The 283,038-nt window shown below is 57.0% G+C and overlaps 2 protein-coding genes and 1 long non-coding RNA gene across 9 annotated transcripts; 1 reads left to right on the top strand and 2 right to left on the bottom strand.

Moving 5' to 3' along the window:
- Positions 1-20,723: 20,723 nt before the first annotated feature.
- ABHD17C (abhydrolase domain containing 17C, depalmitoylase) lies at positions 20,724-70,080 on the bottom strand. Its single transcript, XM_043553888.1, has 3 exons — positions 69,438-70,080; positions 26,779-26,958; positions 20,724-22,226 (listed from the first exon to the last, which is right to left on the bottom strand). The coding sequence occupies exons 1-3, from the start codon at positions 70,025-70,027 to the stop codon at positions 22,007-22,009; spliced, it is 990 nt and encodes a 329-aa protein (XP_043409823.1). The 5' UTR covers positions 70,028-70,080; the 3' UTR covers positions 20,724-22,006.
- Positions 70,081-82,341: 12,261 nt separating this feature from the next.
- LOC122467519 lies at positions 82,342-82,874 on the top strand. Its single transcript, XR_006292998.1, has 2 exons — positions 82,342-82,523; positions 82,610-82,874. It is a non-coding gene; the product is annotated as an uncharacterized LOC122467519 (long non-coding RNA).
- Positions 82,875-137,817: 54,943 nt separating this feature from the next.
- On the bottom strand, positions 137,818-282,677 carry ARNT2 (aryl hydrocarbon receptor nuclear translocator 2). Of its 7 annotated transcripts, XR_006292997.1 has the most exons (20): positions 282,510-282,654; positions 246,781-246,895; positions 240,626-240,673; positions 233,375-233,588; positions 229,834-230,047; positions 205,666-205,768; positions 202,079-202,144; positions 201,711-201,796; positions 170,060-170,136; positions 168,721-168,855; positions 166,262-166,336; positions 161,141-161,292; positions 154,203-154,275; positions 153,307-153,430; positions 150,108-150,207; positions 146,433-146,571; positions 145,906-146,071; positions 139,626-139,762; positions 138,366-139,032; positions 138,156-138,266 (listed from the first exon to the last, which is right to left on the bottom strand). XR_006292997.1 is itself a non-coding variant. In XM_043553882.1 (19 exons), exons 1-19 carry the CDS (start codon positions 282,538-282,540, stop codon positions 138,168-138,170), a joined length of 2,154 nt encoding a protein of 717 aa, XP_043409817.1. In that variant the 5' UTR covers positions 282,541-282,677; the 3' UTR covers positions 137,818-138,167. The 7 variants fall into 7 exon arrangements, 6 of the variants coding, with proteins under 6 accessions (XP_043409817.1, XP_043409821.1, XP_043409818.1 ...); XM_043553882.1 differs by lacking the exon at positions 138,366-139,032 and having other exon boundaries at positions 137,818-138,266; positions 282,510-282,677; XM_043553886.1 differs by lacking the exons at positions 138,366-139,032; positions 282,510-282,654 and adding an exon at positions 267,727-267,745 and having other exon boundaries at positions 137,818-138,266.
- Between the last annotated feature and the right edge of the window lie 361 nt (positions 282,678-283,038).

Here is a 283,038-nt window from a genome sequence, read left to right as displayed (position 1 = left end):
TTAAAAATAGTCTCTTATTTAAAGTAACTGTATATGGGGATGTTCAAAGTAAAAATGAACTTCACTACATGGTCATTCTCAGAAAATCCCAGGAAATGTTTATGTGTTACCATTTGTAACAACATTACCCAACGATCTTAAAATTCAAAACAGACTCCAGCTCTTTCTCCGCCACCTGGCGCATGCATAGACACAGCCCACAATTTTGTGGTCAGAGGAATCTCTGAGCCTCTCCAAAGGGGTGAACCAGACAGACACCGTGGAGAGGGCTGTGCCTTCTTATTTTTTAAAAATCATTTAAATGAGGACAAATTCTTGCATAGGGAAGTTCCAAAGCCAAAACCCGACAGCTGCTTTCTCTTTTGCTACCGGGAACTGAATTGAGAAATCTCATGAACTCGGTCCCTTCTGAAGAAGTCACGGATGCAGGGACACGTCGGCCCAGCAGAAGCTGTAAAACATTCTGGCATCGACCACTGCAAATTCGTTCCCTGCTCTGAAAACGAAGGGAAGCCGGGTTCGGGTCACGGGGAAAGCTGACAAGAACTCACCCTCCTCCCCACTTCCCCCTGGCAGGGCTCCGCCCCCTTCCCCCAGGCAGGGCTCCGCCCCCTCTCTCCTGGCAGCGCTCCGCCCCTTTCCCCTGGCAGCGCTCCGCCTCTTTCCCCTGGCAGGGCTCCGCCCCCTCTCCCCTGGCAGGGCTCCGCCCCCTCTCCCCTGGCAGCGCTCCGCCCCTTTCCCCTGGCAGGGCTCCGCCCCCTCTCCCCTGGCAGCGCTCCACCCCAAACCACATCAACAGTTGGGTTAACGGCCTGAGGGGAGGCACCGTCAGCGTCCCCAAAACCTTGTGTGCCTGGTCCCGGGCGCCGACCCCTACCCAGGCGGGGATAACGGCGGAGCCAGCTCCAAAGGCAAGGTCACCAGCGCAACCCAACCAGGATGACCCCGGGGGAGCGCTGACCGGGGTGACCCTGAGGCCGAGGCCAGCGTGCAAGATTTAAAAGAGCACCGAAAAACTCAGACTTTAATCCAGACAACACTGCAAATGCCCCATTTCACAAATCGAAATTCCTGCAGCAAATGCATAGCGAACCAACCATCACGATTTTAAATAAAAACAGGGTCAGCGCGACTGAGTTTTCCCTTTTGCCTCCAGGGCCTGTATTGACTTAGGCTGTAGCGGTGCTCGGGCGGGCGCACGGGTCGGTGAAGTGTGGGGCGGCCGCAGCCGGGAAGAGAAAGAACCAAACCGCGCTCCCGGCTCAGCAACGTCGGGGGGGAAAACCACCTTTTGCTGAGTAACACGGAAATGGATCTGAAACATATGGATTAAGTTCCTCCGAAAATAAACACGATTTGGAAAGGAAAGGAGAGGAAAAAGTACTTAGCCACTATGTTTGAGGTTTTCCTGAGCCCAAACCTTCGGAAAATTAGCATATGAGCAAATTACTCAGGGCAACACAGCTTTGAAACAGGCTTGTCATAAAACCACCAGTTTGCTTAGTAACGTTTTCTTTTTTTAAACGGTTTGCCCAAATCTGCTCCCCTCCTCACTCCTCTTGAGGCTCCTTCCTGTTATTCTTTAGGGGAAGGAGAAAGCTTTGCATACCCGCTGTCAGCCTGGGGGGCTCTGGAGACCCAGGAACTGGGAGACTCGGTGGGGCTGAGCTGGGAGTAACTGCTCCCGCCACACAGCAGGGACAAGAGCCTGGGAAGAAGGCAGGCGGCTGACATACTCGACCAGAGCTGGACGGATGCCCAGATGCCATCCTCTACCAGCTCTGTACCCTCTGGCACCTGTGCCCTCATCATACACCAGCAGGCACCACTGCCCACCCCACCCCCCACCCAGGGGAGAGGACAGAGCCAGGCGTGGCCTCTGCATCTGGTGGACAGCTCAGGATCCCCACGGGCCGCCTCCAGATGGTCCCATGGGATCTAGGGAACCAGGGTCTTTGGTCACTGATGCCAAGAAGTCAGGGTGACATAGGAGCCAGCCGACATCCAGCCCCTAGCAAGAGGGGACAGGCTAAAACCCCATGGTTTAGGGAGTCAAGGCCAAAGTTCAGGGTGTTCCAGGTCTGGACGTGGACGTGAGGCCAGATGCCCCAGATGCTGGAGGTACCCTCTAAACTCTCGGCACTGACCATGCCTCACCTTGATCACCTGGCATCAGTCATATGATTCCGGCTTTAGAGCTGGAAGGGGTTCTTCAGATCCCATCGGCGAGGGTGGGGTTCTCTCTGGGTCCCCCCCACCCCCCATTCAGAGCGTGGACCTCCTCCTTTGGGGCAGCTCTGTAAGAAGCACGCAGGGGCCGCAGCTTGACCTGGAACCTTCCACCTCACCCCAGGCCAGCAGAACTTATCCATTTCTATACTTCTGACTTCCCGTTCAAACCCCATTTTCAAAAACGTCCCACATTCAGATGTGGCTACCTCGGTGAGAAAGGGCGTAAGATCCTGGATGTTCCAGGTCGTATACCCTGGAAATAAGCTCTGTTTTCCTTCTTGCCAGCTCTTCTAGAATCCAAAGAATGGACAAGATTGACGGACAAAGTTGAAAATAAGAAGTCCATTTTCTGTGAGAAGCTCACGCCTGTCTTCACCTCCTGTGCCCGCTACAGCTTGAGTTTCCTTTTTTTCTTTAATGTTTATTTATTTTTGAGAGAGAGAGAGACAGAGCACGAGCAGGGGAGGGGCAGAGAGAGAGGGAGACACAGAATCGGAAGCAGGCTCCAGGCTCCGAGCTGTCAGCACAGAGCCGGATGTGGGGCTCGAACTCACGGACTGTGAGATCATGACCTGAGCTGAAGTCGGATGCTTAAGAGACTGAGCCCCCCAGGCGCCCCACAGCTTGAGTTTTCTGAGCCAGCCCCTGTCACAGATCCTTACCCCTGGTAACCCACACACCCCATAGTTGTTAGATAGTCACATGCAGGAAAATTCTGGCTTCATTTCATTAAAAATTGTTGACACAGAACCCCGCGAGACATCCAGAATATTAAGATGTAGCCGGACAAACCACAATCATAGGAAAATGACATTATTAAATAGGATGGCCAAAAGCAAAATGCAATGATCCACGACAGAGGTGTTCAAACTGTGCTCCTTGGAACCCACAGAGCCCTGTGGAACCCCTCGGGGGCCTCAAGATAAAAGCCCACTCCCAGCCACAGCCCCTTTTTATCTGATTTGTAAATCAGAGTTAGTAAGATTTTGTTGGGGAAAAAAGCGTACGGTTAAAGTCATTTACAGTCACTAGTCTACGAGACTAAAGGCACCGAACGACTCTCTCTTCTGCCGGGGACAGCCCCAGGTCTGGGCAGGTAAGGGGCGCTGTGCCCGTGAAAGGCTGAAGGTAGTCAGAGGCCCAAGCCTGCCTGTGCTTCTGGATCTTTCCCCGCAGCCTTTTCCCTGTGTGGAACGCCTTCTGAACTCCCCTCCCCAAACCTCACCTTCGCCTCTTGGGAAAATTCCTATAAATTTCTGCTAGTCCTTCCAGATGCATGGTATGGCCCCTTCTCAGGGAAGCTTCTAGAATGTCTCCCAGCTTCACCTGCCCTCAGCAGGCCCCCCACCCACCACCCCTCCTGACCCGTGTGTCCCCGCCCCCATCACACCCGCCTGGAGACTTCTGGCTTAGGTGTCCGCTCCCCCAGCGAGGCGGGCAGCTTGGAGGGCAGGGCCCACGGATGACCTCTGCCTCCCCGGTGGCTAACCCAGGGCCCGCGTGTAGAGACGATCAAAAGCGCCTTGGGCTGACCCGCATCCCTGGGAGGAGCCGCTCATCCCCACAGGGAGGGGGCCTGAGGAAGATAATTGAGGCTTAAATGTCATTTATAGGTTCAAAACGCAGTTGTGACTTAGAGTCAAGGGAAGTCATCTAAATGTAAACACGCCTTCTCTGTGTCTGGAACCAGAGGGAGAGGAGACCCCCCGGCCAGGGTGATCTCTTATTTCCAGCAAAATTACACTCAGACGCCTCCGCCAAGCAAAGACAGATTGCCATTTGCACAACGGTCCCGCACTTAAAAGTGACTCGGCTCAGAGCGCTGGAAAATTTATTATGACAAGGGACAAGGGATTCAAGATATTTAGTCGACCGATAAGACGGTTTAGAAGCAACAATAATCACCTCCGAGAATGTGAGGGGTCGGTATAAGGTCACCAGGGGGACACAGGCCAGCTGGACCGCAGGCGCTCTGACACCGGAAACCCACAGGGCACACCCGGAAGTGCCGAGGTCGAGGACAGGAAGGTGCGGGTGTCCCCGCTGGCACCCCACAGGGGGCTCCGTGGACCAGCACAGACTCGCAGCCCCCCACCCACCCAGAGCGGCCAATGGGAGCGAGCTTCCTAACCCGGTCCCGAGACTCGTTTGCCTATTCAAGTCTCAGTCCCGCATCCATCCTGCCTCAGAAGCAGAAGATTCGAAGATAACACCCCAGCCATCTGCCGGTGCCACGAGGAGCCAGACTGTCCGGAGCTGGCGACCTGCTCGGGGTGAGTATGGGGCCGGGGGGGCGGGGGGGGGGACGGCTGTGCTGGCCAGGGCTCCCTCACCCGCAGGGGGTGGGCTCGCTGAGCCTGGGAGCCTGGAGAGGGGCCCTGGAAAAGCAGCAGGGTGGGGAAGGGTGTCTCCTGGCCCCGAGGGAGCCGAGCGGAGAGCAAATGTACATTTGATGACATTTCTCTGCAGGCAGTCTCCCTTCTGAAGAGCCAGGTTTGAACAAAGCCGGGCACCGGAGCAGACGGAGGACAGGAGGACAAGGGAAGGAGCAGGAGACCCACCAGAAGGGCTAGGACGGCCCCTGGAGGGAGCGAGCGGGGCCGGGGGGCGGGGGCAGAGGCACAGAGACGAATGCCGTGAGAGCCCCCACAGTCCTACCCCTCTAACACAGTTTCCGTGTGTCGGGCTCTTGGGGAAGGAGGCGCAGGGCCCAGGTGAACACTGTGCAAAAGGCACTCAGCACTGAGAAGGGCCCCTCTGTGCCCACCACCCCTCCTAACGCTCTCTTGGGCCACAGCTGCAAACGCAGGATGCACTCGCTCTATAGACGGTGCCGCCCTGCAGACACCACAGAAGGGGGCCACTCAAGCAGCGGGGTTCAAGGGCCGTATGCGCCCCCCTCAGCCTGCCGCCCGCCCCCCCCCCCCCCCGAACGCCGCTCTTGCCATCAGACCGGTCTGTCCCGGAGACTCAGCCCCCGCTGTTGCGCACAGAGTGCCACGGGGCCCGCGGAGACCCCCTCTCCCTCCTACACCTGTTCCTCCCCTCGTTGGCCCCGCGTTCCAAGAATGTTCTGTAGTTCAGTCGTATTCCTACCAGAAAGCTGCGCGCTGGGGACCGGAACCTGCAAGGGAGTCCAGAGAAGACAGCCAGCCCTTCAAGGTCAGCTGGGGTTCAGCCTCCTGCTCCATTCACATCGCCGGGCAGGCGAAAATGACCGAGAGACTCCCAGCATCTGTGGACTGCATCCTTGAGCTTAGAGGCAGGGAGCTAAAGAGTCTTCTGATCTGCTGAGGAAAATAAATAAATAAATGAATAAAACTAATAGACAGGAAATCTAGGAGGACTAGAATGTGAAACTGGCAGAAACACACACACACACACACACACACACACACACACACGTTTTGGGGAAAAAACTCTAACTGTGAGATTGGGCCCATTATAATTCCATTATCCAAACTTCACGCTCTCAGTGACGTATACCAGGCAGAACCCCCACGTGCAGCGCTGTGTCCTGGGCGGTATGTCACAGCCCCCGGCAGGGCTCCACCAGGAAGGGGTGTGCTTCCTGCCAGGTCGCGAGCGCTCGCGGGCTTCCTAGACCAGGCGCTGCCCAGGGGAAGAGACCCTCGTTCCATCCTGCACAATCCAGAAGTGGGGGCCGTGGAAGCCACTCCCCTGACAAGACCCAAGAGAACGCCCTGCCCCCCACCAGCAGGACAAGGAGGCCCCCTGGAGGTCCCGCCTTCTTCGAGAGAAGGATCAGGGAGAAATAATCCTCCAACGCAGGGAGCTATGACAGTATTTTGAAAACGACTCACTTTGTCTTTCTTCCAAGTGTATACAGGTGAGAAACACAGGCGGCTGACTCGTCTCACAAAAATTCTTCCATTTAGCTTTCAGTGAGATTTTTGTTGGCACTGGGATCAGCTTCGACACGGGCATGACTTTTGTCAACTAGTTCCCCAACAGGAACATTAAGCAGGGTTTGGAGTCTGTGTCAAACAATGGCAGGTTAGCAGAGAGAGAGAGAGAGAGAGAGAGAGAGAGAGAGAGAGAGAGACAGCAGAGGGCAGATGATTCAAAACAAATGCACAACTGCCTTTAAAATGCACCTGTAACCACCACCAACTTAAGAGTTTTCTCTGTGCTCAGCTAGGGGCTAAATGCTTTCCACTCAGTTCTCATCAGCAATTCTGCAAGAGAGACTGTGTGGTTCCATGTGACAGATGAGGAAACAGGCACAGAGCTTAAGTGACTGTCACAAAATTACACACGCTGCCTCAAAAAAAAAAAAAAAAAAAAAAGGTGCCTGATTCTTTTTACTCTCCACGGACCTCCATCGGCCACAACCGGAAGCCGACCTTGGAAATTTCTTACAATTTTCAAGTAAAGGCAGACACACACTTCTGCACAGGTGCACATATACAAAAGGAACACACAGAGCCAGTGCCGTTTCTCATCAGAGAAAGGAGATGTTTAATTTGCACAGATATGAACCCCTACAGGTTCTCTCCTCCCTGTTTCCAAGCAACCAACTTGAAAAATCATCAACTGGGCTCCAGAGGAACCTTTAGAAGCTTCCTTACGAGTGCCATGCACCCTGCAGAAAACCATTAGGATCAGAAGCGAGTACAGTTGCATTCCCAAATGCATCTGGACACATTCTCTAGAACTTGCTCTGGCCGGAGTCTCCTGCATTCCGTCCCTGTGACTCTGAAACTAATGTATCTTCCCAAGATCAAATTTACTAAATAACTTAATGGAATGTAGCAAGACCCTATGCGGTGCACAGGAAGCGGGCTGGGCAGTTCCTAATTAGGTCTGGCATTATCTCACTGCCTCAGTCGGATGCTCGGACGTCACACATTTATGACACCTCTGAGGGACCTCAAGAGGTCTTTTGTGAGTGCCACAAAAAAGCCAGGGACGCCCTGTCCCCCAACACCATACCAGAGGTCCCGGACAGAGTTCACCTGCAGGCTGATCTAGGTCCCAGTCACAAACCCTGGCTCCCTCCCGAGTGGCTCCTGCCGCCTCGGGACAGGATACAGAGGGCTCTCAAAACCTAGCTGTCCCTCTCCTCCCGCCTGTCGCCCCAACGCCTGGAGTCTGGGAGGACGCACCTTCCCGAGACCCAGGGCCGCACACCCGGAGTGGAGGAAGTGGCTGGGAGCTGTCCATGGTGGCGCCGCGCCTGGGCACGCAAAGCCGCGGGTCCCCAGCCCCGGGGCGCGCCCGGCATCCCTCTCCAGACCGCTGGAATGGAGACTCGCTCCCAGGCTCACCATCTCCGGGATGGGGCTGCAGCCAGGCGCTGGCTCACACATCAAAAGATTAGTTTCAAAACAGAGTTCTCACCTGTGGGCAACGCTGGCTGCGCGGAGCGAGACTCAGGACCTCAAAGCCGGCTGCTGGAGGCGCGCCTGGACGGCCGCCGTGCTGGACGCTTGGGGACCGGCGGCGGCGGTCTCTGAGAGCTGAGAGTCTGCGGCTGACAACCTCGGGCGCACTGGGCGCCTTTCTCCAGAGCACATGCGTGCCGCCGGGTCCATTCCAGAAGGTCTCTGGCCCTGGTTCCCGGAGCGGCGAGCCGGAGACGTGGCCGCAGCCCTGGCTTGCGCTCTGCCAGGTCCCTGCCTTTCCTCCCAACCTAAGGTAACCTTTTCTGGAGGCGACGTCCCGTGCCAGGCACCACCAAACCCTCTCCCGGCAACGCCGGGTTTGGAGTCTCAGTCTAAACATCAACAGGGGCCGTCAACTTCTTTTCACATCCAGTCGCCTCCCGCGCCAGCGCGACGCGGGGAGCCCAGCGCGATCCGGGGGTGCGGGAGCCAGAGGCGGCGGGAGGCGGAGGGGGGCCCAGGAGGAAGAGCGCGCGGGGCCGAGCCGCAGGGCGCAACGTGGCCAGGCGCACACGCGCTAGTGCACAGTGTGAGCGGCCGGACCCGGCGACCCGACCCTCGGAGCGGTCCCTCGCCCGCCAGCCACCGTCCCGGGCGCAAGACTCAGCCACTGAGAAGGGGGGAACGCTACGGAAAGCCAGAGCACCCCCCCGCGCCGGGTGCGCTCCGTGGACGCCGGCGCCCTCGGCACCTGCTGCTTGCACAGATCGCACGGTCTCGGTGAAATCTCACAGAGGACAGTGACAGGGGCGCGTGCCCATCAGCGGACGCTCGGACGGACGGACACACAGACAGACAGACAGAGGCGCACCGCAGAGCAGCGAGCGGACGGGCTGACCGAAGCCACCGACGGGCGACGTTTTCCCGCGACCCTGCCCCCGCTCCGAGCTCGGGGCGTCCGCGCTCCCGGCCCTCTTACCTCCGGGTCCGCGGCTGCGACGGCGGCGGCGGCGGCGGCGGCGGCGGCGGCACGCCTCCCGGACCGGGAGCGCGGCGGCAGGGGCGGTGCGGCGGCCCCAGCCCAGGGCCCCGCGCGCTCCGGGGACGTGCGCCGGCGGAGGGGCGGCTGCGCCGGAGAAGCGGAGGGCTCCGCGCCCGGCCGGCCGCGCTCTGTTCCGGACGCCCCGCGCCACCCGCGCCCGCCAGTCCGGCCCCACCGGCTGCGCCACACTCCGCTCCCCCGCGCCCCGGCCAGAGCGGCGGCTTTTATAGCGCGCGGCGGCTTCCCTGCGCCGCGCCGGCCGGGCTGGCTCCGCCCCGGGGCCCCAGGCGCCCGCCCCCGGCCGACCGCCCCTCGGCGAGGTGGGGCGGGGACCCCGGGCGGGCTCTGGCGGCCGCTCCGGGAGGCGCAGACCCGAGCCCGCCGCCGCCGCCGCCGGGGGAGGGCGCCAGAGCCCGGGGCGCCGAGGGCCGGCCGCTCGGGGGGTGGGGGCGTGGGGGTCGGGGCGGGCGGGCGACCTCCGACCCCGCGAGGCGGCGGGCGAGCGCGTCCTGCGTGCGCCCGAGCGGCCGCGGGGTGGGGGCGGGGCTGGTGAGTCGCTGGCTCTTCTGCGGGTTTAACTTCTAACAGCGTGGCCTTGGAGAGGGATCCTGGGATAGGGACCCGGTGTTTGCAAGCGGAGTCAGACGCGCCGGGCCGCGCGGCTGCGCGCACAGCTGGGGATCAGTTTCCTCGCCAGCCAAGTGGGTTCCGTGAGGCTTCCTCGCGGCCCTGCTGGGATTTCACCGGGGGCGCGGGAGCGCGGGTACCCGGCACGTAGTAGGTGCTCAGCGAGTTCGAATCCTTCCGGTGTCCAGACCAAGGCCCTCCAGGGTCAAAGCCGGCACGGATGGCTGCTGCAGCTTCTCCCCTGCCCGAGGGAGCGCTAGGAGTAGAAAGAGCCCGGGCCGCCTCCCCGGGGCACCTGGAGTCATCTCTCAGCTCTGCCACGAACTTACTTGCGGTGTGACCCGGGGTCGCCTGCCCCTCTCTCCGGGTCTCTGCGTGTTTGTTGTTTGTAAAACGAGAGCCTTGGCACCGGGGTCCTCCGTCCCTTGCACTTTTCTGGCGCTTCCAACCCGCCCCTTCCACCCGGCCGACCGGCCTCCTCCTAGAAGATGCACCTGCCCTGTGAGGGCCACAGCTGTGCTGGGAAGGTCCTCGTGCTAAGGCAGCGGTCGCCAGCCCCGTGAATCTGCCGCCGGGCTCTGAGGCCGAGCTGTAGGCAGAAGCTGCGGGCGTCCGCCTGCCGGGCTGGGGCAGAAACACCGGTTCCCTGGCCAAAGCAGGGAAGTCCTGCATTCCCCGCCAGGCCTTTCCCACAAAGCTGGTCTTGACCCTCACCGGGGCCCCTGACTGTAATTCTCAGCCCTTCCTTGACTTCTTGAAAGGTAGGGAGCTGGGTCTTATGGTGGGCACCTGTCCCCCATCTCTCCTTTCCAGCGAATGTAGACGGAACCCACCCTTGTCCCCTCCTCCTCATATCATGATCTCTGGTTGCTTTCCTTTCCCAAGGGGGACCCCTCCCCCACCCCCCCCACCCCCCCGCCCCAGATGCCAGGACCCACAAACATTTGAACGATGCTGAGCATCTGGCCTAAGCAGAGAAAGGTCGGCTTCCAACCAGTCTCGCTGGGAGCAAGCAGAGAGCTACGGGGGAGACTTTGCTTCTCTCCCATCAGCAGAGAGCAGACCTGAGGCCTGCAGGGCATATGCTCTTGGCTGAGAGGTCTGCTCCCCAGGCACCGAGACACTAAAGAGTAAAGGCAGACTTCTGTCTGGTGACGGGCCCTGAGAATTACTTAGTCACGTTTGCTCGAAGCACAGAAACGCCCAGCACATTCCTCTGGTGTCCAGCTTTACTTTGTCACAGACCAGGGCCCCGGGCGAGAGGGTCGGGCTGATGGATCGTATGCAGGCTCCACGTGTCTGAAACCAGAGCTCCCCGGGGCATTGCCACCCGGCGCGCAATGGACAAGGTGTGCGGGGCGACCCTTTGGGGCCCACTGTCAGCAGGGTTGCCCGGAGGAACGGCTAGCCACCCCTCCCTCAAGCCACCCGCTTGCCCTTGCGAGTGCAGACAGCAGCTGGTTAAGAGGGCTGCGTTAGTTTTTTGCTTCTTATCAGAATCCCCCCCCCCCCCCAGAGTCTGCAGGGAGAGGGGAGATGCTCTTCAACGGTGGGACTCTGCCCAGAAAGCCTGCCCTTTTGCCTCCCCCGCGGGGGAGATGGAACCCGTCGGCCACGTCCTCTGTATCCAACGGCCTGTCTGCTCACCGCTCCCACACCCTGCCCGGGTCTGGCGTTTTCAGTCAGCTGGAGGGGTGCAAGTCTGTCCCCCCAGAGCGGGGGCCACCGCAGCCCATCTGCCGACGGGCAGAGCCCGGCCCCGGCCCCGCAGCAGCCCACCTGTGCCATGTCCGAAAGGCTGACCACACCTGTGGCTCCCACGCCCAAGCCTCCAGATGAGGTTTTCCCAGGAACGCAGCAGGCACACCCGAGGAGGGGGGTGGGGCGTGGGGGGATGGGAGGCAGAATGCAGCTGGGGGGAGGAGAGAGTGGGCTGCTGGCTGCAAGGCTTCCAGGAGACCCCACAAAGAATAAAACGGAGACGTCAGGTCTCCCGATCCACGGGCGTACTTAAATTCTACCGACAGGGGTCGCCCTTGCACACCAAGCCTGAAGCTGGCTTCTGAAAAAGGGAGACTCCCGGCCCCGTTCCCCGGAGCCAGATTTCCAGGACTAATAGCTGCTCAGTTCCTGTTTTGTTGGATGCGGATGAGGTGGCCGGGCCAAGAAGAGACGAATACTTAATTTTTCTGGTGAGTGGAGGTCTGTGCTGGAATTCGGGACGGGAAATCTTAGAACGCTGGCCAAGCGCTTGCAAGGTCTGGGAGCAGATTTCCACATCTCCCTCTTCAAACTCATCACCGCCAGAGAGAAAGAACATCCTCCCCTGTGGTTTTTTAATATCTGGTATTTTGCACAGACTCCTGTGTGCATGCGATGTGTTCACGTCACGTATTTCTTTTCCCTAACTGCAAAGATGATGTGTGTTTCTTGCAGGGGGGAAAAAAAAAAACTTGGGAAGTTCAGAAAATGGACCAAGGAGAGACCACCTAGTTGCAAACCTAAGGGGCGTATATTACAAGAACTTTGCAGAATGTACAACAGCACGAAGGGAAATATCACTGCGGCTCAGAGATCATCACTGTGAACTTGGAGTAGACAGCCTTCTTTCGCGTGCAAGTTACATACACAGACACGTATGCGAACACACACGTAAATTTTCCGTGCGTAGTTCGCTGTGTAGCTCAAAGCCTTTCTTCACCAGCCTGCACGTCCTGCGGAAGAGGAGCCCGAGTCCCTCAAGTTCACTGCTTTAAAAAGAAGATTAGAATACCTTAAAAAAAATAAAGAGTAAGGATAAATTTTATGTACTAAAATAAAAAATTAGGGGTGCCTGGCTGGCTCAATCAGAAGGGCATGTGACTCTTGATCTCGGGGTCATGAGTTCAAGCCCCACGTTGGGTGTAGACATCACTGAAATAAACAGATAACCTTAAAATTTGTTTAATTTTTTTTAATGTTTCATTTATTCTTAGAGCATGAGCGGAGGAGGGGCAGAGCGAGAGGGAGACACAGAATCCGAAGCAGGCTCCAGGCTCTGAGCTGTCAGCACAGAGCCCGACGCGGGGCTCGAACTCACAAGCCGTGAGATCATGACCTGAGCCGAAGTCGGACGCTTACCCGACTGAGCACCCCCAGGCGCCCCAGAGGGGAAAAAAAGCAAATAATCTTTGAAATGGGAAAAACAATCACGTCATATATAGTCCTAAGCCTCTTTTCACGTAATAATATACCATAAACATTTCCCCAAGTCTTTTTTTTTTTTAAAGTAATCTCTATCCCCGACATGGGGCTCGAACTCATGACTCTAAGATCAAGACTCACATGCCCTACGGACAGAGCCATCCAGGTGCCCCCACTTCCCTAAGTCCTAAGTCTCTTTCAACATTAATTTTAGGTGGTGTATACCATTTCCTAATATGGACATAATTTATATAATCAAGCCCCTGTTCCTGATTCCAGTATTGTATTTTTTGTTTCTTTTTTTTTTTTTTAATTTTACTTTTAAGTAGTCTCCACACCCAATTTGGGGCTCCAACTCATGACCCCAAGATCGAGAGTCATGTGGCCTACTGCCTGAGCCAGCCAGATACCCCTGACTCCAGCATTCGAAATAAGGCTGGGATTTTGAATAGACTTGCATTTCTCTTTCGTTATTTCCTTGGGAGAAATTTACGTCTGCAGCAGCTCGCAGCCAAGTTACCCACTAGGAAAGTCAGACCAACCTCCACTCCCCCGATCCACACAGGAGAGGGCCTGTTTCCCTGAGTCCCGATGCCCAGAATTGCTGTTCTTTGACTCATTGCCAATATGGCAATAAATATATGTATTTATAAATATAAATATACATAGGCCACATCACACTCGCCAGGATGCTGCCATTTTAACAAACACAGAAAATAGCAAGTGTTGACGGGGATGTGGGGGGACCGGGCACTACGGGTGAGAAAAGAAAACGATTCAGGTACCATGGAAAATAATACGGCACCCTTAAAAAAAATGAAAACCCAAACTACCACGCCATCCAGCAATCCCGCAAGTGGGGACACAGCCAAATGAACTGAAAGCAGGGTACTGAGGAGAGATCTGGACTCTGGTCTTTGTCGTCGCATTATCCACAGTAGCCCAAAGCCGGAAATAACAAGGGCCCGTCGACGGAAGAACGGATAAACGAGATGCGGTCTATACCTACGATGGAATGTTATTCAGCCTTAAAAGCAAGGAAATCCTGACTCAGGCCACCGTGTGGATGAACCTTGAGGACATTATTCTCAGTGACATGAGCCAGTCACAGACAGACAAAACCTTTACGTCTCCTCTTTTACGAGGCTCCCAGAGTGCCCGAGTTCAAGGGTGGGAAGCGGAATGCGGCGGCCAGGGGCCGGGGGACAGCAGTGGGAGCTGGTGTTTAATAGAGAGTTCCCGGGGCGCCTGGGTGGCGCAGTCGGTTAAGAGTCCGACTTCAGCCAGGTCACGATCTCGCGGTCCGTGAGTTCGAGCCCCGCGTCGGGCTCTGGGCTGATGGCTCAGAGCCTGGAGCCTGTTTCCGATTCTGTGTCTCCCTCTCTCTCTGCCCCTCCCCCGTTCATGCTGTGTCTCTCTCTGTCCCAAAAATAAATAAACGTTGAAAAAAAAAATTAATAGAGAGTTCCCGTTCTGCAAGATTAAAAACTTCTGGAGACGGTTTGCTCAGAATATACGCAACACTATCAACTGTATCCTTTAAAACGGTTAAGTTGAAAAATTTTGTGCTATCTGGATTTTACCACAATTTCAAAAGGAAAAAGAAAGGAATTACAAAGAAATTATGGCTGGAGGTTTCCTTCCAGAATGGACGATGCTTCTCCAAAACCCTCCAGTTTACTTCTCACTTGGAACAAAGTCTACTGTGAGCGGCCTCCGTCACCACCCCGCTCCCCGGCTCTCCTGCCCCTCCCTGTTTCTTGCACACCAGACACGCTCCAGCCTGAGGCCCTTTGTCCTGGCTGTTCCTTCTGCCAGAAACGCCCTTCCCACACCCTGCCCCTCTCCGGAATTCTGCGCGACCCCTTCCCCGACTTCATTCAGGCGTCTACTCCAAAATCACATGTAAGACAGTTCTTTTCCATCCTCCTGCACACCGAGTCTCCAACACCATCACTCCCAGCCCATCCCCTTACCCCGATTTATTTTCCTTTTCTTTTTCCTTTTTTTAAAAAAATTTTTATGTCTACTTTTGAGAGAAAGAGAGAGAGAGAGAGAGAGAGAGAAAATGCAAGCAGGGGAGGGGCAGAGAGAGAGAGGGAGACACAGAATCCGAAGCAGGCCCCAGGCTCTGAGCCATCCGCACAGAGCCCGACGCGGGGCTCGAACTCACGAACAGCGAGATCACGACCTGACCCGAAGTCGGATGTTTAACCGACTGAGCCCCGCCCCCCAGGCGCCCCTCTTTTTCCTTTCTTAATTGTCCCACTACCACTGGGGCAGTGTGAATGCTAAAGGATCAGGAATAGAGTCGTTTTATTAACCGCCGTGCCCCCTCCGCCCCCGCGCCTGGAACAGTGTCTCCACAGGAGAGCAGACACTGCGTGCGTATGTGTGCACTGACTGAATACATCTGGGTTACTGAATTACAGCATCAGTCGTACAAGCGCCCACGGCAGAAGGCGGATCCAGTAAACACGATTTGTCTTTGATCTTTCTCCAAAGATCAACTAACTCCCTTTCAACTCCATAACGTCGTTGGGAGACAGTGTGTTTCGTTGGAAGCCCCCGTGACCATATTTGAGGAAAATCGGGGCCCTGCTCCAAAGAGGCCTCCGCACCGATTTCCTAACGGAAAGCCCCAGGCCACCCTTCAGGACACCAGACGTTGCTGCCCGGGTTGGGGGGGAGGGTATCTTTTCTGGCCTCTCCCCACCCTGAGCTCTCATGCAAGCTCGCAGGGGATTCTGTGTTGGAACCCCAGCAGCGCGTGCACCCCCGTCCCGCCCCCCACCTCCAGCCGCGAGCTCCGTGGCAGAGACGCGTCTCCCCCGTCTCTCTGTCCCCGGGCTGGCACGACCACAGACTGAGCGAATGAATGCTCAGCAGACGCGGAAGCCAACAAATAACCACCTCTCCACTGAGATTTACACGATACGCCCGAAGAGAAATTTCCCAGCACGAACAATAAATACGAACCACGCTGGTTAAATACTCTAAGTAATTCCCAGACAACCAAGGAGCACATTAGCGGATGCTCTCAGCTCCAAGTGTCCTCCGTGGCTTCAGCGGCAACTTGACACAGGCATTGATCTTTTCCTGTGATGCCCCGAAACCTTCCGCCTTCTTTCCAGAAGTGCACAAGTGCACCCCGTAGGCACGGACTGTGCTTAAACTGTCGCCAAATCAATCTCTCCTCTGAGGCAATTCTCCCCCCTCGTGTCACCTCTTGTACAACAGCGAAGGGGCGGGACTAACCTGGACGTGCAGACGGAAAGCCCGAAGACCCCAGGTGAGCCCCAGCTGCCCACAGGTGTGTGTGTGTGTGTGTGTGTGTGTGTGAGATAAAAGTGTACTCTTTCTCCCTTTCTCTCTCTGCCCCTACCCTGCTCATTCTCTCTCTCTCTCTCTCAAAATAAATAAATAAAATTTTTAAAGGGGGGGAGGGGGCACCTGGGTGGCTCAGTCAATTAAGCGTCCGACTCTTGATTTCGACTCAGGTCATGATCTCACGGTTTGTGAGTTCAAGCCCCGCATTGGGCTCTGTGCTGGCGGTGCGGAGCCTGCTTGGGAATCTCCCTCCCTCTCCCTCTGCCCCTGTGCTGCTCTCTCTCCCTCTCTCTCAAAATAAATGAATAAGCATTAAAAAACAATGTGAGTGCCTCTCCAGGACGCCACTTCCTGGCTCCTCACGGCGCCCCACCCCATGCACTCACGATGCTGTCTACCCCGTGCCTGTCAAGGGGCGTGGGCGCCCGTGGGCTAAAGCCACCGGCTTGCCTGGGGTGTCGAAGGAAGACATCACCACAGTGCATCTGGAGCACAGTGCATCTGGATCCGTCCCTGGCCAAGCAGTGAGCCCAGCACAATGATGGTCTCCTGCCGAGCGGGCAGGGCGGGGCTCAGGGACTCGTGGACTCTCACCAGCGGGAGATTTTAGGGACCGAGGGACCCTTTGCCAAGGAGGCTTGGTCCCTGGAGCCAGGCTGCGGCCGACTGGCCGGCCTTCAGGAGCTGGGAACCCACTGAAGGAAGGCGTCACTGATGGACAGCTTTAAATCCTGTTCTCTTGGTCACCTGTTACTATGGCCACAAACCGTAGTGTTGCCTTGAGCAGGGGAGTACAGGAGCTGTTCTCGGTAGGACCCCTTTTTCATTTCAACGTCCAATAACCTGGCTCAGAGATTTTCAAATTTTAACACGAACCGAATCCAAACGCCCACGGGGCTTGTTCAAACGGACCCCTGAGCCCCCCACCAGCCCCGCCGTCCCCACCAGGGGTTCTGATCGAGCGCGGCTTGTGTGGCCCCGAGAATCTGCCCTGGGAGTGAGCTCTCAGGCGATGCTGAGGCTGCTGGTCCAGGGACCCCCACTTTGAGAACCACCGGCCCACCACCGTGACAGGACTTGAGCGTAAATTATTGGCCGGTTAAAAAAAGGCTTCGCAATAAAATACCAGGGAGTCTGAGAACGACGTGCGTGGATTTGTACAATGGCCGTCAGCCACAGCCACGTGCGAGAAACGCACGGTGAGTAGAGAAGAGAAACGTAGCAGTTACTCCTACAGATAACAGTGAGGAAGCGTGAGTTCGAGGACGCGGGGCAGGAAAGGGTGTCCTCTACCCACACGCTCCCAAGAGGCCCCTCACTAATGTTCTGTTTCTCCAGACGCTGATCGCTAGTGGTCTCGCGGAGCCCAGTGCATCCTAGGCTCATGCGATCCTCACGTTAACGTTATGAGAGAAGTACTCAACCGTCCTTATTATTTTATGGGTGAGGAAACCGAGGCACGGAGAGGTGCAGCGGTGTCCCTGAGACAGGCAGCTAATAGCCGGTGGCACTCAAGTTCAAGCTCAGGTCGACAGGTGGATTCCACAGGTGGAATGCTGAACCACTCACCCTCTCCGAAGGCTAAATGCTTTCTCACCTCCTCCCCGTGTTTATCGTTGCCTTTACGACACACACCATGATCGGCTTATTTTATTTGTTTCCCTGTGTCTTGTCTGTTTCCCCTCCCAGAATATAAGCTCCCAGAGGACGGGGGCTTTGACTTCATGACTGCCTCATCCCCAGAACCGAGCAAAGTAGAGTTTGGGGTCATAAATATGGTTGGATGAAGAATGAATGAACGAACGAATGAATTCCGCGCGTCGTTCGGCTTGATAGACGAGCTCCGATTGAAAGAATATTACATTTTGTTTTTTCTAGCGGCCACTAATTATGCACCGAGTGGTCTTGTTTTTAAGGAGAAGCCCCCCTGCGTCTTGCCCTGGGAGGGACGAGGGTCCGTCATTAAGGAGCCAGCCAGCGGGCTGTGAAGGAGAAGCATTCCCCAGCCCGGTCAGTCTGCCCTTTTGTTTGTTTGCCTTTTCCTTGAATGACTCCGAGAACTTGATGGCACGGGCATGGACGCAGGTGGGAGGCCCGAGGTTCCCTCCCAGATGGAGGCCGGTACGTCGCGGGGTCCCCTCTGAGGAGTGGGGTAGTGACGGGGGAGCGACGAGGCGAGAGAGACCCCCGGCTTTTCACTTCGTGTCCCGTAGAGCTGTACTCTCCCCCGTGAGCATGCGTTATTTTTGGAGTAAAACACAGCCGACAAGCAGCATTAAAAGGAAAATCTGTAAGACAGGGACTGGCGAAGGAGAGCCCGCGAGCCGAATCTGGCCCGCCGCCCGGTTTTGTCAGTCAGGTCACTGGAGCACGGCACGTGCCCTCGTTTCAACGTCTACGGTGCAGCCGTGACACATTGAGAGGCTGAGTGTGGGGACCGTGTGGCCCCGGAAGCCGCAAACATGCGCTATGTGACCCTAGAAGGGAAACATTGTCGGACCTCTGATCTAAAGTCATTTAGCATAGGGGCGCCCTGGTGGCCCAGTCGGTTAAGCATCCGCCTTCGGCTCAGGTCATGATCTCACAGTTGGGATTACCCGAGAGGCTAATGTTTAAGACGCTTTGGGGGTTCGAGCCCCGTGTCGGGCTCTGTGCCGACAGCTCAGAGCCTGGAGCCTGCTTTGGGTTCCGTGTCTCCCTCTCTCTCTGTCCGCAACCCCCCGCCCTGCCTCAGGCTCTCTCTGTCTCTGTCTCTCTCTCTCAGAAATAAACAAACATGAAAAAAAAATAAAGTCATTTAGTATACATTTCTTACAGGTGTCCCCCGACAGAAACGAGGCGCAGTGAAGCAGTTCACAGAACCAGGCTCTTTGTGCCCACGAGGGAGGCACCCACCTTCTGTCTTGTTAGCGGGTCCAGCAGCTTCCAGGCTCTGTTCTGAGCATAGGCAGGAACCATAAAGCAACTCCGGCTCCAAAGCAAAACCACCCTTCCCTATCCTTTCCAGGAACGCAACGTCTGCTCGCATATCTGACGGGGCGTGCGTCAGTTGGAGGGGGGGGGACTTGGCTTCTGGCCGGACGGCAGACTGATGACCCTTGTCCTGCTGGATTTTGCTTCGCGGCACCTGCTACTATTCGGCGTGTTATACATTTATGGGCGCATGATACCGCTGTCCCGCTACCGCCGGACTGAAAGCTTTCCCGGGTGAGGGGTGCAGGCAGACTGATTTCTGTGCAAAGAGCGGGATACGGAGACCGCCTGGATATTTGCTGCTATCGGAATTTACGTATTTATCGATTTCTTCTTGTGCTTTAGAGAAACAATGTTTTGATGCATTTTGAGTCTACTGACTAAAGTACTAATAAAGCCAGCACACACACACACACACACACACACACACACACACGCACACACACGCACACACGCACGCACACACGCATACACACCCCACAATAGTCTGGCTTTAGAACATCTTCAGCTGTTTTTGCCATGTTTTCTACCTTTTTCATTCTTTCTTTTCATCTGTTTTTTTTTCTTTCTTTTCCTTTTTCTTCCTTTTCTTTCTTCCTTCCTTTTTCTTTCTTTCTTTCTCTTTCTTCTTTTTCTCCTGTCCTTTTTCTTTCTTTTTTCCTTCCTTCCTTCCTTCCTTCCTTCCTTCCTTCCTTCCTTCTCTTTTGTTCTCTTTTCTTTCTCTGTCTCTCCCTCCCGCCTTTCGCTACAGTCTTTTGTGTAATTTTCAGCAGTGAGGGTAATGCCTACTATGGCTAATTCCCAATCTAAAGCAAAATAATGCTTCTGTTGTTTTACTGCTCAGTGAAACACCTGCTGTTTTGTTTTGAGAGAATCTCTGTGTATGTTCCCTCCTATTCTTGGGTTGGTAAGAGTTCTGCTTCCTGTCCCTCGAGCTCTACCTGACTGGGCAGGCAAGGCTCGGGCGAACCCAGTCCAGCAAATCCCACCCAAGACAACACTGGGGTCGATGCCCTCCTCCCTGTCTGTTCTCCTTTGCACCCGGCAAATCACCCACATGGTCTTTATCTCCTTACCAGTTCATGCCATCTGCTTGCGGAGATTTCTTCCACGTTATTCAGTAATGTTCGCTTTTTTCTACTGGGAGGCTTGGTCTGCATCCCAAGGCCATCTTACGGCAGAAAACACAAGGGACCACGCCTCCTAGGTTCATTACTTGCACGTGTTACTCTCGTGAATGGGGTCTCTCTCGGGGTCCCCACGGTAACCGCGCACACCATCCTCAGGGGAAGGCTGTCCCCATGTGGAACTCGGGCAAAACTGTCCCCTTGGTTTTGGGAAAGGAGTCAGGAGTCAGAAAACATAAGCTACTTTGAGTGGACACAAACAAGTCACATCAAGGTTCCCCCTTACAGGCACCACCTAACACCAGACGTCTCAAGGCGCCCCCTTACAGGTACCCACCTAAGACCAGGAAGTAGCCTGCCCTGTGCTGGAACACACATTCACGTGAGCTCGCCCTGTCCCCTTCCACCTCCATTTTGCCAGCGCTCCCTCTTTCCGCACGCTCAGGCGGTCTGTCCCCAGAGCTGAAGACGAGCCTCTGTCACTTGCTCTTTTTCCGGTCAGTGGTCAAAGGGCTGAAACGACTATGGACCACAGTTGATTTGGGTTTTCCAAAAAGCAGGCACCATTCTCCCCCCACCCCCCAACCCCGCTCCCCCCGGCCGTGGTGCCTTCATCACCTGTTTCGTGCCCAGGACCCAACGCAGACTCTGCCGGGGTCCCGGCTGCACTTTACTGCCACTCGCCGGACGCCCTGGCTTCTTCCAGAGTCCGCTCGGGTCTCTGGCGGGACAGAGGCACACGCCCTGCGGGAGGCAGTGAAATCGGAAAGCCCCGAGGGTTTCTTCTTGAACAACATAGCGTTTTCTCACTCGTGACTGTCTCTGACGCGGAGAGGAAGGAAAGTACGGCGGGAGTCACGCTCTGATCCATGCATTCTTTATTCCGTGGCCAACCGCCGTGCTGTCTCCACACCACAGTACACAGACTGGCAATCGTTCGCGATCCAGCTGTACAACAATCTGAGGCTTACAGTACATTTAAGGCTTTTAAATTTGAAAAGAAAAATGAAATCAAAACCGAGGAACCCCCCCCAACCCAAACCCCCAACCAAGATGAGCAATGTAGCAATTTTTAAGCATCTTCCATTTCTGATGCTTACTCGGTGCAGCTCCAGTGTCAAAACCCAAGTAACTCCTAAACTAAAAGGATTAGTTTAGTGAAATTTCCATTACGTAAGTTGTTCAAAGCATCAACTTGTAATTTTTTTTTTTGTCTTGGAAATGTTATAAAATTTTTTTAATAGCAAAACATAGGAATAAAAACATATTAACAAAATGTATTCAATCATTTACATTACAAACGAGGGATCTGCAGTTTGCCTTGTAGCCCGACAAAAGGAAATTACCCATTAAGAATCTATATGCACAATGCAATTGCAAATATGTACAGTACTTTAAAAAAGTCCTACCAGGAGGGCTTCACAGAAGGAAAAGTCGGCTAGGCTCTGTGTTAGACCAACCGGACCATCAAAATATTAAAACTCTGTGGACTAGTAATAAATTTATGCTTAAAAAAACCCCAGTTTCCTTTTGATTAAGAATATTCCAGTTATGTTTACATGGTTCCAGTGGATGAACCTGTTCATGATCGTTCCAGTAAATCACCCTTGGGCTGGTTTGTTTGGGGTAAGAGATCAGCCTGTGAACGAAACGTAGCAAAGGAATGAATTCTCATCACCCGAGTTTTCCGGTTGTATTCTAATCACAGCTTCACAAATGGATCGAACCCATGAATCCAGTGGCCGGAAAAAGAGCTGCGTGTCAAATACTGAGAACACTGGTGGGGAGAGGGCGGAGTCCTGCGGTAAGGGAACCGTGACCGGTGGGGACAGCGGGGCGACAGACGTGAGCATTCCCCACACAGCACGGGAAAACCGACCGTCGGGCACCCAGCTCCCATTCCCCCCTTCCCGCCAGGCGGGGGACGCTGGCTGCCACAAATGTTCGGTTTAGCGTGCTGTGTGAACAAGGAGAGCCGCCTCCAGATACAGAAGGCTGGGACCTCCTCTGCAATTTGACTGGAACACCGAAAGGCGGGCGCTTCCCCCGTGGCTGTCACACCGTCACCGCTGCCCAGTTCAAGCACGTGCGAAACAGAGGACTCGTGTGTTCACAGTAAATGAGGTACGATCAAGGCGCCTTCTTCAGGAATTAGGCAGTTCGTGAGATATGAACTGTTTTAGTCTGTCCAGGTATTGTGCGTAAAGTTCTATGTCATTGTGTCCGGCCCCTTCCACCCAGAGGGGCTCCACGGCTCGGGGACAGCGCTCGTACATGGCCAGGCCGTGGGAGAAGTCGATGACCTCGTCCTCCGTACCGTGGATGACCAACACAGGAGAGGTGACTTTAGAGATCTTGTCAATGCTGCAAAAGAGAACGGGGCGGGGAGAAAAGGGGCTCCGTTAGTGACGCCCGGGGAAGATACGTTGCACCTAATGTAACCGGATCAGCAATCACAGGTGAGGAAGGGTAATACCTTCCTCGTAACTCATTTTTTTTTTTAAGTAAACTTTTCGGGGGTGCCCGGGTGGCTCGGTTGGGTGGGCGTCCGATTCTGGGTTTCAGCTCAGGTCGTGATCTCGCGGTAGGTGAGTCTGAGCCCCGCGCTGGGCTCTGTGCTGACAGCATGGAGCCTGCTTGGGATCCTCTCTCTCCTCTCCCTCTCTGCCCCTCCCCTGCTCTCTCTCAAAATAAATAAATAAACTGAAAAAAAAAAAAAAAACTTCTCATTTTGCGATAATCTTGGATTTCCACAAAAGGTGCAAAGATAACAGAGTTCCTGTGCGCCCCAGCCCGTCTCCCGTAAGGCTCACACCATACATTGCCACGGCAAGATTGTCAGAACCAAGAAACCAACGTCAGCATGTCACCGTAACCTAAACTCCAGACCTTGCTTGGGTTTTTGTTAGTTTTTCCACTGATGCCCTTTTTCTGTTCCAGGATCCGGTCAAGAACACCATACCGCATTTGGTCACTGTGTTTTCGTTAAAGTATTTCATTACAAACAGAACGGCTAAAAGCCTCCGGACTAACCATCCAGTAACTAATATTTCGGACATATTCATGTTTTGGAGAGAGGATTTCTTTAAAAAAATAAATAGGCCAGAACTTAGCATGTCCGCCAGAGCGTCTCTTCGGAAAGCTGAACACCTAATCCACACGGCCCAGGGTCTCCGTCTTCTTGGCGAGACGGCTTCAGAATCGACGGACAAGATCCCCACAAACCTCACTTCCTAAGTGCTGATGCCTCGCTTTCCATAAACACTGTGCTACTTAGCATTGTAAACACAATGCAGCACCTAGCTTTGAGTCCGAATGATTTCGGACGGTTGACAAGAATCAAATCTACCCCAAAGGATGGATATTTGAGGATCTCCAAAGGAATGTGCTGCAGGGTCCGAAGACGTTTCCCGAAGAGAAGCTCAAGACCTTAAGCCTCGTTGGCCGGCTGGCCAGGCGACTTCGCCCACGGACGGACCCCCACTTAACCTGTGGACGCGGCAAGAGAGGCGGATCTGGCCGGGTGTCCTCCCCAGAGTCCCCCGCCCGTGACTTCTTTCTGTGTTTGGTCCCAGCCACAGCTACCGAGGAGACAAGGTGTTACCGTCTTCGGGGACCCCGCTGCCGAAAGAGTAAACGTCTTCCACAGCCAGGCGCTTTGCCCCTTCCGTACAACACCTGCCTCACTCTCCAACGAGAAAGGAGGAGACAGGAAAGCCCACCTCCCGGTAACGACGGAGGGCGCTCACCCCAGGGAGGCATCACTACCGCAGGCCTGAGCCTGTGCAGGTAACAGAGCTCTCGAGACAACCGCACGCAACCTCTACGAGTGACTCGTGACGCCTCCGATGGTTTCAGGACGTGCCAGAGATTTGCCAAGACCAGGGCCAGGGGTGCCAGCATGCAATCTCGCAGATCCCCAACCCGCTTTTCTCCTGTTTAATTGTTTTTTTAATGTTTATTTATTTTTGAGAGAAAACAGCGCGCGAGTGGGGGAAGGGCAGAGAGAACGAGGGAGACATAGAATCCGAAGCAGGCTCCAGGCTCCGAGGGGTCAGCACAGAGCCCGACACGGGGCTCGAACTTACGGACCGCGAGATCACGACCTGAGCTGAAGTCGGACGCTGAACCGACTGAGCCCCCCAGGAGCCGCCCCATTTCTCCTGTTTAATTTTAACGAGACTCCTTCTTCTGAGAATCTGGGAGTCCAGTTATATTCACTTAGAAAGATATTTACTGACGGAACAGACTTGGGGCGGTTCTGCACAATTCAGGAGAATCTCTACAGCCTGGACAGTGTCTCCAGTTAGATGTCTGAGTCTAAATGGAAAAGAAAATAAGCTACAGACCAAATAATGATCACGACTCCTTTTTTTTTTTTTTAACTTGAAGCTTTTTCTTTTCTTTTCTTTTTAAAGTTTTCTTATTTATTTTGAGAAAGAGACAGTGCAAGCAGGAGGGAGAGAGAGCGAGAATCCCAAGCAGGTTCCATCCACACTGTCAGTGCAGAGCCCAACACGGGGCTCCAGCCCACGAACCGTGAGATCACGACCTGAGTCGAAATCAAGAGTTGGACCCTCAACCGACTGAGCCACCCCGGCGCCCTGTTTCTTCCTTCCTTCCTTCCTTCCTTCCTTTCCTTTCTTTCTCTTTTTCTTTCTTTCTTTTTTCTTTCTCTCTCTCTCTCTTTCTTTTCCTTTCTTTTTCTTTCTTTCTCTTTCCTTTTCTTTTTCTTCCTTCCTTCTTTTTCTCTCTCTCTCTCTTTCTCCCTTCCTTCCTTCTTTCTTTCTTTTTTTGTAATAGAAAAAGGAAACAGGAAATACCTTTTTTTTTTTTTTCAATGTTTATTTATTTTTGGGACAGAGAGAGACAGAGCATGAACGGGGGAGGGGCAGAGAGAGAGGGAGACACAGAATCGGAAACAGGCTCCAGGCTCTGAGCCATCAGCCCGGAGCCCGACGTGGGGCTCGAACTCACGGACCGCGAGATCGTGACCTGGCTGAAGTCGGACGCTTAACCGACTGCGCCACCCAGGCGCCCCGGCAATACCTTTTTTTAAAGACAGAAGCACCAACAGAGCTCTAAGAGAACATCTGCATGACTGCCCGTGGTTTGGAATCCATCATATTAATCGTCCAGGGCACTTTCTGGCAGTCCCCACGCCCCTACTTTAATTCGGCAAACAGCTCACCTGGCTCAGCCTCAGTTTCCTAATCTGTAAAATGAGTCCTTTGTAACTTGACCGACTTAAGGCCGTGGCGAAGAGTTAAGTGAGGGAGGCTCGCGGCGGAGTGTTCAGCCCGGTGCCTGACGGACCAGACACAGCCAGCAAGGATTAGTTGCTGGGTTCACTGTTAATTAATAAGCTGCAATTAGTTGCCATGGCTATATTTTAAGGTATATGCTAATTTGAGTCAGGAAGCAACCTATTCATTTTGTTGCCCCGGTAACTCCTAACATCGCTTCCCACAAAACACGCCAAACATCTCCCTTTCAACAAACTGGCCTCTCGTTACCAATTCGGCACAAATAAGGCCACGTCTGAGGGGCACTCGCCCCACTTAGCATTCCCGGCCACGCCGCTAGGAATCTGCAGCTGGGTCAGGCTTCCCATGAAGCTGCATCTCATTAAGCCCTGGTGCAAACCGCACAGAACTCAAGTTCACCCAAGCTGCTATCAGAGGGCCTCGTTCTGCACAGAGGAGACAGTCTGGGCGGACGTTTGTGTAACCGAATGGTGTCCTTTCCCCTCCGGCAGGAGCAGAATGACAGCCACGAGCGGGCCGATCAAAACCCTAAAACTGGGCTTTATTTCTGCTGAGGCTTCTCCCGCCGGCCAGTCCCGCCGTGACAATCCCAGACGGCTTGGGCAACGTGCGACGGGACAAGTTGAGCGGGCAAATCGTTTTTAGGAAAAGTACTTTCCTCAAGCCCAGATTTTTCTTTTTCTGTTTTTTTCTTTTAAAGATTTTTTTTTTTTTTTTTTAGTAATCTCTGCCCAACGTGGGGCTCGAACTCACAACCCCAAGACCGGGAGTCGCACGCTCCAGCGACCGAGCCGCCCAGGCGCCCCTTCTCGACTCGGGTTGTAAAAAAAAGAAAAAACAAGTGAAATCTTCCAACAGAGGTATTCAAGAAGCCACCGGCTCGCGGTTTCTGCGTTTGGAGTGGGGTGGATTCGGCCATTCCTGCTCCTCCCATTAGCGGGACGAGGAAACAGCAAGGACGGGCAGGTGGCAAATGTGCTGCCTCCCGGAAGCCAGCCGGGGAGGACCCGGCCCAGGGCTCTCGTCCATGTGCCCGGGCAAGGGGGTGGGGGAGGAACAGCAGGACAACATGGGCAGCTCGCAGGGGTCTGGGGCCGGGCTGGCTTCGCTCACTTATGTCAGGACAGCGGCCCGTCAGCCCAGCACGGAAGTCACTGGCCCGCCAGCGGCTCACCTCACCTGTTCCCTCGCCCGTCCCGTCTGATTTCAAACCTGACGGTGCTCGCGGTTTGCATGTCAGCGTGGAGACCGCTAATGGCCCCATCGTGCATTTTGCATCGAGCTCTTTGCAGTCCAACCATGCGCGCCCGTCTCCGTGAACGAGCGAATACTGAACGGGAGGTGTTTTTAGGATACGTGGGCACGGCTCTTTCTATCTTTGCATTCACAGCCGAGCCAGCTAATCCTGGATGTCAGTCCCAGCAAGGTCCTCGCACATCGTCTGGGAGAGTTCTCCAGGTGAGCGAGGCCCAGAGGACGAAGTCTCTGGCGGACGGATGCGTCCCCGTGGCCGCCACACCCCCAACGTGCCCGGCGCAGGTTCTGAGCCCTGGGCACATTCAGGAAGTATTTATCGGTGCCCACAGCTAACGGTGGCGGCTCAACTCGGGTCGTCGGACGCCCCAGCACTGGCACAGGTGCGAGCTTACCTGGGGAACGCATCGAAGCAGTATGTTTTCCTGGTGTCCGGAAAAGCCACGCGCAAGCCTGACATCAGAGGCGAGTGGAGGATGACTGCGGCACACTCGTAACGCGAGGCCAGGTCCACCGTGGGGACGGTCCCGATGCTCTGGCCGTACAGGATGATGTTCTCAGGACTCACGCCGTACCTGCAGAGACCAGAGGGCGCACGCCGTTAGCTCACGTACGGGGGAGGACAGAGACGCAAAGCCCTGCTCGCTTAAACTCGCGAAACCCCCGCGGCTACCGGTTTAAGATGACATCATCTGACTTACACACTTTAGCTTCAAACGAATGTGAACGTCACAGAGACAGATGTTAGGGGCTATCTCTGCCCTAAGGGGCTGGGATTCCCCCTTCTGTAACGTTTCGCAAATATAACGGACGTGACATTTTTGGGAGCGGGAGGGACGAACGAAATGAACGCGTTATAAATTCCCTTTTGGTCTCGTTTCTTATTACTCCCTCTTTACGGTTTCTCCGATAATCACAAACGCATTTCTGAAATAGAAGCGAACGCACGTTTGGCAAATTATACCGTTGTTATTAAGAGCCCTTCAAGTGCGGTTTTAATAAAACATGAAAGGAATTCATGTCTATCAGAGGCAGGTACAGAGAGACGATTAATTTGAAGACGCCTGTATTTTCTTCAGTGTCTCCTGCAGGCTAATCTCAGCTTCTCCACCCGCCAATGGTCTCCCGAGCCACTCCTTCCCGGCGTTTCGTTGGGAGAAGGGACACGGGGCACGCGGCCACACTCCCCGGTCCCCCAGAGGACTCGGCTCCGGCCGGCGGAACCGAGAAGAATCCCAAGTGCAGCCTGCGGGTCGCGGCTCTAGAGAGAAGGGTGCGCCGTGCCCGTCCCGGTGGGAAGCAAGGCGGACGTCCTGGCGAGGCCCCGGCCTGGCGGGAGCACGCCGCGAAGGCTGGGATGGGAGACAACGTCCAACGTCAAGGGCGAGCAAGGACGAGGACGGGGCTCCGACACACCGCTGTGCGAGTCCCGATCGGCACAGGCACCTGGGAGATACTCTGGCATCGGCCGGTGGAGCTGAAGCCCGCGACCCAACAGTCTCCCTCCTCCTGCAACTCACGCAGAGCGCGACGCTTTCTGATAACGGCCTTCGGTGACACGGACGGTCGGGACTTCAGGCCGGCCTGCTCCCCCTCAAGCTCCCCCGAGCTCCATGGGAAAGCAGGGGATCTCGAGGAGGTCTTCGGGGAGGGAATGGCTGCATTTCCACGGGTGTGCGCAGGGACGCGGTCTGTGAGCAGCCGGCACCTGAGCTGCGCCACGGGGACAGACGGGACTTGCACACGCGGGGATAAAAAGGACTTTCTCCGTGAGCAGCACCGGGAAACACAGTGCCTCGTGGGAAAGCGCGGGGCAGGCGCACGGCTCGGGGTGGCTGAGGGCAGAGCCAGAGGCGGGCGGGCCGGCTAAAGGGTTAGCGCTTGTCCCGCAGATGATGAGGGGAGCGGGAGCTGTCCAAGGGCAAGGTGATGGGGACAGAGTGAATGCTCTGGGAAGACTCACCCTTCGGGGGTGTGCAGGACGGTGACAGATGTGTGCAAGGGGACAGGGAGACAGTTATGGGGCTATTCAGAATCACACGGGGGCGGGGGCGGAGAAGAGTACAACAAACTAAGGAACCACAACGTAGGAGCTGCTCTGTCCTCCCGCAGAAAAACACGTGCCCGGACCCGATCCGGCCTCTCTCACTAAAGCGAAGAGCCTGTGCGGCCCCAGCCCCTGGCACCTAACACCACCCAGGGCACCTGTGCCTGCAGAAGAGGGTCCCGGGATAAAGGTCTTGGGGGGTCGTGCCTGGGGCTTCACGTCAGTCGGAAGGACAGGTTAGTAGAAAACGGTCAGCAGGAGGAGTTTTATGGAGAGGTTTCAGGAAGGAACTGATGGCCGCGGCATCCTGTCCCGAATCTAAGGCAGAGACCGAGGATTCTAGAACACAGAGCCCCTCGATGAGGCCCAAAAGACGGGGGTGCCAGAGAGGAACCTGTCGTAGTGTTCCAGCAGACCACCTCGCGGGGAAACGCTCTATTGAGGGAGGCCACCGCAGGGTCCTTCCACCGCAGGAGCGTTTAACCGAGGGCTCAGGGACCCGTGAGGGGAGCAGACATAAGACTGGGGCCCCCTCCGCCCTGCACGATGTGCATCAGATTCCAGAATTGTCTGTGACCCCTCCCCCAAGCATAGCGGCCAGGGGACACTTCACGGGATGGGGAGGTGGGGGGTCTGCAGACACCCGGAGAGAGAAGAAGTCCCACATTTAGAGCGTGGGCCCCTCCCTCTGCTGTGGATTACAAACCAACGAGCCCTAAATCACAGAAAAAGAGCAGAGGAGGAGGAAAATGCAAACTGAAGGCAGCGAACGCAGGGCTGAGGACTCAGACCAGCAGGGCTGGAAACGGAAAGCGAGAGCCCACAGGTCGGCGGGGCACCACAGCGGGACGCCGGCCCCGGCAGGTGCGCAGAAAGGCGGGGGTGACGCAGGGCAGCCTTCCGCCACAACCGCTTTCTATCGTCATGGCCCCACCTGTGTTTTCGGGGTCTCGTCCCGCACACGGTGCCCCCTGGACCTCGGGGCCACCCTGAACAGACACGGCAGAAACGGGCCGAGCCTCAAGGGGCACGGCCCGCTGCTGGGGGGTGGGGGACAGAACCCGTCCAACGTCAGGGAACGTGACCTCCACGGTGACCTCCCCCAAGCGCTGCACAGAGGCCGGAGCCACTTCCCCGCGAGACCCATTAGCTCCTGGCTTCCCTTCGGCCAGCATCCGACGCCCAGGATGGTCCCTGCAAGCTTCACCTGCCACATCCGGACTCACATCCCCGCTGACCACCGACGCTTCGGACCCAGAGCTTCCACTCGGAAACGTCACCAGGTAAAACACAAAGCACTCGCCGTAACGGGGAAACACTGACGATTGTATTGAATCAAAGTCAAGAACATCCGGTCATCAGAACTCACCGGTGAGCAAGCGAAAAGGCAAAGCCACCAAAGGGGAAAAGCCCCCGGCCTCAGCACGTGACCACCAGAGGGCTCGTACCTGGGATGTATAGAGAATTACTACAGGGCGGCGAGAAAAAGACAACCCAACAAAAAAAATACAGCATTTTCTACAATAAAAGAAGAAATCTAAACGGCAGGGAGGGACAGACTCTTGACTTCGCCTCTGGTTACGATCTCAAGTCTCGTGGGTTCGAGCCCTGCGTCCGGCTGACAGCGTGGGGCCTGCTTGGGATCCCCTGTCTCTCCCTCTCTCTGCCTCTCCCCTGCTCGTGCTCTGTCTCTCCCTCTCAAGATAAATGAACAAACGTGAAAAATATTCAAAACCAGCATGTGATACTGACCAAACGTACAGGTGCACAGAACCACTTTGGAGACGCTGGCGATACTCGCTGAGAGACGTACCGACACGCACCTGCGACCTGGTAACTACTCCCAGGCACACGGGCCACGGCCAGACGTGCGCAAGTGCGCCAAGAAACAGACACGAGACGGTGTGCGGGCGTGTGTCTGCACGGCTGGAGACAACCCTGAGCGTCAGCAGCCGGGTCGGTGCAGAAACCAGGGTGCGGCCACGCCAGAGTGCACATCACGCCCGTGCACCCAAAGACACACCGGTAAGGAAAAGGGGCAGACGCAGAGGATGCGCTACGTGGCGCCATTTACAGAGACGCCCTCCTGCCCAGATTCAGCTTCACCGGTTGGGGATACGTAACAGGGCAGAAAGCTCCTAAGGCAAAGCGGGGCCCAGAAGCCTTACGAGTGAGGGCAGTGGCTGCGGACGGGGAAGGGAGGCGCTCAGACTGGGAAGAGACGTGCCTGAAGTTGCCCGTGACCCTCGTGGGATGTGGCTTACAGGATACGTCTGGTCACTGTGACCTTCTCCCGTCCACGAGGCTGGACGCTTACGTGTTAGGGACATTTCTATCTGGCTGCTACGTTTTACAACCAAAACTATGATTTAAAAGTTCACCAGATAGCTCTGATATGGAGACGGCCCCCCCGAAAAACCGTCACGACTCACGGTAGACTTTGCGCTAAAAATAAAGCCCATGAGGAAACGCGACACCATTAAAAATTACGTCTCGTAAAGACTTAGTGTGGGGAGAAATCAAGCTACCGTGTCCAGAAAAAAGCACCCTACAGACACGAGGTCACAATTATGTTCCGTAGAACAAAAACGATAAATGGAAAAGGGACTTGAAATCAACATATTAAAGAAGGCATGATGCTAATCTTCAGGTAGTCAGAACTTTCATTTCTTTCTTTCTTTTTTTGAAGTGATCTCTATGCCCAGTGTGGGGCCTGAGGGCGTGAACTCACAACCCCGAGATCGGGAGTCGCGCGCTCTACCGACTGAGCCCGCTGGGCGCCCCTCTCTTCTCGTTTCCTTTCGTTATCAGGTACTGACTTGTTTAAGAAAATAAATAACAGAAGCAATACTGTGAGGTCTTTCTGCAAGGACTCGGGGAGCACTGTGTCCAACGCCGATGCTCCTGTGCGGGGAGGGCTTTGCCAACCGTGAAGCGCTGGGCCAACGCTCTGATTTGTGTCACGTTCGGGACTTTCCCACCGCTGTGTCCGGTCTTTACTATACTGCCTGATGACAAAGGATGAGCTGGAGAACGGGTGGGGCAGGGGGGCAAGTAATTCTTTGAAGGGATCAAAGATATTCAGAGGGACTCGTAAGGGGCCTCAGCGGCCACGCTGCCCTGTGCAGATGAGGCCACTGAAGTGTGTCTTTTTCACTGTACCACCAGGGTTTTGTTTTCCGTGGGAAAAAAGGTAGAGATGAATAACCTCTATACTACCAATGGTTCCAAACTGAGACGCATCTGAATTTTTCGCGAATTTTTTTTATGTGTATTTATTTTTGAGAGAGAGAGAGACAGAGAGACAGAGTGAGCAGGGGTAGGGGCAGAGAGAGAGGGAGACACAGAATGGGAAGCAGGCTCCAGGCTCTGAGCTGTCAGCACAGGGCCCAACATGGGACGCGAATTCACAAACCGTGAGATCATGACCTGAGCTGAAGTCGGCCACTTAACTGACTGAGCCACCCAGGCGCCCCTGATTTTCTTGAGAATTTAACAAAAAAAAAATGTAAATTCCCTTCCTTAGAAATTTTCCATACTCAGAAATTCCAGTGGGCTTGTGGATTCCTCAGACTAAATGCTCACTGATACTAAGTACCAAGGGTCAGCCCAGATCCTAAATCCCTTTCAGCTCTCGAATTAAATAAAAAGACAGAGGGAAAACAGAGCCAGTAAATGCAATCCGCTTACAAAGCCTGTGTGAGATATGGGGCATTTTAAGTTCATAACTTGAAAAAGAAAACACGGCAGGATCGAGTGAAAAGCATTCAAAAACATCAATAATCACCAAGTCCTAAACCTTCACCGCAAAATAAACCAGAAGTCACGCCCTGCCGGCCGGGGACCAGGCGGCAGGCGGAAACAGCACATGCAAAACAGAAGGAACGTCCACCGGCAAAACATGAGACGTGCTGTCTTCCAGCGAGCGCCCCTCCTCCGCAGGCAGGTGTGGGGACAGGAGCGCGATCTCCGGGCGCCCCCACGCCGGGAGGTCCTTCACAAGGAGACCTCCCACCCCCTGCTGCCCGGGCACAGACACAGACACAGACACAGGCGCTGGGTGGGGGACTCCAAGTCGGGAGGCCGGGGAGGCCAGGCGTCTGCACCCGACACGGTCCTCCCCCGCCTGCTGGGCCGTGCTCCCGAGCGTTTTGGAAGGTGCCTGTCTGCACACCAGGCCCACCTGCCACCCCGGGCGGGGGCGGGGAGGGGGGGGGCGTGGGGATCCCCAGCCTCTGGGGACTCAGGAGCCTCGGCCCCACCCACACCGAACTGGTCTCTGAATCTAAGACCGGGCCAGCCTCCCCGGTGCCTCCCTCTCCAGGCCGCAGTCCCGATGCCCACGGCCACTCCCCAGCCCGTCCTGACCCGGGGGCCCCTGAGCGGAACCTCTGCTCCCACAACGCCCTGCAGGCCGCTATCCGAGGACGCTATCCGTTCCATGTCTCCTTGGCGGTCTGCGCTACCAAGGACGTCCTTCTTGGAATCCACTCCTGGGCCTCGGGGACACGGAGGTTCCTCCCCCAGCCCCACCACAAACCAGCCCGGTCCCCTTCCCTCGTGTCCCCTGCTGTGGTCTGCCTACACTCCTACATCTTCTCTCGGGATGACTTCACTGACCCCCGTGACTCTGACAACCAGTTCTCACTTGCAGCCCCGGTCTTTCTCCTGAGTCCCCGGGAGCAGGAGGTCCCCGGCCCCAGGGAGCGGAATTGTCACATGACCTTTCAAGGGGTCCTCCTCGTCCTCCTTGGATCCAGGAGGAACTCAACAGTGCAGTGACTTGTCCGAGGCCCTACAGCCAGTGACCGGCGGGGCTCTGAACGCATGGGTTGTCGGTTACGCGTAATTTCAAACTCAACGTGTCCGTAACCACACTCATCACTTTCTGTCCTTGAAACCATGTCAGTGGTTCGGTCATCGGGTCATCTTCCCCTTTGTTGCCAGTCCAGGATCCCAAGTCAGGATGAAGGCAGGGGCGAGTACGTTATGAAGAGTAGTGGGTCGTGAAGTCACGCACTCAGCTAAAGGTCTGAACCCGGTTCTGACACTGACCTGGTTACACGGCGATTAATCCGCGGATTTGCTGCTATGCCTGGAAAATACTGCCAATTTTTTTTTTTAACGGGTTCAAAAAATAGTTTCTGAGCACCTCCTTTGGTCTGGGGATAGAAAACTGGATATAAGAGGACTCGAGGAGTGTGCAGCCTGCTGGTGACACAGATGCACACAGAAGTATGGGGGGGCCAAGCGGATGAGGTGTAAACTTAAGACCAGTAGTTAGGACTCGGGACATCATAGTCGATGAGGCAAGAAATTCAAGATCAGCCCAGGTGACCGCTGGGAGGGCCAAGGGCCTCTTGAGCTCTTGGTCGACCACGTGCCCCTCTGCATGTCAAACTGAGACACATTTTTCTAGACTCCCCCCCGGGCGTCCTCATAAAATCTGTGGCCCTGAGTCAAAGACATAAGCTGGTATTTCCTGCACACTGATCTCCAGGGAGAGGCGAGAGGAAATGCACTCGCGACAGGACAGCCTCACGCTGGAGCACCACCACTCCTTGATGGGGGAGTCTGGGACCGACCCGGGGGTCCCACGACCCCCAGCACGTCACTGAAATCTGAGCCCGGCCAGTGGATATACCGAACAGCTCAGAGTTATGTTTGTACAAAGACTGGAAGGCGGCCAGGAGGCCCTGATATTCGTGATGAACCCCAGGACCGTCAAGGAACCATCAAGAGGGCTTAGTGTCACCCCATCTTAAGTATGAGCACCACACCCAACTAAGCTGTCCGTCTCTGAGCGCCCCCTCCTGACGCTCCTGTTCTCCCACGGCCCCACCAATCCCTCTTTGACCCCATCGTTCTCCTGAGGCCGGAATTCTGATCCCCTGGGTCCCCTATCAACCCCAGCCCACCTTCTTCGATCCCCAGGGTTACAAACCCCAGAATCCTCGGACTTCTTCACCGTTCTACTGTCATCCAGCCCCAGCCCCGGCTTCGGCACAGACAGGTAAAGGGCAACGACCAGCAGGGGAGAAGAAAACGCCCACGGAGGAGAAGACGTGACATGGGGAGAAGTGGGCACCTGCTCACCGGCCGAGCCCCGGAACGCGGATGGGGCGGAGCGGAGGGCGCTCTGACACCCGGGAAAGTCCACCGCGTGCGCTCGCTGAGATCGGACACCGCGCCGTCACGCGGGGACCCTGGGGTCAGGACGAGAGAGCGCTCCCCGAGCTTCCCCACCTCCAGAGGTACGAGGGCAGGACGTGGGCCCGAGCGACAGGTGCTGGCTGAGCGTCCGTTCGCTGGGGCGTGCGCCTCCCTGGCCTCCCCGGAGCCACGTCTGCTGTCGCCTCCTTCCTTCCGCTCCGCCTCGCGACCCACCCTTGAGCGGGGCCTCCCTCAGAGCTCCCTCTCCTGGAGCCTCTTCTCTTCGCGTCTGTCCCTGTGGACCCCGTGCAGCGCCACAGCCTTGCACGGCACCCGACACGCGGCCACCTCACACGAGCGTCCGTTAACGGAGAGACGCGCGGCCGGGGTTCCTCGGCTCATCTCGGCTCAGCCCCGCCCCTCCCCCTTCCGTGGCACCTCCCCCTGAACTTCACACTCCCGGATGGACTCCGTGTAGCCCCTCCCCTAGTCTTTCCCTCGCTCATCACCAGAGCCTTGACCGCACGCGCCGGAGAAGGACGATGCACGACGATGCACGTCTCTCTCTGGTCTCCCCTCTGCCTCTCACACACCGTCAGCCGCTGAGTCCCGCCGTGTCTGCGCGGAGACGCTGGCCCGACGGTCGCTTTCCTGACCCCGCTTCTGCTCTGTGGTTGCATCGTGGTCGATCTAACAGGACCTGCCTGTCTGTTCAGCGCATGAGTGAGCGGGGACATCAGCACGGGCACCCTGCCGCGGGTCTGCTACTCAGAGGTCTTTCTGGAAGGCTCGCCATCATCGCCTCTACCTGCCCCCCCCCCCCCGAGGCTCACGCTGTCCAGAGGGCCCCTGACCACTCAAACCACCCACCCGGTCTGCCCCATCTTTCTGGTTTGCGCATCTCCTTCTAGGGCCGGTGAAGGGGCAGGTGTCCTAGTTCCTGACTGCTGACCTGGTTTCCATCCACGGCCTTACTCGGACTCGTGCTGACTGCACACACTTGCACATCACGGAGCCTGGGAATCCCCAGGCCGGGCCCCCCCTCCATTTCTGACCTCGCCTCTCCCCTCTCAGATCCGCCTTCGCCCCGATGCAGCACATGAGCCACCACACCACGACTTCCACGCCACCCCTCCCCCATCCATCCCACTACCACAGACCCCCTCCTTTAAAAGAGAGACAGAGAGGGGGGCCCGGGTGGCTCAGTCGGTTGAGCGTCCCACTTCGGCTCAGGTCACGATCTCGCGGTTCGTGAGTTCGAGCCCCGCGTCGGGCTCTGGGCTGACGGCTCGGGGCCTGGAGCCTGCTTCGGAGTCTGTGTCTCCCTCTCTCTCTGCCCCTCCCCTGCTCATGCTCTGTCTCTCTCTGTCTCTCAATAGTAAATAAACTTTAAAATAAATAAATAGGTTAATTAACTAACTAACTAAATAAAAGAGAGACAGAGCAGGGCACCTGGCCGGCTCAGTCGGTGGGGCGTGCGACTCCCGATCTCAGGGTTGTGAGCTCAAGCCCTACGTTGGGTGCAGAGAGGACTTAAAAATAAAATCTTAAAAAAACACCCAACAATAATGAAAGAGAGACAGAGAGACAAGAAGAAACCTGTATTATGTTCCTTTGCTAATCACACCCCTTCAGCAAATCACTAGCCTTCGGGTAAAACCCACGTCTTCAGATTAACCTCTATAATCTGGCCCCACCTTACCACACCAACCTTTTATTTTCTCTCCGAACGAACCTTCTCCGGCAGTCAGACTCCTCCCTGTCTCATAAACAGCTTCTGCCTGGAACGTGCTCACGCCTTCCCTCCGGCTAGAAAACTCGGGGTCCCTCCGGTCCCACCTCCTTCACACACGTCTCCCGAACACGGGTCTGCGTGGGGTCTTTTCCCTCCTGAGCCGCTCACCGAGCGCGCACCAGCACGATGGGGTGTGCGATCGGCCGCTCTGTGGTAGGTCCCACACCGGCAATGAGACTTGAAGTCCCACAAGGGAAGGGAAACGATACCCACACTCAGGGCGGGGAGGGAGGGGGGGATTGTACCCCTGAGGCGTTTCTTCCCGGGAAGGGAACGTGGTTCTAGCCAAAGACCGTCTTCACACAAATCGCAAGTCAATTCCATACGTGGTTATCATGCCAATGGATAGATCACGCCCTCAAAGTTCGGCATCTTCTTGGGGATCTGGGTACGAGCTTCTGGAATCTCCTGTCTGCAAACTAGCAAAGAGGAGTCCATCCGTCAAGGCTGAGAGCAAGCATCGTTTCCTAGGCGTTAGGTAAGAGTTACTTCGGACACGACCCAGGGAACTCAAGTCCCCCGCGTTTTGCCAGGGGCGAGCCTCGGCCCCAAATGGCGGCACCCTGAAGCAGGCAACGCCATGTGCACAGTAGCCCCCCAGGAACCTACAAGGCTCCCCCCTCCGACCTCCCCAAGTGTCTACCACCTTCCCTGCATCACGAGTGGGTTTGGGGTGCCCACTTCTCTGCTCCCGTCGGCCCCCAGGAGCCCCCGCACCCAGGGTCAGCCGGGCAGGTCGTCCTGTGGGAACCATCACTCCGCCGAGAACGTAAAGGCCGCTTGTTTTCGTTCTAACGTGGGGCTCTCTCACCCGTCTACAAACACGGACAAGCCGAGCCTCCCCACGACACCTGCGTCCTGTTTAAGTTAAGGGACCTGGACTTCGCCCTGGGTCAAGAGTGTGTCCCCTTATCTCCTCAAGAAGCATGCTTGGCACGGTGCCACTGCCTTTGAAGTCAGTATTTTAAATATTTCAGAGCCAGGATTCCTGGTGGAAATACCTTCGGACATAGGACAAAGCTAAATACACAAGGTAACATGAACGTGAACGGAAGGCGAGGTCGGGGATGCCGAGAAGCCCCAACAAACTTCAGGGCAAAGCCTCAAAGTAAGAGGACTGGGGAAAGCGAGTGCGTCGCCAGGACCCGCCGAAAACCACCACGGCTCACGGCACCCTCCGTCCACGGGCACGGGAACGGTAAGCCCGTCTCCCACGCTCTGTGGCCCAAGCCGAACCACAGGCCTCATCGTTTAATTGTCATAAAGATGAAAAAAGCACGATCACCTGAAACACGTTTCTTTTCCTCTTTAAAAGTACAGTGTCGGTTTAGACTTTTGCTTTAACGTTCACACGATGTTTCGCGAACCCGCTCGCACGTTCACTCCAACGGTGAAGAGCAAGGAAACGCGTTTTAAAGTGGCTGCTGCGTTCACGCTGCTTGAAAAAATTAGTAAGTTTAGAGGCCAGTGAGGTCGGCTGCGTATCTGTTTCTTTTCATCCGATCGAGGGAATTTGGGGAAAAGGGACATTGATACACGAGATGATTACAGCCTCTGGAAGTGTTGACAATTGGGGCATGCTCACTCAGGGTATTCTCCCAACACTGGCTGCAAAATCAAATGTGCCAAACGCAACATTAGAAGCAGCCTCATTCACTGGACGGCACGGTGATCTGGGGGCGAACCACTGCTCCCCGGTTATGAGTCTTTGGGGAAAGAAAGAACACCACACAGGGCAGCTGGGGGGCTCAGTCGGTTGAGTGTCCGACTTCGGCTCAGGTCATGACCTCACAGCTCATGGGTTCGAGCCCCACATCAGGCTGTGTGCTGACAGCTCAGAGCCTGGAGCCTGCTTCCGATTCTGTGTGCCCCTCCCCCGCTTGTGCTCTCTCTCAAAAATAAATACATGTTAAAAAATTAAAAAAAAAAAAAGTTTGGGAAAAGGCACTTGTGGGGGTTCAGTTGGTCGAACACCGGCTCTTGATTTCGGCTCAGGTCATGATCCCAGGGACGTGGGACCGAGCACCATGTCTGGCTCAGCACTGAGCATGGAACTTGATCGGGATTCTCTCTCCCTCCCTCTCTCCCTCGGCCTCCACCCTTCTCCCCGTACAAAAAAATAAATCAATAAAAGGAAAAAGAAAAAAAAGAAGTTTGGGAAGATACGGAGTCTCAAGTCACTGTGGAGCAGCCGAGGGAGGGTAAAAGTCAGACTCTCAAGGTCATTATGGGAAACATCTCCCGGGGGGCCTGGCCAGCTCAGTTGGTACAGCAGGTGATTCTTGATCGTGGGGTTGTGAGTTCGAGCCCCACCTTGGCTGGAGAGATCACTTAAGAATAAAATCTTTAGAAAAAGACACAGAAACATCTTCCTGAAATTGTTTGGATGTCTGTGCTCGACGGACCAGGCCCTGGACGCGCCTCACTCTCCCTCCTGCCGGGGGCACAGAGGAGGCCGGGACCGCGGTCCAGCCGGAGCCACGGGAGCACAGCGGTCGGCAGAGGCCCCAGGTGGGAGCACACGGCCCAGGCCCCGTGGAGACGGACAGACCCAACCTGAAATCTGTAAACACAAAGACAAGGTGTCCTTTTCTTGAACAGACAGCATGACGATAATAGGATGGGACGGACCACCAGGGCGTCACAGGCAGGCTTGCACGGTGACGTGCGTGCCCCGTCAGCGCAGCCCTTCCAAAACCTCCTCGCGGGTCTCGAAACACATCGGGACACATGTTATCCGAGTTCTGTAAGGTGCACCCACATGGGGGTACGACATTTCCTTCCAGAGGGCGGTGCAGGAAAGGGCGTCAGGCCTAAGCCCACGCTCGGAACAACTTTGCTCTTGACTCTGGGTCAAAGCAAAAATAAGTTAAGACCCCGAGCACCGGGGCGGCTCAGCTGCCTGAGGGTCCGACGCTCAGTTTTGGTTCAGGTCACGATCGGTTCATGAGATCGAGCCCCAGACGGGGCTCTGCACTGACAGTGTGGATTCTCGCCCTCTGCCCCTCCTCTGCGTGCACGCGCTCTCTCTCTCTCAAAATAAATAAAACTACACTTAAATAAATAAGTAAATAATAAGACCTAGCATGACTTCATTTTAATTTAAAAAAAAATCATTTTTCAGAGGAAAAGGTAGAGTCCTAAAGAACATAAAATGAACTCTTTTCAATGAGCTACAATGAAAATGGAATAATTTGCTTGGACGTGTTTGAGTATAATTGTGCATGAAACTGCTCTCATAATAACAGACTCTTCTGGTGCTCTCTGACCACCTGATGCGCTGGAAAGGCCAGGAGAGGCTGTCCCCGCCACCCCCCGCCCCTCCACCGCTGCACAAGTACCCGTGAAACGGTTGGACTCCCACCTACCCTACTTTGGCGAGGGGATTACAGAGCGGGCTTATGTAAAACATCTTGCACAGGCATCCGATCAAAAAAGCCATTTAATAAGCAGCACTCCCGTCCCACCAAATACAGAGACGGCCACTCGGCCACGTACAGCCTGACAGGTTCCGCGTTCCCTGCCCAAGAAGCACAGCCAAGGGGGACGTGCGCGTCTCGTGAAATCCCCGCGGGCGGGGAGAGAAACCTAAAACCTCTCATTCCGTTATCTACCGGTCGCCAAAGCTGAATGTGGTTTCTTAAAACGAGACACTCCAGAATCCAAGTCCCGATTATTCAATGTCACTGCAGGGGAGGTGTAAGGCGAGCGCTCACACTGGCTGCGGTCCACACACTGGATCCAGTCGGTGAGTCTGCCCTGCCCGACACGGGCTGCGAGCGCCAGGTCTGGGGTCCTGCACCCCACAGGCTGCTGTGCACCAGGTATAGCCAGACGGTCACATCCCGGGGCCGGGGCGTTCCCGACCCGCTGTGTCTTTTCAGGGCGCCCCCCCCCCCACCTCCCCGCCCTGCGGCTGGCGGTGTGAACCCACGCCCAGGGTCACTCCCGCAGGGAGGGCAGAGCTCGAACCGGATGGTCAATCGGCGTCCTCCTGGACATCCGTGCCCTCTCCTGGGTCACCTGTGTCACCACACAGAAAGGCTCTCCTTAATCACAGGGACGAAAGCAAAGCTGAGGGAGGGGTCGGCGAGCGGTTCAAGCCGGCGCTCAGTCCTGGGTGTCCCGGAGGTCTGACCCGGGGTAGACCTGGGGTTCGTTCCTGTCTCTGGACGCTGGGCTCAAACCAGACTTTCATGAGCAGCTCAGTACAAGGTCATGGCCACGTGAAGGTGTGGGGGTGAGCACGTGCACAGCAGGCTAGGGGGAAGAACGGACTTGAAATCCTGGCCCTGCCCTGCACCGACTGCCCGACCTCTCTGCGCCCCCCTTCCTGAGTCCCCCTCCCAGGTCTGAGGCGGGAATTAAACGAGGTGATGAGAGAAACCCCACGGAGGTTCCTCCCTGCCCTCTCCAGGCGGCTCTCCAGTTTCCTCGGCCAGACATGGCTGGAGCGGGGATCTAACGTGGCCCCTGCACCTGCTGTGATCGCTCGGCCGCCTCCGCCTTGGTACCCCCGACTCACACTGGGGATGCCCTTCAGGGCACTTTGTGTCCACTCAAAACGTGGGTCTGTAGGGGCGCCCGGGTGGCTCAGTCGGTTGAGCGTCCGACTTCGGCTCAGGTCATGATCTCGCCGTTCGTGAGTTCGAGCCCCGGGTCTGGCTCTGTGCTGACAGCTCGGAGCCTGGAGCCTGCCTCGGATTCTGTGTCTCCCTCTCTCTCTGCCCCTCCCCTGCTCATGCTCTGCCTCTCTCTCAAAAGTAAATAAACATTAAAAAAAAAATTCAAAAAAAAAACCCCAACAAAAAACGCAGATCTGTTAAGTCAACTCTGCTGGGGCAGACCCAGTGAGGAAGCCCCCTGTCCCTCCTCGATGGCATCTCTGCTTCCTCTCTCTCGGGTCTAACCCCGTCTTGTGTCCTTCCTCTTTGTGTCCCTACTCTTCTTCCAGAAACTTCCACCTGCCCCTTCATCCCTCTTAAGAACACAGAAAGCTCATAGCGTCAATTACGGAAATATCGCAAGCCACAGGACAGGGATGGAAAGGCCCCGGAGACGGTACAGACGGATGGCTTTATTTTACAGATCATGGAACTGAAGCTTTGAGTGGTTACCGACTTAACTCCCAGTTGTAATTATCAAGGCAGCGGCCACCTTACGGCTCCGGAACATGGGCGCAGGTGAAGGGAGGAGGAGGGTGCCCGGGAACTGCACCCAGGCTGGCAGAATCATCCCGTCGTGGGTGTGGCATGGGTTCGGAGGGAGCAGGCCTGTGTGACGGGTCAGTCTGCTCCGTGTCTGCCAACCTGTTCAGGGATCGCCTTCCCCCGCCCCCCCCGCCCCCCCCCCCCCCCCGCCATGTGTGACGGGGCGCCTGCCCGACGGGGCTGGGACACGGCCGCCCCGTGGTGTTAGTTACCACCCCCTTCAGCGCAGAGGTAATGCGGGCTGGAATCAGGGCGTCCACAGCACTGACCTGGGAGTTTCAGTTGCAGCGAATGGCATTTTGTCCTATGTTATTTTAAGTTTATTTATTTTGAGGTAGAGAGAGAGACAGCATGAGTGCGGCAGAGGCAAGGAGAGGGAGAGAGAGACAGAGAATCCCAAGCAGGCTCTGCGCTGTCAGCACAGAGCCACACGTGGGGCTTGAACTCACCGTGAGATCATGACCTGAGCTGAAACCAAGGGTCGAGTGCCTAACCGACGGGGCCACCCAGACGGCCCAGCAAATGGTGCTTTAGAAGTGAACATTCTGGGGCACCTGGGTGGCTCAGTTGGTGAAGTGTCCGACTCTTGACTTGGCTCAGGCCACGATCGCTTCGTGGGTTCAAGCACCGTGTCGGGCTCTGTGCAGACAGTGAGGAGCCTGCTTAGAATTCACCCTCTTTCTCTCTGCCCCCTCCCCCCCCACATGCGTTTTCTCTCACCCTCAAAATAAATAAACTTAAAACAGAGTGAACATTCTGTTTAATGGGAACAGTTTCCGTCGGGGGTCACGAACAGTTCTGGAGACGTATGGTGGGGACAAGTGCACAACCGTGTGAATGTTCTCAAAGCCACAAAAATGTACACTTGGAAGTGGCTGAAATGGTAAATTTAACTCAGGTATGTTTTATCATAATAAAAGGAAGAAAAAAGGGGGGAACGTTCTTCTTAAATCTGACCAATTATTCCCTTTTGAAAGAGTACAAAGGAATACTCCGGCCCTCCTGGGATTCCAAGTGACTTTTTACTGTGAGAGTAGAAACAATAAATAGTAAATAACAGAGTAATAAAGGGTAAAACTTGGTTTTTTTAATTTTTTTTAACGTTCATTCTTTTTTTTGATGGAGAGAGACGGAGCGTAAGCGGGGGAGGGGCAGAGAGAGAGGGAGGCACAGAATCCGAAGCAGGCTCCAGGCTCCGAGCTGTCAGCACAGAGCCTGACGCGGGGCTTGAACTCACAACCCGTGAGATCATGAGCTGAGCCGAAGTCGGATGCCCAACTGACCGAGCCACCCAGGCGCCCCTAAAACTTGTTTTTTTTTTACCTGCAAAATGTCTAAAACCCAAAGGCATTAAAATGTGCCAGCGATGTGAAGGAGGAGGACCACGAAGACAGGCACGTCACCAAGGCGGTGTTCTACAGATCTAGCAACGTCTTCTACCCGCGATCTTTCTCAGAGGGCAGGTACGGACTTCAGGGAAGTCCAGGGGTGATCTACGTCACAACTCTATTTTATTTAAACATAATTTTGACCTCGTTGCCCCCCCAAGACCGTGTTCTCCTTCCCACCAGCTCTCCACTCTGCCTGGATTTTTTTTTTTTTTTTCCCGAGCAAAAACAAAGGAAAACCACTCCCTAGTACAGTTCAAGGACTCCACTGTCCTCTTGTTCTTCTGGAGATAAAAGGAGTCCCCCAGGATCATCACAGAAGGCAGAGGAGAGCGTGGAAAGGCAGAGACAGCTTTCTTCTGCAGCACCCATCACGCGACTAAAACCGTGACGGAATTCCAATTTCCGTATTTGGCCACTCAAGGGCAGTTGTGAAAGAGGTCGGCCGCACTCCGAAACACGCCCCGGCCCGTCGAGGACGGGGGCCTGGGGACCCTGGGGCCGGGCCCAGCCACCCAGACTGCCGGCAGCACCCCCAGCTGCGTGACTCCGAGGCGTCGCCCACGTGGGGCCCTCACTTCCTACCCAAGTCAGGCTAAAATAAGGCCTCGAGGTAACTTCCACGGGATATTTTAATTAAAATACTACGCGGCACACAAACACAAGGAAGCAAAAGCTACGTCCTGTTTATCGTAAGCCGGAAGCCTTTATTTGGCCGCTAAGAACACTGTGTGCCAGGACACGAGTAATTCAGAAGCGCCCAGCTCGCCGCGTCCCACCCACACGCTTCGCGGGCCGTGTCTCCGTCTCGCCACAGCCCCGTCCCTGGCGCGTCCCACAGGCACCAGAGACGCGGTCGGAGACGCAGGGGACCCGGCTCCTCCCGCAGACAACACGGGCCGGAGACGTGTGCCCTGAGCTGAGAGAAGGAGCCCGCGAGCCCTCAGGCCCGGGTTCGCGTCCCTGCTCTCGGCCCGTGGGCGCCTCATGTGTTCCCTGCCGTGGCTGTGGCTCTTCTCCGGCAGGACGCGCCACCCTTCGGACAGCGAGGGGTCTCGTGCAAGGTGCAACGCCGGTGACGGACAGGGAGCAGGTGCTCGCTCTGGAATGAAACCGCCGTGCCGCTGCCGACACGTCAGACGGCGACACTCCCAGGCGCGTGTGTCACACGCACCCCGGGGCCTGCGGTGGACACCTCCCTCTCCATCCGCCCAGCGGGCACTCGGGGGGCAGGCCGGGCCGCGGCGGGGGAACCCACGCGTTCTGTGGCACGGGGGACTTTGGGGCCACCGCGGAGGCCGGGGTCGAGATGCTGAGAGACAGGAAGGCTTTTGCCAAGCACAGTAGTGGGTCAGATGCACTGGGGGTCCCGCTAACTCGGGCCACGCTCCCGGGACTCCGCTGCTGGACTGAGCTCTCTTCTTTGTTCTGAGTGCAAGTGGATTCTGCTCTGCTAGGCGAGGCTGATCTAGAACCTGCCGCGTCGGCCCGAGGCCGATCTAGAACCTCCCGTGTCAGCTGCGGGGCGCTCACCTGGCTCTCCCCCACCCCAGCTGTTACCAGCGCTGCGGCCGGCTGGCCTGCTGGCTTGCCCTTCCTCTGGAGCCCCTGGGACCTCAGTCCCCGTCTCGCAGACTCGCTCCAGGACGCCAACCGGCACCGGAACCTGCTGAACTTCCTAATCCCTTTCTTACACCCTAGGACGTTCCTGCCTGAATATTCCTAATTCATCCAACTGCCTGCTCACAACTGACCCGTGGTTTGTGAATTTCCCTCAGAGCAAGTCAATTCAGAAAAGGGAGATTTTCACTGCAGATTTTCAAAGTTAGTCAAGAATGGTGTTTTTCAAAAAAAAAAAATTAAAAAAAGGGGCGCCTGGGTGGCTCCGTCGGTTGAGCGTCTGACTTTGGCTCAGGTCATGATCTCGCGGTGCGTGGTTTCAAGCCCCACTTCGGGCTCTGGGCTGATGGCTCGGGGCCTGGAGCCTGTTTCCGATTCTGTGTCCCCCTCTCTCTCTCTGCCCCTCCCCCGCTCATGCTTTGTCTCTCTCTCTGTCAAAAAAAAATTTTTTTTTAAAAAAAGAATTGTGGGGGTGTCTGGGTGGCGCAGTCGGTTAAGCGTCCGACTTCAGCCAGGTCACGATCTCGCGGTCCGTGAGTTCGAGCCCCGCGTCAGGCTCTGGGCTGATGGCTCAGAGCCTGGAGCCTGTTTCCGATTCTGTGTCTCCCTCTCTCTCTGCCCCTCCCCCGTTCATGCTGTGTCTCTCTCTGTCCCAAAAATAAATAAACGTTGAAAAAAAAAAAAAAAGTTAACGTAACACAAATGTTTAAAAAAAAAAAAAAAAAAGAATTGTGTTTTTCATCAAAACTTGAAAGAAATCAAAACGATAACAAAATCTTCTATAAAGTACTAACGTTAAATGTCTTCAACACCAAAGGTCTATTTGTATTTCTACCTTGAAAAAAAAGCCTATTGTCACCTTCCTCTACAACGTATTAGAATTCTTCAAATTAAAAAAAAGTGAAACAATATGGCCAAAATTTTATGAAAACATGAATACTCATTATAATCTAAACCTCGCTTCTTTGGCATAAAGCAAGATTGATGAGCAAGGTTACACGTTCCCGTAACTCTGAGTATCGGAACCAAGTATTACAGAGGAAGTATCTCAGCTAAGCTTTTTTTTTTTCTCTTTTTTTCCCTTTTTTTGCCCTGCTGGTTGCACACACACACGCTGACCGCTTTCTCTCTGGGGGCTTCCCGGGCATCAGGGAGAGAGAGAAAGGAATCACATATTTCCCAGCGTGCAAGCATGAACAAGGAGGGGTTGGGTTTTGTCCTCGTGGGGTTACACGCTCATGGTCTGGTTATATAGGCTGGTTTTATGCCAAAATAGGAATGCCTGACTGTGAGGTCTGGCAGAGGCAGACCCGGGCCTAACACGCTCCCCTCACTCAACGGACCGGAAATCTGGAGACCAGTAAATCACCCCAGCGCCGACGTCCCGTCGTGTTCAATGCCTGCAGCCACGTTCATGGGGCATCAGAGCCAGGATTTGTGATTCGTGGGCTCAGGGCCCGTGGACTCACTTTCCAAGGGGATGAGGCCCACACCTGCCTCCGCTGCCCCCCCCCCTCCTCCGGGGCACTTGCTCCCACAGGCTCAACCCTCCCAGATCAGAAGTCACACCCATCAGGCCAGACCAGAGGTGTTCCCTCTGGGGAAGGCTGGGTCTCCCCTGCTTATGCACAACAGCAAGGAACCCCTGGGGGGGGGGGTGGGCAGCTCCCGAAGAGGAGGACACACTTCCACTCCACCTACCTTGTCTCTGATCCTAACAACCTGCCAGGAGCTACTAGCCATTTCTTTCAAGTTCCCGGCAGCTAGGTGAATTACACGAGGCCACCGATCTGGCAGGGGCCACAGCCCGGCTCTGAAGCCACATCAGATGCCTGCCTCCAAAGCTGAGCCCCTCGGCCCTGAGCCCCCCCGTCTCGTCTCCCCCAACAGCCCCTCTGTCCCTTGGCGGCCAGGGTGAGTCCGGAGCACGGGAGGCCTGCCGACCCCACCCCTCACTCCACACTCCCGTCTATAAACAGCAAAGCACCAGAACAGGTGATCAGAGAAAAATCACAAGACATATAGAAAGATCCTACAAATTCTGAAAAGGCAGCAGTTAACCAAGAGAGGAGGGACAATCTTAAAATTAAAAAAAAAAAAAACAGAAAAAACTTTCCATGCAACTCCTAAATCAAGGAGAAGTCAAAACCCCAACGACAGGCCAGGTAAAAATGACAAGTGCGTGGGTGTTGAAAGGCAAAACGATAATAGAATCATCACCATCACCATCAGCATCATCATGGCCGTCAAAATATCCAAGTCGACACTGACGTTAACCTAGAATACAAGGCGCCAGAGCCTAACGCACAGGCAGACGCCCCCACCTGCTAATAGCGGGCAGCAGAATTCTCCACCTGCCACGTCGGCCAGAGCCCCACACTCTCGGCGTCCAAGCGGGAAAAGCCCGCAGACCCCCCCTCTTCCGAGGGTCTGTTAATTCTCGGAAACTGCAGAGAAGTCTTCCTGGACAGATACGGGGAGTACCGGGGGCAGGTTTCGGTCGGCTACGCTCTGTTCCTTCTTGTGTCCCCCGCCGGACAGAGCCTGGTACCCAGCGGGCACCCACACCTCTGAGCGAAACCCCCACGCGTCCCAGGCGCGGCCGAGACACGTGCCCTTTGTAGCTGGGCGCCTCCTCCTGCCGGTGCCGTGGCTGACTCTGGTCATCCTCGAAGAAACCGGAGGACAAAAACATCATCGTGGGGGGTTGCATAACTCAGCTAACAAGGGAAGACTGCTCGGCACGGGATTTAAAAGACCCGTAACGGCACTCATAACGCAAATGGGGAAGGGAAAGGCCTGTGTCTCTATCCTCCCCCTCAAATTCCACTCAAAACAAGAAGAAAACGATGTGAAGGAATAATGAGATGTCGAAAATAAAGCAAGCACTCCAGCGAGCCTAGGGCAGGGTGTCCATGACCCCCACAGACCCACGGAGCGGGGGCCACGCTGTCCCTGTGGAAGGCACTTCTAAACCCCGCTTCTGGCTCCGTTTTATGTTTCCGGCCATGTTTTTATCTTTCCCTCACTGTAACGTATCTCCCTTTGTTTCACGGATGATTCACGGCGAGACACAAATCGGTCGGTCAAAAATCACCACGTGGTCCGAAACCCAACTTCCATAGTGATGACCCCGGCTCCTCAGTGTATTTTCTGCCTAGGACAGAAAAGGATTACATGAAACGTTGAGAAAGACTTCATCGCAAGTGGTTATCGGCTTTGGTACTTGAGGTAACACACGCCAGGCCGCGCTGGCCCCGGGCTGTGGCTTCCTGCCGGGCTCCTGTCTGAACAGCGCCTTACGCGCCAACCAAAGGCCTTCCGAGTGAATGGAGCCCCCGAGAGTCCCAGATAATCGAAACCTGACCTCACTTCAGGGCTATCGCTTGACTCTGTGACAAGTCAAACTTATCCCGAATGTCCATCTGGCTGGAAAACTCCCAATAACTGTGGAGCAAGAACTGCTTCTCAGAACCACCCGCCGCAGGTGAATGTCCACCGACCTCCTGCCTTGAACCCCGACGTGGGTCAAGCTCGCGCGGCCCGCGGTCTGTCCCGTGGGCTGCTGGCTTCTCTTCCCCGGCTCAGGACCTGCCCCTGCAGTCTGGGCTGGAGGAGGGGCCCTGCCAGCCGACGGTCCCCACGAGCGATGTCGTCCAGAACCAGCATCCACAGATGTGGCCGGGAGGGCCAGCCCGGGAGCCCAACGCGGGGCCCACACTCGGCGGCTGGGCTCACTGCCCGTGGGCGGTCTGGCCCCCTGGCCCCCTGGCCCACCTGAGCTCAGAGAGGCTGAGGGACAGGAGACCAGGTTCCCCGCACTGCACCGTGAGCGCCCCACAAATGCCAGATGCCCACCTCCCTGGGCCCCTCGGTTTCCCAAAAGCCCCCAGCGTTACCCTATTTTAAGCCCTTGACTTTTGTTATAGTTTAAGCTCCCTTAGAGCACAATACACAGAATACTTTCCAACGCCTTATTTTAAAAATCACGTAAAACGAACTTTGCTCGAAGGCCCGAGCAGCGCCGAGGGGACGGGCCTCCCTGACCGGTGACTCTCCAGCTGGCCCGCTTTTGGGATCAGAAGGAACTCGTGTTATCCACCACTCGAAGTAACAGCATCTCCTCTGTGGGGGCTCCCGACGCCCTGAGGAACCTTCGGCGACCCGGCTTCTCTGGGGTTTTGCCTACAGAGACCGTGCAAATACCCACCTCCCCTAAGATTTCTCACTGAACGTTAACGAAGTGTCTCTTGACAGTCATTTGGTGCGTCTGGCTCCGTGTGCTCCACTCTGGACCCCCATCAAGAGGGGGATGTGGGGTCCCCAAGGCGACCCGTGGTGAATTCTCGCTGGATTGCGGCATTCCTAAAGACACGAGGAGCAGAGGCCCTAACGGCAGGATCCTGCCCGTCCCTGCATCATTGGACAGCAAGTCAGACTGCAAGGGATTCCGCCCTACGAAACCCAGGAAGGTCTCCCCATACGGAGTGCAGGCCGTGCCCAGGGCGGCCCTGGTCACCAGCACACATGATGACCTCGACAGTTCACAGCGAAATACTGGTTCGCGGGGCGACCGGGGAGGCTGTCGGTCGAGCATCCGACTTTGGCTCAGGTCATGATTTTATGGTTCGTGAGTTCAAGCCCCCACGTCGGGCTCTGTGCTGACAGCTCAGAGCCTGGGGCCTGCTTCGGATTCTGTGCCTCCCTCTCTCTCTGACCTCCCCTGCTTGTGCTCTGTCTCTCTCTCTCAAAAATAAAAAATAAACATTAGAAAATAAATTTTAAAAAAAGAAGAAGAAACACTGGTTTATGAAGCAGTAATTTAAGATCCGTCTGACCACTAGGTCAAAATGAGGGCCCAGTCCATTTGATACTTGCTTCCCAGCCGCCTGCCCTCAAACCCCACTGAAGAAGAAACACGTGAGTCCAGAAAGGACCAAGCCCACCAGGGCAGAGAGGACGGGAGGATGGGGCAGAATCAGAGCACAAGAGATTTCGGCGCCTTTCCAGGGCACAGAAGGGGAGTGGCGATTGTTGACGGATGAAAGCGAGTGCATAAAGTTGTCCGGGAGACAGGACACTGCGGGGAAACTGGGAACCGCGGGGATCACCGGACGGCTTCAGGCTCAAAACTGGCACAGAGCTAAAAATAGGGAATCGCACAGATCCCCCCCCCCCCCCCAGACCCTAAGGCCCCCTGGGGTGAGCGAGGACTTCTGGTTCCTGCCCTTGAGTGAACTCATCCCCATCCTGACCCCGGGGCCTCCTTCCACCCGCGAACAGAATGTGCATCTCAGGGAACACGCCCAGGCTGCCTTCCCTCTCGGGGAGAGGCCATGGGAGGGAGGGACAGATCTGCTCATGCCACATGAGGACACCCAACCCGACGACCCAGTTCTCACAGAGCACCAGACACAGCCGTCAGGGCAGCAGACACGTGCTGAGCATCTGCTGCTGATCCGGCATAATTCTAACACCTTGGCGGCTACAGACTCATCTAACCTCAACACGTCTGGCTGGCAGCTGCCGTCGTCATGACGAAAGTGCTTTCCATGCAGGAAAAGGTACGGCGAGGATTCAACCTGAGTCTGAGGCAGAGACCAAGCTCCTAATCACTGAGAGACACTACCCAACACACCAGGAAAACGGGGGGCACTGGAGCCCCAAGTGCGAGCCTCACACGAACAGACAAGTGAGGGGCCAGCTTTTAGGACTTAAAAGAAAAAAAAAGGGATACCAAAAGAGCAGGGATACTGATGGATCTGAGAACACACATCCATAAAACAAGAACAGGGTGCTCTGAAAAAGGAAAGTCAAAGGCTAACCATGAACTGAGAGACAAAAGACACATAATGCTAACACAGAAAATCTAACTCAGAGGCTACAGCACCAAGCCAAAGAGATGTCCCGGGATGTCAAACGAACTAGACAAAGAGACGGGGACCTCGAGAGGCAGAGGGGGGCCTGCAGGCCGGGGTACCAGAGGCCATGCCAGGAGGGCACTACGCAAGCGGACCCCGGCCCTCGGTGAAAGCCTGGCTGGCAGGGGGCATGTGGAGACGGGCCGGCTCACGGGCTCACTGAGCGGACGGGGCTGGGCTGGAACAGAAGCTTCTTACCCGCGATCACAAACACGGCCAATGGAGGCCAAAGAACCAGCAAACGCTGGAAACGGCAAAAGGAAGTCAGCAGGAGTGGATGATGGAGAAGAATCCTTGTGTTTCACAGCAGAAAATCAAAGTGCTGTCCAAGGTCGTTCCTGGGTGCTGGGGAGTCCGTGGCTTTTGTCATAATCTCCCGTTTATTATCACTCTACACACACATATCGCTTGAGTCAAAACGTTAAGTTCCGTCCCTAGGATGTCACTCACGTCTCACGTCGTCCTGTCTACGTTTCTCGCTGGCGCGTCGGTAGGACCCGGTGCCGGCAGTGACCCTCACCGTATTTGTTACCGGGACACGTTCTCCGGGACTTCCCCAAACACACCCTTCCTTCACAAAGACGAGGAGGGGGGGCTGGTCACAGCCGTCGGCAGGACGAAACGCAGGCATGCCTGGGACCGACCGGGGAAGTTTCTCTGCCCTCACTGCGCCCTTCACAAACCGGCCGCGCCTCCGGCGGATGCAGGGTGACACCATCGCCCTGGAACGAAGCCACCGTCCTCCAAGTCACCAGCTGCTAATCTACGGTAATTACATTTCAGAATCTGATCTCAAAACCAAGACTGAATATTAATAAGGTCAGCGGCAAGGAGATACTGGCGGGCCAAGCGCGGGGCCTGAAATTACGAGACGACGTTTAGAATCTCCAAAGCCAGTCTCAAAGACAGCCGCAGCGCAGGCCTGAGGCCTCACGTGGAAAGAGTCCGCGTGCACAGCAAACCAGCTGACTTGAGGGGAGGGCGTTGGGAGCGGTCCAAAGCTTCGAGCGAGGCGCAATTCTGAGGGGGCTGTCGGGACGGTAGCATCAGCCGACTCCAGAAACCCCTGCTCTCCCAGCCCAGCCCACCTTCCGGACGAGCCGGCGTCACAGTGCACGCACCACACGACGGTGATGTGCCACCGGAGCGCCCAGTCGGGCCAGCGGCTCGGCAGACTCGTGAAACCCCCCGACTGTGTCACTGCAACCATGTGGGAACTCGGCTCGAGGGCATCCTAAGCTCTTCAGGACGACAAGGATTTTAAAGTCACTGTTTAAGTGCGTCTCGCTCTTAGTTTACCAAGCGAACGGACGACGGGAAAAACAGAAGTACTAAAACTAAGCCCCGTGGTCAAGGCAAAGATGAAAAGTGTCAGAGGTACCAGGGCTTTGGGAGGGCTCTTGGTTTTGTTTTTGGTGTTTTCCACCATCAAATGCTCACCGGCCTCCGGCCGACAGAGGCTATGTTCAATCGTGAAGGAAAAAGAGAGCACTGCAAGAACGTGTATGAAAAGCTACAAATAAATGTGTTTTAAAGACCGTTTGCTCTTCCCGCCATCCTTCGGGGCCCCCGTGAGGGTGCGCATGACGGTCCCGGCAGACGCTCTCAGGAGCATCACCGACGCCGAAAAGAGAGGCAGACGCCAGGTTCTTACCAGGTCGTGCTCCGAAGTCAGCGTCCGGTTTCCGGCCCTGGTGATGGAGCACGGTTACACTGGGGAGCTTGGGGTCACTGATGCTCACAGAGCTGGGAAAACCGCTGGGAACCCCACAGGCAGCAGGTGAAACACGTATGGGGTGAGCCGCCCCCTGTCTGCCGTACGACTCCAGGACCTAGAAAAACCGCGTAATCGTCTGGTCCCGTTCCACCGGTCTGGTTTCGTCGGACTGACAGCCTCAGCTGGCATCACGGACCATGAAGAAGCCGGACGAAAACACGCAGGAGGGAAAATCCTGGGATTCCTCCTCTAGGGAGGTAACACGTACATACAAATAAAAGGCCTCGATGGACCAAAAAAAAAGACTCCTTGAAAACTGAGATGTAGGGGCGCCTGGGTGGCGCAGTCGGTTAAGCGTCCGACTTCAGCCAGGTCACGATCTCGCGGTCCGGGAGTTCGAGCCCCGCGTCGGGCTCTGGGCTGATGGCTCGGAGCCTGGAGCCTGTTTCCGATTCTGTGTCTCCCTCTCTCTCTGCCCCTCCCCCGTTCATGCTCTGTCTCTCTCTGTCCCCAAAAAAATAAACGTTGAAAAAAAAAATTAAAAAAAAAAAAAGTCTCAGAGATGTCGCTAAACCAGAACGCATTCAGGGAGGACCACCACAACCGTGAGGGGTCGAAAGAACCGGGGGTACTGAGCCTGCGAAAAGAGATGATTAGGTACCAGCACTCGCTGAGGCTCCCCGTGGCGTTCCATTCTGTAGGGAAGTCCGAGACGAGCTTTGCCCTGAGGGAGCGTACCTGAGGATAGTGGTTTCCAAGTGCACGGTGGTTCAACGCAACAGCGAACCAAGAATTAGGACAGGGAAGAGAAAACGTAAAAGAGTTGAGCTTAACCACAGAAAAAAGTTGTCCTTCTTAGAAGGATTCAACTGGTGATTTCCAGGTGTGAATTCAGTTATTCATCCAGACAACATTTGAGCCTGAATGGCTACCAGTAGTCAAGGAACCACCGGCAAAGATAAATCCAGGATTCAGGTGGTCGGCCACCTGGGGATTGGAGGGGGTTGGCGGGAGTTAAGGGGGAGACAGACAGGACCACACAGTCCGAGGTTTCCCCAGTCCTATGATAGGAAGTCCTATCACCTCCCCAGCTCTTCTCTGAGGGAAAGCTTTCGGAGGTTTACTTTATATTACTAAAGCAAACACAAAAGCTAAATAATTAGTAGCGGGTCGCGAAAATATACCGAGAACCTACGACGGTGATCAAATTTTGCACTTGATGGTAGCCAAGTTTTTTTTTTTCAAGAATAAAGAAATTCTTGAATCAAGCATGACCTAGACTAACTGAGTAGATCTGGACTTTTCCAGCTTTCACACACCGGCCAGGCTGCCCCTTCCTTCCCTCCTCCAACGAGACAGGGAGACGATTCAGTCTGCCAAATAAAATGGTGTGAAAGGTGATTTTGACAACAAAACGCAGGAGCGGCACAAATCTCAGCAATATTGGACCCACTAAAAACGCCTGGCTCTGAGACACCGCCGCTGTCCTTATTGTTCTTCCCTTGCTGTGGATGAACAAATGTGTCTCCCGGCACCGTGGACTGGCACGGGGACCCGCTGGAGTCCCCCAGTCCTCACGTCCCTCCCAAGGATCGTGCGACCACACGCTCGAGTGGCTTCCCTGGCAAGAGAAGGGCTGAAGCCTTCAAATCCACTGATAGACATCACGGGCTTCATCGGGCACGGCACAGTTAACTAGATGAACAACCTTGCCCCTTAACGTCTCCGGCTACAATTCCGGAAAACTAAACTCCTGTGGGGTGAGGGGCTGGGGGAGGGGGGGAAAGACGATTTCCCTTACGAATGGCACCTGACATCGGGGTCCACTCTGGCAAGACACCTGCAGACGTTCCAAACCTCAGCCTTCCGCTGCCTGCGCCCCTCTCGCTGTCGGCTTGCAAAGACCCTGTCGCTTTCGCGCCTTGGTAAGAACCCGCAAAGTGGAGAGGTTTCCAAGGACTTACGTCACTTGCTGTCCCCTGCCCGTTGAGACAGGAACACGTCAAGAGGCTCGTCTGGGATTAGGCGGAAGAGCCCTTGCTGAGAAATGCCAAGTACTAGGCTTCGGGCAGCCGGGGACGAGGACCACCCTGTATCCTCGGGGTGGGCTCCACTCCGGACGCCTTTCTGAGGTGCTCTGTCGAGCCTAGAGCACGCCAAGGTGCTTCGCAAGGTGGATTCGCAAGGACTTTTCACTCCCCGTCCGCAAACACAAGCCCTGCAGCTCAGTAGGGGAAACGGGTCCGCCTTGAAAGGCTCAGGAATAAAACGCTGTTCCGTGTTATTAAAATAGGTCATGATGGCTCTTCAGAGCCAGTCTCAGGAAGGACAATAAACACAGGAACGAGAGACAGAAGCCAATGTGCTAAAAAAAAAAAAAAAAAAAAAAAAGGTAAAATGTGGAAAGCCCGCGTTGCTGGACCATCCGTACAGGACGACGGACAACATCGCCGGAGAGCAAGCTGTAAGAGTGTCCAGGCCGCAGCACATTCAGAGAGGCCGCGCCGGAAGGAATCTGATCATCCAGACAAAGACACTGACGCCTGGCCCTCGGCCGCTTCGCAGCCCCCGGGCTACTGCCGACCACTCACTCTCCCTACACCTCCTTGTACTAGCGTCCCGAGTGCAAATGACAGTCCCTTTCTCCCCAAACGCTTCTCGGGACCAGAGAGGGCACACAGGAAAGCGCCCTGGAGGGTACACCACCCTTCAGAAAGGCAGGGTGCTATTCTGAAAATCTTTTTCTAATAAAATTTTCTCACGTTTGTTTATTTTTGAGGGAAGGGGAGAGACAGAGCAGGAGCCGGGGAGGGGCAGAGAGAGGGAGAGACACAGGATCCGAAGCAGGTCCTGGGCTCTGAGCTGTCGGCACAGAGCCCGACCCGGGGCTCGAACTCACCAACCGCGAGATCACGACCTGAGCCGAAGCTGAACGCTTGACTGACTGAGCCCCCCAGGCGCCCCTCTTTTTCAAGTCCTTTTTTCTTTCCTTCTTTTCAGCTGATTTCCAAAGGTTCAGGAGACATTTTGTGTCTTCAGAATACTGCTAGACAAAAATACAGAATTCCACGGGGGGAAGTCTCTCCAAGGGTATTCAAAGTCATCTTTTAAATGCAAATGGAAGGGTTTTTTTTTTTTTTTTCTGTACTATAAAAGGCCTAATAACAATGAAAGATTGTACCAAGCATCTGGCTCAGCACCCGACACATGTCAGGCAAATTGTAAGGTTGAAAATTCTAAAAATTTAAATTTCTCAGCCTGCTCAGATCCTGTGATTCTAAGAGAAGAAGTCCAAGAAACACTAAGTAACAGTATGCGTCTAGACCACCGGTGTCCAAACTTTTCACCACGCTTCCTCCTTCCTAAAAATGAGCACATATAGGGGGCGCCTGGATGGCTCAGTCGGTTATGTGTCCGACTCTTGGTTTCAGCTCAGGTCGTGATCTCAGTTTGTGGGTTTGAGCCCCACATCAGGCTCCGTGGTGAGAGCGTGGAGCCTGCTGGGGATTCTCTCTCTCCCTTGCTCTCTGTCTCTCTCTCAAAAATAAAAAAATGTCTTTTAATAAAAATGAGCACACGTATCCAATGCATGTACAAATATAGATATATACATATGAGTGTTTTAAAGCATCGTATGAAACCTGGGGTGACTGGGTACCTCGGTCGGTTGGGCATCCGACTTCAGCTCGGGTCATGATCTCACGGTCCACGAGTTCGAGCCCCGCGCCGGGCTCTGGGCTGGCAACTCGGAGCCTGGAGGCTGCTTCCGATTCTGTGTCTCCCTCTATCTCTGCCCCTCCCCTACTCATTCTCTCTCTCTCTCTCTCTCTCTGTCAAAAATAAACATTAAAAAATTTTTAAAACTTTGTATGAAACCTTATGAACATTTAAAGCAAAAAAGCAGACACTGAAAAATAATAATGAACAGAAATAGAAGTTCTGCTGTTTCCACGTGTGCAGTGTGCAGCCTTGAGTACCTTCCAAGACGCTCAGTGCCCATCACCCTGGGAGCCCACTGATGGAGAGAACACTATCTGATTTTAGAACGTGAGCTCCAGGGGCAGGCTGCCTGGGTCCAAATCCCGGCTCACCTCTCGACTCCGTGGGACCCTGGTCAAGTTGTCCCTCTTTTCCTGGTCCTTGGTCTTCCAATCGCTAAACTGGAGACAACAACAGTCCCTGCCCTGCAGATGCGATGATTAGAACTACGTAACGTATGACATTTGCTCCACACAAAGAAGAGGTTCCGGGAGTCATGGCGAAACCCAAACTGACATCCAAGCAAACCTCTGGTTTATGAAGAGAGAAAATGGGGCCCGAAGACAGGACAGGACCAGGCGCCGCGTGCCTGTGCATCTCGGTGCCTAAGCAGGACCACGGCTCCGAGCTCCGGACCACCCGTGATCTTTCCACTGCACCCCACTCGTTACAAATAGATGGGCCATACCTCTGCCTGCCTGCCTGCCTGTCTGTCTGTCTATCTAATCTTTACGACGCTGATGTTGAAAATCAGTAGCCGAGACTCCGGCACCTTTCCTTTGATACGTACTTGGTATTAAATCTATTTAATATCCCCCTGAGATCCACTCTCGTATTGCAACCCATACTCCAATAATGCCAGGACGCCTCCCACAACGCACCAAGGTAAGCCTGGTTCTGCAGCTGGCTCATCACCACGTCTGAATGCTGATACAGACAGCAAGAGGTTGCCGGGAAATCAGACAGCTAGGGTAGGATTTGTGCATGTCGATGGTGTGGATTTTTCCTCGCAATAAAGACGACCTACAGGAAGATGTTAATTGCATGGGGGAGGGGTGTGGGCAGAAGCATGTCACAGGTACGGCAGAATATTGATAACCATTGAAGGTGGGGGATAAGGACGTGGGTTTTTTTTTTTAATGTTTATTTATGTTTGAAAGAGAGAGAGAGAGAGAGAGAGAGAGAGACAGAGACAGAGACAGGAGACTGAGTGGGGTAGGGGCAGAGGGAGAGGGAGACACAGAATCTGAAGCAGGTCCCGAGCTCCAAGCTGTCAGCACAGAGCTCGACACGGGGCTCGAACCCACAAACCACGAGATCATCGCCCGAGCCGAAGTCAGATGCTTAACTGACTGAGCCACCCGGACACCCCAGGGACACTGTGCTCCTGCAGACGAGTCAGCTGTGGTGAAAACCAGCCAGGAGCTCTCACTAGCAGTGACGAGAGCCAGCGAGCTATGGTCAGAGCTGTGGGAGCAGAGAAAGGGACCCGGGCTTTGTGGGGACCACGGGTCCGGTCCGCAGGCGCAGGGGAGATGGTCAGCGGGGTGTGCGGGCTGGAGAAGGGCGGTCCGGGCAGAGAGCTCGGGGAGCCCGGCTGTCCAATCTCCACAGGCACACAGGCGGCGGCCCTTTCAACGAGCCTGGCCAGAAAACACTGTGGGTGGAAGAGGCCACTCCCGACACCCTCAGGTTCCAACCGTCCCGGGTGTTAAGGAATCACCTTTGCAGCTCCTGGTAAACGTGGACACAAGAGGAAAACGCAGACAACGGAAGCAGGGGCCACAGAGCGAGCGGGGGCTACGGAGGCCCCCAAGGAGCTCTCGTCCCCCGTTCAGCTCAGAGGGGACACGTGGGGACAACAGGCGGGCAGCAGGGATCACGGCAATTAAAACCACCGTCTTTGCCACACCTGATCGTGCAAAGGTAGCGGAGATGCTCTCACACCCTACACGCTGTGAAACGCTGGTCCCCGGGGAGCAGCGTAAGGCTTTCCAGAAGCTAGTTGGGGAAGCCAGGAGGCTCGCAGCACCAAAGGGACCCTGGGGTGATGGCCGGACCCAGGAGTGGGCAGCGCCTTCCGCGGGGAACCACACGGGTGCTGGGAACAGACCAAGGGGGTCCAGCCCTCCAGGTACAGAGCGTGACCTGGGAGCCACCAGCCACCAAGCAGAGCACACGTCACCGGACGGCATGGTGCTGTCCTCCAAGGAGACACCCGTCACTCGGGGGAGCCCCTGACCCTGCCACGTGGGGCTCCCTCGAGGGCCAAGGGACACAGGCAGGGTTCTTCTAGACAAACGCCTAATCTCTCCGATTTGCTTTTGGTTTCGTGGCCTCTCCTCCTTTGAAGGGACAATTCCCAAATTCATCCCAAAGTCCAGGCTCGCACCCTGTCGCCCCTCCACTTGACCCCCTGGACGTCTGATGGGCATCTCAAAGGCGACAATGCCCCAGCCGGAGTCCCGGCCCACCTTGGCACTTGGGAGCCACGCCAGCCCCCAGCCACCTCAGTGAGGAGCGACTCCGGCCTCCCGCTGCTCAGCCAAGACCCTCGGACTCGTCCACGCCCCTCCCGTCCCCACTGGGCTCAGCGAATGCCGGTGGTCTGTCTGCACAAGAGCACCCCGGATCCGAGCCCTTCTCATCACGTCTGCTGCCACCATGGCTCTAACCCGCGATCCCCCAGGGGAGTCCCAACCCGTCTTCCTCCCTCCCCGGTACCCGGGCCCTCTGTTCGTCACCAACACAATCACCCAGAACCACTGACACCCGTCAAATCCGGTCCCTTCTGTCCCCGAGGCCCCCGTTACACGCCGTAGGACCCCCACCGCCCCCCTTCACTGTGTCCCCGTTCTCACGGCCCCCACTGTGCACGCCTCGTGGCCCTGCTCCGGCCACACCGGCTTCCCTGATGTTCCACGAACCTTAGGGCCTCCGTCCCCTGGCCTTTCCTGCACCTGCACGGAGCCACGGGGCTGACCCCTTGGCAGTTCAGGCCACGTGTCGCTCTCCGCATGAAGCACGTTCTCACCTTTGAAAACCGCACTGTGGGCGCCCACTCTCCGGGACGCCCATCACCCTACTCCGTTCTACATTCTCCGCCCTTTTCCCCAACACGGACCGTGTTCTCATCAAATACTGTTTACAGAATCACGGGGTTGGCTGCTTTTCCTCGGTTTCTGCCCCTTGCAAGGAAAAGCTTCAAGCACCAGAGGTTTTGTGCTTGTTTTGCTCTGGGACAATGTCTGCTCCACGACAGGCCCTTAGTACATTCGCTGAACAAGCATATGCAAGAGAACACGAGACTGAGTCAGAAAGGGATGTTTCCTGATTCCAGATCCCGATGGCGGAGCGCCGCGGGAGGCGATACGATACGTACAAGGTGCGGCCGCGGCGGGGGCTGTGGAGCCCAGCCGGTGGCGAAGGGCAGGGAGGGCGAGGGACGGGCCCAGCGACGAGGAAGCGGGGGTGCTGAGAGCAGGCTCCAGGGACGTCCCCGTGGGTGGGACCCAGACAACTGTGATCCGGCGAGAGAGCTCTGATGACTCAGCAGCAAGGTGTGGCTGGCCAGACGTGCGACGGACAGCGAGGCACCCGAGGGGACCCGGAAAACACAGGGCGACACAAGGTCGGAGTGGTGACGAGCTGTGTTTACAGTACGCTGACTCTGAGGGGTGGCGGGGCCCCCCGGGGGTGCAGCCCAGGGGCGGTGGGACCCCAGGCCAGCCAGCTCCCGCTGGGCGTCAGGGACAGAGGCAGACACGGGGAAAGCCTTCACGGTGACATTCCTGCCATCTTCAGCCCTCTCATCATGACGTCCTTTCTGGGGTTTTCTCGAAGTTTGAGTGAGAAAAACTAATTTCATCCAATTAAATACATGACAGCACGTTCACTCAAAAAACTATTTCAGGGGCGCCCGGGTGGCTCAGTCGGTTGAGCATCTGACTCTGGATTTCGGCTCAGGTCATGAGCTTGAGGTTCATGAGATCAAGCCCCAAGTCAGGCTCAGTGCCAACAGCGTGGAGCCTGCTTGGGGTTCTCTCTCTCCCTCTCCCTCTCTCTCTCTCTGCACCCTCCCCCCAAAATAAATAAAACTCAAAAACTCAAAAAAAAAAAACCCAGCAACCAAAAACAGGGAATTTGAAATATCTCTGGGTTATTTATGACAAGAGGGATAAATCAAAATACTGAAGTTAAACCGGCATATACAACTCCTGTACACAGACCTTTGCAGCACTATAATCCTCACGACACACGGTCTGGTTCTGTCCGCGACAATCGCCAGAAATAGTGTTGGGTAAGTTGGAACTCTCACTTGATTACTAACCATACTAGCAGAGGACTTAGCTCGCAGTTATAATTAACGTCTGGAAACCCACTGAATACAGGCTCCCTTCGCACTCCTCCCGCAACCGAACTGCCCAGATTTCTTTTTTTTTTTTTTAATTTTTTTAATCCTTATTTATTTTTGAGAGAGAGAGAGAGAGAGAGACAGAATGTGAGCAGGGGAGGGGCAGAGAGAGAGGGAGGTACAGAATCGGAAGCAGGCTCCAGGCTCCGAGCTGTCAGCACAGAGCCCGACGTGGAGCTCGAACTCACGAACCGCGAGATCGTGACCTGAGCCGAAGTCAGACGCTCAGCTCAGCTCCGCTCAACCGACCGAGCCACCCAGGCGCCCCGCCCCGACTTCATTTTTAACCACTGAGAAATGGAGCCGAAAGAAACAAACTAACAATCACCACGGGATTCTCTGTGCTCCTTTTTTCCCCCCCAGGACAACTGAAGCAGCACTGCGTTAAAAGGTAATCTTGTGGCCACGCTCTTCCCGGTGACTCAGCAAATCACTGATACGCGACAGTCAACTATCAGGCTGGGGGCCGAAGCGCCATGACCTGGACTTTCTGGAAACAGGTTCACCACGGTGCCGGGGTCCTCGAGCGCTCTCAAGCAAGCCAATGGTGTGAGCTCCAAGACAGAGCCTCGAAGACTCAACAGGAATCAGACCTACGAGGCACCGTGGGAGCGCTCGGATTTTCGAAGGAAGTGTGCGATTCGGGTCCCGCGGAAGCTTGAGGGAAAGGGAAGGCCAACTGCCTGCTGAGGTCGTCCCGTTCGTGTAGAGCCACCGGACCGTCCTGGGGGGTGGCGGGGGGCTGGCTTTCACCTTCTCCTCCTCCCCACCCCTGACTCTAAGCCCCAAGAAGTCTCCGGTTCCAGCCGGAACATACACCCCGCGAGTGCGGCCTGCCAGCGGCCTGGGGGAGGGAGAAGAGGAAGGGTTTGCCAAGGGACCGCAGGGTGCCGGGTTACAGGCAAAGTTTCCTCTCCTGTTCGGTCCTCCTGCGGGCACCCAGACGCCCGGGGAGGGGGGTGGGGGGTGCTGTCGGATTCGGAACCCCAACGCACACCCCCCCCCCCGCCAGAGCTACGACAGGACACCCGGAGCCCAGACGAGCGCGTTCGAAGAGATCCTCCTCCTGGGCACCGAGCCCAGTGATGCCCCCGGATCCCGGCAGGCAAACGCGATCCAGAGGCAGACGACCCTCCCTCCCACGACGCATCGCCAGGAGGTCACCAGCGGCCTGACGCCACGTCACCCGCCTCACCGGGTCTCCTCGCGTGGGCGCGCGTCGTCTCCCGTCGGCGCGAGAAAGGGGGGTGCGGCACAATGACAGATGCCGACAGGCCACGTGCACGTAACTTTCGTGACGGGATCTGACCGCGCTGCTCTCGTGTTGCTCACGTCTTCGTGTGCCGAGCGCATACGTGACCTTGATCGCGGGTATGCGTGCAGACGAAAGAGCACCGCACACGGGGGATGGGGGGGGAGGGCGTCTGGTGCTCTGGGGGTTTGCACCGTGCCCGCGGTCTCCCACGGACAAGGGCGGAAAAGCGTCAAACTGAAACATCTCTGCCCTTCTCTGCGTCCGCGCCGGCCCGGCCAGGGTTGGCCTTACGTCTACGGAGAGCGGGGAAGGAAGCAATTTCTTTAATGGTCTTTCTGATCTGAGTGCCTGGCCTTCAGCAAGATCTGAACATGCGGTCGTTACGGCTCTGATAACCGTATTGATGAGCGTAAACGATAAAAACGGCCCACTCGTGGCGCCCTCCCCTCGTGGAAGGCGCCGTGCTAGAACACGTGCTGGTTATGCTGTTACTTTGCTATTACTGTTACTGTTACCACTGCACCTGTCACGGAGGCTCACTTGGGAAACCTGCCCGAGGCCACGCAGCTAAGGGTGGCACCAGCGGGAGCCAGACTCAGGTCCGCTGGACTCCAAAGCCTCTGCCCTTAACCATAAAAGCCCCAGAGAGAGCTCAGACCCGCGAGAACATTCCTTTCCAGGTCACCCTTGAGACAACCTTGCTGCGTTACTCTGACGTAAGGAGCCAGGGATCGGTGCGGCTGTAAATCGCCTAAATGAAGACACAAATCACGAAGTCACCTCAAGCCAGGGGCCTCTGACAGGAGCCGCACACAAGCCACGCCGACACACGCTCGCCCGTGTCTCCTGCCTCCTCTACCCACACCCGCCCACTCTCCTCTGCCCCGGGGGCTGCTCAGAACCTAGTCCACGCCACCGGCCACTTGTCCCCAGCAGCCCAGGGGGGGCCATCAGCTGCAGGGCAGGAGGGAGGGGAGGCCCTCTTCCTGCCGCCCGTCACCTGCCGTGGGAGCCCACACGCGTGGTCACAGAAAGGCAAAGACGTCGCTGATCTACGGACCCGCTTTAAGAAGTGAATTGTGGGCTATTTTTCAAGGCCTGTGCTCTTTTGTGAGAGTGAGCCCTGCGGAGGCCGGGGCTCCGTGGAGACCGGGCCTCACCAGCCCCACAACCAGAGGGGCGGGAGCTTGGCTGGCAGAGTCCCAGGGCCCGCTCTCTCTCTCTCTCTCTCTCTCTCTCTCTCTCTCTCGGAACAGGAAACCCAAGCGTGTGGCGCCTTGTTCAAGGTGACATGATGGGCCAGAAGGACAGCTGGGATCAGGACGAATCTCCCCGGCTCAAAAGGTTCTGTGCTTATCTAACTTTTGTAAATTAAATCTCTCAGACAAACCGGGAAGCCTGCTATTTAGAACAATGCGGAAAAAGAACGCAGTCTTCCGAACAGCCGATTAGTGACGCCCTAAGTGGATCTGTGCTGAGACTCTGCATCCTGCACACCAGGCTTCCTCTTCACCTGGAGATTTACAGGTTCCGCGCGGTGCCAAGCAGAACGCGGCCAGAATTCTCGCCGCCGTTCCGAACGCCAGACTCCGAGTCTTACGCGGGATTACCGACACGGAACAGGGTGGAGAAGTCCTGCATCCGGAGAGGAGGAGAGCAGCGGGAGGGGAAGGCTTCTTCTAAGTTTATTCTTATTTATTTTGAGAGAGACAGAGAGGAGGCAGTGACGGGACAGAGAGGGAGAGAACCCCAAGCAGGCTCCACACCCGACGCAGAGCCCGACGCGGGACTCGATCCCACGAACCGTGAGGTCATGACCTGAGCTGAAATCAAGATGTTCAACCAACTGAGCCCCCCAGGCGCCCCAAGGCTGCACCGTAAGTGCCCTCGGGGTGTATCCTGCAAGTGACTTCTCCAGAAAGGCCTTTTCTGCCCTTACGGAAAGACACAGATCACAGTTTCCGGCCCGAGCCTCCAAGGGCACCCTACGTACAAACCAACACGTTTGGCCGAGAGAACACGCCCAGGACTGACTGCCCATTCGGTCGCTGGTCACGACTTCTGCAAGGGGATCACCAGGGGGAAGTGAGGCCCGTGAAACAGAACCGTGGAGAATAATCGTGAATCACGGACCCAAAGCTCCGAATCCCGTTGGGCTGGAGAGAAACCGTCCCTGCCGGGTGCGTGGGGAAGGCGGCGTGGACGGCCGGGCGTGGAACAGGTGCACTTGGAGGGAGAGGGGACGAGACAGCAAGGTGAGAGGCGCTGTGCAAACCCCAAAACGCACTTTTCAACGCATCTATTCTGAAGAGTCACGGTCTTCCGAGAGGGATATTCCCACACTGGCTGCCTTCAGCCATACTCCGCCCATACTCTGCTCCCTTTCTAGAAATACCACTGCACTTTCCCCGTACGTCACACACCGTCCCTAACACATCTGTTCTCCTCGTCCCCGGTCAAGCCCAGCTAGAAACCCGAAGCATCCTTCCCGAACGGCACCGTAGTATCCCCTCTGACAAGGCTTAAGAACAGAGAAGTCAGGTCCGCAATTTCCCCAGCCCGGGGAAGGGCCTGCTTTGCTGCTCCCAGGGGAGACCCATCTGGAGAGGCCAAACGATACGCAGCATTCACAACCAGCAGACAGGGCTCTGGAAGGGTCCCACCACCCGAGGGCACTCACTACAGCCTTCCCGGGACCTACCAGTTTCCTAATTACGGATCCTGTGAATCAGAGACACAGAAGTTACAAAAAGCAACACTTGGTTACATATCCAAAACCCCTCTAGGGGCGCCTGGGTGGCTCAGTGGGTAGAGTCTGACTTCGGCTCAGGTCACGAGCTCGCGGTCTGTGAGTTCGAGCCCCGCGTCGGGCTCTGTGCTGACGGCTCGGAGCCTGGAGCCTCCCTTGGATTCTGTGTCTCCCTCTCTCTCTGACCCTCCCCTGTTCATGCTCTGTCTCTGTCTCAAAAATAAAACACTTACAAAATTTTTTAGAAATGCCTCTAAACTCTATCCCACCTTTCACCAAAAAAAGAAGGAGAAAAAAGCAAACAAGAACGCATCTGCAGGTAGGGATGCTCAAGGGGAGCGAACCCTACGGAGCCCCGCATCGACACGTGCGTTTAACGGCTAATGGTGTGCCGGCAGAGGAAGTGAGTGTGGCTGCAACGTTATCTTTCCTAATTAGCCCTTTGCACGCACTCACCGGACGTCACCTCTCTCTGTCTGCACTGGCTTTCTCTGATTGGGTCGGCGTTTCTGTCACCAAATGCCTCGCTCCGCCACAGGCTCCGCGTCGGACGGATGTTCCCACAACTTCTGTGAATGACGACGGTGAGCGCGGGTGCCCCTCCTGTTCTTCCGGATGAAGACGCTCCCGGCTGCCTCACACCCCATCCTCTGGCTTATCTGCTTGACTCACCTTCCTGAGCCCTGGGTCGCACTTCTGCACAGCCTACGACGCCGACGTCCGCGAGGACCCCCCCCCCCGGGGACGTGTGTCGAGGGGGCTCCTCCGTTTCCGCCCACCTGAGCCAACGGAGGAGCCACCCCCCAGATCGTTACACACCGCCTTCCAAGGAGGCCACCCGGCTTCCAGTGTCCCGTCTGCGAATATCCCCAGGGGGTCCCGACGCGTTCCCCCCAACCGCACGTCCTCAAAACACAAACGTCACGCGTGTCCTAACCGTCAAGCCGTCGATCACGCTCAGGTCCTCACTCGTAGAAGGTTCTCACCTTGCTTCCCTGTTCCCACACTGGCTGCCGGGGGGGGGGGGGGCTAGACAGTCACGAGTCCCCTCCCCAAAACTCCTAAGTTGAAACCACACCCCCAAAGTGATACCGTCAGGAGGTGGGGCCTCCGGAAGGCGGTCGGGTCACGAGCGTGGAGCCCTCTGGCGAGGTTGTGCGGCGAACAGCCCCTTGTCCCTTGAGCCGAGTGAAAATACATAAGCCAGCAGCCTGCAACCAGGAAGAGGGTCCTCACCGGACCCCGACCACGCTGGCACCCTGATCACAGACCCGCGGCCCCTAGAAGCGTGAGGAACAAACAGTGAGGTCCTGAGGACCACCCAGGCTGTGGCATCTCCTCAGAGCAGCCCACGGACCAGGACGCCACGTGACTTCCTCCACACTGTGTCCACACCCTTCCTGGATCCTGCGAACCTGCTTCTCTTCCACACCTTGGCTAGCGAGGTTCAAATGCTTAAAATAATCGTCTGCTGGCCCAACAGCAACGAACACCCTGCTTGCTTCAAGTTTCCTTCCTCCGGAAGCCTTTATTCTGGAAGACTCGCCCGCCCGCCGCACGGCTCCTCATTTAGAGGCCCCGCTAACCTACCCCAGGCACGTGAGCCCCAGGCAGTGTCCACGCGGGAAGTCCCCAGCCCAGCACTAGGCAGCCCGGGACAGCGCACATGGGGGGCAGATACAGGTGAAGAAAACGCACAGACGCTTCGCCATCCCGAGGACATCCACGTCACGGACACAGTGCGTGTACGTCGTATGACCCCCTACGGTGGTACCCTTGGATGTGAAAACTTTGGAGGGAAAATTAAACCCAACTCCTTCTCCTAAGAGTCCAACCTAGGAAAAACTGAATTCACCCCATTTATCTATTTATGGGGCACCCATATGTGCCATTCACTAACCAAATATTTTTTTAAAAAAAATTTTTTTAACATTTATTCATCTTTTTGAGAGATGGGGAGAGACAGTGTGAGTCGGGGAGGGGCAGAGAGAGAGAGACAGACAGACAGACAGAACCTGAAGCAAGCTCCAGGCTCTGAGCCGTCAGCACAGAGCCCGACGCAGGGCGTGAACTCATAAACCATGAGATCATGACCTGAGCTGAAGTCGCTCAACCGACTGAGCCACCCAGGCGCCCCGTCGTTAAACAAATATTTAATGTATGCCATTATTTTAAGGCATTGTGGGGCATAAGGAGGACACAGAGCTCCTGCCCTCAAGAGACTTCCAATTTGGTGGGAATACAGTTAAGTAACAGGATGTGGTAAGAAAGTACGGGAAGGGCAGGGCTGGGTACCAGGTGCCCAGGGACACAAAGGGTCTCCGGATCCAATCAGGACCCGGTCAGGATGGAGTGTTCCCGGCACAGGAGGAGGGCACACTCGAGAGGCCGGAGGCGAGCATTAGGAGGGAGAAGGGAGGCCAGCACCGGGCCGGGTACTGAGGGGAAGCAAGCGGGACGCGCACACCTGACTTACAGGCTTACAGTCCTCCTGCGGGAACCCACCTGGGGCCCAAGAAGCACAGAGGACGAGAGAGCCGCTGACGGGAGGCCGTTAAGGGACCGAACAGCTTCCGCATCGGGCGACTCCTAAGTTGTCAGAGTAAGTGAGACACATACACGCCCCTCTTGAGAAACCTGATAAATAGGCCCGCATGGCATCGTGGGTAGGGCACTAAACCAGCAGCCAAGAGACTGGTCCCCTGTCCGACGGCCTTCCCTGGCCTCCGTCAGACGAGGTGGGCACAAGACCAATGGCCAGAAGTGAGGAAACAAATTCAGGGGCCAGCAACCTGCACTCTTTTCTTGTTCGTTTGTTGCTATTGTTTCGCTATGAAATCGAATGGAAGACATTATACCAAGTACGTCGCCCACAGAAAAAAACAGGGGTTTGTGAAACACTTCGGGTGTAAACGGATACAGACAGGTACCGACGTTACCTGTGTGCGCTCGATAGAGACCTGACGTGTAGTATTTGTTACTGGGGGGGCCACTGTCGAAGAGGCTTGAAAAGCCCAGGGCAAGATCATTTGTAAGTGTCTTCAACCTCTGAGACGCTCATTGTAGCCTTTAAATTCTAACCCACTTTGGGGACGCCTGGGGGGCTCGGTCGGTTAAGCGTCCGACTCTTGGTCATGATCACAGGGTTGTGACATCAAGCCCCACATCAGGCTCTGTGCTGACAGTGCGGAGCCTGCTTGGGATCCTCTCTCTCCTCTCTCTCTGTCCCTCCCTTGCTCCCTCTCTTTCTCCATAAATAAATAAACATTAAAAAAATAAAATAAATTCTAACCCGTTTTACAGGAGGGTGAATCGATCCAGACGTGAATTGTGGCATGAAATTACATAAATCATGGGAAAAATGTAGATCCATCGTCAGATAATCCAAAACCGCATCGGACTGTTTATCCAGAAACCGTGCCTTTAATTAAACTAAATGTGGCAAAAGTCTCCAGGAAATAACTACACGTCGCCTATGTGGTAACACGGCCACACCTGTATACTCAGGGCAAAGGGCTAGCCTTGAATCTGACGGGCTTTAGTTCTAATGCAGTTTGGCACAAGCAGGGACAGGGGCTCCTAACATCTTGATACTCAAGGGAGGACTTTAATGGTTCGTTTGTTACGGACTTCAGGCCAACCCTTATGCTTACTACCTTGACCAACAGCACACTGTAGCAATGTATTGCCTGTGTAGGACACGCTGTTTTGCAACCCCTTCCAGGAACAGGTGGCTCTCAACCACCGCGGATCCCGACTCAGTGTATCTACCGCGGATCCCAACTCAGTGTATCTATGTACGATACATTCTCCTCCGCCCAAGTCATTTTCGAAAAACTATCAGCCAAGAGAAGTCCTTCAAGACTCCAGGGGAACACAAATTAGCATCTGAAATGTTCTTCTGTCGGACAAGCTGTTTTCCCAGAAAGGCAGAGGGTAATTTATGAGCATGGCAGGAACAGGAAAGGAGACAGAACTCATTCCTGTCGGCCACCTGCATAAGCCAAGCAAAGACATTTTTAGATCAAGTGCCCATCACTGTAACAGGGCCAACTGCATGTACCCTGGGGACTCTTTCCGGGGGAGGAAACCAGGTGACATGATAGACAGGATCCCAAGTATTGTCACCATCATGGCTCCGGGGTGGGTGGGCGAAAAGTCACACACACCACAGCTAGAGCACAGCGGGCGACGTGACTGGCCCACCTGCCAGACACGTGCCCACGCGGAGAACAGACCTCAAGTTTTCTGAGTGCTGTCTCATCAGAGCACCACGACCCGGGTTTGGGCCTGGTCCACCAAAGGCCCCGCCTCCATACCTACTTCCCAGTCCTTCTGTGAATGCTAACTCAAGGTCAAGTGATTCCCAAACCCCATCCCAGAAGATTCAAACTCACCTTGGGCCTGTTCCTGAGGCTCTGTGAGGTGCGAGGCCCACAGGCCGCCAGCTAAGCTCCTGGCCAGGAGGCTAACTTCCCACTAACTTCCCACTCCGCCCCTCCGGCCACCTCCAGGGCTGGCCACCTCCAGGGCTGCCCACACGTGGCCCCTCGGAGCACCTGACGACGGGAAAGTCTTTGGAAGCCATCCCGTGTCGCCCCCGGATGGTTCCCGGCCTGAGACCGGGGTCTGGCGGCCCCCGCGCCTGGCCCAAGGTCACTGCAGTGAGACGACCTTCGGTCCCCGGCCGCCAGCTCGCACAAACTCGGCGCGAACGAACCAAGTTGTTCCTGCCCGGGCCCCGCGGCGTCCCCAGGCCGCCGCGGGCGGTGACCGGAGCCACGAGGGCCCCGGGCCGGCGGCACCCAGGCGTGCCTGAGCGGGCAAAGCCCCGGGATCCGCGCTCCCGGCGGCGTTTGGGGAGCGGGAAGGCCAGGAGCGGAGGGGGCAGGCGAACCCACCCGGCCCCACCACCACCCCCCCCCGCGCGGCCGGCGAGGGTGGGGACCCCGGAGAGGTGCGGGGGGGTGGGGGGCCGGGGGACCCCCCCCCGCCCGCCTCCTCCCCCGCCCCCCCGCGGGCTCACCGGGTGCGCAGCGCCTGCCAGGCGGCGTCGATGTCGGCGTACAGGTTCTTCTCGGAGGGCTTGCCCGAGCTGACGCCGTAGCCCGAGTAGTCGTAGGAGAAGATGTTGCAGTTGATGCGCGAGCCCAGGCCGATGTAGAAGCTGCACATCTGGCCCAGGTCCACGGCGTTGCCGTGCGAGAACAGCAGCGTGTAGCGGCTGGAGGGCGCGCAGCGCACGAACATGCAGCCCAGCCGGTTGTCCCGGGCGGTGCGCGAGAAGAAGACCTCGACGGCGTCCAGCTCGCGCTGCGAGTACTGCCAGTCGGCGCGCTCGCTCAGGTGCAGGCTGCAGGCGCCGGGGCCCGCGCCGTCCTCGGGCGGCGGCGGCGCGGGCTGGGCCCCGGCGGCGGCGGCGGCGGCGGAGGCGGAGGAGGAGGCCGGGGCCGGGGCGCCGGGGCCGCGCTGCTCGGGCGCCAGCACCGTGTAGGTGGGCTCGGGCGGCAGGAAGGCCAGCTTGGCGGCGATGCGGCTCGGGCAGGGCGGGCAGCAGAAGAGCCAGCACAGCTCGCCCAGCGAGAAGCCGTTCATCCTGGGGCCGGGCTCGGGCATCGGGGCGGCCGGGAGCCCGCCGGCGGCGGCGGCGGCGGCGGCGGCGGCCGGGCAGGCGGGCGGGCGGGCGGGCGCGGGCGCGGGCGCGGGCGAGGGCGCGGGCGAGCGAGCGCGGAGGGCGGCTGCGGCCCGCCCGCCCGGCGGCAGGAGGCGGGGGCGGGAGGGGGCGGGAGGGGGCGGGGCGCGGCGCTCGGAGCCGGGGCGGGTCAGCGGCGGCCCCGCGGCCGGGGCGAGGGGCGGGCGGCCGGGGCCCGCGCGCGGCACACAAAGCCGGCGGCGGCGGCGGCGGCGGCGGCGGCGGCGGCCATGGCTCCAGCGCGCCGCCCCCGCCCCCGCGCGCCCGCCGCCGCCGCCACTTCCGGGTTACCGCGCGCCGCCCCACCCCCCACCCCCACCGCGGGGCTCGGCACCTGGGCGGGGCTCCCCGCGACCCCTCCCTACGCGGGCGCGGGCGCGGGCACCTGCCGGGCCCGGGGAGCGCGCGCGCGTCTCCGGGATGCCCGGGCCCCGGGTCTCTGCTCGCGGGCGGCTGGGCCGATGCCACGTGTGGAGCCCGGAAGGGGCGGCGGGCACCTGCCCGGCCCGGGGAGCGCGCGCGCGTCTCCGGGACGCCCCTGCTCCGGCCGATCCCACTCGGGGAGCCCTGAGGGGGCGGCGGGCACCTGCCTGGCCCCGGGAGCGCGCGCCCGGCTCGGTGGTCTGCACGAGGGCGGCTGGGCCGATCCCACACGGGGAGCCCGGAGGGGGCGCGGGCACCTGCCCGGCCCGGGGAGCGCGCGCCCTTCCCCGGGACGCCCCTCTTCCCGTGTCTGCACCCGGGCAGCTGGGCGGATCCCCAGAAGGGATCGTGCAGGTGGCGCGGGCACCCTCCCGCATTGGACTGTTCCCCTCACTCCTCTCTCCCTGCTCCAAATCCAAGTTCGGGCGTGGATGGAGGTTCTTGGGAATCTACTGGAAAGAACCTTAATGGGTGGACGAGAACGGGCATGTCCCTGAGCTATTCGGCCCTTGGTGTCTGTGCTCAACTGCCTCGCCCTCAGGTCTCGGCACCTTAAGGGGTGCTGTTGTTGAGGGACACAGCGGTCGGCGCCGCGTGTCCCCGTTACAGGACTGTTTCCGCATAAGTAGCAACGATGTCGCCTTCGTAGGGGCATGATTGGGCCTGCAGGCTGTTCCTGTATGGGTCAGAGTATCCGGGCCGCTCTGCACTGAGCAGGGCACCTTCCCCAGGTGGTCACTTCTGGTCCCACGTGCGGCGGATTTCCAGGTGTCCTCCACAGGGCTAGTGAGACGTCCAAGGGTCCCAGGTGGCTAAGTGGTCTGAAACATGAAGGATTGCTTGTAATGACTTAGGTCCTCTGTCATCTTGGAGTTCACCTTTAAGTGATGTTTTTGAATTGTAACTCTCGGTGCCTGAAACCGGGCGGGCCCTCGTGCCAATTTCCCAGAACCTTCCACTCTCCCTTCTCCCTCCCGATTTGGCGGCTGAGCTCTCTTTCAGGAATGAACAGGAGATCCCCCTCCTGGACTGCCAGCACGGCAGCTAGCACGGGCCGGCCTGGACCTGTTGTTTTAACTAACAGATGCCCTGCGGATTTTAAGTTTAGCTGTGGCTTTTAAAGGAGTATTTTGAGCACCTTCTTCTGCACGGATTAGTCAGTTCAAATGGCGATACCCTTCAGGACCTGCTTTTAAAAGACTACGTCTTTTTGTTTCTTTATTTAAATATATATATGTTGTTTTAATGTTTATTTGTTTTGAGAGAGAGAGCAAGAGAGTAAGTGAAGGAGAGGCAGGGAGAGAGGGGGAGAGAGAATCTCAAGCAGGCTCCGAGCCGTCAGCGCAGATCCCCATCTGGGGCTCGAACTCACCAACCGTGAGATCATAACCTAAGCCGAAATCAGGAGTCGGTCGCTTAACCGATTGAGCCAAAGACTGCTCCTTAGGGTCTCAAGCCAACGTTCACACAAACCTGAGACAGCTCAGCTTCCGGGGGTTCGTAGTATGTGTTTGTGTACCGGCACCCCAAAGACTATTTCTTCAGTAAAATAATTTTAGACGTTTTGGAACCACCCAAAACCTGATTGGCACAGCCTGTGGTCAAAACATTTCCTGGCCTGTTTTTTAAATTATTCACACTTGGCAGAGTTTTACCTCTAACCAGGTTCTTCGCTTCACCGGATTGGCTTCCCTTCTTTAAAAACGTTTATGACTTGGTACACTTCTGGGTGCTTTGCTTGGATACGTACTCGGTTTCCTGCATTCAGCGCTTGTGTATATTTTCGTAATGTTTCCATGCTCACAGCACCCAAGGTGTTTTTTGTACAGCAGTTCTACAAAGATGAGTAAGTTCCTTCTCTGGAGTGCCTTATAATCTAATTACAGCCTCAGGAGAAAATTCACAGCAGTTTTTCACGTGCCTTTGGAGAAAAAAAGAGAGAGAGAGAGAGAGCAACTCCCCACGCAGGCTAAGGAGAGCATCTTGAATCCTGGCTCCGCAGTGGGGTTTCTGTGGGGAGCTCAGGTGATCGCCGCGTCTAACTCAGAATAGGAAGAGAACTTTGAGGACTGGGGTGAAGATGTCTAGCTTGCCCCTCGGTCTTTCTCAGATTCCACCGTTACCGCTCATTGGGGCAGGAGTCGAGCAGCGGGCAGGCCACAGAAGGGCGCCGCGATGCGAGTCTCGAGGAGGTGTCCTCTGGGAGGCCGGTGGAGCAGACGGGGTCTCTGTCCTCCGTGGCCCGTAGCCGTGCTCACGTCGTCAGGAAAATTTAAAAAGCCAGACATGTCTGTGTACGTCATGTCACTCCACAAAGGGCCTGTGGAGGGCCCCGCGGTGTAATACCAGTGCATGAACAAGTACATACAAACCCCCGGGGGCTGAGCTGTCTCAGGTTTGTGTGAACGTTGGCTTGAGACCCGAAAGTGGGATGCCATAGAGCAGAGCGACCAAAGCTTTGTCACCCCGTGCGACGTATGATCGTGGGAGGGTTTGTTCAGCACCTCGGCGTGTCCACAGCCGTCCGTGTGTCTTAAAGGCATGTTGATTGGGGGACTTTAACAGGCAACCCAGAAAGAATAAATCTTCCCCATAAATGCAAAGGGCAGAGATGACCAGCTGTTCACTTTGAGCTTGAAGAATTTCTCTGTGGCTCCTCACCATCTAGCAGAGGAAGGTCTAACTTTGAACTTGGGTCAGCAAACCTATTTACGAGGTACTCACCATGAGCCAGTCACAGGGTTGATCTGGGGAATGCAAAGGCGGCTGAGACACAGCCCCTCCTGCCCTCCAGAAGCTCCAAGCGAAGGGCGCCTGGGGGGGCTCGGTTGGTGAAGCGTCCGACTTCGGCTCAGGTCACGATCTCGTGGTTTGTGGGTTCGAGCCCCATGTCGGGCTCTGTGCTGACGGCTCGGAGCCCGGAGCCTGCTTTGGATTCTGTGTTTTCCTCTCTCTCTGCCCCTCCCCTACTCGCTCTCTATCTCTCAAAAATAAACATTAAAAAAAATAAAAAATAAAATAAAACATTCAAAAAAGAAGCTCCAAGTATGGGCTTCAGGTGGGCCTGCCTACATATTCTGCCGAGCCAGCCGGTCCCCCAAACAATATCCCAAGTAGCTCAATGCACCGGCCTCTATTATTTAATTGGCCTTTTACACGCCAAACTCTCCTTCCATATTACTCTGTCTGATGTCGAGTTTCTCGAGATCTAACTCGGTTTATAAAAGCAAAACTATTGGGGCGCCTGGGTGGCGCAGTTGGTTAAGTGTCCGACTTCAGCCAGGTCACGATCTCGCGGTCCGTGAGTTCGAGCCCCGCGTCGGGCTCTGGGCTGATGGCTCGGAGCCTGGAACCTGTTTCCGATTCTGTGTCTCCCTCTCTCTCTGCCCCTCCCCCGTTCATGCTCTGTCTCTCCCTGTCCCAAAAATAAATAAACATTGAAAAAAAAAATTAAAAAAAAAAAAAGCAAAACTATCAGCAGTATACAGCAGAATGACTATCTTTAATTGACCATAAGGGAAGGATATTTGTGCTTTAAAAAGGAATCTGGTTGTTTAGATGGGCGGTAAAAGAGATATCTAAAGTACGTTGCCCTGCTTTGCGTTTCTTTCTTTTTTTTCTTTATAAATTTGTTTTTAAATGTTTATTTATTTTTGAGGGACAGAGCGTGAGCAGGGGAGGGGCAGAGAGAGAGGGAGACACAGAATCCGAAGCAGGCTCCAGGCTCGGAGCTGTCAGCACGGAGCCCGACGCAGGGCTTGAACTCACGGATCGCGAGATCATGACCTGAGCCGAAGTCGGACACTTAAGCGACTGAGCCACCCAGGCGCCCCATTGCATTTCTCTTAATTTGGGAGTGGATGTCCTGTGAAGGCAAGGATGGGGTTTATTGTGGGCACCACTGTTTCCCCCCCCCCCCCCACCCTATGCCTGGCTGAGAGAAAATGCTCAGGAAACATTAAATTGGTAAATTAAAGACTGAATGAGTGATTTGATGAGGGCACCAAGAGACAAGCCCGTTTCTCTGGTTCAGGCAGTACTATGAGACGAGTACAGGCTTTGAGGAAGATACAGAGAAACCTGTAGCCAACACCATTGTCCCGGGGTAGCCTACGCCTGTCCTCTGGCCGGAGACCGGTGACATCCCCCCATCTCGCTTACGCACAGAGCTTGGGTTTTGTTCCGGTGACAGTGGGCCTCCCCTGCTGCGACCGTGGCCATGTGACTGGGTTCTGGCCAAAGGTCTGTAAGAGGGGAACTCAGGTGGGGGCGAGACTGAGCAGAGCCAGACCCTGTCCCTTTCTCCCTTTCTCTTCTGCTGTGTTACTGGAGCCACAGCAGCCACTTTGCAGCCGTGAAGAGTGAATGTCATGTAGCAGATGGTGGACACAAGAGGCAAGGATCCAGATGCTTCCTGGCGGTGGTGAGCAGCTGCCCGGCCCGCCTTTGTCTGGGCTTCTTGTTGGGCGAGAAAAAGAAACCACTTTATCGCTGCCGTTGGATACCGTGTTCCCTAGAGCCTAATGCAGTGATGAGGAATCCGCTTCAGAAATTAAAGGCAAAAGATGTTACGTCGTTCTTACCTGCTTTCTCAACAAGGACAAAGAGTATTTTGTTGATTGACCGTGGCACAGTTACGTCTGGATCCTGCTTATTCCCCAGAGAAAAATACTAAAGTGTGGCTAAAGGTGGGATAGATTTTTTTTTTTTTTGAAGAGAGATCCGTTAAACTAACGCATCTGAAATGTGGAGAAAAAAAGAATGAAAGCTTACAATTTTGGAAAAAACAGCATAGCTGATGGAGGCCGTTCCGGGGACCCCGCACCAGTGTTCATTAGGGGAAGGGGCCTTCCACTCAGCTAAGAGCTCTTGGCGGCAAACTGTCTTTTCCCAGAACCTTTTTCAGGCTGAGGGTGCTTCTCACAAATCTTCTAAAGGAGCTGGAATCCAGCTGGGGAGATCTCAGAGACCCACGAAATGCTGAGAAAGTGTCGCAAGAGACGAAGATTGAAGGAAAGAAAACGCCTGGGCGCCTGGGTGGCGCAGTCGGTTAAGTGTCCGACTTCAGCCAGGTCACGTTCTCGAGGTCCGGGAGTTCGAGCCCCGCGTCGGGCTCTGGGCTGATGGCTCAGAGCCTGGAGCCTGTTTCCGATTCTGTGTCTCCCTCTCTCTCTGCCCCTCCCCCATTCATGCTCTGTCTCTCTCTGTCCCAAAAATAAATAAACGTTGAAAAAAAAAATTTAAAAAAGAAAGAAAGAAAGAAAACGCCAACCGCCCACAGATGCGTGTTTTCACAGCTCCATCCGCTGCAAGGGTGACTGTGTCTTCAGACCTGCCTTTTGCATGAGTCCCCCCTTAGCCTCCGTGTGGGTTGTTGACGGGAGGCCCAGCATCCCTGAAATTGATCACAGCCTGGTATACTCCTTAAGGTAGGGACTTGTCCCCCCGGTTTCGCCCTGTGTGATCAGCACCAGCTCAAAGCACATTTGTCACTTGATTGGAATTCAGTTGCTGGGAATTTCTAACCACTTTTTTCAAATGTGCAGAGATGCAAAGGACTATGTGAAATAAATAGTGTTTCAAAAAAAATTTTTTTTTAATGTTTATTTTTGAGAGAGAGAGAGAGAGAGAGACAGAGTATGAGCAGAGGAGGGGCAGAGAGAGAGAGGGAGACACAGAATCCAAAGTAGGCTCCAGGCTCTGAGCCGTCAGCACAGGGCCCGACGCGGGGCTCGAACCCACGAACTGCGAGATCGTGACCTGAGCCGAAGTCGGACGCTCAACCGACTGAGCCACCCAGGCGCCCGCATGAGTAATATTTTAAAGTGGAAAGTGGGAACGGCCTTTTATATGCCGACCTTGAAAATCTAATTTTGAGGTGATAGTGAATAATATCTTGGTATTCATTTTAAGGGTTTTTTTCCCCAGAATTGTGTATAGTTGCACCTTAAAACCGTGTACATGAATGATGAATCTGTAGCGTTATTCCAGGGAATTTATAATAACAAATGCTAAACACATACTTCAAAAAATGGTAGGTTGCAGCAAAAGACCAGACAGAAAAAACTAGCGTGGCCTAATTGTTTATACATATCTCACGTCTGATAAAGTTGATGTTTCAGATGAGTGAGGGTATGTTAATTCACTCAATAGTTGGTTAAATGTTTGCAAAGAGATAAAGTTCAATTCTGATGGGTAAAAAAGAAATCAAGGATTTTTTTTTAAGTTTATTTATTCTGAGAGAGAGAGAGAGAGACAGAGAGTGAGTGGGGGAGGGGCAGAGAGAGAGAGGGAGACAGAATCCCAAGCAGGCTCCACACTGTCAGCACAGAGTCCTATGCGGGGCTTGATCTCATGAACCCGTGAGATCATGACCTTAGCCAAAATCAAGAGTCAGATGCTTGTCCGACTGAGCCCCGATGTATAGAATTCTTAAATCACTATCTTGTACACCTGAAAGTAATAGACTACTGTATGTTAACTATATTGGAATTATTTTTTAAATTTTATTTATTTTTATTATTTATTTTTGAGAGAGAGAGAGCGAGCGAGCATGAGTGGGGGAGGGGCAGAGAGTGAGGGAGACAGAATCTGATGCAGGCTCCGGGCTCCGAGCTGTCAGCACTGAACCCGACGCGGGGCTCGAACTCATGGACCGCGAGATCATGATCTGAGCCGAAGTCAGACGCTTAACCAACTATTTTTAACGTTCTTTAATTGATCCAAAAGTTTTTTTAAAGGATTAAAGAGCCCTAGTACTCTGTTGGACATAATGTGGAAAAGTAAGACGTGGTCCACAACTTCCTGGTGGGACTGCTCGCGGGTATCACTTTCTAGAAGGAAACTCGGCAATGTGTATCAGAAGACTTAAAAGCGCGCCCCCTCTGTAGCCAAGTTATCCCGGCTGGATCGTAGCCTAAGGAAATAACTTGTTTTGCACGTGGATTTTAAATACTAGGATGTTTATGATGCATAGTTTATTATAGCAAAGGGAAAAAATTGATAACATCAAAGCCTGAGGTCAGGGATAGTGTGCTCAGACGATAGACCGACACGTAAGACCGGAATCGAAGCACATTTCATGTAGTGAAAAAATATCTATAGTGGTTGAATGAAACCAGTACGAAGTAGGTGCTCAACACGAAAAAACAGTCCCGGGCCAGCGAGATTCTGGAGACTTTGGTTTGGTTGGTCCTTCATTTCTGGAGTCTGGGTATACTCATTATAGGTTCTGGACATGTACTATTTTTACAATCAACAGGGACTCGTAACGGTCATTTTAAGCCAGACGGAGGAGGGGGGAAAGGAGAGGAAAGCAAGTACCTTAGAGTAATGAAGATGCCTCAGAACCGAACGTCCCAAAGATGAAGTCAGGCTCCACTCACGTGGGAAGAAAATAATGTTACGGCAGCTGAGACCAGCAAGGCTCTGCTGAGACCTACTATGTGCCAGGAATGTGGTGTTCCTGCAGGAAACAGAAGACCGGCCGGATCCCGGAGGACCTGTTTTTCCTCTCTCTCCTTCGGAGTCTCTATTATCTGATGGTAGGAACGTTCTCAGGCTGGTTCCTGCCCCGCCCAGGAATGTGCTTTCTCGTCTGTGCTGTTCATTGCAGTGGCTCCCTCTCTGCCTCTCCCCCTGTCCTCTGACTCCCTGTCCTGGCGATGGGCGTGGTGCTCCGGGATGGGGGGGGGGGGGACCAGCACTCGGGACTGTGAGCCTGTGCGCAGCTCTCCTTCGCCTCCTGTCCTGCTTCTCCGCTGAACTGCTCGTAAACGCTGTCATCCCCTGGACGCTGTCATTCCTGGAGGGTGCGGCCCCCTTCCCAACATGCAAGTTCCTCTTCCTCCCCGCCCTTTCCTTCCCTCCCTCTGAACCCCTTCCACACTCTCTTGTGTCGCACTCCTGCCTTGATCAGACAGCCCAGAATGCCCGTCCTGACCTTGGCCCAACGGACGGCAAATCCCGTCACCTTCGTATGCACCCCCCACCTTACTTGCTGTCCCTGTGCTGTGCCCACTTTGCTGTGTCCCTTCCCTGGTTAGGTCAGGTATTTAGCCAACTGTGACTGGGCACTCATTCAAGTCAGTACAGAGCTGGGAGGCAGCTTGATTCAGTGGCGTCGCCTAGGATTTAGAGGGGGATAGACCCGGATGAGAGCTCAAAGGTCACGAATGCAGAGGCCGGAACAGCACATGCCTGAATTCCAGCCCCTGGAAACCACTCACGGCAGCCTCCTCCACTCCCGGGCTTTGTGAGTGAAAAGTCTCGTGGCTCGACGCCCTTCGTGGGGGTGTCGGTCAAAACGACCCTGGTTTCCACGTCGCCAAAGTGGGGAGCCCAGATGCGGAGGGAGCCACTCGCCGACCCCGTGCGGGTGACCCGTGCCTCCTTCCGCACGTCACAATCTGTCCCTGCTTCATTTACTACACCAGCTGCCAGCTCCCGCGGGCCGGCACAGAGATGCGTTCTGCCCCTCTGCCCTCTTGAATTTGGGTTTGCCTTCGATTGCTCTGAGTGGCAGAGCTTGGGAAGCAGGATTCCGTGAGGCTTCCAAGGCTAGATTTGTGGTAGGGCCCCTCCCTGAGCAAAGAAAGCACCAAAAAAACAAAAAAACCTCAAGGCGTATGTGTGCCCGACAACATCCCGAGACCGCTTAATCAGCCTGCACGTTTGCGTGTTACCATCTATGGGAGACAACAAAACAGAGCCTACAGAAAAATCTACGCCACGGGACGTTCCGGGTTCAGTTCTTCGGGGACGAACCCAGCTGGGCGGTGTCGGCACGAATAAAGTTGCTTCCTGGAAAGAAAAGCCTCAGCGTCACGACTCCCCGTGGGAGAGATCCCCTGCTGCAGATTCTAAGGAGCCTCCCGGCTTCCCTCAGACTCTCTTGATCTGTTTCCCGTGGGGAAGGCCAGCTGCCAGGCTGTGGGGAGGCTCCCGCCACCCAAACGGACAGCCTGCAGACAGACCGACAGGCGACAGACAGATGTCTGGCCAACCCCGGCCCCGCCTACTGTCCCAGGCCAGGTACCAGACATGATGCCTGAGGGAGGGAGCCTTCGGAGGTCCCGGCCTCGGCCACCAGCTGCTTACAGCCTTATGAAGGCGAGAGCCACCAGCTGGGCCCCTCAGCCCATGAGAACAATGGGAGACAGTAACTGGCCTTGGCCACCAAGCCGTGGAGCCATTTGCCACGTAGCGCAGATAACTGGAACGCAATGCTTTATTGTCGCGCCGTGTAAAATCCTCTTTGTTAGGACCCACTGGAAGAAGTTTGCAATTCAAGCTTGATACTGAGAACTCGTGAGTAGCAAATTGTCCCTCTGTCATCCACTCACTTGCAGTGAATACTGAATTTTACGGTCCAGATTCAGTCCTTTTGCATGGGTTGCCAGGAAGCTCAGAGCCACACGGTGCCTTTTTTTTTTTTAATGTTTACTTATTGATTTTTGAGAGAGAGAGAGAGACAGCATGAACAGGGGAGGGGCAGACAGAGAGGGAGACACAGCCCCAAGCAGGCTCCAGGCTCCGAGCCGTCGGCACAGAAACCGACGCGGGGCTTGACCTCATGAAATGTGAGATCGTGACCTGAGCCGAAGTCGGATGCTCCACCGACTGAGCCCCCCTGGGCGCCCCAAATGCTGCCCTTTTGGAAGAAAGCACGTAGGAGATCTTTTGCAATGATGGTTGGCTTTTTGTCGCCTCTGTTTTTTCCCCTTTATTTTTAACCCCCCACTTTTATGCTCACTTCAAACTTTGATATCCTCCCAAGCTTTCTTAAATCACTTTTGTAAAAAGGTAGGGTGCAGTTCACCTAAGTGAATACAGTGTTTTCCGAGAACTGCACGGGATTTACAAAGGGGTCACAAAGTACAAACAAACAAACAACCCCCACCCCTCTTGCTGGCTGCCTCCCACTGTCTCAAGCTTCCGTGTTCATTTCTCCCTTCACTGCCAAGCTTTTGGAAAGACTGGTCTATAGTCACCATCTACACTTTGTCGATGTTCAATGACCCCGTAACCCGGTGGTTCCCAGACTTGTCTACCCATTAAGATTATCTGAGTATTTTTTTTAAACTTCCCAAGCCCAGGTCGCACCCCAGCTCAATAAGTCACAATGTCCAGTGGCAGGACCCAAGAACTGGTGTTGGAAACTCCCCAAGAAATTCTGGTTTCAGCGGGAGTCCCTGCCGTCACGTTTTGCAGGCTGTTTCCTCGAGGGCCACCGATGAAATTACTCTCTAATAGCTAAATCGAATGCTACCTTCGTATTCGTTATCCTGCTTTCTTCCCCCAAGCGTTTGGAGTAGGTGTCCACCAGCTAAGCACACGGGCCGAGCATTCGAGGCCCTTCCACGGCGTGACCTCTAACAGAGTCGGAGCCTGGTGCCGTGTCCATGAATGGGTTCAGTGGGACTTGGGGGACCGTGCGGGGGCAGGACGCGGACCCCGGAAGCGAGGCCCGTTCTCCAACATGGGATGGGTGGACCCGGCTCTGGACAGCAGGAAAGCCTCCTGGGAGACCCCCTGGAACGTGCCTGTCGGCCAAGCATCCCACACGCTCCTGTTCTGTGCCGGCATCGTGGGGAAGCGCCGGGAGATGCTGTGGGCGCCCACGGCCCGCTCACTCTCCACCCCGGGGGAAGGCAGGCAGTCGGGAAAGGCTTCACGGAGAAGGTGGCTTCCAAACAAGAGGAAGTATCCAGAACATGTACAGACGGGCAGCGTAAGCGGCGGCCCAGGTCGCTGGGCAGAATCGGGGGGGGGGGGCGGGAAGGCAGGTGCGCGGAGCCCCCCTGCGTGCCGGCGGTGGGTCGGAAACTGTCAGGTTGTGGCCCCCGGGGAAGCTGACTCGGAGAGCGTAAGGGTGCGGGAGGCTCTCGGCCCCGCTCCCATTAAAGGGAAGTAGGAATGGACAGAGGGAGGTGGACCGTGGGGTGGGCTTGAGGGAGGCCTCACCGCCTGCACGCGCGTCTCTGGGGACCAGAGTGTGAACGGCTTCTCAATGGTCACACGGCCCATACATCTGGGAGAAGCAATCCGAATCTGATTCAGGTTCCGAAGTCCACGTTCACCCCTGCTCGTGCGTTCTCCGATCTGGACGTGGAGTGATATCACCTCCAAGGACGTCAAAATTGGCTTTCGGTGAAAGCACCCTTAGATGGCCCAATGATTTGTGGCGCCCCAAAGGGGCACAGAACGTGACAAGTATATACTATTATTTGTGCTACTAAGATTTCCAGCAGGGGTGGAGGGTAATTAGGAAACACTGCCTAAAAAGGCTTGGGGAGGGGACAGCAGTGACCCCAAGGTTGGAACACACTGTTCAGGGCAGACTTAGTGGGGTTAAGAGGCACAGCATAAAATCAGGTTATACGCACTGGGACTAAATTACGGAGGAATTACAAAATGTCAGGGCCGGCACCTTGAACTTCTCCAGACGGTGGGGAACCATCTGGCATTTTCCATCAGAAGAGTAGCATATGCTTTAGCAAAGCACCAGGAGCAGCAGAGTGAGGGATGGTGGGAGACGACGGGACAAGGGAGGCGGAGCCATAAACCAAGTAGGAGGTGAAGAGAGACCCAGCCGCTGACCCAACGTCAAATCCGTGATGATGTCACCCAGAGATTCTTTTTTTTTTTTTAATTTTTTTAATGCTTATTTATTTTTGAGAGAGAGAGAGAGAGAGACGGAGTGTGAGCGGGGGAGGGGCAGAGAGAGAAGGAGACACAGAATCCAAAGCAGGCTCCGGGCTCCGAGCCGGCAGCACAGAGCCCGACGCGGGGCTCGAACCCACGAACCGTGAGATCATGACCTGAGCCGAAACCAGATGCTCAACCGACTGAGCCACCCAGGCGCCCCTAGAGATTCTCAACGAATTAATTCTTCAAAGGCTCTATTTCCAGATCAGGTCACATTCCGAGCATCCGAGTGGACGTGAACTCTGGCGGACGCTGTTCGACTCCCACCTGGGCGTCGAGAACTTGATGGTGAGTCGTAGACAAGCCATAGGGCTACGTTTTGTTTTTAGGGAAGGGCGTTTCTCTGATAAGACAGAGACATGGTGTTTTTGCAGGCAGGAGGGGTGCCTGACGGGGGGAGCAGAGAAAGAGGACGGTAAGGATCGAAAGCACAAGGAGAGGACCGGGCTTGACCAAAGACGACATTCCACCGGCAGGGTCAGCTGCAAACGGGAGCAGAAAGGTGAAGGAAGACACGACGAGGGTAAGAAGGCAAGTTGGAGGATCCTTCCGCCGGTCGGTGAGCTGTCTGCTGAGACATCATGCGGGGATACCCTTGGGCTGGACGGGTTAACAAGTAAAGCTGAGGCTTGAAACACCGCCTGGGAGTAAGGGACAATGTGTGACCCCATGCTGAGCAGCAGCGAGGGTCTGGCCGAGGCTCCAGAAGGCCATTCCTTGAAAAGAACTTTGCCGAGTGAGGACATTGACAAAACCAGCCTGCCCCGCTTGGTCAAACGCTGAACTGGACGAGGAAATCTCAGGACAGGTCATTCACCTTTGAAACTGCTCGTCTCATTAAAGAAAACAACGCCTAAGCACCACATTCACCATTAAATCAGGAGGAGAAAACAGCATGCAATCTAACATTTGGTTGGTTTTATATTTAGGGCCAAAAACCCATTTCTTTTTTTTTTAATTTTTTTTTTAACCTTTATTTATTTTTGAGACAGAGAGAGACAGAGCATGAACGGGGGAGGGTCAGAGAGAGAGGGAGACACAGAATCGGAAACAGGCTCCGGGCTCCGAGCCATCAGCCCAGAGCCTGACGCGGGGCTCGAACTCACGGACCGCGAGATCATGACCTGAGCCGAAGTCGGACGCTTAACCGACTGAGCCACCCAGGCGCCACCAAAAACCCATTTCTAACAAATCCAGCCCCGCATTCAAATCATTTCCAGATCTGCAGACTTGGGGGTGAGCTTTACGAGTTACAGTGAAACCAAGAGACCTTGGAGGCCGGAGTGGGGGTGGCTGTGTTCTCCAACCCGATGTGGAATGACAGAAAGGTATCCTTTCCGATGGTTGGGCAAAGAAAGTCATCTCAGCAGGTGGCTGCGCCCCCGGAACTGGATGTGCCCGGGAGAGCTCGGGGCCGCTGCAAATCAGACCGGTCACAGCGTCCATCCGTAAACAGATTCTGTCAGAATCTCTGCCGTGGGGTCCACCTGCTTGGGAGGGGGAATCAGCAGGGAGCAGACGGGGGCGGGGGGGATCCTACGTTCGTATTTCAGATTCAGACAACCCTCCCTTCCCTGCCCCAAGCTTCGCCGTCCAACGCGGAGATGAGCAAAGGCCAGAACAGACTAGAGAGCTCGCAGACCCGGAGAGGAAGGGGTTGGGGGTGAGGAGGGGGGGGAGCAAGGATTCCAGAGCTAGCCCGGCGTAAATGACAGCGAGGCCCCGTGACGGCTCTTGGCTCTGTGCCCTGGCGGTTGTCAAGACCCTGGGCTCCAGACGTTCCGTTGGTCTGGTTAGGCAAGTCCGGTCCTCGGGTCTTTGAACTAAAGACCCACGTTTTTGCCTTTAGTGCCTTGGTGTGTCGTCGACTTGCACAACCTTACCCCACGGGCCTTTGCCTTGGTTTGAATGTTTAACTGCCACTAACCAGGGGCGCCTGGGGGGCTCGGTCGGTTGAGCGCCCGACTTTGGCTCAGGTCATGATCTCACGGTTCGTGAGTTCGAGCCCCGCGTCAGGGGCTCTGCGCTGACGGCTCGGAGCCTGGAGCCCGCTTCGGATTCTGGGTCTCCCCCTCTCTCGGCCCCTCCCCCGCTCTCTCTCTCAAAAATAAACAAACATTAAAAAAAATAACTGCCACCCACCTGCCCAAGTGCCCCGAGACTGTAACTGTCGGGGGCTGTCCTCGGACACGGCCGCGTGCTCTGTTTTACCACCTGGAAGATGCAGAGGACAGGAACATCTGGTACCCCAAGTATGTGGAAAGATTTAGATGAAGGCACCCCACATGCAATATGATTAAAGAGCACTGTGAGAATGTCAAATGCTATAAATACGGATAATATAATGATAACTGAGAAGCGGTTGGCTAATTGAAGCCAGTCCCCAGAGCTATCCTGTAATTACGGTATGCTTGTGTCAGATAAGCCCTGAAGCATGGCAAGGACCCCTGATGCAAACAGGCAGGTCACATAATTTGCATCTCACTAATTTCTGAGATACCCAGGCGACCGCAAGAGGCATTCTTAAGAGTTTTGGTAAGTCAAGAGAATTTCTTGACCTCAGCACTGTTTGCCTGACTTTATGGTGCGTGACCTCAGCCACCGACTGGCAGTTCTAAGAGAGACCTAGGGGTGGGGGGTGGGGGGGAGGATGCCTGGGTGGTTGGGTAGGTTAAGCGTCTGACTTCAGCTCAGGTCACGATCTCATGGTTCATGGGTTCGAGCCCCACGTCGGACTCTGTGCCGACAGCTCGGAGCCTGGAGCCTGCTTCCCATTCTGTGTCTCCCAATAAGGCAGTTGTGCTCTTAATTTGACGACTAAAACCACCAGGGCGCCAAACGCTTGTCGATCTGTTTATTGGAGAGACGTTGTTGAGGCGGGAGTCTGGACGGGATCGGTGTTGAATCCGGGGCACTTCAATTCCTTAAACACGCCCTACTTTCTACGCCCTCCCCACTAGTCTGTAGGCTCCGTGAGGGCAGAAAGCATATTTGCCTCCGTTGTCATCACATCCCTGGGGCCCAGTGCCATGGCCCTCAATCCGTGGCTGTGCTCTGTGCACCTGGAGGCCTGTTCCAGTTTCCCTTCTAACTGGTCATTTAAAAATAGTTTGATGGGGCGCCAGTCAGTTCTCCCTCTCTCTGCCCCTCCCCCCCCATTTGTCGAGAGAGAGAGAGAGAGAGAGAGAGAGAGAGAGAGAGGATGAAAGTGGGAGGGGCAGAGAGAATGGGAGACATAGAATCCGAAGCAGGCTCCAGGCTCCGAGCTGTCAGCCCCAAAGCCTGACGCGGGGCTCGAACCCACGAACCGCGAGATCATGACCTGAGTTGAAGTTGGACGCTTAATTGACCGAGCCACCCAGGCACCCCTAAAAAGTAATAAAAAATAAATTTAAAAAGTTTGCCCCTTTTACTCCCTGTAGTCCTGTCTTGAGTTCTTATCACGCCAAGTCACCCGATCCTGGAAGCCTGCATTTACTACCCTCTATCTCGACCTCAAATGCACGTTATCACCAGAGAACCGTGCGTTACGATGTCGGCAGCCCAGGCTGCATGCGCCGTTTCCAGCCCCTTCCAAATAATTTTCTCTGTGAATCACGAGGCTCCTCCTGTGTGAGTCAAACCTTCCCTCCACAGCAACTGGCTCCACAGGCTTATCTGGGCGTCTGTCTCGCTCTTCTTCTAAATTCAAGCTAAAGCCCTTCTGATCAGGTCACGTTGCCGCCGTGACCTAAACATCCACCCCGACCCTCTCCAGGGCGTTCCTTCCCCAGCCAGGTGTCAGCGTGCTGTTTCAGCCAGCTGTTGGGCTTGGTTGCAGGGTTATTTAGAGACTCTGATAGTCAGACTGTCTTCTTTATCGGCTACCGAATCACTCCGGCTCAATTTCCAGCCATTCCTCCCCTTCGAGACGGTCCGTGGAGGAAGGGAGAGTTTCACCCACCCACCCCCACCTTCACCCCCAAGCTGAGAGTAGAGACCCAGGAAGCCCAGTCCATTCCCTCACGGCACCTTGATGTTTGCAGAAGGATCACAATCACGGGTGACTAAGAAACCCCGCTTTATTTTTGAAAGTCTAATGAGACAAGGTTCATTTTGTTCTCTTACAACATCTTTATTTTTTTTTCATGTTGATTTATTTATTTTCAGAGAGAGATGGACCGGGTCAGAGAGAGAGAGAGAGAGAGGAAGAGAGAATCCCAAGCAGGTTCCACGTTGTCAGTGCAGAGCCCGACCCGGGGCTCGAACTCGTGAACCGTGACATCGTGACCTGAGCCGAAATCCAGAGTCAGACGCTTAACTGACTGAGCCACCCAGGTGCCCCTTTTATGTATTCTTTATTAAAGGAATCACTCATCCATCAGATTTTGAGGCACATAGCATTTGGAAAACTGTGAAAAATGCCTTTCCCTTTGCTCTGTCAAACGAGGAAAGAGGATAGATTTTTAAAAAAATAGATCAATAAATTCTGAGCACGTAGAGTGGAAAGTGTGAACAAATTTGCACCAGACGCACGGTCCGCGAGGAACACGGGGGCTAAGAGGGAGGGAAGAAGACGTTACGATTGGGTGGATTTCAAGGAAGTGCCTCTTTTTGGCCATCCTTCCCCTTACCAGCCAGTCCCCAGCCTCGGAGGAACGCAAACACCTGTCTTCTCGGCTTTTCATCGCGGGCCGCCAAGCATCAGCGTGAAAAACTGTGCCGCGTTAGCAACATCAAGTGCGCCCTCAATGCCACTCACTCCTTGTTGACCTCCTGAGGTTCCCAGTCCAACCACACCTGGGTATGGCGTGAACTCCAGAGCCACAGGTCCAGAGAGACAGGCTGACCCGTGCGCAGAGGCTTAGTGACTCACGCCCTGCCTTCCGAGGGATTCTTGAAGGAACGTGTGATGTTTTAGGTCATGATCTCACGGTTTTTGAGTTCGAGCCCCACATGGGGCTCTGTGCTGACAGCTCGGAGCCTGGAGCCTGCTTCCGATTCTGTGTTTCCCTCTCTCCCTTCCCCTCCCCCACTAGCACTCTCTCTCTCTCTCTCTCTCTCTCTCAAAAATAAACATCAAAAAGATAAATAAATGGCCTTAATGCCTTATGGTTGTCACGGGATCACAAAGCACAGAACGAAGTCATTAGATTGATGCTATAGACGGCTGTGGGGTGTTGTGTGAGCCAGTGTGGGCTCTGGAGCAAGGGACGCTGGGAGAATTCTGAATCGGGGCCGTGGAGCAGGGAAGCAGGAGGACGAGACGAAGTAGATAATGTTCCAGAGGTAGAATCGATAACGCTGAGAGATGGGTGTGGGGGGGGAGCAGGGTCAGTTGAACACGACTCAGAAATGCTGGCCGGGCACCCAGTGGCGGGGGCAGGGGGAGTAGACTGGATAGACCGGAGAAGGTGGTCGAGTTTGATTTTGAGCACCCGAGGCACAGGTGCACGGGGGACATCCCGCCGGGGCAGCGGTGACCCTCAGACGGGCGGCACCGAGCCCAGGAGAGAGAGACGCAGGTGACGCAAGGTCAGAGGTCAGCATGGAGCGGGGTGCCTCTGCCCAGGATCCCTCCCTCCCTCTTCCCTGGAGACACAACCCCCTGTTGTCTGGGGAGCAGCTCTGCCTTCTGGCCCTGCGGTCCGGGGCACGAGGGTCTCTCCGGAGCCTCACGCCCATACACGCCCTGGTCGCTGTTGCTTGACCCGGAGTTGGATCAGGACAAATGAACGTGACTTCTTCTTGGGGATTTTTTTCATTTCATTTCCAAGTGCACCTGCTTCTCCTCCTCGCATATTATTGTGGCTTGAGGACCAGCTGTCTGGGGTTTCACTCGTCGGTGCTGGACGGTGCGGGATGCACGTACAAGACAGGCACTTTTGCGGTCCTGTTTCCGTCGTGTCGAGGAAGCCAGTCGAGCATAAAAGAGGATGGAAGTGACGTAGGGAAAACCAGAGAGAAAGACAGCTGGCGTCGGTGGTTCCTGATGTTCCAGAGGCTTCTCCGCTCGTGGTGGATCCACGAGCCGAACACCTCTCCTCCTGCCTCAACCAGGACAGGTGGGATCTCAGTCCCTGCCAACAAGCGTCCTGACAAAGACACCCCAGCGAGTATTTCCTGTGAAAGCAGCTTCCCTCCGCCCGTGAGCGTCCAGATCCTCCTGTGCCTCCTTCCCGAGAAGCTTCCGTAACCCCGAGCGGGAGGTGACCTCCCCCACCTGCGAGGCCCTGTACCCAAGCACCTTCTCGTCCTGACTCGTCACCTGTCCTTCTGCGGCCGTTCCGATGTGTGCGTTAGCTCCCTGCCCCAAACTGCGAGCCCCCGGAAACAGTTGTCAAACCTCAGCAGGTCCGGCTAACGTCTGAGACGATGCACTCCCAACCTCCCGATGCCCGTGCTGCTGGTCTGTAGGCCACGCGTCGGGCTCCGTGCGGACAGCTCGGAGCCTGGAACCTGCTTCGGATTCTGTGTCTCCCTCTCTCTCTCTCTGCCCCTTCCCTGCTCACGCTCTGTCTCTGTCTCTCAAAAGTAAATAAACATTAAAAACAATTTTTTTTAAAGATCCATTTCACCTGTTCCTGCTGTGCTTTTGTAAGGTGGCTGCTAGAAAGTTTACACTAACATATTGTATTTCTATTGGAGAATACTGGCCTGGACGCTTAAAAGCAATGGTGGGTAGGGGGCGCCTGGGTGGCTCAGTCGGTTGAGCGTCCGACTTCGGCTCAGGTCATGATCTCGCGGTCCGTGGGTTCGAGCCCCGCGTCGGGCTCTGTGCTGACAGCTCAGAGCCTGGAGCCTGTTTCAGATTCTGTGTCTCCCTCTTTCTCTGACCCTCCCCTGTTCATGCTCTCTCTCTCTCTCTCTCTCTCTCTCAAAAGTAAATAAACGTTAAAAAAAATAAAAAATAAAAAAAAAAAGCAATGGTGGGAAAAACGTTAACCTGACATTCCTGAGGACCTCTAAAGTCCTCCGTGCAAGCAAATAAATATTTAAAAGATATCTTGGAAGGAATGGGCGCGTCTGTGTGCTGGCAATCAGCAAACAGAAGCATATTTAGTTTCAAGGTGGTGCCTACATGAAATCAGATTCCCGGGAACAGAGCTCAAAAGGCAAATTGTATCCTCGAAGGGGGAAAGAGACGGGCTGGCGCTTACACAGACATGGTCACAAAAGCGTAGTAATTGCGAGGGGAGCATGGTGGACACGATCTGGCGTCTCTGCTCCCCCCCTCCCTTCCTTGTCCACGTGCCTTCTGGGCCTTTCCGTGGTCGTATGAGAGAGCCTGAGTTCAGCTGCCAGAACGGAACAGGCTTCCTGGCCAGAGCCCGGAGCACAGAGGATTGTGCCCTGGGTTCCGGACTGTGATACAAACAGCCCTGCCACTAGGGCCACGTGATCCGGCAAATTCCACGGTGCCCGGGGACTTCCTGGCACGGTGCCCGTGGACTTCATGTAAGTAGGGAGTTCGTGTGAGGTCAAGTCCGGCACCGCCCCCCGCGTTCCGGAAGCGGGCCCGGCTCCCGCTGGAAAGGCAGGTCCTGGCGTGCCGCGGGCTCCCGGGTGAGAGTGTGTGTCACACGTGAGTCACGGGAGGATCAAAACTGCCATTAGGATCTGGGTGCTGGCGACGCCCCCATCCGTGAGGTGGTGTGGGCACGACAGTGGCCCGCGACCGAAACAGTGCCTTTGCTGGGCCTGGACGGTCTGGAGGCACAAGTAAGTTCCACAAGGGGACACGTACGAAGTCCCCCCACCTGTGCGGCAACTCCCGGCCGTGGCCTCCTGGGGAGGAAGGCGGACTGCCCGGATGCAATCAGCCGGCTCCGTGTATCCTCTCGGCCCCAAACCAGCTGCTGCCAGGACAGCGCCGCTCAGCGGTGGTCCCGAGAACAGGGCAAAGGAGCCGACAGAGCCTCTGGAAGGGCCGAGTTCCTCTGAACGTGTCACCCGGAGTCCGTGTGCTCCCGTGCAGAAACACCCAGGTCGTGGGGAGCTAGACGCCAGGAGTGGGCACGGCCAGGATGGGCGCCTGGCCGGCCAAGCAAGATGGTGGGAGCGAGTGAAGGTAGTTGAAGAGCTGATGGGAATGGCGGCAGGTGAATAAATAAGTACGGGATATTGGACATGTAAGGGGGGGTGGGGTGGGGCGGGCGCCTGGGCGGCTCAGTGGCTTGAGCGTCCGACTTCGGCTCTGGTCGTGCTCTCCCTATGGCGTGGAACCCGACGCGGGGTTCGATCCTGTGAACTGTGAGATCCTGAGCCCCAACTGAGTCAGAAACTCAACTGGCTGAGCCACCCAGGCGCCCCAAGCGTCTGACTCTTTGATTTCTCGATACATATTTGTTATCATACGTAAATACGGGCAGCAGAAGGGCACTATGGGGTCAACGGTCGCTGATTCAGCGACACGTGCCGTTCAGCCCGCGCACACGCACACGCGCATCTACCCACACAAATGGTGACATTTCTGTCAGGAGAGGATCCTGTTCACACCATTCTGTGAGCCACCGTCGTTTATTTAAGCAATCCCCCCGTTTGGAGACACGCACGTTGAGTTGACAGCTAATTGAAAGCATTCCACGCTTCGTTTCCATGCTACGCTTTCCGACTGAAACGATTGTTTTATTCCTCCTTTCTCTGAACGGTTTGTCTTATGATTGTGGCCATTTGCATTTCTTTTAAACTTAAGCATCCTGTTCATTCCTTCTGCTCATATTTCTGTTAGGAACGATCAAAATTCATCTATATACTCGTACAAGTCAGAGATTACTACAACGCTCGTGGTGAACAAGCAGTGTCCCTTTTGAACCGTTGCCTACGATTTTCTTCCTTCCTTTCTCCCCTTCCTTCCTTCCTTCCTTCCTTTCTTCCTTCCTTCTTTCCTTTCTTTCTTCCTTCCTTTCTTTTTTCTTCCTTCCTTTCTTCCTTCCTTCCTTTTTCTTTCTTCCTTTCTTTTTCTTTTCTTTCTTTCTTCTTTCCTTCCTTTCTTTGTTCCTTCCTTCCTTCCTTCCTTCCTTTCTTTTTTTGTCCTTGTGCTCTTGAGTTGGTTGTCAAATTTGCCTTTCAGACCCTTTGCTCTCTTCTGTTTCAGAGGATAGAGAGGAAGTTCAATCCTTACACTCTCTGTGTGTTAATCGAATGCTGGAACCTTACCCTCTGCAGATTTAAACCTGGAAGTAACATTTAAGTGCACAGTTTCTACCTTAATTTGTGAAGTCCAGTAAGCATTCAACGGGAACGTTTCTCCAGCTTTGTTTTGTCTTTTCAGATCTTCCTACATTCCTGATGCCAAAGTCCAGTATCCTGATAGCCCGCAACATGAAAACCACTCTCGTCACACGTACTTCCTCCCTGAGCCCGGCTTGCTGTCGCTCTGGGATAACCGAGCATCCTGGGATGTGATTCACCCTCCAGTCTCTCTCTCCCTTCTGTGGGCTCCACACGGAGGTGGGCAGCAGGGAACATCGGAGGGTTGAGCTGGGGCTCACAAATTATCTCCAGACCATGGCGCACGCAGAGAGCAGTCTTGCCTCGCAGACCGGGGCCTGGGGCTGCCCGGGCTGCTGGGCTGTGGGTCAGTGCGCCTGTGAGAACAGAGCCTCAGATAAGGAGTGAAAAAAATCTGCAAAAAAACCCCAACATGTTCCCGTCACATCTTGGGCCGAACCCTGCCCTGTGCAGGGGTAGGGTGAGACCCCGGGTCGGCAGGGGGCTGCAGAGCTGAGAAAGACCTCAGAGACCGTGCAGACCTGAAGAGGTCGGAAGCAGCCAGAGCGGACACGCTTGGGTAGCCCCTGAGCCCCTGGCCGAGACTTCAGAAAGCCCACGCCCTGGAAGCAAGGACTGCACGGTGGCAGGAAGGGCTGCGCCCCAGCAGCTGGGTACAACTGCAAAGACCCGTCCTCACACAGCCGAAACCAATGCTCGCGTCTCAGCACGACCAAGGCAATCCCTCTGCCACCACGCTGTGTGCAAGACCAAATCCAGACACTCTCTAGAGGAATCTGAAGATCCGGAGCCCCTGTAATCTGCCCTGTCCAATATTTGCACATGATACAATATTAGACACGCAAAGGAAGCCAGTGCTCAAGAAATGAAACGGTCAGTCGCTGCGGAGTCTGAGACGACCCCGATGTGGGACGTGGTAGGAGACAGACACTTCTTTTGATTCGTGTTTTTGGGAAAATAGAGGGAAAATGGGTGAAAAGAACGGACATTTCGATAGGAAACTCAAATGCATATTTAAATTTGTTTCATGTTTATTTATTTATTTTGAGAGAATGAGAGAGAGAGAGAGAGAGAGAGAAAGAATCCCAAGCAGCATCCACATGTCAGCACAGAGCCCGATGCCGGGCTCACTCCCACAAACTGTGAGATCATGACCTGTGCCCAAATCAAGAGTCAGACGCTCAACCAACTGAGCCACCCAGGCACCCCTAAAATATATTTTTAAAGAACATTCTCGGGGGGCCTGGGTGGCTCAGTCAGTTAAGTTCGACCTCGGCTCAAGTCATGAGCTCACAGTTATGGGTTCGAGCCCCACGTCGGGCTCTGTGCTGACAGCTCGGGGCCTGGAACCTGCTTCAGATTCTGGGTCTCCCTCTCTCTCTGCCCCTCCCCCGCTCATGCTCTGTCTCTCTCTCTCTCTCTTTCAAAAATAAAATAAATATTAAACAATTTAAAAAAAAAGAACATTCTAGAAATATGAAACCTAACATCTGAAGTTAGGTACTTAATAGAATGGCTTACAGGAGAAGGGCACAGCAGGGAACAGAATTAAGTGCAGGTGAAGACAGATCCATAGAAAATACTAGAACCGAAGCACAGAGTGGGGAAAAGGAGCTCAAAAGTTGCTCTTGTCACTCTGTCCTCCAGGACAGTCCCCACGCCGTAATTACGATCCGCGGTGTCCTTACCAATTAGAACTTCTGCTTTCGCGGTTGAGGGTGTCCCTCCTTCCCCAGCTTTGAACCAGACGGGATGTTTCCCCCGACCGTGTTCTCCTGCTTTTCCCCACACGTCTTGCGCACGGGTCTCTGGCTCTCCAGAGGGCAGAAAACAGACGGGAAATCTCCCCACGGACGACTCGTGGCTTGGCCTCCTCTTTCCCTGGGCGTGGCAGGGTGGGATGTTTACTCTTGCCCCTTCCGTGGCGTTTCAAAGGGTTCCTCGGGGGCGCCCGGGGGGCTCAGTCGGTTGTGCGTCCAACTCTTGGTTTCAGCTCTGGTCCCGATCTCACGGTCCGTGAGTTCGAGCCCCACGTCAGCACGGAGCCTGCTTGGGATTCTCTCGCTCCCTCTCTCTCTCTGCCCCTCTCTCGCTTGCTCTCTCTCTCTCTCCCTGTCTCTCAAAATAAATCAATTAAAAAAAATAAAAGGGTCCTTCCCAAACCTTCCACTTCCCATTTCTGGGTTGATGTGTTTTCTTCTGGCTTGTTGCTTACAGCTCCTTCCCGAGCCTCTGAGAGCCCTGTGGTCCAGCCCCCCTGTTGGACTCACCTTGGCCAGGACCTAAGAAAGTCCTCAGTGGGCTCCCTCCCTCTGGCCACCAGAAACACGCCCTTGTGTTTTGGTCCCAGGACAACCCGGGCACGCGCTGAGTTCCCAAAGCTCTGTGGCCAGAGCAGCCACGCCAGGGGTTCCCACGTTAGATCTCCCAGGCGCGAATCCAGCATCAGTCCCTTGGTTTCTGGCACTTGAGGAGACACAAGCCTAGATCTCCACCGGTCCCTCCGGAGACCATTTTCCTGGGTTTGGAGTGAGGGGAGGTTCACCAGACACCCCAGTGTCTCCAGACTTTCTGTAGCCTGGAGACAGGTGGTTGCCTTTCCAGATCCAGGTGGAGGCCTCACGTCTCTCTTTGGCTGTGCACAAAGGGTTAACTCCGCAGGCTTACGAGGTGCAATCTTGCACATTCCAGAGAAGGGCCCGACCCTTCTCAGTCTGGCATGACCTGATGTAGGAGTCCCTGGAATGTTCTGCCTGATAACAGTATCTTTGCATACCTGGGACCTTGGACCACACCAGATAGCTTAATGTTGACAATGTGATTTATGAGGAGGGCCTCTGGCCACACCGTATCTCTTGGAGCCCTGGAGGCCCAGGGACTATAGCCTAGGTCAGCCATGGAGGGGCTCCATGGCCCCGTCACTGACCCCTGCTAAACCCCGGACGGCAGGACTCAGGTGGACTTCCCTGGCCGGGGTGCCTGATGTCAGCTGTCACGCCTCATCTCTGAGAGCGTTAAGGGCCTCCTGTACGACCCCCCCCCCCCCCGGAGAGGACGACTGGACACTGATGCCTCGTCTCCCGGACGCTGTCCCACGTACTCCTGTCTTTTGTTGATCCCCCCTCCCCCATCCTTTTGCCTCCCCACGCCGTAGGGAAAGCCGCTTTTCTGCATTCCGTGCGTCCCTCTGAATCATTGAACCTGAGAACGGTCTTGGAAACCCCGACCCCGGGGCCAAGAGTAAAACTAACATGCTTTCATCACACAGTTGCAGTATTATAACATGTCTTAACCCCCCAGAAAACCACAGAGGTGAATATAGCACCCCTGTGCCCACCGCACAGCATAAATACATTTTGTCGTATTTGCTTTACTTCTCTAATTTTCCTTTCTTTTCTTTTCTTTCTTTCTTTCTTTCTTTCTTTCTTTCTAGGAGTAAAGTCTAATAGGGACCCCTGGGTGGTTCAGACAGTTGAGTGTCCAACTTCCGCTCAGGTCACGATCTCACAGTTCATGGGTTTGAGCCCCGCATCGGGCTCTGTGCTCACAGCTCGGAGCCTGGAGCCTGCTTCGGATTCTGTGTCTCCCCTCTCTCTCTGACCCTCCCCTGTTCATGCTCATGCTGTGTCTCTGTCTCTCTCTCTCAAAAATAAACAAACCTTAAAAAAAATTTTTTTTTAAAAAGAAAGAAAGAAACCTAATAGATACGAGTCCAGTTTCCCCGTTCCCCCATCCCTGCCGGTTCCTACTCTCAGGCTGCTTTATATTCTTCCTTCTCAGGTTTTTATATTTTTTCTCTTGTATGTTTATCTTCCTTTACTGAGTTATGTAGCACCCTGGCATGGGGGTCTTTGTATCATCATTTTTTTAACGTTTATTTATTTGTGGGGGGTGGGGCAAGGGGAGATCGTGAGCCGGGGAGGGCCAGACAGAGAAAGAGAGAGAGAGAATCCCAAGCAGGCTCTGTGCTGTCCGTGGAGAGCCCGTCGCGGGGCTCGAACTCACAAACCATGAGATCATGACCTGAGCCAAAATCAAGAGCCAGCCCTCAACTGACTGAGCCTCCCTGGGCGCCCCTGCGTCATTCCAGTTTTGAGCGACAAGTTGGTGAAGTGCACATTCTTAATTCCAACGCAACGAATATGCGCTGGGTGGTATTTTACTAGGTGCCATCACCGGTGCTGGGACGCGATGGGGTCAGGCCGCCATCCTCATGGACCTTCCAACCCGGCGAAAACAGTAGCAGTGAAGCTTCCTGAATTCTATACGTGTTTTCTGAACGGGCCTTCCTAACACGCAACGTTCCCGCATCTCTGGAGGATTCTTCTACCGAGTCAGGCACGACAGCGGGGTGGGAGGGTTGGGTATTAGGATCAGATCAAGGGTGTAGCGGGGCCGAGTGTTTCCCAAGGCTCCTGGGTGCCCCACGTGGAGCACAGACCAGTATCCCGGGCTGGCTGAGAGCCCTGAGAGGGTGGGCTTTGCGGCCCCACAGGAAGCCAGGTCTCCCTCCTGGACCCACTCGTGAAGGCTTCCCAAGCCACCGGGTCCCTTCATATGAGACGCGGTGGCCTCGATTAAGGCTTGAGCAGGGCGCATGTCTGTGCATAGAAGGTGAGGACAGATGAGACCCGCTTCATTGGCCTCTGACTTGTCCTCATGAAATATTCTGGTTTTCTAGACCTTGGTTTCCTGGTCTATAACATGAGGTGGCCTGAAAAACACCAGGCAACCTTTCAGGGCTCCACCGACCCTCACATTCTAGGCTCCGAAAATTCTACGGGCCTCAAGACAACAACGACAGACAACAATACTAGCAAATGCCGTGAGCCTGGACAACCAGTGAAAGGTAAATACATTACCCAGACAGGCGATCGGGTCTCAGAATTAATGCTGTTCCGTGGAATATTAGGGGACATTTGGAATATCGGTTTTGACAACATAAGGACAGACAAAAAAAAAAAAAAAAGATGCCAGTACCCGGAATATCCCAGAATGATTCTTTCCACGCTGCTGTAAACAAAATCAGTTCAGTTTTCCACTAACTGTCACTCGGTGACTGCTTACCGAGCACTTCCTAAGTGCCCGGCTACCCGCCGTGGAACAGAAAAGGAGAAAGGGGTCGGGGAAAAAAGGAGGCACAGACAGAATGGGCAGGAAGCCCGTGTGGGGAAAAGCCTCCCGGGTTGGAAGGATCACAGAAGTCTTCCCGGAGAAGGTGACGTAGCAAATTGATTCCTTGGATATTTGTATTTCATTAATAGGTATTTATTGAGTCATGGTTGTTGGGTTCCTTGCCCTGCACAACATAAAGGCCGTGGGCTACAAGGATGAATAAGACAAAGCCAGAGTCCCCGTCTGTACAGTTCCCGCAAGCACGGGTCGCCATAGTGTGTGACAGAGGTGAACGGAGACTGCCACAGCCAGAGGAGGGACGCGTCACCACCTCAAGGAGGGGCTTGTGAAGGTTTCCGGGAGAAAGGGGCAGGGCCGGTCTTGTGCTTAATCCGCCGAGGCCCAGAGTGAAAGGAAAGGCACTCTCGGCAAAGCCCGCGGCACGTGCAAAGGCCCGGGGGTGGGAGGGAGCCCCACGACCCCAGCGGAGGATAATCAGTCAATATCCCCAAAGCAGCGCGCGTGATGCAAAGTGACAAGGGGAGCGGTGGGGGTCTGTTTGTGAAGAGCTCAGGGACCCACGAACGCAGACGCTCTGGCGAAGCGAACCTAACGGCAGAGGAGGTCGATGGCGTTAAAATAAACCCCAGGTAAGAACGACTCACAAAGTTACCCACAGAAAGTGGCGAGGCACGAAGACCACAGGCCTCGTGTTTCTCCCGTGACGACCGTCCCTAACGTGTGATTGAAAAACTCGTCTTGGAAAAAAGGAGAGGAAACGGGATTTATCGCCAATTGAACAACCGAATTTTCCATCTTCCCCTAAAGCAGAATTTACTCCTCTCCCGGAAAGCCACAAGCCACAGGGGGGAGAATAAATGAGACATAAATACAAACAGACTTCCCTGAAGGGCGGTCGGCAGACAAGGGTTCTTAGGAGGAGGACCAGCTGATGTCAGTATGAAGTCAGATAAAATTACTCATCCCTGTTCTGTTATTAACGAAAAAGGGGAAAACCCGGGGACGGGTAAGAAAACTGTAGATTACAAATTATTCCAGGCACCTTCTGCCTGTGCTCCAGCGAGGGAACAGAGGGAATGTTCTGGAAGTTGCTCTTTCTTTGCTGGCCCTTGAGACCCCTCCGGGTTACGGCGTCCTTGGACTGTGCCCTCATCCACGTCCAGAATCACAGCGTGGAACAGCATCTCGGGGGCTCTGGCTCAGCCACCCTGTGCTCTACCCAGAGTGCAGACCCCCACGCCAGCCTGTGGGGTTTGTTTTTAAGTTTATTTATTTATTTATTTATTTTGAGGGAGAGAGAGAGAGAGTGGGAGAGGGACACAGAGAGAGTGTGTGAGAATCCCAAGCAGGCTCTACACCTCCAGCGCGGAGCCCGACGCGGGGCTCAAACCCACAAACCGCGAGATCGTGACCTGAGCCGAAGTCGGTCGCTCGACCGACTGAGGCCCCCAGGCGCCCCTGCCAGCCTGTGTTCTTAATCCAGTTCAAGTGCCTTGAGTCCTGCCCTGACTGCACGGCCCTCACCTTGGGGGCCGCTCCCGTCCCTCTCACCTGGTCAGCTCAGCAAGGCAGCCTTCCTCTGGCTTCTTCCAGAACTCCCTTCTTTATCACTCTTCCCTGAACTCACTCCAGCTTTTTCATGGCTAAAAAAAAAAAAAAAAAAGCCACGTGATTTTACTTTGCAGTAGTTTCCACGTGAGTAGAAATACGGAACGCAACAGGAGACGACAGCCCGGGTGGGTCCCCCCACGGTGGCCTCGCGGTAGGGTCGTGCTGAAGGTTACACACACGTGTACGTAGCATAATGCACAGTACGAAGCGCTGTGTAATATGCAATTCATCATCGCCGCCGCTGTCATCGTATTGCTATTATAAGTATTGTTTTTATTGAGTCCTTGGAGGGGCCTCGGGGGGCCTCGGCCACACATGCATCGGACCAGAGCCCCGAGCCGTCGCTTTGCGCATCGCCCAGATGGCAGTCGGCACCGGGCACCGGCCGCCCGGCGTCTCCAGCCTCCGGCCACCCCCACCTGCTGCGGGAAGAGGATGAGGGTCTGAAGATGGTTCCGGGGAAGCAGGGGGTAGGGACCCGGTGAGAGGGCAGCGGTCTCTCCTGGCGGCCCCCCCCCCGGAGGTGCCGCGGGCCCCGGGATGGCCTGCCGTGTGGGCCTGGGAGGCTGTGCTCCCGGGAGCCTCTGCCTGGACCCAGCTGCCCCGATGCTCCCAGCTTGGCTCTGGTCACAGGGTCACGGGGCCGGGTGCCCAGCACCGGCCCGAGGGCACGTGGGTGGAGGGACGGGAGGCTTTGCGTCTCTCCGTCCACACGCTCGGAAGAGGAAGGCGAAAGAGGGTAGGTGGCGTCGCTGTGGCCACGGCCACTCGCGTGACACGACTGGCCCCGGTGTCCCCAGGGTGACGGTGGCTCACGGGCCCTCCCGGGAGGCAATCCCGGCCTCCTCCCCCGTCCGGACACCACGGGCTAGTCGTGAGGCTAGTGTAAGTGCACACGGTGAGCACAGAACACAACTGGGAAACGGGGAGGGGATGAGCTCAGGCGACCACGAGTCAGCCTTCCGGCAGGAACCAGCCGCTTCCCAGCAAAGACGCCGGACAGGAAGCGGGGTGGCTTCAGGTCCTGGGGCCACCGTGTCATCCGGGTGAATTTCGTGCCATCCCGGAATCCCCGTTTCTGTCTGTGTAAGGCAGGGGGTGTCGAGATGGTGGAAACGAGGCGATTTTACGTTCTCACGGTACCTGGGTGACCGGCCACCAGTCTGCCCTGTCCGAGGGATCCCCGGCACATAAGGTCCTACAGCCACGACAGATCTGGGGAAACGGGGACGGCCAGTCAGCCCGACCTGGCTGTCGTTCAGCAGACGAGCGTAATGGCAGTCGTGGTCCACACTACACGAGCTGGCTCCGCGGGCGACTGCCGGTAGGTCCCGCCCCGCGTATTGGGTGTGCGTTGGCCCAGTCGAGGGGGACACAGAGTAGCCGGGATTTGAACCGGGAACCCGCAGTCTCCTTCCAGGCCGTACGGTCTCCCTCAGTGTGCTATGGCTATGCCCTCGTCCCTCAAAAGTACAAACCACCGTGTCCCAGGCCTCGTCCCGAGTACCGTGACTGCGGTGAGTCACTTAGTTCTTACGATGACCCTCGTGCAACTATCAGGGACCAGAAAGGAAGCAAGTCCCTGGGGAGAGCCGGAGGGACACGTGGAGGGCGGGCTGCGCTGGGTCTGGCGTCGGCACCCGACGCCCGCGTCCCGGGAGCCTCCTCCTAACCAGGCCGGGGCCCCCATCCCCTGCGCCCATGGCCAACTCCTAACCAGGCCGGGAGCCCGGTCCCCCGCGCCCACGGCCTCCTCCTAACCCAGCCGGGGCCCCCATCCCCAGCAGCCACAGCCTCCTCCTAACCCAGCCGGGGTACCCATCCCCAGCTCCCATGGCCTCCTCCTAACCCACCCGGGGTCCCCCACGCCCCGTGCCCAAGGCCTCCTCCTAACCCAGCTGGGGTCCCATCCCCCGTGCCCGCGGCTTCCTGCTAACCCACCCGGGGTCCCCCATCCCCTGTGCCCAAGGCCTCCTCCTAACCCAGCTGGGGTCCCCATTCCCCGCGCCCACAGCCTCCTTCTAATGCAGCCGGGGTCCCGGTCCCCCACGTCTGCGGCCTCCTGCTAACCCACCCGGAGTCCCTCACCCCCCATGCCCAAGGCCTCCTCCTAACGCAGCCGGGGTCCCCGTCCCCCGTGCCCGCGGCCACCTCCTAACCCAGCCGGGGTCCCCATCCCCCACGCCTGCGGCCTCCTGCTAACCCACCCGGAGTCCCTCACCCCCCATGCCCAAGGCCTCCTCCTAACGCAGCCGGGGTCCCCGTCCCCCGTGCCCGCGGCCACCTCCTAACCCAGCCGGGGTCCCCATCCCCCACGCCTGCGGCCTCCTGCTAACCCACCCGGAGTCCCTCACCCCCCATGCCCAAGGCCTCCTCCTAACGCAGCCGGGGTCCCCGTCCCCCGTGCCCGCGGCCACCTCCTAACCCAGCCGGGGTCCCCATCCCCCACGCCTGCGGCCTCCTCCTAATAAGCCAGGGTCCCGGTCCCCAGCACCCACGGCCTCCTCCTAACCAGGCCGGGGTCCCCATCCCCTGCGCCCACGGCCAACTCCTAACCCAGCCGGGGTCCCCGTCCCCAGCTCCAGCAGCCTCCTCCTAACGCACCCGGGTCCGCCCCCCCTCCCCCCCCCGTCCAATGCCTCCTCCTAACCCAGCTGGGGTCCCCCACCCCCCGTGCCCAAGGCTTCCTCCTAATGCAGCCGGGGTCCCCATCCCCCGTGCCTGCAGCCTCCTCCTAATTCAGCTGGGGTCCCTGTCCCCCACGCCTGCGGCTTCCTGCTAACCCACCTGGGGTCCCCCACCCCCTGTGCCCAAGGCCTCCTCCTAACCCAGCCGGTGTCCCCGTCCCCAGCTCCCGCAGCCTCCTAACCCACCCGGGGTCCCCCACCCCCGCGCCCGTGGCCTCCTCCTAACCCAGCTGGGGTCTCCCTCCCCCACATCCACGGCCTCCTCCTAATAAGCCGGGGTCCCAGTCCCCAGCACCCGTGGCCTCCTCCTAACCCAGCCAGGGTCCCCCACCCCCGCACCCACGGCCAACTCCTAACCAGGCTGGGGTCCCCGTCCCCCGCGCCTGCGGCCTCCTCCTAACCCAGCTGGGGTCCCCCTCCCCCTCTGTGCCCACGGCCTCCTCCTAACCCAGACAGGGTCCCCTACCCCAGCGCCCATGGCCTCCTCCTAACCCACCCGGGGTCCCCCACATCCCGTGTCCAAGGCCTCCTCCTAACCCAGCTGGGGTCCCCTACCTCTGCGCCCAGGATGTCCTCTGGCCTCCGGGGTCCCCTTCCTCCTCGGCCTCTTCCGGCTGCCTTGCAGGCTTGCAGCCCGGGGCCTGCAGGGAGGGAGCGGAGACCCTGCGGTTCCGCAGCATGTGCTGCACCTGTGGCCTCGGCTCCCTGAACAGGAAGGTGGAGGCCCAGGTGAGGGTAGGAGGCCCGCAAGGTCTCAAAGCTGTTGGAAGGGAGCCGGTGCGGCAGGGAACTTTCTAGGTACCTTGGGATCCCTCAGGGAGGTAGGAAGAGTGCAGGGCAAGAGCTGTGTCTGCGGGGAGATCCCCGGGCCCCACCTGAGAGAAGGAAACACCCGGGTTGGGGCGCCTCAAGTGCACTCAATCCAACCTGCCGCCCCGCGTCGTCGGTGGAGGGACGGAGTCGGGCCCGGCTGCCCGGCCGGCCCTCGCTCAGGCTCTGCCTCCACTTCCCCGAGGGCCGGCCCGCCAGCGCGCCGGAAATTTCCGTCATTTGAGCCGGTCATTCCCCCCCGGGCAGGGCATTTTCACCCAAGAAGTCGTGCGGAGTATCAGTTCAGTTTCCTGAGAGTGGTCACTCACGAGCCACTGTGGGCCACCGCTGTCCGGGAAGGGTCACTGTGTCCAAAGACCTAGGCTTCAGCCGCGTCCGGGCGGAGGTGGGAGCCGGGGATGGGTTTCTACTAGAAAGGAGAAACCAGAGAGGCTGGCTGGTGGAGGGAGGGAGGAGGGCAGGGAGAGCCAGGTGCAGGGAGCGGGGTGCCACGGGGGGCACCCCCCAGGTGTCTCGCACCACGATCTTGGGCGGGGCCCTCGGAGAGCCAGCGTCCCCAGCCCCCAGCCCTCACTGCCGGGAGCAGAGAGGGTCAAATGAGGCCAGGTCGTAGCACCGCGAGGGGCCGGAAGACAGAGGTGCCAGCCCCCATGTCCCAGGGCACGCTGGGCGGGGCCAGAGCTGGGGCTACAACCCTGTCCCCAGTCCCAGAGTCTGCTGGTGGCTACCAGGGTCCCCAGCTGGCCCCTCACTGCCTCAAAGTAACCCCTTGGAAGCTGTCACCATGGTTTGGTGAGGGGCCAAATGAATGGCTGCCCTTTGAGCAAAAATGCTCAGAAATGGCCCATCTAGAGAGCCCTCCCTCTGCCCCCAGGTCCCAAACATCGGTCCTCACATTTGTTGACGGGACAGCAGCACCGTCACCTGGGTGAGAGGGTCCGGTCCCTCGGGCACAGCACACAGCCTCCCAGAGCGGTCAGTGCAAAAACCCTCGGGGACCAGAAGAACGACGCTCACTCTCACGTTCAGCCGCTGCTTGACGCGCCTTATGTGAATTAACCCGCTCAGTCCTCACTGTGAGCCTCCATTTTACAGAGGAGGAAACTGAGGCACAGAGAGGTTCAGGGACGTGTCAGAATCCTCACAGCTGACGCCGGCCGAGGCAGGATCCGACCCCGGACCTGCTGATGCCAAGGTGCCCAGCGTTTCGTGGGCGCACCAGCCGGCCCCCCCCCGGCCGCACCGGAGACGGTTCCGGTGAGGTGCTCACTGTCCACGCCACGTCATCTGGCAAAGTCGGACTAGAGGAGGTGGCGGGAGGCCGGTCCCCTTCCCAGCTTGGCGACTAACCTTCCGCCCAGCCCCGAGCACTGCACTTGGAGGCCTTCCGGATCTCAGCTCCCAGCTGCGAAATGGGGGGGTGGGGGGGGTGGGGGTAGGTCCAAGAGTGCCCTCAGCTCCTCCGTGAAAACGTCCCCAGTAAATCAAGAGTTCTCCCACAGCATGATGCGGTTGTCTGCTCGGGTCCGCGGAGACCGAATCGAGAGGAAGCTTGAGGCTTCCCAGTGGGAGAAAAGTTGTTTTGCAAGATTTTTTCAACGATGAAGAAAACTCGTCCAAAACAATGGAGGCATTTTCTTTTATTTCCAAAGGAAATGATTCAACCTAAGCAAAGGTCACTATTGAAAGAGAGGAGCTCAATCGTGTCGTAAACATCACAGATTCTGCAACTCGTCCCCGCAGGCTGGAGGGGCAGCCTGGGCTTCTGCTGTGTGCGCGTGTAAGTGTGCAGGAGGTGTGTGTGCACGCACGTGTGTTCGCGTGTGTGCGTGCGTGTGCACGTGTGTGTGCGTCTGCCTGTGCATGCGTTGTGTTTTCTTCGTCAGGTTTCTGCCTGAAGCTATCTTTCTTTTTAAAACTATGGTTTTCAAACCTGAATGCATTAGAATACCCTGGAGGGCTTTGAGTTTATTTATTCACTCTGAGAGAGAAGGAGAGCAGGGGAGAGGCAGAGAGAGAGAATCCCAACCAGGCTCCTGGGTGTCAGCGCGGAGCCCGACGTGGGGCTCGAACTCACGAACGTGAGATCACGACCTGAGCCCAAACCAAGAGTTGGATGCGTAACCCCCTGAGCCACCCAGGCACCTCACACCCTGGAGAACTTTAAAAACCCCCAACGATTGGACCTCGCTCCCGGCAATTGGATGGGGCTCGCGCTCTGAGGTCCAGACGTTAGCACCGTTTTCAAACAAGCTTCCCTCGCTGCTCGAATGAGTGGAGGGCCATTGTCCCGAAACAGTGCTCCCCACACGTCAGCACTCAGCGTCATCGGGAGAGCGTGGCGGAGACAGATTGCGCGCTAGGCTCTAATTCTGCGGGTCCAGGGTAGAGCCCAAGAGTTTCCACTTCTAAACGCAGCTAAATCCTTACCTGCACGCCGGTCGTGTGATTATTGTATCATCTTTGTATTACACGACTTAGAACAACACGCGTATTAATAAAATAATTCAGAGATATAGTTACAAAATGATTTATATATAGGCATACAATCAGTGCTTACTGCCCAAATATTGTTTTGCTAATCCTGGAATGTTATCGTTAAGGAGTGGAGACCATAACTAGAATCCAAAGACAAGAAATAATGAATACGGGGGGTGGGGGGGTGTAGAGAGAAGGAAACCTTCACGCACGGTGGGTGGGAGCAAGAGTTGGTGTGGAGTTCTCAAAAAAATTAAAACAAGAATTATCATAGGATCTTACAATTCCATTACTGGGTATTTAGCCCAAAGCAAAGAGAGACATTAATTCAAGAAGACACATGCACCCGGTGTTTGGGCAGCACGGTTTACGACGGCCAGGATGTGGAGACAGCCCAAGTGCCCGTCAGCTGATGAATGGATAAAGAAGACGTGGTGTGTATATACATACAGAAAATATTATTTAGCCAAAAAAATGGCATCTGGCCATTGGCACCAATGTGCATGGAGCCAGATGTGTCGAATTTTTGAATCGGTACGATGCACAGCAGGAACGAACACAACACTGTATGTTGACTATACTTCTATCTACAAATGCACACACGCACACACACGAAAGAAACAAAAAGCTCAAGTGAAGGCCATGATGCCCACAAGCGGACATTTTCCTCTGTTTCTTCCGGGTGCCTCGCGACGTTAGAAGCCAGCTAATATTAGCTCTGATTGTGGCGATTGAAATGCACGTATCCCGTTACTACGTTAAGCACGCGTACAACGATCGACACACAACGCTTGGCTTGTTTCTTTGCTGAGGCTGATGGGAACGGCGTTTCAGGGCAGAGTGGGGACACCCACCTGTCGCTTTGAGATACTGATTTCAAGACCTTTGGACGGCTACCCAAAAGTGCGGGCTGGATTACACAATTCTTTTCCAAGTTTTGGGGGGGGAAGCTCCGTACTTTCTTCATAGTGGCCGTAGCTGTTTGTACCTCACTCACAGTGAAAGTTTTCCTTTTTACCCTCACCTTCTCCAACACACTTTGTGTCCCGAATTATTGACAATAGGCATATCTACAGGGGCGAGGTGACACCTCAAAGTGGTTTTGATGTGCATTTCCCTCACGACCAGTGGTGTTGACGATCTTTTCAAATATCTGGCCAATGTATGTGTGTGTGTGTGTGTGTGTGTATACATATATATATATAAGAAAAATGTCTATTTAGTTGCTGTATCCATTTTTATTTAGCTTGTTGTTACCATTATTCTTTGCTTCGAGCAGTGTGAGTTTCTTGCCACATTTATATTCACCCTTTGTCACAGAACTACGGTTCACAGATATGATCTCCTGTTCCAAAAGACATTTTTTATTTTGTGGGTTGCTTCCTTGGCAGAACATTTTAGGTTGAAGGTAGTCCCTACCTGTTTGGTTAAAAAAAAAAAAAAAAGAATTTACATTCTAGAAAGTTCGCAAGGCTAGTCCCAGGACCCCGCTTGGAGAGGCACGCTGTGACACAGGGCTGGCCGTGCACTGGAGTCACTCTGGAGCGGCCCCGAGGCCCATGAGCCGGTCATCTCTGCAGGTGGGACAGGTGGAATTCCAGGGCAGCCGGGTTGAGAGCCGCTGCTGTGAACACACACGCTCACACGCGAGCAGGCGGGAAGTCTCATTCCTGCGTCATAGCTGCGGCAGGTGCGGGTCAGAGAGACTGGGGTCCGGCGGCTCAGACGTGGGGGGCTTGAGGCTGGCATCCAGATGTCCGCTTGCCCTAGGTCTTTCCTTCCACACCGCACACAGCCCAAGCCTCACGGCTGCCAACTCGGGGTGGGGGGCGGTGGCCCTGAGACCTGGAGGCGACTGTGGTGACCGGTGGGGGCTGTGGCAGGAGAGCCAGTGAAGGGCAGGTGAATAAGCCAGCCTGTGGTGTGCTCTTTGGGCAAAAGGATTTCTGTGAGCTGATTTTTTTTTAAGAAACAAGGCGACACCGGAGAATCTCTGGAAACGAAGGAGAAGAAATTTACATTTGTAAGGGCGTTCCGGTCGGTTGGTACCTGGAGAGGAAGGGGCCCCGGGATCTCCAGTAACTCTTTACCGGGAGGAGGCCCAGACCCCATCTGCACGACAAACTCGGGGCCCCTCCCTGCGACCCCTGTAACGGCCCCTCCCCCTCCCGCCTTCAGCTGACGACGGCATTTGTAGCGGTGGCTCGGGCCACCAGGGAGTTTCCCTCCGTTTCCCCGGCTTCTCCCACGTACATTTCTGTGATTTTTCTCTGGTTCATCTGTCTTTTATGACATGGATCTCAGCCACAGAACCTAAAGGGTAGAGGGGGCATTCCTCCTCCCTTCCTAGAAGGACGCAGCCCCACGCCTCCCCCTGGGACCTGACAGGTGGGCCAAGCTGGGGGAGGGGGGCTGCAGAGGTGGGGCAGGCAGCTGTCCACCCCACTGCCTCCCTACACGTTGGGCTCATCGAGGTACTCGGTGCCATCAGGGTCTCTGAAAACTTCTGGACCCACTTGTCCTGCACATAGTTAGAGTCCAATAGTGGCTCGGTCTCCCTCTCTGGCTGTGACCCACCTTGTCACGAAGCAAGACGGAACCCACAGAGAGAGAACCTTCGCTCTTCTGAGAACCTGGGGGAGGCTCAGGCGGGTGCAGTCCTGCTGGCCGCAGAGACAGGGTGGACGTCCTGAGCCCAGAAACTGCCCCGGCTCCTTTGCCATAAGCCCAACACGGGGCCTCACTTCCTGAGGACCAAACGCACGAAGAGAGATTGGAGCCCCTTGCGAACACGGCCCTTTAACTTTGGAGGTGAGACGGAGAGTGGATAGACCAGGGCAGGACTGCACCTCGGAAGCACATGAGGTTCTACCGAGACCTGGTCCCCACCCGAGAAATTAGCACGATGATTTAATTGGTTGTAGCCTGGGCATCAGGACTTTAAGCTTCCCTTTAGAAACATCTTTTTGGGCCCCTGGGTGGCTTAGTCGGTTAAGGTTCTGATTCTTGATTTCCGCCCAGAGTGCACACACATATACGCCTACATATACTTAATACACATGCATTTATACCACGGGTCTATGCTATTCATTTTTAAGTCTGTATTTTTTTTCCTTATCCAGTAATATTATTCCACAGACATTTTTATGTCGGTAGGTACTCATTGACAGGATTACTTTAATGTAGTACTTAGACATTTTAAATGTACGATTTAGACATCTACGCTCCTAAAAAGTACTCCGTGGTGTGGATTTACAATAATTTCCTTAACGTCATTCTCCTGTTAGATAGATGGGTTACTTTGTTCTCTTCGCTACCGTAAACGACACTCTCATACACAACTCGTTACGTAATCTGTTGTGTGCCTACCAGTAATTATTTCCCGAGAATCCATGGTTATCGTCTGATAACTTTGCCGCACGAACGAAAACCAGTATTGCAATATTGATGTTTTGTTCCTTTTTTTTAAAAAGTATTGGTGGACTTGAGGGGCGCCTGGGGGGCTCAGTCGGTTGAGCGTCCAACTTCGACTCAGGTCATCATCTCACTGTTCGTGTGTTTGAGCCCCGCGTCGGGCTCTGTGCTGACAGCTCAGAGCCTGGAACCTGCTTCCGATTCTGTGTCTCCCTCTCTCTCTGTTCCTCCCCTTCTCGCACTCTGTCTCTGTCTCTCTGTCTCTCTGTCTCCCTCTCACTATCTCTCAAAAATGAATAAACATTTAAAAAAATATGCCAGGGAGACATAAAGGGTCCCAGGAAATAGACCATTCTACCGGGAGTAAAAAGAGGTACAGGCTTTTTTCCCCCTTAATTAAGATATAATTCACAGAGCCCCACACTCACCCCCTTAAAGTATACCGTACAGCGGGTTTTAGTATATTCACAAAGTCACGGCCCATCACTACCATCCGATTCCAGATTCCAGAACATCTGCGTGCTTCCAGAAACACCGCCAATGCCCAGTATCGGTCCCCCTCCATGGCACCCCCCCCCCACCTGCACAACCACAAATCTACCTCCTGTCCCTGTGGCTTTGCATGTCCTGGACGCCGCATATTTGGAACCAATAACATGCAGCCTTCTGTGCATGGGCCAAACCGTATTTCATTGTAAGGATATAACACTTTTTGTCTATTCATTTATTAGTTGATGGGCATCTGGGTTGTGTCTACTAATTGGCTACTATGAATAATGCCGCTATGAATGTTCACGTGCAAGTTTTTGTGTTAAAAACAAGGTTTCGTGCGAGTACATGTTTTCCATTCTCTTGGGTATATACGTAGTCATGTGATATTACTGAGTCATGTGATACCTCTGTGTTTCACCCTTTGAGGAACTGTCCACCTGTTTTCTAAAGTGGCTGCACCATTTTATTATTTTTTTAAATGTTGATTTATTTTTGAAGGAGAGAGAGAGAAAGAGAGAGAAAGAGAGAGAGACAGAACGTGAGTGGGAGAAGGGGCAGGGAGAGAGGGAGACACAGACTCCGAAGCAGGCTCCAGGCTCCGAGCTGTCAGCACAGAGCCCGACGCGGGGCTTGAACTCACGAGCTGTGAGATCATGACCTGAACCGAAGTCAAATGTTTAACCGACCGAGCCACCCAGGTGCCCCAGGCTGCACCAGTTTATACCCCCACGGCAGCATATAACAGTTCCAATTTTTCCACATGTTTACCAACACTTATTACTATCTGTCTTCTTGATCATAGCCATCCAAATTCCAATGGCAGTGTGTTGATTAAATCACTGGCAATCCACCCATAAAATGGATACGATAAAATCATTTAAGGGGCGCCTGGCTGGCTCAGTTGGGAAAGCATGTGACTGACTCTTAATCTCAGGGTCATGAGTTCAAGCCCCACACTGGGTGTGGAGCTTATTTAAAAAAAATTATTCTGGGGAAGACTAATGATATGAAAATATATAGTTGGAAAAAATATATAGGCTATGCAACATCACATTCCTAATTTTATTTAAAAACGTATATGGGGCGCCTGGGTGGCTTGGTCGGTTAAGCATCCGACTTCAGCTCAGGTCATGATCTCACGGCCCGTGACTTCGAGCCCCGCGTCGAGATCTGTGCTGACAGCTCAGAGCCTGGAGCCTGTTTCCGATTCTGTGTCTCCCTCTCTTTCTGCCCCTCCCCTGTTCATGCTCTGTCTCTCTCTGTCTCAAAAAATAAATAAACGTTAAAAAAAAATTTAAAAATGTATACATACACGGCAAAAAGTCCATAAAGTTGCATACCAGAAGGCTAAACGGATAATTTTTTGCTGTTGTTAACAGCTTTTTTGAGATACAAATCATATACTACAAAATTCATCTATTTAAAATACGCAATTCAATGATGTTAGTATATTTGCAGCTGTGAAACCATTTGTACCTCAATTTCTTCTTAACTTTTTTCTAACGTTTATTTATTTTTGAGACAGAGAGAGACAGAGAATGAGCAGGGGAGGGGCAGAGAGTAATACAATCAATTTTAGAATATTTTCATCACCCCCCAAAGAACCCCTGTACCAATTTGCAATCAGTCTTCATTTTCCACCTGCTCATTTTCTGCCCCCTGCCCTAGGCAACCAGGTCAGCTTTGTCTCTCCAGATCTGTCTATGCCAGACACGTCATAACACGGAATCAAACAACATGTGGTCTTTTCTGTCTGGTTTCTTTCACTTAGAGTAATGCTCTCCAGGTTCAGAGATGTTGTAGCTTGAGTCGGGACTTCTGTATTCCTCTCATGACTGAATAATTTTACATTGTATAGACATACCACATAATTGTATTTATTCATTCATCTGTTGGTGAAAATTTGGGTTACTTCCACTTTCAGCTGAAAGTGAATAATACGGTTATGAAGTCATGTACAAGTCTTTGTATGGACATATGATGCATGCCTCTTGGGTGGATTCCAGGCTGGGTCGTGCAGTAACTCGGTGTCTTTTCAGAAACTGCCAGACTGTTTTCCTCAGTGTCTACACCAACCAGCAGTGCATGGGGGTTTGGTTTTAGCTCTTACATGTGATCTTTGATCCGTGCTAACTTTTGGATCTGGTGTGAGGTAGGGGTCCAGTTTTTCCTTTTGCATGTGGCTATCCGGATGCCCGGCACCATTTGTCTCAAGAGGATTCATTCCCCATTGGGTGGTCTTGGCTCTTTGAGCTCTTGTGGGAAACCAGTTGGCTGTAAGTGCAACGGCTTATTTCCAGACTCTCAGTTCTTTTTTTTAAATTTTTTTTCAACGTTTATTTATTTTTTAGGACAGAGAGAGACAGAGCATGAACGGGGGAGGGGCAGAGAGAGAGGGAGACACAGAATCGGAAACAGGCTCCAGGCTCCGAGCCATCAGCCCAGAGCCCGACGCGGGGCTCAAACTCACGGACCGCGAGATCGTGACCTGGCTGAAGTCGGACGCTTCACCGACTGCGCCACCCAGGCGCCCCTCCAGACTCTCAGTTCTATCCTGTTGACCTACGTGTCTATCCATAGACCGGTACCACACTGGTTTCTTCATTAATACAGTTTCACAGTAAGCTTAAAACTGCAAAGTCTGAGTTTTCCAATTCTATTCTTCTTAAAAATGTTTGGGGTGCCTGGGTGGCTCAATCAGTGAAGCATTCAACTTTTGATTTCCGTTCAGGTCACGATCTCACAGCTGGTGAGTTTGAGCCCCGAGTCGGGCCCTGTGCTGACAGCTCAGAGCCTGGAACCTGCTTCCGATTCTGTGTCTCCCTCTCTCTCTGCCCCTCCCCTGCTCATGCTCTGTCTCTCTCTCTCCAAAATAAATAAACATTTAAATAAATACATAAACAAATACTTAAAAATGTTTGGCTATGCTGAGTCATTACATTTCCATAAACAATTTTATAATTGGCTTGTCAATTTCTGCAAAGAATTTGACCGAGATTTTGAAAAGCATTGCATCGAATCTGTAGATCAATTTGAGATCAATCTGTACTGCCATTCTAACACTTAGTAAGTCTTCTGGCTCGTGAACATGAAATGCCTTTGATTTATTTAGGTCTTCTGTACTTTCTTTAGGTCTTCTGTGCTTTCTTTATTTAGACCTTCTGTACTTTCTTTAGGTCTTCTATACTTTCTTCCCACAATTTTTTATGGTTTTTGGGGTATCGGTTTGTACTTCTTTTGTTAACGGATAATTTTTCTTGTGATAAAATCCACATAACATAAAACTTACCACTTTATCCGTTTTTAAGTGCACAGCTCAGGGGCATTAAATGCGTTCCCCGGGCTGTTCATTCATCTCCAGAACTTCACTTTCCCAAAGTGAAACTCTGTGCCCATTAAACAATAACAACCATCCCGCTTTCTGTCTGTATTCATTCCAGTAGGCTTGTTACCTCATACAAGTGAAATCGCACAGTATTTTTCTTCTTACGGTTAGCTTATTTCATTAGCATAACGCCCTCAGAGTTCATCCATGTTGTAGCAGGTGTCAGAATTCATTCCTTTTTAAGGTTGAATAATATCCCATTGCGTGCATACGGCATGTGTATCCATTCGTCTGTGTGTGGACACTTGGGTTGTTTTCACTTAAAAAAAAAGATGTTTATTTATTTATCTTGAGCGAGAGAGAGACCATGAGAGAGCATGAGCAGGGGAAGGGCAGAGAGAGAGAGAGAGAGAGTCCCAAGCAGGCTCCGTGCTCAGTGCAGAGCCTGACACGGGGTTCGATCCCACGACCCTCGTCATGACCTGAGCTGAAATCAAGAGTCAGACGTTCAACCAACTCAGCCACCCAGGCGCCCCTGTTTTAACTTTTGGACTATTGTGAATAATGCTGCTATGAGCATGGGTGTGCGAATACCTGTTTGTGTCCCCGGTTTCGATTCTTCTGGATATATACCTAGAAGCAGAATTTCTGGATCATATGGTAGTTCTGTGTGTAATTGCTTGAGGAATGGATCGTTTTAACTCGTTATTGCCTATTTGCTTTCATGCTTTTTGATATTTATCATATAATCAATAAAACATTTTTAAGAGCCAATTATGTGTTGTAAACGGACATCTGTCTGGAAGCCCTTCAACGTCTCCCATAATCTGTGAACTGATGCGTATTTACAGTGGAACCAACGTATGGTTCATGCAGTCACTTCGCCGACACCTTGGAAGCTCGTCTCGTTCCTTCCTCAGACTTGTGGGTCAGAACGTGGTTGACACAAGTACTCTGGGATTTTCGTCTGAGCGGTCAGACTTGCCTCGCACGTACTCTACACCCCTCGCCCACCTTCGTGCCGCAGCGCTCGGGAGATTTATACCCGTTCCTGGGTCTGGAACGGGGAAGGAGAGTTTGTTGACCTGCTGGCTCGTGACCCCAACTGTGTGGTCTTCCTTTTCCCAAGCATCACAAAAAGTGGGGAAAAAATAAGTTCAACCGAGCCACTTTGACAAACAGACCAACACGCAAACTGGAACAAGGGCCCTGGGACTTTCCTAAGACAAACAAAGGATTTGAAAGAAATAACAATATTTAGCAGAACTCAAAACTCCCACTTCCAGATCAAGAAAAACAACTTGCTGCAAACAACTTAAAATAATATTTAAAAGTAGCTCTGGTTTTCACAACAACTCTATCATAACACCAAAAGTTACTTTGAGTCTGAGAAATGCTTGTAAGATTGGAAAATACCTGTTTTTAGCTCAAAGATGAGCTACTGTGTCCTCAGACGATCCAGATTAATGGCCTGTTCCAACTCCTGGTTCAGACCAGCTTCCCCAAGTGCCCAGCTTCCCATGAAACTGCTATTGTCCCTAAACCTGCACGTCTTTCCTTAATCATGTGTCCTCCACTAGGGAATTAATCTTCAGGCATTTTCCCTTTTGCAGTCACGAGTCAAAGCTCAAGACAACTGTCAAATATTCCTCTCGTGCAAGCCAAGCCTTCCAAGGAGTGACAGCACAGAATCGAGACGTAAACGGATGTGACGAGCAATTAATGTTGGGCTTGGTGTGGCCATGGGCAGAGGAGTGGGGCTTCTGAGGAAGAAACCATGCAGAGACAGGATTGAGTCATCAAGGATTTACATTCTGGATGGCGCAAAAAGTCTGTGGCTGCTTTCTTGCCACAGAGGAAGAGTAGGGTTGTGTCAGAAACTGTACGGGTCCCAAAGCCTGAAATATTTACTCTCTGGCCTTTGTCAGCTCTGTTTTGAGTTCTTTTTCACAAAGCCCAGCAGCAGCAGAAGAGGAAGTAGCAGGTGAAGGAAGAAACAAGCCATGATCACACCTCCAAGATGGGGAGCCTAGCCTTGCCGGATAGGAGTGGGGATTGGAAATCCCTGGTTAGGTCCGGCCACTGTGTTTCCACGAGGGACGCTCTGGATGCAGTGACAGGACGGGGCTGACCCAGTGACCGTCCCCACCGGACCTGCACTGTAACTTCTCACCCCGTGTGGGCCCTTCTTCCTCACTCTGTCTCTGTAGTTATTCCTTAGTCTCGAGCGGAGAGAACCATCTCGATTCAGCTCCATGTGAGAAACGCTTAGCAGATGGAGAGTTTGGATGTTGGTTCAAGGAGGACCTTCCATGGGGAAGCAGCGGTGATGGGTGCCACGTACGTGCTCACGGTCAGTCCTCTGTCTACATTCAGCTCCCGGGCCGGCCTGCTGTCTCTTCCCAGGGCTCCGTCCCATGTCCCGGTGCAGCCCAGGGTGGGGGGATTGTCTTCAGACACTTCGAAGGCCGTCTTGTAGAAGACGGTTCTGTGGGGCCCCAGGGCTCAAAAATGGCACTGTTAGGTAGAGCAATGGTAACTTTGGACTCGACACGGGGAAGACGTTGCCCACGGCTTTTCCTGAGCCGAGCTGAAACACGCTTCCTTGGAGGCAAGGGGGGTTTCTGCTTGAGCAGGAATGCTGCTGGTAGTGAGGAAGGCGCCTGTGATGCTAGACCTCTGGATGCTAGAATTCTGTGACTCAGAGAACTCGTGGGTCAAGTGGTAGCGGGGTCAGGGGATCAGACACCACACGCGGTAGCCAAGAGCGTGGGCTTTGAAGTCCAAGCTGAACTAAGTTCCAATCTCCGCTCCGTCACTCAGTGGTTATTTGGTAGAGCTGGGATGGGGTTCAGCTTCTACATCCGTAAAATGCGGATTCCGACCATGACCTCACTGGGACATGGCGACGGACGGATGCATTACAGCACGGCGTCAACAGTTAGCCGTCGAACACCGCGAGAAACCTCATTGCCTTTGTACCAAGCGAGTCCCAAACTTGGTAGGAAGAATTCTCTCTCTCTCTCTCTTTTTTTTTTAACTTCCTCAATTTCGAAGCCATGTGAGGGCAGGAAACAGAGGAAATGAAGAAATCCACAAAAGAATTCTCTGGGATTCCATATCAGCCTTCAGGCAGGGGAGGTGACTGTCCCGTGTGTGTGTGTGTGTGTGTGTGTCTTCCTGGGGTCAGTGACATCAATGTGCACTTCATCAGGACCTTTGCTTCAGACTGGGCTGTGGAATTTCTCCCCAGGACTCAAAGGGCTTGGGCGAGGAGGAACGACGCTCGTCAGTTGCCAGATTGGCAATATGTTACAGATGATGGTTGGCAGGGATCTGGGAATCAGAGAACATCACGTTAATTTGTTTTTCTATTTTTCCCAAATGTTTTACAAAACCGTTAATCAAGAAACCCATTTGGCTGAGAAACAAATGTCAGTGGTGAGTAATGAGCACCGGCTTCCGTCACATTTGCCCTTTTCTGGTAGTTTCTGGAGTTCTGGACTTACAGTTGAACTACCACCTAGGGAGATTGTTTTTGAACCACAGGATCTCTAGGCTGCTTTCCAGACATCCGGTAAATGAGCTGAGCCCGCCTTCATGAGCCTGTCGGACGGGTCAGCATCGGTGTCTTCTGCCGGGACGCAGATTGCTTGAGCTCATTGTAATTCACTTCCTTTACCGGGTTCCAAGCACAGAATGACACAGGGGAGACACAGAGGTGAGCGGCGCATGGTCATCGCCCCGAAGGGGACCATCTGGTGGGAAACACCCACAGCTACGTCCACGCATGTTAGCAACTGTGCCACGGATGAGGGTATAGCTGGATGGAGTGCCCTGAGCCGGCCGGGGGGTGGGGGGTGCGGGGCAGAGGAGCCTTCCCAGAGGGGCCACTCCCAAGCCATTAATTACGGGGTGGGCATCAGGAGCAGGGCTGCTGCATGGTCACGGTCAAAGGCGTGACGGCAGAGGCAGCGGGAACCTGCAGAAGAAGCCCAGTGGGTGTGCAGTGGCTGAGGGAGGGGGTGGTGGGGAGGAGCTGCCGGGATGCGCCGGGTCCTTAAGGGCAGGCTTCAGAGTCCGCGGAGGAGCAGGGGCTCCCGGGTCGGGGTGGGGGGAGGTGGGGGGAGCCAGGAAAGTCTCTGAGAAGAGATGTGGGTCGATCAGATTTGCACGTGCAAACAGACCCTCTGGGAGCCACAGCGTGGAGGAGGGGCGAGGAGGGACGGGGACGGGGTGCGGGCTCTGAGTTGGCCAAGGGGGTTCCCCCCCCCGCCCTCCCAGCCTCACTGTCCCCCGGGCGTCATGCCCTCTTGCCGACTTAGTCGGTCATCGAAGAGCGCGTCCTGGAGCAGTGCCGGCAGACAGGCTGGGCGTGCACGTGTGTGTGTGCGTGCACGTGTGTACCGGGGCGCCCCTGACCTCGACAATGGCAGGGAGACGGGACCTGCCCGAATGGTGCTGCACCACGACGTCCCACGTGAGCTCAAGAGGCCCTCGTTCAAGTCTGCTGGGGAGGGGACATCGCCTCCATCACCACACGCTCAGTCATGGTCAAACTCGAGAGATGCCTTCATCACCAGGGTTGACAGAAGACAGGGACAGCGGATGGCAGGAAGCGGGTTCCCGGGTGCGTGCAGCATTTCCCACGGGCACCGGCTCCCTGGGTCCCCGTAGCAGCGTGTGGCTTCTCGTGTGCCCCTGAAGGCACCAGGGTTCCAGATCGTGGAGTAGGGGACACACCGGAGGCCCGAGGACAGCGCTCCGGGCGCATCTGGGGTTCCAGCCCGTCCCGCTCCGCCCACGGGAGGAAACTCAGGGAGCGGATCCTTCTGTAGCAGAATCGGTCGGTCGTTTGATAACTACAGCAATTCCAACGATGAGGGATAAGGCGGCCGTCCTCTTGAGAGGCGTGGTAAGCTGACAACGGTCCCCGGAGATGCCCGTGTCCTAATCCCCGGAGCCCGTGAATATGTTACCTTCCCGGGCGAAAGACACTTTGCAGACGTGACACAGTTAGAGATCCTGAGACGGAAGAGGGACCTGGCCATCGGGTGGGTCCACGCAAGTCGCAAAGTCCATAGAAGGGGGTCAGGGGGACCAGGTGGAGACTGGCCTTGTCGAGTGGAGGAAGGCAGGCGGCCGGCAGAAGCTGAAAAGCCCAGGAACAGATTCTCCCCGCACCCTCCCCAAAGAACCAGCTTGTCGCACCCTGATTTCAGCTCAGGGACACTGGTTGTGGACTTCTGACCTCCGGAAAGATGAGAGACAAATGGGTGTTGTTTTAAGCCACCGCATTTGTGGTGATTTGTGACAGGAGCCATTGGGACCTCACCCACTTGGGGACATTTTCCAGCCCGGCTCTGCTGACCCAAAGCATCTTGGGAAAACCTACTCAGGAAGAGCCAACGGAACTGGTTTTCCTTCTTTCCTTCTTCTGGACAGATACCCTCGGTGACAGCGTGACTCCACGTGTGTGTCACTGAGCTCAGCAACCGATGCCAGGCGCCGGGACGGGTGAAAGTGTAGTGGGACGTGTACTTCCCCTCAGGAAGCTCCCGGCCCAGGAAGGGGGCAAATGTAAGTCCACGGATCCCCGGAATCCCCCAGAAATTGCACTTTCGTAGAGGCTCCCCGTGCAGCGAAGGGTATAAAATGCGAGACGTGTCCTGGGTCAGGAGGGTTGGGCATAGGGCCGAGGGCGCCAACAGATGAGTGCCTGGGAGGAGCGTTTAGTGCCACGGACTGAATTCTGTCCCCCCCCAACCCATTCCTGTGCCAAAGCCCTAACCGTCGGGGTGACTGTACTTGGAGAGAGAGCCCTGGGGAAGTAAGTAAGGTTGAATGAGGTCGTAAGAGTGGGGCCCTGGCCCGATGGGACTGGTGTCCATGCGAGAGAAGGAAGAGATGCCAGGGAGCTCCCTCCGCTGCACAACCCAGAGAGAGGCTCAAGGGCGTCGCTGGGACACGATGAGAAGGCATCTGCAAGCCCGGCAGAGGTCAGAGGTCTGCCGGCACATTGACCGTGGACGTCCAGCCCCCAGACTGGGAGAAAATCGATCTCTGCCGTTGAGGCCGCCCGGCTGTGGCGTCCCCCTGCGGCAGCCAGAGCCGAGGGTACGGAGAAGGTGGGTGGCAAACGGGGTGACGTGTGGAGGAGCGACGGGTTGGGCAGGTGGGCTTGGGGGCGCGCCGCAGAGGCTCGAGGCATGTGACCGGAACTTTGGAGAAAATCCCGAGTCCTTGGAGGTCAACCTCGTGGAGGACACGCGTGAGGCCTGGGTGGGAGCAGTTGGGGTCAATGCTAGGGTGCTCCTGTTCCGAAGGTGGGTCGAGGAAAACGGGCTGAGCCGCCGTCTGAGGTCTCTGGAACACAACAGAAGGGTTCTTTTCTTCCAGCAAAAGAGCAGCGGGTAAGCAAGGTGCTGTTCCTTCTGGAGGGGGGCTGGGGGGGATGTCCTGGGCGGGGGCAGTGTGGAGAGCGGGGAGGGGGTCCTGTGCTTCCCCGCCTCCAGACCCCTGTACCCCCCCACACTCACGCACACAGACACCTGTGCACAACCATGCACACACATGCGTGCATGCACACGCAGACACACCTGTGCACACACACCTGTGCACACACTTGTGCACAGACACACCTGTGCACACGCACGTGCACACACTCGTGCACAGACACACCTGTGCGCACACCTGCACACACACGTGCATGCATGAACACACACGTACACGCACATGCACGCACACACATGTACACACACATGCACTCACACTCACATGTGCACACACATGCACCCACAGACATGCACACACCGACAACACGTGCACACACACACCTGTGCACATACAGACATGCATGTGTATGCACACGCATGTGCACACACCCGTGCACACACAGATACACGTACACACTCACGTACACACACGTGCACACACACTCACATGTGCACACAATGCACCCACAGACGTGCACACACCGACAACACGTGCACGCACACGCCTGTGCACATACAGACATGCATGTGTGTGCACACGCATGTGCACACACCCGTGCACACACAGATACACGTACACACTCACGTACACACACGTGCACACCCACACCCACACACACACCTTGAGGAGGATGTCCTTTGCCGTTGGCCCCGGGCCTGGAGTGCTGTGCTGTTGGGACTCGGGCCTCCTTCCTGGACTCGACCGAGTTCACAGATGGGAGGAAACCATCCTTCTCTCCGTTTTGCTTTCCAAGCACCTTTCGGGTCCGGTGCGGGACTGTCTCCGTTTTCCCTCCCCGTTTCAGCTCTGCCGAGGTGGTCTGATTTCCAGGGTCCGAGGGGCGACGTATTTGTGCTGTTCTCCGCTGTGTTGAGGCTCGCGCACCTGGCATTGGGTCCCGGGACCACCGGGGGCTGATGTTCACGGTCCCCTGCTTTGGTCACAAGGGCCGTATGCTCCCTGTGTCCCCCTTGCTCTGACCCCCCACCTCTCACAGCCACCAGCGTCCTCAGCATTTCTGCAGCCCCCTTGGGACCGAGGGGCTCTCACACTTCCTCAGCACCGGCCGCACCGTTGCCGGCCTCCTGCCGAGGCGCTGGGCTGCTGTGCTACGAAGGAGGCACCAGCCTTTCTGGTCTGGGACACCCACAAACCCACACCGGGGCCACTGTTCTGCGAGATCGCGAGCATCCACACCACAGCCTGTCTGCTCTGACCGTCCTCTCTGGTCGGCCCTTTGGGTGTGCATGGGAGGAAAAATCGCCTTCCCTCTACTCTTCTAGATCCTTGACTGAGGGACCCCTCCCCCCTTAATCAGAAGCCAGATGAACAGGAGAAAAACAAATTAATTACGTCCGTACAAGCCCCACGAAGACAGGAGACTCAGAGACGGGGCCAGAGTACGCAGCTTTTATACCTTTCAGACAAAGAAACATGTTTGTGAAGATCTGGACAAGAAAAGGGGTCTGGGCTGTGGGTGGCAAATGGTGAAGAAGTCACAAGGCTTGTCCTCCGGGCATCCCGGTCCTCAATCCCGTCTCTGGTGATAGAGGTGCCGGGTCCGGGTAGCCCCCTTTCCCACAGGAGATTTATCTCCTGCTTTCACAGGGTCCCTCCTCCACCTGCTGTTTCTCAAGTACTCATACTTCAAAATAATCGATGCACCGAAGTGGCATATCTCGGGTGACGTATCCCGAGCCCCCACGGGTTCAGGTCAGTCACTGTTGGCAAAGGGGGACTGTCAGGTCACCCTGAGTCGTCCTTACTCTACGGGAGGTTAGAACCCCACTCGGCTCTCCGACCTTGGCTTCTTGCGTTTGAATCCCAGACCCTAGAATACCTGGAAAATCCTCTTAAACTTTCAAGAAAGGCTGGATCTCACGAAGTGCCTTGACTGTGGCTGCTCTGTGTCTTTATGGAATCCCTCCGTCCCTTTGCTAAGGCCCTTTCTGTTTGTCACTGGTGGCAGGATGCACAGAGGCTGTTCGGGCTCCCTGCGTGGAGAGTGGGAAGGGAAGGAGAGGGCGAAGGCGGTGGAATATTCCTGACGCGGGATTAAGTCGTTACCCGACAGCATAAACGTAACTGAAATGAAGCATTTTGCAGATTTAGCTCTTCCTTCTGTTGAATAATAGATTCCCAGGTTCTGGACGAATGGATGGGGCTTTGCTCATAGGTCTGCCTGGCGTATGACCTCTCACTAAATGGCCATCAGAAACGTGCAGTGGTCTGTTCTGGGCCCCGTGGGACCAGCGCCGTATCCCCGAGATCAATAATGACCACTTAGTGCAGGAAGGAGAGTGCACGGAGGTCCCATTTTTTATTCTTAAGACAGCTGTGGACGGCCGTGCCGAGGCCAAGTACAGCACGGAGCGATACGTGACTCGGGGTCCTTGCGCGTTTGTGTGGCGAGCCTTGTGCATCCCTGAGCACGTGCTTGTGCGTCGGGAAGCATCATAGCGGCTCTCCCCCACTGCCGTGCCCTCCCCCTGCGGGCTCTGCCCAGCCTCTGGAGCCGTGGGTCCGCTCGCTGAGCCCCGCTTCCGGAATCACAGCCTGGCACCCAGGCTTTGCCCCGCCGTCCCTGTCTTCCTCCGAATAACCTCCAGGGGCCAGTCCTCACGGACAGGGCACCTGCCTTCTGTCTCTGCTTCGCCACTGGACTTTCACTCGCTGGGTCCCCGGGGACTCCTAAACTCAGCGCCAACGGACACTTTCCGGGCCAAATATCATTAGACAGCTGTGCTACTTCCTTAATACGTGTCTGTTAAAAAAAATGATGGTTCCCTTTTGGCTTTCCTGAGTGTTGGGAGCAAGTGCGCGTTAGTGACGGGAAGATACAAAGGGCAGAAAGAGATCTGGAAAAGCATTTCGTAACGGATAAATACGCGGCGTTCGTGCCGTACTGAAGCCTCATTGAAAAACAAACTTTTTACCTGGAAGTGATTCTACATTCACAGGAGTTGCAAAATAATGCGCAGGGAGGTCCCGTGCACCCTTCTCTCTCCTCTGCACCCTTGTTACATTTTACGTTTTCACAGCCATCTGACGTCGTAGCCGCGAGATTGAACCGGTGCAATCCAGAGCTTGCTGAGTTCAGCTGTTCTGTATGCACTCGTGTGTGTGAGCGTGAGTGAGTGTGAAAGTGTGTGTGAGTGAGTGTGCGAGTATGGTGTGAATATGTGTGAGCGTGTGGGTGGGTGTGAGAGTGTGACTGCATGAGTATGTGAGCATGAGTGTGCGTGTGTGAGTGTGTGTGTGAGTGTGCATGTGTGAGTGTAAGGGTCTGAGTGTGTGAGTAGCTCTGCGTGGTTTTGCCCGTGTGTGGCCTGAGTGTGTGAGCGTGAGTGTGTGTGCGAGTGTTGTGTGAATGTGTGGGTGTAAGAGTGAGTGTGAGCGTGAGTGAGTGTGAAAGTGTGAGTGAGTGTGCGAGTATGGTGTGAATATGAGTGTGAGTGTGAGACTGTGACTGCATGAGTGTGTGAGTGTGTGCGAGTGTGCATGCATGTGTGTAAGAGTGAGTGTGTGTGTAGCCCTGCGCAGTTTTTCCCATGTGTGGTGAGTGTGTGAGCAAGTAAGTGTGTGTGTTGTATGAATGAGTGTGAGTGTGCATGTGAGTGAATGAGTGTGTGTGTGTGTGTGTGTGCAGCCCTGCACGGTTTCGGCTGTGTGTGGCCTGAGTGTGTGTGTGTGTGTGTGTGAGGGAGTGTGCGGTGTTGTGTGAATGAGTGTGCATGTGTGAGAGTGTGTGTGTATAGCCCTGCAGTTTTGACAGTGTGTGGCCTGAGTGTGTAAGTGTGTGTGTGCGAGGGAGTGTGAGAGTGTTGTGTGAATATGGGTGTGAGTGTGCATGTGTGAGTGAATGAGTGTGTGTGTGTGTGTGTGTGTGTGCAGCCCTGCGCGGTTTCGCCCGTGTGTGGCCTGAGTGTGTGAGTGTGTGTGTGTGTATGTGCGAGTGTGCGAGTGTTGTGTGAATGAGTGTAAGTGTGCATGTGTGAATGTGTGTGTGTGTGTGTGCGCGAGGGAGTGTGAGAGTGTTGTGTGAATATGAGTGTGAGTGTGCATGTGTGAATGAGTGTGTGTGTGTGTGTGTGCGTGCGCGCAGCCCTGCGCGGTTTCGCCCGTGTGTGGCCTGCCTACCCGCTACCACAAAGAGGACATCCAGCTCCACCCTCCCCGGACTGGCTCGTGTTCGCGTCTCTACCGCACCCGTCCCGCCCAGAGCCCCGGGAACACCTGTCCTTCTTCATCTCGGTGACTGTTATACTCCAAATGTCACATCGCTAGAATCAAGCGGCACGTATCCTCCTGACATGGGCCTGATTTCCCTGAGGACCCTCCCGGTTGTCACACGAATCACCAGTCTGTCGCTGAGGGGTGTTCCCCGGTATGGATGTAGCACAGGAGCTTTTGGTTTTTTTATCCACCGAAGACCATTTTTTGATTATTTATGAAGAAAGCTGTTCCGAGCATTTATTTACAAATCCTTGGGTGAAAAATTAAGCCTTCGTTTTCCTGGGAGACATGTCCACACTGCAGATGCTGGGTCAGGATCAATCCACATTTTTTTTTTTTTTTTTTTTTTAGTTTCGCAAGGCCAGCGACCTCTCCGAGTCCCGTTTTCTATTCCCACGGGCAACATCTTCGCGTTCCCGCCAGCCCGTGGCGCTGTCACTGCTGTTCACTGTAGCCGTTGTGATGTCTCATTACACTTGTTATTTATCTATTTCCATCGTGGCTGAAGGCCCCCTAGCATTAATAGGAAAGGCTTAGCTTTTAACCTGGAAATAACCTACAGCAAAGAAGTCTGTCCTTTGCAACAGACACAGTGCCTCAAGTAGCCTGGAAAATATCTTTGATTAGGGGCGCCCCGGGGGGGGCTCAGTCGGATGAGCGTCCGACTTCGGCCCAGGTCATGATCTCGCGGTTCGTGGGTTCAGGCCCCGCGTCGGGCTCTGCGCTGACGGCTCGGAGCCTGGAGCCTGCTTCGGATTCTGTCTTCCTCTCACTCTGTTCCCCCCCCACTCCCCCCACCTCTCTAAAATAAATCAGAATTTAAAAAATTTTTTAAAGAAAATATCTTTGATTTACCTGCCCACGTCTTTTCTGTCTTAGCAATCTGGATATTTTCCTTCCTCTGTGGGCCTTTCTGCCATCTCGCAGAAAGCCTGGAAACCAGAGCCCCTGGGAAAAGGAGGAGGGTGCTACCACCCAGAACAATCTAGTCCCTTACATAAGAAGAAGAAGTCAATGATGATGTCAGGAAGTTCTTACCAAACAGGAAGTGTTTCTGAGAGAGGGAAATTCGGAAAATACTCAGCGGATACTGTGTGTCACCGTCTGCCCGCTAATAACCTCGGCCGCTGGGAGTCATCAGACAACAACACGACGATCCCTGACCTTCTGGAGCTTAGAAGGCTGCCCTCAGCCAAATGTAGGACGAGTGACACAAACACGGGAATGAAACACACCGCCTGCAGCAGCTCTCTGTGCAGGAAGCACCTGAGGGTCCGTGCCGCTCTCTTTCTGCTGCAGGCCACGCGGGCCGGGCCCAGCACCACGGAGCCGCGGGGTGACGGGCGAAGGACGCAGGCAGGCGGAGGTGGTCTGGACAGGCGTTCGGTGCTCCCCAGGGCAGCACGCAGGAGACCGAAATCCCGTGTGTCCCAAACAGGGGGATCTGCAGGTGCAAGGAGACAGATTGGCGGAGTCTGGGGCTCAGACAGGAGCAGGAGGAGGGGGACCTGTAATCGGAGACCAAGGCCAGGTTCAGACTTCGGAGTAGGTATCAGCCTGACTCAAACACATTAGGCAGATTTACGCTCTTACCTGAGTCAGGCAACACGGTTAAAATAGATAACATAGAGGTTTTCTGACCCTGCTCATCCGGTAAGAAGAGAAGCCGGGATCTGTGAGGAGGGCGCTACGGTCACCTCCCCGGGTTAGTGCCTGAGTTTCCAGAATGCAGCGCAGAGAAAGGGGATCTAGGCAGCATCTAGAGCCTCCGGATTGAAGCAAAAGAGCTTGGGGTCCAGGGAAGGCCAAGGCGCCTAGTGGCGGGGGCACGGCTGTGCACCTACACGTGCAGGCCTGGATTGCAGGTACGGAGCTCTTGAAAGAAGCTTTTCTGAGTCTTCAGCTGAGCGGGATCAGGAACCGTTTAAGCTCAGAGAAAGTGCAGCCCGAAGGAGCGGAGAACAGTTTCCGGTACACACGCAGGTCTGGGACCCGTTCCTGTGTCCCCAAGCTGAAACCGGGAACTCCATCATTCGGGGGGCATCAGGGAGGGTGCTCGGAGGGCAGGCACTGCCCCATGAGAAGGGACCAATTATCCTCCGAATAGAAACCTATTCAGCATCCGTGAGGGTAAACTTTATGTCTGTCATCCGAGCAAAACTTACCAGGCATTTGAAGACGCAGGGAAGTATGATCCATGTTGAGGAGAAAATTCAGCCCATAGAAACAGATCCGGCAACGATACAGATGATAAAAGGGACAGAGAAGAACATGAGACCTGTTTTGAGAATGTAGTTTATACGACAATGAGGTAGACTAAATATGATGGTAAGTAGAAACAAAAAATATAAAGAGACCCCACTTGAACTTCTGGGTGAAAACTACAGTGTCTGCGATGAAAAATAATGGGCTAGGGGATTAACTGACTACTGGACACGGCAGAAGAAAAGGTCATCTGCCACGGAGACACCGTATTAATAGAATACAGGACAAAAGCCACACGAGCATCTTAACAGATGTAATCGATGCAGAAAAGAACACTGAATAAAATCCAACACCCTTTTATCACAAAAGCACCTACCAAAGCGGGACTGGAAGGGAAATGCCTCCATCAGATAAGGGTCACTTACTGGTGAAAGACTGAAAGCTTTTCCCTGAAGGTCACGGATAAGACAAGGTCGGTTGCTCTCACTGAAGCCGTGTGACCCTGAACCGTAGGTTTTGCCTGGATAAGTAGAGAAGGAAGCAAGAGGCACCAGATTGGAAAGGAGAAGTGAAGCTGTATCTCTATTCGCAGGTGACATGAGCCCATATAGAGAAAATCCTAAAGCATCCGCAAAAGGCAAACAAAACAAAACAACCCCCCCCAAACCAAGAAACACTAGAGCCTATCAGTGAGTTCACCGAGCCTGCCTGGTTCAAGATCATACGCACATCAGCTGTGTCACACACACCGGCAACGGGCATTTGGCAAATGAAGGTAATTCCATTTCTACGATCAAAGCCCCGGAATACATGTAACGAGAGAAGTATATGACTTGTATACTTGGAAACTATAAAACCTTGTTGAAAGAATTAAAACCCGACATGGATGAATAGAGTCTCGTGTTCGTGGATTGTAAGACCTACTACTGTTAAGGATGAATCCCCAAGTGGATCAACAGATGAGTGTCTGTCCAGCTGCCCTTTTTGCAGGGGGACAAGCCGATTCCAAAATTCACCCCTATTCGTGTGCCTAGACATTCCCATTCCCATTCATAAATTCATTCATTCGTCTAGAAATGCGCGGGACCCGAGTAGCCAAGCCGTCCTTAGGAGAAACAGACCTGGAGGACCCACACTTCCCGATTTCAAAAGCTACTCAGAACTATAGCAATCAAGACTGTGGTACTGGGCTAAGTACACACACGGAGACCGACGGGATGAAATGGAGAGGCCAGAAAGGAGTCCTCACATCGCCGGTCCATTTCTTTCCTGCAGGGTCCACTGGCCAGGGGTCCATTGTCCGGGAGGACAGTGGCCTCTTTAGCAAATAGCGCTGGGATGTCTGGATTTCTACAGGCAAAAGGACAAATTTGGACTCCTACCTCACATGCAAAAGTTAACTCAAAATGGACCAAAGACCCAAGTGCTACGCTTAGAAGCAAACAGATGTCAATCGCTGTGACCTTGGAATAGATGCCAGTTTCTTAGCTATAACCCCACAAACACAAATAACAGCCACAAAAAGTAAATTGGACGTCATCAAAATTAAAAACCTTTGTGTCTCAAAGGATACACCATAAGGAAAGTAAGAAGTCAACCCGCAGAATGGAAGAAAGTGGTTGCAAGGCATATATCTAATAAGTGACTCATGGCTAAGAAGGCATCACTAAGTCTTACAAGTCAATTGCAAAAAAACAATTACAGTAAAACCTCGGTTTGCAAGCACAATTCGTTCCGGAAACATGCTTGTAATCCAAAGCACTCATATACCAAAGCGGAGTTCCCCATAAGAAATAATGGAAACTCGGATGATTCGTTGCACAAGCCAAAAATAACCATCTAAAAACGATTACAATACTGTCATCTAATACAAAATAATAAAGAAAATACAAACTATAAAGAAAAATAAACAAATTAACCAGCACTTACCTTCGAAAACCTTCGTGGCTGGTGTGAGGGAGACGAGAGAGAGGAGGGTCACTGTGGAGGACGACTTTCACCGTCACTAACGGCTGTTGACTACAGTACAGTATTACTAAACTCTTGTCATAGACTCTATCGAATATAACTGGCAATAAGGCAGCAGAGGAAAGGGTCTCTATCAGCAGGCAGCCTGACCTGGAATGAACAAAGCGTTCCTAAGCTCACTCTTGGATGCAAAAGCAAAGGACTGTCCACAGGTGCTTGGAAGTGACAAAAAATACACGAGTGCCAGTTATGGGCACCTTCCAACGTGCTGAAAAATCATGGATTTCTGCCAAACGCCACGGCCTGAGACTGAGCATCCGAGCATGGGAGACAATCACCCACAATCCCACAGTGAGAGAGAGAGAGAGAGAGAGAAGAACCATTGGCTCCGTTGTGATCATGTGACATCGCATACGCCTTGTATCACAAGACATGGCTTGTTTATCAGGGTTAAATTTATTAGAAATGTTTGATCCTCTTGCGGAACCCTCGTAGAACAAGTTCCTCGCGATCCAAGGTTTTCCTGTAATCCAATTTAAAAATGGGCAAAGGATCCGAATAGACGTGTCTCCAAAGTAGACGGACAAATGGACATTAAATACAGGTGAAGACATTTAACATCCTGGGCCATCAAGGGAATGCAAACAAAACCCACAGCGAGATAGCTCCTGACGCCCGCTAGGGTGGTTATAAATACAAAGACAGATGATAACAGGTGTGCATGAGGGACACACGGGGACACGGCCATAAAGTGGGGCAGACGTCTGGAAACGGGTCTGGCGGTTCCTCAGAAGGTTGACCGTGGACTTTCCAGGTGAGCCCGCAGCTCTGCTCCTCGTGTTCGTGCAAATGAACACGTGCTCGTCACCGCATTATCCGTAATATTCGAAAAGTGGAAACAACCCCAAACGGCCACCAACTGATGAACGGATAAATACACAGCGCTGTGTTCACACAAGGGATATTATGAGGCAAATATGAGGGCTAAAGCAGGGACACGCCGCGGCGTGGGGGAAGCCGGAGAGAGGCTCAGAGAGATGGCCTCACGCCACATGACGCCGTCTGTGTGCGCTGCCCGGAAGAGGCAAACCCCAGACTCACGAAGGAGGCGAGCGGTCGTAGGAGTTGAGGGGAGGGGGGACTAGGGGGGGACGGGTTTCCTTGTGGGGCGATGAGGTCTGGAGTTGATGGTGCCAATGGTCACACAAGCTTGTTTGTGGACTAAAACCACTGACTTGTACGATGTATTATTTTTAGCCTTTTAAGTGAGTTGTACAATTCAACCTGGGACATTGTATGGTATGTGAATTTATCTCAAAAAAAACCCCCAAAACCAAAAACCAACCAACATGCAATGTGGTGGCACCTGGCCGGCTCGGTGGGGGCAGGATGTGACTCTTGATCTCAGGGTTGTGGGTTGAAGCCCCATGTTGGGTGTAGACATGATCTAAAAAAGTAAAATCTTAAAAAACCAAAACAATGTGTGTCTGGATCCAAGGAATGATTGCTGCTGAGTTGCTGGGGGCGTAGAGAACCCCTCCCGCCAACTCCTCGCGGGATCTGTGTGGGTCCGGTGCTTGACCTTGGTCATCCCCACAGCCGTGGCCCAGAAGAGCATTCTTCTGTTGCTAAAGCTTCTGGGAAACAAAGCAAGATCCACGTGAACTTCTGAACCCCCTTTCCCTGTCTGTTACCTAAGAATGCAGCTCCGGGTTTTGGGTTATCACGGAAATCCCGTCCGACTTCAGCCGTCCGCGGCCTTATGAAATCCCGCCGATGTCTTCCTTCCTGCCAACGGGCTCTGCCTTCACGGCCAGCAAATGTTGGGGTCCCGGGTGGGTGAGCATGTGGCCTCGTTTTGTTTGCTTTCGGGATGTGGGACTTTCACGGCTACCACGGGGAAAGTCCCGGGTAAACTGGGATGAGCTACTTTCCTGGGGGAAATTTGGGATCTTTGAGGGCATCATGCTGTCCCGTCTCCAGTACGAAAGATCACTAACAATATCCACTTGTTTTCATTGACAGGTAAAGGCTCATTTTTTTTTGTATGTATAGCTCTTTTTTTCCTAATGTTTAATTTATTTTTAAGAGACAGAGAGACAGAGCGTGAGCAGGGGAGGGGCAGAGAGAGGGAGACACAGAATCCAAAGCAGGCTCCGGGCTCCGAGCTGTCAGCACAGAGCCCGACGCGGGGCTCGAACCCACGAACCACGAGATCCTGACCTGAGCCCCCCAGGCCCCCAGTACGCATAGCTCTTTAAAAGGCACCTTCTTTGTATGTCGTTTCTGCTAGAACGATGAGGCGTTCACACATTCTTCTTTGTTTTGCTCCATCCAGGGTGTGAGGTGCTGTCTGAGGTTGGCTTTTTTGGAAGCAGAACCTAAGAAAAACGTTCCTGTGACAGTGACTCGAGTGCTGGCAGGGCGGAGCCCGGTGGCCGAGGACAGTCCTAACAGAGACGGAGTCAGAGAGAGCCGGAGAGAGAGAGCGGGCAGGGGGGCCGCCTGGTGGCTTGTCCACCAGCGGGATGGAGGTCAGGGGCGTCTGCGGTCTCCTCGGAGGGGTGGCACCCTCCCAACCCAGCCTGTGTCCTGTGACCTCCTTGTCACCTTCTCCTGTCATCCTGAGGCCCGGTTCTCTGGGAGCCGGGCAGGCCCAGGGTCCTCGGGGACCAGCATTCCCATCGGGGCCCCGGCCACACAGCCTCCTCGCCTGTCTTTCTCTTGCAACTTCAGATTTTCTGTCCCAGGTGCTCCACTGCTCGGCCACTGGCCCAGGCACCGAGGAGCTGTCTTGTCCGGTGACAAGAATGGCCTACACGCTTGGGCGTCCCTGCAGGTCCCTCCCTGGGACAGACTGTGGATCTGGCTCCGGTAGATGCCTTCTCCTCCCACATACATGACAAGGGAAAACAAATACATGGGGGCAAAGCTCGGAGGTCCCAGAGAGGGGGCGCTTGTGCCCACGACCTCCAGAGCCTGGCCTCTCCCCGGCCTCCCCGGCCTCCCCGGCCACAGGCACATGTGTGCACCCCAACTCCCGCGGCCTTCCCCCTCCCCGTGTCCCAGAACCACGGCCCACGGAGTCGGGGCTGACCCCTCCCGGAAACCTCTTCTGAGCCCCCACTGGCTACCGTGAACTCATGGGGACAGGGACAGTTTCCGGGGCTGCCTGGCCTGCTGTGGCCCATGCTTGTGGCTCTGCGGCCCAGCTTCCGCTCAGCCACGGCCACAGCGATGACGTGGCAGCCGCATGGCGTGTGGAGGGCCCCGAGACAAGTGAGTGGATGTGGCTCGTGCTGTCGGGAGCTCTCACGCCTCCACGCTGCCACGGAGCAGTGCCGTGTCCCTGCTCGCCAGCCCGGCCCGTGTCCTCTGAGGGCGGCAGACCCGCTCAGGACTTTTAAGGGTCTTGGGCTTGGAGATGAGAACCCATTGTTTCCTGAAAAGGCCGAGCCCACAAGCTGCGATCCCAGCGGGGAGGCTCCCCGACTGATGGGTCCCCCGTCTGGGCCCTGTTGGTTCGGTCAAGGTCAAGGTCAAGCGAGGCACACCCTTCCATGCTGTTCAGCCCTTCGTGCCGGCTCCGTCTCCCGGTCGGGCATTGGTGTGAGATGGGGGCCTCTGCCTGAACCCTTAGCACGTTCTGGAATGTCCTATCTGTTTGCTCGTCTCTCTCCCCTAGGACTGGGCTTTCTACGGACAGGGGCGCGTCTTCCCTGGGCAGCCCCAGCCCCGTGTCTCGCAGGTGGCCGTTGTCACAAAGGCATTTACCGAGAACACGCTGGAGAGAGTTGGCGGGAAAAGGGGGTCACAACTGTTGGGCCGAAAGTGGTGTTGTTCTATATCTGTTTGCATACGGAGGTGACGCCATTTGTATGTCATGGGAAAGTGTTCCCCAGCTGGGCCATCCATTCGTCTGTCGGGGGCCCTGCCTCCATCTACCACTTTTCTCCCCCTGCGAAATTCTGTGCCATAAGCGTTCTCACACACACACTTGAGTGTTTCAAGGCTTTTATTTCACCAGGAAGGATGTCGAGAATGGAGACAGCCGGGTCAAAGATGCGTTTATGTTCAAGTCAAAGGCACTCGGGGTGCCTGGGGGGCTCCGTCGGTTGAGCGTCCGACTTCCGCTCAGGTCATGATCTCCCATGGTTCATGGGTTCGAGCCCCGCGTCAGGCTCTGTGCTGACGCCTCAGAGCCTGGAGCCTGCTTCGGATTCTGTGTCTCCCTCTCCCCCTGCCCCTTCCTTGCTCCCACTCTGTCTCCGCCTCTCTCTCTCCCTCAAAAGTAAACATTAAAAAATATAAAAGACACTGTCACAGTAAGTTGTAAAACCACGTACATTTCTACCAAAAATATGTCAGAAAATTCTTTCCGTGCCTCTGTGCCTGCCACAAGGACGGGTGTTAAGTGTTCTTTTGTGCTTTGGTGGATGCAGTTGGGGCTGAGAAATGCCGTCACGTTGTTACTTTAATTTGCATTTTCCTGAGATGAAGTAGCTGTTTTCACGCTTCCTGATTTATTTGCAATTATTAAATATTTCCATAACACAGCAACTCTGAGAAAAGGGTAACATTGTCCCCCATGCTCAGTGCCAAGACGACACCAGCTGTTGAACAGTTGGCCATAATCCTTCAGATCCTTCTTCCCTTTATTTCTGACCCACGCCACCCTCTCTTTTCTTTCTTAATCTGTGTGAAGACGAACTCAACCGTGCAAACTCCACAGTCCCACCAGCTCCTCGCCCTCTCCATCCAGAGTTGCCCCCATCGGTCGGTCCGTGAGACTTTTTTTTTTTTAACTCTTTAACTACTTCTCTATTTATGCGTAAAATACGCGATGGCCCGGAGTTATAAAAATGTGAATTCAGTGCCCTGTTTGCAAGGAGACCACGTGGTGGGCCGAAGCGTATTCCTTTGCGTGACCGAGTGTCTCCCCTGCTCCTCCGAGATACGGTTAGACTGCCTCACTTTTCACTGTCACACACAGCCCCACGGTCTCCTTTTCCTTGTCCTCTCGCGCTGGTGCCGGAGTTGGGGTCGCCGACTCGGAGGTCTCCTGCATCTTTGACCTGCAGAGACACTGCCTAACAGTCTCCTGGGCAGCCGCCCCGTCTCCCACCAACAAGGGAAGGCCCCCTCTCCCCCCACGTCCTCAATGACAACTGTGTTGATCAGACTTCGTAAATCTGAGGCTGTACACGATCTTGCTTTAATCTCGTGTTTCCCTCAGTTACGAGGGAGGCTCGACTTCTTCTGATGTATTTAATGCCATTTGAGTTTTATGAACGGACAGTTCAAACCCTTTGCTCATGTGCCCGTTGTGTTTTTCTTATCGATTTTAATAAATCCTTCATATATTCTGAATACTCTGCCCAATTACCACTCTGTTGGGCATATAAAATATAAATGGCACGCATTTTCTATAAGTTTATTAGCTGTCTTTTACATTTCTTTAAATGCTTATTTATTTATTTATTTATTTTTATTTATTTATTTTTGAGAGACAGAGCATGAGTAGGGGAGGGGCAGAAATAGAGGGAGACACAGAATCAGAAGCAGGCTCCAGACTCTGAGCCGTCAGCACAGAGCCTGACGTGGGGCTCGAACCTGTGAACCTCGAGATTCTGACCTGAGTGGAAGTCGGACGCCCAACCGACAGAGTCCCCCAGCACCCCTGCATACATTGCCTTCCACCATTCAGGTATTGTCATCCCCGTGGGATTTGTTCTCTGCGAACCGTATTTTGTACATAGTGAAACACAAGGATAAAATGTCTGCTTCCTGAGGGTTTCCTGCCAGTGTTCCCTGGGAGTCTGCCCGGCCCCCGTGACTCTCCCAAACCACAACCCCCTTCTGAACGTTCTTCCTGATCTAGCCTTCTGTATCCGCGCCAAAGCCACACTTTTTATTATGAAGCCTCCAGGTGGCTGGAAGGCAGAATGCTCTGTTTGCCTCCTCCTCCTCCTCCTCCTCCTCCTCCTCTCCTGCCCTTCTTCAAATGTCTCATTCCTCTCTCAAAAACAAATAAAATATTTTAAAAAATGAAAAAAAAAAAGGGGCGCCTGGGTGGCTCAGTCGGTTAAACGTCCGACTTCGGCTCAGGTCATGATCTCACGGTCCGTGAGTTCGAGCCCCGCGTCGGGCTCTGTGCTGATGGCTCGGGGCCTGGAGCCTGCTTCTGATTCTGTGTCTCCCTCTCTCTCTGCCCGTCCCCTGCTCACGCTCTGTCTCTGTCTCTCTAAAGAATAAATAAAACATTAAAAAAAAAATAAATGTCAATGACATTTATTGGCTATTATTTCTTTTTCTCTTCCGTAGGAAATCTGGGACCACCTTGTCAGATTACACAAAAAACCTCTCCCGCGATTATTTTTATACTAACTTAGACATAACTATACACAACGTAATGAAAGCACCCACCTTCGGTGAAGAGTGAAGGTTTCGTGAGCTGCATAGACCTTTGTGGCTACCAGTCCGATCTAGAGCCTCCCGGTCACCTCCTCTCTTCCTCCCCAGCCCCTCTCCCAGCCCCAGAACCACCGGCCTGCTTCCTGTCCCGTGGAGGAGTCTCTCCCAGAATTTCATACACATGGAATCACGTGGTACGTTTGTACCTGGCTTCTTTCACTCTGCGTGCTGTTTACGCGGGTCTCCGTGGCTGCTCCTACCAACACTTCGCTCTGTTTCGTCGCTGGGTAGCATGCTGCCGTGTGGACATAGTCACCCCCACTGGACATCGAGCGGGGTTGTTTTTGGTTCTTAGTACACATACAGCTGCGGTGAAAATTCCTACTGACGTCTCTGTGCGGAAACGTGTTTTCACGTCCCCTGGGCAAGTAAGGACCTAGATGTGGCAAGACCAGGTCATGTGGTGCGCGTGTGCGTTAGCTTTATACGAGACTGCCAAACTATTGTGCAAAGGGGCCGTGGCGCTCGGCACACATGTGGGGGTGTCTCGGGGCTCCACGCACTGGACAACGCTTGCTCTCATCAGTCTGTTTAAATTTTAACCATTCTAACGGCCCGGGGGATTGGGATGGCATTTCCCGGATGACTAATGACCCTCGCCGTTATTTAGGGTTTTATTTCCCCCCATGTATCTCCTTTGGTGACGTGTTTGTTCAAATTTATTGCCTGTTTTGCACTGACTTGTTTAATTAGTCATAAGGGTTCTTTACATAGTTTGGATACAAATCCTTTGTCAGATACAGGGCTTGCACATGTTTCCTCCCCGTCAATGGAGGATCTTTTCACGCTGCCAACAGTGTCCTTGAAAAGCAAAGGTTTTGAATTTTTTATGAAGTCCACTTTATAATTTTATTCTTTTATAGATCATGCGTTTTAGGTGCAGTATCTAAGAAATCCATGCCTAACTCAAGATCACCAAATCTTCTCCCATTTAGGCCGTAAACACATGCAGTTTATTTTGTTATCAATAATCGTTCAATAAAGTTGTAAAAAAAATGGGAACGCTGGATGTCTGATGGAAAAGTTTTAAGTGATTTCAGGCTGCCATTTTGCTAGACCCCACACAGTCGTCTCTCAGCAGAGAAAGGTTAGAATGTGTAAGTATTTACTAGAGGCTTGGGTATATTAAAATACTAAAGTTTGGGAGAATTTTAAAAAGCAATAGTGAGTGTCTGGAGAGGACAACGTGTCCAGGGCTCGGAGTGGGGCCTGTGAAATCCTGGGTTTGTCATTTCTTCCCTCGGGTTCTCGGGTACGTCACGTGACTGCTGTCAGCCCAGTTCTGCAATCCACAAACTGGGAGTAATAATCACACAGCACAGGTTTGTAACGAGGAGCAAATACATCACTTGCAGACAGGCTTCTAGAAAGCCTCGTCTAACAGGCAAGGAGAGTGGTTCTTTTCCCCTCCTCTCCTAGGTAGCTAAGGCCCCAGGAAGGGTCCCTCCGTAGCACAAAGCTCTCCGGCCCTGTGCCGGCTGTGACACAAACACACCCCTAAGGAAGAGGCGTGACCCCAGGCATGTCCCAACGTCCACGGGAAGGTTCCGCGAACTGCGCAATCACAAAGTTGGCCTGCGCTGTTCACGGTTCAGAGCAAAGTCATTTTTATTGTAATGAAATTTTAAAAGGCAGTTACATTAGTTATACATATACACAACCAACTCAATAACCGTTAGTCATAGAGAACATTCAAGAAATACAGACGATGATTTATCCACAGCACGGCTCACATCCATAAGAAGAAAGGCTACAAGAGAAACGATTAAGTGCTCGACTTGTCCACGGACGCCCGTCTGAGAAGCCCTTGTCTATGAAGGAAGAGGCCTGGCCCAGCGAGCCCTGGTCTTCGCGGTCGGTGCCGCCCACGCGGGCTCTGGCCGGTGGCCGGACTGCCGAACTAGCTTTGGCCACCAGACCCGGGCACTCTAGAAGTGGACAGGTGCCTGCCCCGCGGTGCGCTGCCTCTCCACGTTGTCCCAGACCCCCGGCCGTCGATAACAGGTGGACAGCCAGGTGGCTCATGGCCCCCCAGTACACGAGGCGGGGCGGGGATGTGGCGGAGGGAGGAGACAACGGGCCCCCTTGGCAAGTACTGACCAAACTCGTAGTTTCTGGCACTTCTGTCCTGACTCGTGACTCGCTAGAGCGTCCGCGAGGCAGCAGGCTCGGTCTTGCTCGGAGACGGGTCACAACCATCAGGGAGCAGGCGGGCCAGGGGAGTGGCTGTCGCGGTCCCTGCCCCCAGGTGCTGATGCGCTCGGGGACCGGCACTCACTTTCCTGGGACCTGCCCCATCCCTTGTGTCACATGTGGCTAAATGGGGGAGACACTGTCTCTTTACTGGAGTCCACGCTCCCTGATTAAGTTCCGACTAAGAGAACCGCCCCCCGCCCCGCCCCCGCCAACTCTCTGCACGGTATTCACGAAACAGCAAAGGGGCTGGATTGAAAACATCGGGAAGCAGAGGAGGAACGTGACGTTTGTGACGGCTCTGTCACTCCCTGACGCCATAGCTAGAAACAAAACCAGCTCCCTAGTGACACATCCGTAGTGTTCTAGAACCTCCCTAGCCACGGCCACAGTCACCAGCCAAGTCCCGGTTGAGCCTCAACGTGGCTGCTTCGTGTCCTCCCGCAAGGCGCAGGCAGCCACGGCCCGGCCCACTCCGTGGGGGAGCCCGGGAAGGTCTCACAGGGGAGAGGAGGTTTGAGCGGCAGAGCGAGTCACGGCCGAAGCCCCAGCCCAGGCTGGGCCGAGTCTGCCGCGGGAGAGGCGTCTGGGCCGGGGCCTCTCAGGGTCCCCTGCTGGCTGGGCGGGCCTGTTCCCAAGCGGGACAGTGAGGCCCTGTAGGGCTTCAACTCTTACCCTGGCCGGCCTCAAGATTCCTTGGGGGAAGAGTCTCTGGGGCATGAGATCCTTCCAGTCCTGTTTTCCCACCGGCCACATGATGGCTTCCAAAAATCACAACCAGAAAGCGGGAGGTGGAGGAGAGAGGACGCAGAGCTCAGGCCGGCCCATCGGACTGCAGTCAGGCTCCCTGTGGGCGTCCCTGGGACGATGCGGGATGGGGGGTCGGGGGGGGGGGGAGGCCGTGCCTCCTGAGTCATGACATTTTGCATGACACTGGCTTTCAGGCCCCTCTGGCCTCGCCTGCCGGGACCCGGACCGCGGCAGTCTGCAGCCCAGGCCCTGGTGTGGGGACAGAAGAGGACGGAAGGCCGCCGGGGCAAGGCTGCTCTGCCTCCCCCGCGTCCCCTCCGCGTCCCCTCCGCGTCCAGCGTGGCCCCAGGTCACAGCTGGCGTGCCCCCCTGACGTGCGCAGCCCAGAGAATCCCCTAGTTCCCTCCAGAAAACAGAAGGAACAAATACGAAATTCCCGATTCTGCCAAACTCACAGGCTAAAGGCCACAAAAAAGTCTGTTTTCGTTTCACAGAGCAACCGCTCTTGGATCCAAAAGCCCTTTTTGTGCCTTTCTCAGAAAACATTACACACACACGGCTCAGGGTCGGCTCAGGCTTGGAGGCAGAGGTGGCCCCGGGCAGAGTGAGCCCTGGGAAGCCCCCCACTCCAGTCTGGCACCTGCCCCTCACCACCCCCTGGTCGGCACCTGTCCCCATCTCTGAGGGTGTGTGGAGGGTAAAATGACCCCGGTGTGCCTAAACCCGGCACTCAATCATCAATCACCGCCATACGCAAAGGGGTTAAAGCTGCTCTAGAAACTGCTGAGTGAGTGTGAACCCAGAGTCCAGGAACCAGGATCACCCAGAGCTGGCTGCTCGCCAAAGGTATTCTACCCACATTGGACTGTTACAGGTGAAGCTCTCCAAGCAAGACAGGCCACGCGGATCCCCGAGGGACACCGGGCGGGGCTGGCATTTAATGCCCAGCTCGCAGAGGTCAGCACAGACGCCGCTCCCGGCCCCGTCCTGCACGCTGGGCCCACTCTGCCCTCAGGCAGCTGAGACCCTGCTCCACTCGGCCTGGCCTTCCGGAATCCCAGGGGAGGGACACGTGGGCTGTGTCTGAGGCAGGTGCCTGAGCAGGGCTGCCTGAGGGACCCTGGGAGGGACGCAGGGCTTTCCCGGGGGCGGGAGTCAGGGGGCCCATGGGACGGCGGGGCCGGGCGTGGCTGTCACGAAGAGGACAGGAGAGGCTCAGAGAGCCTGCCTCTGCCCGCACAGGGCGTGGGAGGGGGCGAGGTCAGCGAAGACGGGGAAACGCAGCCAGCCAGGGACCACGGCTCAGTCAACCAGCAGAAGTTTCCAGAAGTGGGCTCTTCTTCGCGTCCTGAGACCACCTGAGGAATTCGGGGCCCCGGGGCGAGTGTGGCAGAATCGGAGCGGGAGCTCCAGCCTCCTGCCTCACAGACCTGCACCCCGTCCCTCCCCAGACACCACGGCCCCCCAGCCGGCCGAGGAGAGAAGGCTCAGGGGCCTGGTGGGACGCGTTCCTGCCCCCGTGCGGGTCCGCACCTGAGCCCCCTCCAGGTCACTGATGCAACGTGGCCACCAGGGCCGGTCCTGGGGGAGCAGGCCTGCACGGCAGGGCACCGGACGAGGGGGCCTGGACGTCCCGCCTCCCCGCTCGCTCCTCCACATAAGGCCCAGGGCTCTGCAGCCCCGGAGGCGCTGGCCTGGAGGGGGGGACGAGGGCGCGCGCTCACCAGGCAGCCAGGTCCTCGGGGCCTCCTGGAAGAGGAGGGGGCCGCTTCCTCTCAGAAGCCCGGCGCATTAAAGCCAGTGGGCTCCCGGCCAGGACTCCTGGCGAGGCTGTGGAACCGCAGCCGGGCACCGGGACCCCGGGCCAAGCTCGCTCCAGTCGGGGCGCCGCTGAGCTGGGGGCAGGGGAGCTGGCATCCGGCCCTGGGTCCCCGCCTGCTCGGCCCCAGCGCGGAGAACACAGGCCAGGCGTCCTGCTGGCCTCCCTTCCCCGCACCCGAGTCCGCCCACCCACGGAGGTTAAAGGCGGGAAGAAACCCAATTCCTGAGGCCTGGGCAGGCCCCGGACACTCACTCTGGACTACAGGTGAACGTTTTATAGGCGAAAACCGTCTACTAGGAGATTATTCACAACCAGACTCCCGGCGCCCAGTCGGCTCGCCTCCCAAGCACACACAGATAAAGTACAATAAATACAACGGGCCCCCCGACGGCTACCGGGGCTCCTGGTCGGTGGCCCCGGGCTGGGGGCCAGAGCGGAGAGGCGCTGTGCAGGGGAGGAGCACGGGGGTGAGACGCTTTCTGCTGGGGGGGACGGTGGCGGGGCGGGCGGGGCAAGCAGGGTGCGGGGGGGCCCCGCCCGCGTGGGTGGCGCGGTCACGACAGGAGCCACGCCGCCCAGCGCCAGCCGCACTCTGCCCGCCGCTACTCGGAGAAGGGCGGGAACATGCCCAGGTCCGCGAAGTCCTCGATGTTATAGTTGCCGGTCCCCTGGGTCGGGTCTCCGGGCATGGGCAGCATGTCCTGCGGGAGGGGAGAAGAGAAGGCCGAGGGCGGTCAGCTCACCCTCCTGGGCACCTGCGTATCCCAGGAGCCCAGCCTGCCGCTCCCCCTCACGCTCACCTTCCTTGGGGCAGCCCAGGGGTCTCAGGGGGGCCTCAGATGTCCACACCCGGAAGCCGCTACCCCCTGGGGGGGCGGGGTCATCCCAGCAGGTAAACCGAGCCTCAGGACATAACCCGCGTTTATGTAAAGCCAGGACGCAGGGCGCACAGGAGCCCATCGGTGGGGTGAACCTATCAGGGCCCGGAGCAAGGCTGTGCGTGTTCCGGGGGCGGGGCCAAATGCCTGCGTCCTGAAGCTTCACTTGTAACAACAGGCCCTTCAAGTTCGGCCGGCCTCAGAGTGCCCATCCAGACAATGGGCATAGCCAGTATTTCAATCCCCTGTGGAAAATTTCCCAAGGCGTGTTCTGTCAAATTCTTGGCCCGTGAGACACTCTGGGAGAAAAGGACTGTGTGGACGAGCGGTTGTGGGGAACAAGGCATACGCACTCCGCCTACCGCCTAAAATAGCCTCAGTCTTCATTAATATAATAAAAGCCTCTGATAAGTCCTGCGGTCAAGAAACCGCGCAACTTTGCTTAACCAGCGTTTCACGCGCTTATTCGACCAAGAATTCTTTTTAGCCTCGTGACCACGAAGAGCCGGGTTGGGGAGTTCTGCGCCACGTGGCTGCTGTGCGGCGTAAGGACGGAGGAAGGAGGTCAGAACGCTGCCCCTCTGGAGACCTAGAGGGACATCTGGGTTCTAGACCCCTGTCTGCGAAGGTGTCGCTCGGCTAGGTGGGAGAGGCGCTGGGGACGAGGGGAGAGCCCCCTCGGGAGGGGGGTCACGGGCCGGGGGGCCTCAAGTCCCTCCCCCCACGTGCTTCCTGCGCATCCGTGCTCTGCAGGGCGGACCTGGAGCTCCGGGCACAACGGAAGGCGCCTCGGTGCTTCCTCCTCGTGCGGGCCCCGTGGGATGGGCCGAGCACTGGGCTCAGGGGGAGTCAATCAGCTCACGCCTCCATCTGGAACCTTCCTCCCGGGGAAACTTGTGGCCGAAGATGGACCCAGAAAAACCCCAAGGGGGCAGAGCACTGGCGTGCGGGGCTAGGGGACGAGGCGTGGCCGGGAGCGTCTCCAACAACGGACGGCTACGTGATGCCCGGGTGTCCCCGACCAGAGAGGGCAGCGGAGGCCCGGGCTCCCGGCCCCCGTCCCCGGGGCTGGGCCAGAACTCAGGTCTCTATGGAGCAGGCGGGGCTGTGGCAGGGGGCAGGGGAAAGGAAGCAGAGAGAAGGTGCCGGTACCTACGACAAGGCGGTGCTCGCTCGATTTACCTGGAACACTTCAGTCTGACCGGGCTGCTGGTGGGGGTGCTGCTCACCGCTCTGCTGCCCGTGGTGCTGGCTCTGCCACTGGGACCAGACCTCCGAGGGCCGCCCTTGGAACTGCCCGCCGCTCTGTCCGCTCTCAGCTGAAAGAGCCCACGCACAGGACACCGCCTTCAGGGCCGAGCCGCGGCTCCGCCGGACCTGCCACGGCCCAGAGGCCCCCGCGTCTGGAAGGCACGCTCCGTCCAGAGCTGGCCGCCGTCCCCTTCCGGCTCGCACCGACCCACGGGTAGCAAGTCAATGCCAACCGTCAGCACTCGGTGCAGGGGGCGGGTCCCCTCGGAGCGCACCGGCAGGGGCACCGGGGGCTCGGTCCTGGAGCGCTCCGTGCCCTCTGGAGCTTTGGTGGGGGGCTTGTCTGCGGGGTCCGGGCCCCCCCCACCACCCCGGGCCGCCCCCCTGCAGCCCCGAGAAGGGAGAAGCCATCTCTGCCGCTGCAGCCCCCGGGCTGTTCTCTGAAAAGTCTGGTTCTGTCCGAGGGAGAGTTCCGGCTCAGTGTGCCCTGCCTTTTGCCAACCTCACTGCGCTGAAGCCGCGAGGGCCTTCCACGGGGGCCCCGAGCCACGGCCCCGCTGGCTCGTCCCTGAGTGTTTCCAGGTGGCGTGTGAGCAAAGGCACTGGGGCGCGGCTCAGACCCGGAGATGGGCCTCTTTGCAGGAATCGGCACGTTAATTTGTGCGGACAGCACCTTGTCTCCGTCTACACTTTACAACACACACCCAATGGAAAAACCAAGCAGGAAAAATGAGCAGAAGTCGGTCTAAAATATTTTGAAGATTCAACCTAAGAGGATCAGTTTATCTGGGAGCACGCTAAAAAAAAAAAAAAACAAAAAAAAAACACCTCGAACTTTCTCTCTTGTAAACCATTCGGTGCCATGCTGCAGGCAATGAGCTCTCCGTCAGGCTCTGGGTAGCAGGACAGGCCCCATCCTGCCCTTTCCAGCGGCCACACTGACCACAGGCGACCCCACAAAGTGTTCAGGGGGAGGGACCGTGGTTCGGGAGGCCCCAGGACTTTGCCACCACAGTGAGTCCTTGCTGGGGTTCTGCCCGCCGTGAATCAATTCCTTCCATCTTTCCTTCAGGCTACGGCCTTAACCTTGCCCCCCCCCCACCCCCCATATGCTGGTCCTGAGCTCCTGCCCTGACCCCGTCTCCCTGCAGGTAGGCACCCAGGCCAGGAAGCCCGCCCCTCCTGGAGGAGCTCACGGCAGGGCAGGGAGGGGACAGAAAGGCAGGGCCACGCAGTCGGGGGCTGCCGTGACAGGGTGCGACAGTGACAAAGCCAGCTCTAGGAGGGCACCTGACCCGTCCCCGCTTGCAGGAAAAGCTCCCAGGGGCAGCAGCTGACGGCACAGAGCTCGGAGGCAGGGCTGAAGGGCGTCCCCGACGCAGGGATCTGTCTGTGCAAAGACGTGGGTGTGAGGAGGGCGTGTTCTGCCCGGGGACCCAGTGGCGGCTCTGGGGATAAGGGCCTGAGTGTGACCAGCCGGAGGGCAGGCCCAGGCTCGGGTCCCCCGCTGTGCAGGTGGCAGGGACCCGCGGGGGTTCGCAGGCAGGGAGCGGCCGCACAGCCCCGTGCATCCGGGAGCCCCACCGCCCAGGGCGAGCGCACAGAGAGCAGAGGAGCCCAGATACGAGGCGGCCGCCGTGGCAACGGGTGCACGACGTGAGGGCGCCTGGAAGCGGACGCGGGGCGGAGGGGGCGCAGGTGGAGGCCGCGGGCGGTCAGGACGCCACCCCTGCGTCCGGTGGGTGGACGCGCACAACCCTGCTTCTCTCGGCTGCGGGATCACCTGCCCGGCCTGGGGGCCACGTCTAAGTCTCCGAGGGGTGCCTCGGGCTCCCTGTGCGAGAATCCAGCTTCTCTCCCCCTCAGAGCCCCCAGGCGGGGAAGGCACAGCTGTGGGCTCTCTCCTCCGGCTCACGTCCACTCCCCTGCACCGCCTCCCTGAACGCAGCGCCCGATCGGATGCCAGCCTGCCTGTGCCTCACGTCACCTCCTGGCGGGGCCGCCACTACGCTGACCCAGCCCCAGGTCACACGTCACCGAGGGTCCCCCCAGTTCTCGATACTGGAGACTTCCGGACGTACTTGCGGAGGGCAAGAAGAATGGAAAGGAGCGGAAAGAGGGCCGAACCTCCCGTCACCCTCTCCTCCTCCCATTTGAAGCGTCCCGGCCACCGTCGGCTTGTGATGAAACCCATGCACGTTCCTGCGTCAGCCCCGTGACGCCCCGCGGCGGGCCAGGCGGCAGGGGCTGAAGGCTGCAGGACGGTCGGCGTAGTTCTGCTGATGACAGACGCGGGATTTCAGAATAAACATCCTTAAACGGCCGGGAAGGGAAATGCTCCTTCTTAAACGTTCGCCACAGGAAAAGTCGCTTCGTGTCACTTACTCTTCCCTCTGACCCTAAGACACAGGCCCGTTACCCGCCTTTGCCACACAAGGAAACCGAGGTTCTAAGGCGCCAGGGAACGAACTGGCCTGACTCGTCCGGCTTGTGAATGCCGGAGCCCCGTTCTGACGCGGACGCCCCGTGCATTCGCTTGGTAAACCGAGCGTTTGTATCCAACGCCCACCGTGCACCTGCCGCTGAGCGGAGTGCTGGGGCCACGGTGGTGACCAAGACTGGCCAGTGCCCTGGGGAGGACAGATGAGCGACCAGGCCGCCAGGACCGCCGACAGCTGCAAGGAGAGCCAGGTGGCGTCGGGGGGACGCGGAAGCCGGACCTCCCGTTGCGGGGTCTTCCCGGGGTAGGTCCCTCCCAGGCAGTGACCTGCAGGAGGGACTCACTGCCGTCCGCCAGGAGGCCCGGGGGGAGGACCTTCTTCCAGCCTCTGCCACTGAGACACCGTTTCCCGAGCCGCGCGGGTGACGGGCAGACTCCACGATGCGCCGTGACTACAAGGTGACCCCTCCCGGGTGACGCGGCGCTGGCCGCTCCCAGCCCGCCAGCCCCGCGGTCCAAGGAGAGCGTGCTACAGGCTGCTGCCATCCGGGCAAACGGGTGGGCTTCCAGACCAATCTTCACAACCTTGAGAAGCGCGTGGATTCCTGGGTCGTAGGAGCGACCCGCTGCTCTGAGCGGGAAGCTGGCGCCCACGTTCGCCGCACCTTGTCTTCCTCAGGCCGCGTCTTTCACCGCCTCCTCTTAGTGAAGGATCTTTATACCGAGCGTCCCGGTTCCCGTGGCCGGTGTGGTTTCTGCGTCCTGCCTGGACCCGGACTGCGTCCCTCCCGCTTAGCTCCACAGGGAGGCGACGCTCGCACCTGTCAGCCCCCAGGAAGTGGCTCCAGTTCCGCGTCTGGACCTCCTCATCGGGCGGGGTGAGACCCAGGCCGAGCAGAAGCTGAAACCAGCTCTGGAAATGCAAACGCATCGGCAGCGCAGCTCAGGGCGCGTCACCAGGCCTGCCAGGGCGGGAGCGCTTTGGGCAGACGCCGGGAAACCCGGGGAGGAAACGAGCGTGTGGTTCGTAGAAGGTGCCAGAACCCAGAAGGGCCGCTTTCCCGTTCAAGGTCGGAGCTCGGTCCACAGGCCGTCCTGAGGAGCCCGCCGGAGCGCCGGCCTGTTTGTGCCAGACCTTGGTCACGCCGGCCGCCAGGGGCGCCGGCCGTCAGCTCACCTGCTCCCGCCGGTGACACAGGGCAGTCGGGACCCCGGTATCCGGCCCCGGGGCAACCAGCTGAGCCGGGTACTGTGGGCAGGGGGGCTGCGGGCCTGCGAACCCTCCAGGCCCAACCAGCAGGCCCCACGCACGGCCGTCCGGCCTGTGCCCTCAGAGGGGGCCCGGAAGCCACTCAGGTCGCACACGGGGCCCGGGGGAGTGTCCACTGCACGGCTAGACGCGGCTGGTTTGTAGTCCTGGGTTCATTCGATGACTGCTGAGTCTGACCTTAGTGGGGGCTGCTCTGTCCCTTCCCCACACACCCCTTCTCCCGCTCTCTTCACTGCACCCCTCCCACCGTGCTCGGGACCACCCATCCTTGTTCACCAGCCCCTTGAACACCCTCTTCTGTCTGACCCTGCCCGAAGCCCGTCCCCACGGACCCCGTGTCCCCGAAGCCCCTGGAGCAGAGCTATGGGTCTCTGACACGTTGCACATCCCCCATCCCCGCCCCGCCCCGCCTGCTCCCAGCCCCCCACACCTGTGCTGGGGCCTCCTGCCCACACCAGCCGCTGGCCGGCCCCCACGAGTGCCTCGTCTGGATGGTGCTGGCACCCCCCCCCCATCAAGACCAACCCCCGTCCCAAGCTCCCTCTCAGCTTCCTGTCCCCCTCCCCAGGGCCTGGCTTCCAAGCCTGCCACGGCCCCCTCGCTGGGTCACCGTCAGCAAAGGAGGGACAGAGGGAAGGCCACGGGAAACCGCTCTCCACGCACCCGGCCAAGGGGGTCCCGGCCCTCTCGTTAACACAGCCCAAGAGACCTCTGCAGGGACACTGATCCCCACCCGATTCTAAGGCGTCCTGAACAGCGGATCGGAAGACGCTGGCGAGCAGAGCCCGAGGGGACCTCACCGCGCCTCAGTGTACTTCTCTGTGAAGTGGGAGCGATCAGGCATCTCCCCCTTAGGGCTTCCGGCAGCATTGAAGGATTCTCGCATGCGTGCCGGGCAGACAGAGCGTCCAGAGTCACCCGCGGCCGTGACTCCCACTGGGATCGCCGAGGGCAGGAGAGCGTGAGCGCAATGCAGAGGCGCCTGCTGAGCCCGGAGCCCCGTCTGTGTGGGGCTGCTCTTGGCCGTCGAGTCGTGCAGGGGCCTCAGCCGGGGGCCTGTGTCCCTCCCGTGTCTCATCTACGTCTACAGCTCAGAGCCCGCATTTGCCAGGTGGAGATCAGAGCCCAGATCGCCAGGGCAGCGCAGGGGCCCCCGCTATTTTTGCCGTGGCCTTGCCAGGATGAGCACCCACTCTACCCTGACCCTCCAGACCCGGCGGCCCCCCGGGCCTGTGTCACACCGAGGCTGCTGTCCCCAGAGAGCTGCCCTGCCCATCTCCCAGTGCCCGTGCATCTCCCGGCCTCGATGCCGCACCGGGGGCCAGGCCTCCCGTCTCCCAGGAAGCACCGGGTGCCTGCACGCCTGGTCTGCCCCGGCCCCTTCAGGGTGAGGCGGGTGGACCGCTCCCCAGGGGCCGGGGCCGGAGGCAGAGACCGCCGGGAGGTGAGGGTGAGGGGACTGGGGTGGCTTCCGAGCTGGGTGCCCGGGGGCCTGGAAAGCAGCGGCTCGGGGCCTGTCCTTCCTGAAACGGCGCAGAACCAGCCGGCAGGGGGAGCTTGAGGCCCCACACGAGCACCTGCTCCAAGTGAACGGACGGCCGCAGAGCTGAGCTGCAGCCACGCGGCAGTGACCGCAAGAGGTCACGAAACGCCACGCCCACGACCTTGTGCCGCAGGGGCTGCGGGGCCGCGAGCGGTGGGGTGGGAGAAGACGTGGGGTGCGGCGGATGACCCTGCGTGCGGGCGAGGGATGCGGCCTCGTCCCTAAGGCCGACAGACGCGCAAAGGGGAGCTTCCGGCCTGGAATGGAAATCCCGATCAGCAGCGAGGCGCCCCGAGGGCCATGTCATTGGCTGTCACTGGCGACCGCGCTGTGAGAAGGCGGCCGGGCGTCAGCTCAGGATGCTGGGCCGGGCCCCGGGCCCCTCCCCAGCCCCTCCTGATGTGAAGCGGAGCCCCGGCCCACACCAGCCACACAAGCCACACAGCAGGAGCAAAGGCCCCCGGGACTCGCACCAGAAGGAGCGGCCACTTAACCCTTTACGGCCTGAGGAGCTGGGAGAGGTGTTCTCACGTGGGAGGGGGCCCCTCTTTGCATATTAACAAGAGAGAGAACATCACAGTGCCTCTTATTCCCACGACGTCTTTATACAATTGGCCATCCTCACGGCTGTTCCCTGGCTGTTTGAAACCAAGGTTATGGTGTTTTTGACTTGGGGCACCTGAAACTCCTTGCCAAGGACCGAAAAGGGCTGAAACAGCGCTCAGAACGCAGCGGCACACAGGAGTATAGTCCCAGGGCCTTGGAAATGCCGGTCACCCCACAAAGCCAAGACCCAAGCAGCCAGTGTCTTAGGAATACCACCGGACCCCCAGAGCTGGACAGCAGGCGCTTGGAAACCTCCAGACCTGGTCCCAGGGCTCTGGGAGCTGGGGGCTCGGTCCCCCTAACTCGGGATGTTCGGCTCCCCCGGGAACTCCCGCCCTCACGCCCCACCTACCGAACCCCGGAGTCCTGCTGGCGAGACTGGAGTAGGCGTTCCCGCTGGGCGAGGACGTAGCTGGGCTGGAGAGAGGGCTGTAGGAAGAGGGGTCTGCTGGGTACGTGTGGCTTGTTCCAATCCCAAAGGGAGACGACTGAGTCTTGCCGGACTGGGAGGGGATTTGCTACAATCAGGACAAAGCAGAGAGGAGGGCGGTGTCACCAGCAGGCCCCAGGTGGGTCGCTGCCACCCCAGTGGCCGACGGTGACTCCCCGTGGCCCTCCTGGCAAACTGGGCACGAGCCTGGGGTCGGGCCAGTGTGTGTGGGCCCGGGAACTGCAGGATTTGGGCCCCGCGTCTCTGGGGCGGGTCTGCTTGAACCTGCCCCCAGTCCCACAGTGAGCGGGGCTCTCGGGGCGCTGGGCTCGGCAGACTCCACAGTGGACACCCGCCTCGTGGCGACTACCGGGGGGCTGGGCGTGTCCCAGGGCCGGGGGCTCCCAGCAGCCTGGCACCCAGGGCAACACCCTCACTGAGGCCCGTACCTGTCCGGGAAAGGGCGGCCGGCTCCCTGTCCACGCCACCTGACTCTGGTTCAGCTGTCGGGAGATTTGGGACATGTTCTGGCCCGTTGACGAGGAGGGCTGGATGTCATTCACACCAGGCACGTGGACCACGGAAGAGCTACGAGAGACGAAGTCGCTTTTGTCCCCGGGAGACCCCTCGCCCGCGACACGGGTCCCTGGGCCCTCCTGTTCAATCCCACGTGCGGCCTCTGTCCGTCCGTCCGTCTCTCCAGGGCAGCACGTCACGGGACAAAAAGGCCCCCCCAGCCCGTCACCGCTGCACTCTGCCTCTTTGGCCCCAGCAGGGCCCGCTCTCTCTTCCCCGCGGCCCAGACCCCACCCGTGTGTCTCTTGCTCCCCGCAGAAGATTCTGAGGGGGCAGCTCCTTAGAACGAAAATCAGCCCAGCGTGGATGGCTGCTCTGTGCTCTGGTTAATGTGTCCCTTAGGGGACGCCCACGGGGCCGAGGATTCAGCAAACTGGCCGCAGGCTGTCGGCTGGTTCCCGGTGAACAGACGAGAGAGCCTGTGAGTGAAAGCTTGCGGGGGGGGGGGGGGGGGGGGGGGGGGGGGGGGCTCGCCCAGCCCCCAGAGCACACTTCCCCGCCGCTCCTCACGACCCCCGACCCCCGACGCCTGCTGTGTGTGTGTCACAGGGGGCGCATCCCCACGGCCCCACGCCCCTGTAGGCAGACGCTGCTGCCCAGAGCTTTTTCCAGCCACTCCGATTAAACAATAAGCTCATTAAAGACCGGGGTGGCCAGAGACTGCTGTCTCCCTTCAGGCCCTTCCTCCTGGCTCTGCTGGGGCCAGAGCGCTGGGGGCCCGGGGGGAGTCGGGGGAGGGGGACGGGGCTAACCACGGAAGGCTCTGGTGGGTTTTGAAGAAAGGCAGTTTACAGACCAGTAGAGAAGCAAGGGGACAAAGTCACTCATGAGGTACAGACTTTCTTCTACGCCATCCGGTTCCCCTCCAGCCAGGGAGGCCCGGAGAACATCAGAGCCCTCCGGTCCTGGCCGTGACGAGGGGACATCGTTCCCGTCCCCCATAAAACACTTCGCCACTTCACACACAAGGCGCCTTTCCCAGTCGGCCTCAGAAGGCCTTTTCTGATCACGGTTCTTTACAGGGGCCTCTCCCCCACCCCGCCACCCCCGGGAGGGCGCTGGCAGAGGAGGGCCGGCCCCGTGCCCGGCCCTCCCCAGGGGCCCCTGTCTCGGAACACACGGGCCGGGGCCAAGGCCGGCAGCACCACGGCAGGACGCAGGGTGAGGACACGCTTGGGCATGTGCAGCAAGGCCACTGTGCTAGGGCTCAGGGCCGCCTCTGACTGCCATTCGCCCCACACTCTTCCCCCTCAAACGAGCGCGGGCCCCTTAGATTTACAGGAAATTCAGCCCATTCCACAGGGTTAAGGCCTCATGAGCATCCATCCAACCCTCCCTCCCTCCCTCCACCCATCATCCCCCCTTCCCCCCTCCCTCCCTCCTTCCCCTCCCTTCCTCCCTCCCTCTATCCATCATCCCTCCCTCCCTCCTTCCCTCCCTCCCTCTCTCCCTCCATCCATCATCCCTCCACCCCTCCCTCTTTCCCTCCCCCCTCCATCCATCATCCCTCCCTCCTTCCCTCCCTCCCTCCTTCCCTTCCTCCCTCTCTCTCTCCATCCATCATCCCTCCACCCCTCCCTCTTTCCCTCCCCCCCATCCATCATCCCTCCATCTCTCCCTCCCTCCCTCCTTCCCTTCCTCCCTCCCTCCCACCATCCATCATCCCTCCCTCCCTCCTTCCCTCCCTCCCTCTCTCCCTCCATCCATCATCCCTCCACCCCTCCCTCTTTCCCTCCCCCCCTCCATCCATCATCCCTCCATCTCTCCCTCCCTCCCTCCTTCCCTTCCTCTCTCCCTCCCTCCATCCATCATCCCTCCCTCCCTCCTTCTTTCCTTCCTCCCTCCCTCCCTCCATCCATCCCTCCATCCCTCCTTCCCTCCCTCCTTCCTTCCCTCCCTCCCTCCCTCCCTCCATCCATCATCCCTCCCTCCCTCCTTCCCTCCCTCCCTCTCTCCCTCCATCCATCATCCCTCCACCCCTCCCTCTTTCCCTCCCCCCCTCCATCCATCATCCCTCCATCTCTCCCTCCCTCCCTCCCTCCTTCCCTTCCTCCCTCCCTCCCTCCACCCATCATCCCTCCATCCCTCCTTCCCTCCCTCCCTCTATCCCTTCTTCATCCACCCATCCGTCCCCTCCATAGATGAGCAGTGAGTAAATGCCTCCCGATGCCAGGCTCCGCACAGGGGCTGGCGCCTTCCCCTGACTCCTTCCCCCACTGCCAGCCTGCCTCTCCTCCGTAACTGCCCTCCAACTTCTGCTTCTATGACAACAGCCTCAGCCCAGCTCAGCATCTCAGGCTGGGCCATCTGTCCTAAGAACCATCTCCAGCCTCACTTTCCATCTCCCCCGACACACCGCCCCCGACTTTCTGCCAGACCCATTTCCCCAAGTCTCTCCCCTCCAGCTCCCTAGCATGGCATTCAAGGCCTCCGCGGTCCCCTCCTGTTTCCCCCAGACTCGAAGCCTCTCCCGCCACCCAGGCTTTGCTCGGCACATTCCCGAGGCCTGCGTGCCCCATCACCCCGTCGAGTGACAAGCTGACCTTGGCTTCCAGGCTCAGCTCAGGAGCCGGCCAGGCCTTCCCCGGATGTGCTACCTAGGCCTGGCCGCTCCTCACCTCTGGCCTCTGCTCCCTCCCAGCCGCCCCTTGTACAGAGGGACAGGCAAGTGTCGCCAGGACTCGGTGAGCGCCTGCCCGGGCTGGGAGTGGTGCAGAGCCTGGCACGGAACTGTGGCCGTCACCGTGTGCCGAGAGCGGGGGGGGGGGGGGGGGGGGCACGTAACCCCGCGGCAGGAGAGGAGTCTGGAGCCTCCTGCACTGTGCCGTGGGGAGGGGCGGCCGGCGCTGACGAAGGCTCAGGAGCAGCTGGCTCGGCCTCCTTCTTGTCCGGAACGGGGAGCCGCTCCCCAGAGCCCCGGAGCAGGCTGCATCCAGAACACCCCGCTGAAGGGTGGGCCGCGGCCACTGTGGGATCTCAGCCTGCTACCCTGGGCTCGGCTCTGAGCTGCTTCTCCAGGTCCGTCCACGGCCCAGTGGGGAAGCGTGAGCCTGAGCCTCCTTCGTGAGGGCAGGTTCCTGGCAGGGCCCCCTCCCCCGGGGCGGTCAGTCCCACCTGTCCGGTCCCGGTCCCTGCCTGCACCTGACGCTCCCTTAGGCTCTGGCCAAGTCACCCGGTGGCCGGGCTGTATGGGGACCTCTGCCCGCCTGGGCTTGGGCCTGGGACCGTTCTCCTCGAGAGCTGGATGTTTGGTGGGTGCACGTAGGACCCACACACCCTCCTGCGGGCAGCCCGTCTCTCCTCTGGCCGTTCTTCCCAGTCCCCGACCCTCCTTCCCCAGCCGGCGATAGCAATGCATCTAATAGCAACACGTTGGGCGCTCCCGGGGCAGGACCAGAGCCACCAGAACCCCGGCCCGGCCCAGGGCCCAGAGGGCAGCAGCCCCTAACCGGTGTTTGCAGCATTCGCCGCGCACGGGGCCGAGCTCTGAGACCCAGGGCTTCCCTGTGAGGGGCATCCCCCGCCCCCGGCCCCCTCCCAGCACGTACCTGAAGGCCTTCCCCGAGTGTCCGGGGGGGAACGGGCTTCCCTGGGAGTAGATCTGCTGGGTTCCCGCCGCAGAGGCTGAGGTCATCATCTTCTTCTCCGCTAGGAAAGGCAGGGCAAGGTCACGGTCAAGGGCTCCCTGCCCTCCAGACTATGGGAGGCGGGGGGGGGCAGCCGGGGAGCAGGCGAAGGACGGGTGTCCTCGAGCAGGACGCATCCCGGCCGTCCGGCCGCACACGCCTTCTCTGCACACGAGGGCACGGGCCGTCCTCCAACACCCGGGCTGGGCCACACGCTGCTGGAGGGCAGGCCCTTCCCGAGGGTCGGGACAATGGAAAGAACCAACGTAAGGAAGCTCCTCCTCGGACACGGTTTCCTCCCAAGCCCACGGAGGAAGCGCGGAGCAGTGGCCCCAACCCCCTCAGCGTGGACCCCCGCGCCGCCCTGCTTGTCACGGGCGTGGCCTTGCACCTGTGACCAACGGGCCCCTTTCCCTGCAGTCTCGAAACTCCCACACGTGTTATTTCCACACACCTGCCGGCCCACCCGCGAGACACCGGGATAAGGGAGGTTAAAGTTAGTTACAGGGCAATTATTTCGTGCCTCGCCAGACCCCTCGCCTGTACCCATCTGTGGCCTGGGAGGTGGGGGGGACGCGCAGAGTTGGGGGGGGTCCCCCACTGGGCGGTCATGAGCAAGGATGGACACGCGGGCTCGTGGACCTGGGGCGGAGAGGGCGGGCTTCCTTGACCACGCGCCGACTACCTCTGGGACGGGCCGATAAACCGAGGCACTGGGCAGCCTCTGGGTCCGTTTCCTTGGCTGCAGCGAAAACCCCGCAGCACGGAGGGGCTTGGACTCCTACGTGTGTGCTTCTGACCGGTCCGCAGGCGGAGAGGGGCTAAAGGTTTCAGGAGACAGGTGCCCCAGGGACTTGTGACCATCTACTCAACGTAAGCTGTTATTTTCTTAGGCACTTAGGGGTTTGGGTGGTTTGCTAAATGAGAAACGCATTTTTTCCTAAGCGCTCTAAGACATTTGTGGGGTACGAGATTATACGTGGACGCAGGTATGTAAAAATGTTCGGTTTTATCATTCAGTCTTCTGCGTCCTTTTTTGCTCTACGGCTTTGACCTGCTTGACTGCTGCAAAATCTGGCTCTATCAGGATTTTCTCGTGTTCCTACCTATTTTGGTTTTCCCGTGTTCCAAGGCTCATGACACATGTACCTTCGCCTTCGGGTCCCGCTCGTATCTGCATCGTATCTGTAGAAGTTAACCATCCCAGCGGGGCGCCCGGGTGGCCCCGTCGGTTAGGCATCCGACTTGGTGTCGACTCAGGTCATGACCTCACGGTTCGTGAGATCGAGCCCCGCGCGGGGCTCTGCGGGGACAGCGAGGAGCCTGCTTGGGATTCTCTGTCTCCCTCTCTCTGCCCCCGCGCCCCCAGTCTCTCTCTCTCTCTCTTAAAATAAATAAACTTAAAAAAAAGAAGATAACCATCTTGGCCCACGGCTCTTAGCTGCCTCCGAGGGCACCACACCCCCACTCCTCCTCCGGGTTAAAGGGTTTCACGTCATGTCGTTTGGGCTACGGCGTATTTCGGCAGCACGTCAATCAGGAGTTGCTGCTCAGGGGCCCCTGAACACCAGCTTAGTTTATCGCTCGTGATATTCACGCTTCCTTACCAGTTCGCTTTTTTTCTGAGTATCTTGCAATTTGCTAAAAATGTCCTCGTCTTTTCTTGTGAGACTTCCTTCCTGCTTCTCCTTTTCTCAAGAGTGGCTATCTTTAGACCCACGGGAAGCTGGGTTTCTCCATAAACGTCAGAGAAAAAAAAACCAGCAGGTGCCGATGGGAAACGTCTGTGTAGGGCCCCCAACCCAGGATGCACCTACATCTTTGCTGAATGGGTTCGATTCGGGTTTTTATTTGTCCTTTGTGTCTTTTGCACCTTCCGACAATCTTTGCTCCGACTCTCGGCGTGCCTCGTCCCTCACACTCCTGCGTTTTGAACCTGCCGCTTCCGTTCCGGTCTTCTGCATTTCGATTCATGTCGCAAACAAGCGCAGCGTCTGGAAGCCGTCTTCTCGGAAGCCTAGGCAGACGGCCCGTGTCTGAGGAGTCCTTCTGCGGCTTCCGGCTGTGAGCGCAGCCTGGTGGGGGGAGCACTGCATTTCCTGCTTTCCTTCCTTCCCTTTCCTTTTCCCTGGGGGTTCGTGTCCCCTGTTCTGTCATCCTTGTGGGAAGGTGTCCGTGTTTGGGTGACATCACAACCTCACACGGATTCCCTAGGAATATCGTGGGGATCCGGTCAAACATTCCGGCTCCTCGGAGAGGAAGAGAGGCCCTTTGAGACGTGCTGTCTCTGCTCTCGTCCGCGGACGTGGACTGCTCTCGTCCACGGACGTGGAGAGACAGGGGTGGACGCAGCCGGTGCGTCTGGATGGCCCGTGGGAGCCACCAGCGGAGAGCCTCCTGGTGGTGCTAACGGGCGTGCTCTGTGCTGGAGACCGGAGGCCACGCCCCACCCGTCGGTGGCGCTCCAGGGAGGCGGCTCGGGCACCTCCCTGCTCCTTCACGTTTGGTCCACGGCCCAGCGGGAGGACGGCGGGGTCTCCACAGGTGTCGACGTCAGGAGGACTGGGATTTGCGCGAATGGCCCCGGCTCCTCAGTCCCATAGGACGCTGTGGGGTCCCTTCCAATGAGCGTTCCCATGCTTCCTTTGGGTGGGCCGGCTGGTTTCTCCCCTCGATGGACCCCAACTGTACTGAATCTTGCAGGAAGTCCTTGACCACAAGCAAATGGGATCCTCTTTCTGAAGTTTGGAATGACAGAGATGTTTCCAGGCTGCTCATCTTAGTGGAAATCTGCCTGGGGGGCGGGGGTGGGAAGCCGAGAATGGCACCCTTCCGTCCGGGAGCGAGGGGGACACAGGCGGGCCCCCGCGGGCCGCCACCGGGTGAACCGTGGACATCCGTGTGCACGTCTATTCCAAACCCTCGAATTCAGCAGATGAGGGGTCCAGGGCCCCAGGCGGCAGGTGAACGAGAGGCAAGGCCAGAAGTCGAGGGGTTCCATTCGGATTCCTGTACTTGGTGCTCATCCACACCCGCTCCCTCGGGATGGCCGCCCCTTGACGGCCCGAGGGCGGCCACACGCCCCACACCCTCGGCACGTAAGTGCTGTTCGGGAACTTACACGCACTGATTCCCGCAAACATCTCAGCAAACCGGGGGTCTCTCTCCTGGGAGAAGATGGCATCGGCCTTCTCCACGGACTTCCCTGCCTCGTGAACGCCGGCCGGGAGGTTGGGGACAGGAACCTGTTGGCACGTGAAAACACAACCACATCCAGAGTGTGAGACACAGAGCACGCGTCTGCAGCCCCGTCGGGTCCCCTCCCCCCAACTTGCTGCCAGTTCAGGCTGTGTGGTTTTACTGAGGTGGGGGGCTCGTCTGGAGACCGGGAGGTGCGGTGTGAGCCGGGGACCGCAGAGTGGCACGGATCCCTTACAGAGAGATAACCGATAATCAACCACCCTAAACACCAGAAGCGTGGACTTGAAGTCTAACGTGGGTGACAGGCCCGGCCCCGAGGCACCTTGTGATTTCTCTACACGGCCGTCAGAAGCAGCGGGAGAAAAGGCAGAAAGAAGAGGAGGGACAGAGGGGAAGGGAGGAGGGAGGGAGGCGGCGTGGACAGAGTGGGGACCCGGTGCAGGGCAGGACAGACGGCCAGGAAGGGGACGGGTGACGCGGCTCAGAACTGCCTCTGTCGGCTTCCGTGTCTGCTGGTCTGGTCCTTGGGCTCACGTAGAGCCCCGCAGCTCCCAATCGCCCCCGGACACTCCCCATACGGGCAGCTCGGGCCCTACTCGGCGGCCCGGTCCTCACGTGTCCTCTACCCTCCATGGCCCCGCCCTGCAGGAGGGTCCCAGGACACCCCCAGGGTGGGACCTGCGTCTCTGCACTCGGTGGGTGGACAGAGCACCAGCACCTGCTGGGCTGAGGGCGTCAAGCTAAGGGTTGAACTTAGCCCCCCGACCCTTGGCTTGGAGACCGCTCCAACGGGGAAAGAACCTTCCAGAAGTTCACCTGCGACAGGTCGTATGACGACAGCCCATCTCTCTGGTGCACCTCCAACTCTGCCTGCTGCTGCTGGAGCTGCCTGCGGAACGAGGGGTCAACAGAGTCATGACGAGGTCATGACGTGGTGGCCGCGGGGCCGGACTAGAACCTTCCCCCAACCCAGAGGGACGGCGGGTGACACCCAACGGGCCCCTAAGTGGTTTTCAATTTTTACTTGTTTTAGTTTACGACTTTTTTAAAGTTTATTTTGAGAGCGCGAGCAGGGGAGGGGCAGAGAGAGAGAGAGAGAGAGGGAGAGGAGGAGAGAGTCCCACGTAGGCTCCATGGGGTCAGCACAGAGGCTGACGCGGGGCTGGAACCCAAAAACTGTGAGATCGTGACCTGAGCCGACAACAAGAGTCGGACGCTTGACCAACTGACCCTCCCAGGCGCCGCTTGTGATTATTTTTTAATGTCCCAAATCAAGACTCCAAGCCCTGTATTTTCAGTTTAGGTTGCCAACATTTAGGAAGTGCGTTTTGGTTAACGATTTCATGTCACACAGGGTAAGAAGACACCACGTGAAAACAAACAGTTACGGCAAAGTTCCGATCAACGCGGAAAGAAGAAACCCTTGGCCTGACAACCTGTAAGCTGGACGGGGGGGGTGTGTGTGTGTGACCTCATGTCCCCCCCTCCAGCCCTCACGCTGGACTCTCACAGAGTTACCTGACCTCACGCCCAGTACAAAGAGGCTTCCCGGGTGGTGGCCTTGCGGCCAGGACCTGACCTGATGCCCCCGGTCCCCGCTCTGTGCTCTGCAGGCCCCCCCACCCCGCCCCGTTCAGGACAGAAAACGACTCCTTACAGGAAACGGCTGCTTGACCAAGTTTCCGAAGGTGGAAACTGGGTTACGTTCCCGGGACAGTGAGCCCCACAGCTCAGAGCCTAACGATGGGGCAGGATGAGAGCGTCTTTTCCAGCCCACACACGGGCAAGAACGCCAGGCGAACGTGGTTAGACTGCTGACCCGAACCACACGCCTAGGAGTCAGCCTAAGGGACACGAACAATTCAGGCACAAACGTACGTGTGACACGCACAGCACATGCACGTTCACAGTAAGCAGGGAAACACTTTCAGCCCTAAATAAACAGAGTGAGTGCAAATTAGGACGAAACTGGAGGGCGATCAACTCTTCGACTACGCAGTGAGGAACAACACAGTTAGCACGGCGGCTTGCGCAGAAAGTTCCGGCGCGGGGGAGATGCCCACGGCAGAGTTCCACACGGAGGACGAGGACGCCGGTGCCCTCCGCGCGCCCCGGGCCCCTGCACTCACCGCGACCTACACTGGGCTCACGAAGGGAGCCGCTACCTCTCCAAGTGGGTGGTTTCTGAACTCCCTTCACGGCGGAGCGCGCCGAGGCCCCGAGACGCCAGGCGTCTGCAGAAGAGACACCGTGCCCTGGGGAGCGGGTGACGAAAGAGGGTTTGGGGCAGGGGCTATTTCTTTTTTTTTAAATAAAAAAAAAAATTTTTTTTTAATGTTTATTTATTTTTGAGACAGAAAGAGACAGAGCATGAACGGGGGAGGGGCAGAGAGAGAGGGAGACACAGAATCGGAAACAGGCTCCAGGCTCCAAGCCGTCAGCCCAGAGCCCGACGCGGGGCTCGACCTCACGGACCGCGAGATCGTGACCTGGCTGAAGTCGGACGCTTAACCGACTGAGCCACCCAGGTGCCCCCGGGGCAGGGGCTATTTCACAGCGTAAGGGACACCCACCTGGAAGGTCCAGGAAGGCCTGGGCCGGCCACTGTGGGCGCCGGTGACCGGACCCGGTGGGCGAGGCCCTCCAGGACCCGGCCTCAGAGCCCAGTTGCCACCCCAGAGCAGGGGGGTGTCACCCAAGTCTTGCCCCGTGGCCCCCCACCAGTCCCTCTACGGGCCCCCCAGCTGGAAGCTTGAGAGCAAGGAGCTCATGCTGTCCTGTCCACGGAGGCGAACGTCGGCCCCTCCCCGGCAAACAGGCCGGGCCACCAGACTGGCGGGCGGTGTAGTCGGAGCGCGGCTAGGTTGCCTCGGTCCACGTGCAGGCTGTTTGGGTCACACTGACCAAGACCCCCACTCCCCCCGCTTACTGACCACTTTCGCTCCTGGGGGCAGAGTCAGCAGAGGTGGTGTGGTCCACAGCCCCCCACCGAGACGGAGACGGCACAGGTTGCTGCCGGTCTCTGTTTCCCCCTTTTCTCTTTTTGAGAGAGACAGAGAGAGAGAGAGAGAGAGAGAGAGAGAGAGCGCGCGCGCAAGGGAGGGGCAGAGGGAGGAGGGGAGAGAATCCCACGCGGGCTCTGGGCTCAGCGCAGAGCCTGATGCGGCGCTCAAGCCCGTGACTCTGGGATCATGACCCGAGCCGAAATCAAGCGTCGACGCTCAGCCGACTGAGCCGCCAGGCGCCCTCTCTGCTGGGGACCCGCCGCTTCTCCAGGCCGCCTGCTCCATCGCAGAGGGAAACAATCACAACAAGTCTGTCCCCGAAACAGCACAGACCTACTTCCTTCCAAGTCCCATTTTGAGTTCCCATCCCGCGGCCCAAGAAACGGGACAAACTGAATTCTTCTCAGCAGCCGGAGAGATGCACGTCTGAACCCCACTCACCTGCAGCCGTGCCCTTCACGTGGGCCTGGGCGTGTGTCCCCACCCCCCAACCGCCAAGGGAAGACCACGTAGAAGGGACCAGCGACCAGTTTATTGAGAAGCCAGCCCAGACCGGCCCTGTTCCAGGAAGCGTCCTGGACCATCTACACCAGGCTCCGTGCTAGATCCAGGGAATGACGGGGCCAGCCCCACGGGGTCTGGGTGGTCACGGTGTGGACATTCTCCACGGGAGGACAGAGGAGTCCGCAAGCCCAGGGTGCTGACGTCAGAGACAGGACGCGGGAAGAAAGAACACGCGGCTGGTCTCCAGACCCGGGTGCGAGAGCCCAGGGGAAAGGTGAGCCATAAAACGTGGGATTTCCCCCCAGAAGGCTGTACCTGCACCCACAACACCGGGAAACAGCAGCACTAAAATCAGGTTTTTAAACAATTGCTATTTCAAAACATGGAAAAAGAATCAATCTAACGATCCGCAGAAACACCCTAACTGTCCGTATCGCCCTACTCGTCTCTTACGGTTCTGCCAATTCACGTGCACCCCGCGGGCCCCTGGGCAGCCGGGGCCTCTCCCTGCCTGCACTGCGGTGCCCCTGCGGTCTCCCCATTTCACAGACGCACACAGAGCCTCAAGGTCTGCGTGGCCTCCCTGCACCAGGGATGTCGGGATGCCATCGATCACGTGGGACACTCCCCGGACAGAGCAAGCGAGCAGCCACAAGGGGGGCCGGGATCTGGCCTCTGGGAGAACCGGGATCTGGTGAGGAGGCACGGGGGCTCCACGGGCTCGGCCGACCCGGGTGGGGCTACCAGTGCCCCCCACGGGCGGAGTGCCGTCTGCATGCCCGTGGGGAAGGACTCCGAATGCCCCTCACGGGGTCCGCGTCCAGAAGCAGGGGCGTGTTCTACGGAGAGGGCTCCTCCGGGCCGGACGGAAGGCGGGGGGAGCTGCTCAGGAAAGAGGAGGGACGTCCCCTGAGACAGGGTGGCGGCCTCATCAGGGCACAGGGGAAGAGGCAGGGAGGGAGGACACGGGCCCAAGAGAGTCCCAGGCAGACGCTGTGGGGCCCTCTTCTCCACCAGGCTGTCTGCAGCAGGTGCACGGGAGGGCGGGACGCAGGACGAGCCCCAGGCCGGGGCCTGCTGACCGAGCCTCACCCCTCCCGGGCCCTAAGCTCTGCAGAGGCGAGGTCGGCCCCTTGCTCTCGCTCCCCACTCCCGCCCCCACTCCTGCCCCCGGGACACAGGGCGGTTAAGGACCTTTCCACGGAGTCTGCTGCTGCTGGCCGAGTCCAGCCAGAGGCAGGAACGCGGGGAGGGCCGGAGGGCTGGTGGTCGTCACTGCCCTCTGCTGCCCACGGCGAACAGCTCCCGCCGTCCCCGCCCAGGGAGGGCCGCTCTGTCCCCTTGGCTGTCAGCTCCTCCCGCCGGCGGTCTCCTCCCCGCCGCCCCCAAAGGGCTTTCAAGAGCAACACGTGGGGCCGCACCCCGCAGGGAACGTGCGTCCTGTTGTGTCGGGGCAGCCGGACTCAGACCCAGAGATCACGCCTCTGCGGGGGAGGGAGGGAGTCAAAAGCCCTCAACGTGACCAAGTTTACCCTATTGCAACCAGACCGTCTCAGATACGGGAGAGAATAAGGGAGCGTGCTGTTTCTGCAGCACAGATCGACTCCCGTTTGCCAGCAGGAGGCCACACGGCCTGGGGTCAGAGGGCAGGAGGCCACACGGCCCCAGGACAGAGAGCAGGAGGCCACACGACCCGGGGACAGAGGGCAGGAGTCCACACGGCCCGGGGACAGAGAGCAGGAGGTCACACGGCCCGGGGACAGAGGGCAGGAGGCCACACGGCCCCAGGACAGAGAGCAGGAGGCCACACGACCCGGGGACAGAGGGCAGGAGTCCACACGGCCCGGGGACAGAGAGCAGGAGGTCACACGGCCCGGGGACAGAGAGCAGGAGTCCACACGGCCCGGGGACAGAGAACAGGAGGTCACACGGCCCGGGGACAGAGGGCAGGAGGCCACACGGTCCGGGGACAGAGAACAGGAGGCCACACGGCCCGGGGACAGAGGGCAGGAGGCCACTCGGCCCGGGGACAGAGGGCAGGAGGCCACACGGCCCGGGGACAGAGGGCAGGAGGCCACACGGCCCGGGGACAGAGGGCAGGAGGTCACACGGCCCGGGGACAGAGAGCAGGAGTCCACACGGCCCGGGGACAGAGAACAGGAGGTCACACGGCCCGGGGACAGAGAGCAGGAGGCCACACGGCCCGGGGACAGAGAACAGGAGGCCACACGGCCCGGGGACAGAGGGCAGGAGGCCACTCGGCCCGGGGACAGAGGGCAGGAGGCCACACGGCCCGGGGACAGAGGGCAGGAGGCCACTCGGCCCGGGGACAGAGGGCAGGAGGCCACACGGCCCGGGGACAGAGGGCAGGAGTCCACACGGCCCGGGGACAGAGGGCAGGAGGTCACACGGCCCGGGGACAGAGAGCAGGAGGCCACACGGCCCGGGGACAGAGGGCAGGAGGCCACACGGCCCGGGGACAGAGAGCAGGAGGTCACACGGTCCGGGGACAGAGAGCAGGAGGCCACAAGGCCCGGGGACAGAAAGCATTGAGAGCGAGTTGCTGACACCAGTCCCCCGCCAACCCCCCCGTCCCCGTGGCTGCAGAGAAAGCCAGACAGAAGTGGGAGCAAATGCCAGGCTGTGAGGGGTTACGACGGGATGGATGGCCAAGGGGGGCTCCCGACAGAGAGCTGGGCAGAGAAAGTTCTGGAAGACCAGAAAGCCCGGGGTCTTCAATGTTCAGGAAGCGGGTGCCCGTCCGAGTCTCAGGAAGAGCCCGTGGCCGGGGTGGACAAGGAGTGTGGCCCACGGGAGACAGAGGATGCGCTGGGAGGGCCCCGGAGGGGGAAGCAGCGGGAGGAGAGGAGGAGACGCTGAGCCCCTCGGTCCCTCCAACGGGAGGAGGTTCGTGCACGGGCCCTGTGTCTCGGTTCACCGCCAGGCAGGAAGCAGCCGGGAGGAGCCAGCAGGACGGCTCACGCCAGGGCCCCAGAGCGGACGGCGGGCAGGTGGCAGAGGGGATCCCGCGGCCCCAACACCGTCTGCGGCAACTGAGGCGGACCCCACCCCACCGACCGGGCCCGCTCCGGCTCGCTGTCCCGCCCGCCCGCTTCACACACGCCGGCTGCACGCGGGACCCGAGGTCACCTGACAGACGTGCCGGGCTGGGGCCACGCGGAAACCCAGGTCAGCCGCCGGGAGGGACCTCGTGCCGGTGGCCCGGCCCGGCCAGCTCCGTGCCTTGTGGGCGAGGAGCAGGGCTGAGGCTGAGGCACAGGCACAGGGTGGGGCTTCCCCAGAAGGACACCCCGTGGGGGGCTCCGAGGGGAACGCCCCAATCCAGGGAGCCGGCAGGGGACACAATGAGGCCAGAGCACCGAGCGAGCCAGCCAGGAGGCCACGGCCACTGCCTGGGGGCGGCATGGCCGGGACAGCCGTCGGGAGCTGGAGGGGGGAGCAGACCCCACCAGCTCAGTGCAGAGCCTGGGGAAACGGGACAGGGGTGCCACTGGCCAGCGCGGGCACTCAGGGCTGCTCCCCCCCCGCCAGCTCACCCCGCGCCCCTGCCGTAGTGCCCGCAGACGCTGGGACCGCCCTGGCCTTTGTTCACACTGCTTCTTTGACCTTGCATTTCCTCGAGAATAACAGGGAGGAGGCAGGACCTGGTCCCGGCCGGGAGCCCGGCCCCACTCACTCCCCGCAGCAACCCAGGGGAGAGGCCTTATCGCCCCATTGCACAGACAGGAAAGCGAGGGCTGTGAAGTAACGTGACACCCAACTAGAGGTACAGGAAGCCGGGTGTCCAGACCGGGGCCCAGGTGTGCGTGCCAAGGCGCGTGGGGTACAGGGTGAAGCCGGGGTGGTCCGGGGACTGCGGAGCCTTGAGCAGGAGGGACATGTCCAGGGAAACCGTGTGTCCCTGCAGCGCCACCCCCCAGCCCCCTGCCCCGGGGCCCTGGAGCGGCCAGGGCCTTAGCCTCGCTCCCCCGCCCGGCTTCAGAAGGGCCCGGAAACCAGGCACAGGCGGCCGGCGCACCAAGCAGGGAACCGGGGAGGCCTGGGGAGAGAAGGCGGACGGAAGCATGGCGGTGGCAGAGGACGCAGTGAGGGGCCCACAGGGACCGACCGCCAGCTGCAGCGGCGGGGAGCCTATGGGGGGAAAGGGCCCGGGGTAAGGTCACCAGCCCTCGACTCGGGGAGGGCACCCGGACCCAGCAGGGCTGGGGCGTGGCGAGCACGTACTTGACGTTGGTGTTGGTGCAGATGACGTACTCTATCTCGTCGGAGTAGGGGTTCTGGAACGTGAAGCTGCTGGTGCGGATCAACAGCCACTCCCGGTTCTTGGTGCGGAGCCGGTACATGACCGACAGCACCTGGCCCTTCAGTTTGACCACCTGAGGAAACATTCGGAGGAGGAAGGAAGTCAGGGGGAGGCAGGGCTCAGAACGGGGCGCCGCGGCAAAGACAGCCCGAGGGGACGGCCAGAGAGCAAGGCCGGGCCGAGGGGGCCTCTCTCCCTGAAGCAGGCACTGTCCTCTGTCACGTTCTCTGAAACACCTGTTTTCTACCAGGACTTCTCAGCTCTTCCAAATCGGGCCACAAAACTCTATAAGCCAAGTGTTTCCCTTTTCGCCTGGGCTGCTAGGGTACTCTGGGTTTGCAACTAGTACCCCGTCCCCGCCCCCCCCCCCCCAAGAAATGATCTCACTCGGGTGTAGAGTTACATCGTAGCACTGGATTTATTGCTTCCCACCTTGCATTACAAAAATCCTTAAGCTCCGTTTAACGCTGCTAACCGGGTCACGTATGCTCTCCGGGAGGAAGGGTAACGAAATGATAAATTCCTGTGCGTTATCTGTGCACGCGCGCATCTGTTACTGCTTTTACACTGCGGTACGGCTTCCAAACTACCTCCAAACGCACGTCCTCACAGGAGGCTGGTAAGGTGGGTCTCACTCTGGGTAGGGCTTTAATACCGAGTCTCGGACAAGGTAAGTAAGCTGCCGGAGATCAGACGACTCTGGGGGAGAAGCTCGGCCGGGAAGCAAGGTCTTGCTGCCAAACCACGAGTGCCCGCTCCTGTGCTCCGTGTACACGCACAACATGTGCACAGGCAGAGACACAGGGCTGTGAGCGTGCTCACACGGCCCTCGCGACCAGCTCCCGCGGCTACGGCATAAACAGGAGAAAGCCCAGGAACAGAGCCAGGCGGACGGCATGCCTCTCCGCAGGCCTGTGTCCCCAGATCCTGGGGCTGGTCGGGACAGAGAAGCCTCTGGACCCGGGGAAGCCGGGCTGGCTTGACCACGAGACCAGAGTGTGATCAGAGATGAGAACGGGGACCTGGTCCCAGGGTGGCGGAGGGCCCGGCCCCTCTTCCTTACCTGCCCCCACTTGTACTTTGCTCCTGGTTGGATGTCTGTGCACAGCCTGGGGACAGGGACCTCTTGGTGACCTGCGTCCCTCCCCCCCCCACCCCGCCCTCGCACAGAGCAGGCACATCATCTGAACTTCCTTGATGGAAGGAAGTTCCTTGATCACGCCCTGGGCTGATGCGCCTGAGCGACCACCCCTGGGGAACCCAGACGAATGAAACCTGAGAGGGCTGGACGCCCTGGTGGGAAACCCTGAGTGATCCAGAAACCAGACCAATGTCCAGGGGGGCGGTGACCCTTCCTGGCACCGAGCTCGAGGAGGCAGACGCAGGGTCAGGCAAGACCCCGACCCTCAGGGGTCACTGCCCGTCAGCAGGTCCCAGCAGCAAGCTGGCTCTTTCCCCACAGGACCACAGGTCAAGGCCACGTGCCGTGGAGGCCGGCACGCTGAGGGGGTCCCGTGGGAGACTCTCTGAATCTGCACAAACACAGGGAAGAGGGCAGCCACCTCCCACATGTTGAGCCCCGGTTCGTGGCTCCCTGAGGCAGCTGCTGTGCGTCTCCTAACCGAATGCCTGAGATGGGGGGAGAGGTTTTAGCTCCATAAGCTAAACACTGGCCAAGGTACCGCCCGGGTGCAAAGCCGGAGGAGGAGCGGAGGGAGGGCGCCGGCAGCCCCCACCCTCCCCGGGGCCAAGTTCCTGGCTCGGCCTGTGACACCAGCCACCTCGCGTGGCCCTCACGACAGCACCGCGTGGATCTGGAAAGTGAGCCCCAAAGGAGTTAAACATCCCGCCACGGCCTGACGGAGCAGCGCGGAGGCAGGAGGGGGTCCCGGATCCCCCGGCCCCCACCGCCCGCTGTGTCTTCATGAACCTCCGAGGCCGAGGCAGAGCCCCTGTCCCAGGACAGGTACGTCAGCGGCGGTAACCAGGCCCAGCAGGCCGAGTCGCGTCTCAGAACCGTAGGCTCAGGAGGCACGGGGTCGCCAGGACGCCGTGGGGTCCGCGGAGGGTTCCTGGACGGAGACAGGGCTGGGCTCCCGGACGTACAGCATCGACGTGCACGCTGAGTCCGGCTGCCAGGCTCGCACGGACCACGCAGGCCGGCCACAGCCCCGCCACCCCACACTCGGTGCTCCACCGCGCACGGCAGGCAAGCAGACAGCAGAGGGGGCCGGGGTCCCGGCCCCGGGTCTCTCGGGGGTCCCACACTTTCGCCTGACCTCTGGGGGACCTGTAACCCGGCGAGGGTCCGAGAGCAGATGCAGTTGGGGGCCCCTGCGTCAGGCGCCTCCCCAAACCCAAACCACTCAGGAACCTGGCGGCCCCCTGAGGTCTCACGTCCGGGCCGCTCACACACTTCGGTTTAAATCCAGAGTTCCAGGGCGGACCGTGGGCCGACACAGCCTCCTCTGCGCTTCTGGAAAAACCAGCCGCTTCCTTTGATCAACATCTGTCCCCCAGCCCGGCCGCCGGTGGCCGGAGCCCAAAGAACACATTCGAGGGGCCGAGGCCAGCGCTCCAGGACGTCCCCGTGGCCGCCCGGCTGTGGCCTGCCCAGCGGTGACCGCAGGGCCGCCGGCCCTCAGGCGTGGCTCAGGCTTCGCCTCCTGCCCGCAGGGTGAGCTGGTCGCTCCCGGGGCGAGGGGTCCGTAAGCAGGTGCCGCGCGGGGTCGGGTGTTACGTTCCTCCTGTTTCCGCCCCCAAACCACCGGCTTCCGGCAGCATCCGCGGGGTCATGTCAGCCTGCTGTCGGACGGAGAGGCCTGGGTGCGGTGTGGCGACAGGCAGGACGGGCCGGCAACGGCGTTCTCACCCCGCGGTTAGCGCCGTGCCGTGTGACTTGGGGCCAGCGGCCAAAGCTCTCTGAGTCCTGGCGTCCGCCCTGAAAAGTGGGGCTGCTTACAGACCCCGTGGGCTGACGATTACCTTACATCGTGTGCGACAAGGGCTCTGTCACTAACCCGGCAGGGAGGCTCTGTGGCCACAGACCCGGAAAAGGGAAGCAGACCCAGCGCGAGGTGTAGAAAGAACGATCTCCACGGATTCGGCGAACACGCCTCATGAGGACGACTCGGGCAACACGCTTCATTCGGCGTCTCCTCTCACGTGTTCCCGGAATGAAAGTCACTTGCCACGGGTCGCGGTCCATTCAGACTTTATCAAGAGCCATCCACCCAGGAGGAAGCTCCAGCTCCGTGGTGGACGTGATGGTGACACGCACAGACGTGGAGCCCGACCCCAGGAAGCTTATGTTTCAGAGAGGGAACGGGGGGAAGGCAATCAGGGGACAAATAGATAAAACAATTACCAACCGGATCAGCTGTTGTGGAGGGAAAACAAGAGAAGGAGGGTGGGGGCTTTCTTGGGTGGCATGGTGGCCGTTGACCACACCTCTGAGAGGACAGGAGTTAAAGCCTGATCAGTAAGAAGACCTCGGTCCGGGGAAGAGTGCGGGGACAGCATTCTAGTCGGAGGGAGCATGTGCAAAGGCCCTGAGGTGGGGAACGGCACCCGGAGACCCGTGTGACCGCGTGGCGTGAGCCCGTGAGGATAAGACACGTGGGGCGAGGGTCACACCGAGCCTGCGGCCGTGGCGCGGAGCTCGGATCGGATTCTGGGTGTGCCGGAAAGCCACCGGCACGGGTAAATAAGGCCACGGCAAAGCCTGATTTGCGTCTTCAGCGGTGTGGAGCGGGCGGGAGTAGAGCGGGGAGACCGGCAAGGCTGCGGCCGCAATGGGGAGAGTGAGAGCGGGTGGGGAGGGGGGTGCTGGCGAGGCGGGCAGGAAGGAGCAGAGGGAGAGGGGACGGCTGTGCACACGTCCCGGGGGGGAACAGGACGTGCGTGCTGGGTGTGGCAGCAAAGCCAGAGCAGGGAGGACGCTGTCTGGAATCCTGGCCTGCGCAGGCGGGGCCACGGCGGTGCAGGGGGGCGGGCTCGGAGAGCCCGAGGGCCGTGGGCGCGGCGCAGGGGCGAGCGAGGTGCCTGGGCGCCCACAGTCGGTGCTGTCGCCTGGACAAAGTCGCTGGGGAGACGCTACGGGGACAGCAAGAGGGTAAAGAGGCAAGGCCCCAGCTCTTGGAGAAGCAGGATCCGGTGGTGTTCGCGAGGAGTGGGGGCGGAAGGGAGCCGAGACCCGCCCGGCGGCGGCACGGGGCGTGAATGGAGCGGTGTTTCGGCGGTGGATGCGGCGAGCGGCCATCCCCCCTAAAGAAGGAACTCAAAGGCCCTCATCCTGGAAAACCCGCGGTTTCCTTTCCTGGGCTGGGACGCCCGCGGCCTGGGAGCAGGAACCTCTTCCCGGCCGCCACGGCTGAGCGCTGGGACACCTGGCTCCCACGCATCCACCCTGTGGTCTTAGGAGCCCCTGCTCCCGAGTGGCCCTCTCCTGTCCCCAGATGTGGCCACGCGATGCGCCCGCGACTGTGCAGAAGTGGCGAGCAAGTTGAGCGCGCTGGTCTCCCGCGGAGCCCGGGCCCCACCGGAGCAGGTGCTCAGCCCCAGGCAGCGGACGGCGGGGCCGCGAGGGGGCGCCTTCCTCCCAGGCTCCCAGAGCATCCTGAGTCTGTCTCCCCCACCCTGCCCCTCCCGGGGCGTCAGCAGGCCGACAGGGGTGTCCTGAGGCCCCTCCCCACCCGGCACCCCTCACCTGGACGTCCAGCTCCCAGGGTGCCCCCCCCCCAGGCAGGTGCCCCCACATTTGCCTTCCTTGCACCCCGGCCACCAAAACTGTCTCAAATATGCTGCCCCGCGTGCACTCTCGTCGGGGACTCGGGAGGGGGTGGGGGCCTGAACGCCTCACGTGACCTCGGCAGCCTTCACCCCGGCCCCCCGCCTCCCTGCACATTATTAGCCTCTCTGTCCCCTGCCCCTCTGCCAGTCACGGCTCCCGGCTGGGTCCGCCCTCCCCACTGGACCTGCCCGGCAGGTGCAGGGGCGAACGGGTACCCGGGCCCCATGTCAGCAGCCGGCTCTGGCGGTACCTGCTGGAAGCTCTCGCGCAGGTGGCTCTGATCCTCCGAGTGGCAGAATTCCAAAATGTCCTTTCCGAGGAGATCCTGAATAAAGAGACAAGCTTGAAGAACCCCCACCCCCCACGACTGATGCACGACTGCAGAAGCGTCTGTCTGCATCCCCTTCCGCCCTGTCCCTCCGCTCACCGCGTCGTAAGGGGGACAGTGGACGCAGGGTGTCCCCCCCCCCCCCGTGCCCACCTCTGTCCCTCTGCACGCTCGGCACCCCTTCCGCATCTGGCTCAGGCCCTCCGTCAGCAGCCCCAGTGCAATTTTACCGGTTCGCCTTGGAGAGGCAAACTGTAATAAACACACTTTAGAACATTTAAAAATGTTTTAAAAACTTGAGGGACGTCTGCGTGGCTCAGTCGGTGAAGCGTCCGACTTCGGCTCAGGTCATGATCTCGCAGTGCGTGGGTTCGAGCCCCACGTCGGGCTCTGTGCTGACGGCCCGGAGCCTGGAGCCTAGTTCCGATTCTGTGCCTCCCTCTCTCTCTGCCCCTCCCCTGCTCGTGCTCTCTCTCTCTCTCTCTCAAAAATAAATGTTTAAAAAAAGCATGAAAAGGGGCGCCTGGGTGGCGCAGTCGGTTAGGCGTCCGACTTCAGCCAGGTCACGATCTCGCGGTCCATGAGTTCGAGCCCTGCGTCGGGCTCTGGGCTGATGGCTCGGAGCCTGGAGCCTGTTTCCGATTCTGTGTCTCCCTCTCTCTCTGCCCCTCCCCTGTTCATGCCCTGTCTCTCTCTGTCCCAAAAATAAATAAACATTGAAAAAAAAATTTTTAAAAAAAGCATGAAAAGAAAGCAAATGGCAGGGCAAGGACGGATGTGCTGCCTATGGAAACGGGAACTGTTTTGGTGTGGACAGCGGCACTCTCTTGTGGCCGCACGCACGCCGGAGTGTGACATAACTGCACCTGTGAAGGCTGTTTACCGTCTACCTTCACCGCCTGCCTTGTATCCAAAGGACCCAGCACCAACCCGAGACCAAAGCGTGTTTTGCCGCAAAACCAGCCAGTGGAAGACGAGCCGTCACAAGGCAGCTCCTGTGTGTGGTGGGAAAGTGGTCCAGCTGGACGTGGGACGTGTCGTGGGCGGCAAAGGATGGAAGCTAATCCACTGATTGGAACCCCAAGCAGCAAGTGGCCTCAGCGGGAGCTGGCAGGGGGGAGGAAGTCCACTCTGCGTGCCAAGAAGCATCTAGATGCTTCTGGAAGGTGCCGGTGGGTGCACGGGTCTGGCTAGGCACATGCCGCCGTCTGAGGTTATGGTGAATTTGGGGACCAGTTAATTTCCTCCCTTGATTCCACCCAAGAACCTCAAGTCTGCAAGAATCTAGAGATGGAAGTTTGTACGGATGGTTCCAGTATTTCGATTTGGTTTGTGGTTCTAAAATCACAGGTAAGCGAAAGACCCACACCAGCGTGTCCCAAATTTCGCTCCTAGAACAGAGGTCTTCTTCGTTCTTTTTTTAAATGCTTTTTATTTCGGAAGACATTAAAATCTATAGAAAAGTCCTTCACCTAGATTGTCATGTCTGTGGTTTTCACTTTCTTTTGCACGTACGGAAACATAAATACACGAATGAGAAATATGAAAATATGTGTAACGAAGCATCTTTCATACCTACACACACACCCTGAAAAAGTTCTTATTAAATCATCTGGAAGCAGCAGACAGAATGACACCTGTCCTGAAGTATGTATCTCAAAAAATGACACCTGACAAAAAAATGAATATTCCGTATGACACCTAAAAACCCCACTGATACTCCACACATATTAATATTTCTTCAATTATCTCCCAGACGTCTTTCTGGCTACGTGTCTCCAGCCTGGGGCCCCAGGGAAGGCCTTCCTGCTGCAGACTGTGCCGTTTTGTATTTGGTTTCTCTTAATCTAGAATAACTTCTCCTGCCTTTCTGTGTCTCTCATGACGCTGATATTTCTTAAAAAAGGTCTGGGACAAAGACCGGACAATATGCTCCTGTAACAAAAGGTCTCGAATACATTTCAGTAACAAGGGATTAGGCAAAATTAGGTGAACGTCTTTCCTCAAGGCTTCTTTGTCTTGTCACTGAGAACATGTTTTTTTTTTAAGTTCCCAAGAAGATGTCCTGTTTCGTGATCATCCAAGTTAATGGATCCGAGAGCCCCTTTTCCCTAGAGCATCTTGACTCTGGTTTGTGAAAACTCAGCCAGACGGACGGGATGGCGAGGGCCAGAAGCAAAGGGTTAATTTTAAGCCGTGCAGCCAGCCGTGTGCAACGCCTTCCTTGCTTTGGAAGGACATCCCTCTCTCCCGGCAGGAATATGGATATCTATGTCGTGTTCCCTACACCATCGTCCTGCTGAATCTCGAACAAAGGACAGAAGGGCTTTTCAAGTAAAGGTAAATCTCTAGCCACCCGCCACGGGCCCCGAGTTACGTACCTGGGGTTGGTAGCCAACCACGCTGATGCACCGGGGGTCCACGAACGTGATGACCCCATCAGAGCTGTGTCGGGATAAGAACTCTGTGGGCACCGAGACCCCGCTCATGTCCATGCACACGGGAGAGCTGGTCACCTGCAAGGAGGGATCCGCACTGAGGTGGTCTTGACAGAGACAGGGACAGGGGCATGAGAGGCAGAGACTGGGAACAACCCACGGGGACTTAATGTCACAGATGCTTCTGTGTCATCGGTACGGCGGGTCTGAAACATTCAAAGGGGCGCCTGGGCGGCTCAGTCGGCTGAACGTCCGACTTTGACTCAGGTCATGATCTCATGGTCTGTGAGTTCGAGCCCCACGTCGGGCTCTGTGCTGACAGCTTGGAGCCTGGAGCCTGCTTCAGATTCTGGGTCTCCCTCTCTCTCTCTCTCTGCCCCTCCCTTGCTCATGCTCTGTCTCTCTTTCTCTCTCAAAATTAAATAAATGTTAAAAAAAAATTTTTTTTTATATCTCATTTCTTTGCCTCTTCCTCTAAAGAGGAAAATTCTAGGGGCTCCTGGGTGGCTCAGTCGGTTGAGCGTCTGGCTTCGGCTCAGGTTATGATCTCGAAGTTCGTGAGTTCGAGCCCCGCGTCGGGCTCTGTGCTGACAACTCAGAGCCTGGAGCCTGCTTTGGATTCTGGGTCTCCCTCTCTCTCTGCCCCTCCCCACTCATGCTCTGTCTGTCTCTCTCTCTCTCAAAAATAAATAAACATTAAAAAAAATTTAACATTCAAAGCATCCTGGCCTCGCCTTCGACTAATTGTACGCTTGGGCCACCTTACGTTCTGAGCCTCAGTTTCCCCACCAGCCAGTGGGAACAACGAACCCCCTGCGATCTCACAGGGTATGCAGCTGGTGCTCAGAGGTGTTCCTACTCTTCCCTTCCCCACCTTCCCCTGACTCAGGATGGCAAATGGCTGTACGGGACGGGTCAGATGTTTGGAGAGTAGACGCTTGTGGAGCGAATGTTTCCAAGGCTTCACTCTCCACTGCCCGCCCCCCCCCCCCCGCCACTGTGAGGAATAAGCAATGCTTATCACACGTGGATACGTGAATGACACCTCTCAACCACGTGTCTGAAGGCGGTGAGACCTGGGAGCCAGGAGCGCGACAGGCTAGCGTCCCCCGAGCCGCGTCTACTGTGGCCCGCGGTCGCCGGCAGGGGCTGGCGTCCTGCCGTCCCTGCTCTCTCCCACATCCAGCCTCCGCCCTGCCCGGCGAGGGGCCCGGAGCCCTGAGGACGCTGGGCTCGCAGGGCTGGGGGCAGTCACCCACCCGCTCCTGCTGTCCTCTCTCACCTGGAGTCTTCCGATGGCCACGAGGCAGTACTTGCTGCCCTGCCCCACGTCCGCGTCCTCCTCGGGTATAGTCATCCCTGAAACGAGACAAGCCGGGCTCGTCCACGCCTGCCCAAGGCGGATGGGAAAGGGCAGAAGCGCCCAGGCACATACGAGTGCAGCCAAAACCACAGGTGCACGTGGACCACCCAGGGTCTGGGGAGGCGGCGGTGAAGGGACCCGCCCGGCCGGCGTCTCCGGTGGGCTCCCGGGGCCTCACCCCTGCGTCTGTGGATGACACGCGAGATCGTGAGGAAGATGAAGAGCAAAGTACCCATGTGGACATTTGCAAACTTGGCCAGGACATCCAGCTATAAAAGAAACCTCGGGAAGAACGCAAGGGGGCATTTCTGGTGCAAACGTTTCATTTGCACGGACTCGAAAGGAGAAAAGGGGGTGGTTACCGAGCGCTGAGAACCAGAGCTCTCTGGGGCGCCCGGCCGGCTCAGTCGCCAGGGCATCATTAGACTCCGGATCTCGGGGCTGCGAGTTCGAGCCCCACGTTGGGCGCGGGGATCGCCTAAAAATAAAATCCTTAAACAACAAACGAAACCCCGGTGCTGCTCTGGAGAGGCAGGACCTGGAGAAAACAACCCTCGTTGTTCTCTGGTCGGAAAAGAGTCTTCTGCCCCGTCCGGCGGGGGTCTGGCGATGCGCGTCGCTCGTGGTGCAAGGTTCCCGCCTTAGTGAAGCAAGCAAGCGTCTCTTACGCCGCGCAACTTATCATAAATACCGCCACACTGGTCACCCCAAAGCTTCCGGGGACGCAACCCCACAAGTACGGGGACAGCCCCTCACCGCCGACCGCGGCTCTGAGAGCCAGAGAAGCATCGCTCTGTTCCCAGCGCACCGTCCCGTCCACTCCCGCAGGTGGCCGCTCTCTGAAGTTTCTGCTTCACCCCTGCTGTATTTCTCTCCTACCCAAAGGAGCAGGTACACGTGCCATTTTCTTACCCCCTCTCCTTTGGACCGGGAAGAGGAGCGCCCCTCAGACGCCCCCGGGCTTTCGCTCACCTCGCCGGACAGCAGGTCCCGGAACGCACGCCGCCGTTAGTCCCAGATCGCAGGTCCCGGGGCTCATCGACCACTTGCCCGCGTGCGAACGTGCAGGTGTTTCTGACGCTGGGCAATGTCCACGCCTCAAGGAACCACCTTGTGCTCGTGCGTCCTCCAGCAACTGCAAGGAAGTGCCCCTGTGTATTCACCCAGAGGACACCCGTCCCAGGGACTGCCGCCGGGTGCAGGCCAGGTGCGGTCGTAGGTTCGGGTGTTGCCAAATTTCCCCCGGGAGGGGCCTGCCGACGAGCGTTCCCATAACGTGTCCGAGAGGCCTGCGTCCCCCCAGTCTCGGCCAGCGGAGCGTGCCGTCACGTACGTGTGAGGACCAGTTTTGGATCCTGCCCTTCCGTGAATTATCTGTTCCGTCGCTTCCCCATTTTCCTCCTGGGATTTTGGTCCTTTGACTCTCAATTTTCTCTTCAATGCTTATTTATTTTGGAGAGAGAGAGAGAGAGTCCAAGCAGGGGAGGGGCAGAGAGGGAGGGAGACACAGAATCCGAAGCGGGATCCAGGCTCCGAGCTGTCGGCACAGAGCCCGACGCGGGGCTCGAACTCACGAACGGCGAGGTCATGACCTGAGCCGAAGTCGGTTGCTTAACCTACTGAGCTTCCCAGGCGCCCTTCTGCCTCTCAATACTCGAGAGTTCGTCACATATTAAGGGATTAAGTCCTTGTTGTGACTATGGTCTCCTGGTTGGTGCCGTCTTCTGGCTTTGCGTATGGCGACTGAACAACTTTACAGTTTTTATGGAGTCAGATTCATCAATCTTTTCTTTCACCACCATCGTTCTTAAGATACCAGCAAGCTCTTTTATGGAGTTCCGGAAAGCCATTTCCGACACCAAAACTCACCCGTGTTTTCCCCTGATGTTTTCATGCTTTCACTCCCCACATTTAGATCCCTAACCTACTGGAAACTATTCTCGTGTGGGGCGTGAGCCACGGGATCTGATCTTTGTCCGAATGGCTGTCTGTTTGTCTGTTTGTCCATCCACATTTATTAACGGCGCAGTGATCTAAGATGTTGTCTTTACCCTACGATAAATTCCCATACACCTTTGGCTCTAATTCTGGGCTTTCTCTTCTGTTCTACTGGCCAGCGGTCTATGAAGCATCAGTCCTGCGCGATTTTAATTATAGAGGCGTTATTGCAGGGTTTAGTACCTGGTAAGGCTGTTCCTCTCTTGCGCTTTGTCAGTGTTTTCTAGGCTATTCTCAGTATTTACATGAAGCTTAGTACCAACTTACGTCACTCCACAAAATAGCTTGCTGGTTTTCTTATCTGGCCTGCATTAAATGTATCAATTGACTTCACGGGAACGGACATCTTTGTAATGCGGAGTCATCTTCCCCAAGAACGGGGGGCATTTTCCGATTTGTTTGAGCCTGCTTTTGTGTCTTTGGGGGGGTGTTTAAAATTTTCCTCACATGTACCTGTACTCTGTACACTTACTAAAGTTATTCCTAAGCCTTTAATCGTCTTCCGTTGCTATTTAAAGGGCGTTCGCTCCACCGTTACGACTTCCGTTTATTATTTATGTATACGGGGACGATTGATTTTGTATGTTAGCACCGCGGTGTGCCATTTCACTGAATTGTGCTACTGTTTCAGTTAGCTTTGTGACTGGCCCACTGGGCTTTTGCGGGTGAACTATCCCAGAATTGAAAAGACATCATTTTTCCTTCCTCACACATTTAGTTGCCTCTGATTCATCTAAGGGAACGGGCTAGTATCTCTTACGACGCTGAAGAGTGGTAGAGAGATTGGGAAGTCCTGCCTTGTTTCTGATCTTACTGGAAGTGCCGGAGATTTCTCGATCACATAAGATACCTTCTTAAAAGAGAAGTTATCCTTGAATCACTTTGGTATAATGCCTTCATAGGAGACATCTGGATTCTAACATCTGTTACGCACACAGTCGATTACAATATATTGTTTTACTTGAGGTATGTGAAGAAAATGTGCCCTCACACAGACAGGTAGCTGGAGGACGGAGAAGTTTTTCTCAGATCATTGTGGATGTTAATCTTTGATGCTTTCCTAAATCTTGACAAGTAGCTGTTTCTCCTTTTTTTTTTTTTTTTTAATGTTTATTTATTTTTGAGACATAGAGTGTGAGCAGGGAGGGGGGAGCAGAGAGAGAGAGGGAGATAGAATCGGAAGCAGGCTCCAGGCTCTGAGCCATCAGCACAGAGCCCGACACGGGGCTCGAACCCACGAACCGTGCGATCGTGACCTGAGCCGAAGTCGGACACTTAACCAACTGAGCCACCCAGGCGCCCTGACAAGTGGTTGTTTCTTTAAGGTCAACTGCAATGTAAAAATAAAAACTGTACCAATGAGTATTTCAGCATTCTGTTACATTATAACAGATTGGTCTTACACTTTGAATGGGCCTTTTACTGATATATGACTGGAACACAATGTATTCATCACTAGGGAAATACTGGTCCCTCAAATCACACAGATCTAAATGTTGCCACATTAGAATACATGATATTTTAAAAATCTGGTATATTAAAAAAAATACCATGGCGTATTTCATCAGAAACATTTCTAAGTATTGGTCAAGACCATGGTGGTGGACACAAGTTTCCCTAAATTCACATTCTTACTAGAAAGCTTTAATTGTATAACTGACAGCAAATACTATCATTTTCATTGAGGTAACAGGTTCATTTTCATTTTTTACAAAAATATCTGCCAAATACACACATTTACTTATTTTTTAACGTTTGTTTTTGAGAGAGAGAGAAAGAGTGTGTGCGCCCGTGCATGAAAGCAGGGGGGTGGACAGAAAGAGGGAGGCAGAGGATCCCAAGCAGCCTGATGTGGGGCTTGAATTCACGAATCATGAGCTCACGACCCGAGCCGAAGTCAGACACCTCACTGACTGAGCCCCACAGGCACCTCCCAAATATGCAAGTTTAAATAAACCACAGTTTGTCAGTCATTCTTTCAAGTAAAAAATGGCGTTTCATAAAAAAAGCAACTTGTTGGGCTCACAACTCAAACAACTGCACATGTGCTTCTCCCGGACACAACCACTATGCTTGGATATGCAGCACAAGTGGCTGTGTGCGTGCGTCCTTCCCATTTCAGGGTCCCATCCGGTCAGTGCTTTTTACAGCCTCATCAAGGACATGCTTACATTAAAAAAATGTTACACTGTCTTTCACTGCAAGCGTGTGGTGACCACGACGGCGGGTTGGTGGCACTGCCTTGACGCACGCTGAGGCTCCACAAGTGTCTACCCGCCACTGCCTACGCACCACCCGCGCAAAGCGGACGCAGTTTAAGGTCCAACCACGTCTCGGTGCCCCGGGGAAAGCGTCTCAGCCCTGCGCGCCTCTGAGCCGGTCTCCGGACGCCCGGGGTCCACGGGGCAGCCCTGACAGCCGCCACCGCACGTGCCGTCACCACCCCCACCCCAGCCTGGGCCTCCCGGCCTCGTCTCCGCTGATCCTCTCCCCCTGCCTCCACTCCTAGCCACACAGTAACCGGACCCGAGACCGTCCCGACTCGCTTTGCCTCTGGAGCTCCAGGCCCTGACTCCACCTGCCTCCTGGGAAGATTCACCCCTGTCTCACGCGGCCGTCAGACTCAACCCTGCCCAAATCCTCCTGCCAACGCCCGTTCCCCCGGTCTGCTCTCCTGCAGGGGACGGCTGGTGACCTCTCCCCCTTCCGCGTCTGTCCCCTCCCCCTTCCTCCTGCTTACGCATAGTCCCCGCCCCCTTCCACGCAGGCGTACGTCCCCTCCCCCTCCCGCGTACGTCCCCTCCCCCTTCCGTATACACGTACATCCCCTCCCCCTTCCTCCTGCTTATGCATAGTCCCCGCCCCTTCCACGCAGGCGTACGTCCCCTCCCCCTCCCGCGTACGTGTACGTCCCCTCCCCCTTCCGTATACACGTACATCCCCTCCCCCTTCCTCCTGCTTACGCATAGTCCCCGCCCCTTCCACGCAGGCGTACGTCCCCTCCCCCTCCCGCGTATGTGTACGTCCCCTCCCCCTTCCTCCTGCTTACGCATAGTCCCCTCCCCCTTCCACGCAGGCGTACGTCCCCTCCCCCTCCCGCGTATGTGTACGTCCCCTCCCCCTTCCGTATACACGTACATCCCCTCCCCCTTCCTCCTGCTTACGCATAGTCCCCGCCCCTTCCACGCAGGCGTACGTCCCCTCCCCCTCCCGCGTACGTCCCCTCCCCCTTCCGTATACACGTACATCCCCTCCCCCTTCCTCCTGCTTACGCATAGTCCCCTCCCCCTTCCACGCAGGCGTATGTCCCCTCCCCCTCCCGCATACATGTAGTCCCCTCCCCCTTCTGCGTACACGTTTGTGCCCTCCCCCTTCCTCCTGCATATGCATAGTCCCCTCCCCCTTCTGCGTACGTCCCCTCCCCCTCCCTCGTATGCGTACGTCCCCTCCCCCTCCCGCTTACGTGTACGTCCCCTCCCCCTTCCGTATACACGTACATCCCCTCCCCCTTCCTCCTGCTTACGCATAGTCCCCTCCCCCTTCCACGCAGGCGTACGTCCCCTCCCCCTTCCGTTGACACGTACGTCCCCTCCCCCTCCCGCGTACGTTCCCGCCCCCTTCGTCCCGCGTACGCGTGCATCCGCTCCCCCTTCCGTGCCGGCAGAACGCAGGTTTGTTCAGAGGGAGCTGTGTCCACCCCGTTGGAGGTGGCGGTGGTCAGGGACGCAGCTCTGGCCTGTGAGGCGTGAGCGGAAGTCCCTGCGCGAGGATCTCAGGAAAGAGCCTCCTTTAGGGGAGCCCAAGCGTGATGGTGGAGCCCTCGCAGCCATCCTGAACGCAGGAAGCCATGGCCACACGACAAGGCCTCCAGAGATGGGATGGTCACCGCGTACCTAATGACTGTCTCTTGACTTTTCACCTGCAGGCCCTCGACTTGTCTGCACTCACCCTTCCGACAGATAAAGGGTACGCGGTCCCCCAAGTCGGCCAAACATCCTTTTGCTTCAATTTAACCGTTCTTCCTTCAAAAATGGCTCAAGTCTCCCTTCCTCCTCGTCACTCCTCTGAATATGCTTCTGGCCGGGGCATTCCCCTGGAAACGGTTTCCCAGGATGCTCTAGGTATGAACATGGCCATGACCTCGCTTCGTTTATTCTGGACACTAGGGAACATGGGTCCCTGGCACAGAAGGCGGGGCACGCAAGGTGTGAGTCACGCTGACAGCAGTCCACAATACGCATGCCCACGACGTACACTTCCAGCCAATTTACCTTCCTTCCCGAAACAGCCGGAAACAAACAGAGCTAAGAAACAACGGTTTTGGGGGCATGTGGGTGGCTCTCTCAGTTAAATGTCTGCCTCTTGATTTCAGCTCAGGTCATGATCTCACAGTTTGTGGGTTTGGGGTCCGTGTTGGGCTTTGCACTGACAGCATGGATCCTGCTTGGGATTCTCTCTCTCTCCCTCTCTCCCTCTCCCTCTCTGCCCCTCCCCTGTTCACTCTCTCTCAAAAATAAGTATTAAAAAAAAAAGAAACAATGGTGTCCAAGACACTGTATATGAGACAATAAACAAGAATCATCTGCGAGGTATGGAAAACAAATGTGCCCGACGATCGCCCCAACTTCTCGCCTTAAGAGTCTCCAAGCCGGCAGCTTAAATTTCACAGTGTCTACCATCAGATAAAAAATTACCAGGCCTGGAACGAACCAGGAAAATATAACCTATAAATAAGGGAAAAGATCAACCAGGCAGAACAGACCCAGAAGTGACACGGATCTTAGAATTAGCAAACACACTGAAACTGTTTTTATAACTGCATTCCGTATGTTCAAATGGTTAAGTCGAGCCAAGGGAGATATTTTAAAAAGACCAAAATCAAATTCCTGGAGATGGAAACTATAATGTGTGAGATGAAACGTGTCCTGGATGTATTAATGGCAAAGGAGGGATGTGCTTCAAAGGCACAGCGCTGGAAACGATCCCACATTAGAAACAAAACGATCTTTTAGAGAAATGCACACCAGTGCGTGAGCCATGGAAACCTCAAGTGCCCTGATATGTGCACCTGGGGTCTCCAAAGAGAGAGAAGGGAGACAGGAAGGATATTTGAACAACTAATGGCTAAACACTTTTCAAATTTACTACAAAGTATGAATCTACAGATGCTAGAAGCCTGGCGAACCCCAAGCACAGGAACTCTGACAATTTCAGCAGCACACAGCATCACTCGTCGAAAACCAGTGACAAAATCTTCCAAGCATCCAGGGGAAAGGGACACGTTGACCTACAGACAATGAAGATGCGTTTTAGAAGAGTCGATTTCTTGACAGAAACAATGCAAGTGTGTGTATTTTAAAGTATCTAGAGAGAGGGGAAAAAAACCTGTCTACCTAGAAATCTTTACCAAGTGGAAAGGTCTTTCAGGGCACCTGGGTGGCTCAGTCGGTTAAGCGTCGGACTTCGGCTCAGGTCATGATCTCGTGGTTCGTGGGTTTGAGCCCCCACGTCGGCTCTGTGTTGACGGCTCGGAGCCTGCTTTGGATTCTGTGTCTCCCTCTCTCTCTGCCCCTCCCCTGCTCATGCTATCTCTCTCTCTCTCTCTCAAAAAATAAACATTAAAAAATAAAAAAAGAAAGAAAAAAGAAAAGGTCTTTCAAGCTCGAACTATATGCTGCTTAGAAGAAATATACGTTAAGTATAAAGATCTAAGTTCAGGCTTGAGTCTCATGATGGTTAAACCCTCTTGGGACCCAAGTTCAGGCTTGTTTGAGTCTCATGATGGGTTAAACCCTCTTGGGACCCAAGTTCAGGCTTGTTTGAGTCTCATGATGGTTAAACCCTCTTGGGACCCAAGTTCAGGCTTGTTTGAGTCTCATGATGGTTAAACCCTCTTGGTAGCAAGATCTATATTCTTGGGTTTCACTTCATGGACAGTCTTCTAGAAGTATGTGCCAGTGACAGAACCTGTCACAGAAGCGAAGGCCACGGAGCCATGCGGGACCTTCATCTTAGCCCGAGTTACATCCGATCCGTGTGAGGCCGTGACACGCAGCCGGGGAGAGGCCGCCGCACGCCTCGGTGCTCATGAGGGGCACGGCGCCGACTGTCGAGGACGAGTTCCAAAACTTACTCGCAAGGATTCACGTCCTCTCTCGCCGATTGCTCAGGCACGCCTTGACCCACGGCCTCACTTGAGCGCGCGCAGAAAGAGGCTCCGGGGCCGTGGGGGTTGTCCCGCGCACCCTTTAGCCCCCGCTCTCCCGCACCCCCATCGTCTTCCATCGGTTTCGGCCGTCAGCGGCGAAGGCTCCGGGGCCGTGTGACGCACGCTGTTCTTCGGGTGTCACGGACTCAACGCGGTCCCAACCCTAGTTTTTCCCGCAACTGGCCAAGTGAGCATCTTGGTGAGGTTTGTCCCAAATCGGCGCCTGAGGCCAGGACCTCGGTGCGGACGGTTCCTGTGGGAGGCAAGCGGAGGAGGAGGGCGCGAGGAAGGGAGGGGTGTGGCAGAGGGGGAGCCCAGCCGAGGCTCCAGGCTCTGCTCGCGACTGTGCGAGGCGCCATCCCTTCAGGGAAGCCGCTGGTGCGGAAACTGCTAAGATGCCACACCTCGAAGCGGGGCGCTGGCAGCCCGGGGTGGGTCTCCGCTCCCCAGGACCCGTCTGCCGCGGCTGGGGCTGAGACCAGGGCTGGGCGCCCGAGGTGTCCACGGGAGCGACCCAACATGACCCTCGGTTCCCGACATGCGAAAGGGGCGAACGAGCCCCCCTTGCGGGGACGTTGTCAGGGCCGAAGGAGGCCACGTGCGTGAAGCTCCCAGCCCGGGGCCTGGGTACCGGCCGCCTTCTCTCTTCTCTGCCCTCGCTCTCCAGCTGCTGGGAATCGGTGGGCTTGTGGGCAAGGAAGGCAGTGGGCACAGGTGCATGTCCGCCATACGTGGGGATCAGGACACAGCGCCACAGGCCAGGGGGGAGCGGAGGGGCCTGTGCGAAGGGCGCTGCGGTGTGGCCGGCGTGAAGGAAAGCGGCTTCAGTCCCAGCCTCTGGGGGGACCCCGCAGGGTCAGGCTCTCCCTGGCCGATACCCGACACCGTCTACCAGACGGGCTACAATTCGTTCGAGAGTCCGTTCTTCGTCTAACAGGCGCTGACGGAGAACTTTCGCAGAGAAAAAAAAAATAGCCACAAATTCTCTTCCATGTCCCTTCCACCGAGGGCTGAAGTTGGCTTCCCTTGTGACGACTCTGACCAATAAAACACAGTGGAAGTGATGCCAGACGGCGGCCCCACGCTCGGTGGGGCGGAGGAAAGCTGTCCTTACCGCACCGCGTCTAAGGTCCTCCCCCCACACGCTCCGCGAGCACGAGAACATGCTGGTGGTTTTATGCCAACCAAGGAAAGGAAACAAGTCCTGGTCAGAAGGGGCGTCAGCCTAGACGGGCAGAGGAGGCCGTGGGACGGGGCCCGAGACACCGGTCCGGGACGCACGCGGACAGGCGCGCCTGGGAGAATGTCTTTTGGCCAACCAGGTAAAGTCACGCTGAAATAATTCCTTGGCTTTGCACAAGTGCAGTGCAACCTGCTACACGAACGGTTTGGGTCTCAATGCGGGCAAGTCGCGGAGGGAACGGGATCCAACGGTGCGTCTGTGAGATTTCCGGAAAGTCTTCAGGAACGCCAACCTTCCTGAAGGGACCAGGTTCTTTAGGGGCCTAGGTCTGAAGGATCTCTTAGGACCCCGGGCTCGGCTCCCCCAGGAAAGGGGCGGCAGCGAGGCCGGCGGGCCAAACGCTTGTCCGGGCGGCCGTGCCACAGCCCCCACGAGCCCCGGTCTGCCCGCTGGTGCACCTGCAGCCACCCCTCTGGTGACTGGGGCCCAGTGGCTGCGGGTGCCTGCGGGAGGCAGGGCGGCTTCAGGGTGGCCCTCTGTTCGGACGCACCTCGGACACGGCGGTCCTGGGCCATCCTCGGGTTACCCTCTGCGTATCTGGATGGTCTCCGTTTTCCCAGTGTTGCTTCTGCACCGTCCTCAGGTCCCACGGGATCTCGAAGCACGGCTTTCACTCAGTTCCCAGCAATAGAGAGACACGTATTCCCCACTGAAAACGAGCAAGGGGTCTGAACGTTACTCCAAACAAGAAGACGCCCGAGTGAGTAATGGGCACAAGGAACGACGCTGCCCATCGTGAGCCATTCGGGAAATGCAAGTCAAAGCCACCTCGCACCTAGCACGATGACTACAGCTTCGAAAATTGCAATCACAAGTGCTGGTGAAGCTGTGGGGAGATGGGAGCCTCCCACGCCGCCGGCCGGAACGTGAATTGGTGCCAGTGCCTCGGAAAACAGTCTGGCAGCTTCCTCACGAGGCTCAGCACCGAGCTACCATGTGACCGGCACTCCACGTCTAGGGGCACGTCCAAGAGCCATGACACAAGCACTTGTGCACGAACGGTCAGAACAGCGCTCCTCACGGGGCCCCCACGAGTGTTACCAGCCCTAACACCTAGCACCTGCTGAGGGGACACACGGAAGGGGGCGAATCCGGACAATGCAATCTTACAACAAAGAGGAAGCCGTGACTCGCGCTGTAGCGTGAACCTCGACAACTGTCGGGCTGAGGGAAAGAAGCCAGACACGGGCATCACGAATGGCACGGGTCTGTGGGAAGCGTCCAGAATAGGGAAGTCCGTGGATCTAGAAAGTGGGTGCCTAGAACTGGGGGGAGAGGGGGGCTAGCTGTCATCGCGTATGGAATGTCTTGTTGCGGTGGCGAAAATATCCTCAAATGCGCGGTGGGGACAGTTGCAAAACTACGCGAATGCACCAAAATCCAAGAGACTGTACGCTTTAAATGGGTGAATTTTATGATATCTGCATGATATCTCAATCAAGCTGGTGCATAAAAAAAAAAAAGATTTTGAAACACAAAGAGGTGGAGCTGAAGGGAATAAAAAGCCACTCAAAAGTCCCACCGAAACAGGGGCGCCTGGTGGCTCAGGCGGTTAAGCATCCGACTTGGGCTCAGGTCATGATCTCGCGGTTCGTGGGTTCGAGCCCCACGTGGGGCTCTGTGCTGACAGCTTGGAGCCTGGAGCCTGTTTTGGATTCTGGGTCTCCCTCTCTCTCTGCCCCTTCCCCACTCGTGCTCTGTCTCTCTTTCTCTCTCAAAAATAAATAAACATAAAAAAAAAAACAGTCCCACCAAAGCCAAAAAATATCAAAGGTGACAATTTGGTATACTTTTGTCTTTGTGGAGCATATTTAGAAACGATAGAAAAATAGAAGATAAACGTTAAAATTACCCATAATTACGGGAATAGTCTTTATGCCCTTTACTGTGTATATAACAAAAGGTCTTTTTTTTTTTTTTTCTTTTTCCCTCAAACTGTTTTGTAACCTGCTTTGGAAACTTTAGAACTCACTGGGAAAACCTCTCGATGTGTTGAAACATCTGTTTGTCGTTTTCCCTTTGTACGGACGGACGGTGATTCGTCGGACCCGAACCCTTCGGTCCTTAGCCATTTGGTGGTCCAGCTTTTCGCTCACCTGAGTGATGCCCCCCCGCCCCCCGCATCCTTGCAGACAAAGGCTTCCAGCAGATCGAGGACTTCTTTCCTATAAAAGTTCCTAGAAGCGAAACTGCTGGCCCAGAGAACATAAACGGTACTTCGCTATTGGTTATATTTGCTGTTCTTTTATTTCATTTGAATATATATTTGTTTTCCATTTGTTCTTTAGGGGACAGCCTGTGCAGACTCTTTGATACCAAAGAGCTCTCGGGGATCTTTTTTTTTTTTTTTTTCACGGATTTCCAAACTCTCATTACATGCTAAGAATACACGGGGCTCGTACAAGTTACTTTTTAAGTTTGTTTTCTAAAGAGTATATTTTTTCTTTTTCTTTTAAATGTTAATGTTTACTTACTTTTGAGAGAGAGAGAGAGACAGAGCGTGAGCAGGGGAGGGGCAGAGAGAGAGGGAGACGCAGAATCTGAAGCAGGCTCCAGGCTCCGAGCTCTTAGCACAGGGACCGACTCAGGGCTCAAACCCATGAGCTGTGAAATCATGACCTGAGCCGAAGTTGGACGCTGAACCTACTGAGCCACCCAGATGCCCCTTGACTAATTCTATTTTAATGATTAAGTCCATTCTGTTAAGTATATGCACATGGGAAATATCCCACCTATAGCTCCAATTCAGATCCTGGAGCCTCCACTTGTCTGGTTAGATTGTTGGTCTGAAGGCTTTCGAAATTCTCTGCAGAGGAAGAAAATGGTCCTGCTTCCTTCTTAGCATTTAGTGTCGATCCTTCTTCCCTAATTAGGAAAAATCTGACGCCTTGCAGAAATGATTGATTCAGTGTATGGCCCCAGAAGATCAAGAAGTTAAATTGAGAATTGCAGGGTCATTTCTAAAGGAAAAGGAATATCTCATTTTGGGTTTAGAGAAATGCACATTGTCCTCTGGACATCCTGAAAATGTCACTTTTTAGACCCCTCTGGCTTTGTTTTTTTTATTTAATGTTTATATTTATTTTTGAGAGAGACAGAGCATGAGTGGGGGAGGGGCAGAGAGAGAGGGGGACACAGAATCCGAAGCAGGCTCCAGGCTCTGAGCTGTCAGCACAGAGCCTGACGCAGGGCTCGAACCCACGAACCGTGAGATCATGACCTGAAATGAAGTCAGACACTTAACCGACTGAGCCACCCAGGCACCCCAAAAGTATTTCCTACTGTTTGCACAGAATATTATTAAAGAATAGATCAGTTTTTTACCCTGTAATTTTGGCCTTTGGGGTTCATTCTCTGAAATGACCCCTACCAGGGGCGCCTGGGTGGCTCAGTCGGTTGAGCATCAGACTTTGGCTCAGGTCATGATCTCATGGTCCGTGGGTTCAAGTCCCTCGTTGGGCTCTGTGCTGACAGCTGGGAGCCTGGAGCCTGCTTTGGATTCTGTGTCTCCCTCTCTCTCTTTCTGCCCCTCCCCTGCTCGTGCTCTCTCTGTCTCCCCAAAATAAACAAACATTAAAACAAAATTTTTGAAATGACCTCTACCCTAAAGTTATGGAAAATATTCACCTATATTTTCATAGAGTACTTTCAAATTTCGTATTTTGTCTTTTATAAATCTGAAACTTATTTTTTATATGCTTGACATCATGTTTTTCCAAATGATTAGTCAGTTGTCCTCAAACTATGTACTGACCAATTTTTTCCTTTTTCCGCTAGCCGAAATGCTTCCCCTCATCACATAGCCCATTTCTAAAAATACTTGGGTCTCTTTTGGGTCTTTTTCTTCAATAACTTGATTTGTACTTTCGTGGCACACTTTAACTATTCAGGTTTTAACACACGTATTTTCATATTTGGTACAGAAATTACCCCCCAGCAGTGTATTGAGATTTTATTAGCTATTTTAATATTTATTGGCCTGTATGAATTTGAGAATTAATTTTCATTTAAAAGAAATCTCAATGGGGCAACTATTGGAACTGTATCAAATCTCTACACTGGTTTGGAACTAACTGGGATCTTTATAATGCTAAACCTTTGTCTCAAAGACTATGCAGGATGCTAGTTAGCTAGGTCATTTGTGTCCCTCAGTATTATTTGGTAGTTTAATCCTACGCATTTCTTTTTTTAATGTTTATTTTTATTTATTTTGAGAGAGAAAGCAGGGGAGGGACAGAGAAGGAGAGAGAGAATCCCAAGAAGGCCTGTTCTGTCAGTGCAGAGCCCAATGCGGGGCTTGAACCCACAAACTGTGAGATCATGATCTCAGCTGAAGTCAGACACTTAACTGACTGAGCCCCCAGGTGTCTCAGGACTCTTACACAGGTCATGTTAATATTTTTAACATGTATGCTGTAATGTCGCTATCTTCATAATGGGTGTTTTTCACATTGTATTTTTCTAACTGGTACTGATTTTTTTTTCTAGAATTTCCTAAATGGCTCTGTACTCAATCTCCTAAAACATTTTCCGTAGGTTAGATTTGGTTTTTCTGGGAGATCATCACATCCTCTGCAAGTGATGTTAATTTCATCTTACTTTTCTTTCTTTCCTTCCTTTCAAGCAGTAATTGTGCCTTCTTTCCTCTTCTCACGTGATTGCTGGGGGTGGGGGTCTCACAGCAATGCTGTGTGAGGGAGCCGGGGAGCACCGGTCCCTGCAGTGAAGGCCCCGGACCCTTCACTGGGGATGCTTCCGCATCCCGTAAGGTGTTGACGACCGTTTCGTCCATGTTAAGGAAATACGGTTCTTTCATTAGTTTCTAAAGATATCTATTTTTAATATTTGCTAACTGAAATTAATTTCTGTCATATAGCTTTTGTCTTTTGGATAATTAATGACATGAACAGATTTTCTAATGTTAAACCACTCAAGCAACCGTGCAATCATGCATTTGATTTGCTGACCCTTGTATTTAGTGTCTTATATTTACAAATGAAATTGCATTCATGCTCTGGTTTCTCTTCAAATTGCATAAATCTTTCGCCTTTTACAAATGAAATTGCATTCATACTTTTTTTTTTTTAATATGCCCTTACCAGTTTTGTATCAAAGTCATGCTAACTTTAAAAAACAAAGCAGTGCATTTCTATCTCTTCCTATACTCCGGAAGTGTTTAATAATTTGCCCATAAAACCTCCAGGCCTGGTACCATTTAGGGAGCAATTCTTTGTCAGTTTTTTCAATGTCTTGCCTGGCTTTGATCTTTTCTCCCTTCTTAATTCAAATTTAGTTATATATTTTCCCAGAAATTAGCTTTCTTCCTAAAGATTTTAACATGCATCAATCTAAATTACACAGGCTATATGTTTATAAGTTTTAAACTTTTTCTGACAAATTTCTTCATTCTTAACATCAATTTATTTTCATTCTTTTTATAAAACTAGAATTAGGCTTTCAGCGTCTTTCTCTTCTACACATCTTCACGAAGACTTGTTTATCAATAAGACAATAGTTCTGTTTTCAGATTTAATTTTTTTCATTTTTATTTCATTACTTCCATCTTCTTACTTGGCTCATGGTAATTTCTTATCTTTTCCTTGTTCACAGGTTAAATAAGTTCTATTTTCATAAGTTAAATTCCTAGTTTTCTCACATTTAATAATAACAGCATTTCGAGTCACAGCTTTATTTTTCTAAGATTTTATTTTTAAGTAATCTCTACACCCAGTGTGGGGCTCGAACCCACAACCCTGAGATCAAGAGTCACATGCGCTAATGGGGCACCTGGGTGGCTCAGTCGGTTGGGCGTCCGACTTCGGCTCAGGTCATGATCTCACGGGTCGTGAGTTTGAGCCCCGTGTCGGGCTCTGTGCTGACAGCTCGGAGCCTGGAGCCTGCTTCCGATTCTGTGTCTCCCTCTCTCTCTATCTCTCCCCTGCTCATGCTCTGTCTCTGTCTCAAAAATAATAAACATTAAAAAAAGTTTTTTTTAAAAGTGGGCTTTCAAATAAAACCTATCTGCCGTTGCTGTTTTCGTACTTAGTGTTTCATTGTAAAGTTGCATAAATTCTTTCAGTAGCACTGATTAAAGATTTTAAATAGCGACAGCGGTAAATCTGGGTACCTCCTGGATAGAAACTGCGGGGTGTGTAACTGGGAGATGCAGAGAGAGATTCAGGCACCAAACATTCACCAGGCTTCCCGCCGTGTCTGAAGCCCCGTGCTCTGCAGCTTAAATAACACAGAAATGCGCGTGATGTGGCCCCTGCTCTCCAGGAGCAGCACGTACGCGGGGAAAGCAGATGCGAACAAGCTGTCATAACAAGGACAACACGACACAAATAAAGTGGCTTGGAAGTTGTTGGCGGAACGCTGGGGGAGGTTTTAGGGACAAGGGTCTGTGAGAATTGGGTGGGTCAGTGGCAGGACTGGTGGGCACTGTGGACGGAAGGGTCTGGAATGGCGCTGGGGGGAGGGTGCGGCGTGGTGCCACGGAAGTCTGGCACAGTTACACACATGTCCAGGCGACAGGGGGGTCCCTCATGCAAGGCGGAAGCCTGCAAAAGCACCTCATCCATCTGGGAAGTACCCATTATCATCTCGGCAACCAGAACGACGTTTCCCCGCTCCCCTCACGGGTGTTCCAAAGACCATTCGGTATAGTCTATGCGCTCTGCTCTCAGGAAAGGCTGCCAGTCCCCAACTCACAGCCTATTTTATCTCCTCTCACCCGGGATACCAGCAAGTTGGGCTGTTTGATTGTCTCAACCATGAAGGATGACAAACAGCAATTTGTGTCCCCAGATGGGGACAGGATGAAAACAGGCACATGCAAGGGAACAAGCATCAGCCACCAGCAGGTGGATTTGAGGACAGTGGATCCTATGGAGCATAAAAGGAAACAACCACCGAAACAAACCACCAATAAAACAACAGCCACAGGGGAGGCAGCAGTGGGCTGAAAAGCCCTGAGGACATCTTTGAATTGTCACGTGAATTCCTGTCCAGCACTAGAACTCTGTCATAAGAGCTCCGAATCAGCAGAGAGAGATGACAGTATGTTCTGTGTGCCTCATCCATTCTGTGCGTGAAAAACAATAAATCAGAAGCTAAACATCAGGCTAGAAGAAAATATCTACAACATACAATAAACAGAGGATTAATATTTATAATGTTATAAAGACCCTCTCTAAGTAAACGAGGAAAACACATCCCCCGACAGGAAACTGGGCGTACGTCATGAACAAGCAACTCACAGGCAAATGCAGATAGATAGTCAATGCACCAAGGGAAGATGCTCAACTTTGCTAATGAAGAACACTCAATTTAAAATATGTACTTTCCCCCCAAACCTATCAGACGGGCAAAACTTACCAGCGCATGGAAACATTCTTGGTAAGAGTGTGGAAAAACGGACACACTGGCCTCCAGCTTCATAAGGTGAACTTGGTAGTATCTACGGAAAGGGGCTTGGGTCATCACTCTACCAACGCGGAGACTTCCCTGCAGAAACCCACACTCAAGGGTAAGAATTGCATACAAGGTCATCCCTCGGCCGGAGCCCTAACCTAGAAACGATCTCAGTGCTCTCGTTTGAGGAATGGCCGACGAAATCTGATGCAGCCACTTAAAAGAATGAAAAGAATGGACTAGTGGTGTATGTACCAGCTTGGTAACGTATTCATGAAATCCGTGACCCGTTAAAACACGAGCTGTGTCGTAAAATATATAACATGACCTCCGACTGTTTTCTTACATAGAAAAAGACCTAGAAGATGAAGCACATGATCTCATAGTTCGTGGATTTGAGCCCCGTGTTGGGCGCTATGCTGATAACTCAGAGCGGAGCCTGCTTCGAATTCTGTGTCTCCCTCTCTCTCTAACCCTCCCCTACTCATGCTCTGTCTCTCAAAACTAAAAAACACTAGGGGCGCCTGGGTGGCGCAGTCGGTTAAGCGTCCGACTTCAGCCAGGTCACAATCTCGCGGTCCGTGAGTTCGAGCCCCGCGTCGGGCTCTGGGCTGATGGCTCAGAGCCTGGAGCCTGCTTCCGATTCTGTGTCTCCCTCTCTCTCTGCCCCTCCCCCGTTCATGCTCTGTCTCTCTCTGTCCCAAAAATAAATAAACGTTGAAAAAAAAATTAAAAAAAAAAAAAAACTAAAAAACACTAAAATAAAATAAGGACTCTACCCTTTGATCCCCAAATTGAGGGAAAATGCACCCGAGATGGTAGGAGTTTAGTTCGAAAACATCTGGCAGAGATGGAACACCCCTTTTCCAAATTAACTGCCCCTAAATCATGAAAATTAACATGCATCTTCTTTCGCCTAAAAGGCAAGTTGTAAACGAGTATTTTCTGTATAAACTTGGACCGAGAGCTTTCTTTCCAATAAATCATAACCTGTAAACAAAGCACTGGCCGGTAAGGGGATGTGACACTAACGCCCCACGGAGGTGCAGCGGGGACATCGGGAGGAAGGAGTCGGGGGCACATCGGCCACCCCTCTCCAGGCCTCCACCTCACCTCAGGCCTCCCGGGCCCCCGGCCACGTGAGGCCGAGTCCCTGTCACTTTCCCTGACAGGGAGGGGTTTCCACGGACAGCAGTGGGCTGTTTTCCAAGGGAAGAACAGGAACACTGAACCCCCGGTCCTCCGCACGCCCGCGCAGGGGGGACTTCACTGCGATTTTCAGCTCTCGGTTGTGACAAGTTCACAGATACAGGCACGCGTCCCACTAGCTGGCTTCTAGAATCGAAACCCCCAGTGGCTCAAAAGGGGGCTATGGCCGGCAGTCTGTCTGTCCCCGTGCCTGCCTAGGGCTGTGCTCTCACTGCCTCCCCAGAGCACTGCTGCCTTGGGCACCCGAGGGCCCCCCCTGCCACGGCCGTGACCTGCCCCCCGGCCGGCTGTCACCCTCCACCCACCACTTCCCGCTCCGTATTCTTCCCCCGCGAACGTCAGGCCCCGTTGCCTCTGCTCACCTTCTCGAACTGAGCCCCTTCCACTCAGTCCTTAGAAATGATTCTTTGCCACCCAAGCCCGTGGCCACCTGCCTCTTGCAGGCTCTGTGACCCGGCCGCCTCCAGGACCCTCCGCCCCCCCCGTGACCAGCACCCCAGCAGGGGCTGCTCCTTTCTCCAATGGCCCCTGACTGTGGACACCCCCCCCACCCAGCTGCCCCCCCACAACCGTCCTCCCGCCGCAGCTCTGCAGCCCTCTGCCCACATCCACACCCGCCCCTCCCCTGCCACCCATCCTGGCCGTGCTCCGCCCTGCACCCCCTGAAAGCGCGGCCCCCACCCGATGTCAAGCCCCCCTTCAAAACACCTACAAGGCCCCCCAACTTGGGGGCCGTTCGCTCCATCTCTGGGAGCGCATCTCCAAACTGGCTCCGGCAGCTCGCACCCGGAAAACCTGGCCCGTGGGAAGGGGGGGACGATGCGAAGGGCAGATACTCGAGACAGAAGGACGAAGAACTTTCCGCCCCAGGCTGGCTGAGCTCCACTGTCTCTCCTCACCCTTCGGAGGGCGGCCCATGGCCTGCCCGTGGCGCAGAAGGCACGTGTGTCCTTCCGGGGGCATATTTCAGGGGGCGACGGCTGAGCACTGGGGTCACCCCTGGACACGGGGAGGCACGCGCTCTCTTTGTACCCAGAATGCTGGTGACAAGGATGTCAGCCTCCCAGCGAGGGCACCGAGCGGCAAACCTGGCCCCGGGAAAGAAGGCCTTCAAGGGAGCGTGGTCACCGTGGCTGACACCAGCTTCGACAGGAGACAAGTCTTTGGGGACAGAGTGGTCTTGCTGGGGACAAAGGCCCCCCAGTGGTGGTGACAGGAGTCCTGACCTGGGAATCTGAGGTCCACCCCCTACTGACTGCAAAGTGCCCAGCCTCTCAGAGCCTCAGAAGACGGGACCATGACAGTTGTGATCTGTACAATGGGAAGTACAGGGGCACAGGGCGACGAAGCGTGAAGGGGGCATGGGGCAACGCACTACGTATTAAGCATCTGGCAACAGTGCCCAGCGTGGGCAACTGGATACAACCGGCTCTCACCCTCACTGTGACACGGAAAGTGCCATCCCTAGACTGGTCACAGAGGCGGCCCCATGCGGTGGCTGGGCTCTGCCTGGCTGCAGGCGTCCTCTGGAGGGCCTGGGCTGCGGTTAAGGGCAGGGGAGAGACACCGGGGTCAGCGGAGACACGGCCTTGCGGGGCTTCCTCTGCAGAGAGGGCTGGCCCGAGGTGAGCTCAAGGTTCTCCTTGGCTCTGACATTCCAGGGGTCCAAACGCCAGGTCGCAGTTCAGCCGCGCAGTCAGCCAGGTTCAACGCACTGTCTGAGCTGGTCCTCAGCGCCCGGACTCCCCTGGGGGTTTAGGGGCGCGTGAGGCCCGGCTCCCGCCCTCAAGGAGCCGCCTGGCTGGTGGGGGGCACAGAGAGCCAGAGCACTGCACAGAGAGGGGCACAGGGCTGCGAGGAGGCCAGAGGTCAGGCCTGGAGGAAGGGTGTTGGGAAGGGACGCCTCCTGGCAGGACCCGCAGCGCTGAGCAAAGTGGGTTTTAATAGGAACAGGATAACTCGAACCATTTTAACAGATTTCAGTAGTTTCCTACTCGGTTTCACAAACTCAGCTTGCCTTACATTCGATCACCTCTCTTTCCGAAACCCGCTTCGCTAATGCCAGGTCTAAATAAATCCCGACTACTACAAACAACAGCATGAATGACATGTAACTGGAAACTTCTGCTTGGGGCAAAACTCAGCAGCGGCCAGAAATGTGTCTTCCTTTCTTACCCGGGGTTGCACTGACCCCGCGCAGATGCTCATGGAAAGTTGGCCTGTTTTTCGGTAACGCTGGGTGGAGTCTGTCCTGGGACCCACATCCTCACATGTGAAATTAAGACATAGTTCTGCACCCTGCCAAACGCAGGGGGAGAAAACAACCACCTTCTGCCGCAAGCAATTCAGGCCACTTGTTCGCAGCACACGTCCCAAATACTCCCCGAGGAATACTAATAAGTTTTAGGCAAAAAAAAAAGTTTCCCTGGCCAAACACATTTGGGAAGCATAGTTTAAACAGAGATAAAGGCGTTTCATCAGGGCTTCTCAGAGACTTCGGTTTGCACCTCTGGGATATGCTTCCCTACGAGGGAAAAACAGGACGTGAAATTTCCCAAGTCACTGACCACAGAGCGTTTTCTTCACGGAGCCTCTCTGGGGACACATGATCTCGGAAGATACTTGGGAAAATGCTGAATGTCAGCGTTCCTGCTGGTGACTCTGAAGAAATGGGCCCTCTGCTTTGCAAAGCGGAGCTCTGAAGCTCAAAAGAGGAAACCGAGACCACCTGACTAACCACCCCGGCCTCCCAAATCACCGTGGAAAGGACCAGAACCTGAGCCGGGAGAAGCGTGCGTCAGCATCAGAAAGCAGCAGGGTTCCCATGAGCAGACGGGCAAGCGTGAGCAGACCTGTGTGTGCGTGGTTTGGGCAAGACCACCAAGGGGAGAGCTGAGCAAGACACAAGCCCCCGTACAGGAAGGTTAAGGTCACCCGGGGTGCGTGTGGGAGGCCCCCGATACGGCCAACCTACAAGCTTCGAGCTATGGCAGCCGGAGACAAGTGTGGAATGGGGGAAGTCATGAGGGAGAGCCAGCCTTGAACCCACACCTCCCAGAAGACATCAGGGCACCCCCTCTGGGCTGTTTGTGACTTCAGTCTCCTTCTGTCCCCACCCTGTTGTCAGGTGCAGACAAACGGACCCCCGGTCAGGTACTGGCAAAGGGAAGCACTGCTCGTCTGCCCTGGTCGGGCCTGACAGGCCATCCCGGAACCCACACGGTCAGTGATGGAACCAGCCTCCGGCCTCAACAGTGGACGCCCGCCTAGCAGCCTCTGAAAGGCGAGCCCCGTGGGAAAATCACAAGCATGTGACAAAGAGGAGACTGAGTGAAGGAATCACAGCTCATGTTCCCACTAAAGAAAAAGTTAGTTTAAAAAAGGGGGGGGGATCCCCTAAATTTACCGTATTTACAAAAAAGACACAGCTTTAATTCAACAAGCATTGAGCTCACGTGAAATGTACCACAACAGAGTTTTTGCAAAATTAAATGGGAATCACAGAGAGGGGATTAGGACTGAGAAACTCCACCAGAATGTGGAAGAGGGGGATAAAGAAACCAGTGGAAGCAGGAGGGGGCAGACGCGGGAGATCGACGTGGCCGCAGGTGTGAGCGGGGCAGGCCGGGAAGCAGCAGCGACCTGGAAAATCTAGACGAGCCCCCCACGGTGAAGACAGAGTCATGGGGTGGGGGGGGGGTTGTCAGCCAGGAGGGCCCATGCAGCACCAGTTACAATTAATGAAAACAGACTGAGTGAAAGTCTTGAATTGCAGGGATAACTACAAATGTCACAGCGGGAGAAAAGGGAAGCAGGCCGCCCAGAACAGAAGCCCGTCTCGGGCCCCTTAGGCAGGGAGCCCGGCGACCCGCGAGTTCCCAGGAGCAGCCGCATCGAGGGCTTGTGAATCGTGCCCCCACTCCCCCTTCTCGAAGAGGCCTGTTAAGGGTCACCGTGGCGCTGAGGCAGGACATACAATAACGGAGGGAACCCGGTCTGGGGGGGACGAGGGTGAGCAGAGCAGTCACGGGGGGCCGAGCAAGGGTGGGCGACCGTCCTGAGAGACGATGACGGAAGACAACGACCGAGTACCTGAACTCTGTGCTATGGATCTGCGCACACATAAGGGGAGCCAATCTCGCGTGACCCTTGAACCCGCGGACTCTGGAGTCGGTCCTGGGCCGGAGCCCGAGCCCCAGCAGCCGTGCGGCCAGCCCGCACCTGCTTTCCCGGCACCCCCGACCCCTTGCCATCAGCACGGCCTGGCTCCGACTCAGGCATCCCTGCGGCTCCCTGGGTGAGTCTCCTCCGGTCCCCAGGCCTCCGGGCCCATCCCCGCTTCCCCTCCGCTTGGCTTCAACACGCACAACGGTCTTTAACAACCGGCAGCGGCCTCAGTGATGCTCAGTGTAGAGCAGGCTCCAAACCCCGGCCTGGTCCCTGGACGGGACCCCTCCTGCCCACGCAGCGTCTCCCCCACCGGTCGCGGAGAACCGCACGCGGCTGCCGGCACAGCACCCCTCCCACCGGCAGAAAGCGGGGCGCCGTGGCAAGGGCACCCGCAAGGCCTGGTCTCACAGCCCAGCGCTCCCCCTGGCCCGCCGGCAACGGCACCGTGCGTGTCCTCCGGTGTCCCGTCTGTGCCGCGGGGATGACGACGGGGCCAGCGCCTCCGGAGGGCGTCGCGAAAGCTCAGCAGCCTAAAGCACACAGGGGACCTTTCCTAGAGCCTCGCTCAGGGCGAGCACTCACCAAGGGAGCTGAGGTCGCTGTTCAACCTGCAGCCCCCATCCATGCTCTCCCTACACCTGCCAGGCTTTTTCTCAATGAGGCAATCCCTCTGTCTCCCTCCTGTCGACATGCCTGCTCGACTGTGACTTTCTGCCTGCCGGCGAGGCGTTCGGGGAGGGTCGCCAGAGCGAGCAGGAGGGCACTCCCAGCAGACGGGCTCTCCCCTCTGTGCCTCCGTTGCCACCCTTGACCCCGGGCTCTGCTGTGACCCGCACGCCTACCTGCCCCCTCCACCGGACCGGGACCTACGGGGGCAGGAGCTGGGCCCGACCAGCCTGAGGGTCCCCAGGGCCCAGCCAAGTGCCCGGCCCATGGTGGGAACAGAAGGGCAGCTTTGCCCCGAAAGGCCTCGCGGACCACAGCTCTGGGTCTCAAAGCAAAGGTCACGGCTCTGCTGTCTGACCGGGGCTTCAGACCGAGGGGCTGAGCAGGAGACCGAGGCTTGATGTGCAGACGCAGGACAGGGTGGCCGCGGGTAAGAGACAGCAGGGAGCCGGCCGCCGCCCCGTGGGCCGGTGGCCTCGGTTCAGACAAAGCAGCTTTTGGAGATTTTCAACCGGAGGCACGTCGTGTTCAACGAGCAAAGCGCAAAAGCGTGGGGCCGCTAGAGGTGGGCGGGCGCAGGGGCGGAGCCGTCTGGTGAAGGGACAGCACCAGCCTGGCCACCACGGACTCTAGCCGAGACCCCCAAACACCTCGGCCTCTGGCATGCCGTGGCCGAGGCTCCCTGACCGGCCGGCAGCAAAGTGAAGGCAGGAACCAGCCTCACCGCTGGGAAGGCATGCGGGCACCGACAGCGACCCCCGTCCTGACCTCGTGGTCCAGGCGGGAGCACCTGGACCCTGCTCGGGCTCCCCCTCCCCTGGGCCCGACCGCTGCTGCCCTGTACGGACACACGGCCCCTTCACCAGAGGTCTCCCAGGGGTTGCCAGGTGACGACCCAGGCAGGTCAGAGGACGGTCACCGGAACAGAGGCTCAACTCTGGACGTCCGTCTGAAATGCAAGGCCACAGGGCGATGACGACCCGGTGGGGGCCACAAATAACGTCTTCCCAAGGTCAAAGTCTCCTTCGCGCTCTGGACACACCTCACGAGATACAAAACGCAACCCGTTCTGGACGCTTCTTCACCTGCTCATTCTGTCGAGCACAGCCCGCGTCTTCAGACTAAGCAGCTGCGGGATTCGGCAAGGGGACGGTCTTTGGAACCCCGCCTTTCCTCCCTGTCACACCCCAAACACTTCAGGTGAAACCCATGTGGTACACAACGCAGCGAGGCGAATCACGGAGGCCTCTGGACACGCCAAAGCGCGTTGTGCTGTCCCTGTGTAGTGTGGGGTCGGCGGCCCCAGGCAGGGCTCTGAGCGCACACCCAGCGGGCTCGCGGGGACGTGCACGTGCTGCACGCGGCTTCTTCCCCAGGGTCCTTCCCGAGCACCCCCGTCTGCTCCGTGAGGTCCGCGTCTTTGCACCTTGAGAGATTGCCGAGGCCAGCCACTTTGGTGCTCGGGAAATCTTCATCCTTTCTAAGCACGTCGTTGTTTGCGACTAAGGAGCTCGGGGCCGGCGGGGACACGACTCCTGGAGAACGTTCACCAGGCTCCGTGCAAGCGGAGAGGGAGCTCCTCCTCCCGGCCTCCGGCCCCGTGACCTGATTCTAGGGTGAGTGTGCCAATGACCTCACTCCAGCCACCTCATCCAGGGCAGATGACTCCTTCTTCCATCTGAAAAGATTTCTGGAAAAGCAGGTCCTAGAAACGCCTTTGGAAATTCTGGCAAGAAATTCTTTCCCACGTCCACTCCCTAGGTCAACTACTCTCGTCTCGTTCATCCTTTTCACTCCTTCTTTCTTTTCATCCATCCGTCCGTCCAGTCTTCTTGAAATATACCCTCCGAGCCCGGTCTGGGCTAAGTCCTGGGGCAGGAGAAGGATGCAGCCTGAGCTCGGTCTCGAGTCTCAGGGGGAGGCACGAAGTGTCACAGGTGCTAAGAATGTAGTTATCCACCAACGAACGAGCAGCACAGCCTCAGGCTGGTTTGACGCAGGCCTGTTTTCCAGAAGCTCTACGTTCCCAGGGGCCAGTAGTCGAATGATACACCGTGAGGCCAAACCAAAAAGCAAACAGAAAGGCACCATTTCTGAACTCAGTACCAACCACTCGCTCCGACTGTCCGCAGCGTGCGTTAGAAAAGTCACAGAGACTTCTTTAAAACGTCATTGTCGGGGCGCCTGGGTGGCGCAGCCGGTTGAGCGTCCGACTTCAGCCAGGTCACGATCTCGCGGTCCGTGGGTTCGAGCCCCGCGTCGGGCTCTGGGCTGACGGCTCGGAGCCTGGAGCCTGTTTCCGATTCTGTGTCTCCCTCTCTCTCTGCCCCTCCCCCGTTCATGCTCTGTCTCTCTCTGTCCCCAAAATAAATAAAAAATGTTGAAAAAAAAATTTACGATTTTGTCTCTGATTACGAAAGTCACGTGGTAACCGGGCAAACGTAGGAGCGAAGAGGAAAGAAGAAAGTAACCAGAGCTCCGCTCCCCGGGAGTAACAATGGCTCACGCCGCATGCACGCCTCGTCAACACACAGATGACACGACTCATTCACACCTGAAAGGTACACGTGGGTCACGACGGTTATTCTGTAGAAGCTGCTGGCCTGACACTTCGCGGCTCGCCGCTGCGTCCTTCAGCGTCCTTCAGCGTCCTTCGAAAGCAGGCCTGCCCTGCGGCCGTCCGGTACTCCACCAAATGGATGTTCCGTGCTGTTTTTTAAGCCCTTCTCTGCCACTGAGATCTGGGCCAATTCGAAGCTTCCACGGTTACGGACGATGCTTAAACGTGCCACACACGTCTCTCTGATTGACTCCCTGGAGTCAATGCCTAGAAGCGCGAGCCCCGTATGCTGAGGAATGCGCTTTCTAAAACATTTGGTGATACGGCCAACTTCCTCCTCGGAAGGTTGGCGCTGAGTTATAATATTCCCACCAGTGGTATATCCAAGTGTCCACTTTCCTGAACCTTACCAATGAGGTGTATTGTCTTTTTTTTGTTGTTCCAATGTTTTTAAAAATTTTTGAGAGAGAGAGAGAGAGAGAGAGTGAGCGGGGCAGGGGCACAGAGAGAGGGAGACACAGAATCGGAAGCGGGCTCCGGGCTCCGAGCTGTCGGCACAGCCCGACATTTTTCTGTCTTTTTGACTTTTTTGCCACTCGATAGGTAAGAGGAGACAGTATGAAATTATTTTCCTTTGCAGCTCTGACCAGAAACTAAATTTTCCCCGTTTGTTGAGCGTGGAACGTATTCGTATTTAGAGCTATTTTTATTGTCCTGCTCGGTCCTTTGCTCATGTCTCCCTAGTGAGTTAAAAATCTGCCTTTTGGTAATTTTCCTCTTTTGGTCCAAATTGTGCCTTCTGGAACTGTCCTTAGTAAGATTAATTCCTCCTTCATATGACACCCCCTCAAATACTTAGAGACAGAAATCATGTCTCGCTTCCTCCAAGATAAACACCCCCGGCTCCTTCAACCCCTTCGCACATGGTGTGGTTCCAAGGGCGGTCACTGAAGGCTTCGTGCCAAGTCCTACTGGCCCCGTGACCCCGGGCACACAAACACTCGCAGGCACGGACCCACACGCGGCTCCAGAAGGGCCTGCCCTGAGTCACCTCTGTGGGCTCTGGGTACAGTCACCTGCCTGCACCCTGGGCCTCAGACTCCTCTCTCCTGCTCACCCACAAGGACTCTGCGTTAGACTCACCATGACCATGGCAGTTCTCGTGATATTGTAGGCGTGGAGCCCAAGTACGGTGGTCAGAAGGAGGGCACTCTGAGGCCAGAAACAGGACGGGGAATTTGCCCGGTATCGTAAGAGTGACGAGTTCAGGAGAGGAGCTCAGGAACGAGACGGTCTCCTGGAACAGGGGTCCCAAGGGCTGGACTTGGTGGTACCGACCCACACTGTGAGGAGCCTCCTCCGGGAAGCTCTCCTGTCCCCGGGGGGCATCAGGCCCCCCCACCGTCCCCGGGGCTGGCCGTCTCCCCACACCCTCCTGCATCACCTGTGCGCGTGCTGGCCCCCCAGCCACACGGCTCCGTGCTCCCCGAGGGACGGGCCCGTGTCTGGTGCTCAGCAGCGGGCACAGGTCAGGCCGTCGCGTGTGCTCCCTGAGCCGCGCTGCTGCGCAAAGTCTCTCTCCAGGCTGTCCACGCCTCTCCTCTGGTTTGCCTCTCGTCAAACAACCTTCTGATGCAAATCTGGCCTCACAGCAGCCTCAGAACCTCACGGGACCCCCGGACGACGGGCGTGAGCATCCCCATCAGAGACGGGGAAGCCCCGCGGCATTATGGGTCACACCTGGTTAAGGCATCAGCCTGCAAGGACTCCCACCTTCGCCGGGGCTGGTCCGTTCTCGGGCCCCATCAGGACTGTTTCTAGATCTACAGAGCTGAGGTCTGGGCTCGGGACACCTGTGAAGGCTGCTCGCTCAAAGTCTTGAATCTAACTGGGGCCCTTCAGGCAAGCAGCACCCTGACAATTATGTGCCTTATGATTTATACAGGAAAGAAAAATCTATAAATAAAAAATACACGATTTAAAAGTATATGACACATGCACGTCTGTATGTCAAACTGATATATACGTATATATATGGCAAACATTAAACACATCCGACTCCGGGAATAATTCAATTAAACTTCTATGACCTGTTTACCTCCGTTGGTATCACCTGACGCGTCACATCTGGATTCCAACAAAGATTTACAAGGCGTGCTAAATGGCAAGAAAAAGCACAGCCTGAGGAGACAAAGTCAGCATCTTAACCAGACTCCACTATGACACAGACTGAAATTGCTGGACAGGGAATTTATTTATTTATTTATTTTTTAATTTTTTTTTTTTTAACGTTTATTTATTTTTGGGACAGAGAGAGACAGAGCATGAATGGGGGAGGAGCAGAGAGAGAGGGAGACACAGAATCGGAAACAGGCTCCAGGCTCCGAGCCGTCAGCCCAGAGCCCGACGCGGGGCTCGAACTCCCGGACCGCGAGATCGTGACCTGGCTGAAGTCGGACGCTTAACCGACGGCGCCACCCAGGCGCCCCCAGGGAATTTAAAATAACTATAATTAAGATGCCAAGAGCTCTAACGGAAGACGCAGACAGTAGCAAAACCGGACGGGTAACACGAGTGGAGGGGTAGAAACTCCAGGAGGAAACCGGAAGGAGATGCTAGAAATAAAAAAACACCGTCGGAGACTCTTGGTTTCGGCTCAGGTCACGTTCTCACCGCTCGTGAGTTCGAGCCCCACATCGGGCTCTGCGCTGACAGCGTGGAACCTGCCTGGGATTGGCTCTGCCTCCCTCTCTGTCCCTCCCCGGCTCTCTCACAAAATAAATAAATAAACTTTTTTAAAAATTCAAACAAAAAACACTGTTGGAGAAACGAGCAATGCCTTCGACAGACTCATCAGTAACCTGGACGTCGACAAGGAAAGAATCAGTGAGCATGAAGATCTGTCGACTGACACTCCCAAAACTAGAATGCAAAGAGGAGAAAAGAGTGAAAAGATGCAGAACAGAAGACGCCCGAGTCGCCACGCAAGTTCGAACGCGACATAATACGCGGGCAGTCGCAATCCCAGGAGGAAGAGAAAGGAGACGGAACAAAAGAAACACGTGAAGACACAGCGTTCAAAAATTTCTCCTTTTTTAAAAAAAGTGTATTCATTCTGAGAGACAGCATGAGCGGGGGAGGGGCAGAGAGGGAGAGAAAGAGAGGAAGAGAGAGAGAGAGAGAGAGAGAGAGAGAGAATCCCAAGTGGGCTCCATGCTGTCACGGGGCTTGAACTCATGAACTGTGGATCACGATCTGAGCGGAAGTTGAGAGTCAGGTGTTTAGCCAGCTGCGCCACCCAGACGCCCCCACGAATTTTTCAAAAGTAAGGACACCAAACCACAGACAGGAAGCTCGGAAATTACCAAGCGGTATAAATAACCAAAAACCAAAATAAAACGAGCTTCTGAGGCATGTAATATTAGAACTGCAGAAAAGCAAAGACAAAGAGAAAAAACCTTGAAAGAAGCCAGAAAAAAAAAAAAAAAAGTCCCACACGGGCTACAGGAAAACAAAGGTACCAGTTCCGTGAACTTCTCGTCAGAAACCACAGGAACAAGGAAGGCGTGGAGATCTGAAGTGCTGGGGGAAAATCAGGCCAACCTAAAACCTTAAACCCAGCAGAATTATCCTTTGAGAGTGAGGGAGAAATAATGACCCTGGGAAAAACAAAAATAGAGACTTCACCCCCCGGCAGAGCCGTCCTGCGGTAAATGTTAAAAGAGGTTCTTCAGGAAGGAGGAGACAATATGGGTTAGAAACTCGGATATACATAAAGGAATAAATTAAGGGGAAATACACTTTTTTTTATTTTCGTTATTTTTGTTTCAACCTAATTTTTAAGTTTACTTATTTCTTTTGAGAGAGAATGGGGTGAGGGGCAGACAGAGAGGGAGAGAGAAAGAATTGTAAGCAGGTTTCGTTCCATCAGTGCAGAGCCCGCCTGGGTGCTCGAACCCATGAAGGGTGAGATCATGACCTGAGCCAGGATCGAGAGTCGGACGCTTAACCGACTGAGCCACCCAGGCGCGCTTTTCTTCTTAATTGAGCTAATATATTTCCGTGTGTTCCCGGCAACAACAGTAACAATGTGCTCATGGGTAAGTGTAGCCCATGAGAGCGGTGTTGTGGGAGAGGGAGGGAGGAAGGGAAGCTGAGTCCAGGGATCCTCGCACTACCCACAAAAGCAGTACGGTATTATTTGGAAGTGGATTTACATTAGTTGTAAATATGTATTTCAACTCAGGGCAAACAACAAAGATATTTTTAAGGAAATATTACTGACACGCTAGGAGAGACTAGGAGATCCTACAGAACGTTCAGTGGAAACCAGGGAATGCACAGAGAGGGGAGAAGAAAGAACAAATACACGGAATAGAAAACACGGTAGGTATTGAGTAAACTATATGAATAATCCCATTAAACGTGAATGGTTTAAATACACCAATTAAAAGTTGTATGGTCGGAGTGGGTAAAAACACTGGACCCAGCAACACATCTACAAGAAGCTCACTTTAAATATAATGACACAGGTTAGGGGCGCCTGGGTGGCTCAGTCAGTTAAGCCTCCGACTTTGGCTCAGGTCACAATCTCGCGGTCTGTGGGTTCGAGCCCCGTGCTGGGCTCTGTGCTGACAGCTCAGAGCCTGGAGCCTGCTTTGGATTCTGTGTCTCCGTCTCTCTCTGCCTCTTCCCTGCTTGCGCTCTCTTTCTGTCTCTCAAAACTGAATAAACGTTAAAAAAAAAATCTTAAAAACTATGACACAGGTTAAAAGTAAAAAATGGAGAAAAACACACCATGCTTACGCCAATCCAAAGAAAGCTGGAGTCGCTGTATTATTTTCAGACAAAGCAGGATTCGGAGCAGGGAAACTTATCAGGAATAAGGAAGGGCATCACGCAATGACAGAGGGGTCACTTCTCCAAGAAGACATAAAAACCCGTAGCGTGTGTGGACCATACAACGGAGCGTCAAGACATGAGAGGCAGACGTGGGCAAAACTGCGGAAGGAGCAGGCAAGCCCTCTCTCTGTTACAGTTGGAGACTTCAACGCGCCTCCCTCAGCGATCAATCCATCGAGCAGGTGAATAATCAATAAGGACACAGTTGTCCTTCACAGCATTATCGATCAACCTGACCTCGAGGACACTTAAATACTCCATCCGATACTAGCAGACTCGCAACGTTCTCCAGCAGACCGGGAACGTTCCCAGAGCCAGACCACGTTCGGAGCCATCAAGGGGACGCGGATGGTCAACACCACGTATATTCCTTTGCTTAATAACAGATTGATTAATAACTCACACGCCATAAAACCCGCCATCTTCAAGGGCACAAGGCAGTGGTTTTCAGATCTGTAGACTTGTGCAACCCTCACCCCATCTGATTTCAGGATTTGTGTCATCTAGAAAAGAAACGCTGTACCCGGGACAGCCACACCCCGCTTCGTCCCGCCGCCCAGCACCTGGAAACCACACATCTATTTTCTTCCTGGAAGGATCTACCTTCTCTGGATATTGCACATAAATGAAATCCTATCACGGGTCACCCTGGGTGCCTGGCTTCTTCCGCTTGGCGTGACGCTTTCAAGGTGCAAGGATATTGCGGCACCGCTTCCCCTGTTGGAAGTTCCTTGGCGGACAAACGCTGTCGGTTCTCCCGCGTGCCCCTGGGAGTGGGGCGGCCCGGGCACACGGCGGCCAGGACCGGCCCTCCGGTTTCCAGAAGCAGCCGCACTGGTTTACCGCGCCACCCGCGCGACCTGAGGGTTGCCAGGGCTCCAGCTCCTCGCGGACGCCTGCCGCCGTCCGTGGCACCGTCCCGGTGAGAGTGACAGCTGTCATTTCAGAGGCCACCGCGACCTCACACAGGGCTCCGGGTGACAGACGGCAGGAAGCGGCGGAGGCTCTAAGCACCCGCGCAGGATCGCTCTTTCCAGAAACCTTTGCTCCCGGAAGCGGGACTTGCCCCAGTGACAGAGATCATCTCGTTCTAAGCACAAAGGACGAGCACATCTCTCTGCCTCTTTGCGGCACACGCTCCCGACGGGAAGGCACAGTCGGGTGAGGGCACCCAGCCCCCCCGGAAGAGCGCACGGCTTACCTGCGGGGGGCCACGCCTTGATGTAACCCGTGCAGTGCACCACGGCGTACTGGGCCTCCCCGTCTTTCACGGGGCCAAGGCCGTTCCTGAAGAAAGAGCATCCGTGAGACGGCTTTCCGCACGAGGCGGGAGGCAGGGACGCCGGGGTCACGCGTGCCTCGGGGGCTTGAATTTCGCCCTCCCGGCACCCTGAGGTCCCTCCTCCCCCGGCAGGTGCACCCAGCCCCCTCCCTCCCCTCAGCCCCGCACGCGTCCCACGCCCCCCACCCCCGGCACCCCCGCCCGGCCTCGCTGCTCCCCCGCTCAGGGCACTCATCACGCCCTCCCCCCCGCGCGGCCCCCGTCACGCGTCGCCAAGGCTCACTGACCTGAACCTTTTCCTCATGGTGGTTATTCTGTTCAGCGGCAGGTGGTCCAAAGGAGCGTTCCCACACCTAGGATTCGGTAAACGCTGAGGATGAGTAAAGCCCGAAGCAGTTGTACGGGACGGCCCTGCGGTCAGAGAGCCGCTCTGATCGATGCTGGCGCTCTGACGCGGGCTCGCGCACCTCCGGTCCCCGGCTGTCACCGCGGCCGGGGGAGCGTGACCCACCTGGCGATGCAGAGCCCCCCACCGCCCACTCCCCACCCCCGCAGGCCGGACCCCTAAGAAAGACTCCAGGGGCTCCCGGTCACGTTCGGGGTCACGCAAGCAGGGTGGTGGGGTCTCTTCGGGCCTCAACAGAGCCATCAACGCAAGACGCGCGTTGCCCGCTGACGGAAGGACGCGTGTTCCCAGGCTGCGGCTGCGGCCGTGGGGACCCTCCCTGCCCCTGCAGTGTCCCGTCACTGGGAGCGACGTAACCGCCTCAGCCCGCTGACGGCAAAGGGCAGAGTGGGGGCGACGGAGGCCGTTCTCCGGGAGGCAGGGGCCGGGAGGCGACCTTCTCCACCGCTCCTCTCAATCCCCCCCAGGCTCTGAACATCGAGGGTCGCCCTGCCACCAGGGTCCGGCCGGTGCTGTGTGCACCCATCCTTCCGTGTGCTTCCGCGTCCCGACTCCAGGGCAGGTAACGCTCTGGACATCTTCACGCTCCGTAGGGCACAGAGGAGAGGCCAGCTGTGCTCTGAGACCGGGGACGGCCACCCGCAGGTGCGTGTCCCCCAGCAGGGACGACCCGGGACCGCGCCGCCTGGCCGGCTGGCACCCTCCCAGAACGAACCCGCTTTATTGGGAGGACGAGGTCAGGCGCTCGGCAGACGGCAGAACTGCCCGCCTCAGGGGGCAGTCACGTCCCCCAGAGGGCACCGGGGCAGGGCGGGGGCTGCCTGACGTGGCCTGCAGGCAGAGTGACGATGGCACGGAGACGCAGGACCGGGTGTGGTGACGTCCCCCGGGAAGGCGTTCCGCAGGGGGCCGTGTGGTGCTGGACTCAGAATCCAGCAGGTGCTGCCCCCGCGCCGGGGTGGGCGTGCTCTGCTGACAGGGCGCTGTCCGCGGTTCTGTCCTCGGGACGGCGTTCTGTCCCCAGTGGCCTCCAGCACACGGGCACCCTGCCGCCCCCGTGCCTGTCCGCGGACTGAGAGCACTCATCCACACAGGCTAATATGAACTCAGATGCAGCGATCGTGTTTTCCGTCGCCCGAATGCCGTCGTGGGACCTGAGGCAGGTGTCGAAGGGAGTTCCGTCCCGTCTTCCGCCAGAACGGAGAGGCGCTGCCTCGGAGGACGGGTCTCCTCTCCGCACGGACGGCCCTGGCGAGTCACAGGTCCGGCAGCAAATGGGAAGAGAGCGACATCTGTGCTGAGCTCCCCTGAGCCAGCCTGGGGCTGTCGCACGGCTCGGCAGAAGCTCAGAGAAGGCAGGAGACGGCGGGGCTCAATCAAGGTAGGTGTGGGGTCCCAGGGACTCGAGGACAGCCTGGGAGACCCCGAGCCGGGCAGCGGGGACAGGCTCCCGTGCCAGGGAAGAGAGGGCGGAGGCCGCCCTGCCACCTGCCTGCAGCTGGGGCTCCCGAGGCTTCTCCTTCTGCGGCGGGGATGCCCCGGCCCTCGTGTTCAGGACCCTCGGGAGCCTCTGCGGGGAGCACGCCTTCCTTGCAGGAACGTCCTTCACCCCCCTTCCCTGCCAACCGGCCTGCATTTCCGCCTCGGGCTTGTTGGCCCCTCCTCGCCTCCCTGCCACAGGAGCGGTCCGGGGGCTGAGGCCTGACCTCTCCTCCAGCCTCGCCCACCTCCCGGTGACCTCATTCAGTCTCCAGGCTTCAGGGAGCATCTCGGTGACGGCGGTCCCCAAGTCCGTACCTTCGGCCCAACCTCTCCCTTGCGTTCCAGAATCCTGCGTCCAGCCGCCTCCTCACTCGCACCCTTGTTCGTCCCTCCTGCGGGTTTGTCCCCCACACACAGGCAGAGTGAATTATTTAACGTGATTCAGAATGTGTCATTCTTACGAGAAAACTCCAGCAGTCTCCCTCCTCATTCAGAGTAAAAGCTGTAAGTTACCCAACATCCCCACCTTACTTTAATTTTTTTTAATGTTTATTTCTGAGAGAGAGAGAGACAGACAGACAGACAGAATGCAAGCTGGGGAGGGGCAGAGAGAGAGGGAAACACAGAATCCAAAGCAGGCTCCAGGCTCCGAGCTGTCAGCACAGAGCCCGACACGGGGCTCGAGCCCACGAACCACGAGATCATGACCTGGGTCAAAGTCGGATGCTTAAGTGACTGAGCCACCCAGGCGGCCCCAGCCCAACCTTATTGATGACCATTCTGCCCACCACGGCCACTCACCCTGTTCCTTGGATAGTAACCTTATTGTTACTTAAACACAAGAACATCCCTGCCCCAGGGCCTTTACACTTGGGGTTCCCTCCACTTGGTATTTTCTTTCCCCAGATAGTCCCAGGTCTCCTGGGACATCTCCAAAATGCCACCTTATCATTGAGACCCCCCACCCCCACCCAACCTATGTAACACGTGAACTAACCACTCCTCCTCCTTCTTAAATTTGTTTTATTTTCCTCAACAGCATTTACCACTATCTGACATTCCCTGTGTCTACTTGGTACTTTTGCCCATCCTAGATCTCCCTTACTGAAGTGACATTCTACAAGCTCAGGGATTTTGTTTGCTTTATTCAGGGCTGAACCCCGGCCTGGCGCAGGCAGACCCTCAACAGATGTCTGAATGAATGAATGAATGAATGAATGAATGAATGAGGGGCACTGCCTCGTCTTACAGCCTCTGCAATTCCACGTCCCGGCAGATTCGACTCACCAGGCACCCCTGCCCCACCCCTACAGGGCCTCGGGGCTGAGGGTACAGGGACTCTGAAGCCTTGTTCTTTCTTCCTTGGGGACAGAAAATTCTCTAATTACCCCCCAGTTCAGTCACTCCTGCATTTCCTCCACACCACGCGTTAACCACGTACACCCTCGGTATAGATCGCGGGCGGCTCAGAGAAGGTAACTCCAAGCCCCTGTCCTCAGGGCAACCGTTGCTGACTCACGGAGCCCAGACATTTCCACCTGAAGCATCAGGCGACAATCTAATAATTAAACGCTAATGAAAACGTGTGCTTTGGCACAGGAAACACAAAAGCGAGTACAAAATCGACCCATCTTGCATAAAACGTGTTGACCAATACGGTGCCTGGAGGGGTTGGAGTTCAGAAGGGTCCCGAAGGACCGGGAGAAAGTTGGGACCCAGCCGACAGGGGAAGCCAACCCAGGAGTGGGCAGGGACGGGCAGGAAGTCCAACAAGGTGGGTGGGAGGAAGGGGGACGCGGCGTCCGAGGCGGACCACGGGGTCTGCAGGCTCACGGGCTGCAGCCGGGACCACGGGGTTTCACCTCAGCAGAGCCCGTCAAGGCTCCTACTGGTGGAGCAGAAGGAGCGGCCGCCCACCGCCCGCCACCCGCCGCCCCGCGCAGACCTCATCTACCCGCCACCCACCGCCTTCCGCCCCGCACACACCTCATCCTGCAAATGAAGGACCTCCGCGAGCCCATGCACATCCTCATGGAGGACTGCTGTCCCTCTTTCTTCACCGTCCCCGTCTTCAGGTCCAGGATCCGGCCTAAGCGAGAGAGGGACACGTGTGAGCCTCTGCCTCGGACGAGGGCGTAGGGCGGGGAGAGCTTTCTCCAAACGCTCTGCAAATGAGGGCAAACGGGGCTGCACGGATCGTTTCTTGGATCCCCAACATTCTCTGGCTGGGAACACGCGGGTCACAAAACCCGTACGATTCTAAGTGCCTCGTCTTCTTCCGAGGACAGTCTGCCCCTGCTGTCCCTGCTCTGTCCTATGACACCACCTGGAGTCATTCCGACTCGGTTTCTCCCCCATCATTTCACGGAGACACGTTCGCCACAGTCCCCGGCTGCCAACCCCAGCAGCCGCTGCCCGTGGTCCCCTCTCCTCTCCGAGGAGACCCCAGCTGGGCCATCTTCTCTCCTCCCGCCGCGCACCCCTACCGGCTTCGTCCACGGCCGGGACACCGCCTCTGCACCCCACGCCTCCAGCACCAGCCCCTGCAGCCCCTCCGCCCCAGCCCGAGACCACCCAGCACCACCCACTCCTCCCCGACGTCAGCCAATGCACCACCGTCAGCGCGGAAATCCAGGTCAGAATTCCAGACGCCATGTGGGAGTCCTTCCCGCCCTCCCCTCCTGCACCCCCATCGGTCTCTCCACCTCCTCCCCCTGCCTGCCTTCCCTCAACTGACACCCGCTGGCTCCCAACCTCCAGCATCCTTTCTGTCAGTGCCCCTGTCCCACGGCCGCCAGCTGTGTAGACAGCACACATCTGACTGCCCGCCTGGGCTCCAAACCGCATCGCTCACGGGAGCCCCCGACAGAGCAGCCCTGCCCGCCACCCTGCCCGAGAGAGATGTTGTGGGAACCACCTGTCTAGTTCGACGCGTTCTAGAAGGCACATTTCTTGAAAAGTTAACAAATAGGCGAAGTCGCTTTCAGTAATAGATCTGGAGTATTACCATTTCACCGTGTAGAACACTAATGGGCAATGTCTTTTGTTTTTTTTTTGAGAGAGAGAGCGCACACGTACGCGTGCGTGACCGAGGGAGGGGCAGAGAGAGGGAGAGAGAGAATCCCGACACAGGGCTCGATCCCACGACGCTCGGATCGTGACCGGAGCCCAGATCGAGTCAGGCGCTTAACCGACTGAGTCCCCCGGGAGCCCCTCATTCTTTCTCTCTGGGTCTCTGCAAGGGATGTGTCTTTCACACACGGGGCACATGTCCGCTCCAACGAGCCTGTTCCAGGTGCGTGGTGAGCATGCGTGGTCGGTGGCCCCCGGACAGGGTGTGAGAGCGGCTCCAGACACGGTGCCCCCGCGTGCGCATCTCCCGGGGCCTCGCGCCTCACACATGTGCCCGCGCAGGCCTTTCTGCCAGCTCACGCCCCGTTCCACGTGAACTGTCATCCTGGTGAACGGCTGCTCGTTGTCCAGGGCCAGCTCGGGTGTCACGACCCCGGGGGAGTCTGTCCCCGGCCCCCGAGCAGGGCCCCCCGTCCACGTCTTCATTCGCCCGCTCACCCGCTCACCCGCTCGCCCGCTCGGTGTGTATCCGATGGCTTTGCCGCGCCCGGCATCTTGTGAGGCTCCGGGACCCACGTGGCTGCGAGCACGGTCACCCTACCTTCACGTCCCGTGGAGGAAACCCGTCTGTGACACCCGTCACGTTGGACGGCGAGGACTGACCCGCCCTGCGCTTGAGCTCTGTGCCTCGCGGGCCGGGACCAAGTGCGAAACGTCCCAACGCGGCTGACAGCGCCTGGATCACCATACTTGCCTGTTGAACCGAAACCGTTTGTATGCGTCCGGAAAGGGCTTTTGCCCAAAGTGGGCACGAAGGAACCAGCTAGTACGAACGGCTTCCTACCCATTTCCCTGATCCCAGAGCAGAGCACTCACGAAGAGACACGCATCCATCACCCGCCTTGCTCCCTCCGCGGAAGAAACGCCGCGTCCCCCCGCCCTCAGCGGGCCCTGTTTCGCGACCAGGCACCTGCCTCCCGGCCGCTCCTCTTCCTCTTCCTCCTCTTCCTCCGTCCGGCACTCAGACACCCTCACATCTCCGTCATGGTGGCGGGGGAGGGGGCAAACAGAAATGGTCCCTGTCCTCAACCAGCACGTCCCTCTTGGACGTTTCTCCCCCGGGGCGCCTCTGTCTCTTGCCTCTCCTTTGCTGGTTCTCGGCCCTGGGGGGCTCCTCCCCCCCCCAGTCCTCCCCCTTTGGGCCGGGACCTTCAGGGGCTCTTTCGGCTGCACCACACCTTGCGTGCCGATGACACCCAGGCGGCCTCCCCAGCAGGACCTCTCTGGGAGGCTCGTACGCGTCCACGTGCCGTCGGGGCCTCTCAGACACTTCGCGCTCCGCGGGTCCAAAACCAAACCCGTGTTCCTGTGCAGGCCGCCCAGACCTTCCCTGCCTCCCGCAGGCCCCGTCGCGGTCACCAGCCCACCCCTGCCCAGCCGCTCAAGCCGGACGTCCAGTGCCAGGTGCACAGACCTGCTTCGATCCCGCCTCCTTCTCTTCCCGCGCGACCCTGGGCGTGTGACCTGGTGGGTCCGCGCTCCAGCGTCTTCACCTGTAAAATGAGGGTCGCAGGAGTGTCGCCCTCCGACGCTGTCGTGACGAGTCAACCCGCGGCCGCTACAGAGGGACCAACACCGTGTGTGGCTCAGGAAGTGCTCTAGAAACGCTTACTGAATACAGAACACGGAGCGCTCACGGCACATCTGAGGAGCCGCCAACACTCTGTCCCTCCTGCCCCCCCCCACACCTTCCCGCGTCCGCGTCCCGACGCCCTCAGCCCCCTGCTCATCTGCGTGGGCAGCCGACCCGCCCGGCCTCACCCCCTTCCACCCGTCGTCCGCATCCCTCAGAAGTCTCCACTTCCATCGCGAAACGGCCGGGCTCGATCACTAGGGTGACCCTGGCGCTCAGCTTTGCTGCTCTACACTTGCTTGGTTTGCTTTCCCTTTGCCGCCAACGGAGGCTTAAGACCCGCACTCAGGACACACACGAGGAACGCACGAAGCACGAGGTTCCCGGCAAACTCAAAACAAACGATCGCGTCCCGCTCCTTTCATGCTCCCCGCCACGGATCCCCAAACCACTCCAAGACCTGCAGCCCTCTGTGAAGGGGCCCCCAGATCTGGCCTCTGCTCGCCTCTCTGGCTGCACCTGCTGCACCCCTGCGTGCCCCCCCGCCCCCCATCCCGCCCGGCTCAGAGCAACTCGCTGTCCCCGTCCGTCCCCATGTGCCACTCCGGGTCCCGAGGCCCTGGCCTCCCCAGCAGCTCCTCGTTCCCTTTGCCTGATGATCTCCCATTTCTTGTCACAACTTACCCAGGCGTCACCTTGCCATCATTTAATAAATATTTACTAAATGCCTCCAGTACGCTAGGCACCGATAAAAGCACAAAGAGTTACACAGGCAGAAGCCATTACACAATCTCGAGGGTGAACAGACAGCAAAACCCGAAGAAGAGAAAACAGGGGAGGGAAGAGACCGCTGTCAGGTGGCGATCAATGCTACAAACAAAAAGAAACCAGAGAAAGGGTAAACGCGTGACCAGAGACCCGCCCCTTTGCGATAAATAGTTGAATGGCTTTCTATCACTTGAAACCCAAAGGGCTGGGCTCACCTCTCCCAACAGAGAGGAGGGAGTAGAGAGCATGTACAACACAGGGTGGTCACCTCCCGTCCCCCCCCACCCAGCACCTGGGGGCCCCGTCTCCCTAGACCAGAGCCAGCTGGCACTCAGGGCTGGAGCAGGTGCCTCGCCGGCCGGCCCTCCCAGCACCCTCGGCGGCAGGGACGCTCCAGCCTCTGCTTCCCAGGGGACCAGCTCTGCAGGGTGAAGGGCCCCCTATGGACACCAGCACTCCGGGCACTGCCGGCCCTGCACCTGCGGGCAGGACGTGTCCACCAGGATTCGGCCCCAGCGAGAGGCCCGCCCCCCAGGCTGCCCGGAGCCCCTGCCCTGGTTTGACACCTGTCTGTCTCACTCACAGACGGCTTCTTTTTTGTGGCTGTTTTCGTTGTAAATTGTCACTTGCTTTATCATCGACCAAATGGCACACGGTTTCAGCTGTGAAGCGGGCCAGCGTGAGAGTCTGTCAAATTCCAAAGTGGGCTCTGAAAATAAATCACAGCTGCGCAACACATGAGCCGCGGAATACGAGGAAATGAAAAAACACATTTCCATGATCTGCTGTCGTGACCCCGAGAGGCAACCACTCCCACGTTTATTTCTCCGTGTGCTTCTCCGGTTTCCGTGGGCACGATGAGCCCCCTTCCCGGGCCCCTCGGGAGGAAAACGTGCTCAACTTCGTACAGTGGGCGTTCCTGAAAAGCTGTCCGGAAAACCGGAGTTTTGACAAATTTGAAAGCAGCGGGGACGTATGGAGGCAAGCGGCCCCTCGGAGCGGAATCCAGGCCGAGGCCGGCGCCTTCCAGGGTCCAACCTGCTCCCCGGGGGTCGGAGGGCCCACTCTGCAAAGCCACTGCGGGGCGGGTCCACCACGAACCCCGGCCCGCCCCGCCGTGGCCGCTGCTGAACTAGAGACACAAGGCCACCTCTTGTCCCCGCACCCCTCGCCCATGCCCCATGCCCCTGCTCCCCTCCCGCCCTCTCTCCTCCACGGTGCCCTTTGGAACGCGCACCCCTACATCCTCAGCACCGTACGGAAGCGATGACTCCCCCCGGGGCGTGGGTCCATTCTCAGAGCAGGCAGGGCCCATGTGACTCCGTGGCCAGGGTGCCAAAGAGGCCCCGGCCACCTCCACACAACCAGCAGCTGCGGAAGCATATACTTCTCTGGATTTGGCGCACAGAGGGGAACCATCTGGGACCCGATGGCGTGGCCCATTCCGGAAGGAAGGGGCAGCAGGGCCCGGAGACTCGGCCCCCGCCCGTGGGGGTTGTGGGGGACGAGCGGCCTGCTTGGCGTCCTCTCCGTGGGAACACGAGACCAGACATGCCTACTCTGAAGGTCACGTGAACAACCTAAGACGTACACGTGCAAGGTCAGTCAACCCCCTTCAGGAACCAGAGCGTAAGAGCCTGGCGGGTCCAGGAGGCACTTGCTTGAGCCCCAAGATGGCAGCGTCCTGGCCTGGAGCCCCACGGTCGGGGAGCCTCCCCTGGTCGGCCCGGCCCCTGCCTCTTGGCTTTCTCTGAGGGAAGAGGGCACTCTGGAAGGTTCTAGAATACAGCCCAGAACACCATCTCAGGCTAAAGGGTTGCAGAACTACTTGTTTTCCTCTTAAAATGCTTTTCTTGTAAATCTAAAGCGATCTCTTGGAAAAATCAAATACACGCATACATACACACACACACAGTAAAAACCCCAATCTTCCTGTCCAGAGAAAGAGACTATCGACATCTGGGCCTATTTCCCGTCAAACTTTTCGTGTGCATGCCTGCTCTTTCTTTTAATTAATTGAGGCTTCATGGTCTTTATTTTTCCACCTTATGTCACAACAGAAACTCATAAAATCTAATCATAAACATTATTTGAAAGGCTCTATAGCATCACTTTGAGTAGACAATTTACTTTCGGACCTGAAGCCATTCCCAGGGCTTCCACACGGCAAGTAATGCCGTGGCGAGCAACTGGGAAGAAAAATACATCCACACCATGTCACGGTAGGTTCCCAAGAATGGAAATCCCGCCTCCAGTGACAACTGGCTGTCCATACCAACACCCAGTCTACTCCAGGCTCCGAGTGGACCGCGGCCGGTCCTGCACGGAGAGTGTTTCCACCCTATGGAACGGACAGAATTATGGCACATCTCAGGCTTTTCGACGATAATTTTTCTAAGTCTAAAGCATCTAGGGTTTAGGACAGGACTCAGCAATCTACGTGTTGACATCTGTGACATCTGACCCCAAAGGGGCTCACTGTTATTTAAATATTTATTGGGTCACGGCCACAGCCGTCACGGCTCCTCTCGTGCTACAATGGCAGAGCTGAGTGCGTGTGAAAGACACTGTAAGACTCACAAAGCCAAACCTCCCGACTACCTGGCCCTCAACAAAAAACCATTTGCCAGCTCCTACTTTTAGAAGAATGATCACAGATGCCAACCCAGAGCACTGTCCTCTATGGGCAAAGGGCCCTTCTGTAACTGTTTTCAGTAAGCTGATTTTTAAGTATTATTTAGATCAGCGGTAACTTTGTAAAAAAAAAAAAAAAAAGAAGAAGAATCAGAAGTTTGTGTTGGATAAGATCACAAAAGAAAGCTCTGTGCTCATAAAACAGCTCCCCAGGCTACAGCAGAAATACAAATATAAATGAGAATTATTTCACCAAAAGAATCCTTAAGAAAACTGGAAACATCTTATCTTGGTTTAGAAAGAAGAAACCCCAAGATAGCAAAGGAGGAAAACATGGGAAAATTATTAGGAACAAAGGCAAAGCGGTGGCCCCGTGATGGACACTATTTGATGCCGTTCCAAAGACGTGTGGCCCCCGGGATGGGGACCAGAGGCTGGACGGGACTTTGGTTGCTGTTCCAGTGACAGCGTGTTCTTGTTCTCAGAGGCTGACCCCGGCCACATTAGCAGCTGTGCACACAGGAACAAACACCCCCCGGCACGTGGGATCTGCTCCAGAGCGCGAGCCCCATCGACGGAGACTCCTGCGAAGGAGCTCGGGTGCGTTTCCCTCGTATCTTGTCCTGGCTGGCAGGTGTCTGGGCACGACCGAGGGCACAGCTACACCGATGCTCAAGTGGGGGCCAGAACGGTTTTCTTCTCGCACCAGATGAAGGGGCTCTGGGTGGGCAGGACACCCGTCGCCCCAAGCACCCGGGCCTCCCCCAGCACAGTGCTCTCCTGCTATCTCTTTATTGTGACTGTCACAGCGTTTGCCACCTTCTTGTCTGAGCCCGCCTCCCCGGCCATGATGATTGGTTGAGGGCTAGGCCCCTGGCACACGCCGGACCGATCACAGCACCTCGTTCCTCCTCTGTCCATAGTGACCGGTCCCCAAACTCGGAAAGGATCCAGCCAGGCCAGTCAGGGTCCCCCACGGGCCAAATGTGAGCATTCCCACCTGTCCTCTCTCTACCCTTTTCTTTAGGAACCTGAGCTCAGCCTCACGGAGGACCAGACCGACGGCAGCGAGACGGACTCTAAGAAAGCCGTGAAGGTGCTGCCTGGTGAGAGTGCCATCACGGTGTTCAGATCCTTGGTGCCACCAACCCCCGCCCCCTCTCCCCCCTTGAACACCCGCTTCTGTCACTTGCAAGCAAACAGCCCAAACGAATGCAACCCTCTTCGGCCTTTGACAGAAGGAAGGACGAGGGACCGAGGGCTACTGAGGCTTTTCCTAAGGGCGGGGCATGACGCAACAGTTTGTGCACGTGACCCCGTGAGACCCCATCACGACCCCAGAAGTGGGGTCACGGTGACGCCAACAGGCAGGGGAGAAGGGCACTGACTGGGAGGGGCCGGCCTCCCGGGGAGAAACCCTGTCTGTGCCGCCCAGACGTCCGGGAACTACGGGCACATGGAGATAATAAGACGCAGACCGACTTAGGGGAGGCTCCGCTGTTGTTCCTAAATTCTCCGTGTGCAGTGCAGCCCCTCACTGTGGCGCCCCGGGCACAGACACCCCACGACCCCCCGCTCGCGAGACCCGGCCGTGTGGTCCCCAAGGCAAACTGAAGCCCAGAGACACCAGAAAACTCAGCCAAGACTGGTCTCCTCGTGGGGATCTGAGGAAGGGTCCTTGCTCCCGGGGCAGCCGCTGCTCGGGGACTTGCAGCCCCCCCCCCCCCAAATCAGCGGAGAGCAGGGTGGGCGGGGGACAGGGGACAGCCACTGCAGGGGTAGATCCCAGGGTGGTGGTTTTTCCCTCTTTTGTAATTCGTGTGTTTATTGTTTTTCCGGTTTTGCCTGCATTTTGGTAGGAGCCTTTAGGTCACGCCATCCCCGGGACACTCCTGAGGGGTCTGCACCCACTGTGGGTGCAGTGACAGGGCCTCAGCACCCCCGGGGCAGGCACAGTCAGTGACCAGGCTGGCGGGGCTGGCCGGGGGCGGTCCTGGCTTTGCCCGCTGTCCCAGCAGTTACTAGGAAAGCGGTCACTCCCCCAGAGGCAGGCCGGCCAGGGACTCCTGACGCTTCTGAGGCCCAGCGGTCCCCTGACGTCGTCGGTGGGCAATATTCTGAGTGTGCTTCACGAGGGCCGCCCCACCCTGTAAAGGCAGAACCGTCTGGGGAAATTCGGATGATTTGTATTTTCAATGTAAGACTATCAAAAATTTAGATTTTAGAAGCAAATGCTTATAAGACTAGCATTAATACTTAATGCTGCCCATCTCTGAGACAGCGCGAGAGAGATGCCCAGCCTGGGGGACTGAGCGTCCTAGTCAGTCTGCGGGGAAGGAAGCTGGGAGAAGTGACCACTGGCAGTGGTGATCATGTCACCGAGCAGAACAGCCCAGAGAGGGAAGCGTTTCCAGGGAGCAGGACGGGCTCGCAGGGAACCATCCCTCCTCTGGGTTAGGACTTAGTCCATGGCCCTCGAATAGCAAAAGAAACACAAAGGGACCCACAACTAGAGCCGGTGACAGGGGCCGAGGCCCCACAGACGCTCACAAGGAGCCCTTCTGCCCGGCGGTCTGGCTTGTGCGCGAGCCCGCCCTGCCCCCCGGGGAAGGCGGTGGGGAGCCTCTGGCTGGGCAAGGGGCCGGCGGCCGGGCCATCGTGCGCAGAGCATCACGGAGGTGATGTCCCGCACGCTGACAAGGGCAGGATGGACGCGGGGGCAGGCAGAGACCCTCGGTGGGGGACGGCCACACTGCCTCTGCCGTGGACAACCGGGCTCCCGCGGCCTCCCAACAGCCCCCGGCTTGGAACTTTCTCCGGCGGACACATTCCAGGCCTGACGCCAACCACCCGAGCGCCACCCGCGGCTCCAGTGTTCATTCCCAACCCGCCCCCCGCCCCCCGCCCTGTCCCTCCCCCGCCGTGGCCCCCCCGGCCCCCCCGGGCCCCCCGCACCTCTTCTGCTATTTAATCTGCAGAAACAGTACAAGCGCTTCGTCCTGTTTAGAACATGCTGGGCTGTGCTTTAAAGAAACACATTCCTCTCGGGGTATCATGCTACAAAAATGCCAGAAATGCAGGCCCGAGGCTTTCATCGTAACGGTAAACGATGAAGCGTCCTCTCCATCCTTGGCTGCGGAAAGGCCGCCCGGCGCGTAGAAGGAGCCTGAGCTGGCACACTGTGTTCCAGAAGGCAGTTCCAGGTCATGCCTTGCCTCCCCTGCACACTGCTAACAAGACTATCAAGAAAACACAAAAATAGCCACAGAAATCCGTGTCCATGCGGAAACGCGGCGAGAAGGGCCTCGAACAGATCCGAAACACGGAGGGATTTCTGCAGGAGCGGGGCACGTGCGGCCTGTGGTTCAGCAAAGACAGAGGAAGGGACTGTCTGGGAAGCAAATAACAGGTTCCCCTAAGGGGAGCCTCCAAATGCACAAGCAGCAGAAAGACCAGGGAGTCGGGAAGCAGACGAGGGGTCCCAGGGCCTGGACGGAGGGCCCCGGCCAGAGCTCTCGTGTCACCTGGGATTCTGGCAGCCAGCCCGCCCCATGAAGGGGAGGAAGGAGGCAGGCTGCCGGGGGAGGGGGCCGGGGGACGGGGTGGGGGATGGGGGGGACCCTTCCAGCACACACACACCCCCCCCCCCGCCAACCCCGGCTGGCGGCAGCCTCCCAGCCCCGCCCCCCACAACCCAGCCCCAGTCTAGAAAAATTAACTTTCAAAGAAATACACGCAGACCCAAACCATTTCCGCTCTTCGTACACGTTAGGATCCAAGGATGAATGAAAAGGTGAAGGAGGCGAGCGTAACGCATGGGAAGCTGCAAAGTCACACCAAGTACCCCCCCACCCCCACCCCACGAAACGCATTCCAGGGACGCGGGCCACAGCGAAATACCCGATCTCAGTGGTACGCACAAGATCCTTCATAAACAGAAAGGCAATGACCTGAGTCCGGGAAAGATTGCTTTTGGGTGAAAAACGTGATTTCAGGATCAAAGCCCAAATGAGAGCAGCTCAACCAGGAAACTAGAAGAACCTCCGAGAAATAGTCCTGGAGCCACAGAACAGAGCCCACAGCGGGGGACACAGGGGACAGGGGACACACTACAGGGACTTCTGCTGCCAGTCCAGACAGAGCAATGGGGCCCAGGTTCACCTTCCCTCTGAACCCATCAAACAACCGACAAAATACATAGAACAACAGTAAACAGGCGAGGCGAGGCCACGGGTCCCCCAGGGACCGCCTGGAGAGCACCCCCAGGCCACAGCTCAGGGGACAGGGCCCAGACTGAGCCAGCTAGTGGAGGATGTGCACCTGGGAGACTAGGACGGAGAAGCAGGGCGGGAGGTGCACACAGGGGACCCCAGAGTTCTGCAGGGGTCCCCCGGAGCCAGTACCAGGCTACCGATCGGCTGGTGCGTGTGAGGAAACCACCTGAGGCCAAAGAAAGTGCCCGTGGGAAGGTCAGAAAGAAGGAAGAGCTGAGAACTGAAATTCTGGACGTGAAAACCGCTGTCTCCAATGGAAAACACACAAGATGGGATTAAAGGCAGACGAGATGTTTCAGAAAAAGAGATTAGTGAACTCGAACACACAGAAAAAAGTATTCAAAATGAAATACACAGAGATCAAAAGGATTTAAGGAAATGAAAAGAGCATCCGTGAACCGTGGGAGAACTCTCGCCGTCTAGTATACGTGTAATTGGTGTCCCAGAAACAGGAGGGAAAGACGGGAACAGGGAAAAACATGTGCGGAATGAAAAGCTGGTACTTCTTATAAACATGACGAAAACCGTAAGCCCAAAGATGAAAGTCACTAAATGAACACCAAGTACAATAAACACGAGGAAGCCATACTAAGGCGAGCCATAATCCCATGTTCAACACCAGTTACAAAGAGAAAAACCTTAAAGCCAGCCGGATAAAAAGAGGTATTTTGTACCTAGGGCAGAGTTGAGAACGGCACGGAGTTTCTCGCGGGAGTCAACGCCAACGAGAAGACGCTGGATTCACAACAGCAAAGGAAACCACAGGCCCACACCCGTCACCAGCACCGCAGAAGAACCCTGACACAGAGCGTTAGCAAGTCAAATCCGACCACCTCCTGCCCCAAGTGCGGTTCATCTCAGGAACCAAAGACCTGCTTCGCTTTGAAAAACTCAACAATGTAATTCACTGCAAGGACTAGAAAGGAAATGCCACACTGTCATCACGGTAGAGGCCATCTCCCCCAGCCACACCCCTCCCCCAGCTCTACCACGGACGGGGACCGCGTCCGCTTTGCCCCACGTGCTTCCCGTATCGGGCGCAGTTACGCGTGCTGCACGACCAACGAGGGGATGGCCTCACGACGCACCACCCGCCTCCGTCCAGTGCTTCCCCTCATCCGCAAAGACCCGCTGGCCAAACCCTGGGAGCCCGCAGTCCTGGAGAGGAGGGCTCGTGGGGGGTCCTGTCTCAGCCCCGGAGCCTCGGCTGCTCCCAGGGGCCAGCCTGGGGGTCACCACGGGCTGCCTTCCGTCCTTCCAGGGCCGCCAGGGCCACTGCTGACCCCCAGTCGCATCCCCCGGTGCTCAGACCCACCAGACGGGCACGGCCCCGCCCCAGCTGCTGACGGCGCCTCAGCTGACGGCTCACTCGGGCACCTTCTCATAAAGCCACACGGCTTGAGGATGCCTGGGAGTCTCACCCGCCCCTCCAGGCGACAGCCCGCCCTCTTGCCTCCAGCGGGACAGCCTCCAGCGCGTCCTTTCCTCCCGAGCCCCCTGGGCCATCAGGCTGAGGCGAGACCTTCCTGAGCCGCGTCTTGGCCTGGCCCCTCCTGTCACCTGCACTGCTCCCCCTTTACGGCCCCCCCAGGGGTGTCTCTCTCCGAGCGTGTGTGCAGATCCCCATCCAGGCTTGCTGTCCAGGCACTCGGCCCGAGACAGAGGCTGCCTGCACGAGGAAAGCACCAACCGAGCTCACAGGGCACTGTCTTGGGTGCCACTCACACCGTCCTCGTGCCGGTGGGGACCCGGGCACCCAGGGAAAACCCGTACCTTGTTCACGACTGCCTAAATGGTCTGGGGTGAACCCGGGACCCAAACCCATGGCGGACTATGGCTCCCAGGCCCACGCTCTTAGCTCCCCCACCCCGGGCACAGGTGAGTGTGCATGGGGACAAACTGTGAGGCACGTGCACTTTCCCGGCCCCGTCCCATAGTGTCAGCCGGGCTGCTGAGGACAGAGTCAGGGCGACCAAGGGGGCTCCGAACTGAGCACACGCACGTACATTCCACCGCGGCCGGGCTGTCTCCTGACACAGCCAGGAGCTCCCGGGCAGGGTGCATTCCAGAAGGAGCCAGGTGGCCCAGACAAGAGCTGGCCTGTATGAGCGTTGAGGTCCCCACGGCACGGAGCTCTTCTGATTCTGGGCCCTCAGAATACGTGCACTTGATTCAAGGTTAAAGAATGACATTGTAAATAGCTCATTTGAGACTAATTTGTGTCATCACCAGAAAGGGGAAAACTGAAACCCATCCGTCGTCGGATCACTGCCTGAGTAAACGGCTGGCAGGCGAGGCTCTGCGTTGGTGCGTAAGAAAAGAATCTACAAAAATAAAAGGAAAAGTGAACGCAGATGTTCGTCTCAATTAGCTTCTACTGGGAGAGCAATAAACAGGAAAGATCACTGCTGTGCGTGCATTTTTATTTAACCGTTTGGTGTGAGTCATGACATCTCAGAAGGAAACGTGTCTCTTTTTTTAGTGAAGCTGAAGGAAACTATTTTAATTTTCTTGATCCTGCTGGAGTGTTTGCAATCGAGTTATTTTTAACCAAAGCATTACAAAATACGGCCGCCACGTGAGGCTCTTACTAAAACCTGCATCCTACAGGAGGAAGCAATGATTCCGTTGGTCTCTTCACTTGTCCTAAAGTAACTCGAAAGAATTCTATCTGCCTAAAAACAATACGACTCATAGGTTATTTTTGTTCCAGTTTCCCATTGTAGATGGAGAAATCAAGTCTTTGTCTATTTACTGGTTGAGCCTCAGAGCTAGGACCAGAGATACTTGGTTAAGAATTCCAGGCTTGCAAAGAGGATTTCAGGGCTCCTGCTGCTTACTGTCAATTATGTTGCTGACAGATGACATTGTTAACGTTTTGTTTCTTCTTTATTTTGATCCTGCTGACATGTTTGTCCTGCTAAAAAACAGATCCGGGCTGTATTCTTTCATTTTTATGGGTGTTTTTTGGTTTGTTTGTTTTTGGTGAGGGACACACTGGGCGAGTCCGGATGCCTGGCCTTTACCACGACAGGGTCAAAGGCAGAGAAATGGGTTGCAATGCCAGCCTCAGAAGCCTGAAAAGAGCCAGTAAAATTCAGATGTGCACGGACGTTGAGGACCGCTGTTTTAGGGGCTGGGGATTTTCAAAACTTACTAACAAAGCTGCTGTTCTGCAAGCACTACTTGGATGTTCCGTTTCAGGAAAAGCCAGGCTACAGAAATGGAAACGCACAGAACAGACCTCGAGGTTCGTAGCATCACAAAGGAACGCAGCGACGCTCCGCTGAGGTGGTGACGTCTCCCCGTGGATTTAGAACAAGATCGAGGGTTCCCAAGCGCCACGCACACGCATTTGTAAGGGGCTGGGAGATACGAAGATGGGCCCGCTCGAGAGAACCTAACCTCGTCGCCGCTTTATCTCGACTCGCCCACGTGCGGGGCGCAGGGGACACAGGGCTCCCAGCCATGGCTGCCTCCCTTGCGTCCCTGGCTGCCTTCCTGCCTCCCTGCAAGCCCCTTCGTGAAGAGGGCTGTGCATACCTGTCACTTCTCCCACGGATGTGGGCTCGGGGACCGATGCAAAAGCCCGTCATTCAGTGCCACCAGTATTCAGCCTTGCAAAGCCCAGCGTGCTTTGGTTTCAGGCCCCTTTCCCAAACAAGTGGTTACTCTGGAGCTGTTTCTCTGGACCACACCGGCTAGGGCCTGGGGCGTGGGAGGCAAGGACAGGAAGAAAAAGGAGTCTGGGCCCGGTGATGGGGACAGGGTGCCACGCCACAAAGGACGCCTCGGGAAACCAAGGCACAGGGCCCGGCACCAGCCGGCCTGCATCCACTAGTAAGTGCTGCTTCCGGAAACTACTCTGTACCCTGAAGACTGGCAGAGCCGGGCCTGAGCGGGCCGGGTCCTTGTCACAGCAGAACCCGTCCCGGGCTGGAGGCCAAACTGCCCCTCACCCATCAGCTGTCCACTGCTTGCCCCCACCTCCCCGGCTCGGGCGTCCCCGCACCACTGCCTCCCTCTGGCTCACCCCCCGACCCCCTCCTCCGGCCGTGGTGACCTTCTACTGGTCTCTGGAGAAAAGGGCCTTGGTCCTGGCCCCGCTTCTGTCCACGAAGGCAGTGCCAAGTGGCAGGTCTGGCCCGAGGCAGGACCCAGGCACCAGGCAGTGAGTTGAGTCGGAAGGCGGGCGAGGGGCTGGAGCGAGGAGATCCCAGGAGAGGCGCATTGCTGAGAGATCGCACGGCACAACGGGGCCGGGCGGGTGACCGCTCTAGGCCCCGGCAGATCCGAGAGACGCGGAGAAGCAGGGACAGAGTGTGCTCTCTGTCCCCCCTCGGGCGGGCCTACCCCACCGTCCAGGGAGGAAGACAGTGCCAGCAGGTGCAGCTGGAGGCGGGGGGGGAGGTAGGGAAGCGGGGGCAGGAGAGTGACACGGCGTGGTTCCCCTCCAGGATGCTCACACCTGGACGAGCAGGTGCAAGGGCGGGGAGGGGCTGGAGGACCGCTCCTGGCTCCTGGCGGCTCGCGGCGCACACAACAAACCCGAGCGTGGGCACGCGGAGCGCCTCCCGCACCCGAGCCACGTCGGTCGGTGAAGAGGGACCGATGGGCCCACGGGGACCCGGCGGTTAACACAAACGCGTCCGTGGAAGGCGTGGGTTTTGTGGCCCGATTCAACACGGCAAGCTGGGGCCACCGACGAGGTGCCTCCTGCTGTCCCCAGCCAAACTCCCTTCGGGCCGAAGAGATGGGGCAGTGACAACACGGGGCAGCGAGAAAGGGTCACCAAGGTCCCCCGATAATCAGCTCTCTTAACGTTATCTGGGTGGAGAAAGAACGAGAGTGAGTGGACAACACGCCCTGCTGGTTGTGCTCCCGGAGAGCCCACGTCCCCACCATCGCTGCACCGACGCGGGTCTGCCTGGAACCGGTGGGCGTGGCCTCGCGCGGAGACAGGTGAGAGGAGGCCGAACTGGGTGAGGGATGGGAGCGGACGGGAGGAGGAAAGTCTGGACAGAGACACGGGGAGAACGCTGTGTGTGACCGGGGCAGAGACGGGAGGGACGCCTACAGCCGGGAGGGCTCAGGACCGCCGGCCGCCAGCAGAAGCCGGGAAGGAGGCGCGGAACAGTCTCTCCCACGGAGTCCACGGAAGGAACCGCCGTGCTGACATCCTGATTTCGGACCTCCCAGCTCCGGAGCCGTGAGAGAGGACATCCCTGAGGTTTCTGGCGGCCTGGTGCGTGCTGATGGCAGAGACGGACAGCACCCAACTCCGCCCCACGGTCTCCCCTGCGCCCCGTCGGCACCCTCGCCAGCTCGTCCCCCGGCTGGTCTGCCCCCCCCACCACGACACGCTCCCCGCTCTGCACTTGGATCACGGGACTCCTCTGGGCAAACACCTGTAGGGGTCTGGCATCTCCCGCCCTGGGGATGGGTACCCACCCCCTCCCCCCCCCCCCACCATCTCCTCCCCAGACCTTCCTGGGCCTCACACGCTCCCGAGAGCCCTGCCCAACCCACCAGACAGGCCTGGTGACAGGTGACATCGACAGGTTCTCAACGCCCCACCGACTTTTCCTGCTCAACAGTCATCGTGATGCGCGATGGCCGTTCCATGTGATTATGTCGCTGATGTCTCTCTCCACCCCTAGCCCGCGGACTCCCCGAGAGCCAGACCACATCAGTGTTGTTTCTCAGTACACCCTCCACAGTCAGCACAGCGTCTCACTGGGTGTGGTGCGTTCATGGACGAGGAGACGGAGACCTGGGGCGGTTAAGTCCGCCACCCAAAGTAGAGGGCTGTGAACCGTGACTGGCACCAGGGGATCCTTCCTTCCACTGCCCCCCAGCTGCCTCCCCTACAGCCCACGCCCACACCAGCCTCACCCGTAGCCACCCAGGAGAGCACGCACACGGGCGGGGGCGCGGCCCTCCAGCCGGGGTCCGTGATGGGTACACAGACCTTGCACTTGACTCCCTTATCTGCCGGGACACCAGAGCGATAACGAACCCAGCCGCCTGAGTTGGAAACCTGTCCAGATTCATGACACATCTTTCAACATAAAACAGAGAAAACACAAGCGGCTTTAGCACGCCAGGTACGGAGGGAAGGGGACCGAGGCGGGTCGTACCAATATTTAACCTTGGGAGGAAAGAACTGAGCCAGCACCAAAGTGCATCTGGGATAACGGATCCGAGGGGGCTGCGGTTTCCAGCGGGAACGTCGCTGAGAAGGACGAGAAGTAACCAGCCCGGGGTTCTCAGCTGCACTCTCTCGTGGGCTCACGGAGCACCTGCCCGCAGATGCTTCCTCCGGGGCCGGCGTGTGGACTACATCACTGGGGCCCAAGTCAAATAAACATGCTCCTCTCGCCACTAAAACACTTTATTTCTATTTCAAACACAGAAACCCAGTAACACTGTTAATCGCTGACTCAGACAAAATCGGGAATTTTTTTTTTCTTTGCCATGTTTATCTGTTCCCCTCATAAGGCAAGAAACAGGCTGCCGAGCCGTGTTTTGGATCTCGGGTTCTGGCACCAGTCCGAGGGCGAAGCCTGGGTATCGCAAAGAAAATAAGCCACGTATTTGCAAGTGTGGTTTCAATGAAGTTACCTTCGTGACGGACGCGTGGGAAGAGGCCGTCCTTTTCCAGAACTGATACAGCGGTGGGGGGGAAGGGCTCCACAGCCCACAGAGCCCCCGTGGGGCCGTGACCTGACGGTCCTGCACGGGAGGACTGCACGGCCGCGGCCACGCGGTTTTGCCCGCGCCCTCTTCGCAAAGTGTCCCCGAGAAGGCCCGGCTGCCTTGGAGGGGCTGGGCCTCGGTGCTGACAGCCGCCGGCCACTGTCCCAGCCACGGTCCGTGACACGTGTCTGTGTATCACGCGGAGGTGGGGTGGTTTCTGCTCCGGCCCGGGTCGTCCGGGGCGCCAGTGCGGGCGCGCCCTCGGTTCCTCGCTGTGTCCCTGAGCCGCGGTGGAGGATGCCGGCCGGCTGAATATACGGCAGCCCCTGCTGACCCCACTGTCCGTGTGAAGGGCAGACTTGCAGAGTGATGTCCCCCCCTGCTGCTGCGTCCCCAGGCCCCGGGGGGTGGGGGGGGACACAAACCCCAGACACTGTTCTCCTCCCGGCTCTGCCCCAAGGCCTGGCCCTGCCCGAGACCCCCTGGCCATGGCCGCAGCTGCAGGAGGCCCCCAGCCACACCCTGCTGATGTTTTTTGACGCACGGCTTCTCAGGCGTGAATATGTATATACATTAAAAATGAAAATGCAGGTGCTGAGTCAGCCCCTGCCCCCCGCCCCCGACCGGATGATGGGGCCTGTGAATCTGCATTTCTAGGAGGTTCCCAGGGGCTGCAGGTGGTGCGAACCCACAGAGCACAGGTACCGATCTCACCGGGGTTTACCATCCAACACAAATCAACGTCTGCCTTGAGGGTCACAGCTAACGTGACAGTCCCCACCTCAGGTTAAAGTCAGAGATGAGACGACCGGACGAGGTCAAACAAAGGTGGACCCAACCCAGGGGACGTGGTGTCGCGTCCCGGATGCGGGCACCAAGCCAGGCCTTGCCAAACTGCGAGCAGTGCCACTGGGAATGCACGTTCCCGGGCCCTCCACGCTCCCGCCTCAGGAGGTCTGGGTTCTGGCAGAGTTGCCTCCCCGACAAGTTCACAAGTGATGCTCAAGCAGCGGGACCAGAGGCCACACCGTGAGAGCCTACACGAGATCACGCAGGACCCCGGAGGCCCCTGTGTCTGGGGCCCCACTGACCGCTGCCCGCCTGCCCCTGGGGCAGGGGCCCCAAAGCCCTGTGTTGAGCACTTTGTCTGGACTGGCCACATGAGGCCAGCCTTCTGAGGCTTCTTTGTACCCAGATGTCCCCAAAGGCACAAAGGCTCTGCCCTCACAGACGAGCTCCGCTTTGCAGCACCCGTTCGGCCCCGGCCGTGTGGCCCCCAGAACCTCTCCGTGACTCCAAGCGTCTCTCTCCTCACCTGTGACCCGGGGTCCATACCAAACCCCCCATCACCCCCAAATCCCGGGGGTGTCCCCAGGGATGTCTGTCCCATGTCCCCAGGTGATGAGTTCTCGGCCCGGGTTGAGAACCACTAAGTGGGTTAAAAAAAAAAAGAAAAGAAAAGGTGCTATAAGAGAGCTCACCGCCACGTTACTATTTCGCCATGAAAGCACAACGCGCCCAGCGTGCCGCAGATGCCTCCTCCCCTGACAGGCCCACACCGTCTTGAATGTCACACAAACCCGAGGAGAGGTCGATGACCCAACAGGGGTCCCCGGAGGCCTGCTCTCCCGAGCTGCTATCTGGGCCCAGACCAGCGCCGGCCAAATCCTGTGAGCCAAGGCTGAAAGCATCTCTGGACCGCAGCGGGGCTCCCGGGAGACGTGGGGTGGGGGTGGGGGCTTAATCACAGCTGGTTGTGACTCGTGGCACTCGTGTACAAGGGGCTTTCTGGCCACAGCCCTCAGGGACCGACCCGGCCTGCGCTCTCCCCAGATTATCACAACAGCTAGGAAACGGGGTCCATTCATTCGCCAGCAGCTGGGAACCCCACGCATACAGGTACCTGCTGAATGCATGAGCTTACGGACAAAGAAAGGGGGGGGAGGGAAGGGAGGGAGGGGCGAGAGGGTGGGGAGGGCAGGGGTGGAGGCAGGGAGGGAGAATTAATTCTGCTTTGGCTCACATCCGTCTCCACCACCGCACTGCCCCAACCGCTGCCAACTCTTCCCTGTATTGAGCCAAAATGCTGGCCCGATTCTCCGGACAAAGGAAGAAGGAGTCAGACGGAGGGGATGGGCCACGCCAACCTCACTCTGTCGGGGCCACGGGTTACCCGTTTCCACACCCGCGTCCCAGGCGGGGCGGCTGGGCACTTCCTACGCGGCACGGCGCCTGAGGTCACCGATGAGACGACTCCAGCTTCTGCTCCCGGGATCGAGGCCGGCCAGAGCTTAGCGGCCATGGACAGGGGTGGAGGGGAAGTTGGGAAAGGCCACGGATGCAGAGAAGGACGCGCTTCCTCTGTGCTTCCTCGCTGTGCTGCCTGCCCTCCGAACCCCGGCCCGTGGGGCAGACTCAGTCACCCTCAGAGGCCCCGGGCCTCTCCTCAGCTCCCCCCCTCCCCACAGCGGGCTGCGGCTGAGGTCACTCAGACGTCCTCGGTACGTGTCTCTGGAGCACGCCCGCCACGCCCGCCGACTTTTATCTGACCCCTACCACAGTCCTCACCTGGCAGAAGCTTCCCCTCCGTCTCAAGCCCGGAACGCAAATATGCCAGCATTCCCCCAGCAATCAAGATGTGCCCCTGCCCTTCCCCAAAAGGACCACCGCTAACACCACGGAGGCCAGCTCTCCCAGCCGGCCGGTGCAAACCTCCCTCCCTGTGGCGACTGCGCCCCATTTCCACGGGGAATCACCCCTCCCTGACCTTCCAGCTTCACTCCCCAGGCCCAGACTCCTTGGCCCCCCCGAAGTGGGCAGGGCAGGTCCTGGGCTCTCTGCGGGGACACCCGGAGAAGGCGGATTCTGCTGGTTCTGCCGAGCGGTCCACGGGGCCCACGGCTGCTAACACACACCTCCGTTACATGAGGAGAGCCCGCCTGAGAATGCGCCCCGCGCAGGAGCAACCCTCCTCCCGGGTCCCGCGCAGACCCCAAAGAACTGAAAACCGGACCTCAAAGAGGCGTCTGCACACCACGTTCGCTGCCGCATTATTCACAGCAGCCAAGATACAGAAGGAAGCCCAAAGCCCAGCGACAGAGAGACGGACACAGAAGAGGTGGTACACACGCCCTGAAGTATCACTCGGCCTGAAAAAGGCGGTGGGGGGGGGGGGGGATCTTATCATCTGCAGCACGATGGATGAATTGAGAGGCCAGCATGCTAAGTGACATGAGCTTGTCACAGGACAACCGCTGCATGGCTCCCCTTCCGTGAGAAATCTACAGGAGTCAACTCAGAAGCAGAGAACACGAGGGCGGCTTGAAACGGGGAGCTGGGGCGTAACGGGCGCAACGTTTCAATCGCGTGGGGTGAATGAGTTCTGGAGTCAGCCGGCTAACACCGTGTCTGCAGCTAATACAGAGAGCGTGCTTTAAAAAGACCTATTTTATTTGTTCATTTTATAGGGGGGCGGGGAGGACCAGAGCGAGAGGGGGAGAGACGGAATCCCAAGCAGGTTCCGCGCCGTCAACGCAGAGCCCCACGCGGGGCTTGATCCCACAACTGTGAGATCATGACCTGAGCTGAAATCAAGAGTCAGATGCTCAAGACTGAGCCGCCCCGTCGCCGCCAGGGGTGGGCGCTTTGAAACGCATTAAGAGGGGAGAGCTCATATCCAGTGTTCTTAGCACAAAAAGGAGAGAAAGGAAGAGAGAGAGAGAAGGAAAAGGAAAAAGCCACAAAGGAACACAGGAAATTTCTGGAGGTGACGATGTGCTTAGTACCCCGACGGTGGCAATGGTATCCCCGGGTGTGTGCGGACGACCAGACTCACGAAAACATACGCAGTAAACACGCTCGGCTGCTCGTGTATGGGCGTACCTACAGAGGTGAAGCCGGGAGATGGAGAAAACCACGCCCAGCCAGTGTAGTTACCTTTTACGAAGTCACTGCAAACACCAACTAGCGGGTACAGGACCGCTGCTCCAAGACAACAGCTCCCGGAAAGCCTCCGCGCGCAGCACTGCCGTCATCCGGGATTCGGAACCGTGTCTCAGGTGCGTTTCTGCCCCGAGACCCCTCATTCGGTATCGCCGACTCAGTAACCCTGCACTGCCGGCCACCAGCCCCGTGACTCGCGCCCGCGAGAAGCTGACCCACACACGAGGGTCTCTCCCGTGAGGCACACGGCGGCCCGCCCTCGCGGACCCCGGCCGGCACATCAGCCTTCGCTCCGGGGTCATCTTCGACAGCAAGATCTCCGACAAAAACGCGAACATGTAAAACCAGAGCAAAACCACCCAGGGCAGCACAAAGGGCTGGAGGCAAGGGCAGCGACCATCCCGTGTGACCTTAGCCAGAAACGCGGGCCCCAGCGACTCAGATTTTCTCCCCTCTGTGCACGTCCGCGTCTGCCTGCAAATGCATTTTGGGGTTACAACTGAGTTCTGCCAAGAGGCAGATTTGCAAGTGCAGACTCCCGAGCGACGAGGGAGGAGCGTGGTTCCGTTTCCAGCGTCTGATCACTGTCTGCGCCTGAAGCCGGCAGGCCCTTGCCGTCCGGCAGCGATAGTCCCTGCGTCACTCAAGCCAGTCGGGGCTGGTTTTCTGTCACTTGAACCCGGGCTGGCTGCACAGCCACTTTTCTGTAAGCGCAGAGGTCTCTGGGAGGAAGGCGGGCCCACTGTCCAGTGAGGGGGACTGAGGGCCCACCGTCCCGTGACGACACGCACCCCCCTACGGCGCACGTTCAATGCCCCCCCAAGCGCCCCCCACGTGGCACAAGCCCACCCTGTGGGTCCCACGGCTGAGGCATGGACTGTGCAACGGAGAGGCCCAGAGGCCAGGCTGAGCGCCACCCCCCCTTGCCACTCCCAGCGACCTGCCCGGCCCCCTGCCCCTCACCCTCCCACGCTGACCCCCACCAGGGGGGCCGCGACCTTGCTCGCCACGCCGGAAATGAAGGGACGGGAGGGCTTGAGACCCCAGCCCAGTGGCCAAAGGCCCCAAATCACCCCCGAGGTTTATTACGTGTCCACCCAGGTCTGGTGAGTCAGCTAGACCCATGGCCAGAGCCTGACCTCCCCCTGACCATCACCCCCTCTGCCATCTGCCCCAGGCGGGGCTCCTGACTGAGTTTCCAAAAGCCACATCCTGTGGTCAGACCCAGAAGCCTAGGGAAAGTAGGGAAAGACAGACGGCTCTTTCCGGAAAAGGTGACTCCAGCTGTCAACACTTCCTGGTTGATTTACTGTCCTTCTCGAGTCCCTCTGGAATGCCGAACTTTACAAAGCGTCTCCCTTGGCATGGCTGTATGGGGCTCTCTGATCTGGCTCGAGGCTGCGACGGCAGAATCTGTTTTAGCATCATTTCTCGGCCTGTGCGTGGAGCTCCCTGACCGGCCAGGCGTCACCGTTACAGGCCACGCGGAGGCGAGCACAGCACAGGCCCCGTCCCCATAACTCCCCACCCCCCTCTTACATGTCACTGACACCAACACCGAGACCATTACCAGTATCGTCCAGAAACAGCTGTACTCCTATTACTTCTGACCACGTCCGCCTCAGTCTTACCGTAAGTGTTAGGGGCCGGCCTGTGTCCCCCCAAAATGAGTATGGTGGAGCCCTAACCCCCAGAACCTCAGAATGTGACTATATGTGGAGGCAGGGCCTTTAAGGAGATAATGTTAAATAGAATCATGAGAGTGGGGCCCTAATCTGACCAATGTCTTCACAGGAAGAGAGACATCGGGGGCACCCGGGCACAGAGCAGACCACGTGAGGACACGGCGGGCAGGTGCCAGGGATAAGCCGGTGAGAGAGGCTTCAGGGGAAGCACAGTCTACCAAGGCCTGGGTCTTGGACTTCCGGAGTGTTCCGGAGTGTTCCGGAGTGCAAGAACGTGAGAAAATAAATTTCTGCTGTGCCAGCCGCCAGTCTCTGGTATTTTTTACGGCGGCCCTAGCAAATGGACACAACGGGCAAAGCGTTCACACCCCCCGCCCCCCCGCATTCACCAGGCTCCTGCTGAGGACACACACGTAGACGGAGACCCTGCGGCTCTCGGTGCAGCAGAGAACTGAGGGCACAGACGTGTCTACCACCCAGCGCAACACAAACACGACGGCCCAGTGGCTTGTTCTGAAAATGCAAATTTGTTCCAACGCGACTGAGCTGCTGGGGAACAATCCGAGTTCGATGTGAGCTCTGTGTGCGCTTATGCGTGCTTCTGTCCACAAGGAACGCTGCGTGAACACAGAGAAGCGCACCCAGCTGAACAGAAGCACGCGGCTCACACACGCACGCGCTTCAGACACCTGCCGGGTCCCCCAGGCTGTCGCGCGTCACAAGCCACCTGTATCCGCCGTCACGACCACCTTTCGACTTCTAACATCACGTGACTGTCCTCGCACAAAAGCACGCAAGTGGCAACCCTTCCAGGACCCACCTGTACGAGTAAATTTCACATCAGTCTCAGGGCCTGGTGCCACATTCACATTTATGAATTTCTTAACCGTTTAATGTGCAAAATTATGCTCCCATTTTTACCAGGTTCCTATTCCTGTTTTTATCTGTCAGTGATTCGGTCTTGAGTGTTGTGCTCCTAACCCGTCTCTTCCCGCTGCAGCTTTTATCTCCAGAGTCTGCATACCGCGGTGACTTCCAGGAATGCGTATGTTGTGTTATAGCAGAACTGACTTTATTTAGATGTTACAATAAGGAACTTCGTTGCAGGGAACTAAGCAAGGCCTAGGTAATAAATGCCTACGAACATGTGGTTCTGGCTAATGTAGCAACATCGCCTCCTAGTGACAACATCCCTTAATTGCAGGTAAAATATAGAGACGGGGGAAAAAAAACCCTTATGTATTAAAATCGAATTGTTTAAATGTTACAAGGTAAATGAAGTCATTGCACAAGCCAAGTCAAATAGATCCCCTCACCTTTAGGCAGCTTTTTCTGACCTCCAGCTTCACCTTTAGGCAGCTTTTTCTGACCTCCAGCTTCCTGATCTGTTTACTGAAAGACATCCCTCTCCAGACTCAAACAGCCTCCAGGAGGGGGCAGCACTGACCTGTCATGGAGTTTTCGGAGGTGCAGAGCTGCTCTCTCAGCTTCTCCACATCGTCGGGGTGCACCTGCTCGTACAGGGTGCTCCCAAACCACTCTGACTGGGGCTGGTTCAGCACAGGGGTGACGGAGTCAGACACGTAAATGACCCGTCCCGTCTCTGCCGCCACTACAAACAGAAAGCCATCGGCTGCTTCCAGGATGAGGTGCTTCAGCTCCTGGGAAGAGAAGATCGAGGTTAGGACAGAACACTGACAAACGCAGCCTCATTAAGTTGTCCTATCAGCAACCTTTGACTTTTGCTCCCTCGCTGGGATACACAGTTTTAGAAACTTTGATTGCTTTTTTCTTATTGAAAAATAAGCTAAAAAATGCACAGAGCTTGTCCTAGCTCTGAGATACAGCTACTCCAAAGACTTCTGGCCCTGCCTAAACCAGCCCTCTCTTAGGGAGAGAAGGAAATTCTTGCCCAGGGCAGGGGCTGGAAAGCAAGGAGTGATCACCAGAATGTGCTGGGCTGCCATAGGTATGAATCGCCTCACCTACATATTCAAGCTGCAGTCCTGTTGCTGGGGCACAAGAAGAGCCCGGGGCACAGGGCTCAGTACAGAAGGTGCTGCTGCTGGAAGGGAGGGGAGGGCAAGAGAAAGGGGACAGTGAGGAGGGCAGTGTCCCAGCCACCGCTCCCGCACGGCTGGCGTGCACTTCCTCCCCTTCCTGCGCTCTGAGTGCAATGCCGGCGGTGGATACGGGAGTATCTCCTCATATTCGGGCACCCGTCGAACTTCCAGAACTCCTCGACAGACTCTCCGGGCAGCGTCGGGAGGCAGCAGGGCACACAGCATTGCCCATATCGCTTTATGGCGAGAAGAAAGGTTAGCTGCGCCAGCCCTGGGGTCGCGCTGACTCACGGGGCTCATGACGTCAGCGCGGGCAGGAAGGAAGCTGCGTGGAATCCGTGAACGGGCAGCGGGCAGCCCCGCCATCATCCCAAGAGGGGCGTGAACGGAGCAGAGTCAACTCTGTTGAGATGTCTCTTCTTTGCCTGAAGGCGGCTCAAGTGTAGCCTACCTACCCGTGTCATTTTCCCATCAAGTCCGATGCAATGTGCTCTGCCCCTCTGGGGGTTGAGGAGCTAACTCTCCCACATGCCCTGCGCCCACATGTGTGCCTCCAAACACCCCATGCGCTCAGCAGGCTCCCGCCACAAAGGGCCACTTTCTGCTGGGAATCCTCGGTTCGGATGTCGCCCTAATGTAACACCGATTAAGCGCCCACAGCACACGCGGGAATCTGACGCATGGGGCCCAGCCCCAGGGCGCTCCGAGGACCCAAAGAAAACGCGGGTCTGCTGGTGAGCAGAATCTGGGGAGCTCTGAGCTCTTGGCTGGGTCAGAACTTGAACATCCTCGGCCTGAGACCCTAGGGCGGAAGCGGACTATACGGGATTTTCTAAGAAAAAGTTTGTTTTGTCCACTTCCCTTGCTTCGTCCTTCAGCTGATCTGTGCCTCCCCGCCGCTTCCTTAGCTCAGAGAATGGGTCGACACCTTCACGTTCAGGACCGCAAGAGCTCACAACCGGTAGGACCGTGAGAGAGGAGCAGGATGTCTGCGAAACAGCGGATCCCGTGCGCCGGCGGACGGGGCGGAGGCTGAAGGCTGCGGGAAGGTCTAGGGGTCGGAGCCTCACCCTGGTCACGGCCCCTCTGTCTACCCCTCCGCAGTTTTGTCTTCCGGGAGCACGTGATTCCTAATCAAGGTCACGGGCTTCCGAGCACCAGTTAAACCAACAGGAAGGCCGGCGAGCACGGGTTCTGGAGGGAAAGACGTGCCTCTCAACCCACGCAGCTGTGTGCCTCCGGGCACGGTACCGTCCTCAGCCTCCGTCTCTCCACACGGGTTTTTCCGGTGGGATTTTGTGACGCTGAATGAGCTCTTGCGTGTGGACACTCAGGAAGGGCTTGGCATACAGTCGGCGCCCCATAGATGCAGCTATTGTCACCATCGACCACGGAATGGGCCGGACTCATGGAAGCAGGGTACCCGCCTCCCTCCTCATCTTCCCCATCCTCAGTCACTTAAGGATGAGGATTAACTTCAAAGGCGGACCCGGCAAGACTGTTGTGAGTTGAAGGGACTCGTAGAGAAAGCGTTGTTCTTACCCTGGTGGCTCACGGGCACGTAACACGTTTCTGCCCCGTCATCTGCCAGGGGTTCCCGCCTCCCGTTACCGGCCAGGCCCCCTGGGAAGCAGAGCCTTGGCGGGTGGGGCTACCCTACGGAGGGGAGACGGGGCTGGCGGCCAGGCCCCTACCACCAGGCTCTGGGTCCTCCGGGTCACGGTCATGGCAAGGCCACAGCCTCCTCACACGTGCGAGGTCAGGCGCCAGGACGACAGGAAAGGGCAGGTGAGATCCTGTGGCCACAGAGCGGAAGTCACCCCCGTCTGCCCCTTTTCTCGTCCTTTTTCGGAACCTCACTCCCCTGACCTGACACAGCCCGGCCCCACCAGAGCAGACGGCTGTCTCTAGTCACGCCTTTCGCTCCCGCCCCCGCGGCCCCACACCCACGACCTCTTCCTGTCAAGTGCCCCGTCCCCGGCTCTCCGGGCGCGCTCTGGGCCCCCCTGTGGCCCCGCACTGCTGGGGATTGAGGCCACGCTCTGCGGGCTCCTCAAAGTCTCCCTTGCTTCAGTCCCACCCACATTCTCCCACGGCCACCTCACCTTGCCTGTCCCACGCCCACCACCCTGGACCAAGTCCTTCCAGACCCACCGGCCCATGTGTCCTGCAAAAGCATTCGGGGCCAGGGATGCAAAAAGCCTCCGTTCATTCCAGAGTCGAGCAAACTGAAGCTTGCAGCGTTTGAGGACCTGCCTCTGACGGGCGCACAGGCCAGGGCTGAGAGTGGGACACAGGCCTTCCCGTGGACGCAGGGGTTTGTAAACTTGGTAAAACACTATCCCGCCAACCACTCCGCGTGTGAGCTCTTCGTCACGGGTGGAAAGCACGGCTTTGGGGCCCGGCCAACCTGTGCCAGGCCCCGGCTCTGCCTCTGAGCGGTGGCCGGACCCTTTGTGAGCCACGACGCCCTCGCCTACACAGCAGGGACCAACGCTAGCGGCCTCTCCCCCGGCTAGAACGAGGAGGGAGTGCGAAAACGGGCAGAGAGCTGGCAGCCGGCGGTGATGACGCCGCGATTACCACCACGACCGCTCCCGGGCTGCCACCGTGATGGTATCGCCACCACCCGCCGGCACGGCGGCACGTGGCTTACACGGACACGGTCCCGCGTCCGCACACTCAGCCCGGGGTGTTCTCGGAGAGATGCCTCACCGAGGTTTACGGGAAACGCAAAAGCAAAGGAGATAGAGATGGACAAACACCGCCACGAAGAAAGGAGCACAACTTCCTGGTTCCACCCACCCCTCAACCTTTAACCCCTTTCCCCGCGCAGCTGGTGTCACCCCGATGACGGTGACTTCGTCCCCTCCCCAAGTGACTCCGTGGGGACGCGCGGGCCCACGGACGGGCCACGGACGGTACCTGCTCCGTCAGGAACGACGGCTTGTAGGCGCCGTCTGTGGACTTGTTCCCTGTGCCCCTCATGGACTTCATGTGCGACACGGCCATGCGGAGGATGGTCAGCTTGTCCGGCTTCCGGGCCAGCGCGCTGCACGTGGGCACCATGTCCGACAGCTCCGTGATGTACTGGGTCATCTTGTTCCTCCGCCGCCGCTCGATCTCGCTGTGGTTCTCTCTTCCCGAGCGCGCGACAACAGGGCGGGGGAAAGACAAGCGTCAGACCAGCGGTCGCCGTCTAACAGGACCGAGCGGCGCGTCCGCTAACACCGACCCGGAACGGCTGCCGCTTCAAACACGGACCCCTTGCGGCCCTCCGGGGGGTGGGGCACAGGCTTCCGCAGGGCCCCGTCTCACCTCCAAGGGCGCCCTGAGCCCTTGTCAGTGTTCCCACGCACCTGACTAGTTTCCACTAAGCACAGAGAGTGGAGACCTGATCCCTCAGCCGCGGGAAGCAAAGCCGACGTGTGCGCACGCCTGAATCTGCACGTGGGTGCACGCCCGCTGCTCGGAGCTGTGCTCCACGTGGATGTGTGTCTCCTGCGGCCCTACAGGAGAAGCACCATGTGGCCTCGCCATCCCCAGGGCCACAGACGGACGAGACCGTGGACAAACCTCTCCTGTAGGCCCGGCAGGGTTTCTACGGCCCAGGATAGGACAGGTGCGCTCCTGGCTTATTAAACAGTGAATGGCCCATTGGTTAAAAAGAACTGTTGAGGGGTTGCTGGAATCGGTCTCCATGATGCGTGCAGAGAAAACCCAGCAGAAGGGATGGCTGGGCGCTCCCACCTCGGGATTATTACCTTTAGGGTGAAGTAGAGTAACAGCCCAGCGCCACCTGGGCCCGGGACCCCCCACCTGGGCCTGGGACCCCCCCCCACCTGGGCCCAGCACCGTGCACCTGTCACGGGAGGCGGGATGGGACGCACCTGGCCCCAGGCCCCCCCCCCCACCTGGGCCTGGCACTGTGCACCTGTCACGGGAGGCGGGATGGGGGGGTGCTGGCCCCGGGACTCCGGGAAAGGTTGGGTGAGCTTGCTCAGGGTGGTGTCCTCGCCCCACCCCCTACCCCCCCAGGCCAGCCTGCACCTTGTCAAAGCAGACAGGTGGGGAGACAGTGTGCAGAGAATGCTGCCTGGGGCTGCCAAAGGGGGTACGACATCGGGCAGGAACTCTGGCCGCTCAGGGACAGCATCTGTGATGCAGGATGCAGCCTGTCCCCACCCAAGCCTGCACTCCTGATGGGAACCCTGGATGAGCTTCCCTCCCGTCTCCTGCCCAAAGGCACTCCTAACGGCAGACGCGCACCCTCCTCCTGACAGCAGGAAGGGAGGCTGTATCTTGCTGGGCGTTCAGGGAACACCCTTCCTGCCCCGGCCAGCCCTTCCTGGGCAGCAGGGCAGAACGTCTGGAGAGCCGAGGAAGCCTAAGAAAAGCCACTCTGTGCAGCCCCATAATGAGGCTGGGGCTGGCCAGGCCCTCTGGGGGATCCGCAGAGGCACATCCAGCCGGGAACCCTCCCTGGCATCTGAGGCTTCTCCAGAAGGGGAAGGGACACTCCTTCCCTGGGAAGTGGGCAGGTGCCCTGCCCCCCGGAGCCATACAAGGCAGATTCTGCCAGGCGAAAGGCAGCCACACGTCCAGGCTGAAGATAAGGTCCCCATGAAGCACAGAGAGGTGGGGACTGAGAAGGCCGACCCTCCCAAGAAGGGGCCAGGCCCAGCCTCTGGTCATCCCTGTCCCTGGCAGGACACACAGCCTCCCCGTGTACATAGCACCTTCTGGCTCGCCAAGGCCTCGACAGCCACATCGGACCCTCCCCACACCCTCTGTGGCAGAGGGCCCCATGGCTCAGAGGTACTGACTTAGCAGGAACTGAGCCAGGCCTCCCCAGTGCGCTCACCAGTCCCGGATCCAGAGCCGGAACGCCCCTGCCTTGACAGGCGTCATGGGGGAGGAAATGCCCGGCGGCTTCCAAGGGACACAGCTCGGGACTACATGTGACCCCAGAAATGATTTCCTCCCCGCTCCCCACAAAGTCCCGCTGTTCTCCAGGCACTGTCACCGCAAGTCACGGTTAATTCATCTCTGCAGGACGGAAACGGAGGAGGGGGGCAGCCGAACAAGGTAAGAAGGACATCAAAACCACGTCAATCACGTGGGCACCAAACATCTCATACGAAGGGAAGACCGGCCCACGTGGGCCTGATGTTAGAGACCCTGCTCCCCAGAAAACGGATCTCATTCCGAAGCGTTTTAACCCAGATCCCAACCCCAAACCGCTGAGTCTGCAAGAACCCCCAACTCAATGCCCTGGTCACCGTGTGGCCCTGCCAAGGTCTGCCCCGCTTATCTGGGTCATGAGCTCCAAGGACGCCGAGGCGTAGAGCGTCGGGAAAGTCTGGAAACGTCCACCTTGGGTCTTTGCTCTGGAGCCAGGAAGGCTCAGCTGGACTTCTCCCTGCCGTAAAGAGCGCTCCCGGGGCCAATGCACGTGTCCCACACCGGGCGGCAGGTCGGCGGGTGGAGGGGAACCCCTCCTCCTTCCTGGCCACCCCCTCTGCGTCAGGAGGGCGAGGAGTGTCCTCCCACCTGGAAACACACTGCCCGGCTTCCCAAGGATGCTCAGGCAAAGGGTTCTGGGAACCAACCGCCCTCCGCTTTCTCCGCCGGGGAAGGTCTCTGCAGGACACATCTGCCACACGGATTTTTCCCCGGACCAACGGGGTTTTAGTCGTCATACGTATAAATGAGACAGGTGGCAAATTCACAGGGAAAGACGAGAACTAAAGCATCATCACCACCTACCAAACCAAAAACGTGCTCTTGAGCGTAAATACCGCACAGAAATCACGAGGAAAGTATCAGAACAGGTGCGATGAAGGATAAAAGGCAGACTCAGTGGAAACTTTCCTCTCACGAACAGCTTTCCTTTCAGATAATGCTAGAGGTTCCTCGGCGAGGCTCCTACAGCTAGAAGCAGTGGCTGGGGACCAGTGCAGCCGGGTGCCCTACGCGTCCCAGGAAAAAGACACGTCAGAGACGGAGTGGGGCCTCAGGAAGGTCGCTTAGACCCATTCGTTGAAGGGGGAGAGAGCCTCGTAAAGCCTCCAGGGGGGGTTGATTCCAGGCTTACAGGATGCCCCACGCACTGTGGCCGGGTTCACAGAACAGGTGTGAGAAAGCCGGCAAGGTCTCTGGGGTGTTTAGAGCCGGGGTCCAGAGTGAGTCCGAATACGGCAGAAAACCAGGTTGGTAACACGCAGGGGCAGGAATGAAAGGTTGGGAGGGAAGTTGTAAATCGAACGTCAAAAGGGTTTGACTTGGCCACGTTTCCCTTCCTTTCTTTTCATGAACCAGTATGCGTGGGCACACGTGTGTGCACACACACACACGTGCAAATCACGCGAAGGGCACCGCGTCTAGGTCTGATGGTTGATGGCGGCTCCGGGGCATCAGGTGTCCCTGCAGCGACATTCGAGCCAGCACCCACTGCTGGTGGCCGAGCCCGGCTGCAGGCGCACGCGGAAAGGAACCCCGGACCCACCAGAAAATGCACCACGGGGCGGCAGCAGGGGTGGGGGAGGAAGAGGCGTGGGGAGGAGGCTTGGGGTTGCAGGCCCTGCTGGGGGCCGGGGCAGGACAGGTGCTCACCTCCCAGGTGGGCCAGGACCACCCACACAGGCGGGGGGTGGGGACGGGGCTCGCGGTGGCCTCCCGGAGAGAGGGCCTGCCCCACTCCCAGCTGCCAGGGAGACTCATGTTTGCAGAAACGCTTTCTGGAACTTGATCGGTTCCCCCGGGTCCCTGACTGACACGGGAACTCGTGGGGCAGCTGTGCGGTCAGGCTCCGTGCTCTCGACGGAGGCCGTCCTCCCCAGACCCAGCCCTAGAAGCAAGGTCACTCTGTACCCCTGCTTCTCTAGCCTCTTTGGCAAAAATCGCGCCTCCTGTGACGTTCAGGCCTCCCGTCTCTATCGCCCTCGAGGCCCGAGTCACGGTCACCCATCGGCTGCACATGCAGACACGGCACGGTGTGGGGCCCAATGGCACGTAGCCCACCTCCGGTCCCCTCCCCCTCCTGCAGGCCGCAGCCAGCCCCTCCCACGGCTGCACCCCCACCGTTGGAACACAGCCCCCCCCCCCCGCCCGCATCAGCTCTCAGGTGCCCGTGGAACCTGCACCGTTCTTCCAATGTACGCCCGCCCTGCCCTGCCTCCGGCCCCCTCATTGTCCGGGGGCCGGCAGAGGCGACACGGCGTGCCTGAGACAAGTCTGGGGTGACCCGGGCTGGATCCCACGGATGCCAACAGAGAAGGGGGCGGAAAACCTTAGAGCCCACTCCACACCGCAGACCTCAGACCGAGGAGACTCCGTCCTGAGAATGGAGACTTGGTCCTCATCCGTCCCGGCCCTGGCCTCACCCCACCCCCTCTGAGCCGGGCCCCTGCCCCCGTTTCGTGCACCTGCCTCACCCCTGACCCTGCATCTGTGGCAAATCCGCATCCTCCTACCCAACCAGCTGGCTGTCCCTCTAAGAAAACGGCCATGACTTACCTTCTATGTGACAGTGACCATAGTTCCCAAATAAGAAACTGAGACATGAGGTCTGATGATGGGTTTGACTTTCGGACCACCCTGGAGAAAGCCTGGGAAAGCTGGCTGAGCAAACATCAGGGGCCGGAAGCCGCGGCTCAGCACCCCGGCCGGATTCTGAGTCACAAATCTGCACTGGGTGCGGGGCGGCACCTGGCCACCCTCTCTTCCAGGGCCTCCCTGGGGGGCTTCTCCCGGCTGACCGTGAGCAGAGGGGCGGGACGCCGAGAGACCCCAGGCGTGCCGCGCACAGGGCCGCCAGGGGCCACCCGAAGCGGCCTCTCCAGCCCGCTCCGCACGGCACCCTGGCCGCTGGCCGCGTGAGGGCTGGGGATGGTCTCTGCCGGCTGGCCCAGCTCCGAGCGGCCGGGATGCACCCGCCGGCTGCCCGGTCCGTGGACCACCCCCCACCCCGTGACACAGTGGTGCGGCCCCGACTCCTGCTGAAACACGTTCCGTCTTTCCCCCTCGTTTCTCAAGTGTGGAAGGAAGGACACGGCCCGCAGAGGCCTCGCTGTGAACTCTGGCCGTGGAAAAACTGACTTGCGGACGGGCGGGCTGATGAGATAGCTGCCCAGAATCTAAGGTTTGTTCTTAAAGATGGGCCTCCATACAATGAGCTCTTTGTAGCCTGCCCTGTGATTTCATCCCTGACTCAGATCCTCAATGTCAGGCAAATGTCACTCGGTACCTCTCCTCCTCTCTGTCCTGAGGCCCCGGGGATCATGGTCTCCTGAGCTCGACACGGTGTGCCATGTCGTCTCAAGGGGGATTCTGACCGGAGAAACCCGGGGGGCGGGGGAGGGGGTCGCTGTCTCCTTACGAAGGGAGGCTGGGTAAGGCCAGGGAGGACCAGGCTGGACCAAGGCTGGACCAGGACAGGGAGCCATGTGCCCTTACGTCCAAGGGCTACTCCCATTTCGGGAACAAAGCGCTCCCTGCAATTAAAGCTGTTCCCTAGGGGCGCCTGGGGGGCTCAGTCGGTTAAGCGTCCGGCTTTGGCTCAGGTCATGATCTCCCAGTTCGTGGGTTCGAGCCCTGCGTCGGGCTCTGTGCTGACAGCTCGGAGCCTGGAGCCTGCTTCCGATTCTGCGTCTCCCTCGCTCTCTGCCCCTCGCCCAGTTGTGCTCTGTCTCTCTCTGTCTCTCAAAAATAAATAAACGTTAAAAAAAATTTTTTTCTAAATGTAAAGCTTTTCCCAAGAAACAAGTGGGCGTCCAAGCTGGAGCTCTGTCCACACCGAGGGAAAACACTACATGCTTCTGTGACTCAAACTCACGTCTTGTTTCAATTAGAAAACTCCGGGGTCATTAGAGAGCACAGTATTCTCCGTCTCCTCTCTGTGGTCTCCCCTGGAGCCACATTGAGGACGGGAGGACCAGGTTGGGGAGGACAGTGCCTCCAGGAGGTATGTTTACTACGTGCAGACGCCAGGAGGCCCCGAATAGTAACGGGACGTGTGTTCCTCTCCATTTGGGGTGACATGTGCTCAGTTCACAGCCACGACGTGGGCGAAAAGAACCGTGCCCAAAAATAACTGCTGTGGGGGCCAGCAAACGGGGGAGGTCAGTGGGCCTGGGGCTCCCCACGGACATCATCCTTCTAAAAACCTAGAAGAAATCACCAAGGCCGTCAACATAAACTGTGGAGTGCAGTCGCCAGAGGAAGGCACCCGTCACCCGGAGCCGGGTTTCAAGTCCCTCCACAGCGAGGATCAGGGATGGGGCAGGCACTTTCGCCAAGAGGACCGAGCGATCCGTGCCTCTCTCTCCACACAGCCAAACCGCCTAGTGTAACGCACACAAAACAACGCAAAAAAAGAGAGGAAAGAGAAAAGACAAAGAGGGGCGGGCCGAGGGGCTGCGCCTGCCTTACCCTTCCTGTACGCGATAGCTGACCGCCTGCCTGCATCCGCGGCCCCGCCCTTCCGGGAGGCGGTCGGCACTCAGGACGGCCCCTGAGCCCCGTTAACCACGCTGTCAACGTGCCCGGTGAGGAACACGGCCCCCAGGACCTCACAGTGCCGCGTCCCGGCCACCCGCTGCCTTCCCTTCCCCTTCTTGTCCGTGCTAGGAGAGGCCGAATCTTTTCTCTAAACCTGAGCTCTAGGTCTTTTAAAAAGGGGCCCAGGGGCCTGTGTGGCTGGGTTCAGTCCGTTAAGCGTCCGACTCTGGGTTTCGGCCCAGGTCATCATCTCAGGGTTGTGAGATCAAGACCCACATCGGGCTCAGTGCTGACGGCGTGGACCCTGCTTGGGATCCTCTCTCTCTGCCCCTCCCCGACACGTGTGTGTTTTCTCGTTCTCAAAAATAGACTTTAAAAATATTTCTAAGAAGAGATTTAAAAAGGAGCCCGTAACGCTCGGCAATCGTTGTTTAAAGAGAGACCAACAATCCTGCCCCGGTGACCGGACTCCACGATCTGGCCGGCGTGCGGGCAGGGCTACCGCCAGCTGCCTGTCACTGGGTCAAACACGGGCCCGGGATGAGGGACAAGCAAGGGGCCCGACTACAGGCAACGGCTTGTCCAGCGACAACAGCCACTCCCTCCCTGGGTGTCCCAGTACGGTGGCGGCCGGCTGTGGCTTCTTGGAATCCGAGGGGCGTAGAGCAAACTCACCTGGAAAATTTGCTGGGTCCTTCTCCGTCTTCGTCGTCAAAGTCCAGCCTGAAAAGTCAAGAGCACGAGGAGACTCATTACAGGCAGGACACATCACTGGCGACCCGAGCTGCTGGCACCGAGGGGGCTCCCTGCAGGGGGACAAATGCCCCACCCTCCCAAGCCCCAGCTGTCTGGTAAACGCTCGGACGCGGTCAGCCAACGGGTTCGGTACAGGAAAGGGCAAAAGGAAGGGCGTGCATATATGCGCCATTCGTTACGTGGTCGGGGACTTGTGCAAAGGGGCCCCCACAGGCCGCCGGCGGCTTGTAAACGCTGCCCTGCAAAGGTCCACGGTGCCTGATGTCACCCCCCCCCCCCCCGCCGCAGCTCTGGGGCACCTGCTCCCCGCCACGTGGTTTGTTCCACAACTGCATCCTGCACTGTTCCCTGGCATATCATCAGCAGGCCACAAACGCCCCAGGGGCCCTAAGGCAGGAAGCTTTAAGGACGATAAAGGGACCCGCACAGGCCGTGCTGCCTGAGAACGTGGCCGCTCTGGAGGAGTCCGAAGGAAAGGGGCGTTGAAGGCCGCTATCCCCTAAGGTCCAAACCCAAACAAACGCATGCAGAGGAGAAACCTGGGGACTGAGCTGCTCAAAGAACTTGTCTGCTGTTGAAACCCACCGAATCCTCAGGACCCCACCTCCCTGGGCCTCTCCGTACACACATAAAACAGTCCTGAGAGGCATTCGTTTAACTGATACCCCAAACTCCCCTGAGAACACCAATCCCCTGCAACAGCATCCTCAAGATGCTGGGGCAGTTAATTCGGACAAACTGCGCCCAGAATCTCCCGGGAGCAAGATGAGAAATCGTATGGATGTCCTGGCCATTCTGGCCGAGGGGGGCTCCTTGGGGAAAGCCCGAGCCACTGCACTGCCCACCCCGTTCCCAGTGGGACTGAGGGGCCAGTGAGGTGCGGTCCCGTGGGCTCCACGCAGAGGACGGCCAGCCGCCCAGCCGCCGGTGCCAAGAAGCCCCCGCTGGAGCCGCTGGGCCCAGGGGCGGAAGGTGGGCCGGCCTCGTGGGGAACACGATCCCCACCTCCAGCCCCAGGTGGGCAGCGGTGACTCAGGGAAGGTACAGGACGCCCCGGCCACCGGGAAAGGCCAGGTGCACAAGCAGGGCCATCCCCAGGCACGCGCACACACACACGCACACACACACGCACGAGAGAGGCCCCTCATGAGATAAATCGTATTCTCTGGCTTCGGGGTAACTTGGGGGACTCTGGGACTGGACTTAGGGCAAAGGACTATTTTCTTCTTAAAACGGGATCATTTGGTTGTTTTCGTTTTGCTTTCCGTGCGGTGTGGCCAGAGTCCTAATCTGCTGCCCTGACGATGGGATCCAATGCCGGTTTGGAATCCCTTATGTCCAGACGCCCGGGCCACACTAGCTGCCGGGGACAGAACAGAAGGCGCGAGGCAAGAGTAGGGACACGGCAGTGACGACAAACACCCCCAGGCACGAAGGGCAGGCGCGGCGGGGAAGAAAAGTGCTGAGGAAGGGAAAGGAGAGTTGAAGGGCCACGTACGCACCACTGCAGAGACAGACCTGTGACGCCTGGGTGCCAGGGTGCCAGGCGCCAGCCACAGGCTCGCCTGCGTGGTGGGCAAATGGGGGCCGAACGCGTGGCTCTCCAAATGGCGCAAAGCCATCGTGACGCCGCACCGTCACGAAGCCGGCTCCCCACCCTCACCAGGAATTACATCCGGAGAGCCACCAAAAATGCCGCCACCAAATCCCCCCCACCGTCCTCTGCGGAGCCACAGAGCGACGCTGCCCCCTAGCGCTCCCCGCGGGACAGCGCAACGGAGCGGTCCGCACAAAGATGACCTAAGCCCCCGACTGCAAGAGACTCTGTGTCAAGGAAAAGACGCTGCATTTTCAAAATTTTCAGAATTCCTGAGGATTTAGGTAAGCACTTGGCCAAAACCTGCAGCGAGTGTGAGATGCTCTGTTATCTGCACGATGCCGGTCAGGGCACGCCGACAGGAGTGTGAGAATCGGGCTCCCGCAAGACGCCGTGCGTTCGTCAGCCCCCCCTCCTCGTGTCTGGGGTGACAAGACATCCCGACCCTCCCGGGCTGACAGGGCTCCCAGGACGCCGGGCGCCAGTGCTAACACTGGGGGCGTCCCGGGCCAGCCAGGACGCTTGGTCACCCTGGTTTTCGTGAAGACAGCTCCGATCTCTACGGGGACCTCGCTGGCGCCAGACGGGGACGTGAGCCATCCGGGCAGGGTACGCGGTCCCCGCTGGGGCCGGGTCAGCTGTGGCTCCCACGAGAGAGCCAGGGGACGGGGGAGGGACGGCCCTGCTCTGGAGCCAGAGTTCCCTGGGGTCAGCGGGAGCTCGGGAACCAGGGTTTGTCCGCAGACGATTAGAGACCACGAAACCGTGCCTCCCCTCGTGTGCACACGGGACCACACGTGTGCAGCGACGAGATTCGGTAACTCGGAAAAGCACGATACGGGGCTGAGCCCAGCAGATAAATCAGTGCACAGACAACGGGCCAAACCCTCAGGACAAGTCACCTGACCTCACGGGCCTCCCTGCTCAGCAGCACAGGAAACCTAGCTCCTGGGGACACGGCCACAACCAGGACGCTGCCTTTGGGTCTCTGTCACCCCTTCACACCCCGACTTCAAACACGACAATCACGAGGCTTATTTCTTCTGCTGTAGAAGCTCTAAGTCAATCACGCTTGGCTTTGTGTCTTCCAAGTGCCTCTGTCACGAAGCCTCTGGATAACAACGGAGAGAACCAAAACGGGACTTCTGAGTCCTACTGTGTTCGCTTTCAAGAATTTGGTACAAAACGTTGGGCTGAAAACGCACTGCCTCACTTTCCTGCCAACGAGCAAGAACTCGTACCTTAGTACGAGGCCGGGAAAGGCTGCTCTGGGCGCGCGAGTAGTTAAGAGCCGGCCGTGTGCGGCCCCGGGACAGACCGAGTCGCGACCATGACGCGTCCGCAAAGCTGAGTCGGCGGACGGAGCTCGCCCGTGCTCTGCAGGAGAGGGGGCAGCAGGGGAGGACGCTGGGCCAGCCCGAGGCCCCCGCCCACGACCAGAAGTGCCCCCCACCCATGGCCCTGAGATCGGGGTGGGGGGATCTCGGCAAAGATGAACAAAGTCACTCGCTTCAGCGCGCCCCCACCCCCCACATGTGGAATCACTTTGCAAAGAATCTGAAACTCCTGAACCTTCACCTTGTGTCCCGGCGGCCAGCGGGGCGCTCGGCTTGCCCGCAGCTCCCGGGGAAGGCTGCCGGGGCAGGGCGAGGACATCCAAGCCCCGAGGGTCCTCGGGGACGGGCCAGGCAGGCGGCCAGGCGGGTCCAAGGCCTGCGAGGGGCCGGCTCTGCGGGGACGGCCGGGTGGCCGTCCCGGGATTCCGGACGCTTCCTCCACCAGAAAGCCCCGGACGGGGGCGGAGGGCGGGCAGAGGGCCCCCGCCCGTTGCCGCTTCCTTTCCCCGACACCCGGGCCCCTTCTCTCTTCTCCCTGCCCCCCTGCCTGTGGCTCCCAGCGCACCCCCACATTCCGTGGATAAAGGCGTCTGTCCTGGGACAGAAGCAGGGCCCTGCCGTGGGGTCACCTGCGTGCTGATGAGCGTGACCTCCATCACGCTCTCCTTTGAGTTTGTCTCAGTGTTGAGGCTGCGGCCAGAGTGTTCGCAAGAGTAGAGCAGGGGCCTCGATCACACAGCTTCAGCACCGGCGAAAACGCCAGGTGTGAGAAGCTCTCTGGACGGAGCCCTGTGGGAATGGACACTCCCTTGCTTGGACACAGGGGCCGAGTCCCCAAGTCACTGGAGTTTTAGCAGAAGGAGCCGCGGTGTGCTCGCCTCCCCCCCCCCCATGACGGGGAGAAGGAAGCCGGCACCTTCCTCACGAGGGAGGACCGTGGAGGACAGGCCTCCTGATCTGTAGCAAAGGGCTCATGCCTTGTCCATAGTCGGCCAGTGGTCAGCACCGTACCCCCTCCTGAACCTCTCTTTTTTTTTTTTTAATATTTTTAACTTTTTTTTTTTTTTTTTTGAGAGAGACAGACAGAGCTTGAGCAGGAGAGGGGCAGAGAAAGACAGGGAGACCCAGAATCCGAAGCAGGCTCCAGGCTCCAAGCCGTCGGCACAGAGCCCGACACGGGGCTCAAACGCACAAACCGCAAGATCATGACCTGAGCTGAAGTCGGACGCTCAACCGACCGAGGCCCCCAGGCGCCCCTCCTTTCTTTTCCTGACGTTGGACGTGCTGGGCAGGGGTGGTGCCGACCTCCAGGACGTGCTGTGTGTGGTCTGCTCGGGAAGGGAAGCTGCTTCTGCAGAGGGCAACTTCTGCAGAGGAGACACGGACCACAAGCCAACTGCCAGCCAGGGCCGGAAGCACAAGTCAGGGTCCAGATGTGGGCTGCGGGCCCATGTGGCCCAGCCCCGAGCGGGACGGGAAGGGGGGCAGGACTCCCGGAGGTTCAGCACCAGCCCCGGGTACCGAGGGGCTGATCACCCTGCAAACCACGGGCTGGGCCTGACCATCTGGCCTCTTGTTAGAAAGGACGAGGCCAGCCATGGGGCTCTGTCTCCAAGGGACGGAAGTGAGGAAGCCACATGTTTGAAATAATTTCAGGGACGTCTGGGTGACTCATTGGGTTAAGTGTCCGACAGGCACAGGTCATGATCTCGCCATTCCGGAGTTCAAAGCCCCGCGTCGGGCTCTGTGCCGACGGCTCGGAGCCTGGAACCTGCGTTGGATTCCGCATCTCCCTCTTTCTCCGCCCCTCCCCTGCTCATGCTCTCTCTCTCTCTCTCTCTCTCAAAAATAAACCAACATTAAAAACATTTTTTTAATAATTTCAGGGGCGCCTGGGTGGCTCAGTGGGTTGAGCATCCGCCTCTTGGTTTCAGCTCAGTCCTGATCTCAACGATTCGTGGGTCTGAGCCCCGTGTCAGGCTCTGCACTGATGGGGCGGAGATTGCTTGGGATGCTCTCTCTCCGTCTCTCTGCCCCTCCCCTCCTGGTGAGCTCTCTCTCTCAAAATAAATAAACATAAAAAAAATAATAAAGTATGTTCAAAACATCTGGAATCTGTTAAAAAACAAGTCGGTTGAGGGGTGGACGGACCCGCACCCCTGCAGTGGCACGGCGGGGCCTCAGCCTCACCCCACGGCCAGTGTGGGGGTTCTGCTCCAGCACCCACTCTGCTCACCACGGTCCTGCCATGAGGACCGGCCCCGCGGCTGTGGGGTCACTGCACCTGCACGCTGCAAGCGGCCGGGCATCGCGGGACAGCTGGGGCGGGCCCTGCGCTCGGCCTCTCGGCCTCTGCAACCCCCCCCCCCCCGACACACGGAAATCTCGGCCCCTCGCGTAAGGGCCACGCGGCGCACCGTGACAGACTGATGTCCGTCAGGAGGAAGTCATCAGCCATTTCGCTGGGGACAACACTGACTTGATGGGCAAAGGGCAGACGGGGTGTGAAAGCGTCCGTCCCATGTTCCCTGCAGGGATTGCTGTCAGCTGGCTCATTCTTGAGACTGCGTCTGGGACCACAGGTGCCACGCTCATGACGAGATGTGGTTTTCCGTCCCCCCAGTTCAAGGGCCATGTCCGCCCGGCACCCCCCGCCCCCAGCCCTGGCCCGCACCCCTTCAGCAGCGTCATTAGCAGCACAGACAATGCAAACGCCTGGCCTTCAGCTGCCAGGCTGTAGCCAAGGTTTCGAAAGGAATTCCTACAAATTCCTGCACAGGACAGAGCAGAGGCAGAGCACCAGGGGGGTCCTCGCCACCCGCCCGGAGCTCAGGCCTGCAGCCTGCCCCCCTCCGGCTGGCGTGCGGAGGCAGGGGGACGGAGGGGCGCCCCCTCCCAGAGATGGCCTGACCAGGCCCCAGGGGGCCGCGACCCACCTCCCCATCACAAGGACAAGCAAACAGAAGGTCCCAGCTGGGTGCAAATCACGCGCAGAGTTGGGGATCTTGCAAAATCTAAACAGCATGCAAACTGCTGAGCTTTGATTCTCCGGAGGGGGAGACACACTATTGCCCTAACGGGTGGAGAGCATTGCCCAACACATATTAAGCCGGATTCCTGGAAACGCTGAGGGTGCTTACCCGGAACGCCGCTTTCCTCCACGGGCGGGCATGGCTCCCGCCATCCTCACCTGTCCCGTGGCCGCCATGGGGGCAACAGGCAATGTCACCGATCCAGGGATGTCTGAAGCCATTTCTGGAATGCAGACAAGAGAGGGTCTGTCAATGCCGCGAAAGGAACGAGCAAGAAAGTCACCCAGCAGTACCGGAAGAAGCCTCTAGGGGGCGCCCTTACACAGAGCGAGGTGGTGAAAGAGGGCACAGATCTGCAGCGTTCATAGGGACACCTGGAGGCAGGTAAGACTTCCAGGGACGCAGCAGCGTGGCCAAAACCTGAGGGGAACAAGCACCACGGAAAGCAAAACCGCTCGGATGCAGCAAACCCACCGAGAGGCAGGAGTCAGCCCCCCGCGGCCCCTGCCACCTGGGCGTTCGTCCTCAGGGGCAAAGACTGTTCCCCATCCTGAATTTGGACTCAGAACCCTGGATATAGAGCCCTGCATGGCCCCGCCACTCACCACGAGGACACTGAGGCCCAGGGAGCCTCCAAGCATCACCACAGGCCACAGGATGAGCCAGTGACAGGGCCCGTCCGATGCCCCAGCTCTCACGGGATCACGTTCCCCAGGATGAGCATTAACGTAACGAACAAGAAGGTCTGAAGGATCCACCAGCTGGTGAATGAACAAGGAAGATGTGGAATCTACGGTGGCGACCAAAAAGAATGAGGTTTTGCCAGTCGCAACAACGTGGCTGAACTACAGGGAACTATACCAAGCGAAATTAGTCAGAGAAAGACCAATATCACAGGACTTCACTCCTTTGTGTAATCTGAGACACACAACAGATGAACACAGGGGAAGGGAAGGAAAAATAAGATGAAGACAGAGAGGGAGGGGCGCCTGGGGGGCTCCGTCGGTTGAGCGTCCGACTTCGGCTCAGGTCACGATCTCGCGGTCCGTGGGTTCGAGCCCCGCGTCGGGCTCTGTGCTGACGGCTCGGAGCCTGGAGCCTGCTTCGGATTCTGTGTCTCCCTCTCTCTCTGTCCCTCCCCCATTTGCGCTCTGTCTCTCTCTGCCTTTCAAAAATGAATAAATGTTAAAAAAAAATTAAAAAAAAAAAACAACAGAGAGGGAGACAAACCATAAGAGACTCAAATGCAGAGAACAAAGTGGGGGTTGATGGAGGAGTGGGTGGGGGGATGGGCGTGGGGGATGGGCATTGGGGAGGGCGCTTGCTGGGATGAGCCCTGGGTGCTGTATGGAGGCGACAAATCCCTGGGGTCTGCCCCTGAAGCCATTATTACACAACATGTCAAGAAGGTCTGGCATGACCTTTCCTGTACGTCACTCTCCCAACACCTCACTCCTAATGAGCGGGAGACTTCCACAAGCGGGTTGAGGCCATCTCGGACATTCCCAATTTCAGGGAAACCACACAGCTGAACGGCTTCTCCTCCCTACTCTGTAGAGGGTTCCTGAACTCAGGCACAGTGCTAAACTCCAAAGTAAATATTCGAGGGTCCTCTCTGACTCTGCTTACTGTTCCGGAGACTGGGCCCCACACTTGCCCGGCCCGGCTCCTACCCTGGTCAGGAGGGAAGCCGCAGGCTTCCCAGATGTGCTTCGAGAAGACAGGTCGTGATAAATACGGGAATTGGGGCCCTTGTCAGCGGAGAACGGGCACCCGGGGTCCGGAGGTGCTCAGATGGGGCGGGTTCCCGCGCCCCGCCTCTTTCCAGAAACCAGGCAGGCGTCCGACAGCTGCCCCACATTACTTCCAAAGACATCGAGTTTCATAAACACATTCTAAGGTCAACTCAAACGACTGTGCTCCAAACTTCTGAAGGAGAATTTTAGAATACTAACAAACAAAACCTTATTTAGCTGCTGGGCTCTGATCACAGAAATCCGAGAGCTGTCACAGTTGCTGGGTTTTTTTAAACGAAGGTACACACTGGGGGGGAAGTACTCTGGGGGGGAAAAAACCCCTTTCTTAAGGTAATGCTCTCCCCTGTCAACAATTACTGTACTGGATTGGTGACAGCTGGACAGCGTGAACAGGGACGACCTTGTCACCGCAGCTGCTTCTGATAAGAAAGCCGTCCTCTTTCTGAACGGGGGACTGAAACATATGAAGTCCGTGAAGGCCCCAAAACGGAAGGCGAAATCCCTCTGCCAGCGCAAATGCGGGTGGTCGCCACTTCCCAAAACAAACCGCACAGAGTCAGTCCCCTCAGATTCTCCGAGAAAACGTTTTCCACAGTTAAGCAAGCTAGGAAAAGCCACATACCATTCGCCCTCCTTGGAGCATCCTTTATTTTATTGTTTTTTTAGATTTTGTAACACTTATTTATTTTCGAGAGAGAGAGAGAGAGAGAAAAAGCATGAGCGGGGGAAGGGCAGAGAGAGAGGGAGACACAGAATCCGAAGCAGGCTCCAGGCCCCGAGCCATCAGCACAGAGCCCGACGCAGGACTCGAACCCACGAACCACGAGATCATGACCTGAGCCAAAGTCGGATGCTTAATCGGCTGAGCCACCCAGGCGCCCCCGAGTGTCCTCTGAAAACATACTGAGAAGTCCTGTATCAGGAAGTCTGACTTTGATTAGAGCAGTATGTCATGAAAAGGGGGTAAACAGAAGGCAATGTGTAGTTAGGACAAAATGATGCTCCTCCTATTTTTTATGGGAAGACAAAAATATTGGTTGTTTTTGTAATACAAGTTAGAGAAAGCAAAGGTCCCCAAAACCTAAGGGGCTCCCGCTGTCCAATCCTTTCCTCAGATGAATGAGGGGAGCAAGGAGAAAGAGACTGGCTGCTTTGCACGAGTGCCCAGGCTTGGCCAGGGCAGGGCAGGCCCCGTCTTCGTGGCACGTCGACACCCTGTCTGCCCCACCGGACGCTACGCACGGGTGGACCTCCTCTGCCTCCATCGGACCCCACTGAGCACACCCCCGAGCCCTCCGAGCCTGTGCAGGACACCGGGCGCGAGCCGACAGGGGGACGAAGATGTTAGAGCTTTGGGGCACCCGGGTGGCTCAGTCGGTTAAGCAACCGACTTCAGCTCAGGTCGCGATCTCTCGTTTCGTGAGTTTGAGCCCCGCGTCGCGCCCTGTGCTGACAGCCGGGAGCCTGGAATCTGCTTCGGATTCTGTGTCTCCCTCTCTCTCTGCCCCTGCCACCCCGCCCCCCCACGCTCTGTCTCTCTCTGCCTCTGAAAAATGAATAAACCTTAACAAACAATAAAAACGAATAAATACACTTAAAAAGAAGGCATAAACGTGGCCAAATGAAACACACAGACGCTAACAAAACCGGGAGTCGTGTTCTTACTGTAAGGAATGAAGTCACTTCTAGGATTTTAGGCGCCGGGCCACAAAGCGCGGTACGGCCATACAGAGGGCCCTCCTGATCGCTCGGCGGCCCCCGCTCACGACAGTTCACCGAGTGATGCGGGAGCAAAGGGCTGTGAGGGGGGAGCTCTTCTCCAGGGCCGACTTCATGCCTCCCTGCACAGCAGCACCACTGCAGGTGGGGTCAGAAGACAGGCCCCGAGTGTGCCTCCACCCCTGTGCCGTCCCTGACCTCCCTGACCTCCGCCCTGCCCGTGCCCCCACGGGGCTTCACACACGGGCACACGCAGGAACACCGCCCTGACCCCAACGTGGACACGGCCCTCCGGGAGCGTCCCCGAGCGGGTGCACAGACATGGCCCCACACCCCTGCGTGAGGGCGGAGGCAGGCCAGCGGGGCCGGGGAGTCCTGGACCCCAGGCCCTTGGCGGCCCCAGCAGACGCTGGAAGGGGAGGCAAGGTCACGGTCCTCACCCGGACTTGCCCACGTAGTTGGGGCTGACCACACGAGAAAGGAGAAGCATCTAGTGAGGCACAGAAACATGAACGGTTTTACTGACAGATCACATAGCAAAATCCAAGCCCACGGGACAAACAAATGAGGGACTTTCAACTGTACAAGGGACAGTCTGTCACATGGTAAAGTAGTCTCCTGTCCCTGGTGGGTCACCCTGAGGCCTGGGGGCCTCCCGTGCAGCCCTCGGCACTCAGGCCTTTGTCCCCCTGCCCCCACCAGAGAGCTGCCCCCGCCTCCCCCACCTGGAGCTCCCTCCCCCCGGGGCTTCAAGGTGCCAGACGCCCCTCCCACTCACAGGCCCCGCCTCCTGGGTCTCCCTGCTCCCCTCCACCTCTCTTCTCCCCAGGGCATCTCGTCCAGGCGCTTGGCCATGATCCCAAATGCACCATCGGGGCCTGCCGTTACCCCTAAAGGTCTCCCCAACCTCTGGGTTCTGCTGCAGGCCTGCCTCAGGCCCCCCTCCGCTGGCCTCCTGCACCTACTCTCCCCCCCACGCATCGTCACGGGGGCCAGATCTGCCAAGACCAGCCTCGCTCATATCCTCCGGCGGCTTCTGTCCGCTCCCAGCACAAATGTGGAGCTCCCTGCCACAGCCAGCCAGTCCCCGTGTGGTCAGGCTGCCACCCACCCGTCTTGAGCCCTGGTCACACTGCTTGCTCTCTGTTTCTTGAACACGGCGTGCTCCCTCCCACCTCAGGGCCTTTGCACACGCTATGTCCTGTGGCAAGAACGCTCTCCTCCCTCTCCACCAAGCTAACTCCTAACAGTCATTCAGCTCAGCTCAAACATTACTTCTGCAGGAAGCTTGTCCCTGGCCGGTCCCTTCCCCGGCCTGGGCCCGGTCCCCTGTGGTTCATTCTCACCACACCTGTGCTGCTCCTGCTGCGAAGCAAGGAAGGTCACAGCCGTCCAGGTGGACGATGGCAGGGCCTGAGTGATGCAGCTGCGAAGAGGGCGTTCAGGAGGGAAGAGATGATGTCAACGCCCCAAAATACCCCATGTGTCACCGTCAGCACCCAGAAAGGGAAGATTCTAAAAAGCCTCGATCACCTGATCCTCCCACACGGAGACTATGGGGCAAAAAATTTCCGGAGGAGGAAGGAAAGTACGGTTGGGCCGGATGCGCATTTGCATCTGTGCACGCCACACACCTGACACACGGGGCCTCCGCGGCCGGGCGGGGCGCCAGCTCAGACCTCCCTCCGGCCTCTTACCCCGAGGGCCGTGTGCCAGCTCGGGGTCCTGGGCGCAGGCCTGGATTCCCCATCGCGCGACTCGGTTTCTCTACCTGTGCTCCAACCGGGAAATGGGATTAATCCGGACCCTGCTTCCTTTTGCAGAGGCCGCTGGAAGAAAACGGGGCCCCGTCGCGATCACAAACGGCATTCGCGAAGCTCCGCTTTTGCGCCGGGAGCCCGGCAGAGGCTGGGTGGTCAGAGACGAGAGGACCCCTCCTGCCTCTGGTGGAGACGGGGCTGGGCAGGGCCCTCGCGAGGGCCGCGGGCTGTGCAGGTGGCCCGGCAGCACGTTGTGGGAATGCCCACGAGGGCCCAGGAAGGCTTCCTGGAGGAGGCCACACCTATGCCATCCTGGCCGTGGAAACGCTCTGGGGGAAATGAAGCAGGATGTACGGGGTGCCCTCTTCCGAAATGTATTCCTCTGACTGCTGCAGAGCTGTTGACCGGATCCGCCCGGCCCGGCCCTTGGGGGGGCGTGCCCCTGGCTCCCGTGCCCTGGAGGTCCCCACCTCCTGCGACATCAACACTCCTCCCCCACCTCAAAGGCGGCCCTGGTGCACGGACCTGGGCGCGGGGTCCGGGGTCATAACCGACGGCAAATGCACAAACAGGCAGAATGATCTCTGTCCGCAGCGGTCTGACTCCAAACGCAGGCGTCCCCCACCCCCCACCCCGGGAAGCACCGACTCCCGTCACACACACACACACACACACACACGGGCAAAATGACTGCCTGCCTCGCGCAAAGTTGCAGTGAGCTTCTCGGCTCGTTTTAACATCAGTATGAGCTAAGGGCTCTGAGAGCCTCGCCACCACCCAGAGAACAGAGCTGGCTCGTGATGTAGCATCTAGCTCAAGACCGGCTCCCATTTCAGACGCAGACATATTGTGCCGGCACAGGCAGCGAGGACGCGGGGAGAAGGGAGCCCGGGAGCATCACGGATGCCGGCGGCACGAGGAAGTGAGAAAACACCCCGGGCCCCCCCCCCACCCCGCTATTTCATGGAAATCGCAATAAGAAAAACATCCCTTGATCTTCATTCACAACATGGGGAGAAAAATTAATTACGTGCAAACTTTCACAAGACAACCACATGATGTTTTCACGACAATTCCAAGAATCGGAAGACCAGAAGGGGTCTCTCCGGGGGTCGGGGGTGCACAGAGGCAGCTAATAGGCAAAGAAAAATGTCCTCCCCAGCAGCCATGTCTCTCAGAGCAATTCCTTTCACGGAAATCACACCCGATATCACAGCCCTACCTTTTCAGAGGGATTAAACAAAGATCTTTCTTCCTGGTGTCCAACACCTTCTTGGGAGAATCTGTTATCCGTGTAGAAGTGCCAGGAGCCGCTGGGAGGAAATGAACGGCATTTGTATTCCACTCAGAAAATGTCATCACAGATCTGTTTACCTAAACTGTGGACCATGATTCAGCCGTGAAAACTGTCTTGCATACTGATCAATTTATTTGCAGCAAAATTTCTAACATTAACTGCTTAGGTTCTGAAAATTCGGCGACTGGGATTTCTCACGCAGCCACAATATGCATTGAAAACGTCTAGATTATTATTAACGCGTCCCGGGGTGGGGGGGGGTGGAGATCAGAAAGGATTCCTCCAGACCTGAGAGCAAGGGAGGGTCCCTTCCACTTCTGGAAGGAAGGCAGGACGCTCGATTCCCAAAGGCCCTCCGTGGGGTGGGATTTTTATAGCTCGACGTACAGAAAAGTCATCAGACCGAGAGCCCGGGGTCTCGGACCCCAGGTCCTGGCTACGTTTTAAGCAGCCCTGTGTCCTCTGTAAGGTAGGCTCATCCCACAGGCAGGATGGGTCCCCGCAGCAGGGCGGAGGTGGTGGACGCGGGCGAGGCCAGGCCCTGCCTCCACCAGCCGGTGCCTCCAGCCTGGGCACGGGCCTCGGGGCATCGCCGTGTGCCTGAGCTCCCCCTCCCCGCCCCCACCGCCGGCAGGCAGGTTTTGGCTTTGGAGAACCAGAGTTGGTGCAAGGTGGCCTGGAAGAAAGGCGGGGAGACTTCCATTGAGATGACTCCGGAGCAGGACACTGAGGGCAAGCTCCACGCTCAGCCCGGGCCCCACCCCCCCGGGCTAGCCACGAGGGGACCCCTACCCGGCCTCTGTGTCACGCTCGGGGCAAACCCAACGGCCGAGGGACCGCCATCGGTGCTACAAATAGGGCGTGCTGTGTGAGACTGTCACCCGAGCTTTCATATGTAAAGTGCGTTCTAGACGAACTAAGCTGAAGATCCCGTGTGCAGGATTCGTCCTCTCAATCAGACGGTTCACAAATATAGTGTGTTGTTGCAGGAGTAAACGTGTGATCGTCCACGGCCATATGGTGAAGGCCATTCATTTTACACGCGGCACCAACGACTGAGAACTTCCAAATACTTACACGTGAAAGGAAATGTGGGCGTTAACAGCAACACTGAGGGAGCGTGTTCGCTAACACCTGAAGCAAGGCCTCTCTGTCCTCTTTGAAAAGGGGCGGGAACAGGGGTGCCTGGGTGGCGCAGTCGGTTAAGCGTCCGACTTCAGCCAGGTCACGATCTCGCAGTCCGTGAGTTCGAGCCCCGCATCAGGCTCTGGGCTGATGGCTCGGAGCCTGGAGCCTGTTTCCGATTCTGTGTCTCCCTCTCTCTCTGCCCCTCCCCCGTTCATGCTCTGTCTCTCTCTGTCCCCCAAAAAATAAATAAACGTTGAAAAAAAAATTAAAAAAAAAGAAAAGGGGCAGGAACAGATCTGTAAGTGAAACTCCAAAGCAGGCGGAAGGCCATTACCACAGTGCATGGTGACCAGCACCTTTGTGGGTCTGTCCGGTATTTGGGCCTTGGTAATAACAAACGACTATGAGCGTTTATCAAAACGTTTATTTCTGTTTAGGCCACGTATCTTTCAAGAAAAAGTCGTATTTGGAAGCTTTCCCATCTTTTGAAGGATGAAGTGATACCCAACTGGGTCACCTTTGCCACCTCAAAAATGCACAAGGCGGGGAGCTTCAAAATCAGACATACCAGGGACACCTGGGGGGGCTCAGGAGGTTAAGCATCTGACTTCAGCTCTGGTCATGACCTTGCGGTCCGTGAGTTCGAGCCCTGTGTCGGGCTCTGTGCTGACAGCTCGGAGACTAGAGCCTGCTTTAGAATCTGTGTCTTCCCCTCTCTCTGTCCCACCCCCACTCGCGTTCTGTCTCTCTCTCTCTCAAATATAAACACTAAATTTTTTTTTAATTTAATTTTTTTTTAATTTACATCCAAATTAGTTAGCATATAGTGCAACAATGATTTCAGGAGTAGATTCCTTAATGCCCCTTCCCCATTTAGCCCAACACTAAAAATTCTTATAAAAAATCAGACACGCCGAGACAATCTAAACAGCTCGTCATCCGTCCAGACACAGCTAAGAAAACAAAGGGTCCGAGGAAAAGCAGCAGACGTTCGGGAACATCGAGCCCCCAGCACAGCACCTGTCCGCCAGCCCCCGCTGCAAACGGACGTGTTTAGTCCCATGAGCTGCAACACCAGGCGGCCGGGCAGCCTGGCCACAGACGGAGCCTAGACAGACCGCTGGGGGCCGCTGTCACACGGGTCCGAAATGACAGCACAGTAATGACCCGTTTTTGTTAAGATGTCAGGTCTCCATTCAGGAAGGATCAGCTTCAGCTTCAGCCGGAATCACAACCAAACAGCCACCCTGCGTGACGTGCGCCGATTCCCTCCGCGCACCTCCGGTGGGTGTGTGAGCAGAGACTGTGTGTGTCCGTGGGTCTTAAGGCAAGCCCCCTGGTTGGGGGGGCACAGCCAACACCCACACGGGACTCTCATCCCCCACCTACCACTTCCTAGGGTATCTCGGGTGTGAACCCTCAGAATACAGAGCTCTCATGATCAGCATACAGTGCACGGGATTCCACGGAAAGTGAGCGAGCAGACCCAGGATGCCGGACTCCATGGCAGCCGCTGGGAGCTCGGACAGAGCTTGGGGAGTGGACAGAAGCTCTCCGTGAAATCCTGAAATCTGGGCCTTGTGCAGCCTAGCCTGGAGGGAGGGGAGAGGAGGAGAGACAAGGGGAAGGTGTGAGGGAGGCTGCGGAGGGGATGGTAGGGCAGGGAGGGGTGGGAGGAGGAGGGGGGATGGGAGGGGTAGGGAAGGGAGGGGAGACAAAGGGAAGGGGTGAGGGAGGGCTGGGGAGGGGATGGAGGGACAAGGAACGGGTGGGAGGAGGAGAGGGGGGAGGGGTAGGCAGGAGGGGGAAGGGGTGAGGAGGGCAGGGCAAAGAAGGGGTGGGAGAGGGGAGGGGAGACAAAGGGAAGGGACGAGGGAGGGCTGGGGAAGGGAGGGGTGGGGAGGGTTGACCAGGGGAAGGGGTGAGGGAGGGCAGGGGAGGAGATGGCAGGGAAGGGGTAGGGAGGGGAGATGTCAGCAGGGAAGGGGTGGGAGAGGGCAGGGTGGGGCCCACCCCGAGAGGAGGTGTCTTCGGAGCCCCACGAGGCTGCCAGGCACCGCAGGCTCCTTGGCCCTCCCGCAAGGCGTGAGGCAGCGTCGTTATCCTGGCCTCCCCGGTGGGATAACGGTTATCGCGCGCAGTTAGCGCATCGGACTGGCGCCCAGTGAACAACCTGAGACACTCAGGAAAGTGCACGTGACGGGAGACAAGGCTGCACGAGAGCAAAGAAGACAACACAGGACGTGAGACACGAAGGTGAGGCTCCAGCGAAGACACGCGGGGAGTCGGTTACTGGAGGCGGGAGGCCAGGCCACGGGCCCACAGGTGGGGACAAGGGGTCACAGCGGCCACGACACGCGGTCCCTGCCGGCAGCGACCCCGCACCTGGCCTGGCCATCCCGGCCTCTCAGCGCCGGCAGGGGACGGGACCGAAGGCCTCCACGGAGAGGGGCCGGCTGCTCCTCCTGGCCGTGAACTCCTCAGTGCGCCTCAGCGGGAACCCAGCGCCTGCAGGATCCGGGTGCAGCGCGAGGCCCCGGACGCACAGACAGGAAGGACGGAGCCACCGAGGCCGGGGAAGAAGGAGCAGCAAGCGGCCCAGGACGAGAGCGGCAGGTGCAGCCACCGGGCCCCGGCCGACCACAGCCCGAGCCGCAGCACGCGTGCAGGGGCCGCGGGCGCTGGAGGCGGGGAGCTGGCGGGTCGTGTGAGCCGTTTACCCAGGAACCAACAGAGTCAGACGGGGTCTCCTAGATCCTGTGGCCTCACCCTCTGTCATCCAAACAGGGACGCCTCCGGGGGACAGCGGGACAGACGCTCAAGCGGACAGCAGCCCGCACGCAGGATGGTGGTCGGTCTCCAACAAGGGGGCCGTGTCCCCGGAGCCAGGACCCGTCTAAACCACGAGTAAACCGCCGCCACGTTTAGGCTCCCCAAGCCGCCCAGCGGCCGAGACCGCCCGCTCAACCCTACGGAGGTGGCCCCGGGATGCGGACACGTGGCCGGACGAGGTGAAAGCCCATCATGTGGCCACGACGTGCCACTCGCCGGGTCACCGAGCCCCGAGGAAAGGTGAGGGCCCGGAGGGCGCAGTGTTTATTCCCGTATCTCGTGGCGTCACAACGTCCTTCAGTGGCGGCCGTGTTTCCCTTGTGGCCGCATCTGGGAAAACTGGGCCCCAGAACGGAGCTCTGATCGCCACACCCCTGCTCCAGCGTGCTTCTCCCACCGGCTGCGGTCCGCACGTTCGCGGCCCCCAAGACTCCCGGGTCCCCTCTAATCCCCTGTGGGACGGGACCAGGGGGGGATTTGGGCACGAGAGTGGAGCCTTCACTGGGATGAGTGCCCTTTTAAGCAGAGGCAGGAGACCTCGGTTCCCTCTCTCTGCCCCCGGCCACGTGAAGATACAGCGAGAAGGCGTCCACGGGCGAGCCCTCACCAGACATGCGGCCGGCACCTTGACCTTGGACTTCCCGCCTCCAGGACTGGCAGAAGTAAGTGTCTGCGGGTTGAGCCGCCCAGTGTGTGGCACCCTCGTCACTACAGTCGCTCGAGCAGACTGAGACCGAGTCCCCAGGACACAGCGCCTGCGGTAAGACGGGGGGCCCCCACTGCGGCGGGCTCAGCCAGGCTGCATGAGGCGTCAACCCGGGACTGGGAGCCCACGCGGGGGTGGGGGGTGGGCTCTAACCAGAGGGGGCTGGGCAGGCACGGGGTGGGGGGGGCCAGAGGAAAGGACAAGATGGGGTGCAGGGCGGATGGAGATCATTCATTCCCTGGTGTCCACGTGCCAAGTGTGGGAGCTGGGACGTGCTGGCCCTCTAACACAGGTGCTACATGAATGAATGAATGAATGAGTGAATGAATGAATGAATGAGTGAATGAATGAGTGAATGAATGAATGGGTGAATGAATGAGTGAACAAATGAATAAGTGAATGAGCGAACGAATGAATAAGTGAATGAGTGAACAAGTGAATGAGTGAATGAATGGGTGAATGAATGAGTGAATGAATGAGTGGGCAAATAAGTGAATGAATGAATGGGTGAGTGAATGAATGAGTGGGTGAGAGAATGAATGGGTGAGTGAATGAATGGATGAATGAGTGAATGGGTGAATGAGTGAATGGGTGAATGAGTGAATGAATGGGTGAATGAGTGAATGAATGGGTGAGTGAATGAATGGGTGAGTGAATGAATGGGTGAGTGAATGAATGAATGAAGGCGTGAGTGAGTGAATGGACTTCAAGTGTGGGTGCTACCTGACGACGAGGCACATCCAGGTTCGCAATTATTCACACACAAAATCAGTGCCAAGCCATCAACCGCAGTGTCAAAACCCCCTCGGGAGCCCACGAGCCACCCACGTCTGCCCCGGTAACGGCCTTGGCGGGGGGGGGGGGGGGGGGGGGGGGGGGGGGGGTCCTCTCCATACGGAGGGAGTGAGGGGAGGCCCCGGCCCCGAGACGGGGGGCTGTGGGACGAGGGGTGACACGGCCAGCGATGTGCACAGGGATGGCTGCTGGGTGGCTGGGAGGGAAGCGTGACAATGAGAAGGGCTGGGAAGGTGAGCACGGGGGGCCCCCGGTGACAGGTGGCCAGTTCGCAGGGCCGACCGGCCTCAGCTCGGCAGCACCGGGCTTTGCTGACGCAGGAGCAGAACTAGACAGCAGCTCTTCTCAGGGGGGGTTACTGTGCCCTGAGAAGGCACACTCCCTACACTCCTCTGTCCCCTGTCCCCTCACCGCCCCCGCCCCTGTGCCCCCTTCTCCACCTGCCGGTGGTCCCCAGACCCCTCACTCCAGCCCTCACCTCCCGCTCGCGCTGAGCTGTGACTCCCGATTCCTGCCAACGCCCCCCCCCCAACAGAAGTACACGTAAACTCGACATACAGCCACACCCCCGCTCTCCTTCTGAGGCCCCTCCGTCCTGGTTTTGTCTCTCTAGACCCAGCTTCCGGCCTCAACTTTTCAGGCCCAGTCACACACTGCCATCTGACTCTACCTAAAGACCAATGCCAACGTGGTAGGGTTTGCACAGGACGCTGGAGAAGGCAGCTTTCTTATTCTTGAGCCCACAGATGCCCAGGTCAGGAGGGACACTTCTCGGTCAAGAAATCTGTAAAACCCGGGGCACCTGAGCCTGGGTGGCTGTCGGTGGGGCGGCCGACTTCAGCTCATCTCACGGTCCGTGAGTTCGAGCCCCGCGTCGGGCTCTGGGCTGATGGCTCGGAGCCTGGCGCCTGCTTCCGATTCTGTGTCTCCCTCTCTCTCTGCGCCTCCCCCGCTCATGCTCTCTCCCTCTCTGTCTCTCTCTCTCTCAAAAATAAACATTAAAAAATTAAAAAAAAATTAGAAATCCGTAAAATCTTAACAAAAAGCTACGAACCCTTCCCATTCTTTACATACAACTCCTTCTATAAAAATGCCTTTCTGGAAAAGGAAAAAAATAAATGTGAGGATGCCCCCTTGTTTACACAACAAACTGATTAAGGAAATCACATATCCTTCCGTAGACACGGAATCCCCTTCCAAACGTCTTACGAAACAAAGTACTTTTCTCGAAACAAAGTAGTTTTCTCGTTGAATATATTCCTTGATGAACGTATTCATCCATCATTTGACAAATAGGTCTTGTGTTCAATTTTAAACAGTGAATTACTCTCTAACTATAAAATATTCAAAATACTAAAAGTGTTTGCACGCAAGGCGTTGTAATGTGTTTTTTCATTCTTGTGCTCTCTGGTGCCATGGACCAATGGGATCTGTCCTCAGTGGCTGGATCTCTGCCTGGGACCTAACGTCACAGGGCCCCTGGAGGACAGAATGCTGGGGCTCCCGGCCCCCTGAAAAGCCCGGGCGGCCGAGGCCCTTGGGGATCATGGGACACACCTCTGGCTTAGCAGACCTGGGCTCCCAGAGCTCATGGGAACACCATTCCTGTCCCAGAGGCTCTGGCCCAGCAGAAGGTCCCGTCAGTGTGGACCAGCTATGCCAGAGGCCAGCACACTTTCCTGTGGGGGTCAGGGAGCGGGTATCTTAGCTTCAGAGGCCACGGGGTCTCCGTGGCACCTACTCATCCACACAGGCATTACACAAAAGCAGCCCCAGATGCCACGAAATGAGTGGGCTTGGCTGTGCAGCAGCTCATGAACACTGAAATTAGAATCTCATACATGTTCACATCACGAAATAGCGTTCCTTTAAGCCCCCCCAATCATTTAAAAACGTAAAAATAGGGGCGCCTGGGTGGCTCAGTCGGTTAAGCGGCCAACTTTGGCTCAGGTCATGATCTCACAGTCCATGAGTTCGAGCCCCGCGTCGGGCTCTGTGCTGACAGCTCAGAGCCTGGAGGCTGTTTCAGATTCTGTGTCTCTCTCTGCCCCTCCACTGCTCATGCTCTGTGTCTCTCTGTCTCTCAACAATAAATAAACGTTAAAAAAAAATTTTTTTAAACGTAAAAATAATTCTAACTTGTGGGACACAGAAAAATAGGAGGCCGGACAGACGAGGCCCATCAGCCGTAACTGGCCAACCTCTGGCCTAAGCAAATAAGCCCAGCCATCTGGGCCAAGAACCTGGGGGTACTGGGGAGTCCCCTACCTCTAGCTCAGCTCAGCCGACCCGTGGGCAAGGCACGGCCCTCCCACTGTGCCCGAGCCGCAGGGGAGCGGCAGGCCCCCGGGGGTGGCACGTCAGAGCCTGTCCGGGAGGCAGAGGTCCCCGGGCGCAGATGCGGGAGCGGCCGGGTCCCTTCGGAGAAGTGCCTTCACTGCTGGGCTACCTGCCCAGCGGGCGCTGCTCTCCCCAGGGCCACGCAGGCTCACCCGGCTCGGGGTGAGAGATGGGCCCCCTGCCAGGGATCTCTGAGGAAGCCCGGGGATGCAGGGCCCGCCCCGGGCACCGGCAGGAGCCACCGACAGCCGAGCTGAAGGAACAGAGGCAAACGCAAGACGACAGCGTCTTGCCACAGGAGCCAGACGGGCCGGAGCACCGGGGGAAGAGAGAGCACGGAGGGAGGACATGGGAGGAAGGAACCCGAGAGGGAGGTGGGCTGGCTGGGAAGGCGCCGTCCGCCCAGCGTGTCCCCCCCACAGCCCCACGACGCGCCGGCCCCGGGACGGGCTCTGGGGTCAGCTGGCCTCGGACACCAGCGCGGCTCCGGGGCAGGGCCCCGAGAGGAAGCTGGCGCTGGGGAGCCGGCGTGGGGGTTCCAGCGGGAAGGGGAGAGCCTGCCCTGGCGCGGGGCTGGAGGGGCTGGCCCTGCCGCGACCGGACCCCGGGCAAGAGCAAGGCCACAAGGGCCACATCCAACCAGCCAGGGCCCCAGCGATCGCAACCACCCACCTGCACGGAGGAGAGCGGGGCCCCCAGAAGACCATGCAGAGGAGGCACAGGGCCCGCTGGTCACAATGCCCAAGGCTGCTGACCTCCCGGGGACAGTCTGAGGCACAGGGCTCCAGTTCTATGCTGACCTCCTGGGGACAGTCTGGGGCATGGGGCTCCGGTCCTGTGCTGACCTCCCGGCCACGATCTGGGGTGCGGGGTTCAGTTCTATTGTTGCCTTTACTGGGGGGAGGGGTATTGGTGGCAGGTGATTGGTTGGCTTTTCTGGACGATGTGTTGGTTCCCTGGACGATGCCCAGCGTCCCGTGGGAGGGACGATGATCGTGGACTCTGGTGAAGGGCATGAAGATGGCCGGCAAGCCCCCCGGGACCCTGTCCGGGGAGGGGGACGTGTGACTCATCACTGCTCACGCAGCGCCCAGAACAAGGGTAGCAGGGCAGGTGTGCGCCCATCCTGGGCGAGCTGAGGAAGGAGAGAGGAGGGGTCGTCCCCTGGCACACGGTGGCCACGCGAGCCCGGGCAGGCCGCCCCACCGCTTTCTCGGTTCTGGGGGCGGGTACGGAGGGTGACGGCACTTCACCCTCCCCATTTGCAATTCTGATGGTTTCTCTGTGTCACGAAAGCAAAAGAGAAACCCCATGGCCACGACCCTGGAAGGAGCAGGCGGATCCCAAGCCTCTCTCGAGAGGCACAAGGAAGAGAGGCCAAGAAACAGGACAGGTTTCCAACCTGAGACTTGGGGTCCTGAAGGAAGTGGCCGGCCTGGCCCGGGGGCCGGGCTCCCGGAGGGGCGGTTTGGGCCCGGGGAGCGGGGAAGCCACGCAGATCTCTGAGCCTGGACCACGCACATGCAGCCACGGGGCCGGCGCACCTGTCACAGGGTGCCCGGGAAAGCCCTGTTTTCGGCGGTGCTATCGGGGCAGAAGGCCCAGGAGGCCCTGGCTGTCCCTGGAACAGTGGCCTTTGTCTGGGGGAGGGGCCCCAAAGTGCCCGGAGAAGGAAAGACCCGGATGATGGCCGGAGGGTTGGGGCGGGGGTTGTGGGGAGCAGGGAATAACAGGCATGTGCCACCAAGGCTGCCCGGTCCGTATTTTCTCAGCATGACAACAATGTCCCGTGGGTGTGACCACAATGGGGGGCGGGGGGAGGACAGGAAGACTAAGGACATGCTGTCGGGGGCGCATCCTACGCCAGAAAGCTGCCCGTGACCCCGCAGGTGAGGAGGAAGGGTCTGGCATCCCCTGGCTGGACGAAGGCTCTGTCACTGCACTGTGTCAGGCCACCGCGTGCCTCTGGTCCGAAAACTGCACCTGCCGAGCAGTGTTCCATCCAAAGAGAAAGCCTAGAACGCGGAACAGGCGTTCTCCCGGCGACACGCACTGAATCAGGTAAATCCTATTTCTTTTCCAATCCACTTCCGGGCAGGAAGTATATGACAAATAGTGAGGATCCGGTTCGTTACACGTGGAAAACTGCTGTTGTCCAGATACGAGCAGGTGACTAAACACACATAAATGGGGCGCCCGGGGGGCTCAGTCGGTCGGGCGTCCGACTTCAGCTCAGGTCACGATCTCGCGAGATCTCGCGTGATCTCGCGTGAGTTCGAGCCCCGCATCGGGCTCTGTGCTGACGGCTCGGAGCCTGGCGCCTGCTTCGGATCCTGTGTCTCCCTCTCTCTCTGTTCCTCCCCCACTCATGCTCTCTCTCTCTCTCTCCCTCTCTCTCTCAAAAAAAAAATAAAACATTTTAAAATTCAAAAATATATACGTAAGTAAAAATTAAACATAAAAATAAATTACAAAATCAGGGGGAAAAAACACGCTGGAGACACCTGCTGTGTAGGTGCACGAGTCCGGGAGGGGGACACACAGCCCTGACCTCGTTTCTTCCGGCCCCTCCTCGTGGGACCTCGGCCCTCCTTCAGCCCCCGTCTCTGCACTGACCGGTCGAGGACACTTCTGCAGACAGCGGCTTCCGGCCGGTGAGATCACCGCCACACCGCTCTGGCGTAAGGTTGAGCACGGGGACCGCGGCTGGGACACGGAAAGGCACCCGTCTCCTGCCTCGCCCACCCGTGAGACTGGCTGAGTCACGGTCACATTCCACCCGTCTGCAAAGTACGCATCCCCCCTACTCGCGCCTCGTGAGATAACGTCCGAGCCGCCGCGAGCAGGCCAAAGTGGCAACGCGCAACGCGAGCACTGTCTGTTACGCCACCAGCATCTCCCCCCCAACACTCCGGGTCTACGCACAGACGCGCTCAGCGTGCGTGATTCCACAGCACTGCCTGCTGCAGGATGGGAGAAGGGCACCCACGCCGCCGCAGGCCCACGAGGGACGCCCCACCTGGTCACCAGGAGGTATGGTTTTTACGGTGCACGCACCTCACACCGGTGCCGCCCAAGCCACTGCGCTAAGCCCACAGGCGCCCACAGCAGACAGAGGCCGTCCCCAGCGCTGGCAGGACAGGCAGGTGGGTGTGGGGGGCGCCCGACACCCGGGAGGCAGGGCTGGGGGTGAACAGGCACGGAGAAGTGCAGCCGCATGCAGACTGTGATCCCTCAGAGGTCAGAACAACGGCATTGTCAGGGAGGCAGGTTTGGAAGGGTAGCAGCGAACCTGCGGGGCTGAGACTGTGTAAACGTAAAAGAAAAGTGCCCCCTCGGAGAGCGCGGCGGGCAAGCCCTGGGCGACACCAGGCCACGGCTTCCTTGCGGGGCTCCTGCTGTGACCGCAGGGCGGAGGCCAGCGACCTCACTTCCTCAGACGGCGGCTCCCTGACCTCCAACCGCGGGGCACAATGTGCTGAGGTTTCACAGACGACCTCAGTCTCTACATTCGAAACCAAACTCAGTGTCTCCTCCCCAAACCACGTGGCAGGCTGACTTCCATGCATGCTGCCAGCAGACCTCACTTAAGTCCCGAGGCTCTCAACTCCTGCCTGCCCCCCACGAAGGGTTTCTGGGCGCCCGTCCTCCATCAGGTACCCTCCCAGTCACTGTCCTCAAGTCAGAATCGAGTGGATGGTCCACTGTGAGCTGTGAACCAAAAAATAATTCTACGATGTGGCTCGCAAGACCCGCGCTCACGTCTTAGCAGAGCCGTGGCGGAGTCCCTCGACGTCACAGGTCAGCCACTCCTGCCGACCCCCCGCCCTGTGTCTGTTTCGTCTCCCCTTTCCCACTCAGGTCCACAACCGCATGGCCCCAAACGTGGCTCGCTGCGACCACATCCAACACAAATGTCGAGCGGGTGCTGCAGACCGACTCGTGCCCCCCTGCGCCCCACTCCCCCGTTGAGGCCCCAGCTCCTAACGTGGCGGCCTGGGGAGGCGGGGCCTGTGCGGGCTGACCAGGCTCAGATGAGGTCTCGAGGGTGAGGCCTCACGCTGGGATCAGTGTCCTTGCCGGAGGAGGTGACGGAGAGCAGGCTACCCCCTCCGCACCAGAGCAGACACGGCGACAAGGCGGCCATCAAGCCGGCAGGGGGGGCTCCGGCCAGGAACAGAACCGTCCCGCACCTCGCTCTCCACCTTCCCGGACTCCAAACTGAAAACCTGAACTTCTGTTACCGAGGCCACCGGGTCTATGGCCCCACGTTACGGCGGCCCGAGCTGACCCGGGCGGTCGGTCAACGGCACCCAGTCAAAGAGGGTGTTTGTTTCTCACCTGTGAAACGCGTTCCTCCAAAGGAGATCATCTGACCTGGTCAGGAGCAGCGAAACGCCCTTTTCCCCCCACCCGGAGCCGGAGAGGGAACAGCCTCGTGACCCAGGCCCGTGACCTTGCACCGAGCCCGCCCTCCCTTCCCTTGGCCCGGTCCACCCCCACACGGCAGCCCCGGGGGAAAGGGCCATGGAGAGGCGGGGCTTCGCTGGATGGGCAGGAGGTCGACAGAGACCGAGTTCGGGAGGCAGCTGGGCTGCCGTGAGGGCCGTCACATCTAAGAGGACGGCACCCCAAAGCCGGCTCCGCTCCCGCAGCTTAGCTCCGAGTAGAGAGTAGGCGGACCGGCACCGCCCAGCTGTGGCTCTACCTAAGGGAGAGACGGTCCTCAACTACCGTCCAGCCCGGCCACAGAGGAACAGGGAACCTTTTCTCCTGTTTCCGTGCACCCCCTACATGCTGCTCTCTTCTCCCCTAACCGTCCAGTCCTGAGAGGTACCTAACTCGCCAGAGACTCACGGGTAGACGTGGGGACCCGAAATAGGGACCGTGGCCCCCGATGTCATCCAGTGGAAATGCCACCGGAATACCCACCTTCACAAAAGAGGGTGGGAGGGCAACACGCCCGTCAGGACTGCACGGAAACACGGCCGTTTAGGGGGCCACGGGACAGCAGCGTGCCAAGCGTGGGCGTGTCAAGGGAGGCACAGCGCCTCGGGCTCCGGGGACGGCATTCCTGCCGGGAGGTGTTCAGAGACGGGTTCGAGTCCCTTGGCCCTCTTTGTCTTTGCTCCTTTCTGTTTTCACTACACTTGGTTTAGGTTTGCGTTTCTTTTCATTTTTCTCGCTTGCAGTCTGCCGTAACTCCTGACTCCGAGGCTCGGGGCCTCTCGTTAGTTCTGGAAGGTGACCAGCCTCTTCTCCTGGATTCCGGCCGGCCCTGCACCCGTCTCTGCCCAGGGCTCTAATCTACGTGCGTAAGTAGATCATGCACGGGGCTCTGACTCAGAGCCCCATGCTCCTGGGTCCTGACTCAGCCTCTGTGCTAAATGCTCCGTAATTCCCTCCACCCCACTTTCTAATTCATTAATTCTCTATTCATCTGTGTTTAGTAGCTATTAAATTCTTCCACTGATCCCCTAATCTTGTTTATTTTTCAACGCTGTAATTTCCTGACAGCCCACTTGGATTTAACGACAGCCGGCCAGCTGGCTGCCTTCACGTGCACCCTAAGGACCTGGGCAACGAGTGTCTCACAAAGAGTCACAATTGACAGAAGATCCGAGGCCCCTCTTCCAGTGCTCCTGGGCTACGTAAGGCCCAAAGCGTCCTACATGACCCCAGGGAAAAGGTCACCTTCCCCAGGGTAAATGAGATAGGACGTCCCAACAGCCAAGCTGGAAAGGATGAGGCAGATTTAATTGGATGGGAAAAAATAATGCAGTAACATGGGGCTTGCATTCAAGGGTCCTGAGAAATTCCTGTCAGTTACAGAATGTTGTTTGGTGCATTAAGGTTCAAACCCAGTAAATTACAGGCTAAAAATGGCCTCCTTTGTACCATGAGATGTTTTGACATAATTTCCTTTTCACTGATTTTAAAATCGTGACCGTGGTTTCTTTTCCTCTGCATTGGCCTGATAGACTACAGCCAAACCTTTTATTTTCAAACCCTTGAATCACTTTCTTCAAGTCGTAACTAGTAGATGATGGCAGACTTGGGCATCAGCCATTCTACTGAATTAGGGAATCTTGTTCTCTTAAAACAAAACAATTAACCTAAACGCTTTGAACAGCCACCATTTTCCAGTGAAAGACGCCATGCTGAACTCACACCCTGTCTCTCCTGAGTCGCGACATCCCATCAACGACAGTGAGGGCATTCCGTGAACCCCCGATGCCAAGAAACTGGAGTCTTCTCTGGGGAAAGAAATGAGAGATTTATTTTCTGAAGAAGTTTAAATCTCCCCAAAGTGATCGAGGAGTTGGGTCCTCCTGGAAGACCACTCCAGGAGGTCTATGTCCAACTACCAGAATTTCCAGAAGGACAGAATACAGAGAAAGAATTTAGTAGGTTGAAAGGGCCACTGAACACCCAGAACAATAAATGAAACAAATCCGCACACCAAGGACCGACTTTCATTTTACAGATGAGAAGAAAGGAAAGCAGGGTCCCCAAGAGCCCAGAGTGAGCTCCGGGGCAGGGACACGGCTCTGGTCCCTCTCTCATGCTGCCCGATGCCCAGCTAACAACGTCAGTCGCCTCTCCCAGGACAGCTCGCTCACACACCCAGTGCCTTCCTCTCGAAGCCACCCAGGAGAGCCAGGGTGACAGTGGAAAGAGAGTAGAGTGCGCCTGGGATCAGAACAGCCTCACACTCACCAGCTGTGAAATGGGGCCATGAAGCCCCAAGCAGCAGGAAGATCCAATGAGTTCATGGATCCTGAACCAGGCGGGTTGGGCAGCAGCGGGCACAGCACTGGGCTTCGCGGCCTCTGCCTCGGTGGACCTCGGGGTGGTCCAGGAACCAGGAGCATCAGCGTCACCTGGCGACTGGTCCGAAATGCAAACGCCGCCCCCCCTGCATCCCGGCCTATCCACCGACAGAGCCTCCGGGACGGGGCGGAGGGCGGCGCTGGGCCCCACAGGCCTGCCTCCGGGGGATGCTCGCAGGTCTCGGGGAGGAACGGCGTTACCGGTAGGACGGCGCCACCTGGTGGCCGACAGGCCTAACAGACCTGCGCTGCGGGGGTGTTCGGGGCGCAGGCGCAGAAGACCGCACACGCCTCCAAGCCGGCCGCGTCCTTCGGTCTCCGCAGCGTATCCCAGCACCTGAGCACAGTGACTGGTGATGGCAGGCAGCCGACACACACGTGCTGAACGGATGAAGGCAAAAAGGCCCGTGTCCGAACCTCTAGTTTGTCCACAAAGTGTACAAACTCGATTGCCCTGGACGCGGCGGGAGCCGCTTAAGTGGGTGGAAGCAGATGGGGGCGCCGAGCCACCGTGTGCAGAGGCAAGTAAGTGCCCCGCACAGAGTCCGGGGACCCTCTTGAGCGGCCGTCCCCGCCCCCCCCCCCCCCCCCGGCCTGTCCGGTGCATGGGAGGTGCTGGGAGGGAGGACGGTCCCTGGGTGATGCCCGCGAGGACGGGGAGGAGGAGGAGTGGGGGGCAGGGCACGACTGGGCTGGAAAGCAGCAGGTGGGGAGGGCGGGAAGGACAGTCACAACAGGACAGGAGGACACAGCCCAGAGTACCCTCTCCCAGGAGGCGGCTTCACATCACCCCTGCGCACAGAGGGGAGGGCTCTGTGTTCTGCATACCTGCCCGGGTTGGCGGTTCGAGGCCAACATTTCCACCCTCGGGTCTCTGATGAGAGAGAAGGGCGGGGGGGATGGGCAGGGGTGAGGGAGAAGGGAGGAGGGGAAGGAGGAGGAGGAGGAAGAAAAAGGGAGAAACAAAGGGGGGACGCGGAGAGAGGGACAGGGATGAGGGAGGGGCTCTCGCTTAGGAAAACGCAGCAGGTGCCTGCAGGCCGATTATTCCAGAAAGAACCCCGGCTCTTGAGTTACTAGGTCTTTCTTTATAAAGTCACAGTAAATTACAAACTTATCTCTTCAGTGGAACACAGAAGGAGCAAACGAGCCTCTGAAATGAATGAAAATGCACATCTCAGCGCGGGCGTGCACCAGCAACAAAGGGCGGGACACGCGACACGCCGACCACCGTCTGAAGGAAGGTCTCGCCGAGAACTGTGGTCTCACGAACCGCACGCGAGCAGCTCACCTGAAGAGCCTTGTAGCGTGTGTCGGGAGAGTTGGAAATTAAACGCCCGAAACCCCTACTGACTTTATTAGAGATATGATCGTCCTTACACGGTTAGATTATAATTATTTTCTATTACATATTTCTATTACATATTATAATATGTCAGGAAGTTGACATTTAGTTGAGGGAAGTATTAACCTTATGGGCTTTTTTTTAAAACTCCCCCGGGACCTGCACTCACCAAGGAGTATCTGCGGCTGCCCACAAAGGGTGTGCAAACCCACAGAGGAGGTTTACCAAGCATGGGGGGCTCTGAGACCACGAATCCCCTTCCTCAGCCCTGGCCACACGGGACCCTGATGTCACGGCTGACAGGAGCCGTCGTGAGTCAGCCTCGTGACACAACGTCACCCTGGTGGTGTTTTTGATAAAAATTTAAAAATTCGATAAAAATTTAAAATTTCGGGGGAGCCTGGGTGGCTCAGTCGGTTGAGCATCCGACTTTGGCTCAGGTCAGGATCTCGCGGTCTGTGGGTTCGAGCCCCGCGTCGGGCTCTGTGCTGACAGCTCGGAGCCTGGATCCTGCTTTGGGTTCTGTGTCTCCCTCTCTCTCTGCCCTGCCCCTGCTCACGCTCTGTCTCTCTCAAAAATAAACATTTAAAATTTTTTTAAATAAATAAATAAAATGAAATTTAAGATTTTTTTTTAATTTAAAAAGCACAACCCCAATGTCACGATGAGGCAACATCGAACAAAATTGGGAGGTATTTTACAAAATGACTGGCCCGTACTTGGCAAAAAATGTCAAGGCCATAAAAGAAAATCCAAAAACACAAAACAAACCAACACAACAACGCCTCTGAGCGACTGTTCCAGAATTAAAGGGGAGTAAAGGGACATCACAACCATGGCCCAGAGGGAGTTATGCTGCGTGAAATAAGTCAGACAGAGAAAGACAGAGACCGTATGATTGACTCGGATGTGGAATCTAAAACAAAACAAAAAGAAATGAACAAATAAAAAACCAAGAAACACGCTCTTAAACACAGAGAACTGGTGGTGGGGGGGGGGGGGGCGGTGACAGGCACTGGTTAAAGGCGAGAAGAGGTACAGACGTCCAGTTAGGAAATAAATAAGCCGGAGAGATCAGAAGTACAGTAAGTGGGATTTGCGATCCTGGATGAAACCGAGGACCAGGAAACAGCAGGTTTCTGGAAGAACGCCTAATGGAGTGAGAGTAGGTCAGAGGGTGCGACGTTGGGTGTCACCTGGACGCTGATGCCCTGACGTGGGTCACAAACTGTTGTCCCGTAAGAGAACGCCCTTCTTCCCAGTGACGTGGCGTCGCGACAGTCAAGAACGAACTCTGGAGATGTCTCGCGGCGCAAAAGCGTGCTTTTGTCACAGCACGGGGGCGGGACCCGTGGGCAGAGAGGGCGGCACGGGGCGGGGGGTGAGGAGAGACCGATCGTGTGCTCGCGAGTCTGGGGCGCACAGCGACGACGGCGGCTCCTGAGGAATTTCGGGGCGCTGACAACAGGGTCCGCGGGACCTGGGAGGTCTGGCTCTTGCCGACATAGGGTTGCACACGGAGGCAGCCGCGAGCTCCGTGTGGGAGGCCACACCGCGTGTCTCGGGTACTTACCGGGGGCCTGTCCCCTCGTCACCAGGAGACACGTGGCAGTATTCAGAAAGGACGGGGCACGGGGTGCACCATGCACCCTCAAGTTGCCCAGCGAGACAGAGGCCAGCCGGAGAACCCGGCACACGGGCCGCGGCTGACCCTCGGGAGCCCGGTCCTGTGCTCCGTTCTCGTCACTTCTCTGCGAGCCAGCTGCCCGCCCCGCGTAAAGGTCACCGAAACCAGAACCACCTTGTGGTGGACCCAACTCTCCGTTGGCTTGCCGTCTGGGAGACGTGGAGCTCACGTCAGGCGCCCACTCCACGAACACTCAAGAGGCACCCATCGCGTGCCACGCCTCCGTCGAGGAACTGGGGACACAGTGGCCAAAGCAAAACAAAACGCCCCAACCCGAAGGGCAACGGGCGACTCCGAGGCTCCCGGCAAATCCCTGAGGCACTTAGGTGTCTAGAGCTCAGCATGTGCGAGACCGATCGTGCTCTCCCCGCCGCCTCCACCAAAATACCCCCAAGGGCCCCGACTCGCCAGGCCCTCTGGCCTGGAACACGGTGCCCTACCCGCCCCGTGACCGAATCGGGAATGTGGCGCTCCTGCCCCCGCACCGGCGATATCCAGTCCGCCACCCGGCTCGGCCGGGCTTACCGCCGACATACCTGGGGGTCCCTCGGTCTCTGCCCCTGTCCCCTCCACTTCGGGCCTCCCCGTGGCATCTGGAAACGAAGACCCCTCTCACTCCCGCTACTTATTTTAATGATCGCCTCGCGCCCGTGATTATCTAAGACACGGCGAGCTCCGCGAAAGCGGAAACCACGCCGGCCCTGGCACGCCGCTGTGGGCACGCAGTTGGCATCCAATTAATATCTGTTTAATTAGGTGGGTAAGCGATTAAAATAATTACTGTCTGGCTCTGGCCCGTGAATGGAGACAGGCGCCATTCACCGCCACCGGGGGCCTAGGGGGAGCAGGGAGTGCAGGAGAGGCAGGCTTCAGGGTCCGGGGGACACACGGACAGACGCCCCCGGCAGGCAGCTGGAGACGGGCGTCGGGAAGGCCACAGGCTCTCGTCCCAGAAGCGGCCGTATGCCCCCAGCCCGGCCTTTCGCGTCCTCCGTGCCCGCGGGAGGCGCCAGCGGGGTCCCCTCCCCCTGCCGTCCAGGGGGGCGGCCAGTCGTTGGCAGAAACTGTCCCAACGTGCCTGTCCCGGAGGCCGTTTCCGAAACCGCTGGACAAGCTGCCCGAACCCAACGGGAAGGTTTCTGGTGGGAACTGCTTTCCAGAGGAGAGAACACAGCTGTGATCCTTGAACACACTCATTCGTTTGATTCTTTGGGGAACTTGGAATCCATCAAGCATATCAAATTACGGCAGATGATTCCGGACTACGCCTCATTTCAAACTGCTGATGTGATAGAAACATCAATGCTGTTCTAAAAATAAAAATTAAAAAAAATCTGCAGTTCTGTTATTTCACATTTAAATTAACTTCCTTCACGGGTATCATGATTATCTGAAAAGTACCACCTCGTCCTTACGGCCACCGCCGACGTGCCGGTCGTGGGGGCCAGCCCCTAATTCTCTGCCGGCCACACGCCCCACGGAACTTCTGGGCTCCTTGGCCAGCTGCCAGTGCCCAGAGGTTACAAAAAGTCCTGTCCCCACACACCGGGGCTGTTCCCCCCGGGCACGAGTGCCATCTGGGGCCGGATAACTGCACTGTGGGGGGGCCGTGGGACGTTCAACAGCATCCCTGGCCTCCACCCACCAGATGCCACCGCCCCCACCTCCCCACCCCCTTCGGTGTCACGACAACCAGGACCCCCTCTAGAAACCACACTGTGCGGACACACCTCTGCTCCCGTGCCCGGTTTCTGAGAGGCTCTGCCACACGGCTGGGTCAGATGTCTCTCCGAGATAAGAAAGAGAATACCATTTGGAGATAGCCATGAATTTAAAATATGTGGAGGGGCCCCCGGGTGGCTCAGTCGGTTGAGTGTCTGACTTCTGCTCAGGTCAGGATCTCACAGCGCGTGAGTTCCAGCCCCGCATCGGGCTCTGTGCTGACGGCTCAGAGCCTGGAGCCTGCTTTGGATTCTGTGTCTCCCTCTCTCTCTGCCCCTCCCCTGCTCATTCTCCCTCTCTCTCTCTCAAATGAAATAAAATTTAAATTTAAATTTAAAAAATGCGTACATAAATGGACATCCAGCATCCTGGTGCCTCGAAGTCTGGGACCCGGCTCATTCACTGAGGTTGCAAGGTGTATCCGTGTAGCTTTCCTGGCCTCCCTTATCTTAGCAATTTCAGTGGCTTTTTCCTTAACTGCCACTAGGACAGTTCAGTGGGCCAGGCAAAACTCGGCAGGCAGAAGCCTCATCGACAGGCTACAAGCCTCTGATGGCCCCAGTGGACCACTGCAGGGCCCCGGGAGGATCTGATGAACAGAGGATGACCCCCCTCTCTCCTGGTTCCTCACTCAGCTGCCAGCAAGGCCTTCGCTGATCTGGCTCTCGGGAGGCCCTGATCTACCCACGGAGCCCGGTTTCGGTGCCAGCCTGGGAGTCCTCCCCAGCTGTCCTACAGCTAGCCTCTCCTTTGTCACCGGGGCCCGGGGAGAGAGGTATCTATCCAGTGCAGGGGTCTGCAAATCAAATACACACACACGCACACACACACACATACCCCCAGGTGTTGACACCTCCTGGATCTGCATCCAAAGCAGGAATAACCACCACAAACTGTCTAAGCCACAGAGCGCAGGCAGGGGGAGGACAGCGCCCCCCCCTGCCCCGTGCTCTCAAAGCCCTGGGGACGGGCCCGGACCACGCACAGACAGGCAGCAGTGATCCAAGGTTTCTAGGGCAGCTAATGGCACCTCCAGCTGGAAAAGGCCACGTGGAAGAGATGAACTCGCGGGGGCCCATTCCTCCTCCCCCATTTACACTGTGGGAACCCCAGGCAAGTCTCTGAACCAGTCTGAGCCTCTGGGTTAACCTCTGCGGAAACCGATACAAAATAAAAGCATATGGGGCACCTGGAGGGCTCAGTCGTGAAGCGTCTGACTCCTGATCTCGGCTCAGGTCACGATCTCACAGTTGTGGGATTGGGCCCCACGTCAGGCTCTGTGCAGAACCTGCTTGAGATTCTCTCTCCCTCTCTTTCTGTCCCTCCCCCACTCACGCTCTCTTTCTCAAAAGAAATAAACATTAAAGCAAAAAAAAGCGTATTTCTAAAAAGCATTTAAACCCATCTGATTGTTCGATTCTCCTCTAGGAAGTTAACCTAAGGGGAGAAAGAAATCACGTAATTGTCTATTTATATACGGGGACATCCATGAGCACGCTGTGCATACTTCTGACGAACTGAAAAGCGTAGCAAATGCTATGAACGTAAGCATGAGAGACAGAGCCCATAGATGAGGACGGGGCCATAAGACAGAGGCTGTGGCACTCGTACTATTAATGAAGAGAAATAAAGGCAACAAAGCAGTGTGTTCAGAACAATTCTCTTCTGTATGTGCACACGGTCTTTGGGGGGGAAAGTCATGTCTGTTTATTGTTGTACTCGGGGGAAAGGAGTCGGTTATGAGCAGGAAAGGAGGGGGCGCCTCGGCAGGGGCTGGGGGACCGCGGGCTCCACCTGGCCACCCTCACGGCACAATCAAGGCGGCGGAAGAGGCCCCCTGCATCTGCACAATGGACAACAGCAGGAAGTACCTGCTGGTGGGCAGTTTCGCTTTTTCTGTGGATTCACCTGGAAAACGGTCAAAGTATTGCAGTTTTGAAGGCCACAGGGGCTCCTTATCTGCAAAGGGCTTGGCCTTGAGCCCAGCAGCATCGCATCGGGGGGCAGCGGGCATCCCCTGAACAGAAGTGAAGCTGCCTCCGTGTCGTGTCTGGAGCCCCCCGGGAATCACGCCCACCACACCCACAGTTCCGCACACAGAACGGAAGGCAGGACGGGGAGACCCCTTCCAGGGGACCCTCGGGGACTTTCGTAAGGAAGGTGGTGGGCACGGGCCTCCCACGACTCCCAGCCGGTCGCCAGGTTATTGCCAGTCTGACCGCCCCTCCTTCTGGGGCAGAGGATACGATCTGTGCATCTCCCGGGTTCCTTTAGGATGACACGAAGAATGGAGGAACTGATCTGGGTTCGGACCACTCTGCTAGGATTTACAGATCAAAACCAGTTCCCGCAAACCAAGGCCAGAACCTAAATTCGACAGCTCTGGCCTCCTGTTTCGGGGACCCACGAACACACCGCACAGCTTGTCTCCCAGGCAGGCGTTCACAAGCAGGTGCGCACGGGCGTGTAACACAGTTCCCCGGCACCCGTGCACCTGTCCACAGGCACACCTCATGGGCAGCCTGCCGTGCGGGAGGCGGTGTGACGGGAGGGGCTGCAGAGTGAGGAAGGCTCCCCCTGCCCTCGTGGGGCCTCGGGGCCAGCAGCAGACCCAGGCATCCAGCAGCAACTCCATACCTTACCACTCCACCCCGGGTCACAGAAATGCTCCAGATGCAAAGTGCACGGGGCCCGGGCGGACGGCAGCATGGGCATGCCGTCTCTGGAGACAGGCCTTGGGAGAAGGGACGATCCAAGCCGGGACCAGGAGGAGCAGAGGGCATGGGCAGGGAAACCCTCAGGTGTGGGCAAGGGGCGGGTGGAGACAGGGGAGCTCGGCGTCGGCCAGAGCTCTGGAGCCGAGGGTCTGGGCCAGGATCGGGTGCGTGGCATCGCGGTGCAAGGGCCCGCCTGAGCAGTGACGGCTCCCACCAGCCTGCCTGCAGGCCCGGCCGGCCCCACGCGGCTGCCAGTACCTGCCCCTTGCGTTACGGCCCAGCACCCAGGGGCCGTGGCACAGGGGGATGACGTCCCCGGGCGTGTCAGCCAGCGTCAGCACAGACCGACGGGGACAGAGGGACTCCAGCCTGACTGCTGTCTCCACGACAGCTCCCGCCCAGTCTCGGGGGCTCGTCTCGGGGGCCCCCCAGTCCGGTCACCTCCTGTCACCCAGGCGCACACCGCACCCGCCCCCCCACCGCGGCCCTGCCGGTTCTGCCCAAAAGGAGCGGCTGCAGGCGGCCACGCGGGGGGTCCCCGGCCCACTGCGAGATGCACGAGGACGTGCGTGTTCAGCGTGGCGGCCCCGCCCCAAGGGGTACCTCGCCTCCGTGTGCTTCTCCGCGTCTCCCCTGCCAGCCGGGGTCCCTGGCAGCCACCTCCAACCAGAGTCCGGCCTTCCAATCTGCTCTCCGCACGGCAGCCAGGGCCCAGCGGACTGCGGGTCACATCACGTCCCTCCCCTGCTCGAGACCCCACCCGCCCGCCGCACCTCCAGCTGCTCTGGCCCGCTCTGGTTCCTCAAAGCAGACCGGCTCATCTGACCCCAGGGCCTTTGCAGAGGCTCTTCCCAGAATGCACCTGCTTGCCCGTGTTTCTCTTCGCTCCTCGGATCTCAACTCACAGGTTGGCTCCTCAAGGCAAGAATATGTAAGACAGTCCGTTTGATAAAAGGTGCTGGGAAAACTGGACAGCCACATCCAGAATGAAACGGGACCACTTTCTTCCACCAGGCACAAAAATAAACTCAAAATGGATCAAAGACCTAAATGTGAGACCCGAAACCATGAAACTCCTAAAAGAAAACATAGGCAGTCATGCCTTGGCCAACAGGCTTAGCAACGTTTTTCTAGATATGTCTCCTGAGGCAAGGGAAACAGAAGCAAAAATAAACTATTGGGACGCCACTAAAATAAAGAGCTTTTGCACAGCAAAGGAAAGCATCAGCAAAATGAAAAGGCAGCCTACGGAATGGGAGAAGATATTTGCAAACGACACATCCAATAAGGGGTTAATATCGAAACTACACAGAGAACATACACAACTCAACACCAAAAACTGGTTAGAAAACGGCCACAGAACCTGAACAGACATCTTTCCATAGGAGACATCCAGAGGCCAACAGACACGCGAAAAGGTGTCCAACATCACTCATCATCAGGGAAATGCAAATCAAAACCACGAGAAGATACCACCTCACGCCAATCAGAGTGGCTAAAACGAACAAATCAGGAGACTATAGATGCTGGCGAGGATGCGGAGAAACGGGAACCCTCTTGCGCTGTTGGTGGGAAAGCAGACCGGTGCAGCCGCTGTGGAGAACAGCGTGGAGGTTCCTCAGAAAGTTAAAACCAGAATTACCATATCACCCAGCAAGTCAACTACTAGGTATTCACCCAAAGAAAACAAACACTAATTCAAAAAGATACATGCAACCCTGTGTTTACTGCAGCCTTATTTGTAATAGTCAAGATAAGGCAGAAACCCAAGTGTCCGTCAATAGATAGATAAAGATGTGGTGTGTATATATACATAGATAGATACATGTATAGATACATATATATACACATATATATCTACATATACATACATATATATACATATATACATACATATCTACATATATATATACATATATAGATACATATATACACACATAGATCTACATATATATACACATGTAGATACATATGTATCTACATATGTATCTACATATATATACACACATACATACACACAATGGAATATGATTCAGCTATTAACAAAAATGAGATCTTGTCATTTGTAACAACATGGATGGACCCAGAGAGCATTATACTAAGTGAAATAAGTCCGACAGAGAAACACAAATACTACACGATTGCCCTTACATGTATTAAGCTAAAAAAAACCCAAAAACCCATAAATAAGGAGGACAAACTCGTGGTTGCCAGAAGGGAGTGGGTGGGGGGATCGCAAATGGGTGAAGGGGAGAGGCGGGTCCAGGCTGCCAGTCACGGGACAAGGAAGCCACGGACGGAAGGCGCAGCACGTGGAATACAGCCGATGGTGCCGTAACAGTGCCACGTGGTGACAGATGGTGGCCTCGCCTGTGGGGCCCAGGATAACGTAAGACGTGAGACTAATGTAACACTGTGTGTCAACTACACTCAACAACAACAAAAGGGAAAATCACATAAATGTTACAAAGTTCGTCTTAACCTGAAATACAGTCTCACAAAGCTTTTTGTTACACATCGTACACTCACTCTGTTCCATTAATACGTATTCTGTCTTACGAACGTATACACGTCCATGTTAGAATGCACCCCACCTATGCAGCAAACGCTAAGTGGTGGCACGTTGGTCATAAAGTACTGCCTCGTAGAACCCCCTGCAACATCGATCATCAGTTTCACAATCACCTTCGCCGAGATCCACAGTTCCCACGCCCACCTTCTCACCTATGAAATGTCTCGTGATAGACAGCAGTCCTGACTTGTGTATTAACCAAATGTCTGCAGTCGCCCGTGCAACGTCGCAAGTCTCAGGACAACCTCAAAGAAGAAAACAAACCCTTAAAAACGATGACCGCCTAGGAACCCTCTGACACAATGTCCTCTGGACTTTTTTGTAGCAACTGTGACCTCAGAGTGTTTTGATTCTAAATCTGCTGATCGATACACCAAGTTGGCTTTATATGGAGCTATCTGTTGCTGGCGAGGATGTGGAGAAACGGGAACCCTCTTGCACGGCTGGTGGGAGTGCAAACTGGTGCAGCCGCTCTGGAGAACAGTGTGGAGGTTCCTCAAAAAATTAAAACGAGATCTACCCTATGACCCAGCAATAGCACTGCTAGGCATTTATCCACAGGATACAGGCGTGCTGATGCATAGGGGCACCTGTACCCAATGTTTAGAGCAGCACTTTCAACAATAGCCAAATTACGGAAGGATCCTAAATGTCCATCAACTGACGAATGGATAAAGAAGATGTGGTTTATATACACAACGGAATACTACTTGGCAATGAGAAAGAATGAAATTTGGCCATTTGTAGCAACGTGGATGGAACTGGAGGGTATTATGCTGAGTGAAATATGTCAGGCAGAGAGAGACAGATACCATATGTTTTCACTCATATGTGGATCTTGAGAAACTCAGTAGAAGATCAGGGGTGAGAGGAAGGGGGGGAAAAGTTACAGAGAGGGAAGGAGGCAAACCATGAGAGACTCTTCAATACTGAGAACAAACTGAGGGATGATGGGGGTTGGGGGAGAGGGGAGAATGGGTGATGGGCATGGAGGAGGGCACCTGTTGGGATGAGCACTGGGTGTGGTATGGAAACCAATTTGACAATAAATTCTATTTAATATAAGAAAATAAGCTGCCCCCTCAAAGAGGCAAACCCCAAACCTCCTTCATTTGTAGCATTAGTGATGTCATAACTCACACATCCGCGTGATTCTTTACAACTACGTATTCCCCGGCCACCGGCAAACAGGACGATGGCAGGCGCTGTCCTGGGTTTACCACTGATCACCCAGAACCTAGCTCTCGGTACCTGGCACATAACAGTTGCTCAGTAAAGGGAAGCCTGCGGGGCTCAGTGGGCTGAGCGTCTGGCTCTTGATTTTGGCTCAGCTCAGGATCTCACGGTTTGCGAGATCGAGCCCCCAGGCCGACGGCGCACAGCCTGCTCGTGGGATTCTCCCTCTCCCTCTCTCTGCACACCCCTTCAAAATAAATAAATAGGCTTTAAAAAAAATAGTTGCACGGTAACTATTGGCTGAAAACTAAGGAAACTTTTTCAGACACCCTTCTCTTCATTTGGCAGAACTCAAAAGGCCATCATGGCACATGCCTAGAGCGTAAGCTCTACACAGATTTTTGTTGAAAACATGACTGCATGTTTTACACGTGGACGGGCCAGCAGCAGAATGGGTTTTTCCTTGATGCACGGTTCTTGGCTGATTCTCAATGCACATTTTTAAAACATGCCTGAAATGGAGCCTCATCGTATAAATGGCCCTAGTCTTTCCTTAGGAGTCGGTGGAACACCGATGTGTCCCTGCCATGGACGGGCGCGTGGCTCCAGGAAACACAGTACACCAAGTAGCCAGTTCCTGAGAATTCCTGGGAGCCGCGCCTCCCCCGAGTGGCTGCTGGAATCCAGACCTGAAACCCCAGCAGGAGACTGGAAAGGCCAAATCAGAGCTTTAAATGGGGCTCCTGTCGCCCGAACCACCACAGGATGTGAAACCTCCAGCTTCCTCGGGCATCACCGGGCCCCCGAGTGCCCTCGCCCTGCCTCACGGAGACGCAGCACTGTGGAGGGGTCTGCCGGTGGGCAGTGAGGGCTCAGCTGGGAAAACGGAAAAAGCGTGTGGGTGGGCGGGGAGGTGACAGGCTGCGGCCTTTGTACCCTGGGCGCAACGTACCAGCACACAGAGATCTCGGTGCCCCCCGGTGCATCGGCCCGTGTTTACCGAGCTCTTACTCTCTGCAGAGCAACAACGTCCAGGGCCAGGGGTGCGGCAGGAGGACGAGATGCTCAAAGAAGCATCCAGGGACTCCCGCCCCGGAGCAGCGGACTTGCCAAGAAGCTTGGGTGCCCTGCCTCTCTTTGCTGTAAACTGCAAGTCGGATCTGAAGTCTCTCTCTTGGGCTCAAGCCTTTCAACATATCCGTTCAAACTGTATCGGCCTTCTCCTTAGAAGGCAGACATTCACCGGGGCCAGGAGCAACACGCCCCACAGAGCTGAGTGTCACCCCAGGGCACCGGGTCAGAGAAAGACTCTTCCCTTGAAAAGACCTCTCCGTGCTCACCATCCCTGGCATCTCAGCCAATGGACGGGACACACAGACATCACCGTCTGTCAAGGAGGCCCGGTGTTTCCAAATAATAAAAACAACCCCTCACTTGTAGCAGTGGGGTCTCCCGGCGTCCGGGGCACGGACACTCATGGGCACCACGCTGCCACGCCAGGCAGCTGCCCTATTGACTCTGGGCGGCTCGTGGGACCACGATGACGAACAAAATCGTTTCCAACAGTGATGTAATGGGGTGTGTGTGTGTGTGTGCGTGTGTGTGTGCATGTGTGTGTGTATTAGGTAAACGCCCTCAGTTTCCTCAGTTTCGTACTCCTCTTTCCAATATAAGCCTGTATGGGACCAAAATATCTTCATGTTACTGCGTTTGCCTTTTTTTTTTTTTTTTTTTAACATCACAACATTTAAATCCATCAACTGGCTATTGGTTCGTAAGCAGCGGACCCGGCTGAAACTGCAGACTTGAGTCACTAGCAAACTTGAGGGGCGGTCTCCAAATGTGCCACGTTCCCCTTCCGTGTCCTGGAGCGGGAGCTCCCCGTCAGTTCTTCTGAGACTTCTGAGGTTCTCTTATGGAACCTGCCTCTCGGGAGCTACTCAGACTCCCCACCTGTGTCTCCAGGGCCCCCCCCCCCTTACCCATGCCCCAACTCCGAGCAGTGTGTCAACTCCAGGCCCCTCCACCTGCTCTCTGTTCCAAGCCAGTGCCACTAAGTGGGACCACTCCCCACCATATGCCTCGTTTGGACCAGCCTCTCTGCCTCCAAACTTGCTCCTTCCTTTCTATGATATCTAGACATGGCTGACAAGTCAACCTTCCAGAAGAACCATGATCACATGACTTCCGCATTCAAGACCATCGAGGACTCCTTAACCTGGGGGGGGGGGGGGGGAGCGGGGAGGGAGTCGACTCCTTAGGCTGTCCATCAGAGCCGAACAAGTCTGTGAAACCCCACTGCTCCACTGCTCCCTCCCTCTGGATACCCAGAGTCCCCAAATATTCATTGAAACCTACTCAGTGTGTCTGCCATTCACACTGTCCCCTCCCCACTCACGCCCCCTGGGCCCTGCTCTGCACATTCAAACCTTCCAATCCTCCCAAGGCCAGTTGGGAAATGTCTGATCTCCAAAAGCGCCCCCTGACCACTTTGGATGCAGGGGATCCTTCACTCCTAACTCTGATGACAGTTTTGTTTTCTCTGCTAGGCACCCCACCCCATCGCCACCTCCAACAGGCCACCTCCCTCTGGGGGGGGGGGGGGCTCCTTGAGGACTGGCCTCTGACTCGGCCACCTGCATGCCCCCCAGACCCGGCACCAAGCCGAGCAGGCGCGACACCAAAACTTCACAGCCGGCAGCCTGCGTGTCCCCTTCCCATTCTTGGGCACCCCTAGGGAGCCCGACTCCCCAACTAAGCCGGGGTTTCCCTGCGCCCACTGCAAACCAGGTCAGTAGTCCCGCTGAGCAGGACCTAGTTCCATTTTCGAAATCTGCCGGGGCGAGCACGGTTGTCACCGGCTGCACCCAGAGGACAGGGCGGCCCGCGGAGGCAGAGGGCGCGAGCCGGGCGGGGCCGGGATGCTCCGCGCCGCCGCGGCCGCCGCCGCGGCCGCCGCCGCAGGCCGGGCGCCCGTGCCCACTGCGGAGCCGGGGGGCGGGGAGGGGGCACCGGGGCGCCCGGGGGCGGGCCGCGCGGGGACCAGCCGCGAGCTCCACCCCGGTCCACCCTGTTGAATCCCGGCTCCAAACTTTTGCCCGCGCCCGCGCCGTGCCCTCCCGCCGCCGCGGCCGCTGCCGGAGATGCCACGGGGCCGCGCCCCAAACGCGACAGCGCGCGGCACCGGGCAGCCGGCGGCGGGCGTCCTCGGCACGCGAGGCGGGGGGGGGGCGGGGGGTCCCGGGGGCCGCGAGGCCCGCCTCCGCCGCCGGGGCTGTGCCGGTGCTGATGCTGCGGCCGGGGCTGCGGCGCGCGGGTCCCCGGAGCGCGGGTCCCCGGAGCGCAGCCGCCTCCCACCCCCCCACCCCCCCGCGAGCGCGGGTCCCCGGAGCGCAGAACCCCCGAGCGCGGGTCCCGGCCGGGCCTGCGGGCGGGCGCGGCCGCTACTCACCGGGAGGGTTGACCGCCGCCGGGGTTGCCATCTTGCCGGGAGGCCGGGCGGCCGGGCGGGGCGGAGGGCGGCGCGGAGCCGGGCCCCGGAGGGCGGGCGGGCCCAGGCGCCGCCGCCGCCGCCACACAAAGGACGGCGCGGGCGGGCGCTGCCTCCGCTACCCGCCCCCCCCGCGCCGCCGCCGCCCCGCCTCCCGGGCCGGCCTTTGTCGCGCGGCGGGGGGCGCGGGCCGCCGCTCCCCCGCCGGGGCCGTAGCACCGCGAGACTTGCGCCGCGGGCCGCCGGACCCCCCGCTGGGGGGCGCGGCGGGGGGCGGCGCAGGTGCTCGGGCCCGCGGGGCGGGGGCGGGGGCGGGCGGCGCCCCGGGGTCCGGGACGCGGAGGGGGGCGGGGGGACGAGCCCATTAGGATGCAGAGGGAAGCGGTCCTCGGAGGCGCGGGGAACAAAGGCGCCCAGTGCGGCCCACTTAGCATGCCGGCGCCGCGCCGCCTGCTGCCCGGGCCCGGGGCCGAGGGCTGAGCGCCCGGCG

This window comes from Prionailurus bengalensis, chromosome B3, assembly GCF_016509475.1.
Source record: "Prionailurus bengalensis isolate Pbe53 chromosome B3, Fcat_Pben_1.1_paternal_pri, whole genome shotgun sequence".
Taxonomy (NCBI): domain Eukaryota; kingdom Metazoa; phylum Chordata; class Mammalia; order Carnivora; family Felidae; genus Prionailurus; species Prionailurus bengalensis.
This window is presented reverse-complemented; position numbering and strand designations above follow the sequence as displayed.

What these genes read in the sequence shown, in the direction of transcription:
- ABHD17C (XM_043553888.1), bottom strand. Translation starts at nt 70,027, where the DNA reads ATGCCCGAGCCCGGCCCCAGGATGAACGGCTTCTCGCTGGGCGAGCTG. An exon ending in TGGCAGGCGCTGCGCACCCG is followed by an intron (nt 26,959 to 69,437) that starts GTGAGCCCGCGG and finishes TGGTCTCTGCAG; the next exon opens with GTACGGCGTGAGTCCTGAGA. An exon ending in TGCTTCGATGCGTTCCCCAG is followed by an intron (nt 22,227 to 26,778) that starts GTAAGCTCGCAC and finishes TCTCTTTTGCAG; the next exon opens with CATTGACAAGATCTCTAAAG.
- ARNT2 (XM_043553882.1), bottom strand. Translation starts at nt 282,540, where the DNA reads ATGGCAACCCCGGCGGCGGTCAACCCTCCCG. An exon ending in TCCTTCATTTGCAGGATGAG is followed by an intron (nt 202,145 to 205,665) that starts GTGTGTGCGGGG and finishes ACCGAATCCTAG; the next exon opens with GTGTGGGAACGCTCCTTTGG. An exon ending in CAAGGCGTGGCCCCCCGCAG is followed by an intron (nt 170,137 to 201,710) that starts GTAAGCCGTGCG and finishes GTCTCGTTTCAG; the next exon opens with GGATGACTATACCCGAGGAG.